The sequence below is a fragment of the Tachypleus tridentatus genome, chromosome 4 (genome assembly GCF_004210375.1).
Source record: "Tachypleus tridentatus isolate NWPU-2018 chromosome 4, ASM421037v1, whole genome shotgun sequence".
NCBI classification, from domain to species: Eukaryota; Metazoa; Arthropoda; class Merostomata; order Xiphosura; family Limulidae; genus Tachypleus; species Tachypleus tridentatus.
In genome coordinates this window covers 2,691,451-2,979,808 of record NC_134828.1, presented here as the reverse complement: position 1 = coordinate 2,979,808, position 288,358 = coordinate 2,691,451, and the positions used below count along the sequence as shown (strand labels likewise).

Below are 288,358 nucleotides of genomic sequence, written 5' to 3'. Positions count from 1 at the left end.
GTATAATAAGTTACATGATTTCAAGCTAACATTATCTCAGTACTAACATATTAGTACAGTATAATAAGTTACATGATTTCAAGCTAACATTATCTCAGTACTAACATATTAGTACAGTATAATAAGTTACATGATTTCAAGCTAACATTATCTCAGTACTAACATCTTAGTACAGTATAATAAGTTACATGATTTCAAGCTAACATTATCTCAGTACTAACATCTTAGTACAGTATAATAAGTTACATGATTTCAAGCTAACATTATCTCAGTACTAACATCTTAGTACAGTATAATAAGTTACATGATTTCAAGCTAACATTATCTCAGTACTAACATCTTAGTACAGTATAATAAGTTACATGATTTCAAGCTAACATTATCTCAGTACTAACATATTAGTACAGTATAAGTTACATGATTTCAAGCTAACATTATCTCAGTACTAACATCTTAGTACAGTATAATAAGTGACATGATTTCAAGCTAACATTATCTCAGTACTAACATCTTAGTACAGTATAATAAGTGACATGCTTTCAAGCTAACATTATCTCAGTACTAACATCTTAGTACAGTATAATAAGTTACATGATTTCAAGCTAACATTATCTCAGTACAAACATCTTAGTACAGTATAATAAGTTACATGATTTCAAGCTAACATTATCTCAGTACTAACATCTTAGTACAGTATAATAAGTGACATGATTTCAAGCTAACATTATCTCAGTACTAACATCTTAGTACAGTATAATAAGTGACATGATTTCAAGCTAACATTATCTCAGTAGTAACATATTAGTACAGTATAATAAGTTACATGATTTCAAGCTAACATTATCTCAGTACTAACATATTAGTACAGTATAATAAGTTACATGATTTCAAGCTAACATTATCTCAGTACTAACATCTTAGTACAGTATAATAAGTTACATGATTTCAAGCTAACATTATCTCAGTACTAACATCTTAGTACAGTATAATAAGTGACATGATTTCAAGCTAACATTATCTCAGTACTAACATCTTAGTACAGTATAATAAGTTACATGATTTCAAGCTAACATTATCTCAGTACTAACATCTTAGTACAGTATAATAAGTTACATGATTTCAAGCTAACATTATCTCAGTACTAACATATTAGTACAGTATAAGTTACATGATTTCAAGCTAACATTATCTCAGTACTAACATCTTAGTACAGTATAATAAGTGACATGATTTCAAGCTAACATTATCTCAGTACTAACATCTTAGTACAGTATAATAAGTTACATGATTTCAAGCTAACATTATCTCAGTACTAACATATTAGTACAGTATAATAAGTTACATGATTTCAAGCTAACATTATCTCAGTACTAACATCTTAGTACAGTATAATAAGTGACATGATTTCAAGCTAACATTATCTCAGTACTAACATCTTAGTACAGTATAATAAGTTACATGATTTCAAGCTAACATTATCTCAGTACTAACATCTTAGTACAGTATAATAAGTGACATGATTTCAAGCTAACATTATCTCAGTACTAACATCTTAGTACAGTATAATAAGTGACATGATTTCAAGCTAACATTATCTCAGTACTAACATCTTAGTACAGTATAAGTTACATGATTTCAAGCTAACATTATCTCAGTACTAACATATTAGTACAGTATAATAAGTTACATGATTTCAAGCTAACATTATCTCAGTACTAACATCTTAGTACAGTATAATAAGTGACATGATTTCAAGCTAACATTATCTCAGTACTAACATATTAGTACAGTATAATAAGTTACATGATTTCAAGCTAACATTATCTCAGTACTAACATATTAGTACAGTATAATAAGTTACATGATTTCAAGCTAACATTATCTCAGTACTAACATCTTAGTACAGTATAATAAGTTACATGATTTCAAGCTAACATTATCTCAGTACTAACATCTTAGTACAGTATAATAAGTGACATGATTTCAAGCTAACATTATCTCAGTACTAACATCTTAGTACAGTATAATAAGTTACATGATTTCAAGCTAACATTATCTCAGTACTAACATCTTAGTACAGTATAATAAGTTACATGATTTTAAGCTAACATTATCTCAGTACTAACATCTTAGTACAGTATAATAAGTTACATGATTTCAAGCTAACATTATCTCAGTACTAACATATTAGTACAGTATAAGTTACATGATTTCAAGCTAACATTATCTCAGTACTAACATCTTAGTACAGTATAATAAGTTACATGATTTCAAGCTAACATTATCTCAGTACTAACATCTTAGAACAGTATAATAAATTACATGATTTCAAGCTAACATTATCTCAGTACTAACATATTAGTACAGTATAATAAGTGACAGGATTTCAAGCTAACATTATCTCAGTACTAACATCTTAGTTCAGTATAATAAGTTACATGATTTCAAGCTAACATTATCTCAGTACTAACATCTTAGTACAGTATAATAAGTGACATGATTTCAAGCTAACATTATCTCAGTACTAACATATTAGTACAGTATAATAAGTTACATGATTTCAAGCTAACATTATCTCAGTACTAACATCTTAGTACAGTATAATAAGTTACATGATTTCAAGCTAACATTATCTCAGTACTAACATCTTAGTACAGTATAAGTAATACATGATTTCAAGCTAACATTATCTCAGTACTAACATCTTAGTACAGTATAATAAGTTACATGATTTCAAGCTAACATTATCTCAGTACTAACATCTTAGTACAGTATAATAAGTTACATGATTTCAAGCTAACATTATCTCAGTACTAACATCTTAGTACAGTATAATAAGTTACATGATTTCAAGCTAACATTATCTCAGTACTAACATCTTAGTACAGTATAATAAGTTACATGATTTCAAGCTAACATTATCTCAGTACTAACATATTAGTACAGTATAATAAGTTACATGATTTCAAGCTAACATTATCTCAGTACTAACATCTTAGTACAGTATAATAAGTGACATGATTTCAAGCTAACATTATCTTAGTACTAACATCTTAGTACAGTATAATAAGTTACATGATTTCAAGCTAACATTATCTCAGTACTAACATATTAGTACAGTATAATAAGTGACATGATTTCAAGCTAACATTATCTCAGTACTAACATCTTAGTACAGTATAATAAGTTACATGATTTCAAGCTAACATTATCTCAGTACTAACATCTTAGTACAGTATAATAAGTGACATGATTTCAAGCTAACATTATCTCAGTACTAACATCTTAGTACAGTATAATAAGTTACATGATTTCAAGCTAACATTATCTCAGTACTAACATCTTAGTACAGTATAATAAGTGACATGATTTCAAGCTAACATTATCTCAGTACTAACATCTTAGTACAGTATAAGTTACATGATTTCAAGCTAACATTATCTCAGTACTAACATCTTAGTACAGTATAATAAGTTACATGATTTCAAGCTAACATTATCTCAGTACTAACATATTAGTACAGTATAATAAGTTACATGATTTCAAGCTAACATTATCTCAGTACTAGCATCTTAGTACAGTATAATAAGTGACATGATTTCAAGCTAACATTATCTCAGTACTAACATCTTAGTACAGTATAATAAGTTACATGATTTCAAGCTAACATTATCTCAGTACTAACATCTTAGTACAGTATAATAAGTTACATGATTTCAAGCTAACATTATCTCAGTACTAACATCTTAGTACAGTATAATAAGTTACATGATTTCAAGCTAACATTATCTCAGTACTAACATCTTAGTACAGTATAAGTTACATGATTTCAAGCTAACATTATCTCAGTACTAACATCTTAGTACAGTATAATAAGTGACATGATTTCAAGCTAACATTATCTTAGTACTAACATCTTAGAACAGTATAATAAATTACATGATTTCAAGCTAACATTATCTCAGTACTAACATATTAGTACAGTATAATAAGTGACAGGATTTCAAGCTAACATTATCTCAGTACTAACATCTTAGTACAGTATAATAAGTTACATGATTTCAAGCTAACATTATCTCAGTACTAACATCTTAGTACAGTATAATAAGTGACATGATTTCAAGCTAACATTATCTCAGTACTAACATATTAGTACAGTATAATAAGTTACATGATTTCAAGCTAACATTATCTCAGTACTAACATCTTAGTACAGTATAATAAGTTACATGATTTCAAGCTAACATTATCTCAGTACTAACATCTTAGTACAGTATAATAAGTTACATGATTTCAAGCTAACATTATCTCAGTACTAACATCTTAGTACAGTATAATAAGTGACATGATTTCAAGCTAACATTATCTCAGTACTAACATCTTAGTCCAGTATAATAAGTTACATGATTTCAAGCTAACATTATCTCAGTACTAACATCTTAGTACAGTATAATAAGTTACATGATTTCAAGCTAACATTATCTCAGTACTAACATCTTAGTACAGTATAATAAGTTACATGATTTCAAGCTAACATTATCTCAGTACTAACATATTAGTACAGTATAATAAGTTACATGATTTCAAGCTAACATTATCTCAGTACTAACATCTTAGTACAGTATAATAAGTGACATGATTTCAAGCTAACATTATCTCAGTACTAACATCTTAGTACAGTATAATAAGTTACATGATTTCAAGCTAACATTATCTCAGTACTAACATATTAGTACAGTATAATAAGTGACATGATTTCAAGCTAACATTATCTCAGTACTAACATCTTAGTACAGTATAATAAGTTACATGATTTCAAGCTAACATTATCTCAGTACTAACATCTTAGTACAGTATAATAAGTGACATGATTTCAAGCTAACATTATCTCAGTACTAACATCTTAGTACAGTATAATAAGTTACATGATTTCAAGCTAACATTATCTCAGTACTAACATCTTAGTACAGTATAATAAGTGACATGATTTCAAGCTAACATTATCTCAGTACTAACATCTTAGTACAGTATAATAAGTTACATGATTTCAAGCTAACATTATCTCAGTACTAACATCTTAGTACAGTATAATAAGTTACATGATTTCAAGCTAACATTATCTCAGTACTAACATATTAGTACAGTATAATAAGTTACATGATTTCAAGCTAACATTATCTCAGTACTAACATCTTAGTACAGTATAATAAGTGACATGATTTCAAGCTAACATTATCTCAGTACTAACATCTTAGTACAGTATAATAAGTTACATGATTTCAAGCTAACATTATCTCAGTACTAACATCTTAGTACAGTATAATAAGTTACATGATTTCAAGCTAACATTATCTCAGTACTAACATCTTAGTACAGTATAATAAGTTACATGATTTCAAGCTAACATTATCTCAGTACTAACATCTTAGTACAGTATAATAAGTGACATGATTTCAAGCTAACATTATCTCAGTACTAACATCTTAGTACAGTATAATAAGTTACATGATTTCAAGCTAACATTATCTCAGTACTAACATGATTAGTACAGTATAAACATAAGTACAGTACATGATTTCAAGCTAACATTATCTCAGTACTAACATCTTAGTACAGTATAATAAGTTACATGATTTCAAGCTAACATTATCTCAGTACTAACATCTTAGTACAGTATAATAAGTGACATGATTTCAAGCTAACATTATCTCAGTACTAACATCTTAGTACAGTATAATAAGTTACATGATTTCAAGCTAACATTATCTCAGTACTAACATCTTAGTACAGTATAATAAGTTACATGATTTCAAGCTAACATTATCTCAGTACTAACATCTTAGTACAGTATAATAAGTTACATGATTTCAAGCTAACATTATCTCAGTACTAACATCTTAGTACAGTATAATAAGTGACATGATTTCAAGCTAACATTATCTCAGTACTAACATCTTAGTACAGTATAATAAGTTACATGATTTCAAGCTAACATTATCTCAGTACTAACATTATTAGTACAGTATAATAAGTTACATGATTTCAAGCTAACATTATCTCAGTACTAACATCTTAGTACAGTATAATAAGTTACATGATTTCAAGCTAACATTATCTCAGTACTAACATATTAGTACAGTATAATAAGTTACATGATTTCAAGCTAACATTATCTCAGTACTAACATCTTAGTACAGTATAATAAGTGACATGATTTCAAGCTAACATTATCTCAGTACTAACATCTTAGTACAGTATAATAAGTTACATGATTTCAAGCTAACATTATCTCAGTACTAACATCTTAGTACAGTATAATAAGTGACATGATTTCAAGCTAACATTATCTCAGTACTAACATCTTAGTACAGTATAATAAGTTACATGATTTCAAGCTAACATTATCTCAGTACTAACATCTTAGTACAGTATAATAAGTTACATGATTTCAAGCTAACATTATCTCAGTACTAACATCTTAGTACAGTATAATAAGTTACATGATTTCAAGCTAACATTATCTCAGTACTAACATCTTAGTACAGTATAATAAGTTACATGATTTCAAGCTAACATTATCTCAGTACTAACATCTTAGTACAGTATAATAAGTTACATGATTTCAAGCTAACATTATCTCAGTACTAACATCTTAGTACAGTATAATAAGTGACATGATTTCAAGCTAACATTATCTCAGTACTAACATCTTAGTACAGTATAATAAGTTACATGATTTCAAGCTAACATTATCTCAGTACTAACATCTTAGTACAGTATAATAAGTTACATGATTTCAAGCTAACATTATCTCAGTACTAACATCTTAGTACAGTATAATAAGTTACATGATTTCAAGCTAACATTATCTCAGTACTAACATCTTAGTACAGTATAATAAGTTACATGATTTCAAGCTAACATTATCTCAGTACTAACATCTTAGTACAGTATAATAAGTGACATGATTTCAAGCTAACATTATCTCAGTACTAACATCTTAGTACAGTATAATAAGTTACATGATTTCAAGCTAACATTATCTCAGTACTAACATCTTAGTACAGTATAATAAGTGACATGATTTCAAGCTAACATTATCTCAGTACTAACATCTTAGTACAGTATAATAAGTTACATGATTTCAAGCTAACATTATCTCAGTACTAACATCTTAGTACAGTATAATAAGTGACATGATTTCAAGCTAACATTATCTCAGTACTAACATCTTAGTACAGTATAATAAGTTACATGATTTCAAGCTAACATTATCTCAGTACTAACATCTTAGTACAGTATAATAAGTTACATGATTTCAAGCTAACATTATCTCAGTACTAACATCTTAGTACAGTATAATAAGTTACATGATTTCAAGCTAACATTATCTCAGTACTAACATCTTAGTACAGTATAATAAGTGACATGATTTCAAGCTAACATTATCTCAGTACTAACATCTTAGTACAGTATAATAAGTTACATGATTTCAAGCTAACATTATCTCAGTACTAACATCTTAGTACAGTATAATAAGTTACATGATTTCAAGCTAACATTATCTCAGTACTAACATCTTAGTACAGTATAATAAGTGACATGATTTCAAGCTAACATTATCTCAGTACTAACATCTTAGTACAGTATAATAAGTTACATGATTTCAAGCTAACATTATCTCAGTACTAACATCTTAGTACAGTATAATAAATGACATGATTTCAAGCTAACATTATCTCAGTACTAACATCTTAGTACAGTATAATAAATGACATGATTTCAAGCTAACATTATCTCAGTACTAACATCTTAGTACAGTATAATAAGTTACATGATTTCAAGCTAACATTATCTCAGTACTAACATCTTAGTACAGTATAATAAGTTACATGATTTCAAGCTAACATTATCTCAGTACTAACATCTTAGTACAGTATAATAAGTTACATGATTTCAAGCTAACATTATCTCAGTACTAACATCTTAGTACAGTATAATAAGTTACATGATTTCAAGCTAACATTATCTCAGTACTAACATCTTAGTACAGTATAATAAGTTACATGATTTCAAGCTAACATTATCTCAGTACTAACATCTTAGTACAGTATAATAAGTTACATGATTTCAAGCTAACATTATCTCAGTACTAACATCTTAGTACAGTATAATAAGTGACATGATTTCAAGCTAACATTATCTCAGTACTAACATCTTAGTACAGTATAATAAGTTACATGATTTCAAGCTAACATTATCTCAGTACTAACATCTTAGTACAGTATAATAAGTTACATGATTTCAAGCTAACATTATCTCAGTACTAACATCTTAGTACAGTATAATAAGTTACATGATTTCAAGCTAACATTATCTCAGTACTAACATATTAGTACAGTATAATAAGTTACATGATTTCAAGCTAACATTATCTCAGTACTAACATATTAGTACAGTATAATAAGTGACATGATTTCAAGCTAACATTATCTCAGTACTAACATCTTAGTACAGTATAATAAGTTACATGATTTCAAGCTAACATTATCTCAGTACTAACATCTTAGTACAGTATAATAAGTTACATGATTTCAAGCTAACATTATCTCAGTACTAACATATTAGTACAGTATAATAAGTTACATGATTTCAAGCTAACATTATCTCAGTACTAACATCTTAGTACAGTATAATAAGTTACATGATTTCAAGCTAACATTATCTCAGTACTAACATCTTAGTACAGTATAATAAGTGACATGATTTCAAGCTAACATTATCTCAGTACTAACATACTAGTACAGTATAATAAATGACATGATTTCAAGCTAACATTATCTCAGTACTAACATCTTAGTACAGTATAATAAGTGACATGATTTCAAGCTAACATTATCTCAGTACTAACATCTTAGTACAGTATAATAAGTTACATGATTTCAAGCTAACATTATCTCAGTACTAACATCTTAGTACAGTATAAGTTACATGATTTCAAGCTAACATTATCTCAGTACTAACATCTTAGTACAGTATAAGTTACATGATTTCAAGCTAACATTATCTCAGTACTAACATCTTAGTACAGTATAATAAGTGACATGATTTCAAGCTAACATTATCTCAGTACTAACATCTTAGTACAGTATAATAAGTTACATGATTTCAAGCTAACATTATCTCAGTACTAACATCTTAGTACAGTATAATAAGTTACATGATTTCAAGCTAACATTATCTCAGTACTAACATCTTAGTACAGTATAATAAGTGACATGATTTCAAGCTAACATTATCTCAGTACTAACATCTTAGTACAGTATAATAAGTTACATGATTTCAAGCTAACATTATCTCAGTACTAACATCTTAGTACAGTATAATAAGTTACATGATTTCAAGCTAACATTATCTCAGTACTAACATCTTAGTACAGTATAATAAATGACATGATTTCAAGCTAACATTATCTCAGTACTAACATCTTAGTACAGTATAATAAGTGACATGATTTCAAGCTAACATTATCTCAGTACTAACATATTAGTACAGTATAATAAGTGACATGATTTCAAGCTAACATTTTCTCAGTACTAACATATTAGTACAGTATAATAAGTTACATGATTTCAAGCTAACATTATCTCAGTACTAACATCTTAGTACAGTATAATAAGTTACATGATTTCAAGCTAACATTATCTCAGTACTAACATCTTAGTACAGTATAAGTTACATGATTTCAAGCTAACATTATCTCAGTACTAACATCTTAGTACAGTATAATAAGTTACATGATTTCAAGCTAACATTATCTCAGTACTAACATCTTAGTACAGTATAATAAATGACATGATTTCACGCTAGCATTATCTCAGTACTAACATATTAGTACAGTATAAGTTACATGATTTCAAGCTAACATTATCTCAGTACTAACATCTTAGTCCAGTATAATAAGTGACATGATTTCAAGCTAACATTATCTCAGTACTAACATCTTAGTACAGTATAAGTTACATGATTTCAAGCTAGCATTATCTCAGTACTAACATATTAATACAGTATAAGTTACATGATTTCAAGCTAGCATTATCTCAGTACTAACATATTAGTACAGTATAATAAATGACATGATTTCAAGCTAACGTTATCTCAGTACTAACATCTTAGTACAGTATAATAAGTTACATGATTTCAAGCTAACATTATTTCAGTACTAACATCTTAGTACAGTATAATAAGTGACATGATTTCAAGCTAACATTATCTCAGTACTAACATCTTAGTACAGTATAATAAATGACATGATTTCAAGCTAACATTATCTCAGTACTAACATCTTAGTACAGTATAATAAGTGACATGATTTCAAGCTAACATTATCTCAGTACTAACATATTAGTACAGTATAATAAATGACATGATTTCAAGCTAACATTATCTCAGTACTAACATCTTAGTACAGTATAATAAATGACATGATTTCAAGCTAACATTATCTCAGTACTAACATCTTAGTACAGTATAATAAATGACATGATTTCAAGCTAACATTATCTCAGTACTAACATCTTAGTACAGTATAATAAGTTACATGATTTCAAGCTAACATTATCTCAGTACTAACATCTTAGTACAGTATAATAAATGACATGATTTCAAGCTAACATTATCTCAGTACTAACATCTTAGTACAGTATAATAAATGACATGATTTCAAGCTAACATTATCTCAGTACTAACATCTTAGTACAGTATAATAAATGACATGATTTCAAGCTAACATTATCTCAGTACTAACATCTTAGTACAGTATAATAAATGACATGATTTCAAGCTAACATTATCTCAGTACTAACATCTTAGTACAGTATAATAAGTTACATGATTTCAAGCTAACATTATCTCAGTACTAACATATTAGTACAGTATAATAAGTTACATGATTTCAAGCTAACATTATCTCAGTACTAACATATTAGTACAGTATAATAAATGACATGATTTCAAGCTAACATTATCTCAGTACTAACATCTTAGTACAGTATAATAAGTGACATGATTTCAAGCTAACATTATCTCAGTACTAACATATTAGTACAGTATAATAAGTTACATGATTTCAAGCTAACATTATCTCAGTACTAACATCTTAGTACAGTATAATAAATGACATGATTTCAAGCTAACATTATCTCAGTACTAACATCTTAGTACAGTATAATAAATGACATGATTTCAAGCTAACATTATCTCAGTACTAACATATTAGTACAGTATAATAAATGACATGATTTCAAGCTAACATTATCTCAGTACTAACATCTTAGTACAGTATAATAAATGACATGATTTCAAGCTAACATTATCTCAGTACTAACATCTTAGTACAGTATAATAAGTTACATGATTTCAAGCTAACATTATCTCAGTACTAACATATTAGTACAGTATAATAAGTTACATGATTTCAAGCTAACATTATCTCAGTACTAACATATTAGTACAGTATAAGTTACATGATTTCAAGCTAACATTATCTCAGTACTAACATCTTAGTACAGTATAATAAATGACATGATTTCAAGCTAACATTATCTCAGTACTAACATACTAGTACAGTATAATAAATGACATGATTTCAAGCTAACATTATCTCAGTACTAACATCTTAGTACAGTATAATAAATGACATGATTTCAAGCTAACATTATCTCAGTACTAACATCTTAGTACAGTATAATAAGTTACATGATTTCAAGCTAACATTATCTCAGTACTAACATCTTAGTACAGTATAATAAGTTACATGATTTCAAGCTAACATTATCTCAGTACTAACATATTAGTACAGTATAAGTTACATGATTTCAAGCTAGCATTATCTCAGTACTAACATATTAGTACAGTATAAGTTACATGATTTCAAGCTAACATTATCTCAGTACTAACATATTAGTACAGTATAATAAATGACATGATTTCAAGCTAACATTATCTCAGTACTAACATCTTAGTACAGTATAATAAATGACATGATTTCAAGCTAACATTATCTCAGTACTAACATCTTAGTACAGTATAATAAGTTACATGATTTCAAGCTAACATTATCTCAGTACTAACATATTAGTACAGTATAATAAGTTACATGATTTCAAGCTAACATTATCTCAGTACTAACATATTAGTACAGTATAATAAATGACATGATTTCAAGCTAACATTATCTCAGTACTAACATCTTAGTACAGTATAATAAATGACATGATTTCAAGCTAACATTATCTCAGTACTAACATACTAGTACAGTATAATAAATGACATGATTTCAAGCTAACATTATCTCAGTACTAACATCTTAGTACAGTATAATAAATGACATGATTTCAAGCTAACATTATCTCAGTACTAACATCTTAGTACAGTATAATAAGTTACATGATTTCAAGCTAACATTATCTCAGTACTAACATATTAGTACAGTATAAGTTACATGATTTCAAGCTAGCATTATCTCAGTACTAACATATTAGTACAGTATAAGTTACATGATTTCAAGCTAACATTATCTCAGTACTAACATCTTAGTACAGTATAATAAATGACATGATTTCAAGCTAACATTATCTCAGTACTAACATCTTAGTACAGTATAATAAGTTACATGATTTCAAGCTAACATTATCTCAGTACTAACATATTAGTACAGTATAATAAGTTACATGATTTCAAGCTAACATTATCTCAGTACTAACATCTTAGTACAGTATAATAAATGACATGATTTCACGCTAGCATTATCTCAGTACTAACATATTAGTACAGTATAAGTTACATGATTTCAAGCTAACATTATCTCAGTACTAACATCTTAGTACAGTATAATAAGTGACATGATTTCAAGCTAACATTATCTCAGTACTAACATCTTAGTACAGTATAATAAATGACATGATTTCAAGCTAGCATTATCTCAGTACTAACATCTTAGTACAGTATAATAAATGACATGATTTCAAGCTAACATTATATCAGTACTAACATCTTAGTACAGTATAATAAATGACATGATTTCAAGCTAACATTATCTCAGTACTAACATATTAGTACAGTATAATAAGTTACATGATTTCAAGCTAACATTATCTCAGTACTAACATCTTAGTACAGTATAAGTTACATGATTTCATGCTAACATTATCTCAGTACTAACATCTTAGTACAGTATAAGTTACATGATTTCAAGCTAACATTATCTCAGTACTAACATCTTAGTACAGTATAATAAGTTACATGATTTCAAGCTAACATTATCTCAGTACTAACATCTTAGTACAGTATAATAAATTACATGATTTCAAGCTAGCATTATCTCAGTACTAACATATTAGTACAGTATAAGTTACATGATTTCAAGCTAACATTATCTCAGTACTAACATCTTAGTACAGTATAATAAGTGACATAATTTCAAGCTAACATTATCTCAGTACTAACATCTTAGTACAGTATAAGTTACATGATTTCAAGCTAGCATTATCTCAGTACTAACATATTAGTACAGTATAAGTTACATGATTTCAAGCTAACATTATCTCAGTACTAACATCTTAGTACAGTATAATAAATGACATGATTTCAAGCTAACATTATCTCAGTACTAACATCTTAGTACAGTATAATAAGTTACATGATTTCAAGCTAACATTATTTCAGTACTAACATCTTAGTACAGTATAATAAATGACATGATTTCAAGCTAACATTATCTCAGTACTAACATATTAGTACAAAATAATAAATGACATGATTTCAAGCTAACATTATCTCAGTACTAACATCTTAGTACAGAATAATAAATGACATGATTTCAAGCTAACATTATCTCAGTACTAACATATTAGTACAGTATAATAAATGACATGATTTCAAGCTAACATTATCTCAGTACTAACATCTTAGTACAGTATAATAAATGACATGATTTCAAGCTAACATTATCTCAGTACTAACATCTTAGTACAGTATAATAAATGACATGATTTCAAGCTAACATTATCTCAGTACTAACATCTTAGTACAGTATAATAAGTTACATGATTTCAAGCTAACATTATCTCAGTACTAACATCTTAGTACAGAATAATAAATGACATGATTTCAAGCTAACATTATCTCAGTACTAACATATTAGTACAGTATAATAAATGACATGATTTCAAGCTAACATTATCTCAGTACTAACATCTTAGTACAGTATAATAAATGACATGATTTCAAGCTAACATTATCTCAGTACTAACATCTTAGTACAGTATAATAAATGACATGATTTCAAGCTAACATTATCTCAGTACTAACATCTTAGTACAGTATAATAAGTTACATCATTTCAAGCTAACATTATCTCAGTACTAACATATTAGTACAATATAATAAGTTACATGATTTCAAGCTAACATTATCTCAGTACTAACATATTAGTACAGTATAATAAATGACATGATTTCAAGCTAACATTATCTCAGTACTAACATCTTAGTACAGAATAATAAATGACATGATTTCAAGCTAACATTATCTCAGTACTAACATATTAGTACAGTATAATAAGTTACATGATTTCAAGCTAACATTATCTCAGTACTAACATATTAGTACAGTATAATAAATGACATGATTTCAAGCTAACATTATCTCAGTACTAACATCTTAGTACAGAATAATAAATGACATGATTTCAAGCTAACATTATCTCAGTACTAACATATTAGTACAGTATAATAAATGACATGATTTCAAGCTAACATTATCTCAGTACTAACATCTTAGTACAGTATAATAAATGACATGATTTCAAGCTAACATTATCTCAGTACTAACATCTTAGTACAGTATAATAAGTTACATGATTTCAAGCTAACATTATCTCAGTACTAACATATTAGTACAGTATAATAAGTTACATGATTTCAAGCTAACATTATCTCAGTACTAACATATTAGTACAGTATAATAAATGACATGATTTCAAGCTAACATTATCTCAGTACTAACATCTTAGTACAGAATAATAAATGACATGATTTCAAGCTAACATTATCTCAGTACTAACATACTAGTACAGTATAATAAATGACATGATTTCAAGCTAACATTATCTCAGTACTAACATCTTAGTACAGTATAATAAATGACATGATTTCAAGCTAACATTATCTCAGTACTAACATCTTAGTACAGTATAATAAGTTACATGATTTCAAGCTAACATTATCTCAGTACTAACATCTTAGTACAGTATAATAAGTTACATGATTTCAAGCTAACATTATCTCAGTACTAACATATTAGTACAGTATAAGTTACATGATTTCAAGCTAACATTATCTCAGTACTAACATATTAGTACAGTATAAGTTACATGATTTCAAGCTAACATTATCTCAGTACTAACATCTTAGTACAGTATAATAAATGACATGATTTCAAGCTAACATTATCTCAGTACTAACATCTTAGTACAGTATAATAAGTTACATGATTTCAAGCTAACATTATCTCAGTACTAACATATTAGTACAGTATAATAAGTTACATGATTTCAAGCTAACATTATCTCAGTACTAACATCTTAGTACAGTATAATAAATGACATGATTTCACGCTAGCATTATCTCAGTACTAACATATTAGTACAGTATAAGTTACATGATTTCAAGCTAACATTATCTCAGTACTAACATCTTAGTACAGTATAATAAGTGACATGATTTCAAGCTAACATTATCTCAGTACTAACATCTTAGTACAGTATAATAAATGACATGATTTCAAGCTAGCATTATCTCAGTACTAACATCTTAGTACAGTATAATAAATGACATGATTTCAAGCTAACATTATCTCAGTACTAACATCTTAGTACAGTATAATAAATGACATGATTTCAAGCTAACATTATCTCAGTACTAACATATTAGTACAGTATAATAAGTTACATGATTTCAAGCTAACATTATCTCAGTACTAACATCTTAGTACAGTATAATAAATGACATGATTTCAAGCTAACATTATCTCAGTACTAACATCTTAGTACAGTATAATAAATGACATGATTTCAAGCTAACATTATCTCAGTACTAACATCTTAGTACAGTATAATAAATGACATGATTTCAAGCTAACATTATCTCAGTACTAACATATTAGTACAGTATAATAAGTTACATGATTTCAAGCTAACATTATCTCAGTACTAACATATTAGTACAGTATAATAAATGACATGATTTCAAGCTAACATTATCTCAGTACTAACATCTTAGTACAGTATAATAAATGACATGATTTCAAGCTAACATTATCTCAGTACTAACATATTAGTACAGTATAATAAGTTACATGATTTCAAGCTAACATTATCTCAGTACTAACATCTTAGTACAGTATAATAAGTTACATGATTTCAAGCTAACATTATCTCAGTACTAACATCTTAGTACAGTATAATAAATGACATGATTTCAAGCTAACATTATCTCAGTACTAACATATTAGTACAGTATAATAAGTTACATGATTTCAAGCTAACATTATCTCAGTACTAACATCTTAGTACAGTATAATAAGTTACATGATTTCAAGCTAACATTATCTCAGTACTAACATCTTAGTACAGTATAATAAGTTATATGATTTCAAGCTAACATTATCTCAGTACTAACATCTTAGTACAGTATAATAAATGACATGATTTCAAGCTAACATTATCTCAGTACTAACATATTAGTACAGTATAATAAGTTACATGATTTCAAGCTAACATTATCTCAGTACTAACATCTTAGTACAGTATAATAAATGACATGATTTCAAGCTAACATTATCTCAGTACTAACATCTTAGTACAGTATAAGTTACATGATTTCAAGCTAACATTATCTCAGTACTAACATCTTAGTACAGTATAATAAGTTATATGATTTCAAGCTAACATTATCTCAGTACTAACATCTTAGTACAGTATAAGTTACATGATTTCAAGCTAGCATTATCTCAGTACTAACATATTAGTACAGTATAAGTTACATGATTTCAAGCTAACATTATCTCAGTACTAACATCTTAGTACAGTATAATAAGTTACATGATTTCAAGCTAACATTATCTCAGTACTAACATATTAGTACAGTATAATAAATGACATGATTTCAAGCTAACATTATCTCAGTACTAACATCTTAGTACAGTATAATAAATGACATGATTTCAAGCTAACATTATCTCAGTACTAACATATTAGTACAGTATAATAAGTTACATGATTTCAAGCTAACATTATCTCAGTACTAACATCTTAGTACAAAATAATAAGTTACATGATTTCAAGCTAACATTATCTCAGTACTAACATCTTAGTACAGAATAATAAGTTACCTGATTTCAAGCTAGCATTATCTCAGTACTAACATCTTAGAACAGTATAATAAGTTACATGATTTCAAGCTAACATTATCTCAGTACTAACATCTTAGTACAGTATAATAAGTGACATGATTTCAAGCTAACATTATCTCAGTACTAACATCTTAGTACAGTATAAGTTACATGATTTCAAGCTAGCATTATCTCAGTACTAACATCTTAGTACAGTATAAGTTACATGATTTCAAGCTAGCATTATCTCAGTACTGACATCTTAGTACAGTATAAGTTACATGATTTCAAGCTAGCATTATCTCAGTACTAACATCTTAGTACAGTATAAGTTACATGATTTCATGCTAACATTATCTCAGTACTAACATCTTAGTACAGTATAAGTTACATGATTTCAAGCTAACATTATCTCAGTACTAACATCTTAGTACAGTATAAGTTACATGATTTCAAGCTAACATTATCTCAGTACTAACATCTTAGTACAGTATAATAAGTTACATGATTTCAAGCTAACATTATCTCAGTACTAACATCTTAGTACAGTATAAGTTACATGATTTTGAGCTAACATTATCTCAGTACAAACATCTTAGTACAGTATAAGTTACATGATTTCAAGCTAACATTATCTCAGTACAAACATATTAGTACAGTATAATAAGTTACATGATTTCAAGCTAACATTATCTCAGTACTAACATCTTAGTACAGTATAAGTTACATGATTTCAAGCTAACATTATCTCAGTACTAACATCTTAGTACAGTATAATAAGTTACATGATTTCAAGCTAACATTATCTCAGTACTAACATCTTAATCCAGTATAATAAGTTACATGATTTCAAGCTAACATTATCTCAGTACTAACATATTAGTACAGTATAATAAGTTACATGATTTCAAGCTAACATTATCTCAGTACTAACATCTTAGTACAGTATAATAAGTTACATGATTTCAAGCTAACATTATCTCAGTACTAACATCTTAGTACAGTATAAGTTACATGATTTCAAGCTAACATTATCTCAGTACTAACATATTAGTACAGTATAATAAGTTACATGATTTCAAGCTAACATTATCTCAGTACTAACATCTTAGTACAGTATAAGTTACATGATTTCAAGCTAACATTATCTCAGTACTAACATCTTAGTACAGTATAATAAGTTACATGATTTCAAGCTAACATTATCTCAGTACTAACATCTTAGTGCAGTATAATAAGTTACATGATTTCAAGCTAACATTATCTCAGTACTAACATCTTAGTCTGGCTCAAACATTGATCTATCTAAGAATTATAAGCTGATAAACAGTCACTTTATAAACGAATGTATGTTGAGGCCTAACATGAAATTCACGCTGCTACAAAATACAGACATAAATATATTTTTAATTTATCTCAATAAAACATCATATTCATTTCATATCCCTCTGTGTAAAAGAAATGGAAACCCAAAAAAACTAATATGGTTGACACCTTGATTTTTATTTATTGATAACAAACTATAGCAAATTAAAATTCCTTAAATGTATGGTAGCAAACTGCTATGGAGAATGATGAATGTGTGAAACTAGTCACACACATCTGATGGTGCCACTTCTTTCTACATAGTAGCTCTTAACATGGGTCTACGTGTACAGTATATGGAGACAGTCACATTTCACATAATAAAGCCAAAGAGTGATGTTACACACTTCACATACAAAGAATATTTAAGTTACTATAAAACTTAACCATAACATATTCATTTTGGAACTACTGAAATAAATATGTCTGACAGGACTTAGTCTGGTGAAAAATTATTTGTTCATATGACTATTCACAACATCTTAAACAGTTGTGGTAATTCAAAACCAATTTTATTTTTATATGTAAATAAAGATATTCTTGAGTTGTATACTTTATCCAATATTTCAGAAGCATTTTATCCCTACAGGCCCTTAAATTCTATGAACAAGAGTTACAATGAGGATTACACAAAAGAGAAAAAATGCAACAAACATCACTGAAGATTGACTTTTGATAAAACATTCTACATCTGTATCAAAATGATTCAAGTTATCACCACTAATGTTGCAATAATTGCTGATTTAGTGAAAATTATTCGAAATACATTTCACGCTGGGTTCACTGGTCAAGCCTGGTTTGCCTTACCAAATTCTCAATATTGTCATAAAATCAAGTGTTACACTCTACAATGTTTGAATTTGATTTTCTACCTGGATTATGAAGTTAAGAAAACAAATATATTATTTAACTACTTGTATCTTAACTATTATACATGACCATGTCTCACTGTCAGAGATGAAACATTGCACTGAAATAAATTAACCAATAAATAGGTGTTTTAAAGCTTAAAAAAATAAAGTGTATTTGTGTCTTTCTCGTATTTAACAGTAGATTGAATGTTATCATGTATTACCTTCTGATAAACAGGGATCACAGATAGATTCCCCTACTGAGGGTAGTACACCACAGGCATCACAGATAGATTTCCCTACTGAAGGTAGTACACCACAGGGATCACAGATAGATTCCCCTACTGAAGGTAGTATACCACAGGGATCACAGATAGATTCCCATACTGAAGGTAGTACACCACAGGGATCACAGATAGATTCCCCTACTGAAGGTAGTACACCACAGATGTCACAGTTCTATATAAATAAACAGAGAGATGTATATAAAAATAAGATTTAGTAACTTGGTAAAGAAAAATTAATTAATTAATTAATTATATCATACAAAAAAATGTTTGATATCTGTTTAGAATTTTCCTCTAAATTAATTGAGAACAAGCTTCTTGACAATATACCATGTCTAAATTAATTGAGAACAATCTTCTTGACATTATACCATGTCTAAATTAATTGAGAACAATCTTCTTGACAATATACCATGAGACCTTCACTCTTACACCAATTGCAGAAAAGGTATTGAACATATGAGTGTTATGTTGTAGTTAAAAATAAAACAAAAAGTTTGTAATAGGAAGAATAAAACAAAACAACATTCTAAGATGTACCCACCATGAGATGACATCTCTTTCAGTTATGAAAAAAAAAGAATTTAAAACTCCATATTTGTATACATTATATACAATGTGCATATTATTATTTGTAAGTTTTCTCGGTATATTTTCTGTATATATACACAAACAGACAAATGGAAAAATATCACGAAATTTAACATTTTAAAACACTGAATCAAGATGGCAACATAGGGTATTTACTTCAAGTGAGGTAGTTTTATCCCCCTAGTAGTAGCTCATTAGCTTAGTTGTTTCTGTTTGTTTTAAGCAGAGGCAAAATACTGAAGGAAATCTTAAAACTGACAAACAGTTTTAAGTTTCACCTATTTTACAAGCATGTTAGTCATATTAATATTTGAAACATTTACTTAGAATATTTTGTTATACAAATATTTTCATCCAACTTACCAATATATTGTAAAAACTTGTATCTTCTTTAAGATTGGTTGTTTGATCCAGGTACTTCACTTGTATCTTCTTCAAGATTGGTTGTTTGATCCAGGTACTTCACTTGTATCTTCTTCCAGATTGGTTGTTTGATCCAGGTACTTCACTTGTATCTTCTTCAAGATTGGTTGTTTGATCCAGGTACTTCACTTGTATCTTCTTCCAGATTGGTTGTTTGATCCAGGTACTTCACTTGTATCTTCTTCAAGATTGGTTGTTTGATCCAGGTACTTCACTTGTATCTTCTTCAAGATTGGTTGTTTGATCCAGGTACTTCACAAATGCTACTCTTGCTTTTGTTGTGGCTTTTATTTGACACAGACCACTTTTGTATTCTTAAATACTTTAGCCAGTTTCTCAATAACTGCTTCTTGGTGATTTTCATATTTCTAACACAAAAAGGACTTCTTTATACCAACAAACACAAAAACGACGAATCAGATACAGGATTTAAAAAATAATTAAAATCATTTACTTTGATATCATACACACATTCTACTGTGAAATCCCATCCACAGAAATCATTTTAAATCTAGAAAATATACAAAATTTATAAACAAAAACACATTCATATGCATGCTTATTCTATACTCTTAAAGATGTAAAGCTTGAGATGTCATATGCAATAAGTTATTCCATTAAACTTGGTCAAACAGCAACATATGAGGTGTTCAAACTAACCAGATTTATTTTGAAATCAATAAAGGAAACACATTTGTTATAGCCTTTCAGTTTTAGGCTAAACCAGCTAATATGATTATTAGACACTACAGCGAAACCCCTCTAAGCAGCCACCCCTCAGATTTGGTCACCCCTTGAAAGCAGTCATTCAATGAAGTCCCTTTTTTGGTTTGCATAATCCCTAATTATGTACAGTGAAACCCCTCTAAGCAGCCACCCCTCAGCTTTGGTCACCCCTTGAAAGCGGTCATTCAATGAAGTCCCTTTTTTGGTTTACATAATCACTAATTATGTACAGTGAAACCCCTCTAATCAGGCCAGTTTGTCTTAGTCCTGAAAGTGGCTGCTTTAGAGGGGTTCCACTGTATATTGTTGAGAGCTCAGCAGGAAGTTCAACACACTGTCAGTAAATTTACATAAGGGGTAAAAACAGTAAATATTTTGTTTAAATGTTGGAAATAATTCTGTTTGTAAATTAAACCTTATTCAACACAAACTGCAATAAAATTATTAATATGGCAAATGCACATCTGAAACAGAAAATTCCTCATCTCGTCCATGATTTATAAAATGTTCTTCATAAAGTTCACACCAAGAATTTGTTTGTAAAATCAAATAAATGTGCATAGTAATATTTTAACAAAGATGACCTAAGAAGGTCGAAATGTTGTTCTCTGCTTTAATAGTAAAAGTGTTAATACCCATACCAGCTGCCCTGAGATACATTTCTGAGTTGGTGTCCTTTGAATCTGGTATCTCTCTTTGTTCTTGATGGATATTGCAAAGATTTATACTAATTTCAGAATTTTAATTTTGGTCTTGGTAAACATGATTTAAAGTACAACCTTTTAATTTTGGTCTTGGTAAACATGATTTAAAGTACAACCTTTTAATTTTGGTCTTGGTAAACATGATTTAAAGTACAACCTTTTAATTTTGGTCTTGGTAAACATGATTTAAAGTACCTTTTAATTTTGGTCTTGGTAAACATGATTTAAAGTACAAACTTTTCCCACCAGTTCATTTTTCTGACTTGTACGAACAAATTTTTTCACAGTTGTTTGTGAGTCTTACTTTATCATTATAAACATATAGAGTGGTAATGTTGAAGGTGTTATCATTCTCCTCTGCTAGAGTGGTGATGTTGAAGGTGTTATCATTCTCCTCTGTTAGAGTGGTAATGTTGAAGGTGTTATCATTCTCCCCTGTTAGAGTGGTAATGTTGAAGGTGTTATCATTCTCCTCTGCTAGAGTGGTGATGTTGAAGGTGTTATCATTCTCCTCTGTTAGAGTGGTAATGTTGAAGGTGTTATCATTCTCCTCTGCTAGAGTGGTAATGTTGAAGGTGTTATCATTCTCCTCTGCTAGAGTGTTGATGTTGAAGGTGTTATCATTCTCCCCTGTTAGAGTGGTAATGTTGAAGGTGTTATCATTCTCCCCTGCTACAGTGGTAATGTTGAAGGTGTTATCATTCTCCCCTGCTAGAGTGGTAATGTTGAAGGTGTTATCATTCTCCTCTGCTAGAGTGGTAATGTTGAAGGTGTTATCATTCTCCTCTGCTAGAGTGGTGATGTTGAAGGTGTTATCATTCTCCCCTGTTAGAGTGGTAATGTTGAAGGTGTTATCATTCTCCCCTGCTACAGTGGTAATGTTGAAGGTGTTATCATTCTCCTCTGCTAGAGTGGTGATGTTGAAGGTGTTATCATTCTCCCCTGCTAGAGTGATAATGTTGAAGGTGTTATCATTCTCCCCTGCTAGAGTGGTAATGTTGAAGGTGTTATCATTCTCCTCTGCTAGAGTGGTAATGTTGAAGGTGTTATCATTCTCTCCTGTTAGAGTGGTAATGTTGAAGGTGTTATCATTCTCCCCTGTCAGAGTGGTAATGTTGAAGGTGTTATCATTCTCCTCTGCTAGAGTGGTAATGTTGAAGGTGTTATCATTCTCCCCTGTCAGAGTGGTAATGTTGAAGGTGTTATCATTCTCCTCTGCTAGAGTGGTGATGTTGAAGGTGTTATCATTCTCCCCTGTTAGAGTGGTAATGTTGAAGGTGTTATCATTCTCCTCTGCTAGAGTGGTAATGTTGAAGGTGTTATCATTCTCCCCTGCTACAGTGGTAATGTTGAAGGTGTTATCATTCTCCCCTGCTAGAGTGATAATGTTGAAGGTGTTATCATTCTCCTCTGCGAGAGTGGTAATGTTGAAGGTGTTATCATTCTCCCCTGCTAGAGTGGTAATGTTGAAGGTGTTATCATTCTCCCCTGTTAGAGTGGTAATGTTGAAGGTGTTATCATTCTCCCCTGCTAGAGTGGTAATGTTGAAGGTGTTATCATTCTCTCCTGTTAGAGTGGTAATGTTGAAGGTGTTATCATTCTCCCCTGCTAGAGTGGTAATGTTGAAGGTGTTATCATTCTCCCCTGCTAGAGTGATAATGTTGAAGGTGTTATCATTCTCCTCTGCTAGAGTGGTAATGTTGAAAGTGTTATCATTCTCCCCTGCTAGAGTGGTAATGTTGAAGGTGTTATCATTCTCCCCTGCTAGAGTGGTAATGTTGAAGGTGTTATCATTCTCCTCTGCTAGAGTGGTAATGTTGAAGGTGTTATCATTCTCCCCTGCTAGAGTGGTAATGTTGAAGGTGTTATCATTCTCCCCTGCTAGAGTGGTGACGTCGTGTCTGCCTTCTGATAATTAAAACAAATGATGCAAAATGATGACCCTTCAAGAACTAATAAAATTTAAAATGTGTGTAGGACACATGAGTGATAAATGAAGTCTAGCCACCTGATGATTATGTTTCTTCTTTGGTTTTTACTTATGAATATTTAAGCATTATTTCACATCTTGAACAGTTGATGAATGTAGATGAGATCAAACAAAATGGCCACATTAATTCTGAGATGGTTAAGAAAAAACTGTGAAGTTTAGAAAACAATAAGGCTCTTGGACAAGATAACATTTACACAATGGTTGTGAAAAATATTAAAGATTAGATATGTGAGCTACTTGTACTTTTTGTCAGTCCTTGAACAGTGAGAGGATACAAGAGGATTGGAAGTTATCTAACATAACTCTTCTCATCAAGGGAGGTGATGAAAATTGTCCCAGTAACTACAGACCCATTAGGCTTACCTAAGCTGTGAGAAACTATAGACCCATTAGGCTTACCTCAACTGTGAGAAACTATAGACCCATTAGGCTTACCTCAGCTGTGAGAAACTGTAGACCCATTAGGCTTACCTCAGCTGTGAGAAACTATAGACCCATTAGGCTTACTTCAGTTGTGAGAAACGTTTAGGAAAGTCTGTTAAAGGATGCTTTGTTAAGTCATTTAACAAAGTTTAGTAATTTATTGGATAGTCAACATGGTTTCACTAAGGAAACATCTTGCCTTACAAACCTTTTGACACTTTTTGAAAAGGTTACTGAATAAGTAGATAAGGCTTAGGGTGTAGATTTGTTATATCTGAATTTCCAGAAAGTATTTGACAATGTGCCACCTAAAAGGTTTATAAAAATGATTTTCTCTATGCATGTGGGAGATAAGTTAGCAAACTGAATCTAAGAGTAGATGGATGAAAGTAAGCAGAGGATTGTTATAAATAGAGTTCAGTCAAACTGGATTAATGTCACAAGTGGGGTACGTCAGTGTTCAGTGTTAGGACCTTTGATGTTTTAAATGTACTTCAGTGATAGATGAAATAAAAGTCAATAAATGACTTAAGTGATATTAAGAACTTGGATGTTGTTAGTTGTGAAGAGGATGTTGCTGATTTACAAACAGGTTTACATCATTTTGTGAATTGGGCGGATAAATGGTAGATGGGCTTTAATTATGGTAAATACAAGATAATACATGTGGGTTATCATAATTTTATGTATAATTTATATGGAATTGATAATGCTGATCCATCTTATCTTTTCATATTTAACAGTGAGAACAGTAGGACAAGGGAACACTAGTATAAATCTTGGTATGGTAGGAGTTATCTTCAGCCATGACAATTTCTTTTTTCTAACAGGGTGGTTGGTCTTTGGAATAGGTTGCCTTTAGATGTTGTAGAGGCAGTAAATTGAAGTGAATTTAAGAAAAAGCTTCATAAGTATATGAATAATTTATATTCAGAGACAAATCTTCAGTAAAGATAAATAATTAAACAAACTTCATTTTATGTGTACGAAAGACTTGTAACATTTATTAAACATTTTGTTAAGATACACAAAACATGTTTAAAGTTAGAGTAAGGAAACTATGATAGCTACTTTAAGGTCATGTCAACTGACCATATATGGAAAGAATTATTAAGTAGATACACAGTCAAAAGCACATAGATTTAGTATTTTCAAAATAAATAATATCAAACTGAAACTAATCAATATGGATGAGCTGAGATCAGCATCACTTTCTGATGCATTCCTTGGTGTTACCTAAATGAAGCACAAAAGTAAAATGTAAAATGACGAAATAACTGCATTTTTCATAGCGAAACCACTTTGGGCTATCTGCAATGTTCACCAAGAGGAACTGAAGTCCTGATACTAAAATCCTTATACTGTCCTACCTGGGGACGTCAAGTGAGTAAACAATGAAAATATTTATGGGTTATTAGTTGTCAAATATCTCAAGCTCAACTTTAAAAATATGTATCTTTATTAAATAAAACAGTGCAATAAGTCACAATCAAATGAAATTAGAAAACAATTTGATTCCATAATATATTTATTATAATAAACTGGATCAGAACTTAAGTGTTGAAAAGATCTAGCACATCCAACTAACAAAAAGAATTGCTTAATATCATAAATCAAAATAAATTCACAAGAAACTAAAATCTATCTATAACTCCTGTCAACTAAAATAGATAAACCCTTATTCAAGGTTTTCCCATGATGAGTACAAACTATTTAAATGATAATTTAGCCAAATACATTTTTATTTATTATAAAATTATGATTCCCAGGATAAACAATGAGATCTGTGAACAGTTTTACACGTCTCTGTGTGAAAGTTTATCAATGAGATCTGTGAACAGTTTAACATGTCTCTGTGTGAAAGTTTATCAATGAGATCTGTGAACAGTTTAACACGTCTCTATGTGAAAGTTTATCAATGAGATCTGTGAACAGTTTAACACGTCTCTGTGTGAAAGTTTATCAATGAGATCTGTGAACAGTTTAACACGTCTCTGTGTGAAAGTTTATCAATGAGATCTGTGAACAGTTTAACACGTCTCTGTGTGAAAGTTTATCAATGAGATCTGTGAACAGTTTAACATGTCTCTGTGTGAAAGTTTATCAATGAGATCTGTGAACAGTTTAACACGTCTCTGTGTGAAAGTTTATCAATGAGATCTGTGAACAGTTTAACACGTCTCTGTGTGAAAGTTTATCAATGAGATCTGTGAACAGTTTAACACGTCTCTGTGTGAAAGTTTATCAATGAGATCTGTGAACAGTTTAACACGTCTCTGTGTGAAAGTTTATCAATGAGATCTGTGAACAGTTTAACATGTCTCTGTGTGAAAGTTTATCAATGAGATCTGTGAACAGTTTAACACGTCTCTGTGTGAAAGTTTATCAATGAGATCTGTGAACAGTTTAACACGTCTCTGTGTGAAAGTTTATCAATGAGATCTGTGAACAGTTTAACACGTCTCTGTGTGAAAGTTTATCAATGAGATCTGTGAACAGTTTAACACGTCTCTGTGTGAAAGTTTATCAATGAGATCTGTGAACAGTTTAACACGTCTCTGTGTGAAAGTTTATCAATGAGATCTGTGAACAGTTTATTTATTCCAACTATAAAGTAATTAAAATTATTAATAAATTTATAATGCCACAAAATGAATCAAATACACAAAATCAGTATTTTCAATTATCAATACCATCTATTATTCCAGTAATAGAAGTATTGCCATAAGGATTTCTGATTATTATTTTCATTATTTCAAGTTAGTTAAGTTTATTTTATTAGTATCATGACTCACAAAAGTAATAGTAATCAAAATGTATTACCATTTTTAATTTTAACAATCCAAATAACTGAAATATTACGCATATTTGTTAAGCCTAAAGCTGCTGTCTGTGCTAAATTACTAAAAAAACTGAACAAGTACATTTACAAAATGTATTTAAACCAAAAGTCTTTTGAAGGAATTTTAATATAAAATTCTAAATTTTAAACTTATAATTCATTATCAAATAAAATCTTTCATAGGTCATTCCTGACTATCTTAAAACAAATCTTTTATTACTCAACTCATTATTTTTAATTTGAATGAGCATCAGTCTATTTCTATTCCTGTATGATAGCTACCTTCTGTAGTTCACACAAAACAGGAAACACTGGAGGTATCTTCAGTTATAAGTAGTAGACCAGTGAAAAGGAACCTTTTTCAGCATCATTTAGTTCAGAAACCTGAATAATGAGTAATAACAAAGGAATAATCGATATTTAACCCTTGTACCTATTAACAATAGAAATCACAAAACAGTCTGAAAGTAAGAAAGTAATGAAGAAACTTCAAGGAAAAGTGTTAAACAGGAAAAGTGTTAAACTTACTTTGACCATTATATTGAGAATGTAATGTTAAAAAGTACTGTTGAAAAGTGTTAAACTTACTTTGACCATTATATTGTCAATGTAATGTTAAAAAGTACTGTTGAATAACAGATGTATAATTATGGATATACAAAAATTAATACTGAGGCCAAAAAATGTGTAAGCCATATAGAATCACCATAAAATTGACTTCTTTTTTCACAATACACAAAAACAAATCAATGAAATGAAAGATATGTCATGTTCATTCAAGTATCTTTAGTTTTACTTACACACAAAAAACACAGCAAAACTTTAGCTTAAACATATTAATGACTTTTTAGTAGTCTAATATTATGATCTTGAAACTGTAATGTTTGTAGATGTTTTAGATAAAGCTTATAATTATGAAACATACAAAATCTTGAAGTCAAAGTAACATTACTTGTGGTATAAACAAAACATCAAAAACATAATGATAGTCATTGACATACTGGCCTGTAACATAGCTTCTAAATGGCCTGTAACATAGCTTATAATGGCCTGTAACATAGCTTTTAATGGCCTGTAGCATAGCTTTTAATGGCCTGTAGCATAGCTTCTAATGGTCTGTAGCATAGCTTCTAATGGCCTGTAACATAGCTTCTAATGTCCTGTAACATAGCTTCTAATGGTCTGTAGCATAGCTTCTAATGGTCTGTAGCATAGCTTCTAATGGCCTGTAACATAGCTTCTAATGTCCTGTAGCATAGCTTCTAATGGCCTGTAACATAGCTTCTAATGTCCTGTAACATAGCTTCTAATGGTCTGTAGCATAGCTTCTAATGGTCTGTAGCATAGCTTCTAATGGCCTGTAACATAGCTTCTAATGTCCTGTAACATAGCTTCTAATGGTCTGTAGCATAGCTTCTAATGGTCTGTAGCATAGCTTCTAATGGCCTGTAACATAGCTTCTAATGTCCTGTAACATAGCTTCTAATGGTCTGTAGCATAGCTTCTAATGGTCTGTAGCATAGCTTCTAATGGCCTGTAACATAGCTTCTAAATGGCACTAGAACTGAGATACCAAAGACAACATTAATTAGGGAAATAATCCAAAAGTCACTTTTAAGAATGTAACCAAACATCACCGTAAGTAAAATGGATCAACTGCATAAGTGAACAAATAGAAAGTTCTCTCAGAAAGAAAATATGAGACAGATAATGAAACAGATAAAAACAATGATTACCTTCTATTACATTCCAGGTTTAAGTAGAAAAGCATGAAACAGGTACAAATATTCCCATGAAACAAGGAATGTACAGTGTCAAAGAAATTGATATCAGAGCATTTAATGTCTACTGCAAGCAATAAAATAAATATATTTAAAGGTAAAAGTTAAGAAAAATAAAGTAATAATCTAATGAGAAAGTTACAGAAGTGTCTAAAAAATAAGAGTAATAATCTAATGAGAAAGTTACAGAAGTGTTTAAAATAAGAGTAATAATCTAATGAGAAAGTTACAGAAGTGTCTAAAAAATAAGAGTAATAATCTAATGAGAAAGTTACAGAAGTGTTTAAAATAAGAGTAATAATCTAATGAGAAAGTTACAGAAGTGTTTAAAATAAGAGTAATAATCTAATGAGAAAGTTACAGAAGTGTCTGAAAATAAGAGTAATAGTCTAATGAGAAAGTTACAGAAGTGTTTAAAAATAAGAGTAATAATCTAATGAGAAAGTTACAGAAGTGTCTAAAAAATAAGAGTAATAATCTAATGAGAAAGTTACAGAAGTGTTTAAAATAAGAGTAATAATCTAATGAGAAAGTTACAGAAGTGTCTAAAAAATAAGAGTAATAATCTAATGAGAAAGTTACAGAAGTGTTTAAAATAAGAGTAATAATCTAATGAGAAAGTTACAGAAGTGTTTAAAATAAGAGTAATAATCTAATGAGAAAGTTACAGAAGTGTCTGAAAATAAGAGTAATAGTCTAATGAGAAAGTTACAGAAGTGTTTAAAAATAAGAGTAATAGTCTAATGAGAAAGTTACAGAAGTGTTTAAAAATAAGAGTAATAATCTAATGAGAAAGTTATAGAAGTGTCTAAGAATTTGGATTCATCAAAGATAAAAAGTTCAAAATAGGCTTTTGGATAAAAGGGAATGTTGGTTTCTAAAGTATAAGATCTGGATAAAGGTGATAAGCCACAATCATGATATAAAAACATGAAGAAAGAAGCAACTTGTTGAGGAGTTGGACAAGAAAATACTGTGTCTAAAGAATAAACACCAAAATGTGCCCTGGTGGGTTTGATGACCCACCAAGAAAGAAAGAGTACTGTCAATAGTAAGCTATCTTTAAAGATATTTGATAAAAAAAATTTAGGCTTTTCAAACAAAGTTCCCAAGATGAAGTCAGTAATGGAATGGCTTCCCTACTAGAAAGTGGACATAATATGGCTGAGCTGGCCAAAGTAGAGTGTCAAGGAGAACTTGGCATTTGACATAACTAATCTTGACAAGGACCTGAAGAATAATTAAGGTGAGAGGTTAGTATAAATGAAAATGTTTTCACAAACTTACTTAGGGCATCCATGTCCAAAACATGTGCTTCTGGAACTGGAAGTGAATAAAATATAATAAGATGGAAGTTCCCTGATAAGAAAGCTTCAATTACTGAATGACCCACAATTTGCACAGCCACTGAAAAACTAAAGGTTAGAGTCTATTTTGTGAGGGATAAGTCAACAACTCCTGAGGATATGAGTATACCAAGATGATCGATCATCACACCAGAAATATATCTCAAAGAAGTAGATGTTGAGAATGATGCCCAAAAAGCTTCAGCAAAACAAAGGTTGTAGAAAATGAGTACTACATTTCTTGTAAATTACCATCACAGAATTATCTTGTTATTTGACATAAGATGGTGGGATAGAAAGAATTTGAGACAAGCAAACTAAATGGCCCAAAGTGAAAACACCAGGAGGAGTCCTAACCAAATGAATGTTGATTCCTTATCACAAACCTTAACCTAGATGGAAGGGTTTTAAAAGAGATGGCATGCTCTAAAGATAAGAAAGAAAAAGAGATGTTGTCAGAGTAAAGTCTCAGTTCTACTAAAACTGGATAAATACAATAGTGATGTCACCAACAGGTCTGAAGTAAGATACCACTAAAAATGAATATCTCGTTGGAGGTGTTGCCAATAAATATAAGTACAACCTCAGGAAATGTTTATATAAAATGAAGCCATCATCTTCAGTGCAGAAGGGGTGTTTCTGGCAGTAAATGCATGAGATTCTAAAGGTTCATCTCCACCACTGATAAACAAAAAAATATTACAAATGAATATGGTTATGAAAGAAAAAACATCCTGTATATCCATCATTTTTATCCAAAAATACCCTCAGCAACTCACTCCTATTTCAAAATAAGATGTCTCCAGGAAAAGATAAGTAAAGAAAAAGCTTTCATTAATCTATAATTTCCTGATTTCTTTGCAACCATAAAAGGTAGGAATAAAAACCAAAAGAAATGTCATGAACAATATTAACATTTTCTTTCTGGAAAAGATAGATTTGATGGTTACAACTAATCTTACTTATTTTATAATTTGTTTCAGATTCTCCCAGACAGGATTTTGTGATAGAGTCAACTAAAACTGATAAATAAAGTTTAAATGAAACTAAGTTAAAAGTTAATGTATGAAAGTGTATGGTTAAAATATAATAATGAATGACAAAACAAACAACATATTCCTGCAGGTCTTGTAATAATGAATGACAAAACAAACAGCATATTCCTGCAGATCGTGATCCTTTCATAACAGAATCTAATCCATTCAAATATGCATTCACTATTCACCTTCTCTCAGAAGTGAACAAATCTGGATCACAACTATCCAGAGGCCCCAGACCAACATTTAAAGTTTGATGTAGTGTAAGCATCCAGTGAAAACCTGACTGAAACCTGTAACAAGTAACACATAGAATTGATTTCTCACCAAAGTATTTGAAACCTGTAACAAGTAACACATAGGATTGAATTCTCACATAGTATTTCAAACCTGTAACAACAAGTAACACACAGGATTGAATTCTCACCATAGTATTTCAAACCTGTAACAACAAGTAACACATAAGATTGAATTCTCACCATAGTATTTCAAACCGGTAACAACAAGTAACACACAGGATTGAATTCCCACCATAGTATTTCAAACCTGTAACAACAAGTAACACATAGGATTGAATTCTCACCATAGTATTTCAAACCTGTAACAACAAGTAACACACAGGATTGAATTCTCACCATAGTATTTCAAACCTGTAACAACAAGTAACACATAGGATTGAATTCTCACCATAGTATTTCAAACCTGTAACAACAAGTAACACATAGGATTGAATTCTCACCATAGTATTTCAAACCTGTAACAACAAGTAACACACAGGATTGAATTCTCACCATAGTATTTCAAACCTGTAACAACAAGTAACATATAGGATTGATTTCTCACCATAGTATTTCAAACCTGTAACAAGTAACACATAGGATTGAATTCTCACCATAGTATTTCAAACCTGTAACAACAAGTAACACATAGGATTGATTTCTCACCATAGTATTTCAAACCTGTAACAACAAGTAACACATAGGATTGAATTCTCACCATAGTATTTCAAACCTGTAACAAGTAACATATAGGATTGATTTCTCACCATAGTATTTCAAACCTGTAAAAACAAGTAACACATAGGATTGATTTCTCACCATAGTATTTCAAACCTGTAACAACAAGTAACACATAGGATTGAATTCTCACCATAGTATTTCAAACCTGTAACAACAAGTAACACATAGGATTGAATTCTCACCATAGTATTTCAAACCTAAAACAACAAGTAACACATAGGATTGATTTCTCACCATAGTATTTCAAACCAGTAACAACAAGTAACACATAGGATTGAATTCTCACCATAGTATTTCAAACCTGTAACAACAAGTAACACATAGGATTGATTTCTCACCATAGTATTTCAAACCTGTAACAACAAGTAACACATAGGATTGATTTCTCACCATAGTATTTCAAACCTGCAACAACAAGTAACACATAGGATTGAATTCTCACCATAGTATTTCAAACCTGTAAGAACAAGTAACACATAGGATTGAATTCTCACCATAGTATTTCAAACCTGTAACAACAAGTAACACATAGGATTGATTTCTCACCATAGTATTTCAAACCTGTAACAACAAGTAACACATAGGATTGAATTCTCACCATAGTATTTCAAACCTGTAACAACAAGTAACACATAGGATTGAATTCTCACCATAGTACTTCAAACCAGTAACAACAAGTAACACACAGGATTGAATTCTCACCATAGTATTTCAAACCTGTAACAACAAGTAACACACAGGATTGAATTCTCACCATAGTATTTCAAACCTGTAACAACAAGTAACACATAGGATTGAATTCTCACCATAGTATTTCAAACCTGTAACAACAAGTAACACACAGGATTGAATTCTCACCATAGTATTTCAAACCTGTAACAACAAGTAATACATAGGATTGAATTCTCACCATAGTATTTCAAACCTGTAACAACAAGTAACACACAGGATTGATTTCTCACCATACTATTTCAAACCTGTAACAACAAGTAACACATAGGATTGAATTCTCACCATAGTATTTCAAACCTGTAACAACAAGTAACACACAGGATTGAATTCTCACCATAGTATTTCAAACCTGTAACAACAAGTAATACATAGGATTGAATTCTCACCATAGTATTTCAAACCTGTAACAACAAGTAACACACAGGATTGAATTCTCACCATAGTATTTCAAACCTGCAACAACAAGTAACACACAGGATTGAATTCTCACCATAGTATTTCAAACCTGTAACAACAAGTAACACATAGGATTGAATTCTCACCATAGTATTTCAAACCTGTAACAACAAGTAACACATAGGATTGATTTCTCACCATAGTATTCAAACCTGTAACAACAAGTAACACATAGGTTTGATTTCTCACCATACTATTTCAAACCTGTAACAACAAGTAACACACAGGATTGAATTCTCACCATAGTATTTCAAACCTGTAACAACAAGTAACACACAGGACTGAATTCTCACCATAGTATTTCAAACCTGTAACAACAAGTAATACATAGGATTGAATTCTCACGATAGTATTTCAAACCTGTAACAACAAGTAACACATAGGATTGATTTCTCACCATAGTATTTCAAACCTGTAACAACAAGTAACACATAGGATTGATTTCTCACCATAGTATTTCAAACCTGTAACAACAAGTAACACACAGGATTGAATTCTCACCATAATATTTCAAAACTGTAACAACAAGTAACACATAGGATTGAATTCTCACCATAGTATTTCAAACCTGTAACAACAAGTAACACACAGGATTGAATTCTCACCATAGTATTTCAAACCTGTAACAACAAGTAATACATAGGATTGAATTCTCACCATAGTATTTCAAACCTGTAACAACAAGTAACACACAGGATTGAATTCTCACCATAGTATTTCAAACCTGTAACAACAAGTAACACATGGGATTGAATTCTCACCATAGTATTTCAAACCTGTAACAACAAGTAACACATAGGATTGAATTCTCACCATAGTATTTCAAACCTGTAACAACAAGTAACACATAGGATTGATTTCTCACCATAGTATTCAAACCTGTAACAACAAGTAACACATAGGATTGATTTCTCACCATACTATTTCAAACCTGTAACAACAAGTAACACACAGGATTGAATTCTCACCATAGTATTTCAAACCTGTAACAACAAGTAGCACACAGGATTGAATTCTCACCATAGTATTTCAAACCTGTAACAACAAGTAATACATAGGATTGAATTCTCACGATAGTATTTAAAACCTGTAACAACAAGTAACACATAGGATTGATTTCTCACCATAGTATTTCAAACCTGTAACAACAAGTAACACATAGGATTGAATTCTCACCATAGTATTTCAAACCTGTAACAACAAGTAACACACAGGATTGAATTCTCACCATAGTATTTCAAACCTGTAACAACAAGTAATACATAGGATTGAATTCTCACGATAGTATTTCAAACCTGTAACAACAAGTAATACATAGGATTGAATTCTCACCATAGTATTTCAAACCTGTAACAACAAGTAACACATAGGATTGATTTCTCATAGTATTCAAACCTGTAACAACAAGTAACACATAGGATTGAATTCTCACCATAGTATTTCAAACCTGTAACAACAAGTAACACACAGGATTGAATTCTCACCATAGTATTTAAAACCTGTTACAACAAGTAACACATAGGATTGAATTCTCACCATAGTATTTCAAACCTGTAACAACAAGTAACACATAGAATTGAATTCTCACCATAGTATTTCAAACCTGTAACAACAAGTAACACATAGGATTGAATTCTCACCATAGTATTTCAAACCTGTAACAACAAGTAACACATAGGATTGATTTCTCACCATAGTATTTCAAACCTGTAACAACAAGTAACACATAGGATTGATTTCTCACCATAGTATTTCAAACCTGTAACAACAAGTAACACATAGGATTGAATTCTCACCATAGTATTTCAAACCTGTAACAACAAGTAACACATAGGATTGAATTCTCACCATAGTATTTCAAACCTGTAACAACAAGTAACACATAGGATTGAATTCTCACCATAGTATTTCAAACCTGTAACAACAAGTAACACACAGGATTGAATTCTCACCATAGTATTTCAAACCTGTAACAACAAGTTGAATTCTCACCATAGTATTTCAAACCTGTAACAACAAGTAACACATAGGATTGAATTTCACCATAGTATTTCAAACCTGTAACAACAAGTAACACATAGGATTGAATTCTCACCATAGTATTTCAAACCTGTAACAACAAGTAACACATAGGATTGAATTCTCACCATAGTATTTCAAACCTGTAACAACAAGTAACACATAGGATTGAATTCTCACCATAGTATTTCAAACCTGTAACAACAAGTAACACATAGGATTGAATTCTCACCATAGTATTTCAAACCTGTAACAACAAGTAACACATAGGATTGATTTCTCACCATAGTATTTCAAACCTGTAACAACAAGTAACACATAGGATTGAATTCTCACCATAGTATTTCAAACCTGTAACAACAAGTAACACATAGGATTGAATTCTCACCATAGTATTTCAAACCTGTAACAACAAGTAACACATAGGATTGAATTCTCACCATAGTATTTCAAACCTGTAACAACAAGTAACACATAGGATTGAATTCTCACCATAGTATTTCAAACCTGTAACAACAAGTAACACATAGGATTGAATTCTCACCATAGTATTTCAAACCTGTAACAACAAGTAACACATAGGATTGAATTCTCACCATAGTATTTCAAACCTGTAACAACAAGTAACACATAGGATTGAATTCTCACCATAGTATTTCAAACCTGTAACAACAAGTAACACATAGGATTGAATTCTCACCATAGTATTTCAAACCTGTAACAACAAGTAACACATAGGATTGAATTCTCACCATAGTATTTCAAACCTGTAACAACAAGTAACACATAGGATTGAATTCTCACCATAGTATTTCAAACCTGTAACAACAAGTAACACATAGGATTGAATTCTCACCATAGTATTTCAAACCTGTAACAACAAGTAACACACAGGATTGAATTCTCACCATAGTATTTCAAACCTGTAACAACAAGTAACACATAGGATTGATTTCTCACCATAGTATTTCAAACCTGTAACAACAAGTAACACATAGGATTGAATTCTCACCATAGTATTTCAAACCTGTAACAACAAGTAACACACAGGATTGAATTCTCACCATAGTATTTCAAACCTGTAACAACAAGTAACACATAGGATTGAATTCTCACCATAGTATTTCAAACCTGTAACAACAAGTAACACATAGGATTGAATTCTCACCATAGTATTTCAAACCTGTAACAACAAGTAACACATAGGATTGAATTCTCACCATAGTATTTCAAACCTGTAACAACAAGTAACACATAGGATTGAATTCTCACCATAGTATTTCAAACCTGTAACAACAAGTAACACATAGGATTGAATTCTCACCATAGTATTTCAAACCTGTAACAACAAGTAACACACAGGATTGAATTCTCACCATAGTATTTCAAACCTGTAACAACAAGTAACACATAGGATTGAATTCTCACCATAGTATTTCAAACCTGTAACAACAAGTAACACACAGGATTGAATTCTCACCATAGTATTTCAAACCTGTAACAACAAGTAACACACAGGATTGAATTCTCACCATAGTATTTCAAACCTGTAACAACAAGTAACACATAGGATTGAATTCTCACCATAGTATTTCAAACCTGTAACAACAAGTAACACACAGGATTGAATTCTCACCATAGTATTTCAAACCTGTAACAACAAGTAACACATAGGATTGAATTCTCACCATAGTATTTCAAACCTGTAACAACAAGTAACACACAGGATTGATTTCTCACCATACTATTTCAAACCTGTAACAACAAGTAACACATAGGATTGAATTCTCACCATAGTATTTCAAACCTGTAACAACAAGTAACACACAGGATTGAATTCTCACCATAGTATTTCAAACCTGTAACAACAAGTAATACATAGGATTGAATTCTCACCATAGTATTTCAAACCTGTAACAACAAGTAACACACAGGATTGAATTCTCACCATAGTATTTCAAACCTGTAACAACAAGTAACACATAGGATTGAATTCTCACCATAGTATTCCAAACCTGTAACAACAAGTAACACATAGGATTGAATTCTCACCATAGTATTTCAAACCTGTAACAACAAGTAACACATAGGATTGATTTCTCACCATAGTATTCAAACCTGTAACAACAAGTAACACATAGGATTGATTTCTCACCATACTATTTCAAACCTGTAACAACAAGTAACACACAGGATTGAATTCTCACCATAGTATTTCAAACCTGTAACAACAAGTAACACACAGGATTGAATTCTCACCATAGTATTTCAAACCTGTAACAACAAGTAATACATAGGATTGAATTCTCACGATAGTATTTAAAACCTGTAACAACAAGTAACACATAGGATTGATTTCTCACCATAGTATTTCAAACCTGTAACAACAAGTAACACATAGGATTGAATTCTCACCATAGTATTTCAAACCTGTAACAACAAGTAACACACAGGATTGAATTCTCACCATAGTATTTCAAACCTGTAACAACAAGTAACACACAGGATTGAATTCTCACCATAGTATTTCAAACCTGTAACAACAAGTAACACATAGGATTGATTTCTCACCATAGTATTCAAACCTGTAACAACAAGTAACACACAGGATTGATTTCTCAACATACTATTTCAAACCTGTAACAACAAGTAACACATAGGATTGAATTCTCACCATAGTATTTCAAACCTGTAACAACAAGTAACACACAGGATTGAATTCTCACCATAGTATTTCAAACCTGTAACAACAAGTAATACATAGGATTGAATTCTCACCATAGTATTTCAAACCTGTAACAACAAGTAACACATAGGATTGAATTCTCACCATAGTATTTCAAACCTGTAACAACAAGTAACACATGGGATTGAATTCTCACCATAGTATTTCAAACCTGTAACAACAAGTAACACATAGGATTGAATTCTCACCATAGTATTTCAAACCTGTAACAACAAGTAACACATAGGATTGATTTCTCACCATAGTATTTCAAACCTGTAACAACAAGTAACACATAGGATTGATTTCTCACCATACTATTTCAAACCTGTAACAACAAGTAACACATAGGATTGATTTCTCACCATACTATTTCAAACCTGTAACAACAAGTAATACATAGGATTGAATTCTCACGATAGTATTTAAAACCTGTAACAACAAGTAACACATAGGATTGATTTCTCACCATAGTATTTCAAACCTGTAACAACAAGTAACACATAGGATTGAATTCTCACCATAGTATTTCAAACCTGTAACAACAAGTAACACATAGGATTGAATTCTCACCATAGTATTTCAAACCTGTAACAACAAGTAACACACAGGATTGAATTCTCACCATAGTATTTCAAACCTGTAACAACAAGTAACACATAGGATTGATTTCTCACCATAGTATTCAAACCTGTAACAACAAGTAACACACAGGATTGATTTCTCAACATACTATTTCAAACCTGTAACAACAAGTAACACATAGGATTGAATTCTCACCATAGTATTTCAAACCTGTAACAACAAGTAACACACAGGATTGAATTCTCACCATAGTATTTCAAACCTGTAACAACAAGTAATACATAGGATTGAATTCTCACCATAGTATTTCAAACCTGTAACAACAAGTAACACACAGGATTGAATTCTCACCATAGTATTTCAAACCTGTAACAACAAGTAACACATGGGATTGAATTCTCACCATAGTATTTCAAACCTGTAACAACAAGTAACACATAGGATTGAATTCTCACCATAGTATTTCAAACCTGTAACAACAAGTAACACATAGGATTGATTTCTCACCATAGTATTTCAAACCTGTAACAACAAGTAACACATAGGATTGATTTCTCACCATACTATTTCAAACCTGTAACAACAAGTAACACATAGGATTGATTTCTCACCATACTATTTCAAACCTGTAACAACAAGTAACACACAGGATTGAATTCTCACCATAGTATTTCAAACCTGTAACAACAAGTAACACACAGGATTGAATTCTCACCATAGTATTTCAAACCTGTAACAACAAGTAACAGATAGGTTTGATTTCTCACCATAGTATTTCAAACCTGTAACAACAAGTAACACATAGGATTGAATTCTCACCATAGTATTTCAAACCTGTAACAACAAGTAACACACAGGATTGAATTCTCACTATAGTATTTCACAAACAAAAAAGAAAAATAAAGAGAACTGTTAATTAGATAACTCATGTTTATTTTGCAACATTAATAATATGTGTGTGTATATATATATATTTATTGTATAGCCAAATGTAGGTGCAAGATGTTTGGTGATTTTTATTTCATAATATTTGTTGTCAAAATATAGTTGAATGTTAAATGTACATATTTACAAGGTAAATAAAAGTTGACACAAAATAAACAATTATATACTGTATTAAATAAATTAATATTAAATAAATAAATACTGTATTGGACTGATAAATAACATGAAAATAAGATAATACAATTTCAAAATGCTATAATCAACAGATCCATAGAAATGTCTGAAGTAGCAGTGAACAATATCTAAACAAACAACTGACTAGACCAGTGAACTGCTTTTCTTTCAGTTACTAGAACAAAAGAAATTACAAGTGTCTACAAAAAGTTTACTGGTTTGTTAGCTAATTCCTTTATATATTACTAGTTCATAACCCAAACATTCTTAACTTCAGTGTCACATGTATTAAATAGTTATATTAAATCAGTTGGTGTAAACTAGCACATAATTTAGGTTTACGCTGACAACAACAGCAATAGTTAATATATCTACCAGTAACAAGAACAACTCTTATAAATGCTGCTCGTGAAATAAAAACGTCAACTACACGTAAGGATATCCATCTAATGTCACATGAAATACAGTTACTATTCCACAGAACAGTTAATTAATACCTCATGCTACTTTAAAAAAAATGTTCATACATGCACTAAGGGCTTAAATAAAAACTTTTATGTCTACACGTAATAATGTGTAGTGCACCAGTCCACAAGGTAATTAATAAGAAACTATAGCAGCTCTCCAAGAAAACAATACAATACTCCTTTAAGCAGTGTATACCAAAAACTAATTCTTGAAGAGGCAGAAAAAGACATCCCCAAACAAGGCCGGATTAAAACTTTTATTGACCCTAGGCTCATAGAAATCCTTTCGAGACAGAACTTCCACATGCAATACATTTATAGTCATAGATTGAGGCCTCTTAATTAGTGCAAGGCCCTGGGCTACAGCTTAGTAAGCCCATGCTTTAATCCAGGGTTGCCACCAAAGTGGGAATAGAAGGAAGGTGTTCCTATAAAAGGTTGAGTGTCTAAAATACATTTTCAAGTAATGAAATAAATAAATTAACCTTTTTTATGTCAGCCATTTTGTGGAAACTAAACTTGAAAATGTGAAGTTTTAATTTGCTTGTTCATAGTCTATTGTAATAAATGATAACATGTAAATAAATTCAGGCAAATAATTTAAAATATGGCAAGAAATGGTTAGCCTGAATTAACTTGGGTAACTCATGGAAAGGGTTATGGAGATGAACTCCTTCCTAATAATAAAGCAACAAAACACTCATGAAGAATGTCAGCCACAAGGGAAGTGTGGGCTGTGAAAAAACTGACTGACAAGAAACTACATTTGTATCAAGCATGAAATACATGTATGCAAAAATACAGTCTAAAGAACCTCTTTAATACAAGTGGCAGTGGAAAAACATACAGCCTAAAGAACATCTTTAATACAAGTGGCAGTGGAAAAACATACAGTCTAAAGAACCTCTTTAATACAAGTGGCAGTGGAAAAACATACAGCCTAAAGACATTCTTTAATACAAGTGGCAGTGGAAAAACATACAGTCTAAAGAACCTCTTTAATACAAGTGGCAGTGGAAAAACATACAGCCTAAAGAACCTCTTTAATACAAGTGGCAGTGCAAAAACATACAGCCTAAAGAACCTCTTTAATACAAGTGGCAGTGGAAAAACATACAGCCTAAAGAACCTCTTTAATACAAGTGACAGTGGAAAAACATACAGCCTAAAGAACCTCTTTAATACAAGTGACAGTGGAAAAACATGCAGCCTAAAGAACCTCTTTAATACTTGTAGCATGGCTAATGTAAAAAGTCAAACCATACAGCACATGAGAAATAGGAGGAATGAATCACCCCAGATGTGTTCCAAGGAGAATGCAAGGCCAATCCGGTTAGTTATTATAACCAGGAACAGTCTAGTTTACATCAAAGGGATAACCTGTACTAACCTTCCAGGTAGCCAACCACACCCTACTTCCAATAAAAGGGTATACCCACTATTTCTCATATCAGTGGGACAAAACTCAGGTAAAGGGAAACACTCCATATTGATCTCCCCTACTAGCTTAGCAAGGATTCTCTCACTTCCCTAGAAGAAGACAAGATGTAGTTATTTGTACAAAGCAGAACATCAGAGAAGTGAACATGATCCCATAATGAGAGACTGTGTAATGATTTATCATAAATAGGAAGTGCAGGGGCTGGCCAGATTCAACAGGAGGAAACTATATCTTATACTTTATGATTTGGAAGGAGCCATAAACCTGAAGTTAAAATATAGTAACAATTTTCACAAAAGAACCAATTTCAAAGTGAGAGAAATAAATGGATTTAACACATTTTTTTTCTACTCAATTTGAATTCTCTGAGAGAGAAGTAATCCATAAGAGACAACACCAAACATGCAGTGGGTTCCACTATCTCCATTGTACACATTTATTTTCTGTGTAAACTACAAGAAAATAGATGACCAATATGTTACAACTTTAAAGCCTCTAGAAAGACTGTAAACTGGTGATTGAAAGATGATGAAATCCACAGCCAGAAGAAAGTTGTAACAAATGTAACAGAAAGATGTCAGGGGTTGATCATATGTCCAATACCTCATTCAGAAGGCATAGATAGCCCAAGTTTGGGGAAAAAGGAGTGGTCTGGAAATAAAATCAACCTGTCCCTGTGGTAAAGACAAAGAAACCACATGAGACAAAAACATATGAGCAATGTTTCTTGTAAAAAGAAAAGGAAAAAAACACATTTTGAAGCAAAAGTGATTCAGAAAACAGAAGAATGAAAGACAAGCTAAAGCAATGAAAGCTAAAAAGAGGTTTCAGTTTGGACGAGGAACCAGGTGAGGAGAATGACTGAACAGTTTGGACGAGGAACCAGGTGAGGAGAATGACTGAACAGTTTGGACGAGGAACCAGGTGAGGAGAATGACTGAACAGTTTGGACGAGGAACCAGGTGAGGAGAATGACTGAACAGTTTGGACGAGGAACCAGGTGAGGAGAATGACTGAACAGTTTGGACGAGGAACCAGGTGAGGAGAATGACTGAACAGTTTGGACGAGGAACCAGGTGAGGAGAATGACTGAACAGTTTGGACGAGGAACCAGGTGAGGAGAATGACTGAACAGTTTGGACGAGGAACCAGGTGAGGAGAATGACTGAACAGTTTGGACGAGGAACCAGGTGAGGAGAATGACTGAACAGTTTGGACGAGGAACCAGGTGAGGAGAATGACTGAACAGTTTGGACGAGGAACCAGGTGAGGAGAATGACTGAACAGTTTGGACGAGGAACCAGGTGAGGAGAATGACTGAACAGAAAGGCTCAGAAGAGATTCATAAGAATCAGAGCAAGAAAAGAGAAATGCCAGGTAAAAAATGATAGTTGTTGACAAAGCCACTCTGTATACAGCAAACATGGTAAATAACCTTGAACACCAGATAATACAAAAGAATAAAAATAAGAAAGTCAAACAGTATAGAAAAAGAAAGTAGCAAATGAACCAGCAGAAACAAATTATCTACTTGAAATGATAAAACTGCAACTGTGAATGGCTGTCAAGAGTGAGCTAAAAAAATATGCTTGTCTTGTAATGTATCACACAAAAGCCAGACACAAATATAAAGAGACAGAATATTATTCTGAAAGATGTAAAAAGGAACCTTCAATACAAATGAGATAAAGGTCCCACAATCACCAAGAACCGAACGAATGTGAAGCATAATTGAGCTGGCCAAAGAGGGGCAATAAGAAGATGGCAAGAAATGCTGTGAATTAAAGACAACAACAGCATCCAGGAAATATCTAAAGATGAGGATAGGTACAGAGATAAGGGTGAAATACTGCCAGGACCATGGAGTCTGGGATGGAAGACCAAAAACATGGAAATGTGATGTAGAGGAGAGTCATAAATACGTTAGTAAGATTACTCTCAAAGTGGGAACATAAAAATATTAGGAAATCTAACAATCACTGTGTTAATAAGACTGAAACTTGAGAATAAAAAAGCAGAGGTTGCAAGAGTGAATTGGTAACTCCCAATCAACCGAGACAAGAAACAATAATGGAGTTATCAAAACAACTGTCTGGACAACTAAATGGTCATCTGTGAAAAGGTATAAATCCAGGCAGAGTGGACAACAGCTGATGCTCAGAATGATATGAAAATATTCAAGCTATCATGACAGTAAGAAGTAAAAAGTACACGGACAAAAATAAGACGCGTTCATATAAAGAAGTGGCACAAATGAGACAGAACTTCACAAGAAAAAAAAATGACAAAAAATCCTTGAAAACGAAAAGTTTCTTATCTTATGATCAGTACTGATTATAGTACTGAATATAGTACTGATTATAGTACAGAATGAGGGATAGTACTGATTATAGTACAGAATGGGAGATAGTACTGATTATAGTACAGAATGGGAAATAGTACTGATTAGAGTACAGATTATAGTACTGATTATAGTACAGAATGGGAGATAGTACTGATTATAATACTGATTCAGTACAGAATGGGAGATAGTACTGATTATAGTACTGATTCAGTACAGAATGAGAGATAGTACTGATTCAGCACAGAATGAGAGATAGTACTGATTCAGTACAGAATGGGAGATAGTACTGATTCAGCACAGAATGAGAGATAGTACTGATTCAGTACAGAATGAGAGATAGTACTGATTCAGCACAGAATGAGAGATAGTACTGATTCAGCACAGAATGAGAGATAGCACTGATTCAGCACAGAATGAGAGATAGTACTGATTCAGCACAGAATGAGAGATAGTACTGATTCAGCACAGAATGAGAGATAGTACTGATTCAGCACAGAATGAGAGATAGTACTGATTCAGTACAGAATGGGAGATAGTACTGATTCAGTACAGAATGAGAGATAGTACTGATTCAGCACAGAATGAGAGATAGTACTGATTCAGCACAGAATGAGAGATAGCACTGATTCAGCACAGAATGAGAGATAGCACTGATTCAGCACAGAATGAGAGATAGCATTGATTCATCAACCAATGCAGCAGAACTCTGATGGTGAAGGAATGTCTCAACAAATAACGTCTTCCAGAAAAATGTTAAGAAATGTCAAATGTACATATACTGGTAGATATGCAGACTTAATGAGTGTATTATCTGTGTGAGGACTAGAAGACAGAGAAAACTCTGCAAGAATCATGTATATGAGAAGTGAGATTCGAAAGGCACTCTAGTTTATAGTAGCTTTTCATAACAAAAATACAGCTTACAAGTAGTTAGTTTTAATAAATTTATCGTACTTACTAAAAAAAAATAAATGAGGAAACACCTATGACAGTAGTAATCTGGTTTAGAAAATTAATAATAATAATTAAGTGTTGTCACTTTTTCTTCTTCTGGTTTAAGTACGGATAAACAAGTAATAAAATATGTTTTCAGTAAAAATATACGACAAAGTTATAGAATGTTATGTACAGGGGTGTAGATTTTTTACACCCGATGGGGGGATGATTTTTGCAACCACTTATGTGGACTGTTCAATTTGCAAATTGGTAATCTCTGATTACGTGAACCTGAAAGCTGTAAACATGCAGTCACAGAGTAATCTTGTTGCCATGATACTTGCATGTAGACTTAGGTCTACTGACTGATACTTACGAACTATCGCTTAGATCGAAAAGACTAGAAGCACGCCTGTATTAAAGATGTACATTTCGGCTACTGAAAAGCCTACATCTAGGCCTAATTATGTAATTCGATTAGTAAGAACACGAGAATCACAAAAACAAATACACAATTTGTAGGCCTGTGATGCAATAAAACAATTTAACAGACCAAACTGTAGGGGGGTTGATTGTATGCACCATACCCCCCACCTAAAATGAAGGGAGGATGTATACCCCCATCCCCCCAGGATCTACCCCCTGGTCATGTATGTTTCTTATGGGAAAGATTTCTGTAAAATTTATTATATTGTAGAGCATCATATAGTGATCTTCCCTGTAGCAATGAAGTGATACTTTAACAAATACAACCTTTCTTACTTCTTGATGGTTATGACTAAAAGTGAGGTATGGGAACAACCATTATTATTGTTTCCTGTATGTAATGCTATGTTTTCTTAACTCATAAATTAATGTTCTCATTCTTCCTGGAATAAACAATGTTTCCATTTTATTTAAGGTTGTGGTCAATTTCTTTCATTTTTGCAACTCAGATAAATACCCCAGTAAATGTCACACCCAAAATAATATTTCACTACTTCTTATGCTATGAATATGAAAACGTTTTTCTCCCATACGGTATTTTCACCGTTAAATTGGTTGGTTAGCGTTTATTGGCACAAAGCAACTAGGTTATCTGCGCCATACAACTGATAACAAAATTATAAATAAAATTATTGAAATATGTAAAAAGGAATCACGTTAAAACAAAACAAATTCCAATTTTTGAATTAAAAACTTAAATAGAATTAAAAACACAAGTGAGGTGGACAGTATCACCATTACCAATGACATTGTCCAAAGTCAAGGATGAACCCACAGTAAAAATATGTCCAAAATGGTGTCATTGCTCACAGGTGTAATGAAAATATGACAGTAAAATGTGGGCTATTGTGACTTGAGTGTCACACATTGGTGCATCAGTCCCAGATGCAGATAGTCTGGTTGCTTTGCACCATAAAACACCAAACCCATACACCCACCCAGATAAAAGAAAACGATGTGTTAAAAACTGTGACCAATATGTAGCCTAGCTAAGACAACTTCTTCTTGTCAATCCTTCTGGGAGAAAACAAATCTTACCTGGAAAGGCTTGTTATCACATTGCTCACTCCAAGTTAACTGCCAACTGGTGCAGAGCTGAGCCTTGGAAACAGGACTGTAGCCCATGTATGTATGGGACAGGCATGGTCGTGATGGCATCAGAGTAGACAGACTCAGCTATGGTGACAGCAAGCACATTCCTGCAAATACCAATGTGGTCCAGTATCCAGAAGAACAGGATAGAAATGGATGATAAAGAGAAACAAGCCAGTTGGTTTCAAACATCAACTAAATCAGGGAGAGAACTAACATGAAGTGATTCCAGGGCTAGTGGAGAGCTAAGCAAATTGGTATAAATATTATAGTTTGTGTACTGCATTGCTTCTATGTGATCAAGAGAAATGGTGTAAAATTCAGCAGTGAAGACAGAAACTGTAGAGGGAATACTGTGTGCAACCATCAAACCACAACAAACCATGACAGAGCCCACAAAGTCACCTGATTTTGAACCATCTGTATAAATGGGAATGAAAGGATGGTTTGAAAAATGTTCAGCAAATAAAAGATAGCATTTCCAATCGGGAGTATCTACCTTCTTCAGATGACTCAAATAAAGGTCACATTTGGAGATGGTACTAAGCTATGGTGGGATGAACTGACCAGTAGAGACAGCAACAGCATCCAAAGTCAGACCCAATTTAGCCAACTGCACCTGGATATGAAGGCCAAAAAGAGCAATGGCAGATGATCTATTCTGAAAAAGCATGGTCCACTGAGGAAGGAAAACACAACTTCAGGTAGGATGCTGTGGTAAGAATTTAAGTTTTGCCACATTACAGTAAAGACAGTTGCAATTAGCAGAGATGTAAGGAGGTTCATGAAACTCTGTGTACAAATTCTAAACTGAAGAAGTTCAGAAAGCTCCCATGCAGAGCTGAAGCCCCTGATGGTAAAGAGGGTCCAACATCTTCAAGGCCAAAGTCCTGGTAGAGTTGCAGACCAGAGACCCATAGTCCAGTTCCAATCAAATGAAGACTTGATAGATTTTAGCATTGAACATCTACTTGCTCCCTAGAGATGGAAGAGAGGGCACGAAGGATGTTTAGTGCTCTTGTATATTTGACTCTTAGCTGCTTGATGTGTGAAATAAAGGTCAGCTTACAGTCAATAATAAGCCCCAAGAACTTTGTCTCAAGGACCACAGGAAGCATAACTTCTCCAAGATGGAGCTCAGGATCAGGGTGAATACCCTGTTGGCAGAAAAAGTGTATACAAATGGGTTTGGAGTGAGAAAAATGTAAAACTGTTTGATGTGGTCCATTTCAGAAAACAACCGAGGGCAGTCTGTAGCTGCCACTCAATGAACCTCATGTTTGATGACTGACACGAGATGTGGAAGTTATCAACATAGAGAGCACTGTAGGAGGGGAGTTGTCCATTTATGGCATTAACCTTTATAATGAAAAGTGTGACACACAAGACACAGCCTTGAGGGGATCCAAGTTTCTGCGGGAAAGAATGGAAAAGTTTCGAACCCACACAGACTTGAAATCACCAGTTCATTAAAAAATATTTACTAAAAATGGGCATATGGTCATGCAATCTTTATGAGTGGAGGTCTTGCAGGATGCTATACCTCCATGTAGTACCATAACCTTTCTCATGGTAAGAAAATATATAAACAAAATGTCGTCGCTTGAGAAAGGCTTCCCTGACTGACGTTTCAAGTCAAATTATGTAGTCCATGGTAAAGCGCTGTCATTGGAACCCACACTGGGTGGGCAAGAGGAGGTTGTTTAATTCAAAGAACCAAACAAGATGAGCATTAACCATTCTATATAAGATCTTAGAGAGACAGTTCATCAAAGCAATCAGATGGTAGTTTGAAGAAATCTTGGAATCCTTCCCAGGTTTAGAAAAATGGAGAGCAATAGCATGACACCAAGCATCAGGAAGACATTCTCCCACCAGGTTTAGTTAATAACAACCAGAAGAAAAGGAAGAGAGGCAAGAGAGAGATGGCACAGTATCTCGAAGTGAATATCATCAGGTCTGACTGATGTACTGCCAGACCAATGAAGAGCAAGCTTGAATTCCATAAGTATAAAGGGGCAATTATACTCATAGAGATGATCAGCCCAAAAGGAAAAAGGTGATCGCTCTGTCCGAGTTTTGATGGCTAAGAAGATGGGAGAAGAGGTAGAAGTAATAAATGCACGAAAAAAAGCTTTCACTGATGCTCTGGACATCAACAACTTCCTGGCCATCAGAAATGAAGTTTGAAATGGGGAAGAATTATATTGCCCACTGACCATCCCAATCTTGTCCCATATGACTTTGTAACTGGTGGTAGCAAAGATGCAAGTTGTGAACTTAATTCAAGACTCCTTCTGGCTTTGATGTCTTAACAGCCAATCATGTGCATGTGCCTACTGAAAAGCAATGTGATTTGAAAGTGTGGGATATCTACAATAGGTACCCCATGCCCATTTCTGAGCCTTCGTTTCATGTGGCAGGCGGGATTCCACCATGGATGAGGATACCATGGAAAACATGTTGAGGTTTTAGGAATAGATTGAGCAGCTGCTTGGACAATACAGTTAGTTTCTGCTGCCACACAGTCATCTATCATTGGTTTATAGAGAATGACAGGATCAAGTTCTGAGAGAGCAGTGAAAGAGAATCAGTTGGCATGGTCCAGTTTTCACCATGGCATGCAAATCGGGTGGCATTGACCACGGCCAGTCTTCCTGAATATGATAGGAAAATTATTACTGTCTCTTAAATCACTGTAAACCATTAAGAGAAATGAGAGAAAAGTGAAGGGGAGAACATAAAGAAATCAATAGCAGTAAAAGACTGACCAGGTACATGAAAATAGGTATAAGTACCAGTAATGAAGAGAAAAAGGTTATGATCCAAGAGTGTAGGTTCTCAAGAATGACTCCTCTCATCAACATCAGAACCACCTCAAAGGAGATTATGTCCATTAAAGTTCCCCAGGATTAAAAAGGGAGATAGCAACTGTTCAATGAGAGCATCAATGTCTCCTCAGGAGACAGATAGAGAGAACAAACAGTGATGGTATGACCCAAGGAAATACAGATGGCTACAGCTTCAAAGGATGTATCAAGTGGCAAAGATAGGGTTGGCACATGCTGATCAACCAGCACAGCAACACACCTCCTTGCACCCATCCATCACACACCCTGTCATTTCTATACAAAGAAAACTACTGAAAGGGTAATTGTACTGGCAGGTTTCAAAAATGTTTCCTGTAAGGAAAGACAGACAGGATGGTAAGAATCAATAAGCACTCTGATGTTATTCAAATTAGAATAGAAACCTCGACAATTCCACTGTATTAAAGTGGCCATTTTTATTTATATGAAGGAGAACTGGATGGACAGCACTTTTATTTTTGCCCACATCATTTCTCTTTATTAGAAGATCTATTGACCCCCATACATCCTACCCTGGCTTGAGTGGATAGGCCTCTGTCAATAGATATAGATTCCAGTGACTGAGGGCATGAATGAATAATAATTGTTCTGCATTTCAAGGCTGAAGAATTAGATGGACCTAAGGAAACACTAGAAGCTGGAACCAAAGGAAGTTGATTTGGGGAGCCACTAGAAGGAATAGTGGGAACAGAGATAGGTGTTAACATTGACTTGTCAACTCTCTTAACCAGGAAGGGAATAGCTTCTTCACATGGTTTAAAAACAACTCTGTTGGCACTCCCACTATAACAGTGGGATGGATTGCATCAGCATATGTACGACATAAGAAATGTTGTGAACCATTTACATATACTGTACCTCTTTTTCCTCCACTACAACTAGCACAATGAGAGTCCACTACAACTAGCACAACGAGAGTCCACTACAACTAGCACAACGAGAGTCCACTACAACTAGCACAATGAGTCCACTGCAACTAGCACAATGAGAGTCCACTACAACTAGCACAATGAGAGTCCACTACAACTAGCACAATGAAAGTCCACTACAACTAGCACAATGAGAGTCCACTACAACTAGCACAATGAGAGTCCACTACAACTAGCACAATGAAAGTCCACTACAACTAGCACAATGAGAGTCCACTACAACTAGCACAATGAGAGTCCACTACAACTAGCACAATGAGAGTCCACTACAACTAGCACAATGAGAGTCCACTAGAACTAGCACAATGAGAGTCCACTACAACTAGCACAATGAGAGTCCATTTCACACTCATAGACATCACTGATCCTTGCCACTGCAACAAACACACATCAAGGAACCATAATATGATGTTCTCAAGTGACCAAACCACTGACACTGGAAACATCTGAGAGGATTTGAAAAATATGGCCACACCTTCCAATTTAGCTAACCTACCTTGATGGTGGCAGATGGACATGGTGATGTAAATGTCAAAATTAAGAAAGTGGTTGGCATCATAATTCCATCTGTATAAGTGGAGATATGCTTCACTACAGAAACTCCTTGGATGGAGAAACTAGTGAGGATATCTGACTTGAAGATGTTCCTCAAATCCTTCTCAAAATTAATTCCTCATGATGAATTCAAAGTAGCATGGTGAGTACATTCAATGGCCTTTGAATGCAAGAGGGTTCACTCTGTTTAGAAGTTGATGTTTCCACCAAGACATCTCCAGAACATAGCTTTTTGACTAACTTAGAGAGCAAGCCCCTCTAGTCCCTTCTGAATAAAAAGTGATACATGTGCTCTAAAGATTTGTCTGACAAAGAATGTAATATCAGAAAATGAGGTACAGGTGATGAAGAATTTGAATATTGTTGTTTAGAATCTTCAAGATGTGGTTGTTTAATTATGGTCTGTTTATTAAAACATCTTGTTTTTATTTTGAGTTGGGAATCCATAATAAAAAAAAAGAATATTTGGTGTCCACTTACCCCACCCATCATGGAGCCCTAAGATGGGATGCATTACAATGCCAAACAAAGATATTGCAGCAACGCTGTAGTTTCGTGAGCACTATACCCAAACACCAGCATCAGATACAATGTCCACAACACCTATTTAGAACATCCAACACTGGTGCTCAGTCGACCCTAGCCCAAGTGGACCAGCCAACTGACCCTGGGAGGGTCATCGCAAGGTTGCCTGGCTACAGATATTCAAACCAGAGTGGTTTGTTGGGGATCCTCTCTTCCCCTTCATGGGTCACCACACACAGTAAGCATGTGTGTCGATGTTTAGATCCCAGAGGATATGAAAGTACAGAACCTTTTCTGAGAAGTCCCCTCACCATTTACAGGAATCCACATCGAGATGTTAAACTTGTCCCTAAACTCAAAACCTTTCACAATATAACTCTTTTGCTATGAATAAGTCAAAGTGCACATTACAATATTTCACAGTTACTTTTATATGCAAAAATGGCTCATTTGGGTTGAGAAAATGTAAAAACGAGCCGTTTTTGCATATAAATTTCTCAACAAGTGGGTTTCTCGACATCACTGATTATTTCACAGTTACACTCAAGTTTTAATTACATTATTTAATTATCAATGTATGTGAATAAACTTGATGCCAACATGTGTTTAATAAATCAAATTTCTATATACATATTTTTGTAGCTCTAACCTTTTTAAAGAAATATTTTAAAAAATCCTCAATCTCCTTTATTATAAGAAACATTTGTTTTTTATGTCTTCTCCTTTCTATAAGCTTATTTACTACCCCTCTCTGAAGTATGGAATTTAATGTAAATAACTCATCATAATATATTAATCAAGCAAAGTCTAAATTTTATAGTCTTCAATCTTATTTGCTTATGGAACCATAAACTAGTAAATTAAACCATGTGAAGATGAAAAGACAACTAATAAGGTAAAATAAAACATACAAAGGAAAATGGTACTGTTCATTATATTTAATTTTTACTAATTTTCATTTCACTGGATGTTGGTAATTTTACTACAGTTAGTGTTAAAGTAAAATAAGTTTTTAATTTAGAAAAGTTTAGAGGTTATGCAAATGAAACATTAAATTTTAAGATAAAAATATAGTTGTATTCTTAATATAAAAATCATATAGTATTCAGAGTAGTCAAAGCCAGAGTCAGACTTGGTAAAAGTTTCATAAATTCACAGACAAAAAAGATTTAGTAAATATACTTTATGAGCCTGGACTGATACTGACTAGTATTATACACTTATGAAATAATTCTCTATGAGCCTGGACTGATACTGACTAGTATTATACACTTATGAAATAATTCTCCTCTCTTGAAGGTTTCCTGGCAGTACTAATGAATTATTCAAAATTCTGGATTGACGAAACTGGAAAATAAGTCAAAATGAAGACGTTGATCTCAGGAGATATTTAAACAAATATCTTTCAAAGTACAAATATGAAACTTTGTTATGATCAGAATGTATACATATTGTGAATGCATACAAAATAGCATAACTGTACACACAAGAAACAGGTTCATCTTTTCAATCTAATATACTGAGCTGAAAATAACTCTCTCAACAGTAGGCCTCATGAAGAACACTGTTAAAGATTTCTAGTCTCTATACGTAAGAAAGGCTACAAACTTACTGGCACAGATTGAAAATACTCAGTTCCACTTACTGAGAGAATGGCATTCAGAACAAGGCCAATTGCACTCAAAATCTCTTTCCATAAAATAGGTAAAAAAAAATGCATTTCAAATGAAGTTACAAATATTGTATAGTACTTTACTTGGTAGGCCTGGCATGGCCAAGCATTTTAAGGCTTGCGACTCGTAATCTGAGGGTCGCGGGCTCGAATCCCTGTTGCGCCAAACATGCTCGCCCTTTCAGCCGTGGGGGCATTATAAAGTGACGATCAATCCCACTATTCGTTGGTAAAAGAGTAGCCCAAGAATTGGCGGTGGGTGGTGATGACTAGCTGCCTTCCCTCTAGTCTTACACTACTAAATTAGGAATGGCTAGCACAGATAGCCCTTAAGTAGCTTTGTGCAAAATTCAAAAACAAACAGACAAAACTTTACTTGGTTGAACTTCTTAGATGTAATAATTAATTCCTTATTATTTTAAAATATATTTTACTGTTTTAGACATTTATATGATACATCAATGACAGATTATTGTAAATTCTCAACAATGGATAAGATAAAATGCTGAACAATGACATCTGAAAAAGAAAAATATCGATATTTTCAAAAAAATGTTAAAACAATCCTTAAAAAATAACAACATTAAATAATTCAGAAACTTTAAACATCTTACTGATGAGGGATACAGTTTCTTTTATTACACTACAAGACATGAGGCCTTCCATAAGCTGTGCACAAAAACATTGGAAATTACTACTGATAAATTTAAATTATATTCATACCACAACATGCATCTTTACAGGGAATATTTGAATATTAATATTTCATTTTTGAAACTAATGAGGTGTGTTTAGTTTTCAGTATCAAACATCTGTATTACATATGGTTTGTGTCAAGAAGTGTCATGTCATGAAATACAGCATTCAATGACATTCACAAAGTGTTTTAATTTGTGACACAAAATGTCTGTGTATTTACTATTCAGCATGTAGTGTCAGTATTACAGACATTTTGTATACAGGTGTTTTAATTTGTGACACAAAAGGTCTGTGGTATTTACTATACAGCATATAGTGTCAGTATTTCAGACATTTTGTTTACATGTGTTTTGATTTGTGGTATTTATGTATGCACACCATAAACTTGAACTGAATTTATTATTTAAATTTACAAATACAGGTACTACAAACTTCAAATATATTTGTATATAGGTTATAATTATGGAAGGTGTCGTTAATTCTACATTTCACCTTACCCAATTTTGAGGATTTACAGTTACTTTGTTACTAATGTAGCAAAACAAGTTTTAAAACAGAAGAATACATTTTAATTGTAATAAAAGATTAATAACGACACCATAGGCTTTCAGACAAGTAAACTATTATATGTTACTTTGAAGCTTTATTCTAAATGCCACTTTTTAGGAATTTAATGTCCTGTTTTTTTACCTATTTAACTGAAAGCCTTTAAGTTCTGAATACTGTTCTGCCAGTCAGTAGAAATTAAGTTCCACTTTTACCTTGTGCCTGGTACTACTAAAATTGTTCCAAAGATGTTATGATGATCTTATTTGGACAGGTTAAATATCTTAAGAAAAAGAGAGGTTCTTATCAAATTTTCCAAGATTATTCTGGGAACTGATGGAACACGAGGCTTTCACTGTTTTTTTTCGCTTTTGCTAAATTATGAAGCCAACAAGATGAAAGAACACAAGTTCAAAATTTGATAAAGACGAATCTACTCTCCAATTGAGCAAGTTTAATTTTCCTAACATTAAACAATCACTCGTTCAAAATCCAGCATCTTACATCAGTTATGTGTAGAGTTGAAAGATTCTTTTAAAAATAAAGAAGGGATTTAAATTATTTCACTTCTCCCCAAGGTGGGTGCAGAAGTATACCCTCGTTCAAGTTGTTGTAAATATATATATATATAAAACCCTTGATGTTTGGATTGAAATTTCTTTTAATTAGTGCTGGTCGTTCTCAAAAGACCTCGACTACACATTTTAAATTTATTATTAGATAAAGTATAAGATGACTTTTATCACTAAAAAAAGAATGTTAACAGGCAATCTGTCACCTTTTTGTCTTATTAAATGTTTGATTTTCAACCTACGCTGGTTGATCACTAAATCATTTGAATTAACACTTTTCACTTATCCAATAAAGTAATACATTAAAGTCAACGTTGAAACTTGGCTACACAAAATTATTTTTCGATTTCCTCAATTTAATTTTGTAAATTTAATTAGTAATAAATATTATGTTTATTAAACCGAAGGTTCCTTACATCTCAGAAAAAGAATAAAAAACATCATTGTACCGTATTCAAAACGACTGTGTTCGTAATTATAAATATTTTTATTTTTTAAAATTCCTACGTACGCGCCCACTATAAACGGTTGTCCGGCAGCAGAGAAGTGTACGACAATAGCTTCAGTTTCGTTCGGTTTGAGGAATAAAATTACTGACTCCAGAATGAGAGATAGCACTGATTCAGCACAGCATGAGAGATAGCACTGATTCAGCACAGAATGAGAGATAGCATTGATTCATCAACCAATGCAGCAGAACTCTGATGGTGAAAGAATGTCTCAACAAATAACGTCTTCCAGAAAAATGTTAAGAAATGTCAAATGTACATATACTGGTAGATATGCAGACTTAATGAGTGTATTATCTGTGTGAGGACTAGAAGACAGAGAAAACTCTGCAAGAATCATGTATATGAGAAGTGAGATTCGAAAGGCACTCTAGTTTATAGTAGCTTTTCATAACAAAAATAAAGCTTACATGTAGTTAGTTTTAATAAATTTATCGTACTTACTAAAAAAAAATAAATGAGGAAACACCTATGACAGTAGTAATCTGGTTTAGAAAATTAATAATAATAATTAAGTGTTGTCACTTTTTCTTCTTCTGGTATAAGTACGGATAAACAAGTAATAAAATATGTTTTCAGTAAAAATATACGACAAAGTTATAGAATGTTATGTACAGGGGTGTAGATTTTTTACACCCGATGGGGGGATGATTTTTGCAACCACTTATGTGGACTGTTCAATTTGCAAATTGGTAATCTCTGATTACGTGAACCTGAAAGCTGTAAACATGCAGTCACAGAGTAATCTTGTTGCATTGATACTTGCATGTAGACTTAGGTCTACTGACTGATACTTACGAACTATCGCTTAGATCGAAAAGACTAGAAGCACGCCTGTATTAAAGATGTACATTTTGGCTACTGAAAAAGCCTACATCTAGGCCTAATTATGTAATTCGATTAGTAAGAACACGAGAATCACAAAAACAAATACACAATTTGTAGGCCTGTGATGCAATAAAACAATTTAACAGACCAAACTGTAGGGGGTTGATTGTATGCACCATACCCCCACCTAAAATGAAGGGAGGATGTATACCCCATCCCCAGGATCTACCCCCTGGTCATGTATGTTTCTTATGGGAAAGATTTCTGTAAAATTTATTATATTGTAGAGCGTCATATAGTGATCTTCCCTGTAGCAATGAAGTGATACTTTAACAAATACAACCTTTCTTACTTCTTGATGGTTATGACTAAAAGTGAGGTATGGGAACAACCATTATTATTGTTTCCTGTATGTAATGCTATGTTTTCTTAACTCATAAATTAATGTTCTCATTCTTCCTGGAATAAACAATGTTTCCATTTTATTTAAGGTTGTGGTCAATTTCTTTCATTTTTGCAACTCAGATAAATACCCCAGTAAATGTCACACCCAAAATAATATTTCACTACTTCTTATGCTATGAATATGAAAACGTTTTTCTCCCATACGGTATTTTCACCGTTAAATTGGTTGGTTAGCGTTTATTGGCACAAAGCAACTAGGTTATCTGCCATACAACTGATAACAAAATTATAAATAAAATTATTGAAATATGTAAAAAGGAATCATGTTAAAACAAAACAAATTCCAATTTTTGAATTAAAAACACAAGTGAGGTGGACAGTATCACCATTACCAATGACATTGTCCAAAGACAAGGATAAACCCACGGTAAAAATATGTCCAAAATGGTGTCATCGCTCACAGGTGTAATGAAAACATGACAGTAAAATGTGGGCTATTGTGACTTAAGTGTCACACATTGGTGCATCAGTCCCAGATGCAGATAGTCTGGTTGCTTTGCACCATAAAACACCAAACCCATACACCCACCCAGATAAAAGAAAACGATGTGTTAAAAACTGTGACCAATATGTAGCCTAGCTAAGACAACTTCTTCTTGTCAATCCTTCTGGGAGAAAAAGGTCTTACCTGGAAAAGCTTGTTATCACATTGCTCACTCCAAGTTAACTGCCAACTGGTGCAGAGCTGAGCCTTGGAAACAGGACTGTAGCCCATGTATGTATGGGACAGGCATGGTCGTGATGGCATCAGAGTAGACAGACTCAGCTATGGTGACAGCAAGCACATTCCTGCAAATACCAATGTGGTCCAGTATCCAGAAGAACTGGATAGAAATGGATGATAAAGAGAAACAAGCCAGTTGGTTTCAAACATCAACTAAATCAGGGAGAGAACTAACATGAAGTGATTCCAGGGCTAGTGGAGAGCTAAGCAAATTGTTATAAATATTATAGTTTGTGTACTGCATTGCTTCTATGTGATCAAGAGAAATGGTGTACAATTCAGCAGTGAAGACAGAAACTGTAGAGGGAATACTGTGTGCAACCATCAAACCACAACAAACCATGACAGAGCCCACAAAGTCACCTGATTTTGAACCATCTGTATAAATGGGAATGAAAGGATGGTTTGAAAAATGTTCAGCAAATAAAAGATAGCATTTCCAATCGGGAGTATCTACCTTCTTCAGATGACTCAAATAAAGGTCACATTTGGAGATGGTACTAAGCTATGGTGGGATGAACTGACCAGTAGAGACAGCAACAGCATCCAAAGTCAGACCCAATTTAGCCAACTGCACCTGGATATGAAGGCCAAAAAGAGCAATGGCAGATGATCTATTCTGAAAAAGCATGGTCCACTGAGGAAGGAAAACACAACTTCAGGTAGGATGCTGTGGTAAGAATTTAAGTTTTGCCACATTACAGTAAAGACAGTTGCAATTAGCAGAGATGTAAGGAGGTTCATGAAACTCTGTGTACAAATTCTAAACTGAAGAAGTTCAGAAAGCTCCCATGCAGAGCTGAAGCCCCTGATGGTAAAGAGGGTCCAACATCTTCAAGGCCAAAGTCCTGGCAGAGTTGCAGACCAGAGACCTATAGTCCAGTTCCAATCAAATGAAGACTTGATAGATTTTTAGCATTGAACATCTACTTGCTCCCCTAGAGATGGAAGAGAGGGCACGAAGGATGTTTAGTGCTCTTGTATATTTGACTCATAGCTGCTTGATGTGTGAAATAAAGGTCAGCTTACAGTCAATAATAAGCCCCAAGAACTTTGTCTCAAGGACCACAGGAAGCATAACTTCTCCAAGATGGAGCTCAGGATCAGGGTGAATACCCTGTTGGCAGAAAAAGTGTATACAAATGGGTTTGGAGTGAGAAAAATGTAAAACTGTTTGATGTGGTCCATTTCAGAAAACAACCGAGGGCAGTCTGTAGCTGCCACTCAATGAACCTCATGTTTGATGACTGACACGAGATGTGGAAGTTATCAACATAGAGAGCACTGTAGGAGGGGAGTTGTCCATTTATGGCATTAACCTTTATAATGAAAAGTGTGACACACAAGACACAGCCTTGAGGGGATCCAAGTTTCTGGAAAGAATGGAAAAGTTTCAACCCACACAGACTTGAAATCACCAGTTCATTAAAAATATTTACTAAAAATGGGCATATGGTCATGCAATCTTTATGAGTGGAGGTCTTGCAGGATGCTATACCTCCATGTAGTACCATAACCTTTCTCATGGTAAGAAAATATATAAACAAAATGTCGTCGCTTGAGAAAGGCTTCCCTGACTGACGTTTCAAGTCAAATTATGTAGTCCATGGTAAAGCGCTGTCATTGGAACCCACACTGGGTGGGCAAGAGGAGGTTGTTTAATTCAAAGAACCAAACAAGATGAGCATTAACCATTCTATATCAGATCTTAGAGAGACAGTTCATCAAAGCAATCAGATGGTAGTTTGAAGAAATCTTGGAATCCTTCCCAGGTTTAGAAAAATGGAGAGCAATAGCATGACACCAAGCATCAGGAAGACATTCTCCCACCAGGTTTAGTTAATAACAACCAGAAGAAAAGGAAGAGAGGCAAGAGAGAGATGGCACAGTATCTCGAAGTGAATATCATCAGGTCTGACTGATGTACTGCCAGACCAATGAAGAGCAAGCTTGAATTCCATAAGTATAAAGGGGCAATTATACTCATAGAGATGATCAGCCCAAAAGGAAAAAGGTGATCGCTCTGTCCGAGTTTTGATGGCTAAGAAGATGGGAGAAGAGGTAGAAGTAATAAATGCACGAAAAAAAGCTTTCACTGATGCTCTGGACATCAACAACTTCCTGGCCATCAGAAATGAAGTTTGAAATGGGGAAGAATTATATTGCCCACTGACCATCCCAATCTTGTCCCATATGACTTTGTAACTGGTGGTAGCAAAGATGCAAGTTGTGAACTTAATTCAAGACTCCTTCTGGCTTTGATGTCTTAACAGCCAATCATGTGCATGTGCCTACTGAAAAACAATGTGATTTGAAAGTGTGGGATATCTACAATAGGTACCCCATGCCCATTTCTGAGCCTTCGTTTCATGTGGCAGGCGGGATTCCACCATGAATGAGGATACCATGGAAAACATGTTGAGGTTTTAGGAATAGACTGAGCAGCTGCTTGGACAATACAGTTAGTTTCTGCTGCCCCACAGTCATCTATCATTGGTTTATAGAGAATGACAGGATCAAGTTCTGAGAGAGCAGTGAAAGAGAATCAGTTGGCATGGTCCAGTTTTCACCATGGCATGCAAATCGGGTGGCATTGACCACGGCCAGTCTTCCTGAATATGATAGGAAAATTATTACTGTCTCTTAAATCACTGTAAACCATTAAGAGAAATGAGAAAAAAGTGAAGGGGAGAACATAAAGAAATCAATAGCAGTAAAAGACTGACCAGGTACATGAAAATAGGTATAAGTACCAGTAATGAAGAGAAAAAAGGTTATGATCCAAGAGTGTAGGTTCTCAAGAATGACTCCTCTCATCAACATCAGAACCACCTCAAAGGAGATTATGTCCATTAAAGTTCCCCAGGATTAAAAAGGGAGATAGCAACTGTTCAATGAGAGCATCAATGTCTCCTCAGGAGACAGATAGAGAGAACAAACAGTGATGGTATGACCCAAGGAAATACAGATGGCTACAGCTTCAAAGGATGTATCAAGTGGCAAAGATAGGGTTGGCACATGCTGATCAACCAGCACAGCAACACACCTCCTTGCACCCATCCATCACACACCCTGTCATTTCTATACAAAGAAAACTACTGAAAGGGTAATTGTACTGGCAGGTTTCAAAAATGTTTCCTGTAAGGAAAGACAGACAGGATGGTAAGAATCAATAAGCACTCTGATGTTATTCAAATTAGAATAGAAACCTCGACAATTCCACTGTATTAAAGTGGCCATTTTTATTTATATGAAGGAGAACTGGATGGACAGCACTTTTATTTTTTGCCCACATCATTTCTCTTTATTAGAAGATCTATTGACCCCATACATCCTACCCTGGCTTGAGTGGATAGGCCTCTGTCAATAGATATAGATTCCAGTGACTGAGGGCATGAATGAATAATAATTGTTCTGCATTTCAAGGCTGAAGAATTAGATGGACCTAAGGAAACACTAGAAGCTGGAACCAAAGGAAGTTGATTTGGGGAGCCACTAGAAGGAATAGTGGGAACAGAGATAGGTGTTAACATTGACTTGTCAACTCTCTTAACCAGGAAGGGAATAGCTTCTTCACATGGTTTAAAAACAACTCTGTTGGCACTCCCACTATAACAGTGGGATGGATTGCATCAGCATATGTACGACATAAGAAATGTTGTGAACCATTTACATATACTGTACCTCTTTTTCCTCCACTACAACTAGCACAATGAGAGTCCACTACAACTAGCACAATGAGAGTCCACTACAACTAGCACAACGAGAGTCCACTACAACTAGCACAATGAGTCCACTGCAACTAGCACAATGAGAGTCCACTACAACTAGCACAATGAGAGTCCACTACAACTAGCACAATGAAAGTCCACTACAACTAGCACAATGAGAGTCCACTACAACTAGCACAATGAGAGTCCACTACAACTAGCACAATGAAAGTCCACTACAACTAGCACAATGAGAGTCCACTACAACTAGCACAATGAGAGTCCACTAGAACTAGCACAATGAGAGTCCACTACAACTAGCACAATGAGAGTCCACTAGAACTAGCACAATGAGAGTCCACTACAACTAGCACAATGAGAGTCCACTACAACTAGCACAATGAGAGTCCATTTCACACTCATAGACATCACTGATCCTTGCCACTGCAACAAACACACATCAAGGAACCATAATATGATGTTCTCAAGTGACCAAACCACTGACACTGGAAACATCTGAGAGGATTTGAAAAATATGGCCACACCTTCCAATTTAGCTAACCTACCTTGATGGTGGCAGATGGACATGGTGATGTAAATGTCAAAATTAAGAAAGTGGTTGGCATCATAATTCCATCTGTATAAGTGGAGATATGCTTCACTACAGAAACTCCTTGGATGGAGAAACTAGTGAGGATATCTGACTTGAAGATGTTCCTCAAATCCTTCTCAAAATTAATTCCTCATGATGAATTCAAAGTAGCATGGTGAGTACATTCAATGGCCTTTGAATGCAAGAGGGGTTCACTCTGTTTAGAAGTTGATGTTTCCACCAAGACATCTCCAGAACATAGCTTTTTGACTAACTTAGAGAGCAAGCCCCTCTAGTCCCTTCTGAATAAAAAGTGATACATGTGCTCTAAAGATTTGTCTGACAAAGAATGTAATATCAGAAAATGAGGTACAGGTGATGAAGAATTTGAATATTGTTGTTTAGAATCTTCAAGATGTGGTTGTTTAATTATGGTCTGTTTATTAAAACATCTTGTTTTATTTTGAGTTGGGAATCCATAATAAAAAAAAAAGAATATTTGGTGTCCACTTACCCCACCCATCATGGAGCCCTAAGATGGGATGCATTACAATGCCAAACAAAGATATTGCAGCAACGCTGTAGTTTCGTGAGCACTATACCCAAACACCAGCATCAGATACAATGTCCACAACACCTATTTAGAACATCCAACACTGGTACTCAGTCGACCCTAGCCCAAGTGGACCAGCCAACTGACCCTGGGAGGGTCATCGCAAGGTTGCCTGGCTACAGATATTCAAACCAGAGTGGTTTGTTGGGGATCCTCTCTTCCCCTTCATGGGTCACCACACACAGTAAGCATGTGTGTCGATGTTTAGATCCCAGAGGATATGAAAGTACAGAACCTTTTCTGAGAAGTCCCCTCACCATTTACAGGAATCCACATCGAGATGTTAAACTTGTCCCTAAACTCAAAACCTTTCACAATATAACTCTTTTGCTATGAATAAGTCAAAGTGCACATTACAACATTTCACAGTTACTTTTATATGCAAAATGGCTCATTTGGGTTGAGAAAATGTAAAACGAGCCGTTTTGCATATAAATTCTCAACAAGTGGGTTTCTCGACATCACTGATTATTTCACAGTTACACTCAAGTTTTAATTACATTATTTAATTATCAATGTATGTGAATAAACTTGATGCCAACATGTGTTTAATAAATCAAATTTCTATATACATATTTTTGTAGCTCTAACCTTTTTAAAGAAATATTTTAAAAATCCTCAATCTCCTTTATTATAAGAAACATTTGTTTTTTATGTCTTCTCCTTTCTATAAGCTTATTTACTACCCTCTCTGAAGTATGGAATTTAATGTAAATAACTCATCATAATATATTAATCAAGCAAAGTCTAAATTTTATAGTCTTCAATCTTATTTGCTTATGGAACCATAAACTAGTAAATTAAACCATGTGAAGATGAAAAGACAACTAATAAGGTAAAATAAAACATACAAAGGAAAATGGTACTGTTCATTATATTTAATTTTTACTAATTTTCATTTCACTGGATGTTGGTAATTTTACTACAGTTAGTGTTAAAGTAAAATAAGTTTTAATTTAGAAAAGTTTAGAGGTTATGCAAATGAAACATTAAATTTTAAGATAAAAATATAGTTGTATTCTTAATATAAAAATCATATAGTATTCAGAGTAGTCAAAGCCAGAGTCAGACTTGGTAAAAGTTTCATAAATTCACAGACAAAAAAGATTTAGTAAATATACTTTATGAGCCTGGACTGATACTGACTAGTATTATACACTTATGAAATAATTCTCTATGAGCCTGGACTGATACTGACTAGTATTATACACTTATGAAATAATTCTCCTCTCTTGAAGGTTTCCTGGCAGTACTAATGAATTATTCAAAATTCTGGATTGACGAAACTGGAAAATAAGTCAAAATGAAGACGTTGATCTCAGGAGATATTTAAACAAATATCTTTCAAAGTACAAATATGAAACTTTGTTATGATCAGAATGTATACATATTGTGAATGCATACAAAATAGCATAACTGTACACACAAGAAACAGGTTCATCTTTTCAATCTAATATACTGAGCTGAAAATAACTCTCTCAACAGTAGGCCTCATGAAGAACACTGTTAAAGATTTCTAGTCTCTATACGTAAGAAAGGCTACAAACTTACTGGCACAGATTGAAAATACTCAGTTCCACTTACTGAGAGAATGGCATTCAGAACAAGGCCAATTGCACTCAAAATCTCTTTCCATAAAATAGGTAAAAAAAAATGCATTTCAAATGAAGTTACAAATATTGTATAGTACTTTACTTGGTAGGCCTGGCATGGCCAAGCATTTTAAGGCTGCGACTTCGTAATCTGAGGGTCGCGGGCTCGAATCCCTGTTGCGCCAAACATGCTCGCCCTTTCAGCCGTGGGGGCATTATAAAGTGACGATCAATCCCACTATTCGTTGGTAAAAGAGTAGCCCAAGAATTGGCGGTGGGTGGTGATGACTAGCTGCCTTCCCTCTAGTCTTACACTACTAAATTAGGAATGGCTAGCACAGATAGCCCTTAAGTAGCTTTGTGCAAAATTCAAAAACAAACAGACAAAACTTTACTTGGTTGAACTTCTTAGATGTAATAATTAATTCCTTATTATTTTAAAATATATTTTACTGTTTTAGACATTTATATGATACATCAATGACAGATTATTGTAAATTCTCAACAATGGATAAGATAAAATGCTGAACAATGACATCTGAAAAGAAAAATATCGATATTTTCAAAAAAATGTTAAAACAATCCTTAAAAAATAACAACATTAAATAATTCAGAAACTTTAAACATCTTACTGATGAGGGATACAGTTTCTTTTATTACACTACAAGACATGAGGCCTTCCATAAGCTGTGCACAAAAAACATTGGAAATTACTACTGATAAATTTAAATTATATTCATACCACAACATACATCTTTACAGGGAATATTTGAATATTAATATTTCATTTTTGAAACTAATGAGGTGTGTTTAGTTTTCAGTATCAAACATCTGTATTACATATGGTTTGTGTCAAGAAGTGTCATGTCATGAAATACAGCATTCAATGACATTCACAAAGTGTTTTAATTTGTGACACAAAATGTCTGTGTATTTACTATTCAGCATGTAGTGTCAGTATTACAGACATTTTGTATACAGGTGTTTTAATTTGTGACACAAAAGGTCTGTGGTATTTACTATACAGCATATAGTGTCAGTATTTCAGACATTTTGTTTACATGTGTTTTGATTTGTGGTATTTATGTATGCACACCATAAACTTGAACTGAATTTATTATTTAAATTTACAAATACAGGTACTACAAACTTCAAATATATTTGTATATAGGTTATAATTATGGAAGGTGTCGTTAATTCTACATTTCACCTTACCCAATTTTGAGGATTTACAGTTACTTTGTTACTAATGTAGCAAAACAAGTTTTAAAACAGAAGAATACATTTTAATTGTAATAAAAGATTAATAACGACACCATAGGCTTTCAGACAAGTAAACTATTATATGTTACTTTGAAGCTTTATTCTAAATGCCACTTTTAGAATTTAATGTCCTGTTTTTTACCTATTTAACTGAAAGCCTTTAAGTTCTGAATACTGTTCTGCCAGTCAGTAGAAATTAAGTTCCACTTTTACCTTGTGCCTGGTACTACTAAAATTGTTCCAAAGATGTTATGATGATCTTATTTGGACAGGTTAAATATCTTAAGAAAAAGAGAGGTTCTTATCAAATTTTCCAAGATTATTCTGGGAACTGATGGAACACGAGGCTTTCACTGTTTTTTTTCGCTTTTGCTAAATTATGAAGCCAACAAGATGAAAGAACACAAGTTCAAAATTTGATAAAGACGAATCTACTCTCCAATTGAGCAAGTTTAATTTTCCTAACATTAAACAATCACTCGTTCAAAATCCAGCATCTTACATCAGTTATGTGTAGAGTTGAAAGATTCTTTTAAAAATAAAGAAGGGATTTAAATTATTTCACTTCTCCCCAAGGTGGGTGCAGAAGTATACCCTCGTTCAAGTTGTTGTAAATATATATATATATATAACCCTTGATGTTTGGATTGAAATTTCTTTTAATTAGTGCTGGTCGTTCTCAAAAGACCTCGACTACACATTTTAAATTTATTATTAGATAAAGTATAAGATGACTTTTATCACTAAAAAAGAATGTTAACAGGCAATCTGTCACCTTTTTTTGTCTTATTAAATGTTTGATTTTCAACCTACGCTGGTTGATCACTAAATCATTTGAATTAACACTTTTCACTTATCCAATAAAGTAATACATTAAAGTCAACGTTGAAACTTGGCTACACAAAATTATTTTTCGATTTCCTCAATTTAATTTTGTAAATTTAATTAGTAATAAATATTATGTTTATTAAACCGAAGGTTCCTTACATCTCAGAAAAAGAATAAAAAACATCATTGTACCGTATTCAAAACGACTGTGTTCGTAATTATAAATATTTTTATTTTTTAAAATTCCTACGTACGCGCCCACTATAAACGGTTGTCCGGCAGCAGAGAAGTGTACGACAATAGCTTCAGTTTCGTTCGGTTTGAGGAATAAAATTACTGACTCCTTGAACCATTCGACGTGAACATCTCTTGTGTAATGACATTTAAACAGTTTGATATTTATGCTGACTTTAATGTGTTATTCGTACTTCATCTATAATTATACTAAAATCGCTTAACAGTAAACTTCATAGTGATTGGTATTTAAATGATTTTCGTATGTCTGTATTAGATATTTTAATTTATATTTAATTGTAAGCCGATATATTCTTCTCTAATCTGACCTTTTGAGTTCTTAAAATGTATTTATGTCGTGTGTTAGCTGGTCCTATAATAAGGAACCATTTTGAATTTTGTAGTTTTGAATTTTCGCGCAAAGCTACACAATTGCTATCTGCGCTGGCCGTCCCTAATTTAACAGTGTAAGACTAGAGGGAAGGCAGCTAGTCATCACCACCCACCGCCAACTCTTGGGCTACTCTTTTACCAATAAATAGTGGGATTGACCGTAACATTATAACGCCCCCACGACTGAAAGGGTAAGCATGTTTAGTGCGACGGGGATTCGAACCCGCGACCCTCAGATTACGAGTCGAACGAGTTACGAGTGGGTTACACTTGGCCATGCCGGGCCAGATGAAAGGACTTGTTCATTATAGATATGGCAGCTGGGTTGTGATTCACAAACTGTTACATTCTTCATAATTTTCGCTCATACGTTCTTGCAACAACATCTTTGGGTACATCCAACACCAGAGTCCGTCTGTCCAAACATGGAGTTTTGGTTAGGAAATAAGGGATGATCATGCAAAGATCAATCGGTGTCTCTTCATCCCAGAAGTGGTTTGAAGGTTAATTTGACACGCAACTTGAAAACAGAAAAAGATAATCTATACCCATATGTGAATATACACGTACGCACACATTTAGTACATAAAGAAACATGTAAATGATTAAAGTGTTTGGTAGGTTTTTGTGTACTACCGATGTTATAGCTGCCGTCACCGAGGATCCAGAGAAACTGAGAAGGAAAGGAGTTGTGAGATTAGTTTAAAACTACCCCTGTGGAAAGTATGACCCTTCAGGGAGACAGGGATTTATAATTACTATGGCAGGGCTGTGATCACTTTCATAATGTCACATGTTTAATTAATTAGGTTTGAGGGCTTATAACTCTGTTAATATAAACTGACTTTCGATATCTGTGTAGTTTTGCGCTGAAGAGAAAATAAGAAAAATAAACAAAATATAATTAATTAATTAGAAAATATAATGTGACATGTTTCTTATTTTGTATGAAGACGACAGGCAGTGAAATAATTTAAAGTAACAAGTATGACAAACACTTGGTTTACTTTAATAATATGTTAATAGTTCAAGTAAGAAGGTTTACTTAAGATTTTGTACAGCAATGTTGTTGGGATTCCTAGCGATGCATCCACTGAGTGAGATCGAACCTCGAGTTTTGGCATTATAATATTTACAATTCCAGAAATTTACCGCTGACTTACCAGAAGACGTGCATAAAAAAGAATAAAAGGGGGTAAGTAAAACTGAACTCGAAATTTCTTACATTTTAAGTATATTTCAACAAAGTCAACGAAACAGTTATAAAAACAAAATGGTAGTAAAATACGTAATCCAATTGTTAAAAATTCTTAATATATATTATTTACTTAATTAAACGGCCAACTAACCGACATATTTTATGTAATGAAAGTAACACTTGGGTAAAATTACTGGAACAATAAACTTCACGTGAATGTTTAGTTGCCTACGAATTCAGTTAAGAAACATTGCATAAAATTATTGAATAAGTTATTACGTAAGCCTAAACTAACATTTTTACCTCAGTATTTTTTTCGCAGGAGTTAACTTCACACATCAGAGATTTTGGTAACTGCTTCCTCTTTTTTCTCTCTCTCTTTTTGTTAAACAAATATAATTTATTTATAATATTTTATACATTTCAATTCATATGTTTAATTGTAATATGTATATATATAACATTTTTTGGTTACTTAATTTTCGTGCTTATTTGTTAACTCCAATTTAATCTTGTAGTCATTCAAAAAATATATAAAAACATATTTTGATGAACATTTGTCATTATTATCTTAATCTAGTAATGTAATATTTTAAAAGCGATGGAAGAAATAAGAAAAATACTGTAGATAAATTTGGCAAACCGGTTAAATAAGAAAGAATAGAATAAACAATAATATTTAGTGTATTGAAATTAGTGTTGTGATACTTAGTACAAAAACGTTTTCTTTACAACAATATCACTCTGCTGCTTCCGGCATAAACCACATTTTACATTATTTAGAAATTAGAGGCAACAAATAAATAACGTTATGCAATTAACATTGAGCTACACAAAGGGTTATTGGTTCTATGCCCACTACAGTTATCGAGTACAAATTTTTAGTGTTATAAGTCTTCAGACTATTTGTGGAGCCACTAGGGAGATATATCTTTAACACAAAGGAAAAAACGCCAAGGATAAAAAGCACATAATAGGATAGCTAGTGTATCCTAGCATGAAGGATATTAGATAAATTCACATTGACGTAACAGTGGGGATGAAGGACGATACTGAGGTAGGACTAGGGGGAGGTTGTGCTTGATACCAAGTGTTTATTTTGGGAACAATATTTAAATATAACATTAGTAATGAGTGCTGTGTAGATGGTTAGTAAATGAGAGAAAGTGCTCTCAAAATATATATATATATATTTTAGATTTCAACCAACCAAAACCGTTCAGAGACTTAAGTTTCCTTGACTTCCAAAAGTTGACCCATCCATCAGTGAAACTCAAAATGGCGAAATGGCTAGTCAGATAAAACTTTCATTCGTAACTACTGTGATATCAATAGTAGAAATGTATAGATACGTGCAGGAGCTACAATTCGTACAACCAACCGTGTGGAGATATTTGGTCATAATATAACATAGAGACACACCGATTGATCATCTTATTGACTCAAAACTCTGTCACTGTAGTTAAACCCACACTTGCTTCACAATTTATCTCACTCGTTCTTCCTGTTTTAAGTGGATCTACTTTTGAAGAAATAAAATCAGTAGGACACTACAAAATGTTTCCTGCACTCTAATCCGGAAGTGTATTATAAGAGTGTCAGTCAATCCCTTAGTGTAAATGTTGCTGACTGTCTGTCATCTCTCTGGCCAGTAGTTCAAGATTAGAGAAGTCGGCAAATAGCTTAGACATAAATACAAATAAAAATCACAAAGATAGTAAACTGAGTCATTAAAATGTAATCGGACTAAGCTCTATATTCCAGGACTAAGCACTATATTCCAGGCGAGAAGTCTGATAGAAAGTAGCTGTTTTATTAATTTAACATCACTAATATTTTTTTATCGTGAGAAGTAAAACAGAAAAATATATCAAGTGTTCAGTTCCCCTTGACACACTTTATGTATCCCTTCCCTCCAGTGGTACAGAGGTATGTTTGCGGACTTACAAAGCTAGATTCCTGGTTTCGATACTCGTGGTGGGCAGATAACAGATATTCCATTGTGTTGCTTTGTGCGTAACTTCAAACAGACACTCGTTACGTAAGTGTAAAGTTACTTATGCATGAAAAGCATTTAACTTATCTACTTCTGAACGCTTTTCTGGCAAATAAAGGGAATTCTGAGATTTTAAAGTTAAAGAATGAGCAGCTAGCCAATTGTGTTCAATCATACATGTTATTATTGATCAATATTCTATTATGTAGAATATTATGTAGCCTATTTTATAAGCTTCCACTGAGGTTATAATATTGAGTAATACTCGATGCGTTTATTCGTGTTTACCGCAAACAATTTAATTTGGATATTTGGTGTTTTATGGCACAAAGCAGTTAGGCTAGGATATAAACCTTTTCCTATATTGCGTTAAATTACTTTATCATAGGCATTCGTATTACATTTCAAAAGCTTCTTGAAACATTTACTATTAAATGTGGCCACTTGTTCGAGCTAATACTCAGTAATCAGAATTTGTTTCATTATTACATAAATATGAGTTTATTTCACCCGCTGATAGAATTTTATATTTAAAAAGTCGAAGAAGAAAAAGATTATTTCTAAGTGTAAGTTATAAACTCCTGAAAATGTTATAAAATATGCAGTTTGGTAGTATCTAATAAGCCAGCAGATGGCGCAGTTAACATTTCTCTACACTTGTTGAAACAGGGAGGGGCCGTTTCACCTACGAATATAAAATGTAAGATTTGCAAGAAACACCAAAAACGTCATCAGAGATTTTAAAATGTAAACTCTTTATTGGTCAATATTAGAAGTAAAATACTATGCTAAAAACTTTCAATTATCTGATGAGGTAATTTTGTCAGTGGCGATTTTAAGATACACAAAATTTTCTTGAATAATGTTCTAAAACAATTTATCAATGCATAAAAAACTGGTAGATATAAATGTATTTAATAAGGTTGTTTTGTTAATTAATTTCAAAACATTTCATTTTGAGATGAAACAGATTGAGGTGTACGGCAATGTTTTTCAGTGTAATAGAAATAATTTAAATACTTTAAACCATAGAAAATGTAATTCATATTTAGACAAAGTACTAACTACATCTTGTTTTGTTAATTAATTTCAAAACATTTCATTTTGAGATGAAACAGATTGAGGTGTACGGCACTGTTTTTCAGTGTAATAGAAATAATTTAAATACTTTAAACCCTAGAAAATGTAATTCATATTTAGACAAAGTACTAACTACATCTTGTTTTGTTTTTATCATTATTCTTTCTTTATTGTCAGGTCATGTTAACTGACAGCATAGTTTGAAAATACAGTTTGGAATGAAATCTAATTTCCAAATTTGTTACAATGTGCTATGGAAATTTATATCAAGTTAAGTAATAAAACAGTATTAGAATGATCCATAATAATAACAAATAAATTAAACTGATTAAAACACAAATTATTTCTGCGAAGTCCTTTGGTGGCACAGCGGTATGTTTACGGACTTACATCGCTAGAAACCAGGTTCCGATATCAGTGGTGGGCAGAACACAGACAGCCCATTGCGTAGCTTTTATAATAACTAAATAATTAATTAATCTTCAATGAAACTATCGTCAAAAATAGAAAATGCATGGAATGCTCGCACAAAATAACGAAAGGGTAACATTTATTCTTTTTTTAATATATAAAATAGATTGTGATGAAATTATTAAGTTTTATTAAACACTGAAGACCGTAAATTCCATTCAAATATGTTACTTGAGAAATTAGGTTAACAGTTGAATATTAAAGATTTTATATGTGTCAAATAAAAATAAATCTGCTGCGTGAATAAATTTTACACAATTTTATATCTGTGCTAATAAGGCTTAAAGAATAATGTTTAAAGTCTTGTGTTAGGAAGAATTACGTTTTTACATTCTTGTTGGATATTTATACGACGAACATATTAAACGTGTAGCTGAAACTTGCATCCATTAAAGCTTTCAAAATCACTTACAAAGTAAAGCTACCAGATTTTATCGCTTCAACAGAATAACATATCCTCTTCGAATAGTACATTAACGTATATTATTTACAAACAAGAGTTTTTTGTTTTAAAATAAACTAAAAACTAGGTGTCCAATTGTTATAAAACTATAATTATTCAAATACTCCGCCACCAATTACGATATCTCGCAAACAACTTGTTTTCTATGTTTAAATAAACAAGAATCAGAACAGATAACGCATTTATTATCGTACTAATTAATTTATAAAACATCATGAAATTAATTAATAGAAATCTCCTTTGGCTTTAATGACATTTCCAAGATTGGAAATTGTCATACTTCGAAGGCTCCGAGACCTTTCGAACATGGATTGGTCAGTATAAATGGGTTCGCTGGGGTCTTCAAACTTGGGAGCTTGAAACTCGGATATATAAAACTCGGTTGTACTAGGTGATGTACTCTCGGCGTCAGATTCCTTCACCTTTGAGGACATACAAGGCGAGGTGAGTCAGTTGATATTAATATAGGTTTTATATCATTGATAGCAATAAATAATTAAATAAGTAACTGGAGAATTAAAAATAACCTCGAGTTATATTGAAACAAGACATTCAACAAGACAGTGCATTATATAAACTTATCAATCGTATTTTTTAAATAATTTAATTTCATATTATTTAACAAACCACACTTTCGTATCCATCTTTCTTTTTGTTCAATACGTCTTTAGGCAAACAAAAAATGGGCTACCAGTTCTGATTCCCCAACGGGTATCAAAACTAGGTTTCTGGCATATATAAAGTCCACAGAATGAGCCGCTGGAAGGCAATTTACCCACACAATACTTGTGCCCATGAAAATGAGCTATTTCATGTGCTATAAAGTAACTTTTATGTACATTAACGTTAACTCTTGGATACCATTGTTACAATTACTTAAAATTTTAAAAGCACGTTTGAAGATGACTTAATTAAAATAAATATGTTACTGATTTAATTTAGACCAACCTTCATAATCATACCAACAACAACAAATTAGTGAATTTAAATTGTCTTCATATTTCAGCACATTACTTTAACCCCAGTGACGAACCTTGATATTGGTGGATTACATACGGTTTTATTAATGTTGGAACGCGTCTCTTACCATTGTCTTGATTCTTCGGATGTAAGATACGGCTGCCACAGCTATAGCAATGGTGATAAACACTACGAAACCCATTACAAACATCAGAGTGTAGTAGCCATCTTTAGGGACACAGACCATCCATCTTTCAGGGGCTGTTGAGCAAATGGTTGATCTAATTCACATTTCTTTTACCAACATTGATGTTAAAATTCACTTATCAGCAAAGTCATGAACTAGTCAGATGTTAAAGTTCACCTATCAGCAAAGTCATGAACTAGTCACATGTTAAAGTTCACTTATCAGCAAAGTCATGAACTAGACGCATGTTAAAGTTCACTTATCAGCAAAGTCATCAACTAGTCAGATGTTAAAGTTCACTTATCAGCAAAGTCATGAACTAGTCAGATGTTAAAGTTCACTTATCAGCAAAGTCATGAACTAGTCAGATGTTAAAGTTCACTTATCAGCAAAGTCATCAACTAGTCACATGTTAAAGTTCACTTATCACCAAAGTCATCAACTAGTCACATGTTAAAAGTTCACTTATCAGCAAAGTCATGAACTAGTCACATGTTAAAGTTTACTTATCAGCAAAGTCATGAACTAGTCACATGTTAAAGTTCACTTATCACCAAAGTCATGAACTAGTCAGATGTTAAAAGTTCACTTATCAGCAAAGTCATGAACTAGTCACATGTTAAAGTTCACTTATCAGCAAAGTCATGAACTAGTCAGATGTTAAAGTTCACTTATCAGCAAAGTCATGAACTTGTCAGATGTTAAAGTTCACTTATCAGCAAAGTCATGAACTAGTCACATGTTATAGTTCACTTATCAGCAAAGTCATGAACTAGTCACATGTTAAAGTTCACTTATCAGCAAAGTCATCAACTAGTCACATGTTAAAGTTCACTTATCACCAAAGTCATCAACTAGTCACATGTTAAAGTTTACTTATCAGCAAAGTCATCAACTAGTCAGATGTTAAAGTTCACTTATCACCAAAGTCATGAACTTGTCAGATGTTAAAGTTCACTTATCACCAAAGTCATGAACTAGTCAGATGTTAAAAGTTCACTTATCAGCAAAGTCATGAACTAGTCACATGTTAAAGTTCACTTATCAGCAAAGTCATGAACTAGTCACATGTTAAAGTTCACTTATCAGCAAAGTCATGAACTAGTCACATGTTAAAGTTCACTTATCAGCAAAGTCATGAACTAGTCACATGTTAAAAGTTCATTACGTTATTTAATTAAATACTTTCTGATCATCATATTTTTCTACATAAAGAAGTGATGTATCTTATTAAAACACTGATATAAAGCTCTCGTTACAACTGCTTCAGAGTTTAATATACATTCCATGTATATTAGACGAAGAAGTACTTTAATAGCAAGGGTAAATTTTTGTTAATTTAAAACAAAACGATGGAGCAGCAAAAGTTTCAGATCTTACAGTGCTAAAATTCTGGATTCGATTCCTCGCAGTGATTTGTTTGTTTGTTTGTTTGTTTGTTTAAAGCTACAGAATGGGCTATCTGTGCTCTGTACACCACGAGTATCGAAACCCGGTATCTAGTGTTATACGTTCATGTGCATACTGCGTGATAGTGAGGAAGTGTATCCGCCAGGTGGACAGAGCATAGATAGCCCATCATGAAGTTTAATGCTAAACAAAAATGTACTTTTAACTTTATTGACTCTACAGCGCCCTCTACTTACCAAGCCCTTTAGACACCGCAGGTATATCTGATCGGGACAGATACACTTTCAACAGCTCGTGAACTTCCTCTTCGTGGTCAATACTGTCCGTCGAGTTAGGTGGCGCTACTGGCGTGACAAGTGAAACAGGAGACGAAACTGCCCTTTTTTTTCGTCCCCAGGAGGGAAACGACCCTGGACGACCCCTATCACTGCATATTACCTGTGTGGATTGTACACGTGACTTGACTAAGTTCGCTAAATTATATCACAGATAAATCACATTATATTTTCCTATCATTTTTCGTTTCATAAAATGCCTCTGTGATTAATGAGTTATATTTAATAATATGAACGAATCACTACAGTAGTTCCTGTGAATTATTGTATGACAGTTATTTTCACTTCATATTCGATGGTGTAATATTGTTTATTTGTTTACATTTTGTATTTTCTCATTGCTATTAAATGTATCACGTGTGTTTGTAAATAATTACCGACACATAATCTTTGTTTCAAACTATCCTTAGTCTAAAGCTCTTAATACCGAATCTAACTTAAGAAACGTTTGAAGTTATTACTGGTTCACAAGGTCCCCGGCAGGTGCGAACGGTAGCTTGGAAGACTAGTAAGTTAGAACCTGGTATTTTGAAAGCGTAGAAATCTGCTTCCAACGCCCCTTCAGGAGTTCGGTGAAGCTCTGGAAAAACGTAAAGGTCCACAGGGCATCTGGAGTGAATAATAAAAATAACAAGTTTGTTTTCTGAAGCAATTAGAACTCATTAAGTCCACTGGTAGTCATAAAACGTCATGTAATAGTGAGCATACAATGTCTTACAAAACAATTGTGTTAACAAATGTTTTATCGTGGTAGCTCAACGGGAAATCTGAGGACTTATAAAAAAAAACTTTGTGTTTAACACGAAACACAGAGAACATTAGAACTTCCACACTCCGAAACATTTCAGAAACACAAATCAAATGTGTTACCATAACTTCCAGACACCCAGTATTATAACAAGCCCGGCGGTTAAGGCACTTGACTCATAATCTGAGGGTCGCGGGTTCAAATCCCCGTCACACCAAACATGCTCATTCTTTCAGCCGTGGGAGCATTATAATTGACGGTCAATCCCACTATTCGTTGGTAAAAGATTGGCCCAAGAGTTGGAGGTGGATGGTGATGACCAGCTGCCTTCCCTTTAATCTTACATTGCTAACTTAGGGACGACTAGCGCAGAGAGCCCTCGTGTAGCTTTGCGAGAAATTCAAAACAAACGTTATTATAAAGTAACAGTTTTTATTTTAGGGGTAGGCATTATTAGCTCAGAAGCAATGTGAGATGTGGGGTAGGCATTATTAGCTCAGAAACAATGTGAGATGTTCAACACATCTGAGATGTTCAACAAGTGTTCATTCATTATATCTTAGCTGCAGCACGTTTCACCTATTACAACTTATGATTTAAAAATAACGAAACGATGTCAGCAATATTCATATAAAACCCTGAAGAGAAACTCTATATTTTACAATGACCTTCTAAGTTCGTTCTTCACAAGTATATTTTACAATGACCTTCTAAGTTCGTTCTTCACAAGTCATCCAAAAATATCTTGCACAGTAACTATTTATCCAAAACAACTATACGGTCACTACCACTTTGTTGTGAAGATTACTTAACGATATTACAATTACAGGTATTACAAAACTATTTTCAGAGCGCAATACGACAGTGCTGAGGACTAGGCTTAACTACACCAATCGATGACGACAGCTGTCGGTCAAAGCGAGAATTAATAATTACTAACAATAACCAACAATTATCTTCGCGACGTGGTTCTTCGTACAAACCTTGAAGATGGTGTAATTTGTTTCACTGTTAAGATATTTGCAGGTAAACAAAGAATTGTGTTTTGGTGAGCATCGCACTTGGAAAGTGGCGCTCGTTGTTGCTTTACGTCTTGATCTGTGTGACTGGATGTTATCTGTTCAGGTGTTTTATGAATTATATGATACTGTTGTTTGTATGGCCATATTGGAGAAGTGCCTCCCCCCCCCCCCGAAAACGTTCTTCATTTGTTATATATTTTATTAGATAACAGAAAAATGTGTAAAACCACATGTAAAAATGTGTAAAACTACATGTTTTTCTAAACGTACTCGATGATATATGTTCAAACATTATAATAAACTTTGATTTCAACACTGGCTTTGGTCTCATAACAAGTGTTGTGTACCTGCTATTGTGACGGGGATTCGAACCCGCGACCAGAGTACCTTAACCACCTGGCCATGCCGGGCCACAAAAGAAGGAAGGAAGAGATAGATAAAATTAAATTGTTGTTTTATACCCCCTGGAGTCAATAAGATGTACTTGTCTTCCAGAGTAGGGATCTTTAGCGATGACGTATGTTGCAAAGATGTCTCCAGTAAAGTAATCATATCGATCTAAAAATAAAATACTGTTGTTATGCTTAGTTTAATCAACATAACATAATATCAACGAACTTTGAACTTTTAACTCAAGTAGTTCTGAGATGTAACGAACGTAAAATGCTTTGTTTTACAACGAGCATTTGTCAATAATTATTTACGTAAGTTGGTGTCACTCGCTGGTTCAAGAATATTTACGACTTTATGTTCGCGTTCAAATGTTTACATCTTTATCTGATTAACGTTATTTACAAAAACGACGAAAACAAGAGGTTTTCTAATCTAAATATAAATAAACATTTTGAAGTAAAGTATTATATTTATCAGTATTATCGTTTTAATTATTATAGGCCCAAATATCATGGGACAGAAGTAACACTTACATTGACTTCGGGTCTCCAACCTGAAGGTCAAAAGGTCACCCACAGCTATAGTATTGGTTGGTGTTCCCCGATACAGAATTCTTAAGGTGACACTTGATGTTAGAATGTTCTGCGCTGGTAGATGTTCTATTTGGGTCGGATAACGGCTATAAAACAGAAATTCCCTTCTTAAGTAAGTTTTCCCAGAAAGGCAGACTGACCAAATGGACTTTGATTGACCTTCATTCTTTTGTCTTCACATCAACAAATTTTACTTTGGAAAAATACATAATATACGTCGTCTTATAACTTCAGACAAACCCATTGTAAGGGGTCATTGACAAAGTGTTTATCGTGTTTATTGCAGAACTTTCTATTTATTGTTTAATCTCTGTGTGTAAGTGTTCACCAAGAACCAAAATGTCAGTGTAAGAACAGACAGAGTGGTTCGTTAATTCTAAAGAACTGAGTGACAAACAAACTAACCCATCAGTTCTACTATCCATATAGTTGGAGGTCACCACGGTCTCGCCAGGTCCAGCTAAATAACACGTTAGGTTGTATACTTTATCGTGTGACGTTTGAACATAGTCGTTGAATTGTACCACCACGATATTGGTCATGACGTCACTATACTGTCAAAGAATAAATAAATAAAACATGTCATCTTAATAATAATAATGATATTTACCTCGTAACAAAATCAAAATAAAGCATCGTTGTATTATAGCAGTTGAAATATATTTTCTTACTATTTTCCCTTATGGATAAAACGTATATTTATGTAACAAGTTAAAATTCCGTTTCATATTTTATGTTGTACATAAATACATCTAAAAGAAAAGGGTATTTGCCTGTAAAACCTGCTTCTCTGTGCTACATGATCGGTTTACACGAATCTAAACTTACGAGGTCTGTTCAAAAAATACGCGGATTGTTTGAATTGCGCGGCTCCATTTGATTCCAGGGGAATCCGCTTGGTGTCGCTAGGTTCGCACAGATCAGCTGATTACGACGCCATTTCCCGATTGCAGATATCTTCATTTTTGTATTAGCTACGCGGTTTTAAGTGAAGTGCGATTTTTTCGTTTGGCGGATTTCAGAATGAATGACCAACGACTTGCTGTGAAATTTTGTGTTAAACTTGGAAAATCTGCGACTGAAACTTTTGCTATGCTTAACACGGCTTACGGTGATGTTGCTATGAAGCTTACGGCATGTTTCAAGTGGCATGAACGTTTTAAGGATGGTCGACAGTCCATTGAAGATGATGAGCGTCCTGGACGTCCTTCAACGTCAACTGACGACCCACACGTCGACAAAATCAACACTCTGGTGCGGGCAAATCGACGTCTGACTGTCAGAGAGCTTGCTGAAGAGTGTGGGATATCAGTTGAATCTTGTTACGAGATTTTGACCGAAAAATTGAAGATGCACCGCGTTGCTGCGAAATTTGTGCCTCAGATCTCGTGAGTTTTTGGCCAAACACTCGATCACTGTTCTTCCCCACCCCCCCTACTCACCTGACCTTGCTCCTTGCGATTTTTTCTTGTTCCCCAAACTCAAAAGACCCTTGAAAGGAAGAAGATTTGAGACGATTCCCGAGATTATGGCAAATGCGACGAAGGAGCTGGAGGACATTACAAAAGAAGCGTACCAGGACTGTTTCAACAAGTGGAAACACCGTTGGGATAAGTGTGTGCGTTGGGGAGGAGAGTACTTTGAAGGGGTCCCAGACCTGTAACTTCTAAATAAAGTACATTTTGTTTTATGACGTCAGTCCGCGTATTTTTTGAACAGACCTCGTAAACAACTTTATACAATATAATTCTTTTTACAAGACAGTCCATGATAATCACGTGGTTAAGGCGCTAGACTCGTACTCTGAGTGTTGCAGTTCGTATCCCGGTCGCACCAAACATGCTCGCCCTTTTATCCGTGGGAGCGTTGTAATGTTTCAGTCAATCCCACTATTCGTTGGTAAAAGAGTTACCCAAGAGTTGGCGGTGGGTGGTGATGACTAGCTGCCTTCCCTCTAGTCTTACACTGCTGAACTAGGGATGGCTAGCGCAGATAGCCGTCGTGTAACTTTGCGAGACATTAAAAACCGAATGTAATGAGTTATGTCTTTATCGCCCAGGATGTCCTTTACTGCGCATGACACAAGATTTTAGTTACTTACATTCAAAATTTTATCAAACTAATTTTTATTTGTTATATGAAATAGTATAGCATAAAATCTAAGCTAATAATCTATATTTTAATAGTATATTCGTTTTAAGTTCTTAATTATATAAGACAATATTTTTTTTTAATTTTAAATTTCCCCTAGTGTGATAAACGTAACACATTTTCTCTAGATATATTCTCCAATCTGTTTTATCCATCCTCCCTCGAAATTCAACATAAATAACTCACTATAAAGTGTCATTGTTAAGACTAACCATAACTTACTTTTTTTGTTGTTACAGACCTTTCTTGTCACACCCAATCCTTCAGGATTCTTTAATTGTTATTTCTCACGTTAACTATATATAGTCTACAACCAATAGAAAGTCAATATTTGTGTATACAAAATGTAATGATGTATTTCGCTGTATTCTGAACAGATACATCTAAATTTGTCTTGTTATAAACGAACTTTTCCCAAGAGAAAGTTAGTTATTTGCTTGGGAGAATTTGAGAGGATTCTTTTCACACTGTTAAAAAGCTTGAATATTTTATCAGGAAAATCGTGTTATATGAAATTCCAAGTTATCAAAGAATTACTGTACTTAATATTTGTTATCAGTTAACTTACTGGGACGTAGGACAACAGCATCATAATGAGACCAAAGTTAAGATGATTCCTTTGTTACCACTCCTCATTGTCATCATTAAATCCTAACAGATAATGTATGTGTGGTCGTACCAATCAGACGTGTTGGGCATCTATCAGACAAAACCCTGACATATCAGAAACTTCAACAACAACAAAAACTCATACTACCGGGCCTGGCATGGCCTAGCGCGTTAAGGCGTGCGCTTCGTAATCTGAGGGTCGCGGGTTCGCATCCCCGTCGCGCCAAACATGCTCGCCCCCTTTCAGTCGTGGGGGCGTTATAATGTGACGGTCAATCACACTATTAGTTGGTAAAAGAGTAGCCCAAGAGTTAGCGGTGAGTGGTGATGACTAGCTGCCTTCCCTCTAGTCTTACACTGCTAAATTAGGGACGGCTAGCACAGATAGCCCTCGTGTAGCTGTGTGTGAAATTAGAAAACAACAACAACAACAACAACTCATCGTACCTGTTGTGTACCACAACGCGGGAAACCGTTCGCCCGACTGATCTTCAGCACGTTCACATTACCGCCATTTCCATCATAGAAACACGTTTCGAAAAACCCATATGTGTAGATACGGCCAAAGAAGCCACCTGGTGTCCGTAGCGAAAATTCCATACCGTCCGGTGAGCACGACTGAGTTACTAACAAGAATATTCAAAATAAATATTTTTGGGAAAACAAATTACATTGAGAGTGATAATAAGGGAAAGGGGAGGTTATGCAAATTACAATATTTTATTATTGTTTAGTGAAAAACAAATTACATTGAGAGTGATAATAAGGGAAAGGGGAGGTAATGCAAATTACAATATTTTATTATTGTTTAGTGAAAACAAAATACATTGAGAGTGATAATAAGGAAAGGGAGGTTATGCAAATTACAACATTTTATTATTGTTTAGTGAAAAACAAAATACATTGAGAGTGATAATAAGGGAAAGAGGAGGTTATGCAAATTACAATATTTTATTATTGTTTAGTGAAAAACAAATTACATTATGAGTGATAATAAGGGAAGGGAGGTTATACAAATTACAATATTTTATTATTGTTTAGTGAAAAACAAAATACATTGAGAGTGATAATAAGGAAAGGAGGTTATGCAAATTACAATATTTTATTATTGTTTAGTGAAAAACAAATTACATTGAGAGTGATAATAAGAGAAAGGGGAGGTTATGCAAATTACAATATTTTATTATTGTTTAGTGAAAAACAAAATACATTGAGAGTGATAATAAGGGAAAGGGGAGGTTATGCAAATTACAATATTTTATTATTGTTTAGTGAAAACAAATTACATTGAGAGTGATAATAAGGAAAGAGGAGGTTATACAAATTACAATATTTTATTATTGTTTAGTGAAAAACAAATTACATTGAGAGTGATAATAAGGGAAAGAGGAGGTTATGCAAATTACAATATTTTATTATTGTTTAGTGAAAAACAAAATACATTGAGAGTGATAATAAGGGAAAGGGGAGGTTATGCAAATAACAATATTTTATTATTGTTTAGTGAAAAACAAATTACATTGAGAGTGATAATAAGGAAAGGGGAGGTTATACAAATTACAATATTTTATTATTGTTTAGTGAAAACAAATTACATTGAGAGTGATAATGAGGGAAAGGGGAGGTTATACAAATTACAATATTTTATTATTGTTTAGTGAAAACAAAATACATTGAGAGTGATAATAAGGGAAAGGGGAGGTTACATAAATTACAATATTTTATTATTGTTTAGTGAAAAACAAATACATTGAGAGTGATAATAAGGAAAGGGAGGTTATGCAAATTACAATATTTTATTATTGTTTAGTGAAAAACAAATTACATTGAGAGTGATAATAAGGGAAAGGGGAGGTTATGCAAATTACAATATTTTATTATTGTTTAGTGAAAAACAAAATACATTGAGAGTGATAATAAGGAAAGGGGAGGTTATGCAAATTACAATATTTTATTATTGTTTAGTGAAAAAACAAAATACATTGAGAGTGATAATAAGGAAAGGGAGGTTATACAAATTACAATATTTTATTATTGTTTAGTGAAAACAAATTACATTGAGAGTGATAATAAGGGAAAGGGGAAGTTATGCAAATTACAATATTTTATTATTGTTTAGTGAAAAACAAATTACATTGAGAGTCATAATGAGGGAAAGGGGAGGTTATGCAAATTACAATATTTTATTATTGTTTAGTGAAAAACAAAATACATTGAGAGTGATAATAAGGGAAAGGGGAGGTTACGCAAATTACAATATTTTATTATTGTTTAGTGAAAAACAAAATACATTGAGAGTGATAATAAGGAAAGGGAGGTTATGCAAATTACAATATTTTATTATTGTTTAGTGAAAAACAAAATACATTGAGAGTGATAATAAGGGAAAGGGGAGGTTATGCAAATTACAATATTTTATTATTGTTTAGTGAAAAACAAATTACATTGAGAGTGATAATAAGGGAAAGGGGAGGTTATGCAAATTACAATATTTTATTATTGTTTAGTGAAAAACAAATTACATTGAGAGTGATAATAAGGGAAAGGGGAAGTTATGCAAATTACAATATTTTATTATTGTTTAGTGAAAAACAAATTACATTGAGAGTCATAATGAGGGAAAGGAGAGGTTATGCAAATTACAATATTTTATTATTGTTTAGTGAAAAACAAAATACATTGAGAGTGATAATAAGGGAAAGGGGAGGTTACGCAAATTACAATATTTTATTATTGTTTAGTGAAAAACAAAATACATTGAGAGTGATAATAAGGGAAAGGGGAGGTTATGCAAATTACAATATTTTATTATTGTTTAGTGAAAAACAAAATACATTGAGAGTGATAATAAGGGAAAGGGGAGGTTATGCAAATTACAATATTTTACTATTGTTTAGTAAACTATTGTCCCCAGCTGGATGCTACTTACTGCTATCCCCAGCTAGATGTTACTTACTGCTGTCCCCAGCTGGATGTTACTTACTGTTGTCTCCAGCTGGATGTTACTTACTGCTGTCCCCAGCTGGATGTTACTTACTGCTGTCTCCAGCTGGATGATACTTACTGCTGTGCCCAGCTGGATGTTACTTACTGCTGTCCCCAGCTGGGACAGCGGTAAGTCTTCAGATTTACAGAGCTAGAACCAGGGGTTCGACTCCTTTCGGTGGACACAGCAGATAGCCCGATGTCGCTTTGCTATGATAAAACAAACACACACACTTACTGCTATTCGACAAAAACTCTATGTTGTCAAACCTGGAGAAAAAGAAATACATTAAAAAAATTCATAACTTTTAAAATGTTCGTTTCCAACTTTGTTGTTGTTTTGAATTAAGCACAAAGCTACTCAATGGGCTATCTGTGCTCTGCCCACCACGGGTATCGAAATCCGGTTTTCAGCGTTGTAAGTCCGCAGACATACCGCTGAGCCACTAGGGGGGCCTTCCAAACTTCACCAGTCATTTGAGAAATCTAGTAATCAGACGCATCCATAGGTTTAGGGGGGGGGGATTAGAAAGGGGCTGCACAATTTGTACTCGAATGAGGTTATGAGAAGTAAGGAAACTAAAGTCTGAGGAATAATTATTTCTGAGACTAATCTTTAAGAAACCATTTAATTTGAACATTATGAAGTGTATTTGGAACCTTAACATTGCTTTATGAATGTTGACTTACGTTGTGTTAGGAATTATTAAAAATTATTATTTGAATATAATTAGTACTTATAAGTTAAAATAACAAGTTTATCTACCATTCAACAATGATTAGTAACTACCCAATTTAATACAGAAAATGTGATTAGTAACTACCCAATTTAATACAGAAAATGTGATTAGTAACTACCCAATTTAATACAGAAAATGTGATTAGTAACTACCAAATTTAATACAGAAAATGTGATTAGTAACTACCCAATTTAATACAGAAAATGTGATTAGTAACTACCAAATTTAATACAGAAAATGTGATTAGTAACTACCCAATTTAATACAGAAAATGTGATTAGTAACTACCCAACTTAATACAGAAAATGTGATTAGTAACTACCCAACTTAATACAGAAAATGTGATTAGTAACTACCCAATTTAATACAGAAAATGTGATTAGTCACTACCCAATTTAATACAGAAAATGTGATTAGTAACTACCCAATTTAAAACAGAAAATGTGATTAGTAACTACCCAATTTAATACAGAAAATGTGATTAGTAACTACCCAACTTAATACAGAAAATGTGATTAGTAACTACCCAATTTAATACAGAAAATGTGATTAGTCACTACCCAATTTAATACAGAAAATGTGATTAGTAACTACCCAATTTAAAACAGAAAATGTGATTAGTAACTACCCAATTTAATACAGAAAATGTGATTAGTAACTACCCAATTTAATACAGAAAATGTGATTAGTAACTACCAAATTTAATACAGAAAATGTGATTAGTAACTACCCAATTTAATACAGAAAATGTGATTAGTAACTACCCAACTTAATACAGAAAATGTGATTAGTAACTACCCAACTTAATACAGAAAATGTGATTAGTAACTACCCAATTTAATACAGAAAATGTGATTAGTCACTACCCAATTTAATACAGAAAATGTGATTAGTAACTACCCAATTTAAAACAGAAAATGTGATTAGTAACTACCCAATTTAATACAGAAAATGTGATTAGTAACTACCCAATTTAATACAGAAAATGTGTGTGAACAGCCGTATCTGTTGCAACATAGGGGACAGCCCTCCAGCCGTATCTGTTGAAACATGGGGGACAGCCCTCCAGCCTTATCTGTTGAAACATAGGGGACAGCCCTCCAGCCGTATCTGTTGCAACATAGGGGACAGCCCTCCAGCCGTATCTGTTGAAACATAGTGGACTGCCCTCCAGCCGTATCTGTTGCTACATAGGGGACAGCCCTCCAGCCGTATCTGTTGAAACATAGTGGACTGCCCTCCAGCCGTATCTGTTGCAACATAGGGGACAGCCCTCCCGCATGAACCCAGAAGAATTAGGACAAGTACTGTAACTGAGAGAACGCCCTATAAATCCACTTCCAAACACGTATCTCAAACAAATAACTTTATTTGTGATACTGTAACAAGTAGTTTTAAAACTTACCATCCAAACAGTTACCTCCTCCCGGTCCGAAACCATCTCTTTCAAAATAATCAAACTGAGTGTTTTGATCGAAATGGGAAGGATTGTTGATCCTTAGTTGAGACAAATCTATGTCGCTTAGTTCACAGTTGTCTGGAGCGAACGGTCTGGAAATGTGAAACTTTCTCAATCTACAACCATACTGATTTAAATTACATTTAAAAAACAACCTAATTTGGTAAATTTAAAATATAATAATAAAGCAAAATTATAATTTATGTTATCTGGATAGCATCACGTAGAATATTCAGTTTTATCAGAAATTAAATGTATTTTCGTGTTAGTTGTGAAATGGTAAGTTTATAAAAGTTTATTTAAGTACTAATAATCGTAATTAGAATTTTTAACACGAACAACTCCTTTTGCGCATGTCAGACCAGAGACCTCTACGATTCAAGAACCATCGTCTTTAATCGAGAGATACTCCTGAGAAACACAATCAACAGTATATTTGTTCGGTTATTTGATTCAAATAACAGGGTATTTTAAGTATCTCTAGTTACTACCCTGTAATATCTAGCTCTTTATAAAGTCTGTCGTGTGTTGTGTCTTATATCTTAAGTATTTTTTAGTTTCTAACCTGTAATCTCTAGCTCTTTATAAAGTCTGTCGTGTGTTGTGTCTTATATTTTAAGTATCTCTAGTTATTAACCTGTAATATCTAGCTCTTTATAAAATCTGTCATGTGTTGCGTCTTATATCTTAAGTATCTCTAGTTACTAACATCTAATATCTAGCTCTTTATAAAGTCTGTCGTGTGTTATGTCTTATACTTTAAGTATCTCTAGTTACTAACCTGTAATTTCTAGCTCTTTATAAAGTCTGTCGTGTGTTGTGTCTTATATTTTAAGTATCTCTAGTTACTAACCTGTAATTTCTAGCTCTTTATAAAGTCTGTCGTGTGTTGTGTCTTATATCTTAAGTATCTCTAGTTTCTAACCTGTAATCTCTAGCTCTTTATAAAGTCTGTCGTGTGTTGTGTCTTATATCTTAAGTATCTCCAGTTTCTAACCTGTAATTTCTAGCTCTTTATAAAGTCTGTCGTGTGTTGTGTCTTATATCTTAAGTATCTCTAGTTTCTAACCTGTAATCTCTAGCTCTTTATAAAGTCTGTCGTGTGTTGTGTCTTATATTTTAAGTATCTCTAGTTACTAACCTGTAATTTCTAGCTCTTTATAAAGTCTGTCGTGTGTTGTGTCTTATATTTTAAGTATCTCTAGTTACTAACCTGTAATTTCTAGCTCTCTATAAAGTCTGTCGTGTGTTGTGTCTTATATTTTAAGTATCTCTAGTTACTAACCTGTTCTTTAAAGAACGACAGATAAAGTCTGTCATGTGTCGTGTCTTACTATCTCTAGTTACTAATCTGTAATATCTAGCTCTTTATAAAGTCTGTCGTGTGTTGCTTCTTATATTCTAAGTATCTCTAGTTACTAACCTGTAATATGTAGCTCTTTATAAAGTCTGTCGTGTGTTGCGTCTTATATTTTAAGTATCTCTAGTTACTAACCTGTAATTTCTAGCTCTTTATAAAGTCTGTCGTGTGTTGCGTCTTATATTCTAAGTATCTCTAGTTACTAACCTGTAATTTCTAGCTCTTTATAAAGTCTGTCGTGTGTTGTGTCTTATATTTTAAGTATCTCTAGTTACTAACCTGTAATTTCTAGCTCTTTATAAAGTCTGTCGTGTGTTGTGTCTTATATCTTAAGTATCTCTAGTTTCTAACCTGTAATCTCTAGCTCTTTATAAAGTCTGTCGTGTGTTGTGTCTTATATCTTAAGTATCTCTAGTTTCTAACCTGTAATTTCTAGCTCTTTATAAAGTCTGTCGTGTGTTGTGTCTTATATCTTAAGTATCTCTAGTTACTAACCTGTAATTTCTAGCTCTTTATAAAGTCTGTCGTGTGTTGTGTCTTATATTTTAAGTATCTCTAGTTACTAACCTGTAATTTCTAGCTCTCTATAAAGTCTGTCGTGTGTTGTGTCTTATATTTTAAGTATCTCTAGTTACTAACCTGTTCTTTAAAGAACGACAGATAAAGTCTGTCATGTGTCGTGTCTTACTATCTCTAGTTACTAATCTGTAATATCTAGCTCTTTATAAAGTCTGTCGTGTGTTGCTTCTTATATTCTAAGTATCTCTAGTTACTAACCTGTAATATGTAGCTCTTTATAAAGTCTGTCGTGTGTTGCGTCTTATATTTTAAGTATCTCTAGTTACTAACCTGTAATTTCTAGCTCTTTATAAAGTCTGTCGTGTGTTGCTTCTTATATTCTAAGTATTTCTAGTTACTAACCTGTAATTTCTAGCTCTTTATAAAGTCTGTCGTGTGTTGTGTCTTATATTTTAAGTATCTCTAGTTACTAACCTGTAATTTCTAGCTCTTTATAAAGTCTGTCGTGTGTTGTGTCTTATATCTTAAGTATCTCTAGTTTCTAACCTGTAATCTCTAGCTCTTTATAAAGTCTGTCGTGTGTTGTGTCTTATATCTTAAGTATCTCCAGTTTCTAACCTGTAATTTCTAGCTCTTTATAAAGTCTGTCGTGTGTTGTGTCTTATATCTTAAGTATCTCTAGTTTCTAACCTGTAATCTCTAGCTCTTTATAAAGTCTGTCGTGTGTTGTGTCTTATATTTTAAGTATCTCTAGTTACTAACCTGTAATTTCTAGCTCTTTATAAAGTCTGTCGTGTGTTGTGTCTTATATTTTAAGTATCTCTAGTTACTAACCTGTAATTTCTAGCTCTCTATAAAGTCTGTCGTGTGTTTGTGTCTTATATTTTAAGTATCTCTAGTTACTAACCTGTTCTTTAAAGAACGACAGATAAAGTCTGTCATGTGTCGTGTCTTACTATCTCTAGTTACTAATCTGTAATATCTAGCTCTTTATAAAGTCTGCGTGTGTTGCTTCTTATATTCTAAGTATCTCTAGTTACTAACCTGTAATATGTAGCTCTTTATAAAGTCTGTCGTGTGTTGCGTCTTATATTTTAAGTATCTCTAGTTACTAACCTGTAATTTCTAGCTCTTTATAAAGTCTGTCGTGTGTTGCGTCTTATATTCTAAGTATCTCTAGTTACTAACCTGTAATTTCTAGCTCTTTATAAAGTCTGTCGTGTGTTGTGTCTTATATTTTAAGTATCTCTAGTTACTAACCTGTAATTTCTAGCTCTTTATAAAGTCTGTCGTGTGTTGTGTCTTATATCTTAAGTATCTCTAGTTTCTAACCTGTAATCTCTAGCTCTTTATAAAGTCTGTCGTGTGTTGTGTCTTATATCTTAAGTATCTCTAGTTTCTAACCTGTAATTTCTAGCTCTTTATAAAGTCTGTCGTGTGTTGTGTCTTATATCTTAAGTATCTCTAGTTTCTAACCTGTAATCTCTAGCTCTTTATAAAGTCTGTCGTGTGTTGTGTCTTATATTTTAAGTATCTCTAGTTACTAACCTGTAATTTCTAGCTCTTTATAAAGTCTGTCGTGTGTTGTGTCTTATATTTTAAGTATCTCTAGTTACTAACCTGTAATTTCTAGCTCTCTATAAAGTCTGTCGTGTGTTGTGTGTTATATTTTAAGTATCTCTAGTTACTAACCTGTTCTTTAAAGAACGACAGATAAAGTCTGTCATGTGTCGTGTCTTACTATCTCTAGTTACTAATCTGTAATATCTAGCTCTTTATAAAGTCTGTCGTGTGTTGCTTCTTATATTCTAAGTATCTCTAGTTACTAACCTGTAATATGTAGCTCTTTATAAAGTCTGTCGTGTGTTGCGTCTTATATTTTAAGTATCTCTAGTTACTAATCTGTAATTTCTAGCTCTTTATAAAGTCTGTCGTGTGTTGCGTCTTATATTTTAAGTATCTCTAGTTACTAACCTGTAATTTCTAGCTCTTTATAAAGTCTGTCGTGTGTTGTGTCTTATATTTTCAGTATCTCTAGTTACTAACCTGTAATTTCTAGCTCTTTATAAAGTCTGTCGTGTGTTGTGTCTTATATTCTAAGTATCTCTAGTTACTAACCTGTAATTTCTAGCTCTTTATAAAGTCTGTCGTGTGTTATGTCTTATATTTTAAGTATCTCTAGTTACTAACCTGTAATTTCTAGCTCTTTATAAAGTCTGTCGTGTGTTGCGTCTTATATTTTAAGTATCTCTAGTTACTAACCTGTAATTTCTAGCTCTTTATAAAGTCTGTCGTGTGTTGCGTCTTATATTCTAAGTATCTCTAGTTACTAACCTGTAAGATGTAGCTCTTTATAAAGTCTGTCGTGTGTTGCGTCTTATATTTTAAGTATCTCCAGTTACTAACCTGTAATATCTAGCTCTTTATAAAGTCTGTCGTGTGTTGTGTCTTATACTTTAAGTATCTCTAGTTACTACCCTGTAATATCTAGCTCTTTATAAAGTCTGTCGTGTGTTGCGTCTTATATTTTAAGTATCTCTAGTTACTAACCTGTAATTTCTAGCTCTTTATAAAGTCTGTCGTGTGTTGCGTCTTATATTCTAAGTATCTCTAGTTACTAACCTGTAATATCTAGCTCTTTATAAAGTCTGTCGTGTGTTGTGTCTTATACTTTAAGTATCTCTAGTTACTACCCTGTAATATCTAGCTCTTTATAAAGTCTGTCGTGTGTTGCGTCTTATATTTTAAGTATCTCTAGTTACTAACCTGTAATTTCTAGCTCTTTATAAAGTCTGTCGTGTGTTGCGTCTTATATTCTAAGTATCTCTAGTTACTAACCTGTAAGATGTAGCTCTTTATAAAGTCTGTCGTGTGTTGCGTCTTATATTTTAAGTATCTCCAGTTACTAACCTGTAATTTCTAGCTCTTTATAAAGTCTGTCATGTGTTGCATCTTATATTTTAAGTATATCTAGTTACTAACCTGTAATATCTAGCTCTTTATAAAGTCTGTCGTGTGTTGCGTCTTATATTTTAAGTATCTCTAGTTACTAACCTGTAATATCTAGCTCTTTATAAAGTCTGTCGTGTGTTGTGTCTTATACTTTATGTATCTCTTGTTACTACCCTGTAATATCTAGCTCTTTATAAAGTCTGTCGTGTGTTGCGTCTTATATTTTAAGTATCTCTAGTTACTAACCTGTAATTTCTAGCTCTTTATAAAGTCTGTCGTGTGTTGCGTCTTATATTTTAAGTATCTCTAGTTACTAACTTGTAATATGTAGCTCTTTATAAAGTCTGTCGTGTATTGTGTCTTATATTTTCAGTATCTCTAGTTACTAACCTGTAATTTCTAGCTCTTTATAAAGTCTGTCGTGTGTTGCGTCTTATATTTTCAGTATCTCTAGTTACTAACCTGTAATTTCTAGCTCTTTATAAAGTCTGTCATGTGTTGTGTCTTATATTCTAAGTATCTCTAGTTACTAACCTGTAATTTCTAGCTCTTTATAAAGTCTGTCGTGTGTTATGTCTTATATTTTAAGTATCTCTAGTTACTAACCTGTAATATCTAGCTCTTTATAAAGTCTGTCGTGTGTTGCGTCTTATATTCTAAGTATCTCTAGTTACTAACCTGTAATATCTAGCTCTTTATAAAGTCTGTCGTGTGTTGCGTCTTATATTTTAAGTATCTCTAGTTACTAACCTGTAATATCTAGCTCTTTATAAAGTCTGTCGTGTGTTGCGTCTTATATTTTAAATATCTCCAGTTACTAACCTGTAATTTCTAGCTCTTTATAAAGTCTGTCATGTGTTGCATCTTATATTTTAAGTATCTCTAGTTACCAACCTGTAATATCTAGCTCTTTATAAAGTCTGTCGTGTGTTGCGTCTTATATTCTAAGTATCTCTAGTTACTAACCTGTAATATCTAGCTCTTTATAAAGTCTGTCGTGTGTTGTGTCTTATATTTTAAGTATCTCTAGTTACTACCCTGTAATATCTAGCTCTTTATAAAGTCTGTCGTGTGTTGCGTCTTATATTTTAAGTATCTCTAGTTACTAACCTGTAATTTCTAGCTCTTTATAAAGTCTGTCGTGTGTTGCGTCTTATATTTTAAGTATCTCTAGTTACTAACCTGTAATTTCTAGCTCTTTATAAAGTCTGTCGTGTGTTGCGTCTTATATTTTAAGTATCTCTAGTTACTAACCTGTAATTTCTAGCTCTTTATAAAGTCTGTCGTGTATTGCTTCTTATATTTTAAGTATCTCTAGTTACTAACCTGTAATATCTAGCTCTTTATAAAGTCTGTCGTGTGTTGTGTCTTATATTTTAAGTATCTCTAGTTACTAATCTGTAATTTCTCGCTCTTTATAAAGTCTGTCGTGTATTGTGTCTTATATTTTAAGTATCTCTAGTTACTAACCTGTAATATCTAGCTCTTTATAAAGTCTGTCATGTGTCGTGTCTTACTATCTCTAGTTACTAACCTGTAATTTCTAGCTCTTTATAAAGTCTGTCGTGTGTTGCGTCTTATATTCTAAGTATCTCTAGTTACTAACCTGTAATATCTAGCTCTTTATAAAGTCTGTCGTGTGTTGCGTCTTATATTTTAAGTATCTCTAGTTACTAACCTGTAATTTCTAGCTCTTTATAAAGTCTGTCGTGTGTTGCGTCTTATATTCTAAGTATCTCTAGTTACTAACCTGTAATATCTAGCTCTTTATAAAGTCTGTCGTGTGTTGCGTCTTATATTTTAAGTATCTCTAGTTACTAACCTGTAATATCTAGCTCTTTATAAAGTCTGTCATGTGTCGTGTCTTACTATCTCTAGTTACTAACCTGTAATTTCTAGCTCTTTATAAAGTCTGTCGTGTGTTGCGTCTTATATTCTAAGTATCTCTAGTTACTAACCTGTAATATCTAGCTCTTTATAAAGTCTGTCGTGTGTTGCGTCTTATATTTTAAGTATCTCTAGTTACTAACCTGTAATATCTAGCTCTTTATAAAGTCTGTCATGTGTCGTGTCTTACTATCTCTAGTTACTAACCTGTAATATCTAGATCTTTATAAAGTCTGTCGTGTGTTGCGTCTTATATTCTAAGTATCTCTAGTTACTAACCTGTAATATCTAGCTCTTTATAAAGTCTGTCGTGTTTTGCGTCTTATATTTTAAGTATCTCTAGTTACTAACCTGTAATATCTAGCTCTTTATAAAGTCTGTCGTGTATTGCGTCTTATATTTTAAGTATCTCTAGTTACTAACCTGTAATATCTAGCTCTTTATAAAGTCTGTCGTGTGTTGCGTCTTATATTTTAAGTATCTCTAGTTACTAACCTGTAATATCTAGCTCTTTATAAAGTCTGTCGTGTGTTGCGTCTTATATTTTCAGTATCTCTAGTTACTAACCTGTAATATCTAGCTCTTTATAAAGTCTGTCTTGTGTTGCGTCTTATATTTTAAGTATCTCTAGTTACTAACCTGTAATATCTAGCTCTTTATAAAGTCTGTCGTGTGTTGTGTCTTATACTTTAAGTATCTCTAGTTACTACCCTGTAATATCTAGCTCTTTATAAAGTCTGTCGTGTGTTGTGTCTTATATTCTAAGTATCTCTAGTTACTAACCTGTAATTTCTAGCTCTTTATAAAGTCTGTCGTGTGTTGCGTTTTATATTCTAAGTATCTCTAGTTACTAACCTGTAATATCTAGCTCTTTATCAAGTCTGTCGTGTGTTGCATCTTATATTTTAAGTATCTCTAGTTACTAACCTGTAATATCTAGCTCTTTATAAAGTCTGTCGTGTGTTGTGTCTTATATCTTAAGTATCTGTAGTTCCTAACCTGTAATTTCTAGCTCTTTATAAAGTCTGTCGTGTGTTATGTCTTATATTTTAAGTATCTCTAGTTACTAACCTGTAATTGAAAGAACAACAGATAAAGTCTGTCGTGTTGTTGTGTCTTATATTTTATGTATCTCTGGTTACTGACCTGTAATTTCTAGCTCTTTATAAAGTCTGTCGTGTGTTGCGTCTTATATTTTAAGTATCTCTAGTTACTAACCTGTAATATCTAGCTCTTTATAAAGCCTGTCTTGTGTTGCGTCTTATATTTTAAGTATCTCTAGTTACTAACCTGTAATATCTAGCTCTTTATAAAGCCTGTCTTGTGCTGCGTCTTATATTTTAAGTATCTCTAGTTACTAACCTGTAATATCTAGCTCTTTATAAAGTTTGTCGTGTGTTGCGTCTTATATTCTAAGTATCTCTAGTTACTAACCTGTAATATCTAGCTCTTTATAAAGTCTGTCGTGTGTTGCGTCTTATATTTTAAGTATCTCTAGTTACTAACCTGTAATATCTAGCTCTTTATAAAGTCTGTCGTGTGTTGCGTCTTATATTTTAAGTATCTCTAGTTACTAACCTGTAATATCTAGATCTTTATAAAGTCTGTCGTGTGTTGCGTCTTATATTCTAAGTATCTCTAGTTACTAACCTGTAATATCTAGCTCTTTATAAAGTCTGTCGTGTGTTGTGTCTTATATTTTAAGTATCTCTAGTTACTAATCTGTAATTTCTCGCTCTTTATAAAGTCTGTCGTGTATTGTGTCTTATATTTTAAGTATCTCTAGTTACTAACCTGTAATATCTAGCTCTTTATAAAGTCTGTCATGTGTCGTGTCTTACTATCTCTAGTTACTAACCTGTAATTTCTAGCTCTTTATAAAGTCTGTCGTGTGTTGCGTCTTATATTCTAAGTATCTCTAGTTACTAACCTGTAATATCTAGCTCTTTATAAAGTCTGTCGTGTGTTGCGTCTTATATTTTAAGTATCTCTAGTTACTAACCTGTAATATCTAGCTCTTTATAAAGTCTGTCATGTGTCGTGTCTTACTATCTCTAGTTACTAACCTGTAATTTCTAGCTCTTTATAAAGTCTGTCGTGTGTTGCGTCTTATATTCTAAGTATCTCTAGTTACTAACCTGTAATATCTAGCTCTTTATAAAGTCTGTCGTGTGTTGTGTCTTATATTTTAAGTATCTCTAGTTACTAACCTGTAATATCTAGCTCTTTATAAAGTCTGTCATGTGTCGTGTCTTACTATCTCTAGTTACTAACCTGTAATATCTAGATCTTTATAAAGTCTGTCGTGTGTTGCGTCTTATATTCTAAGTATCTCTAGTTACTAACCTGTAATATCTAGCTCTTTATAAAGTCTGTCGTGTGTTGCGTCTTATATTTTAAGTATCTCTAGTTACTAACCTGTAATATCTAGCTCTTTATAAAGTCTGTCGTGTTGCGTCTTATATTTTAAGTATCTCTAGTTACTAACCTGTAATATCTAGCTCTTTATAAAGTCTGTCGTGTGTTGCGTCTTATATTTTAAGTATCTCTAGTTACTAACCTGTAATATCTAGCTCTTTATAAAGTCTGTCGTGTGTTGCGTCTTATATTTTCAGTATCTCTAGTTACTAACCTGTAATATCTAGCTCTTTATAAAGTCTGTCTTGTGTTGCGTCTTATATTTTAAGTATCTCTAGTTACTAACCTGTAATATCTAGCTCTTTATAAAGTCTGTCGTGTGTTGTGTCTTATATTTTAAGTATCTCTAGTTACTACCCTGTAATATCTAGCTCTTTATAAAGTCTGTCGTGTGTTGTGTCTTATATTCTAAGTATCTCTAGTTACTAACCTGTAATTTCTAGCTCTTTATAAAGTCTGTCGTGTGTTGCGTTTTATATTCTAAGTATCTCTAGTTACTAACCTGTAATATCTAGCTCTTTATCAAGTCTGTCGTGTGTTGTATCTTATATTTTAAGTATCTCTAGTTACTAACCTGTAATATCTAGCTCTTTATAAAGTCTGTCGTGTGTTGTGTCTTATATCTTAAGTATCTGTAGTTCCTAACCTGTAATTTCTAGCTCTTTATAAAGTCTGTCGTGTGTTATGTCTTATATTTTAAGTATCTCTAGTTACTAACCTGTAATTGAAAGAACAACAGATAAAGTCTGTCGTGTGTTGTGTCTTATATTTTATGTATCTCTGGTTACTGACCTGTAATTTCTAGCTCTTTATAAAGTCTGTCGTGTGTTGCGTCTTATATTTTAAGTATCTCTAGTTACTAACCTGTAATATCTAGCTCTTTATAAAGCCTGTCTTGTGCTGCGTCTTATATTTTAAGTATCTCTAGTTACTAACCTGTAATATCTAGCTCTTTATAAAGCCTGTCTTGTGCTGCGTCTTATATTTTAAGTATCTCTAGTTACTAACCTGTAATATCTAGCTCTTTATAAAGTTTGTCGTGTGTTGCGTCTTATATTCTAAGTATCTCTAGTTACTAACCTGTAATATCTAGCTCTTTATAAAGTCTGTCGTGTGTTGCGTCTTATATTTTAAGTATCTCTAGTTACTAACCTGTAATATCTAGCTCTTTATAAAGTCTGTCGTGTGTTGCGTCTTATATTTTAAGTATCTCTAGTTACTAACCTGTAATATCTAGATCTTTATAAAGTCTGTCGTGTGTTGCGTCTTATATTCTAAGTATCTCTAGTTACTAACCTGTAATATCTAGCTCTTTATAAAGTCTGTCGTGTGTTGCGTCTTATATTTTAAGTATCTCTAGTTACTAACCTGTAATATCTATCTCTTTATAAAGTCTGTCGTGTATTGCGTCTTATATTTTAAGTATCTCTAGTTACTAACCTGTAATTTCTAGCTCTTTATAAAGTCTGTCGTGTGTTATGTCTTATATTTTAAGTATCTCTAGTTACTAACCTGTAATTTAAAGAACGACAGATAAAGTATAGTTACTAACCTGTAATTGAAAGAACGACAGATAAAGTCTCGAGCTTCTAAACAAGCACGTTCGCACTCTTCGATTCTATCAGTTTGAAGCACGCGCCGGATGTAAAATCTGGTGATTCTGAGGCCTTCCCTCAACCTATGAAAAGGTCGTCCTTCTCCAACCCCTCCTGGTGGACAAACTGGGTAGACTCCAGGATTGGGTGGACGTCGAGGACCAGGGGGATATGGTGCAGGATAACGACGATCTATTCCAAAACTCCCCCCGTAACGATCATCAGGAGGAGGTGGGTACTGAACAGGATAACTACTCCAGAAGTATGGCCTGGCATTCCACCTGTTCTCTCCCCAGCCGCCGCTTCCTCCCCCGTAGTCTGATCTATCATCCAAACGACCTCCGCCGCGATATCCTCCATAGCTTCCCCCGTATCCTCCTCTTCCAGGGTATCGAGATCCTCTAGGGGATTCAGTTCTTCCTGTAGAAATAAGAATAATAACACTACGGTAATACTTCGGACAGAAGTAATATTAAGTCATAATAACTAAAGCCTTAAAAACAAAGTTCGAGTTGGATTACCGTTTATACAGAGGTCATCAACCATCATAAACAAGTAATATTACTTATTAAAAACTAACAGTAGTAATGATACCTGGGTATGGCATCAATCAATCACTCAATTCGTTAAAATAACGGTTTGGTTTTGAATTTCGCGCAAAGCTACACGAGGGCTATCTGCGCTAGCCGTCCGTAGTTTAGCAGTGTAATACTAAAGGAAAGGCAGCTATTCATCACCACCCACCGCCAACTCTTGGGCTACTAACGAATAGTGGGATTGAAGGGGCGAGCATGTTTTGTGGGACGGGGAATCTAACCTGCGACCCTCGGATTACGAGTTTGGTGACTTGATCACCTGGCTATGCCAAACCTCATTAAAATAATAAGAATAAGCCAATCATGAATGGTAAAACCAATTATACTAGGGTGGCTCAGCCAGTTCGGCAACAATTCTCTTCTTTCAAATAGAACCAACGACAAAGTATGACGGCATCAAACTACGACTCAAAGTATGACAGTTTCAAAGTATGCACAGAATGTAATGATATAAAAGACTGTTTAGTGTAAATATTGTTAATTAATTTATTAAATATTGTTAATTAATTTAAATATTGTTAATTAATTTAAATATTGTTAACTGATTCCTTAAATATTATTAATCAATTTATTCTTTACGTCAATAGTTTATGATTGTATAGTTTTTATTCATAAAAAGAGAATTAAAAACAATTATTTTAAAGTAAATGTTGTGGCAAATTTAATGACGTAACTCGATAAGAGTTTGTAAGTCACTGATGTCGAGATTGCCGAACGTCGCGTGAAATTGGTTGATTTAGAGAATATAGTGAGCAGACGGTTAAGTAATAAACATATAAATAGTGTAAAATGAATGGGAAAGTAAGGCCCGGCATGGCCAGGTGGTTAGGGCGCTCGACTTGGAATATGAGGGTCGTAGGATTGAGTCACCGTCACACCAAACATTTCCGCTCTTTTAACCGTGGGGACGCCATAATATCACGGTCAATCCCACAATTCGTTGATAAAAGAGTAGTCCAAGAGTTGGCGGTGATGACTAGTTGCCTTTCCCTCGCATTACATTGTCAATTGAGGAACGGCTAGAGCAGATAGCCCTCGTGCAGCTTTGCGAGAAATTCAAAACAAACAAACAAACTGGAAAAGTAGACAAACAAAGACAAAGCAGACGAGAAGTAAAGCTACGATAAGGATTTCGTTGTAGGACAAAGAGCCTAACATCTGTTATGTTAGAATGAAACCAGCGGTGTTGAAACAAGAAATAATAATAATTTATTTCGTCAATGAAAAGTCCTCCGCTGGTACAGTGGTACGTCTTCGGATTTACAACGCTAAAATCAGGGGTTCGATTCCCCGCGGTGGGCTCAGCAGATAATCCAATGTGGCTTTGCTATAAGAAAACGCACACTCGTCAATGAAAGTTCTAAAATAACTTCTGTGAACTTTAACAAAAAGAGAAAAGTAGCAGACGATTTTAGAAGTATACAATACAACTGTGATAACTCGACCGTAAAGGAAGTGAATTATATTTGGATGGTTTAATGATAATGATAGAAGAAAATAGTTCGGCTCGTCAGTTGAAATTCTAAAAGAATTAAACTGGCCTAAGTGAACCTTTTATAAGAAGAACAGAACTATGATATATAGCGTTCATGATATGCTTATGAACTCTATATCGTAAATAAGTTGTAAATATGATTATATAGTTCCGAATATGTATATATAAGCGATAGCTGATCTTAGGATTTATGTATTGTTTGGTGATATTTGAATTTTGCCATAATTATAAATTAAAGTTATGAAAATTTAGTTCAAATATACGTTAACAGAAAAACAAAGCAAATAATTTCCTTTTATTTGTAAACGATCCATCAAAAAACTCATTTTCGCAGAGTTTCAAAGCTGAGTTCTTCATAAACATTTTTTCCAAAACTCAAATTTCCAAAAACAGTAAACACGATTTTTCGAAGAAAACTAACCAAAATGGGAAAACAAAAACAAACTCAATTGAGAAATATATTTGGCCTTGAAAGCTGAAAGATGCCCAAAAGAAAGATTTATATCATTACTGTAACCAAAAAAACTAATACCGATTATCGCATTTTCATTAAAAAATCTAGGAATATTCCATTTATTTCAGGACAACTATTGTTTTTATAATTAACCACATTTTAGCACCAAACATTCCTGCTTACAAAAAAAACAAAACAAATATTGTCATTTCCAAAATCAAGCATAGCTTTCTCTTTATAAAGTTAGATAACCACAGGTCCCGGCATGGCCAAGCGTGTTAAGGCGTGCGACTCGTAATCTGAGGGTCGCGGGTTCGCATCCTGGTTGCGCCAAACATGCTCGCCCTCCAAGCCGTGGGGGCGTTATAATGTGACGGTCAGTCCCACTATTCGTTGGTAAAAGAGTAGCCCAAGAGTTGGCGGTGGGCAGTGATGACTAACTGCCTTCCCTCTAGTCTTACACTGCTAAATTAGGGACGGCTAGCACAGATAGCCCTCGAGTAGCTTTGTGCGAAAATCAAAGAACAAAAAAAACAACAACAGATAACCACAGAATACGTTTTATTAATTCAGTTTTTAACAAAATTATTTTTACCTGTATCTCACAATTTCGAAAAATGATACTACAGAACACACATCTTGGATAAACTTTCATTGATTATTTTAAAAGCAAGTTATTTCTGGATCTTGAACATGAAAACAGGAAACCCTGTGAGAATCGTTACGTAAGACACACGAGATCAAGCACGTTATGCCTAACTGTCACAAGACCTTAGCTCACGACTACTTACTCCATTTAAACTCGTAAAAGTCGTAGTAATCATCGTCGACCAAGTTAGGCCTACCATTCCGATGACCTTCGTAGCTACTAAATCGGCAAGTTTGATAACGCGAGCTGAACTCAACTGACCAACAATCGCGGCCATAACGCCTCATGCACTCGTCCAGACATTCTCGGAAGGAGAAGGCTTTGATCTCTGCCTCGTGAGATCCAGCTAACCGTTTCCTTTGGTAGCACTCGTAGGAGGCGTTGTTCAAGAGGTTATCTAGGGGCGAGAGTATGGCACAAGTTTAAACAAAGTAGATTTTTAAAAGAATTTACTTAGTGTATTCTGTTTTCATCCCTACAAATAAAATTATTTGTTATTTCATGTATTGTAAATTACCCTAAAAATGTTTGACTGCTTAGTTTAAAACTGATATTAATTATTTGAGACTGTCAAGCTGTCTCATTCTCGTTTTCCTAGAGATAACCAGTACTGTGGAAACAACGTTTTCTCGCTATTTCCAACAAATCCGATCTGAACTTATAAACTTTTGACCACCCCTAGAAAAAAAAGAATTATTAACCGTTTCATCCAGACTGTAAGTTATCAAAGTATAATGAAAAAATATATTGCAAAACACAAAATAAAACATGTAGTTCTGTTGGTATTGATGACAAAGTTCCAAACAACTATGGTCAAAGTTTATATTTTCACCTTTTTACACATATTTTTGAGGTTATCATGTTGTTAGTAAATGACATAGCTACTCTATGAAACAAAGTACTGTTGGTACTTATCAGCACGGATCACAATGTTAGTAAATGACATAGCTACTCTATGAAACAAAGTACTGTTGGTACTTATCAGTACGGTATCATGTTGTTAGTAAATGACATAGCTACTCTATGAAACAAAGTACTGTTGGTACTTATCAGCACAGATCACAATGTTAGTAAATGACATAGCTACTCTATGAAACAAAGTACTGTTGGTACTTATCAGCACGGATCACAATGTTAGTAAATGACATAGCTACTCTATGTAACAAAGTACTGTTGGTACTTATCAGTACGGTATCATGTTGTTAGTAAATGACATAGCTACTCTATGAAACAAAGTACTGTTGGTACTTATCAGCACGGATCACAATGTTAGTAAATGACATAGCTACTCTATGAAACAAAGTACTGTTGGTACTTATCAGCACGGATCACAATGTTAGTAAATGACATAGCTACTCTATGAAACAAAGTACTGTTGGTACTTATCAGTACGGATCACAATGTTAGTAAATGACATAGCTACTCTATGAAACAAAGTACTGTTGGTACTTATCAGCACGGATCACAATGTTAGTAAATGACATAGCTACTCTATGAAACAAAGTACTGTTGGTACTTATCAGCACGGATCACAATGTTAGTAAGTGACATAGCTACTCTATGTAACAAAGTACTGTTGGTACTTATCAGCACGGATCACAATGTTAGTAAATGACATAGCTACTCTATGAAACAAAGTACTGTTGGTACTTATCAGCACGGATCACAATGTTAGTAAATGACATAGCTACTCTATGAAACAAAGTACTGTTGGTACTTATCAGCACGGATCACAATGTTAGTAAATGACATAGCTACTCTATGAAACAAAGTACTGTTGGTACTTATCAGTAGGGTATCATGTTGTTAGTAAATGACATAGCTACTCTATGAAACAAAGTACTGTTGGTACTTATCAGTAGGGTATCATGTTGTTAGTAAATGACATAGCTACTCTATGAAACAAAGTACTGTTGGTACTTATCAGCACGGATCACAATGTTAGTAAATGACATAGCTACTCTATGAAACAAAGTACTGTTGGTACTTATCAGTACGGATCACAATGTTAGTAAATGACATAGCTACTCTATGAAACAAAGTACTATTGGTACTTATCAGCACGGATCACAATGTTAGTAAATGACATAGCTACTCTATGAAACAAAGTACTGTTGGTACTTATCAGCACGGATCACAATGTTAGTAAATGACATAGCTACTCTATGAAACAAAGCACTGTTGGTACTTATCAGTACGGTATCATGTTGTTAGTAAATGACATAGCTACTCTATGAAACAAAGTACTGTTGGTACTTATCAGCACGGATCACAATGTTAGTAAATGACATAGCTACTCTATGAAACAAAGTACTGTTGGTACTTATCAGCACGGATCACAATGTTAGTAAATGACATAGCTACTCTATGAAACAAAGTACTGTTGGTACTTATCAGTACGGATCACAATGTTAGTAAATGACATAGCTACTCTATGAAACAAAGTACTGTTGGTACTTATCAGTACGGTATCATGTTGTTAGTAAATGACATAGCTACTCTATGAAACAAAGTACTGTTGGTACTTATCAGTACGGATCACAATGTTAGTAAATGACATAGCTACTCTATGAAACAAAGTACTGTTGGTACTTATCAGCACGGATCACAATGTTAGTAAATGACATAGCTACTCTATGAAACAAAGTACTGTTGGTACTTATCAGCACGGATCACAATGTTAGTAAATGACATAGCTACTCTATGAAACAAAGTACTGTTGGTACTTATCAGCACGGATCACAATGTTAGTAAATGACATAGCTACTCTATGAAACAAAGTACTGTTGGTACTTATCAGCACGGATCACAATGTTAGTAAATGACATAGCTACTCTATGAAACAAAGTACTGTTGGTACTTATCAGTACGGTATCATGTTGTTAGTAAATGACATAGCTATTCTATGAAACAAAGTACTGTTGGTACTTATCAGCACGGATCACAATGTTAGTAAATGACATAGCTACTCTATGAAACAAAGTACTGTTGGTACTTATCAGCACGGATCACAATGTTAGTAAATGACATAGCTACTCTATGAAACAAAGTACTGTTGGTACTTATCAGCACGGATCACAATGTTAGTAAATGACATAGCTACTCTATGAAACAAAGTACTGTTGGTACTTATCAGTACGGTATCATGTTGTTAGTAAATGACATAGCTACTATATGAAACAAAGTACTGTTGGTACTTATCAGTACGGATCACGATATTTCAACATAAATCTGCTCAGAATTTCTACTCCCAATATTTTCACACTTATTTCTTATGTTTATTTTACTGTCAGTGCTGATGTTCAAACCGTTCGAAAATAAAGCAATGAATCGCCACTCTAAATAATAAACTTCACGTGACTTCGAAAACATGTTGGGTAATGTTTATTGGCTTGTTTCTAGTACAATAATTACAACAATTATTGTGTTAAGTACTATATAAAAGGGAAAGAAAACATTCACAATATGACTGTGTATAAAACCTGATCCAGTAAACTTATGTATTTGAATGTTAGTTACAATTTAGGTGTAAAAGTGTAGAAGAACTTCCTGTTTAACCACACTTACACAGTAACAAATAAATACATAATTTCCAGTGATATAAATATGACCAATTTATCTAATATTTCTCACTTAGCGTTACAGTCTGAGTAGCCTTACAGAAAATGGGTGTTAGTACAGTTTATGAAGACAAGTTAATTCATCAAAGCATTCGGTTTTTAGAACCAATGAAGTAATATAAGTGTTACAAAGGTTTTAGAAGTATATAATGCCAGTAAAGAAATGAAGTTTTATTAATAACACTGACGGACACAAAATGATTATTTCAGTCAGCCATAGTCAATATTTAACTAGTATTATAAACAACATGAAACAATGGTTATCCACACCAACTTCTTTTCATGAACCAAATGGGTCATGGCTGGAACTTTTAATTCCATGTCAAACATAATTTCTAAGCTCCATACTTTAGAAATAAATGAATGGCTAACAAAGGTAAATCCAGGCTTTGGAGAAAGGAAATAGAGTTCCTTTGTAAACGTTTCATACTGCTACTTCCAAACACAATCACGACATACAAATACTTTCTAGAAAACTGTGAGCACCATATGCTATCAGATCTTAATATTCTAATCCGGTATTTAAAAGGCATCCCATACAATTCTTCTGATTCAAAACTGGAAACCAGATGACTATGTATCCAATGACTTAGATCTCAGTTGACACATAAACACGAGTATCCCAGTCCAAGAAACTCACTAGTGACCAAGCTTGGAAGTTTTGTTAATAAGTTGTCTAGGAATTCAAATGTTCAAGGTGAAAGAAAATTATTATTTTAATTACATTTTAAAATGTAGATTTTAATTTCAATTACAACTTACAGGCACTATTTCTGAAGTATGTGTTTTTTATGTCTTCGTGACGTAATAGTTGTTAATCATAAGAACACTTTCAAATCGCTTCACTCACTTCTTTAACTACCACTACGCCGCTGGAGATAACCTCCACAAAGTAATAATAAACTCCAATAATAAAAGAAAAAATAACTGCTGTAATATATTATAAGGAACAACATGGTCTGGCCACTGCTGTCTCCAGACTTTTTACTTCCTGAATACGTGTGGAACGAAACCAACATATATTTAAAATATATGACGTCATACAATGTAATAACACTGTGGCAGTGCATTTCTACAACATAATGTCTAAATATCTACCTGAATGACACAAACACTAGAAGTTGTTTATTTTGATCAGTCCAGTGTTTAACACAAAATAATATTAGATTATAATAGCATTTGTACCATATTTGTTATATAGTGTGAGACCGTGTCTTTCAAAACTTCACTCTTGAAACTCGTACTTGGATGGTTACAAGTTCAAGACCTGCTCGCAACATGTTGTTTTCTCTTTGAACAATACTTTTTACTCAAGTTGTTCTAGTTTATCCAGTAGTATGATGGGTACAAGCTGACAACTGGAACGTTAATTAGTTGTTTACAGCTGACACCTGGAACGTTAATTAGTTGTTTCTAGCTGACACCTGGAACGTTAATTAGTTGTTTCTAGCTGACAACTGGAACGTTAATTAGTTGTTTCTAGCTGACACCTGGAACGTTAATTAGTTGTTTCTAGCTGACAGCTGGAACGTTAATTAGTTGTTTACAGCTGACACCTGGAACGTTAATTAGTTGTTTACAGCTGACACCTGGAACGTTAATTAGTTGTTTCTAGCTGACACCTGGAACGTTAATTAGTTGTTTCTAGCTGACACCTGGAACGTTAATTAGTTGTTTCTAGCTGACACCTGGAACGTTAATTAGTTGTTTCTAGCTGACACCTGGAACGTTAATTAGTTGTTTCTAGCTGACACCTGGAACGTTAATTAGTTGTTTACAGCTGACACCTGGAACGTTAATTAGTTGTTTCTAGCTGACACCTGGAACGTTAATTAGTTGTTTCTAGCTGACACCTGGAACGTTAATTAGTTGTTTCTAGCTGACACCTGGAACGTTAATTAGTTGTTTCTAGCTGACACCTGGAACGTTAATTAGTTGTTTCTATCTGACTACTGGAACGTTAATTAGTTGTTTCTAGCTGACAACTGGAACGTTAATTATTTGTTTCCAGCTGACAACTGGAACGTTAATTAGTTGTTTACAGCTGACACCTGGAACGTTAATTAGTTGTTTACAGCTGACACCTGGAACGTTAATTAGTTGTTTCTAGCTGACAACTGGAACGTTAATTAGTTGTTTCTAGCTGACAACTGGAACGTTAATCAGTTGTTTCTAGCTGACAACTGGAACGTTAATCAGTTGTTTCTAGCTGACAACTGGAACGTTAATTAGTTGTTTCTAGCTGACAACTGAAACGTTAATCAGTTGTTTCCACCATCTTTATCAGTTTATGTTCACCTACAAGTTTTAAATCGCATCTCAGTATTGGAAGGGATCTAACCTTGAATTTGATGGTAACGCAATTGTCTTTGTACTGTTTTAACTAATAAGTTATTCAGTTGTGTTAGTACTGTTATAACCAATAAGTTGTCTAGTTGTTTTAGTACTGTTATAACTTATAAGTTGTTCAGTTGTTTTGGTACTGTTATAACTAATAAGTTGTTCAGTTGATTTAGTACTGTTATAACTAATAAGTTGTTCAGTTGATTTAGTACTGTTATAGCCAATAAGTTGTTCAGTTGTATTAGTAGTGTTATAACCAATAAGTTGTTTAGTTGTACTATTATTATCTTTATTTTCATTTTATCTTCAGCTGTGTGTCTCCTTCCAAATATCTGATTGATATTATTGTAAGATTCTTTCCAGTACACATGTTAGTGTATACAGCTCTACAATACGTCATCCTATCACGTGTTGCTTGTAAGTTACAACAAATGTATTTCAGTGTCGACACTTTACTTGTTAAAAAACGTTTTACTAGAAAACCTTTGTATGTTCAAACCTTCATTCTAGTTGGTTCAACACTCACATGGTTTCATGAACTATCAGATGCGATCCTAAAGTTCTTGGGCTAGGTAATATTTACTCAAGGGTTTTAGAGTAGGTTAAGGATTGGATATCTGAGTCACTAACTAATATCTTATGTAAGTTATTGAAGAAATACCAGAAGTCTGGAAGTTGTTTTCATGTTACTTATCCTTTCAAGGAAGATTATAACACTTGTCACAGTAACTACAGGTCTATTAATCTCATACCAATGGTGAGAAGTCTGCTTGATGGTGCTTTGAAAGGCCCTTTATTTAACAAAGTTTAAAATTTTATTGAATAGCCAGAATGGTTTCACTAGGGAATATCTTGTCCTACAGGTCTTCTGACGTTCTTTGAAGACGTCAGGCAAATGAGTGTACGGATATAGTTTGATATATCTATGTTATCAGAAAGTATTTGACAAGGTACAACATGAAAGGTTTATTAAAAAGTTTTCTCTTTAGTTGTGGGAGAGAGGTTGGTTCACTTAATAGAAAACTGGCTACCCGGAAGAAAGCAGAGGGTTGCTATAAATGGAGTTCAATCAAACTGGAACAAGTGGGATACATCAGTCAAACTGAAACTAAACTAAACTAAACTAACATGGCAGGGGTTCAGTTTAGAGAGAGAGAACTCTTCTGATTTCTCTCTCCAACTGGGGTGTTCAGGAACTTTGTAGTTCCTCTTCGTCCCCTTTCGTGGATTGTTATTAAGATTAAGTGGTGATTTTTTTTTATTATTATTTTAATAAATTAATTATCGTTATTATTCTTGACTTTTTGGGTGGAGAATGTCTCTCTAAATGTTGTTTTGGGTGGAGGCAAAGGCAGCAGTGGAAAGAAAGGCCGGGACCTGTCCCGAAAGGAAAAAGTTGGGCAGATGTGAACATGAATGTAATTCATTCAAATCCAGATCAAATCAAACGGCCCGATTCAGGGTCTGGCAAAAGTTGCCTGGGCTGGGATCTAGAAATCCAATGCCTGAAGATTTTGATGTGGGAAACAGGAGTGCTCCGAGAAAACCCACTTTCACACGACAGGCGCCGAAAGTTTGCCTGTCGTGTGCCCTGTACCTGAAAAAGGAATTCATGTTAATAACATGGATTTTATTTATTTAGATTCTTTGTTGAGTGGATTGTGATTCTTGAAATATGTTGTAAGGTGATATGTATTTTGTTGGTGCACTTAATAATTTGTGTAGTGATGCCGTTAGTTTGTTTCTATTTTCTGCTTTCAAACTGGATTCAGTGTTAGGACATTTGCTCTTTTTGATTTACATCAATGACGTAGACAAATGAATGGTCTACAGACTGTCTACATGCTGCTGAAGACATTAACGTTTAGGATGTCTGCTGGTTGTGAGATGGATAAAGAAATGGTATTTTATTATATATAAATAATTTTTTCAATCACATTAACTCTATACATCCCAAAATTAACTTCACATGTGAACAGGAAGAAAGCAATCAAATATCATTTTTTTAACCTCAAAACTACAAGAACCGATACACAACTCAAAACAGAAATCCACCGAAAACTCACCCATACTGGACTATACATTCCTTGGGACTCAGCACATGAAACAAAACAAAAACTCAACATACTAATAAACCAAATAAACACAGCCATAAAACTATGCTCACCAGATAAAATTAACGATGAATTAGACAAAATAAAACAATACTTTATCAACATCAATAAGTTTCCTCCACAAACCGTAGAAAACATTATACGCACACACCTAGACAGAAAGCAAAACGAACCAACTAATGTAAATATATCTCACGAATCAAAAAATCACGAAACCATATACTGCTGCATACCATATATTCCTGACATCAGCAAACAAATAACCAACATTTGGCAAAAACTAGTAACAAAATATGACATTCCAGTTAATACCAAATTTATTCAAAAACCAGGCACAAAACTGAGGTCTATACTATGTAAAAACTACACTGACAAACACCACACCAACATTATTTATAAAATACAATGTGATAACTGCCACGACTTCTATATTGGAGAAACAAGTAGAAAAATGGAAACCAGATTCAAAGAACATAAAAAAGTCACCTTCACACGTTTTCGAACACTGCAAGTCAAATAAACACAACATAACCATAGAAAACACTCAAATACTAAATAAATAAACAAACATAAACAAATGCAAAATTAAAGAAGCCTTACTTATACAACAACTTAAATCCAAAATAAACCAACACAAAGGAACACCTTTATACCTATATTAAAAAATAATATAATAAATAATAATAATAAAAATAAATAATATAAAATTATATATTCAAACATCTAAGCTTGCCCTCTACATTCCGACACTCAGTTACACAACCCCTTCAAACATGTGGTCAGCTACTGGTCAGTTACCTCTTTCTTTGTGAAACTGACAATTACCGAAGATGAGCGAACAACGTGTTTCAAGTAATCGCTGTTTAAATATTAAAATCTAATTAAGAAATTTTAAAATTCGTTTTATTTGATTATCTAGATTTTAATGTTTAAACATCGTTTACTTGTGTTTCAAACAATCCGTGATGACGAGAAAACCCACTTATAGAGAAAAATATATATGTAAAAAACGGCTGGTATGAATAGAGAAAATTCTATGTAGAGGAGCGAACAACGTTTCGAACTTCTTCGGTCATCGTCAGGTTCAGTGGATTATTGTAATGTTTTGAATTTCGCGCAAAGCTACACGATGGCTAACTGCACTAGCAGTCCCTAATTTAGCAGTGTAAGACTAGAGGGAAGGCAGCTAGTTTTCACCACCCACCGCCAACTCTTGGGCTACTCTTTTACCAACGAATAGTGGGATTGTCGTCACACTATATCTTCCCCACGGCTATTTTCTCCCACACGCTATCAGCATGTTTGGTGTGATGGAGATTCGAACCCGCGACTCTCAGATTGCGAGTCTAACTATACAGATAGTCATTACTGAACTCTCACTTAAAGTGCCAGTATAATAATTACTGATACGAAATTGTCGACGAAGTTTGTTTGTTTCGAGTATTAGCCGCAATAAAATGCTACATAAGGGTTGTGCTACATAAGGGTTGTGTATGTCATCAGTCCTTACAAACAGACCAGATAGAAAGCAGCTAGCCAACAGTATCTAACGCCAAATTTTGGGATACTCTAATTTAATAATGAATGCCTTGATGCTAGTGTAGGAAACACAATACTGCAGAAGCGGGGCCCGAACCATGGACCATCGGAAGAATTCACAATCCGATAAGTTAACCCTTTGCCTCTAGCCACCTATCGGCCATAAAAATAAACCTAAATACGATCTTTATAAATTATTAATCAGTTAAAAGTCAAACTGAAACCACACATACCTGATAAACACATGTTTTCCATGTAGTCACTGTTCGAATCTTGACGAAAGGAATCAGGTGCCGTGTACTTTGTCCCTCGGCTGATTCGACATTTCTGACCTGCGCGATCAAACGTTGCCGAGCGACAGACGAAATTATATTCGTTGAGACATTTGTCTTGGCATTCTGTCCTGTCGGAAGCAAACACTTCATTGTCGTCGTCTCGCTCAAATTTGTACCCTGGTGTTCTTTCGAAGACATACAACTGGTCAGCACATTCTGTGCTCACTTTCGCGGCTGGAGAAATAAACATTTTACTCTCACAACGTGTGTTATTTATGTGTTAAAGGAAGTGATGGCTGTGGAGGGCGAAGACTGTCATATGAGCGTATTTCTCTCATTGTATTTTCGTTATCAATCGTAGGTACATTTGACTTGAAAAGACTAATGAATTAGTATTACAGTGAAGTTTTTAGGAGCACATTTGTTCATTTGATAATGACAGTTGAATTCTCGTGTTCCGCCCACTTCCACCAACCCACCCATGAAAACTCAAGTTCAGTCAAATAAAAACAACATATACTAAAAACACGCTAACTGAAAGTAAAAACACAACAACTAATTTTCACTTTATAAATCTCACTTTATATACATGAGAGAGACCACTGACGTTAAATATTAGTTGGTTTACTGTTTATATACATGAGAGAGACCACTGACGTTAAATATTAGTTGGTTTACTGTTTATGTACATGAGAGAGACCACTGACGTTAAATATTAGTTGGTTTACTGTTTATATACATGAGAGACACCATTAACGTTAAATATTAGTTGGTTTACTGTTTATATACATGAGAGAGACTACTGACGTTAAATATTAGTTGGTTTACTGTTTATATACATGAGAGAGACCACTGACGTTAAATATTAGTTGGTTTACTGTTTATATACATGAGAGAGACCACTGACGTTAAATATTAGTTGGTTTACTGTTTATATACATGAGAGATACCACTGACGTTAAATATTAGTTGCTTTACTGTTTATATACATGAGAGAGACCACTGACGTTAAATATTAGTTGGTTTACTGTTTACATACATGAGAGATACCACTGACGTTAAATATTAGTTGCTTTACTGTTTATATACATGAGAGAGACCACTGACGTTAAATATTAGTTGGTTTACTGTTTACATACATGAGAGAGACCACTGACGTTAAATATTAGTTGGTTTACTGTTTATATACATGAGAGAGACCACTGACGTTAAATATTAGTTGGTTTACTGTTTACATACATGAGAGAGACCAACCACTGACGTTAAATATTAGTTGGTTTACTGTTTATATACATGAGAGAGACCACTGACGTTAAATATTAGTTGTTTTACTCTTTATATACATGAAAGAGACCACTGACGTTAAATATTAGTTGGTTTACTGTTTATATACATGAGAGAGACCACTGACGTTAAATATTAGTTAGTTTACTGTTTATATACATGAGAGACACCATTAACGTTAAATATTAGTTGGTTTACTGTTTATATACATGAGAGAGACCACTGACGTTAAATATTAGTTAGTTTACTGTTTATATACATGAGAGACACCATTAACGTTAAATATTAGTTGGTTTACTGTTTATATACATGAGAGAGACCAACCACTGACGTTAAATATTAGTTGGTTTACTGTTTATATACATGAGAGAGACCAACCACTGACGTTAAATATTAGTTGGTTTACTGGTGAACTTCGTTAGATTTCAAAACGAAAGTCGTTACTTCAGTGGCTTGTTTTACAATTTTGAAAAATTTAAATAACTAAATTGCTGTATTTTGGATTTTGGAAAATGAGGACTGTGTTACTGGTATATTTTGAAAAATGAGCACTGTGTTACTGGTATATTTTGAAAAATGAGCACTGTGTTACTGGTATATTTTGAAAAATGAGCACTGTGTTACCGGTATATTTTGAAAAATGAACACTGTGTTACTGGTATATTTTGAAAAATGAGCACTGTGTTACTGGTATATTTTGAAAAATGAACACTGTGTTACTGGTATATTTTGAAAAATGAACACTGTGTTACCGGTATATTTTGAAAAATGAGCACTGTGTTACCGGTATATTTTGAAAAATGAGCACTGTGTTACTGGTATATTTTGAAAAATGAGCTCTGTGTTACTGGTATATTTTGAAAAATGAGCTCTGTGTTACTGGTATATTTTGAAAAATGAGCACTGTGTTACTGGTATATTTTGAAAAATGAGCACTGTGTTACCGGTATATTTTGAAAAATGAGCACTGTGTTACCGGTATATTTTGAAAAATGAGCTCTGTGTTACTGGTATATTTTGAAAAATGAGCTCTGTGTTACCGGTATATTTTGAAAAATGAGCACTGTGTTACTGGTATATTTTGAAAAATGAGCACTGTGTTACCGGTATATTTTGAAAAATGAGCACTGTGTTACTGGTATATTTTGAAAAATGAGCACTGTGTTACTGGTATATTTTGAAAAATGAGCACTGTGTTACTGGTATATTTTGAAAAATGAGCACTGTGTTACTGGTATATTTTGAAAAATGAGCACTGTGTTACTGGTATATTTTGAAAAATGAGCACTGTGTTACCGGTATATTTTGAAAAATGAGCACTGTGTTACTGGTATATTTTGAAAAATGAGCAATGTGTTACTGGTATATTTTGAAAAATGAGCACTGTGTTACCGGTATATTTTGAAAAATGAGCACTGTGTTACTGGTATATTTTGAAAAATGAGCACTGTGTTACTGGTATATTTTGAAAAATGAGCACTGTGTTACCGGTATATTTTGAAAAATGAGCACTGTGTTACCGGTATATTTTGAAAAATGAGCACTGTGTTACTGGTATATTTTGAAAAATGAGCACTGTGTTACTGGTATATTTTGAAAAATGAGCACTGTGTTACCGGTATATTTTGAAAAATGAGCACTGTGTTACTGGTATATTTTGAAAAATGAGCACTGTGTTACTGGTATATTTTGAAAAATGAGCACTGTGTTACTGGTATATTTTGAAAAATGAGCACTGTGTTACCGGTATATTTTGAAAAATGAGCACTGTGTTACCGGTATATTTTGAAAAATGAGCACTGTGTTACTGGTATATTTTGAAAAATGAGCACTGTGTTACCGGTATATTTTGAAAAATGAGCACTGTGTTACTGGTATATTTTGAAAAATGAGCACTGTGTTACCGGTATATTTTGAAAAATGAGCACTGTGTTACTGGTATATTTTGAAAAATGAGCACTGTGTTACTGGTATATTTTGAAAAATGAGCTCTGTGTTACTGGTATATTTTGAAAAATGAGCACTGTGTTACTGGTATATTTTGAAAAATGAGCACTGTGTTACCGGTATATTTTGAAAAATGAGCACTGTGTTACCGGTATATTTTGAAAAATGAGCTCTGTGTTACTGGTATATTTTGAAAAATGAGCAATGTGTTACTGGTATATTTTGAAAAATGAACACTGTGTTACCAGTATATTTTGAAAAATGAGCACTGTGTTACCGGTATATTTTGAAAAATGAGCACTGTGTTACTGGTATATTTTGAAAAATGAGCAATGTGTTACTGGTATATTTTGAAAAATGAGCAATGTGTTACTGGTATATTTTGAAAAATGAGCAATGTGTTACTGGTATATTTTGAAAAATGAGCACTGTGTTACCGGTATATTTTGAAAAATGAGCACTGTGTTACTGGTATATTTTGAAAAATGAGCACTGTGTTACTGGTATATTTTGAAAAATGAGCACTGTGTTACTGGTATATTTTGAAAAATGAGCACTGTGTTACTGGTATATTTTGAAAAATGAGCACTGTGTTACTGGTATATTTTGAAAAATGAGCACTGTGTTACCGGTATATTTTGAAAAATGAGCACTGTGTTACTGGTATATTTTGAAAAATGAGCACTGTGTTACTGGTATATTTTGAAAAATGAGCACTGTGTTACTGGTATATTTTGAAAAATGAGCAATGTGTTACTGGTATATTTTGAAAAATGAGCACTGTGTTACCGGTATATTTTGAAAAATGAGCACTGTGTTACTGGTATATTTTGAAAAATGAGCTCTGTGTTACTGGTATATTTTGAAAAATGAGCACTGTGTTACCGGTATATTTTGAAAAATGAGCACTGTGTTACTGGTATATTTTGAAAAATGAGCACTGTGTTACTGGTATATTTTGAAAAAATGAGCACTGTGTTACTGGTATATTTTGAAAAATGAGCACTGTGTTACCGGTATATTTTGAAAAATGAGCACTGTGTTACCGGTATATTTTGAAAAATGAGCACTGTGTTACTGGTATATTTTGAAAAATGAGCACTGTGTTACTGGTATATTTTGAAAAATGAGCAATGTGTTACTGGTATATTTTGAAAAATGAGCACTGTGTTACCGGTATATTTTGAAAAATGAGCACTGTGTTACTGGTATATTTTGAAAAATGAGCAATGTGTTACTGGTATATTTTGAAAAATGAGCAATGTGTTACTGGTATATTTTGAAAAATGAGCAATGTGTTACTGGTATATTTTGAAAAATGAGCACTGTGTTACCGGTATATTTTGAAAAATGAGCACTGTGTTACTGGTATATTTTGAAAAATGAGCACTGTGTTACTGGTATATTTTGAAAAATGAGCACTGTGTTACTGGTATATTTTGAAAAATGAGCACTGTGTTACTGGTATATTTTGAAAAATGAGCACTGTGTTACTGGTATATTTTGAAAAATGAGCACTGTGTTACCGGTATATTTTGAAAAATGAGCACTGTGTTACTGGTATATTTTGAAAAATGAGCACTGTGTTACTGGTATATTTTGAAAAATGAGCACTGTGTTACTGGTATATTTTGAAAAATGAGCACTGTGTTACCGGTATATTTTGAAAAATGAGCACTGTGTTACTGGTATATTTTGAAAAATGAGCACTGTGTTACTGGTATATTTTGAAAAATGAGCACTGTGTTACCGGTATATTTTGAAAAATGAGCACTGTGTTACTGGTATATTTTGAAAAATGAGCACTGTGTTACTGGTATATTTTGAAAAATGAGCTCTGTGTTACTGGTATATTTTGAAAAATGAGCACTGTGCTACCGGTATATTTTGAAAAATGAGCCCTGTGTTACTGGTATATTTTGAAAAATGAACACTGTGTTACTGGTATATTTTGAAAAATGAGCACTGTGTTACCGGTATATTTTGAAAAATGAGCACTGTGTTACCGGTATATTTTGAAAAATGAGCACTGTGTTACTGGTATATTTTGAAAAATGAGCACTGTGTTACTGGTATATTTTGAAAAATGAGCACTGTGTTACTGGTATATTTTGAAAAATGAGCACTGTGTTACCGGTATATTTTGAAAAATGAGCACTGTGTTACCGGTATATTTTGAAAAATGAGCACTGTGTTACTGGTATATTTTGAAAAAATGAGCACTGTGTTACTGGTATATTTTGAAAAATGAGCACTGTGTTACTGGTATATTTTGAAAAATGAGCACTGTGTTACCGGTATATTTTGAAAAATGAGCACTGTGTTACCGGTATATTTTGAAAAATGAGCTCTGTGTTACTGGTATATTTTGAAAAATGAGCAATGTGTTACTGGTATATTTTGAAAAATGAGCAATGTGTTACTGGTATATTTTGAAAAATGAGCACTGTGTTACTGGTATATTTTGAAAAATGAGCACTGTGTTACTGGTATATTTTGAAAAATGAGCACTGTGTTACCGGTATATTTTGAAAAATGAGCACTGTGTTACTGGTATATTTTGAAAAATGAGCACTGTGTTACCGGTATATTTTGAAAAATGAGCACTGTGTTACTGGTATATTTTGAAAAATGAGCACTGTGTTACTGGTATATTTTGAAAAATGAGCACTGTGTTACTGGTATATTTTGAAAAATGAGCAATGTGTTACTGGTATATTTTGAAAAATGAGCACTGTGTTACCGGTATATTTTGAAAAATGAGCACTGTGTTACCGGTATATTTTGAAAAATGAGCACTGTGTTACTGGTATATTTTGAAAAATGAGCACTGTGTTACTGGTATATTTTGAAAAATGAGCACTGTGTTACTGGTATATTTTGAAAAATGAGCACTGTGTTACTGGTATATTTTGAAAAATGAGCACTGTGTTACTGGTATATTTTGAAAAATGAGCACTGTGTTACCGGTATATTTTGAAAAATGAGCACTGTGTTACTGGTATATTTTGAAAAATGAGCACTGTGTTACTGGTATATTTTGAAAAATGAGCACTGTGTTACTGGTATATTTTGAAAAATGAGCACTGTGTTACCGGTATATTTTGAAAAATGAGCACTGTGTTACTGGTATATTTTGAAAAATGAGCACTGTGTTACTGGTATATTTTGAAAAATGAGCACTGTGTTACTGGTATATTTTGAAAAATGAGCACTGTGTTACTGGTATATTTTGAAAAATGAGCACTGTGTTACCGGTATATTTTGAAAAATGAGCACTGTGTTACTGGTATATTTTGAAAAATGAGCACTGTGTTACTGGTATATTTTGAAAAATGAGCACTGTGTTACTGGTATATTTTGAAAAATGAGCACTGTGTTACCGGTATATTTTGAAAAATGAGCACTGTGTTACCGGTATATTTTGAAAAATGAGCTCTGTGTTACTGGTATATTTTGAAAAATGAGCAATGTGTTACTGGTATATTTTGAAAAATGAGCAATGTGTTACTGGTATATTTTGAAAAATGAGCACTGTGTTACTGGTATATTTTGAAAAATGAGCAATGTGTTACTGGTATATTTTGAAAAATGAGCAATGTGTTACTGGTATATTTTGAAAAATGAGCACTGTGTTACCGGTATATTTTGAAAAATGAGCACTGTGTTACTGGTATATTTTGAAAAATGAGCACTGTGTTACTGGTATATTTTGAAAAATGAGCACTGTGTTACTGGTATATTTTGAAAAATGAGCACTGTGTTACCGGTATATTTTGAAAAATGAGCACTGTGTTACTGGTATATTTTGAAAAATGAGCACTGTGTTACTGGTATATTTTGAAAAATGAGCACTGTGTTACTGGTATATTTTGAAAAATGAGCACTGTGTTACTGGTATATTTTGAAAAATGAGCACTGTGTTACCGGTATATTTTGAAAAATGAGCACTGTGTTACTGGTATATTTTGAAAAATGAGCACTGTGTTACTGGTATATTTTGAAAAATGAGCACTGTGTTACCGGTATATTTTGAAAAATGAGCACTGTGTTACCGGTATATTTTGAAAAATGAGCACTGTGTTACTGGTATATTTTGAAAAATGAGCAATGTGTTACTGGTATATTTTGAAAATGAGCAATGTGTTACTGGTATATTTTGAAAATGAGCACTGTGTTACCGGTATATTTTGAAAAATGAGCACTGTGTTACTGGTATATTTTTAAAAATGAGCAATGTGTTACTGGTATATTTTGAAAAATGAGCACTGTGTTACTGGTATATTTTGAAAAATGAGCAATGTGTTACTGGTATATTTTGAAAAATGAGCACTGTGTTACCGGTATATTTTGAAAAATGAGCACTGTGTTACTGGTATATTTTGAAAAATGAGCACTGTGTTACTGGTATATTTTGAAAAATGAGCACTGTGTTACTGGTATATTTTGAAAAATGAGCACTGTGCTACCGGTATATTTTGAAAAATGAACACTGTGTTACCGGTATATTTTGAAAAATGAGCTCTGTGTTACTGGTATATTTTGAAAAATGAGCAATGTGTTACTGGTATATTTTGAAAAATGAGCACTGTGTTACCGGTATATTTTGAAAAATGAGCACTGTGTTACTGGTATATTTTGAAAAATGAGCAATGTGTTACTGGTATATTTTGAAAAATGAGCACTGTGTTACTGGTATATTTTGAAAAATGAGCAATGTGTTACTGGTATATTTTGAAAAATGAGCACTGTGTTACCGGTATATTTTGAAAAATGAGCACTGTGTTACTGGTATATTTTGAAAAATGAGCACTGTGTTACTGGTATATTTTGAAAAATGAGCACTGTGTTACTGGTATATTTTGAAAAATGAACACTGTGTTACTGGTATATTTTGAAAAATGAACACTGTGCTACCGGTATATTTTGAAAAATGAACACTGTGTTACTGGTATATTTTGAAAAATGAGCTCTGTGTTACTGGTATATTTTGAAAAATGAGCACTGTGTTACTGGTATATTTTGAAAAATGAACACTGTGTTACTGGTATATTTTGAAAAATGAACACTGTGTTACCGGTATATTTTGAAAAATGAACACTGTGTTACCGGTATATTTTGAAAAATGAGCACTGTGTTACCGGTATATTTTGAAAAATGAGCACTGTGTTACCAGTATATTTTGAAAAATGAGCACTGTGTTACCGGTATATTTTGGAAAATGAGCACTGTGTTACTGGTATATTTTGAAAAATGAGCCCTGTGTTACTGGTATATTTTGAAAAATGAGCACTGTGTTACTGGTATATTTTGAAAAATGAGCAATGTGTTACTGGTATATTTTGAAAAATGAGCACTGTGTTACTGGTATATTTTGAAAAATGAACACTGTGCTACCGGTATATTTTGAAAAATGAACACTGTGTTACTGGTATATTTTGAAAAATGAACACTGTGCTACCGGTATATTTTGAAAAATGAGCACTGTGTTACTGGTATATTTTGAAAAATGAACACTGTGCTACCGGTATATTTTGAAAAATGAGCAATGTGTTACTGGTATATTTTGAAAAATGAACACTGTGCTACCGGTATATTTTGAAAAATGAACACTGTGCTACCGGTATATTTTGAAAAATGAACACTGTGTTACTGGTATATTTTGAAAAATGAGCACTGTGTTACTGGTATATTTTGAAAAATGAACACTGTGCTACCGGTATATTTTGAAAAATGAACACTGTGCTACCGGTATATTTTGAAAAATGAACACTGTGTTACTGGTATATTTTGAAAAATGAGCACTGTGTTACTGGTATATTTTGAAAAATGAACACTGTGCTACCGGTATATTTTGAAAAATGAACACTGTGTTACTGGTATATTTTGAAAAATGAACACTGTGCTACCGGTATATTTTGAAAAATGAGCACTGTGTTACTGGTATATTTTGAAAAATGAACACTGTGCTACCGGTATATTTTGAAAAATGAGCAATGTGTTACTGGTATATTTTGAAAAATGAACACTGTGCTACCGGTATATTTTGAAAAATGAGCACTGTGTTACTGGTATATTTTGAAAAATGAACACTGTGCTACCGGTATATTTTGAAAAATGAACACTGTGTTACTGGTATATTTTGAAAATGAGCACTGTGTTACTGGTATATTTTGAAAAATGAGCACTGTGTTACCGGTATATTTTGAAAAATGAACACTGTGTTACTGGTATATTTTGAAAAAATGAGCACTGTGTTACTGGTATATTTTGAAAAATGAGCACTGTGTTACTGGTATATTTTGAAAAATGAACACTGTGTTACTGGTATATTTTGAAAAATGAACACTGTGTTACCGGTATATTTTGAAAAATGAGCACTGTGTTACCGGTATATTTTGAAAAATGAGCTCTGTGTTACTGGTATATTTTGAAAAATGAGCACTGTGTTACTGGTATATTTTGAAAAATGAGCACTGTGTTACCGGTATATTTTGAAAAATGAGCACTGTGTTACTGGTATATTTTGAAAAATGAGCCCTGTGTTACTGGTATATTTTGAAAATGAGCACTGTGTTACCGGTATATTTTGAAAAATGAGCACTGTGTTACTGGTATATTTTGAAAAATGAGCACTGTGTTACTGGTATATTTTGAAAAATGAACACTGTGCTACCGGTATATTTTGAAAAATGAGCACTGTGTTACTGGTATATTTTGAAAAATGAACACTGTGTTACCGGTATATTTTGAAAAATGAGCACTGTGTTACTGGTATATTTTGAAAATGAACACTGTGCTACCGGTATATTTTGAAAAATGAGCAATGTGTTACTGGTATATTTTGAAAAATGAACACTGTGCTACCGGTATATTTTGAAAATGAACACTGTGTTACCGGTATATTTTGAAAATGAACACTGTGTTACTGGTATATTTTGAAAAATGAGCACTGTGTTACTGGTATATTTTGAAAAATGAACACTGTGTTACCGGTATATTTTGAAAAAATGAACACTGTGTTACCGGTATATTTTGAAAAATGAACACTGTGTTACTGGTATATTTTGAAAAATGAGCACTGTGTTACTGGTATATTTTGAAAAATGAACACTGTGCTTACCGGTATATTTTGAAAAATGAACACTGTGTTACTGGTATATTTTGAAAAATGAACACTGTGTTACCGGTATATTTTGAAAAATGAGCACTGTGTTACTGGTATATTTTGAAAAATGAACACTGTGTTACCGGTATATTTTGAAAAATGAGCAATGTGTTACTGGTATATTTTGAAAAATGAACACTGTGCTTACCGGTATATTTTGAAAAAATGAGCACTGTGTTACTGGTATATTTTGAAAAATGAACACTGTGTTACCGGTATATTTTGAAAAATGAGCACTGTGTTACTGGTATATTTTGAAAATGAACACTGTGTTACCGGTATATTTTGAAAATGAACACTGTGTTACCGGTATATTTTGAAAAATGAGCACTGTGTTACTGGTATATTTTGAAAAATGAACACTGTGCTACCGGTATATTTTGAAAAATGAACACTGTGTTACTGGTATATTTTGAAAAATGAACACTGTGCTACCGGTATATTTTGAAAAATGAGCACTGTGTTACTGGTATATTTTGAAAAATGAGCACTGTGTTACCGGTATATTTTGAAAAATGAACACTGTGCTACCGGTATATTTTGAAAATGAACACTGTGTTACCGGTATATTTTGAAAAATGAGCACTGTGTTACTGGTATATTTTGAAAAATGAACACTGTGCTTACCGGTATATTTTGAAAAATGAGCACTGTGTTACTGGTATATTTTGAAAAATGAACACTGTGTTACCGGTATATTTTGAAAAATGAGCAATGTGTTACTGGTATATTTTGAAAAATGAACACTGTGCTACCGGTATATTTTGAAAAATGAACACTGTGCTACCGGTATATTTTGAAAAATGAGCACTGTGTTACTGGTATATTTTGAAAAATGAACACTGTGCTACCGGTATATTTTGAAAAATGAGCACTGTGTTACTGGTATATTTTGAAAAATGAACACTGTGTTACTGGTATATTTTGAAAAATGAACACTGTGCTACCGGTATATTTTGAAAAATGAGCACTGTGTTACTGGTATATTTTGAAAAATGAGCACTGTGTTACTGGTATATTTTGAAAAATGAGCACTGTGTTACCGGTATATTTTGAAAAATGAGCAATGTGTTACTGGTATATTTTGAAAAATGAACACTGTGCTTACCGGTATATTTTGAAAATGAACACTGTGTTACCGGTATATTTTGAAAAATGAGCACTGTGTTACTGGTATATTTTGAAAAATGAACACTGTGCTACCGGTATATTTTGAAAAATGAGCACTGTGTTACTGGTATATTTTGAAAAATGAACACTGTGCTACCGGTATATTTTGAAAAATGAGCACTGTGTTACTGGTATATTTTGAAAATGAACACTGTGTTACCGGTATATTTTGAAAAATGAACACTGTGCTACCGGTATATTTTGAAAAATGAGCACTGTGTTACTGGTATATTTTGAAAAATGAACACTGTGTTACTGGTATATTTTGAAAAATGAACACTGTGCTACCGGTATATTTTGAAAAATGAGCACTGTGTTACTGGTATATTTTGAAAAATGAGCACTGTGTTACTGGTATATTTTGAAAAATGAGCACTGTGTTACCGGTATATTTTGAAAAATGAGCAATGTGTTACTGGTATATTTTGAAAAATGAACACTGTGTTACCGGTATATTTTGAAAAATGAACACTGTGTTACCGGTATATTTTGAAAAATGAGCACTGTGTTACTGGTATATTTTGAAAAATGAACACTGTGCTACCGGTATATTTTGAAAAATGAGCACTGTGTTACTGGTATATTTTGAAAAATGAACACTGTGCTACCGGTATATTTTGAAAAATGAGCAATGTGTTACTGGTATATTTTGAAAAATGAACACTGTGCTACCGGTATATTTTGAAAAATGAACACTGTGCTACCGGTATATTTTGAAAAATGAGCACTGTGTTACTGGTATATTTTGAAAAATGAACACTGTGCTACCGGTATATTTTGAAAAATGAACACTGTGTTACTGGTATATTTTGAAAAATGAGCAATGTGTTACCGGTATATTTTGAAAAATGAGCAATGTGTTACTGGTATATTTTGAAAAATGAACACTGTGCTACCGTTATATTTTGAAAAATGAACACTGTGTTACCGGTATATTTTGGAATTTAGAAAAGTCGTGGTTATGATATTGAATACTCATAGAATTTTAAGATAAATCGTTTAGATTTCCACTAAGTTTGATTTTATTAAACTTGTATTAATCTAAGATAGTAAGTCTAATACCATATTATGTGGAAGTGAGTATTAAAAGTAAGTAAACTTTAGACAAGGTTCAACGAGATATAAAACAAGTTAACACACCAACTGCGGTGTGAAAAGGGTAACATTCACATTATTAAAGCAGAAGACTTAAACGTTACAATTGCTTCATAATATTTCCAATTCTAAAGAATCATAATTCTATGTTTTAAAAAAACGGTGAAGCTTGCACGTAACAACAACAACAATAAACAAAATAACTTACATGACAAACATACTTCATTAAAGTGCCACGCATCTCTCTCTGCGATTAATGTATTAGTGCCATCTGGTGACGCACGATCGTGGTACAAATAACATTTAGATTCCTCGTAATTTTCACCGTTGTTAAAATCGACTCCCGCAGTTTTTCTATCGTTATTATAGCTACCGCCAGGTAACCTCTGGTTACTGCTCGACTCAGAGTCTCCGAACCTTCTAGAAGTCTCACTTAATGTCCTGTGTCCTGGGACGGAAAAGGACAGGGGTTTACCGGGAAAGAAGTCAAATGATAAACATTCCTGTATAGAGGTCGTCCGGTCCTCCTGACAACGACGTATACATTCTTCAAGTACTCTTGTCGGTAAGTCTTTGCGCGTTACCTAACGGTGAAATGTTGCACTATATAGAATCAAAATAACTCTATCAAATACGTACTTAGCACAAACACGTGCGTGTTCAGTGATATTACGTGATGTAACATCAGATAAAAATTTTATATATTCCTTGCTTGTAAAGTAGGATGTACTAATGATTCGATGTGTTTTTATTAATTAACTGATAAAAAGCAATATTATCATGTTGTAAGAATTATAATTTTCTCTCTTGAGTTAAATCCGTTATTACTTTATCGATTTTATTTATTATTAGGCAAAAAGCTACACAATAGGTTATTAGTAGTGCGCTCAATTCGGGTATCGAACCACGTTTTTAGCGTTATATCTCTTCACACTTACAGCAGTGCCGTTTGGAAGGGTACTTTTAACGTAAAGTTATGATTATAAACATAAATTTATGAATAAATGAAAAGCATATGGATTTTTAGAACATTTAACTTACTACAAAGATTATCCATCACGTGCGTATTATCTTCCACCAACCAGCGTTCGCTGGCGAGGTTATCGTAAATTTTACCGGAAATAAGAGATAAAATACACCCTGAAATAGGGCATATTTATGAGGTTAATAGGGATTTAATAGCAGCTGGTTTCATAAATTATATATTTTGTCATACAGAACTACTTTCATAAATTATATATTTTGTCATATAGAACTAGTTTCATAAATTATATACTTTGTCATATAGAACTAGTTTCATAAATTATATAGTTCGTCATATCGAACTATTTTCGTAAACTGTATAGTTTGTCATATAGAACTAGTTTCATAAATTATATATTTCGTTATATCGAACTTGTTGAATAAACTATGTAGTTTGTCATATCGAACTAGTGTCATAAATTATATATTTCGTTATATCGAACTTGTTGAATAAACTATGTAGTTTGTCATATCGAACTAGTGTCATAAATTATATATTTCGTCATATAGAACTAGTTTCATAAATTATATATTTCGTTATATCGAACTGAGATGGCTGTTGGCAGTTTATAATGTAGATTATTCTGAAAATTATGTAAGAAATTCTGTTAAACTACACGAAGCTATTCTTCATTGATATATAATTAAACATTTTAGTAATTAATATGTAATTAAACAACAGACCGACTGATATTTAATTAAACAACTTACCAACTGACATGTAACCAAACAACTTACCAACTGACATGTAACCAAACAACTTACCAGTTCACTCCTCGAACGTCCACCTCCAAATTCGTTTCCACCACCAACGAGTTTGTAACCTGAAACTTTTTCATACACCAGCTTTCCAATCCCGTTGTTACAACTCTGGGCTGTCATAAACACCAGAAGAAACGAAGGGAAAATGTTACTTATGGAGTAAGTTTCAAAACTTGACGTATAGAAACACGTCACTATTATTTGTACTTCAGGAAATTTATCTTCAAAACCGGTAAAGATACGTTAGCCTTTCGTTTATGGACGAGAAAAAAGCCATTCATCATGTCACGAATTTTTCTCTGTAATAGACCATCGCATCTCATTCTTACGTTTACAGAAAACAAATGAAATAATTTTTTCTGATGTGTTTTACAGTTTCATCCCTGTAAAACGTTGCGGGTCTATTTAAAGGTAAACTGTAATTATTTTAAATAAATATCCCTCAGTTTTGTGATTAGAGGTAAGAAAAAAATCACAAACGTTTCTAGATCTGATTAGCAGAAAGTGATTTTATAAAAAAAACACCCAACAGTCTCTCAGTTGTGTGATTAGAGATTACATACTCTTGTCCACAGGGAATATTGTTTAATTTGGTTGTTGTTAAGTGCAAAGCTACACAGTGGGCTATCTGTGTTTTGCCCACAAATTGTATCTAAACCTGAATTATAGTGTCGCAAGCCCGAAGACTTAGCGTTGAACCAGAGGGAAGCAGCAGGAACAATACTTAAACGTCAAAGTTGTCTTCGGTAAAAAACAACTTGTTAATTATGGACAAGTAGGTAGAATTGTTAACACTAAAAATAAAGTGGAGAAATATACGTGCGTTTATTAGGGTTGTCCTCCTGTATGAATTATGAGAAAGTTACGTGTTACCTCTAGACAAACGTGGTCTATTATGTTGAGACATACAATGTCCTGCAGATATCGAAGATAAAATATAACTAAAGAAAACGGAGTAACAGAAGAAACAGGAAACCTAAATGAACCCAGTGGACAAACTACAATTCAGTCAAATCGTCTGATTTCCATTCTGTAGTAATTCTCGGCATTTGAAGATAGCAACAAGCTTAGCTGTAAAAACACCAGGGCCTGTGGGTGGGTCGGGATTCTTGTGTAACACCAGGGCCTGTGGGTGGGTCGGGATAGTTGTGTAACACCAGGGCCTGTGGGTGGGTCGGGATAGTTGTGTAACTCCAGCGCCCGTGGGTGGGTCGGGTTAGTTGTGTAACTCCAGCGCCTGTGGGTGGGTCGGGATAGTTGTGTGACACCAGGGCCTGTGGGTGGGTCGGGATTGTTGTGTAACACCAGAGCCTGTGAGTGGGTCAGGATAGTTGTGTGACACCAGCGCCCGTGGATGGGTCGGAATAGTTGTGTGAGATATTCTTTCGTCGTTAAACAGTTTTCTTGGGTTATAAAAAATCGCCTCTCTTTCCACGAAATTATTTCCCGGATGACGCTTTGAAGAGTTATAATAAGTTTAAAGTACTAAAATGGACACAAATCTAGGTGTTTGATAGCCTATAACTTATATAATCTTGTTCAACTTCAGGTTTCTTTAAGATCTATAAGAAACACCTTACGACATAATCAAAAATCATTCCAATGTTGGGAATATATTCTGAAAAAATAAAAAATCTCTGCAGTTCTTAATCACTGGCATATGGAGTAGATGAATCGCTGTACTCGACCATTTACTGTGTTTGAATTTTAAAGAATGTCTTACCAGGAAACACCAACAAATTAACGTTTTATCTCGATTCGTACAGGACTCGCTGGACGTCCAAGAATTCTTTCGTTCGAAACCGAGCCGAAGAAATAATTGAAAGAAACAAAACAGTATAAAAGTTCTGCATGCCGTTGACAGTAAATTCGTTATCTAAACCCAGATTCTTTTATCGTATTTGTTTTGGTAAGTTTAGAAGAAAGACAATCATCTTGTCTAAAATTAGACATATATATGTGTATCCTTTTTTAATTTATAAGCAGTATAACAGAGCAAAGAATTTATGATTCGAACGTTGGTCTTTCACGTGAACCACAGAAAAACCATCATCCAGCACATAAACTTTTATAAAATTTTGTGAAAATCGTCTGAAACAGAAAAGTGGCGCTGATTGTTTCGAAAGTTAAATACACACATTATTATTATTATTATTATTATTATTATTATTATTATTATTATTATTATTATTATTATTATTATTATTATTAATGATTATTATTATTATTATTATTATTATTATTATTATTATTATTATTATTATTATTATTATTATTATTATTATTGATTATTATTATTATTATTATTATTATTATTATTATTATTATTATTATTATTATTATTATTATTATTATTATTAATGATTATTATTATTATTATTATTATTATTATTATTAATGATTATTATTATTATTATTATTATTATTATTATTATTATTATTATTATTATTATTATTATTATTATTATTATTATTATTATTAATGATTATGAACAAACCTATCATAGCTCACCATATGTTTGTAACAATTTCACAAAAACTGACGAGCCTGGCATGGCGTGCGACTCGTAATCTGATGGTCACGGGTTCGCATCCCCGTTGCACCAAACATGCTCGCCTTTAAAGTCGTGGGGGCGTTATAATTCAACGTTCAATCCCACTATTCGTTGGTAAAAGAGTAGCCCAAGAGTTGGTGGTGGGTGGTGATGACTAGCTGCCTTCCCTCTTGTCTTACACTACTACATTAGGGACGGCTAGTGCAGATAGCCCTCGTGTAGCTTTGCGCGAAATTCAAACACAAACAAAACAAACTGACTATCACAGTCGGCAGACTATATATAATGATGGCCAACATACGCAGTAGACATGCTACAAACAGGCCATAAGGGCGTTATAATGTAACAGTCAATCCCACTATTCAGTAGACATACTACAAACAGGCCATAAGGGTGTTATAATTTAACAGTCAATCCCACTATTCAGTAGACATGCTACAAACTGGCCATAAGGGCGTTATAATGTAACAGTCAATCCCACTATTCATTAGCGAGGGGTGTTTATGACTAGCTGCCTTCCCTCTAGTCTTACACTACTAAATTAGGTACTGTTAGCGCAGATAGCTCTCGTGTAGCTTTGCGCAAAAATTCAAAAGATACGAACAAACAAGGACGCACGCATGAAAATCAACAGAGAGTTTTACATTAACATATGGTTTGTTTGACATTAGCTATAATTTGTTTCTCTAACCAACAAACCCAACAGCAAGGCAAGAAACCATCACAAAGATACCAAGTCAGAAAGTTCCCAACACATCAAATTGTTCATCTTGTTGTTTCAGTCAAAACAGCTCTACATATACTGTATCACAAACATCAGTTTAATCCAGTGAGTGTGTGTGTTTCTACATCTTATCATCACTTATTTGTAATAACTAGTAGTAGTTTATCACAATTCTAGCTTGAACAATGTTGTCATTACCCCTTGAAGTTAGTTTTTAAAGAAATATAGTGTTATTTTAAAAAGCTTAAGTACAAGGTGAAACAGGAATTACCAGCCAGTAATTGACGAACGTTAGTGGACACTCAATGCTTTGTACACTGTACAATCCATGTCTTTATGGAGCCAATCCGTATAATTATGTATGAAGTGAAGGAGTAGAAAAAGATCAATAGGCATGATATTAAATTTTATAAAATACATTCATAGAATACATTAGCTTTCGGTCGTGAAAAAAACGTCACCAAACATTTATAAATGTAAAATGATGTAAAGATGGCAGAAGAATGTAAACAAAAATATCTGGATGATACAACTGTACATGGATCATCCATACATGATTTAAATTTGATGTTACACTCTGAAAGACATAGTTGACTTTAGTATCACTGCATTTAGAAGTTATATATTCCTTACTGTTGGTATGCAGTTTGTTTATCATAACGTCATAGTTATGTCAGGACAGACATCAGTACAGTGTAAGTAAGATCCTAGGACTTACTTATAACCAAAACCAAGTTGACTCAAAACATGTCTTGATTATTAAAGTCTATCACAGACTCTCGTTTTGAGGTCGGTCGAATTTATTGACCTCGTAACCATCTAGTACTCGTACATTTTACAATATAACAATAAATTTGAATACTGTAAACCATGTATGGATGATCTATATATAGTTGTATCATCCCTATATTATTGTTTACATTGTTGTCGACACTCATCCTCACATCATTTTTAGAGTTACAGACTGTTTTTATTATTGTTAGTCAATAACATTGTTTTGGTCAACGAGTAAGTAGACAAACCTTATTATGTGTTTCGATAGTTTTTTATTGAACTGTTTTACAGTTATGTTTTGTTTAAGTAGACAAACCTTATTATGTGTTTGAATAGTCTTTTATTGGACTGTTTTACAGTTATGTTTTGTTTAAGTAGACAAACCTTATTATGTGTTTCGATAGTTTTTTATTGGACTGTTTTACAGTTATGTTTTGTTTAAGTAGACAAACCTTATTATGTGTTTCGATAGTTTTTTATTTGACTGTTTTACAGTTATGTTTTTTTTAAGTAGACAAACCTTATTATGTGTTTCGATAGTTTTTTATTGGACTGTTTTACAGTTATGTTTTGTTTAAGTAGACAAACCTTATTATGTGTTTTGATAGTTTTTTATTGGACTGTTTTACAGTTACAAACCTTATTATGTTTTCGATAGTTTTGTTTAAGTAGACAAACCTTATTATGTGTTTCGATAGTTTTTTATTGGACTGTTTTACAGTTATGTTTTGTTTAAGTAGACAAATCTTATTATGTGTTTCGATAGTTTTTTATTGGACTGTTTTACAGTTATGTTTTGTTTAAGTAGACAAACCTTATTATGTGTTTCGATAGTTTTTTATTGGACTGTTTTACAGTTATGTTTTGTTTAAGTAGACAAACCTTATTATGTGTTTCGATAGTTTTTTATTGGACTGTTTTACAGTTATGTTTTGTTTAAGTAGACAAACCTTATTATGTGTTTCGATAGTTTTTTATTGGACTGTTTTACAGTTATGTTTTGTTTAAGTAGACAAATCTTATTATGTGTTTCGATAGTTTTTTATTGGACTGTTTTACAGTTATGTTTTGTTTAAGTAGACAAATCTTATTATGTGTTTCGATAGTTTTTTATTGGACTATTTTACAGTTATGTTTTGTTTAAGTAGACAAATCTTATTATGTGTTTCGATAGTTTTTTATTGGACTGTTTTACAGTTATGTTTTGTTTAAGTAGACAAACCTTATTGTGTTTCAGTAGTCTTTTATTGGACTGTTTTACAGTTATGTTTTGTTTAAGTAGACAAATCTTATTGTGTGTTTCGATAGTTTTTTATTGGACTGTTTTACAGTTATGTTTTGTTTAAGTAGACAAACCTTATTATGTGTTTCGATAGTTTTTTATTGGACTGTTTTACAGTTATGTTTTGTTTAAGTAGACAAATCTTATTGTGTGTTTTGATAGTTTTTTATTGGACTGTTTTACAGTTATGTTTTGTTTAAGTAGACAAATCTTATTATGTGTTTCGATAGTTTTTTATTGGACTGTTTTACAGTTATGTTTTGTTTAAGTAGACAAATCTTATTATGTGTTTCGATAGTTTTTTATTGGACTGTTTTACAGTTATGTTTTGTTTAAGTAGACAAACCTTATTGTGTGTTTCGATAGTTTTTTATTGGACTGTTTTACAGTTATGTTTTGTTTAAGTAGACAAATCTTATTGTGTGTTTTGATAGTTTTTTATTGGACTGTTTTACAGTTATGTTTTGTTTAAGTAGACAAACCTTATTGTGTGTTTCGATAGTTTTTTATTGGACTGTTTTACAGTTATGTTTTGTTTAAGTAGACAAATCTTATTGTGTGTTTTGATAGTTTTTTATTGGACTGTTTTACAGTTATGTTTTGTTTTTTGTTTACCAATACATCGTGTTGATTTAATTCAACATAAAATAAAATAAAAAGGTACAAAATATTTAAAACAAATTTTGTCTGTATCTGGAATAATTTGGTTGTCACAGCACTAAGCACTTCACAGGGCTGGAGTTAGACCTAAAAACCTAGTCAAAAAATAAACAAATGGGACCCAGCGGACTCTATTCGTACAGGTATTATACATCAAACAAAGGAAATACAAGCCCAGTCAGTCACTGTCACCGGCCGTTATACCTGCCACTGTTTATAAATTGTATAATACTTCACCATTAAACCGAATTTTTACTTAATACAAGATAAAAAATATAAGAAAAGCTTAGTTTTACTTAAGTTATTTAGTTTTTTACAGTATGTTTTGAAGCATTTTAAAATTTAACTTAAATTTTGGAAAACCTTTATAAAGTTCGTGTTTAACAAAAACAAACTGGACTGCATACATGTTATGTGTTTCATAATCAATAAATATTGATTTGGCATAAAAAGTATTTCAACTTATGTATATTATAAGTTTTCTAGTTACTTGTCGTATAGGTTTAAAATATATCAAATAAACTCTATCAACTCTGTAGTCTTAGGATCTCCCCATGACTCCTTAAATAGAGTTAATATGACACATATTTTTAAATTTTAAAATTCTGTGTGACGTCTTGACGGAAGGTTTTAATATAACACATATCTTTAACTCAAGTGCTGTTTATATACCATATATCATTATATTTTAAATTTCACCCCGTGACTTGTTTAAAGGAGGTTATATTTAGCACATTATATTTAAGTTTAATATGCGACTAAAATGTAGGTTTGACTTGTTTGTTACTTTCAGAGAAGATAAAATATTTTGTTTTCTTATGCAAATCTAACCGCTTTCATTTCGGAATGTGCACGCTCTCTGGTCACAAAGTTTTTTATCAAATTCGCTCATCTATACAGTCCTGCTTCCGTTTTTTTAATACTTGGCACGATCGAAACAGAAGTGTTGCGGGCTGATGGAACAGGAAGTTTAATAACGCTAGTGTATACAGGCAAAGCTTATAAACATGCTCCATATTTATATTTTCATCACATGTTTCTTTTGACGTGAAAATATACCGGAAATAAAATGGGATTTCATGGGTTCGTGGCCTCGAGCTCGGCAGTCACTTCTACATCTCACAATACATTAACCGGATGTTGCCTCTACCGGAAACATGAGGAATTTACGAAACAGGTAGATATTTTTCTTTACCCTCATTAAATATGGATGTCGAAATGAAGCCATGTCTCTCAACATTATAGATTAATACTACAAATTTATATATAGCAAGACGAAGTATTTAATTTATGAAACAAATACTGCCGAACCTTATCCAAACCTAAACTTGAAATAACTATGCATGAGAATCTCCCGCTGGTACAGCGGTAAGTCTACGGATTTACAACGCTAAGATGGGGGATTCGATTTTCCTCGGGGTGCTCAGCAGATAGATCGGCGTTGGTTTTGCTATACGAAAAACACACATTCATATAATTAATTTAATAATCATTAAACGCTTATTCCATATTTCCATGTTATAAAAACCACAGGTGAGATCCCAAGTGCTACATAATTACATGGTTAATGATCTGTATTTTAAAACTTTTCTTAGCTGTGTTATATTAAGGTATTTAGCTAAGCCTAACAAAGCTTACAAACTCTGAAACATATACAATCTCTATAACAACACGTCACAGGCGTAATTTACACAGGGAACATGTTCCCCACACACTTTTAAAAACAAAGTTTTATCATTCGTCGCTGTAATTCATATCCACTTGAATAAACAAATATGAGACACAGAATACAATACTTAACAAAGACAATATATAAATAACGTATATTAAATAGTTACCTTCTGTGAGAATGCGCAAGGCAGCAAGAAAAGACACCATTGGAATCATCTTTCTCAAAGTGATTGTCATGCCTACAAAAATAAAGACATTTTGTTCATTTCTTACATGAACTGTCACCAAACGCTTTGTTAAATCACTGATGTCACAACGCTTACAGAAATAAAGACATGGCCTTCACTTCTTATGTTAACTTTAGCCACGGACTTAACGAATTTTTCTCAATATGAACGTTAATAGCCTCTCTGTAGAAATATGCAATATATGTAACGTTTCGTGATATTAAATTGTAAAAATAAATATACGTATGCATCTCATCTTATGATGCTTACCCTATTGGCTGATTCGTCTTTGCGTCAGAGGTTTAACAGCCAATGAAAACCGTTACTATGAATGTCAAGTTGGAAATTAATACGGATGGTTTAGAAGATGTTATATTGATAGAAAGGTAAGTGACCAAGATAAATATGGAAAACGGTGCTCATGAACTTGGAGGAAATAATATCTTCCGGTGTTAAAAAAATATTTACGGAATTATGAACCAGTGCAAACAGACAAGAATGGAATTTGATACGGATGTCAGGATACATTGACAGTCATAAAAAAATATCTTGATTTCAAAGTATGACAGAGTGAACAAAATGTGAAGTGAAATGAAAGTTCAAACACATTCTAACAAACAGATCAGTATAATTATCAGTTCCTTCCTTTTTTATCATCCATAAAAATGATCAAAACACCAGCGATTAAAAGACAGTGAGAAACGGTTATTTACCCCTAGTTTTATGGTAAAAGTTTATAAAACTTTTAACATGCCATTCAAAGTGTACCAAGTTAAATTCGGATTAATTCTTTGTTATTATAACTTAAAGCTACTTAAAACCACCTATAGATGTCAGTGTTTATTTTAGCAGTACAACAGTTTAGAATTAATTTCACTCTTATTGTGTTGTTTTTCTTCGTTCATAATTTTATGTGACTTCTTTTCAGTATCAGGCTCTTATTAATCTAATTTATCAAACAAACCATTTCCTTCAAACTATGGGAAGTCCTGTTACTTACGATGTTTCATAATTCGTAAAATAAAATAATCACAATTTCACACGTTATTGTGATAAAGAACTGTAATATTTTATTTTAACATCAGAAATAGGCTGGAGCGCCTTCATTATAATTAAACATGAGACATTATATTGTGGATTCCTTCTGATTGGACAACTACAGTTTGTCGTCATGATCGCAATTCCGTAACAGAATAAAGTTTCATTGATGTTTCTTACAACTCCAATTGTCTGAAACATAAGAAATCTGGTTTCAAAACCCAACTTTGTGGAATAATAAAGTCATTAACGCCTTTTTTCGTCCGAAATTATTTACTCGGTTGTCCCTTCCCCCGGGTTCAGTGGCAAGTCTGAGGTCTTATAACCCTGAATATCATGTTTTTATTCTGCAAAAGAGAGAACAGAAATAACTCTGGGCTGACCAGTGCTCTGCAAACTGAGGTACACTGTTGAAACATTATGAATCGTTTGTAAAGCACTTTTCAACAGTTCAAACGACTGTATTATTCCCTTCTGGTAAACAAGGGCTTATCTGTCAGTCAAGAAGGGCTGACTACACGTTGCGCATCAGCTTTCTCTGGTAATTCGATTTTTACGTCATCCGTCGGCAGGAATGTACCCTTAAAGTGCTGTGCCAACTAGTTAACATTAGTAAACCACTTTCTAAAGCTCGTATTATCACAACACGATCAAATTTGTTTTTTTTTTAACCTAGACCTGGAAGAACATCTTTTACGCCCTGTGATTTTTTTGAAATATCAAAACCAGCATCAGTCTTGCATGGCCAGGTGGTTAAGGCACTCGACTCGTAATCTGAGGGTCGCTGGTTCGAATCCCGTCACGACAAACATGCTTCCCCTTTCAGTCGTAGGGGCGTCATCATGTGACGGTCAATCCCACTATTCGTTGGTATAAGAGTAGCCCAAGAGTTGGCGGTTGGTGGTGATGACTAGCTTCCTTCCTTCTAATCTTGCAATGTTAAATTAGGGACGGCTAGCGCAGATAGCCCTCGTGTAGCTTTGCGCGAAATTCAAAAAACAAACCCAAGATTCGAGTCGTGATGCCACTGAGCATATTACGTACTTTCGTCCGTAGGTGTGTTATGGAAGTGACAGTAAATTCCGTTATTCAGTTGTGGCGGCGAGTGCTGCAGCCTGATTAGTTACTGTGATCAGCAATAGTTCAAAATTATAGAACGTCCACATCCGTAACCTAGACTTGGCTTTTCACCCTATGTGTCCCCTTTTAGGTTGAAAGTTATAATTCTGTTATTGTGTGAGATTCGTAAGTAGTTTCCCTATTAGTTTTATTTCGGATTCTTACAGTTTTTACATGTAAAAAACATAATGATTTACAACTACGTGACATATTAAAGTTATTAAATATTCCAATGAGCAGATGTTTGTTTTTGTTGGGTTTTTTTTTTTAATTTCACGCAAAGCTAAGACAGACAGCTCATCACCACCACCCACCGCCAACTCTTGGGATACTCTTTTACTAATGAAGAGTGGGTTTTGTTTCTTTGTTTTGAATTTTGCATAAAGCTACATGAGGGCTATCTGCACTAGCCATCCTTAATTTAGCAGTGTAAGACTAGAGAGAAGGCAGCTAGTCATCACTATCTACCGCCAAAACTTGGGGTACTCTTTTACCAACAAATAGTGGGATTGACCATAACATTATAACGCCCCCACGGCTAAAAGGGGCGGGAATGTTTGGTGCAACGGGGATGCGAACCCGCGACCCTCAGATTACGAGTCGCACGCCTTAACACGCTTGACCATGCCGGGCCGTGAGCAGATGAAATTACATGTAAAGCCTACGTATTTGTATATTTGTTTTTAGCTGTTTTATATAAGTACCTTAAAATTGATTTTTCTCGGGGTTTTCACTTTTAGTACTGTAATGAGTACACTAATCGCGTATTCTCTGCACAATAATTTCCTGGTTTCATTTTAAGGGTGGGGAACAACTACATCTGGGACTGCCCACTTGGGTCCCCCAAAAACAAGAAGTTTTTAAATTTTTATACACTTGTAGTTATTGTTTCCGGCCTCACCTGACGTAAATCCACCTCTGGTAATTTCTATTATGGAATTAATAACAGATACAAGATATAGTTTTATTTATGTCAAAGGTTTGTAAGAGCAATTACATTTTAAATTAAATTATAAAATCAAACTTACCACTAACGAACGAAACTTTGGAAAGTAATATAAAGGCCCGTCTCTAGTACAGCGGTACGTCTTCCAACTTACAACGCTAAAATCAGGGGTTCGATTTCCCTCAGTAGGTTCAGCAGATAGCCCGATGTAGCTTTGCCTTAAGAAAACACACACACAGTAAAAGAAACTGAATGAACGTTCCTGTGTTTTTTGATAAAACATCAATTTCTTGTATTTATTTCTTGCATCGGGGTGTTTTGTCGATATTTATTGGTTAAAACCGAAAACTAGAAGCCTGTTTAGATGCCAACAGAATATAAACCTAACTCGAAAAGCGCACATGTTGATGCCACACGAAACGTAACGCCGCCATATCATACCGATTGAAGAAACGTACGAGCGAATTTGTGGCGGCCTACAACTAGCTTTATATAGTTCTGTCATATTTAACTAAATTTGAGTTTGTGGGCTCCCTCCTTGGTTAGTAGGGGATCTTTGGTAAAATTAGTATTTATAATAATTTCTTATGTGTTATTTGAAGTTCAGCAGAAAGCTGAACATTTAAACTTCAGTATTTTAAAGATCACGTGATAACAAAAAAGTTACCACCGGGTCTCAGCCGCCTTTCGTTGTTTTTGGTTCCCATGGTAATGTTATGTTTTTTGTTATTTTCAGAAACACGTTTTCTTGAAATGTATGGTGTTATCCCCTCCTCTCTTCCAGTAACTCAGCAAGCTTACACTGCTAAAAATCTGGTTTCGATGCCTGTTGTTGGTAAAGCACAGATAACCTATTACCCAGTTTTATACACTACAATAACCGAACTATGTGGTGATATTAAATAAATACACATTGGGCACAATTTACACATGCCACCTACATTATTATTACTATTTCTTTACTATTATGTTTTTTATGTTAATTTTAAATAAACTTCCAGAATTTATTGGTTTTAATATTTCTTAAGTAGAAAAGACCACATGTTTGCAGTGTTTTATCAAATGTAAATGTATCAAATTAATATATATTTTATAATCTCCAAAGTAAATTCTGATATTAGTTATAAAAATTAATATATTCATTATTTAAGGTATAAACTATACTTAATGGCTTATTGATCTTAATAAATATCTCATAATCGCGCTTGTCATATTAAATATGAGAGTAATAGCTACTAGTGATGACGAGAAACCCAAATATAAATACATTCTCAATACTGGTGTGGGTATTAAAGCTTTAATTAAATTAGAGTACAGGACAACGTTTTGACCTTCTTAGATCATCTTCAGGTTAACTACAAACACTCTTTGTCAACCTGAAGATGACCTAATAAGGTCAAAACGTTGTCCTGTACTTTATTTTAAAGTTTTAATAACCATACCTGCCATCTTGAGAGTACAGTAACAGTTCTGGTTTTTACTACATCTAATCTAATCCACTACATCAGAAGAGGAAGAGACCGTGCTGTATGGAGCTTAATCCTTTAACATCCCCCTATAATTAGTAGATTATGTTGGACAAGAAACCAGTGTAAAACTTAACAGTTTCTAGTTAAGCCTTTTCTAAAATTACCTGCCATTTTACAGCGCATTATGCACTTGGGCCTTATTAAAGTGTTGCCATTAGCTTGCTTGGGCTGTAATGATCTTTATCGAAATGAAGTTTAGTAACCATTAGTGAATATTCTTTGTTTTATTTATCATTATCATTATTTGTAGTACTAAACTACTCATAAATGCATATCCTGTGAGTTATGAACGATTTCGAATAAATATTAAATTCAAATTCGAATTTGTAAAATCATTTATTTCTTCATGTACAATTCCAGACATATAAAGAGTGATTTTTTTTTCATGTTTAAGTATTATCAAACAACAACACAGTTTTTAAAAATATCAAAAATATATCACTAACCATTCCATAGCGGGACTAATGTTTCCTTCTTGTTATCTTTTCTATCTGATAAAGAAAAAACGTTAAAACAATACATTAGTTACTTACTTACAGTCATGTGTTTGATAAAGAAGGAACGTTAAAACAATACATTAGTTACTTACTTACGGTCATGTGTCTGATAAAGAAGGAACGTTAAAACAATACATTAGTTACTTACTTACGGTCATGTGTCTGATAAAGAAGGAACGTTAAAACAATACATTAGTTACTTACTTACGGTCATGTGTCTGATAAAGAAGGAACGCTAAAACAATACATAAGTTACTTACTTACAGTCATGTGTCTGATAAAGAAGGAACGGTAAAACAATACATTAGTTACTTACTTACGGTTATGTGTCTCATAAAGAAGAAACGTTAAAACAATACATTAGTTACTTACTTACGGTCATGTGTCTGATAAAGAAGGAACGTTAAAACAATACATTAGTTACTTACTTACGGTCATGTGTCTGATAAAGAAGGAACGTTAAAACAATACATTAGTTACTTACTTACGGTCATGTGTCTGATAAAGAAGGAACGTTAAAACAATACATTAGTTACTTACTTACAGTCATGTGTCTGATAAAGAAGGAACGTTAAAACAATACATTACTTACTTACTTACGGTCATGTGTCTGATAAAGAAGGAACGTTAAAACAATACATTAGTTACTTATTTACAGTCATGTGTCTGATAAAAAAGAAACGTTAAAACAATACATTAGTTACTTACTTACAGTCATGTGTCTGATAAAGAAGGAACCCTAAAACAATACATTAGTTACTTATTTACAGTCATGTGTCTGATAAAGAAGGAACGTTAAAACAATACATTAGTTACTTATTTACAGTCATGTGTCTGATAAAGAAGAAACGTTAAAACAATAGATTAGGCACTTACTTACGGTCATGTGTCTGATAAAAAAGGAACGCTAAAACAACACATAAGTTACTTACTTACAGTCATGTGTCTGATAAAGAAGGAACGCTAAAACAATACATTACTTACTTACTTACAGTCATGTGTCTGATAAAGAAGGAACGCTAAAACAATACATAAGTTACTTACAGTCATGTGTCTGATAAAGAAGGAACGCTAAAACAATACATAAGTTACTTACAGTCATGTGTCTGATAAAGAAGGAATGCTAAAGCAATACATTATTTGTTTACTTACGATCATGTCTGATAAGTAAGGAATGCTAAAGCAGTATATTATTTGTTTACTTACGATCATATCTAATGAATAAGGAAGGCTAGGGCGAGATATTGGTTATTTATTTGTGGTCATGTGTCAGTAGTTATCCCATGAACAACACAACACCCTGTTTTAATGAATGTCATCTTCAGGTAACAGGGAAGAGATGATGAGGTCGCTGAAGATGGATACGTTGCTAGGGACGCGTTTCTAGGCTGCTATAACAGGTGTACATGACAACGGAACAACAGAAACATTTATGTAATAGTTCAATAAAGCGGAACCAGAGGGAGATGATGCTATGCACTGATGTCACCAGAGAGGGCGTTGCTGGGGGCGAGTTTTTAGACTGCCATGAAGGTGGACATGACGTCAGTGACAATGATGTTAATAAAGTGGATGAACGTGTCTCAACATGGCTAGATTTAATACTATTGGTTCAAACAACTATTTGATTGATTCTATGTTTGATTACATTTCGTAACCATTTATACGTAAATCTTGCTTTCACAACTTATATTTTTATTTTCATCTATATAATTATTCGTATTACAATGGTGAGCAATGTTACTATACAGATGTCGACATACATTTAATTGTATACATTTTGGGAAGATATTTCCATAATTCCAAAGAACAGCATGCAGCTTTCATCTTATTTTTAATTTACTTTTATTCCTATAGGATGATAATGTTGCTAACACAATGAGTTTACTGCTGAAATGTTTTTACCATGGTTATTCCTTTTGTAGTTGTTGATCGAGTCAGTCAACCATGATTTAGTGCACTATTAACATATATTGATTATATTTTCTACATTTAAACATACTTTCAAATTTATCATCCTCCAAAGAACACGAAAATTTTTATTCAAACGAGGCAACGATTGTAGCACACAGTTTATGTTAATGATGTTTTATAAATCACTTATTATTCTGAAAAAGAAACCTATTTGTATATCATACAATAATTTAAAATTTCGGTATCACGTATTTATATTTAATCATCTCTGATAATTCATTTTGCTGACATCAAGCTACCTGAACTTTGGGTGTTAGGAAACAGAAAAGTTGTCACTTTGTCACACCCATACCTTCTACTAAGAAAAGAAAGGCTTTTATTATTAAAAGCAATTGACTGTCTCTATAATCTTTGGTTTTAGAGAGGTGGAAACTTTTATTAAAATAAATGTAAATTATAATACATTTTTTCTATCTATGCATTTACATTATATGTAATATAGAAATATGTTCAGACATATCTGAGGAACTTTCCAAATATAAAGACCTCGTCTCTTTTAATAACACAGGCCTGCAAATTTAAACTACACAAAATGTATATGTAAAATCGGCTGGTTTGGGTTGAGAAAATATTTATGTAGATGAGCGAACAGCGTTTCAACCTTCTTTCAAAGAAAGAAAAAGGTAACTTTGTGAACCTGACGATGACCGAAGAAGTTCGAAACGTTGTTCGCTCCTTTACATAAAATTTTCTCAATCCAAACCAGCCGTTTTACATATATATTTTCTCTACAAGTGGGTTTTCTCGTCATCACTCAAACTACACAAAAGTTGTTTTGTTTTAATAACTGATTTTACATAAATCAGTTACACATATTTCGAATATGATATTCATTTTGTTTCTATCACTTCAGGATTTTTTTATAAACCAGGAAGAAAAACTCTTACTTAGATCAAATTATTATTTTGTCTACCATAATGAACAATGTTTGTTAATATATATACAAACACACTGAAGAAAATGGAAGAAAGTTGACGTCAAACGAATATGCATTTTCATTCATTCTGGTTTTGTTTGTGAAATCTACGTTTTTTAGTCAAAACTTGAAATCTACGTCTTTTTGTCAAAACTTGAAATCTAAGTTTTGTAGTCAAAACTTGAAATCTACGTCTTTTAGTCGAAACTACGTGTTTGTGGTCTTTTTATCAAGCAGTTTATCTGGAATATCTTGTTCCAATGACCAGCAGTAATTAGCCATCATGATGTCTTGATTTCAGAGAAATGTAAGAAATAAGCTTTCATATTACAATCAATCGCTTTGAATTCATCCATCATGTTACTGATGATTGGTTCTTAACAATTTGTGAATAACATCTTTAAAGACAATCCACACTTCTTTTACAACTTTCCTCATTGTCCTTTCCAACTGTTCATCCAAAATCAGTTTCTAATCTTAAGTCCAACAAAATCTCTTCTTTGAGTTTTCTTATGATAAATCTAACCATTGTGCACATAGATAGTTGGAATAGTAGCCATCGTTGTCTAAGGTCTTGACAAACTGCTTCATCAAACCCAGTTTTATGTGAAGTGGAGGTGATAGGACTTTCTTTGTGTCAACCAAACTTCACGTTCAATGTTTTTCGATCCTGGTATCAAGCTGACTTTGTGTGGTCATTGCCTCTTTACCAGAGCTGATTTTGTGCTCTACTGTCCCATTCACACAAAAAAAACGTAGAAACTTTGTATAATCAGATTGCTGACCGAACAACATACAAATGACTTTTATGTTTTCACAAAGCAGTCAATCATGTCCTTTATACTTGACCATATTGAGAAAAAGTTCGAGATTTTCGTACGTTTCTTTTAAATGAACCGAATGAGCAAGGAACAGATGCATATATCTTACCATTGTAAAGAAGAACACCTTTTAGACTTCTATTGGAGAAATCAGTGAACAATGGCCATTCATTTGGTTTATAAACAGCAGTTTCTAGAACTGATATTAATTCAGCAATATTGATGCAACAAATCAATTAACCTTCTTGTGAAAAGCAAAGTATAAACTCTTCTCATGACTTCTGTACCACTAAAATGATGTCCCTCGAGAAAGTTCTCATTCTGAAGTGTAGACCCCAAAATCTGTAGAATTCTTTGGAAGTCCCAAATCTCTCACCAAGCCATTATGTTAACCTTGTGCAAAAAACTGTTGTTTACCAGGCGTTTCAGGTTGAAAATAGCCCCTATTAAAATTATAGCAATTTGAAGGTTGGGATAAGAAATTATATTTTTATTTCGAGTGCTATAGCCTTGCATGTTACACTAGAAAAGTAGCAGTCATTTCCATGATTTTTAAGCTCACGCCAGACCACTGGAATTCTAAAACGCAAAGACTCCTTCGTACCTTTAGTACATTGTCTTAACTTTTTCATATAAATGGTAAAACTTTATGTGGTGACCGTGATTTCCCTGGATCTCCAAATTTTATTCCAAACTACACAAAATATGCTTTTTTGGCGAGTTCTGTAATGTTTTACCTTTGTTTCTTTACAAAAAAATTTACCACAAATCCACAAATATACCAGAATATGTATGAGTCATTTACACAGCCTCTTCTTACCTTAACAATTAATAAGTAATATGGAGAGGAAAAAATAATGTCAAAGTGCACACACAAACAAATACTATTGTTATGTATTATAATTAGCCCTAAACTGAGTTAAATGAAATAAATTTAGAAATTAAACAAATATCAAGACGTACCTAATTCATAATAGTTGCCAACAAAACTGACATACGCATTGTTTTCTTTTTTAACACAAATATATTTTAATATACAAACAATAACAAAATATACAATAATGGTTATCTCAAATAATGGTCTATATACAAAAGTTTTACCACGTACGAACAATATTGAGTTTTATACCTACTTTGGAACTTCCTTGATATGTTATCGAGGGTTCACGATAAGCGAATTAATTTCGAGTTTTTTTCAATTCAATTCACCAAACAGATAGCTAGGTGTCTCTGTATTCTTCTTTTTTCCCTAGTCACACGTCGAATTTTCCATAAATGAAGTTATATAATGTTTTCATGAAAATATTAATGTCCAATGTGAATTTGCCGAATTTAAATGATTTGTAATGTTTGAAATGTATAAGCGTTCCTGGTCAAATATCTGAAGATCCTGATTAATACACGTTAAACGCAGTTGTAGTTTCCGAGGTTTATAACACCCTAACTATAGCAAACCAATAATATATAATGTCTCTTTGCTCGTCGCGTTGGTTAAATTTATAGACGTAAGGAAAATTTCTAGAAATTTCAGCCTGCACAACAACAAAGACAATACACTAGTGTTTACGTACACACATACATTATTGATTCTCATAGACTAGAATAATCTACAACTTTAGTGAATAGGCGGGAGTTCCGCAATACAGATTTGACAGAATAAATTATGTGCATTTCTAAATATAAATTTAACTTAAACAAACATCGATATTAATATATCTATATATATAATAATAAAACTGTCACGCCGCAACTGATCTACAGAAATCTGTAGCCAATTATTCTTACGATTTTAATCATAATAAAATGAGACCCAATTTAAAAGAAAGTGTTTCACTTATTTAAAAGTACATATGACGTTTTGTGAAAACTCCGTATGTGATAAAGAAAAAAAAATGACATCATTTTCGAATTCAGGGTACAGGAATTACTGTAGAACATGTAAACATTTCAATAGAATAAAATCTTCACAGTGTTATTAATCAGACTTATGCAGTCATAGTATGTGGGAGATAGTCTGATGAACCAGCTTTTAAACGTATGTCATTACATATAATTTTGGTTATAAATCAAACTTCCATGTATCTTTGACATAGTAATGTCTGTTTTTAGTCGCATTCATTATATCTATAAATAGAGTAGCTTTGTTTTACTAAGTATATACTATATTATATTTTACTCTATTTGAGGGAAATAAATGTTGTTATTTTTGAACCATAAAATCCATCAGTGAAGATGAACCAGTAAAACAAACAAACGACAGTTAAGTTTTTGTACTATTAAACAACGTAAAAAAGACCTGATTCATCTCATGTTGGGAACAACTATTACATCACTCTATCAACTTAAGAGAATAACTGAAATATTCATGTTTTACAGCTTAAGGACTTTGGAAAAGGAAACTATATCCAACCAAGGAAGGTATCACTTCTGTGGAACAAACAGTTAAACAGTGGATTGATGGAGCTGTATAGAGCGAAACTGGACAAGATCTTCATCTGTTGGGATGGAATCATGTGATCCATGTTGTGTATGTTAATAATATACCCTCTATTTTGTGTAGAGCGAAACTGGACAAGATCTTCATCTGTTGGGATGAAATCATGTGATCCATGTTGTGTATGTTAATAATATACCCTCTATTTTGTATAGAGCGAAACTGGACAAGATCTTCATCTGTTGGGATGGAATCATGTGATCCATGTTGTGTATGTTAATAATATACCCTCTATTTTGTATAGAGCGAAACTGGACAAGATCTTCATCTGTTGGGATGGAATCATGTGATCCATGTTGTGTATGTTAATAATATACCCTCTATTTTGTATAGAGCGAAACTGGACAAGATCTTCATCTGTTGGGATGGAATCATGTGATCCATGTTGTGTATGTTAATAATATACCCTCTATTTTGTATAGAGCGAAACTGGACAAGATCTTCATCTGTTGGGATGAAATCATGTGATCCATGTTGTGTATGTTAATAATATACCCTCTATTTTGTATAGAGCGAAACTGGACAAGATCTTCATCTGTTGGGATGGAATCATGTGATCCATGTTGTGTATGTTAATAATATACCCTCTATTTTGTGTAGAGCGAAACTGGACAAGATCTTCATCTGTTGGGATGAAATCATGTGATCCATGTTGTGTATGTTAATAATATACCCTCTATTTTGTATAGAGCGAAACTGGACAAGATCTTCATCTGTTGGGATGGAATCATGTGATCCATGTTGTGTATGTTAATAATATACCCTCTATTTTGTATAGAGCGAAACTGGACAAGATCTTCATCTGTTGGGATGGAATCATGTGATCCATATTGTGTATGTTAATAATATACCCTCTATTTTGTATAGAGCGAAACTGGACAAGATCTTCATCTGTTGGGATGGAATCACGTGATCCATGTTGTGTATGTTAATAATATACCCTCTATTTTGTATAGAGCGAAACTGGACAAGATCTTCATCTGTTGGGATGGAATCATGTGATCCATGTTGTGTATGTTAATAATATACCCTCTATTTTGTATAGAGCGAAACTGGACAAGATCTTCATCTGTTGGGATGAAATCATGTGATCCATGTTGTGTATGTTAATAATATACCCTCTATTTTGTTTTCGTGTTGATTTCATTATCATGAAATTAATACGACATCTGATAAAATTTTCATTGTTTTATCAAATTCAGAATGACAGAATTTATGTGCACAAATCTCTCATTTTGATAGTTACCTAAATACTATAATTCATAATGAAAAGTAACTGAACAATCAGATTAATTATGTTGTTATTAATATATAAGTTAAACAAGTGTATCCTATTTTACAAGTATTGAAGAAAGAAATCAACGATTTTAGTCAAACTCACTATTCTTAAAACAATCAAAACGAATGTTTACTGAGTTATTTGGCATCAACATTAACACGAATGAATATTGTTCACTCTTTGATTAATCAAAGAGTTAAATTTATTAAGTTCTATTAATGAAACGTTCTGTGGTTCTGTAGAGACAAACGATTTTATCCAAGAGTTATCATCTGTACTGTACGTGTATTCTACCCCTGAAGATTTTAAGAACAAAGACGTTTGTAAAATAACTGTAATAAATACAAAAATGTCTTGATATAATATTCCAATTGTTGTTTTTCACAACAAATTACAAGAAAACTCGTATCTTTTCTTTCACATTTATATAAAACCATCATGTTTACTGTTTATCATTACAGAATAAACTTTGTGTGTCCACCATACATTAACTCTGAGAATGAAGAACATATTTTGTGTGTCACTGAACTTAAAAGTAAACATAACAAGTGTATATATTCTTACATTTTGTATGACAATAAAGAAAACAAAATGTACATTCAGGAAATTCTCAATATTTGGCGGTACAATAAGAAACTGTTTTGTGTTTCTAAACTACTGCTTTCTGTTTTTTATCTATAACTCACACATTTGTCATATAAATATAACTAAAAATATCTATACATAATCTAATTTTTGAAGACGTAATTGTTTAGACACATAAAAAATAAAAGTATCGTCCATCTTATAATTTGGACAGTGTTCTTCGATTTTATCTAAGAGTCGAATTCCTTTAAAAAGCTAGGAGCATAATAACCTTTGACATTTACAATAACACAAACTGAACTATGTATGTATTACCAATATTAAGTTATATTTTATAAACGCATGGTACATTTAACTTAGTGTAGAATTCTTGTTACAGTCCCTAATCAGTCACACTCTCTTACTGACCTTTGTCCGTGAATCACGTGTTGGTCAATGATTGTTTGAGGAACATTCAGTTCTATATCATGTAATGAAACCAAGAGCTATTAACGTCACCTGATATATAACTACACAGAACACTGACTGTAAATTTTGTAAAATGTAAGGGTTAAATACCTTGTTACATCACTCTATCTGTAAGTATCATGAATATTAAAGTGAAAGTCTTTTAATAATGTGATATCCCCACAATAAAAGTTAAGGTCTACTGGAAAAGACCTGCCTATTCTTTACATTAAATCAGTTTATTTAAAACGTATCTGTAAGATTAACGTGAAAAACATGTTCAACAATCACCAAATAAATAAACAAAAAAGTCAGCGTGGCTTAATGGATAAGGCGTCTGACTTCAGATCAGAAGATTATATGTTTGAATCCTGTCGCGGACGAGTAGAGGTAAATTTTGAAAACGATTGCCAATCTATTATGATTCAGACACAAATATGGTAATTCACCAACATGACTAGACGTATATCTAATGATTGTGGTTAATATAACAGTTACTGTATAACATAGTAATAGAGTTTTCACATCTTAAATATCAATGAAGTTGTTATAAGTTCACTGTAGTAACAGAAATAAGTTAAAGTCATAATATGTTATCACATGGTTCTCCTTAAGTTAAAAATCACCTAAGTTCAGGGTTGACAGAATGTTATACACTTTTAAAGTAATCTTACGATCACTAGAAATCATTCTTTGGACAGTAAACATGTGTACAACGTGGCACATATTTTTACCACAGTGTTATTTTTGTTGGTTAAAAGAAATAAATTAAAGGGTCCGATGTTTGATAGAATCTTGAGATATCATAGAGAGAACATCCAATAACAATGCGGATAAGCATTGAAATAATCAAGGTTTATCCTCGTTCAGAGCTAGAAAAACTTATGTTCAAATCTACACTAAATGTATGACAACTTTATTAAAGTAAAGAACGTTGGAATACACAATTCTGTCCCTACTGTTGGACGAAACACCAGTACCAGTACCAGTGGTTGTAGGGTCAGCTGGAAATATATCAAAGAACTGACCAAAACACTATATCAGTTATTAACTTTAACTAAAGTACGTAACTTTAGATGCGACATTTTCAGTTGATTCACAAGGAACTATTATATAATGGTATCTGATGTTTCATTGTCATGTCAGCCTAGCAACATGTTCACAGAACGTACCCCTCGTTTGTGTATTCAACGCCCCCCTCCGTATTGCCCGAAGTCGACATAACTGTAGTACCATGTGTTGCGTTATTCTCCAGGTGTGTCTGACAAAGAAGGAAAGCTGAAAATATGATACCAAGTGTTTATTTACAGTGATGTATTCAAAAATGAAAGAAATCTGAAAGAAAATATTAGTTGTTTATTTACGGTCATGAGTCCGACAAAGATGCTTACAACGATATATTAGTTGTTTATTTGCGATCATGTGTTTGATGGAGGAAGTTTAAAAGAAGAAATTAATTATTTACTTATGGTCGTGTACTAAAGATTAATTATATTGTCTGCAAATACTTTGCTTTCGGTTAGACTAGTTTAGGACAATTAATAACATGAAAATAAACATTACTTAATAAAAACTACACACATTTGCCAATTTTTTGTTGATATGAAAAGACCAATTTGTCGGAAGATGGACCAATTTATTTGAAGATAATCAAAATATTTCTTTTTTTTCGTTTTGTTTTGTGCTTAAGCAATAAGTAAAGACAATCTATTGACACTTGCTTTAAAGTTGTCGCATTTTTTTGTTTGTTAAAATCCGGAGTTCGATTTTCCGCAGTAAAAGTGTAGTTAGCCCATTCAATAACTTTGAGTTAAAGTCCAAAACAAACAGTGAAATATTGTCATATTAGAAGAACAAAATATTTAAATGTTGACTGTGAACAACAAGCTGTATTAATTTAGTCTTATAGGTTTTAATTTATATAAATTGCTGGTTACATTAACTTCTTTCTTAATTCGCTCGTCACATCGGAAGAGGTCACGTATCTACCGAAGCTCTTATTGAGTTTACGATAATGTATACAATATACATGTAAAGATGGAAATGGTCGAGATTTATAATGAACAAAAAATTAATCACGTATAAAGACCTTTGACACCAACAAAGAAATGTTATAGGAACACAACTATTAACCACTGAATGGGTTGTTGATGTTGTGTTTATTGTAGTGTTATGTCCACAACAGGAATTGTCTTCCAGAGTATGAACGTTATAATCCCTGTAGATTATTGTTTAGCTACCAAGGAACCTTTTGTATGGATTATTATAAACAAAGTGAACAACTGCCCTATTTATTTTATCTAACCATTGCGCAGTCCTACACGTTTTACCTGATAAGAGGCAAAATTATTTCCCAAAGCTCAGGAAAACAAATATTTATACTTTCAGTACAAAATAACGTTGTCTCTTATAACATATTCGCATATTTTCGTTTACATTATTATTGTTGTAATTATATTTGGTTACTTACGAGCATGTGCTAGTGCACCAAAGAAAATTAAAACAAAAAATGAATTAGTTATTTACTCCAAATGTATCGAATAAAAAAGGAAGATTAAAATATGTTGTTTATTTAGTGCCATATGTTCAGGATAAGTGATGTAAAATACAATACCATTCATATGATATGAGGCAAAAACATTTATTTTTATTGCACTGGATTTCCCTCTTGAAAGCTATCCCTAATAAGGACGGCAATGTAGAAATGTTTTACATTTAAATTTGGCAAATTTATTTTAGAATTTAACGTCAAAGCTAATATAAATCAGTAATACATCAAATTACCTAGTGACTCATGATAACTTGCTAAATTATACTATTTTAAACGGACATACAAAAAGTCCAGACTCTTCAAGGTTTTCAGTCCTAAACCTTGAAACTTACACCCGTAATATTTTTTTAAAAGTCAATTTATTTATACAACTAGATGCTGATTAATTCAATAGTAATTTGCTATTGAATAAAAATCGAAACTGACGGTCTGGGCCATTACAAGGTTGTCTATTCAATGTAACTACGTAAGCCTATTTTTTCTCGATATAATATTAAACAGAAACAGAATAATAACAACAACAACAACAAAAAAGGTTCAAACACGGATGAATCACCTGGTAGGAAACTCTTTTTGAAATGTATACCTAGTTCTGGTACATTTATATGAAGCATTGATGTTGACCTACAAAACAACTTCCCGTATTTTGAAGATACTTCCATCTGTTGCTTACGGCGGAAGCATAAAAGTGGTCACAGTTGGTTAAATTCTAAGAAAGGAAACAAGGTACGCCATCTGCTTTTTTTTTTTTGTGTAAAAAGTAAGAAAGAAAAGAGAAGTAGGATTCTAGAATATTTTATTACATACTTGAGATGCCAAAAAAAACTTGTTAAATAGAATAAACTTATAAAAATTGACTGCAATTTATCTTTACTCACCGTGTCAGTGGTTTGATTTGTTTTGAATTTCGCGTAGGGCTACACGAGGGTTATCTGTACTAGACGTCCCTAGCTTAGCAGAGTAAGACAAGAGAGAAAGCAGGTAGTCGTCACCACCTACCATCAACTCTTGGGCTACTGTTTCACCAACGAATAGTGGAATTGGCCGTAATATTATAACGCCGTCAACTCTTGGGCTACTCTTTCACCAACGAATAGTGGAATTGACTGTAATATTATAACGGTCTCACGGCTGAAAGGGCGAGCATGTTTGATGTGACGGGGATTCGAACCTGTGACCCTCCCATTACGCGTCGAGTTCCTTAACCACTTGGCCATGCTGGGCCTCGTTGGTTTGGAGTACGATGTTTAGTCTTGGGCTTTTTACCTTGGGTAGGACATTGAATTGTTGGAAAGGGTTCAGAAAATAGTTACTAGGATGAAATCTGGATTGAAAGGGTTGTTGTACAAGGAGAAATTAAAATCTCTGGAATTATTTATCTTGTAAAAAGAAAAGTTAAAGGAGGTCTGATTTAGGTGTTTAAGGTTGTTAAGGAAATTTATAGTGTTAATGCATCATTTCTGTCTTACATAATAGTGAGGATGGCAAAACACAGATATAACTTTTGGCAGAGTAGGAATCATCTTTAGCTAAGATAGTTTTATTTTTCTGATAGGACAGTTGATATTTGAAATAAGTTGCTTTCGGATGTGGTGAAGGCGGTAAACCGAAGTGGGCCCGACATAGCTAGATGTGTTAAGACGTTTGACTCGTAATCTGAGGGTCGCGGATTCGAATCTCCGTCGCACCAAACATGCTCGCCCTTTCAGCCGTGAGAGCGTTATAATGTTGTGGTCATTTCCACTATTCGTTAGTAAAGGAATAGCCCAAGAGTTAGCGGTGGGTGGTGATGACAAGCTATCTTCCTTCTAGTCTTACACTGCTAAATTAGGGACAGTTAGCACAGATAGCCCTCGAGTAGCTTTGTGCGAAATTCCAAAACAAACAAACAAACAAATACATTCCTAATAATTTAAATGTCCTAAAGTCTGATCTTTCTACCTAAAGTTATCTACCACAATTCAAGTAACGCTAAACAAGTACTGCAGTTATAACTGTCATAATAGTTTCCTAACTTTGTTACACTATTCAAGATCCAGAAGTAAGTGTAATATTATAAGTAGTTGGAGGTCCGAAAGACAAGCCTAATCAAACCATAGCAATAATAACCTGGTTATTTTACTCTTGAATTTGTACTTTTTAATGTTTAATAAAGAAAGAGGTTTACATTGAGTTAATATTAAATAATCTAAATTTAACAAGCGATGCAAATTATACGAGGGCTGTTCAAAAAATACGCGGACTGTTTGAATTGCGCGGCTCCAGTTGGTTCAAGGGAAATCCGCTTGGTGTCGCTAGGTTTGCACAGATCAGCTGATTACGACGCCATTTTCCGATTGCAGATATCTTCATTTGTGTATTAGCTACGCGGTTTTAAGTGAAGTGCGATTTTTCGTTTGGCGGATTTCAGAATGAATGACCAACGACTTGCTGTGAAATTTTGTGTTAAACTTGGAAAATCTGTGACTGAAACTTTTGCTATGCTTAACACGGCTTACGGTGATGTTGCTATGAATCGTACGGCATGTTTCAAGTGGCATGAACGTTTTAAGGATGGTCGACAGTCCATTGAAGATGATGAGCGTCCTGGACGTCCTTCCACGTCAACTGACGACCCACACGTCGACAAAATCAACACCCTGGTGCGGGCAAATCGACGTCTGACTGTCAGGGAGCTTGCTGAAGAGTGTGGGATATCAGTTAGATCTTGTTACGAGATTTTGACCGAAAAATTGAAGATGCACTGCGTTGCTGCGAAATTTGTGCCTCAGAACTCGTGAGTTTTTGACCAAACACTCGATCACTGTTCTTCCCCACCCCCCTACTCACCTGACCTTGCTCCTTGCGATTTTTTCTTGTTCCCCAAACTCAAAAGACCCTTGAAAGGAAGAAGATTTGAGACGATTCCCGAGATTAAGGCAAATGCGACGAAGGAGCTGGAGGACATTACAAAAGAAGCGTACCAGGACTGTTTCAACAAGTGGAAACACCGTTGGTATAAGTGTGTGCGTTGGGGAGGAGAGTACTTTGAAGGGGTCCTAGACCTGTAACTTCTAAATAAAGTACATTTTGTTTTATGACGTCAGTCCGCGTATTTTTTTAACAGCCCTCGTAGTATGGGCACGTTACAGAGACCGGTTTGTATTTAGTAAACTTGGCGAGAGAAGGTATGAGAAACTTTTATATACTTATTCACACTTACTGATTTTTTATTTATTGTCTGTAAAACTGCCAAGTGAAATAAACGGTTATAAGCACGTGATAAAATATTCTTTACAGTTGCTGGGTTATTATTTGATGCTTTAACCTTGATAAGTGGTGGTATTAGACTTGAAAGAGACAATATTTACCGAGTTAATATTTTATCTTTTTTTGTTTTGTTTCTGAATTTCGCGCAAAACCAGTCGAGGGCTATCAATGCTAGCCGTCCCTAATTTAGCAGTGTAAGGCTAGAAGGAAGGCAGCTAGTCATCACTACCCACCGCCAACTCTTGGGCTACTCTTTTACCGACGCATAGAGGGACTGACTGTCACATTATAACGCCCCAACTGCTTAAAGGGCGAGTATGTTTGGTGCGACGTGGAGTCGAACACCTTAACCCACCTGGCCATGTCGGGCCATATTTTATCTTGCAACCTGAAAAATAATGGTGTGACAATTTATTTTTACTGGAATAATAATTAACTCTGTAAACTTGACAAGTGAGATAAGCAGTTATAGGAACATGAAGGAGCCCTCTTTACAGTTGTTAGGCTAATTGATAGATGATTCTGTGAACTTAAGAAGTAACAGTATGAGCACGTGATGGAGAACATGAAGGAGCCCTCTTTACAGTTGTTAGGCTAATTGATAGATGATTCTGTGAACTTAAGAAGTAACAGTATGAGCACGTGATGGAGAACATGAAGGAGCCCTCTTTACAGTTGTTAGGCTAATTGATAGATGATTCTGTGAACTTAAGAAGTAACAGTAGGAGCACGTGATGGAGAACATGAAGGAGCCCTCTTTACAGTTGTTAGGCTAATTGATAGATGATTCTGTGAACTTAAGAAGTAACAGTATGAGCACGTGATGGAGAACATGAAGGAGCCCTCTTTACAGTTGTTAGGCTAATTGATAGATGATTCTGTGAACTTAAGAAGTAACAGTATGAGCACGTGATGGAGAACATGAAGGAGCCCTCTTTACAGTTGTTAGGCTAATTGATAGATGATTCTGTGAACTTAAGAAGTAACAGTATGAGCACGTGATGGAGAACATGAAGGAGCCCTCTTTACAGTTGTTAGGCTAATTGATAGATGATTCTGTGAACTTAAGAAGTAACAGTATGAGCACGTGATGGAGAACATGAAGGAGCCCTCTTTACAGTTGTTAGGCTAATTGATAGATGATTCTGTGAACTTAAGAAGTAACAGTAGGAGCACGTGATGGAGAACATGAAGGAGCCCTCTTTACAGTTGTTAGGCTAATTGATAGATGATTCTGTGAACTTAAGAAGTAACAGTATGAGCACGTGATGGAGAACATGAAGGAGCCCTCTTTACAGTTGTTAGGCTAATTGATAGATGATTCTGTGAACTTAAGAAGTAACAGTATGAGCACGTGATGGAGAACATGAAGGAGCCCTCTTTACAGTTGTTAGGCTAATTGATAGATGATTCTGTGAACTTAAGAAGTAACAGTAGGAGCACGTGATAGAGAACAACACACATTACATTAAGTTTTGACGCTGCAAACTTGACAAACGGGAGTACGAACCCTTGATAGACACTGATTTATTTATTGAACTAATATCTAACACTAAACTTTGCAAGTGATGAAATAACTACATGATGAAGTCCATATTATTTTTCCTGTTACATTTCGACAGTGTGAGCTGTGTTAATGATAACAAGTGATAAAGAGAATGATTATTTATTTATTAAATTAACATATGAAGGTATAAGAACGGAGAAATGATAAATTTATCATAATATATGTTTCATACACACAGTAGGACCACATTTTAGACATTCATTCCTATAGTAAAAAAAGTGTTCCGGAAAATCAAACAACACAAGTGTTGCAGTAAGCTGCCACAGTTTCTTTGGTTTATGAATTTACTGATTTTTATTTTACTAAAATGATTGTTTGGAATATAATTAAACATTTCTACGTTAGGGCTAACTAAAACACGTATTAATTTGAGATTAATTATATGCAAGTAATATTATATCAAGTATGTTTTCTTTAAATATTTTGACATCAATGTTTTTGATTATTCATTTGTTGAATGTCGCGCAAAGCTACTAGAAGGCCATTTGCTCTAGCTGTCCATAATTTTGAAGAGATAGACTGTCGATACCGCCTACTCGTGGGCTATTCTTTATTAGTTTGACTCATTAAGAGCTGAGGCCCGGCATGGCCAGGTGGGTTAAGGCGTTCGACTCGTATTCTGAGAGTCGCGGGTTCAAATCTCCGTCGCACCAAACATGCTCACCCTTTCAGTTGTGGGGGCGTTATAATGTGGCGATTAATCCCACTATTATTTGATAAAAGAGTAGCCCAAAAGTTGGCAATGAATGGTGATGACTAGCTGTCTTCCCTCTAGTCTTACACTGCTAAATTAGGGACGGTTAGAGCAGACTGTTTTCATTTGCTAAATGTACTTGCATGTTTCTTACTTTTTGATAAATCATTTAAGTTCCTTCGCCATTTGTAATTGCCCTGCACAGAACATGTAAAGAACAACCTTTGAAGCCACCATATCTTCAGGTAACCTTGATCAACCCTGCTTTTCATTAGGGCTTGACCTTCATACTTGTGACCAGTGAAAGTTCAGTATTTATCCATTAGGGTTAGGGACTTGTAACTCGAAGAGTATTTCAGTGTAAATAAGCGAATCAATTGCTATATACATGTTAAATAAGTCTTTATGTGCAAAGTTTGGTATGGCTTTGAAACAACATTAAAAATGATAGAAGTATGACTGTGTTAGTTCATCGGTATAAATTCATAAGATTAATTTGACATTTTAAAGTTTTATTATATATTCTAATAATGGTAGAAATTATACAGTTTTTAACGCTACTGGCCTAAGCCTACTGAACAGTTCAAATCGTGAAGTCGTTATTCAACGACCCAACAATAGATGTTTAACTATGTAACGAACGTTGACCTCTTGAAATGCTAATTATACCAATGAACAACACTTTTTTCAGTTTTGGTCTGTGGTTTCAATTTATAATTTGTTTTATGCAATAGTGTATTAAAGTTGCTAATGACAGGAAATAGTATTTCAAAACTATTTTATCATAGATGAGTCATTATTTGTATTTCGAACTGAACTATTCGTTTATTTCAGTATTTCACAAGTCACGTTAGTAGTGAACCGGTTTTTTTGTGAAAAGGTCAAGCTTGAAACATGATAAAAATTAAACCAATTAGTCTAATTAATAAATACGCGATTTAGTCGCTAGGGGATACACGGTTGATCAATATACATAACCGAGTTTATTAAATGCTATACGCGCCTTCTCTGTAGGGTGGTTCTGGGTGAGAAGCTTTGAAAGAAGATTGCGGTGCATGCTCATTACCTTTGGTATGTTCAGAAGATGACATTACATAAATAATAGAATCTGGCGGAAAAAATACTTAAATGATTTTTGCTTTAAGTGAAGCAGGGAAGTGACTATATAAAAACTTACTAAATATTTTCATACGAGCAATCGACATCAAATCTTTGACTGTTGATGCACGCGTGTCTTGAGGATTCTCACACTCTGACTTACATGAGTGAGACTCCTCCGAAATGTAACAGGATTTAAAGTGTCAGAGACATATGAAAGCGTAGTGTCTATACTAGTAAGATGGGATCTGGGAGATTGTTACAACCTGGAGATAGTATCTTGTCTCCTTTTTACGGAGATTGGGTAAATGTACGCAGATGTAACCTTTGGTAAAAACATTGCGGTAATTAGTTGTGACGTCACTAGTTTTTGGAACGTAATTTTGATATAACTCTTCAGCTATTTTAGAAAGGTCTTAAAATCCAGAGTTTGTTTATTGTTATATCACTAATATTTTGCCAACACTAGATTGAAAACTGAAAAATTGTAGCATTCAATAAGTTCCAGTAGTTTACTTGGCTAAAACACACATAGAACGAAAACCATCAAATTCCGTTTAGTTTCGGTTTTCATTCAGAAATATTTTAACATTATACGATGACGTTCCGTTCAAGAACCGTTTATACACTAATAAACAAAGTAAACTTCCAAACAAGACAAAATTCGATGTTTAATTAATTTCATTAAGTCAAAAATGCTGCTTCTTTACTTCATTACAAACCATTTCTTACCCCTAAATTACAACGTACCAGCACAAACGCCTAAGAATTGTTTTAGAGGTACACTCTCGCCATCTAATGATGTAAATTACTAACTTATTTACATAAAATTTTTAGTTTTAAAGTTTATAATGGAGAAAACAGTCTTTAATTTTCATTTTATTTCATTAAAATTAAAGTTAACTAAAATTTATATATATATGTATAAGTAACATGCACTATGTGTGTGTGTGTGTGTGTGGAATCAAATTTGTAAGTTTATATGCAAAAACGGCTCGTTTGGGTTGAGAAAATATTTTACATAGAAGAGCGAACAACGTTTCGACCTTCTTCGGTCATCGTCAGGTTCACAAAGAAAGAGGTAACTGACCGGAAGCTGACCACATGTTTGAAAGGGGTTGTGTAACTGTGTGTCGAAATGTAGAGGGCGGTATTAGATGTTTGAATATATAATTTTATTTATTTTATTATATTAATATAGGTATAAAGGCGTTCCTTTATATTGGTTTATTTTGGGTTTAAATTGTTGTATAAGTAAGGCTTCTTTAATTTTGCGTTTGTTTATGTTTGTTTCTTTATTTAGTATTTGAGTGTTTTCTATGGTTATGTTGTGTTTATTTGACTTGCAGTGTTCGAAAACGTGTGAAGGTGACTTTTTTATGTTCTTTGAATCTGGTTTCCATTTTTCTACTTGTTTCTCCAATATAGAAGTCGTGGCAGTTATCACATTGTATTTTATAAATAATGTTGGTGCGGTGTTTGTCAGTGTAGTTTTTACATAGTATAGACCTCAGTTTTGTGCCTGGTACAAAAGAAGGCAACTAAGGCAAGGCAGTCTCAACGAGTTTCTTGACCAAGTAATTACGCTAAAACTGTCTACAAACGATATAATGTTTAAAAATGTCATACAATAAGATCAGGTAGAAGACATGATATGCTTGCTTGTCTATCACATAACATAAAATCACGCTTGCGTGATTACTAGTTAACACGCACTGTACAGCACCTTTCAATTAGTTATGACCAATCCCTTTTGCTCATCGTCCTTATTTATAGTTTTTCCTATAAAGCTATTAAAATATTTATAATCAGGGGTTAAAATGGGACTGAAAGGTTCGGAACGATGTTCCGCATCTGAGGATTTAAGCCATTAATGTTTTCGTATTCTGTTTAGAAGAAAAACATATACCACATCTTTTAAAACCCAAAGTTAACAGCTGGTTGTATTAACTAATATACATATAACATAATATACATTTTGGCCCGGCATGGCGTTCGATTCGTAATCCGAGAGTCGCGGGTTCGAATCCCGGTCGCACCAAACATGCTCGCTCTTTCAACCGTGGGGACGTTATAATGTGACGGTCAGGCCCTCTAGTCTTACACTGCTAAATTAGGGACGGCTAGCGCAGATAGCCCTCGAGTAGCTTTGCGCGAAATTCAAAACAAACAAATATATGTTTTAAAGGCATAGCGTGGAATTGACATAAATAAATTAAAAGAAATTCAGACAGTTCTCATGTTAAAATATTTTCTTATGCTAACCAATAATAGATATTTGAACGTGAGAAATGTCTGAGCATCTTTTTAAACAATGTATATAATAGTTTTTATTAAAATTGAAAGACTTGTGCTAGTTGTTACAAGAGTATCAAATAGGCCAACTATCTTTTCAAAATTTCGAAATCTGTACGATATTTTTAAACTCTGAGTAATTTGATATTAACTGCATATTTAAGCATATTTTTGCTTATTCTTTTACCAATATCATTGATAAAATTGTGAAATGGTAAAGGATCAAGTCCAAAATTTTGAGGTACACAACTTGTAACATTAATTTGCTATAACATTTGTCTTCTACTATCAAGAGATCTCCTATTACATAATACGATATTAATTTCTAATCCATCAGAGGAAATAAAAAAGTATCTTATTATCTGCAATTTCTGGAGCGCTCAATAAAGTTTCATTTTATGAATATATATGTATATATATATACACTGCACAAAAGCTAGATGGCGTGTGGAGTGCATATGATAGTTCTTATCAAACTTAAAAGATAGGTTGAGTGTGTGTCATTTAAAATTTGATATAAATATATTTTTTTGTGAGCAAAATGACGGTGATGGAATTTTTTGGTTGTGCTTTTATAGCCTTCGGACCACCCCTGGCAATGTTTGCTTTAACTGTTGCAAATGACCCAATTCGAATCATTATTTTGATATCAGCGTAAGTGTAACAACTAAAGTAATTTTTAAAGTTATCCTTAATTAATTATTATTATACCATTTCTACGTAAGCTAACGTTATTAAATTATTCACCTCAAATAGGGCTTGAATTAAAATGTTTAGCTTAGCATACTAACAGTAATGGTGCTACAGTTGTTAGAAAATTAAATTTTATGTTTATATGGTATAGTATTAAATTTTGATAGTAATATAACTAGAACTAGTAGTAAAGTAAAATGGAGATGAAATGTTCAGTGTTCGCTTGCCACTCCACTTTTGAGTAGTTGTAATTGTATTTTAGGGTGAGGTTCATGATTCAGTTATTAGCTATGTTGTCACCACTTAATGTTTTATCATACTAATGACTTAATCCAGCACTTCCCCTAGACCTGGAGGAAGGTGGTGCAAATGATTTGGGTGGAGTCAGTAGTGCAATATTTCAAACTTTAACGTTTTAATATATTTTATGTTAATAAAAATAACAAGTAATTACTGTAGTAATATATAGAATTTTAATGTATCTGTGTTCTAAATTTCTTTACATAACTCTCTCTTTCTTGGCCTAAGGTGGCCAGGTGGTTAAGATGCTCAACTTGTAATCTGAGGGTTTCAGGTTTGAATCCCAGTCACATCAAATATGTTTGCCCTTTTAGCCATGTGGTGTTATAATGTTAACTGTCAATCCAACTATTCATTGCTGAAAGAGTAGTTTAAGAGTTGGGGATGGGTGATGATGACTAGCTGCCTTCTCTCTAGTCTTACACTACTAAATAAGGGATGGCTAGTGCAGGTGGCCCTCATGTAGCTTTTTGTGAAACTCAAAACAAACAAACACTTTTTTTTCATTTAAAAAATAAGGGTGTATACAACTACCTATGTTTGTGAAGGAGAGAGTGTTAATACAACAAGAGTTTGGGAAGTGCTGATGTAAGCCTTCCAAAGTGAGACTTCTGTTTCTACACCAGCCTTCATAAGTATTGTAGTTGTCACCATCACTTTAAAACAAAAGTAAAACTACTTTAGGTACAGTGTAAAGTATAAAAAAAAAACATGGTAATTTTTATGATATTGAAACATTATTAATAAGGCATAGTGTTTCTTTATCATCCTATGGCATCTTCTAAAGTAATGATTAAGTCTGAGATTAATCATTGTTTTATGAGTAATCAAAGTGGTTAAATACAAGGCTTATTATTTTATAGTAAAATAAACTTAACTTTTGTAAGTTGTACTGCAGTACCAGAAATTAGATCCGTTAGTTTAAGGGCTTTAATGAAGGGTAGCTTTTGACTTTTGAAATTAGGAACACTACACAAAAGTTCAAACTTGTATGTCACTAGTCTGAATAACTTGCTGATGATGCTACTGTAAGTGCTTTAAATATTTTCAATTATGTGATTGAAAATCAATTATTACAGGTAGTGTATGTGTATATAAATGGAATAAAATATTTATGTAGAGTTCAAAAATACATTATATAGAACATTAATCATATTTTTATCATGGGACAATTGATATGACCTCACTTGAAAAGAAGCACATTAATCAGCCTTCAGCAAGTTTAAGTGACTTTATTAAAATGGAAATTGGGAAAACAAAACTGTTTGAAAAAAGGTTGGCTGAAACTGTAAAATTATTAGTTAGGATTTTGTTAAATACATTAAGGGTAAACAAAATACTAGAACTTGTAGGTCCTTATAGGCATGGTATAGGAAGGTCAGTATTTGATGGTTATGGGATGTCTGGGTTATTATTTTTATATTTTTCAGTTTTTACTAATGAAGGGATATTTTCAACCTGAACAGTTGCTGAATGGAAAAAAGAGATGATCATGATAATTCTGAGATTATTAAGAAATATATTGCAAATTTTAAAGAATGGTAAATCTTCTGGTCAGATAATATAGGTTTTTTATAAGGGACAAGTTGCAGCCCAGTGAAAATTAGAACATCAAGAAGTTAAACCAATGTCAGTTTGCTCTAGTGGATAGAAGAGTAGAAAGTTCGTAATTAGTAATTTTTATAGATGAACAGATAGAAGAAATTTTTAACTGGCATATTAATTAAGAGTAGCTGAAGGCTTATGAGGAAGTTGTCTTCATGTAGTCGTAAGATTGTTTTCTACACCAACTAGGGTGGATAGAAGTCAGTGGTTACTTGGTAAGTATCTTGTCAAATAATAGAATTAATGTTAGGAAAATAACCAACTAATCAAAGTTACTTTGATTATTCCAACGATTCAAGTATCACCAGTAACTAAGCTTGCTCACCTGTCTTTGTTATTTTAAATCTGCTTGTGTTGTTTGTTGTCCTTACTAATTTTGAGCTGTTGACTAATGAAAAGGAAACTGGTTAGGAACATCCACCACCAACTCTTTGGCTTGGTGTAAAGTTAATGTTTGTTTTACATTATAATTCCTTAATTAGGACACATGAAGATCTTGTAGTACAGAATAAATTGTTTTTAGAAGTTAAAACTCATAAGAGATGATTTTTTGATGAACAATGAATATTTGACACGTGTGTGTGTACAGTAACAAAGATTCAAATCTTCAGCATTTCAGGATATACATATTCATCATGGTAAGTTATTAGGTACAAAATTTTATGAAGTTCAAACAGAATAAAAGGATAAAGTAAATTTAAATACAACAAGACAAAACAATATTATACTAGTATTCAGAACAGACTTAACTGAAGTTCTGCATTATGTAAAGTTCGATTTTCATTTATAACAGACAAATTTTTCTTTTAAGTAAAGTTCGATATTGGATGATCCAGATAAGATGACTGAAATTTGTAATCAGGACAGGGCGGTTAGTGTTTTCATTGTGTGTGTGAATTGAGGAGTCTGATCATTTTCACCAGTTCTGTGTGATATGTTTGCAGGCTTGCAGCTGTAATTAGTGTGTAGTTTTGCCAACGTAAGTGGCATTGCCATCACCATGTGTATTTATATACAATCCTGGAACACACACAGGTAGTAAGTCTTTAGATTTGAATAGGTTTTGTACTTTTAATGGTGATTTAATTATCATTTGTAGCTGAACTTATGAATAAAATGTTTTAATTATATATAAAATGTGTGATTTAAGTATGAAACTTTGTTTACCTAAGAAAGGAATAATTAGTCTTAATGGTTATTTGTAAATAGTGTATGGTTTCTTTGGGGACTCAAGTTTGTGAGAAAGGAACTTCTATGTTAGAGCTTGAATAAAATGCAAGCAATAGACATTGTTTATTAGAATGTTTTGTATGGCAGTAATTTTGGTATGAAGAGAGACAGTTATAAGATGTTTTATACTCTGTTTGGTAAGACTTGGTATAAGATTATATTTAAAGGAATTTTGAGTAAAGTTGTTGAATTCTGTATGTAAGACTGTATGTTTTGTTTTTTACAATAAACAATTATCTACTTTGCTGATTTAGATATTTGTTTCAGTTTCACAAGCAACATTAATGATAGGGTATTTGAAATTTAAATAATCCAAAAATTGTTTGATTTTACAAGTTTCACTTTTCTAAACATTAGAACCTCCTAAGTGCATATTTAAGTTTCTTTTATTTCTTTATATTGTATTTGGTATTTTCTCTCCTCTTAACATGAACTGTTGCAAAATCTGCATGGTAGGGTAACATGATGTTTAACTGATGTTAAATGCATAATACCATGTTGAATGGACTATGTACATTTTGGGGGAATGTAAACATGATTACTCTGATATAAAACCTGTTTTCATTATTTTAGTATCAGTTTGACTTGCAGAAAATCAGTGGGACAATAAATATACTATTTTTAAAAACAAACAGTAGAAGCTGAAGTTGTCATTAATGTTTCAAATGCCATGTAGGAAATGTCCAGATTATCTATTGAAAAAGAACTATTGTAAAAATATTCTTTTAGACAAAAATGTTGATTTAAGTGGCAACCTTTAGAAGAGGCCAATCATATTGAAGGAAGGGTAGTTCAAAAATTGTATAAAAGAAACAAAAGCTGGTGAATAAAAATAAGAAAACTATTACCCTTGTGAGGGTAAGGTATTGGTTGAAATAGTAGTGACAATGGTTAATGCACTGATTGGAACAGTAGTCACAATGATTAATGATAATTAAATATAATTGACTAATGAGCCCTTCAGTTGGTTAATTAGCAGATACCATTTATTGCCTAGGGTGGGTGCTATACTGGGTTTGTTGTTAACTACTGGTTATGAGTAACTACATTACAATTGCATTTAATTTTCTACGTGTCAATATGAAATGTAATGCAGTGTTAGTTGTATATGTTCAGGAAACATGTTTGAGGGCATTAGTTATCTTTGGTTGACTGATCAGTTGGGTGGATAAAAGTGGATAAAATGTTTTTATAGGAACAAATAGCTCTTAATTCAAGATAAGTTTACTTATCAAAGAAAAGAACCACCATTAGGAATGGACCAAGATGGTTTAATTAATAAAAATGTGATTGGATGAAATGTTTTGAAAGTGTGCATTATTTTTATGAATCCAGAACTTGTTAGATAAAACTTGAAATTCTGAATATAAGATTTTTGGGTGTCATATGTTTATCTGTGAAAGAGGTTAAAGACCAGATTTGTAAGCCACTTTCTTTCATTTCTGGTACATCTCTGATGAAGATGATGTAGTTACCTGAACATAGAAAGGTGGCTGGTATTTCTTTAATGGTGGCTTATTCAGGGAATATTGGGTTAGTTAATTCAGTATTGGTAAGAGCTGAAAATGTTGTGCACAATTACTTTAGAAGTTTGAAATTTTCTCAGGCAACAGTATTGGTGTATAAAACAAGGTCCCTCTTGCTTGGTTGAAAATTAAGAGTATTTGGATTTTCAGAAAGATTTTAATGAGATTCTGCTTAAAAGATTGTTAAAGTTATCTTTGTGTGAGTACAGAAGTTAATTGGATGAAACAAGATGTTATTTGCCAATGTAGTCAACTGTTGTTATTCATTTATGTAATGGTATTATCCCTTTTATGATGGATTATGGGTCAAAGGCCATGTTATCACATTTGTTGATTTGCATTTACTATTTCATTGAACTACTATTTTATGAATTTATGTCAAGTTTGGAATCAAATTGTAGATTATTTAACCTTTGATATTATATATGAGTTAATTTCTTAATTTAAAAATAAATATTAAAGTAATACATCCAAATATAAATTTTAGTGAGTCATGGTATGTTGAATGTAATACTGTTTAAAATTAGATGCTTGTGATGTTAAAATACTAAGTCTATAGTTTTGTATAATTATGAACTCAAATTAGTGATATTATCAAGCTAGAATATAAAAGAAGAATCTCATATCTTTTGATTTTACTGAGATATGACTTACATACTGAATCAAACATGGTGGCCCCATTCACCAATTTGTGTTTGGAAACAGTCTGCTTGAAGTTTCATATCTTTTAAAATCAAAATCCATCTTGGTGACTGAGCTTTATACATTGTAATGGAGTTCTATGGTATCAATGTAGTTATTTATGATTTTTTGGCTGTTCAACTGTTTATATAAAAACCTAAAAAAATATTTTTGACTTCCTCCATGTGTGAAATTCTAAAAGGCTTAGCAACCTTTGTCCAGCAACAACTGAGTTCAAAGGTCATAATGAGAAGAGATTGTTTACTTCTTCATTTATTGTTTTATATTTTAACATGAAATATCTTTACATTCATACTAGTAATGAAAGATGCTCTGTTTTCATAAACAAATCTTTGGTTAAAATTCTTTCATTAAAATATCTGATTTTTGGTATACAAAAACTTGTAACCTTTACCAAATTTTGTGAAGATACATATGCTGTATCAAAAGTTATAATGCAGATACTTAATGTGTGCAAATGTATAGACAAACTCGTGTAGTTCATAGTGAGCCAATAATGAAAGGGTTAGAGCAGACTAAAGTAGTGGTCTCACTTGACTCGAGTATCAAATTTTTCTCCTGTTAAAGTATACGTATAATGATTTAGCCTTTGCATTGGTTGTACGTAGTTCAGAAAATGTTACAATATAATGATAACTATGGTACACAGTATCAAATGTACTGCTCATGCATGACCATTTTAGTGTGTGGTTCTTTAATTTGTGATTCTTTCTGTGATTGCTCTGAATGTTGTGCAGTTTGACAGCTCATACTGTTAAACGTGGATTTAAAGGTTTCAAGTTTAATGGTTTTGATGGCATCAACACACCCTAGTGTGAATCTATTTACTATATAGAATGTCTGTGTGACAACTTTGGTTTGATCTAAGCTAGCTCTGTGGCCAACCATATTATCATCTTTATCTGTATACAAGTTTTTCAAGTTTTTTTCATGTGTACTAATTTATTGAAGTTGTTTAATGTTGTGTAATTGGACATTGCCATTATAAAGATTCACACTCTCTACATAGGATCTGTCTTCATGCACATGTCCTTAAGTTTTATCTTCAGATATGTCTCTCAGTATCATTATATAAAGTTTGATTCATTCCTTTCCATTTCACAAATTGAGGTTCAACTTGAATTTTTCATTTCAGTTTTTGAACCATTTAAAAAGTGAACATTTAGTACTTTATTGATAATTTTACATAGAAGTTTAACTTTACATGAAAATGAATTGTTTTAACACTCCTACGAAAAGTGGGGCCTAATAGGCCCCAGCTCAACTTGAAAGGTTATTAATATTAGGCTAATAATTTTGTATTTAAATGAAATTGCCATTTAAATCCATTAATGAATGAATTAACGAGATTCCCACTGTCCCTATCTACTATCTAGCGAAACCACAGCCAGGGGAACGGGCTTGGAGAAATCAGGACTAGAAACGTCTTTTCGTAGGAGTGTTAAATACTAATTTATCAGACTTTCTGTCTTTGTACTCAGATGTACAACACTCATCACTACTAGTGTTGTACTAGTATTTCTTTTTACATGCATTCCAAGTGTAACTAAGTTATCACTGCTGTCGTGTTAGATTGTAGAAATCTGTACCCATTCTTCTTAACAACAGCTTTACATTGATGGCAAAAAATGTATTTGAATCCATTTGCTTTTGTAACAGTCTTTAGCCTTGAGTATTGTTTTATTCCACATTTAGTTGTAATACTGTTGAGGTATGTACCACCATCTAACAAAATTACCAAGTGTCATGACAATTGTTTTATTTCTTGATTTTAAAACTTAATTTTAGGAAAAGATTTTTATAATACAGATTATTGCTGCTTCAAATTGTGATTGATTAGACCACTGATTACGGTTTATGTTATTACTATCTGGTGTTTCTGTACTCATTTCTAACAAAGGAAACTGTGCTTCTTTTGTTTTTCTTAAGATAATAAACATTAAAAGTGCAATAAAAATACATGAAGATACTAATACAGAAAAGAAATACATACACTTTTCAAGAATTCTATCAACAGGAAATTAGATGAAGGCCAAACCTTTGTCATGTCATCCTGTATCATTGTGTCAAATTTGGTGATGAAATGTGGCAATATATGGATATGTGCTGACATATTGATGTTTATCTATGTGGATATGATTAATATATTACAGACATAATTTTTCTTTTTCAAATGAATTGCAATGTTATTTTCAAGCTGCATTCACATACACCCAGTTGATTCATTCTCTGTCTCTCTCTGTATATACACACACACACACACACACACACACACCACATGTTTGTACATTATGTACTAGATTGGCTGATAGTTTTTCAACTTCACATTGTGTAATGGTATCAGGATTTACCAGTCTGTTTTAAATTTGATGTCAAGGGAGAAAAATGTGACATTTTTGGGAACCTGTTGTTCTACACTTACCTCTATGATTTTCATTGTGACATTTTCAGCTATTTTATACAGTATGGAATTAACAACTGAAGTAGGTTTAGGAGTTTTCACTGTGGATGTAAGTAAAACTTCTGACCAATATCTGGTTTGACATCTTGAATGTCAAAGTTAAGTCAACTTTGAGATATGACACTTTGTTGTAAAATCCTAACATGGATCTAGTGATGTGTTTTGTAGATTAAGCTATCAAAACACTTGTCTTTTAGAATGGCTAAGTATGGAAATAAATTGTTATTTTTACTGTGTTTTTCACTTTTTTTAATTTCAGTAATAAAAAAAATAATTGTTATTTTATGCAAAAATGATTCAGTAATGTGATAAAGAGAATAGGTGCACCTGCATTTAAAAGCCTACCCTTGATTGGCTGGCTGATAACCGGTCATTTGATGGTGATTGATATTTGTCCAAATGTTTGTTGTGTTTATGGGTGACTACTGAGACAGTGTTTACTGTTATAATTTTTTAATTGGTCCATTGAGTGAGCAACACTGTTAATTCCAGATGTGATACCAGCACTTTTAGTCCAACAGGTGAGTATATAACTGTAAAGCCAGTCTAAGATATTTAGAAATCACCAAGAAACAACTTAAATAAAGAGAATCAAAAAAATGTTTACAAACTAGTAAAAACTTATAGTTGAGGGTACTATCAAATGTTGTTATTGATTCTCAAATTTACCATCAATGTTTTATTGTCTGGATGTTCATAATGTCAATTTATTGATAGTTGAAGGTGTTGTTACATTTCTGGTTGTACTTTATCCTCATTTTAAACATAATGGAAGTGTACGTAGAAAATTAGCCATTTTCGCAGTATGTAACTAGTAGGCATGCCAGTTTCTTTGTTGTGTATCTATGATATTGCATTAGATCCATCAGTTTAAATTCATCTTGTACTGTTATATGATAAATTTATTATTAAATTTCTGTATATTCTAAGTTCTAATAAATTATTAAGTTCTAAGTTCTTTATAATTAAAAATAAACTTTTAGTCTGAAAACAAAGTAATCAAAAATATTTTTTTAAAATTAGGCTTAACAGTATCAGTGTTAACAATAAGCTACTGGCATTTGTTATTTATTTTAAGGGTATACATATAAATACATAGGTTGTGACTAGTGTAGAAGGTATATGTTCACTGTTTGTTAGATGTAATAGGTGATATGACTCAGTTTTATTTGAGAACTTTGGACTGGCATTGCTTTTAAAAAAGCTAATAAAAATTGTACAATTTGTAACTGTAGTTTGTAGATTTAAAATGGAAGCTGGAGGCTATTCTAATTAGAGACAATAAATATAGGTTTAGACTGTGGGAAATGGTAGCAGGATTTCAGGTGGAGTTGCATACAAGGAATACATCAGCTAAGAATGACTTTCAGGAAGTTAAGTATTATTAGTACTATTAGAGCTAAATGTGGTGGAGTGTTATAATGAGTCCAATCAGTTGAACAGCAAACTTCAACTCCTGGCTTCTGTAGAAAAGAAACTACTGGTGTGGATGATGGTTCTAGTTATTGGTGATTCTTTAACAGAATATGTGGGTAAATAGGGAGTACAAAGATCAAAGGGTGCTAGCAGAGATACAGTTTTAGTGTATGTAGGAGCTAATTAATAAATACAAGAGATTGATAAAGGCATTAAAGAAAAAGGTGATGTCTTAACTTTGCCCAGAATTACTGTAGGGATGAATAGGCTAAATACAAGGCTTAGGCTAGTACATAATGATGAATAGGTTGGCTGGATGGACCTGTGGGATCAGCTCTGTGGAAGAAAGATTTTTTTTTGTGGTTTATATTTATATAGGGCAATGGCTGGCCTGTTTGTTAAGACTATTAACTCAACTGTAAGGGAAGTTTTAAACTAGGACTAGACAGTGGTGAAGGCAAGGAAAAAATAAATGCAAACAGAATAAGAGATAGAGAAACACTTAGCATAGAAAATGAATATAGAAGTAGTTATAAGAATAGGCTTAATATTACTATTGTAATGCTAGAAGTGTGAGAAATAAAAGAGATGACCTTAGAGCATCAATAGGAATGGAAGATTTTGATATAATGGTGATAACTGAAACATGATTAAATATAGATGATTTTGATGACAGAAGTTTCTTTGTAATACAGAGTTACAAGGTGATTAATAAGGATAGGGTGTTAAAAAGGTCAGAGAAGTGACTTTATAAGTAAATATGAACTACATTCTATTGAAGTCGAGGATTTTTGAAATAATTGCCAGGAGATTAAATCTATTTAGGTTTCTATTATAAAGAGCAAAAGCTTTTAGTGGGAATTTGTTTCAGATCACCAGATAAAACTGATGAAATTAGCAAGAAACTTTACATTGAGATTAATATCTTGGCTGTTAATGAAGCCGTAACTGTGGGTGATTTTAATTTCAGGAATATTTATTGAGAAATCTTCGAATCAAACCATGAGGTTTTTGTTTGGGTGGTTTTCTTCACCAATTGGTCAAGGAACCTACTAGAAACAATGCTATTTTAGATTTATTGTTAACTTCAAATATAGAAATGATTGAGAGGGTAGAAGTTAAAAAACATCTGGGTTCAACTGATTGTTGTTCTAGTAGGTTTGTTTTGTTACATATGGAGAAAAGGAATAATGATATTTTAGTTATAGATTTCAAAACAGTAAATTTTGAAGGGATTGAAGAAAATTTACCTGTTGTGTATTGGGAAACTGAATTATTTGAAGGCACTGATCAGATGTGGAAAATCTTTAAAACATTCATAATAAATATTATTCCTTATAGAAAGAAAATGATAGCAGGAAGTACAAAACATGTTGATTAATAAAGAGTTTAAAAGATAAAATTAAAGAAATGTATCATAATTTTAAGAAATGTAAATTGATTGATGTGACAGGAGATTTAGAAGGAAGAGGATGTATGACACAAGGATTGGCTGAAAATGTAAATATTAACGTAAGGATTTCTTTAAATACGGTGAGGGTAAACAAAATGTTAGAATGGGGTTTGGAATAACAGAAGGCTGGGTTATTAAATTTTATTTTTTCTTTGGTTTTTACTAATGAAGATAAGCATTATTTCACATCTTGAACAGTTGATGAATGGAGATGAGATCAAACAAGATGACCACATTAATTCTGAGATGTTTAAGAAAAAACTGTGAAGTTTAGAAAACAATAAGACTCTTGGATAAGATAACATTTACACAATGGTTGTGAAAAATGTTAAAGATTAGATATGTGAGCTACTTGTACTTTTTTGTCAGTCCTTGAATAGTGAGAGGATACAAGAGGATTGGAAGTTACCTAATGTTATTCATCTTTTCAAGGGAGGTGATGAAAACTGTCCCAGTAACTATAGACCCATTAGGCTTACCTCAGCTGTTAGAAACTGTAGACCCATTAGGCTTACCTCAGCTGTGAGAAACGTTTAGGAAAGTCTGTTAAAGGATGCTTTTTTAAGTCATTTAACAAAGTTTAGTATTTTATTGGATAGTCAACATGGTTTTACCTCACAAATCTTTTGACACTTTTTGAAAAGGTTACTGCTTATGTAGATGAGGTTAAAGGTGTAGATTTCATGTATCTGGATTTTTCAGAAAGCATTTGAAAAGGTGCCATGTGAAAGGCTCATGAAAAACATTTGCTCTGTAGGTGTGGGAGATAAGGTAGCAAATTGGATAGAAGAGTGGATGGATGGAAGAAGGTAGAGGGTTGTTACAAATGGAGTTCACTCAAACTCAATGTCACATGTAGGATAACGTGACTCAATCTTGGAACCTTTGTTTTGATTTATGTTAGTGAGACATAGATAAAGAATTAGTTTATAAATTACTTAACTTTGCAGATGACATCATGAGAGATGCTGGCTGTGAAGAGGATGTTGCTGCTTTAAAAAAAAATTTAGATCATTTAGTGAGTTGGATAAAGGCAGAGGTATTTTAATTGCATATCTCAGAACAGCTGGTATGGGTATTAACACTTTTATTGATAAGCAGAGAACATCAACCTTTCTAGGTCATACTTGTCAATAAAAGTGTTAATAGCCACACCAGCCAGTCTGAGATACATTTTTATTTCAAGTGGGTTTCTAATCATCAAGGAATTTTAATTATAATAAATACAAAATAATGCAGATTATCATAATTTAAATTATAAGGATAATTTGGATAGAAATAACCTTAACAGTGTCATGAAAGAAAGATCTTTGTGTAATGGTTGATCAGTCTATAAATTCTTTCAAGCAGCATGCTGTTGCTAGTGATAGTGCAAATAGGATTTTAGGTTGTATCTACATAAATATTGAATACAAGTCTAAAGAAGTTATGATTTCATTGAACAAATCACTGGTTAGGCCACATATAGAATAGTGTTCCAGTCTTGGGGTCCTTACCTAAGGAAAAACATCAAATTGTTGGAAAGGGTTCAGAGAAGGGTAACTAGAATGGTGCCTGGAATGGAGGGATTGTCATTTGAGGTGAGGCTGAAATCTCTCATACTGTTTGTTCTTTCAAAGAAAGTTTGGGGGGGGGGGTTGATTGATGTGTTTAAAATTGTAAAGGGAATTTATAATATTGATGCAACATCTGTTTACATGTTTAACAGTGATAACAGTAGGACTAGGGGACACAAGTATAAATTTTGGCAGGGTATGAATCGTCTTCAGATAAAACAATTTTATTTTTCTCACGTATTAGTTGGCCTTTGGAATGAGTTGCCCTCAGATATTGTAGAGACAGTAAATTTATGAGTGTAAAAGAAAGCTTGATAAATATATGAATGATAAGGACTGGTTTTTAAGGTATTTTTATTTTCATTTTACTTTAAGTTAGTTTTGAGTGTGGTTCAGCTGAGATGAATAATTTGGTCCTATGTCGTCCCAAAATGTTATGTTATCTGTAACTGATAAATGTAAAATAAAAAAGGATATGCATCTCAGTTATGCATGTTTTACTCAGGAATGTATCATATTTAGTTTTATGTGGGTAATCTCATCAAATACATCTGGTTTTATATTTCAAGAGTGATGTTTGTTAAACTTTGTAGTGTTTGATTAATTTTTATGTTTATCTTCAGGTACTGCAACAAAATACAGAACGAGAAACATTTATTTATAAATAATTCAAACACTAAACTCAAAATAAAATAGCCATGCATATCTAACAAGTGAAATAGCCGTGTGTATCTAACAGCTAAGTGTCAAGGAAATAGAGCTGTAAAGAGATTGCAGGTTTAGGGTTTAAGTATTCTTGGAGGGAGGATATTTACATATGAGGAAAGAACTGAAAATTGATCTGGAAAAACCCACTTTCAAACTACAAGTTAGAGGCTGTATCGTGAGGCTGCACAGTATATGATACATAAGCCTGATCTTGTGAGACTGTACAGGAAACGATGCGTAAGCCTGACCGTGTGAGACTGTACAGTGAACGATGCGTAAGCCTGACCGTGTGAGACTACAGTGAACGATGCGTAAACTTGTCCTTGAACACTTTAATAAATAATTGAAGAATCTGTGTGAAACTAGTTACAATGATGTATATACTAGTTGCAGTGATATTTTCAGATGTTTTCTTGACCTGTGTGAAACTAGTTAGTGATGTATATACAGATGTTTTCTTGACAACTAAAGAAAATTACGTTTCTGCAGACCAAAGATTGGAAACTACTGACCTGCATTACTTAAGAAAGAAAAATACATATTTTTGATGTCACTGAAATTGTGTTATATATATACTTGCAACTGAAATTTTTTTTTGATACACAGTGGAGATATAAGGGAGATATTAAAATGAATAGTAAGTATTCAAATAATTTAAAATGTTCAGAGAAACTTAACATGTTGGCTCCCACACTCACCAATAAGTTATGCATAATTTTCATTTTAAAGGCTACTTATTGGCTGGGACATGATTGCTACATATATATTTTTCCTAATAAAAGTAATTGTGAAATGATTACTTGGGCCCTGGAAAGTATCAGCAAAATAGGTTTGGGAGTCAATGTGTTAAAGAACGTTTCAACAAATATTTTGCAATATTTTTAATTTTTGTTTGTTTGTGAGTACATCTCTGTGTAGTCATTTTGGTTTTTTTGTTTGAGTACACCTCTGTGTATTTTAATATTGTTGATTTGAATGAGGTGTTTCCTTTTTTTAACCGAATTGTGTTTGTGTAATGGTTGTTTATCTTTCCTTCAGTCCGGCATGGCCAGGCGGTTAAGGCACTTGACTCATAATCCGAGGATCTTGGGTTTGAATCCTAGTTCCATCAAACATGCTCGTTCTCTCAGCTGTGGGGGCATCATAATGTTACTGTCAATCCCACTATTTGTTGATTACAGAGTAGCCCAAGCATTGGGAGTGGGTGGTGATGATTAGTTTTTTTTCCTCTAGCCTTACACTGCTAAATTAGGAATGGCTAGTGCAGATAGGCCTTGCATAGCTTTGTGCAAAATTAAAAAACAAAACAAAAAACTATCCTTATTTACTGGATTTACTTGAACACCATCTTTCAGTCATTTTTTTATCTATGTCAATCTACTTCTCATTAACTGATTAATATTTGTGAGCACCTGACTGGTATATTCTGATGTAGTGATGTTATTTTTTATGATGAGGACAGCATATACAATAAAGTGTGTGTGTGTTTTAGTAACTAATGTGAAACATTTCAAACTGTCCTAATTAATAACTATTTTTACTTGCATGCATGTCAAGGTCTTAGTGTTTTGATAAATTTTCTCTCTTATATTCTTTTTTAGGGCATTTTTTTGGTTGTTGTCCTTACTACTGTCATCTATACTGTGGTATGTTGTTGTTCCTCTGAGAAAGACGCTTGCGTTTGGACTGGTGTTTTCTGTAATTTTTCAGGAGATGTTTCGTTTTTCATTTTATAAGCTGCTTAGGTAAGTATTTACTGATACTTAGGTTAAACTTCTAAATTTTTGTTTTCCAGTTTCTTAAGTTTGTTTCGTAGCAGATAAGTGAAACATTTTGTAAAAAATACAAAAATTAACTTTTGAAAAAATGTAGGTAGTCTTGAAGTCTTGTAACTTAACTCATAAAGAAAGACCGAGAAATGAATAAAACAAAATACGACACTGAGAAGTTTTGCTCGTTAATAAAACCTTCGGGACTTTGTTTATTAAGCTATAATATATTGGATATTTTGTGGTTTATAATGTAACGTGTGTGTGTTTACATATGTGTGTATGGTGCATGGTTGGCATTTGCATTTTTCTGGTGGTTTATGTAAATGTTAGTTTTGTTTTAGTGGTTAAAGCTCACAGGTTTTAACTAATATAAGTGAAATACATCTTTTTGCCTGTGTTATTATAAGATTTTTAATGTAAGTGAAAGTTTCTAACGTATTTTGAAAACACAATTTTCACACCTAACTTGTAACTTTGTTGTGTACGATAAAGCAGTTCTGCCAATAAAGCAGTTTTCTACGTGTTGTTTAAATGCTTAGTAAATACTAAAACAAGTTAATAATGAAGATAGTGTTTCTGGTTGTTGCATTTTTTTTTTTTTTCAGATGGTAGCAAAACCTGAATATCTTTGAAAGAAACAAATCATACAACATTTGCTGCTCCCAAGCAGTTCATACAACAATTTATTTGTAGTTAATGATTCTGGTAATCTGTTGCATGGATAAATTAATGCCAATTGGTTCTTGAAACCATCAGTATTTGGTGAAACTCCATAATTGGAGAAAATGAAGACAACAGTGTGTTTTGTGAAGTGAACAGTTATTATTTATTCCTCAGTTTTGTAATGACATATTTATTCAAATAATAAGGTATTATAAGTAAACGACGTTATATTTTGCAGGTGGCTGACTTTCACATGTCGGAGATATTGATGTTGAATGGAGCAGTAGAACAGTTTTATGTTTTGAGTCTACAGTAATACTCAAACTTAATTATATTGTTTAGTTAAAGGACGGGGGTACCAGCTGAAACACACCAACAGATATATTTAAACAAAGGATGGGGGTACCAGCTGAAACACACCAACAGATATATTTAAACAAAGGATGGGGGCACCAGCTGAAACACACCAACAGATATATTTAAACCAAGGACGGGGGCACCAGCTGAAACACACCAACAGATATATTTAAACAAAGGATGGGGGCACCAGCTGAAACACACCAACAGATATATTTAAACAAAGGATGGGGGCACCAGCTGAAACACACCAACAGATATATTTAAACAAAGGACGGGGGTACCAGCTGAAACACATTAACAGATATATTTAAACAGGGGCATTAACATTTTTATTTATTATCTCTCAGGAAAGCTGAAGTTGGGTTAAAAAAAGTGACAGAGGTTGGTGCCGATCGACATGCTGTCACAACAGGAAGGAATACACTAGCTTATGGTAAGTGATTTGCATGTCCATAGACGTGGTTACTGTATGATTAAGCCTATATATAATCCTGACTGTACATATTTCTATGTTTTATACAGTTGCTATGTGTTATTTGTATTTTGTTTTTGTTTCTAAGTATCGTAAGAAGACTCTACATCTTGAGGATCATGTTGTACAACAAAAACAGATTTATTATAAATTGCTTTTACAAAATAAAATGTTATCACTAATTGAAAAGTATATTTTGTTTCATTCTGAATGTGGATTAATAGTTTACTAAATATATTTTGTTAAAAATTCTAAATCTTACGACACAAATTAGATAACATTTGATTACACAACGTAACATTTTGTTCCTGAATAGTATGTGTTTATTTCTTAATTGCTTATGTGGTAAAAGTACAGAAAATGGCCATTATTCCCTTCAAACTTTGCTTTTGTGACCTGGATAATGAAATTTAGAAATTAATCTATTTTCTATGTAAAAACTGACAAATTTGCACATTTTCATTTACATAAGGTCTGAATAAAACAACATATGAATCAAGATTTACATATATTTATATTAAAGTTGTACCAAAATGTTTAGAAGTGAGTAGTTTTTCGAGATTTGTTACTGTAATGTAAATCACTTTCATGTATCAGCCCCCAAATATAGTCTCCCATCATGTTTTCATTATACACTCCTTGGTAGCAGCGTTCAAAGTCCAGTATATCTTGGTGGAAGTGCTCGCCTTGCTCCTCTGAGTGTGCTCCCATGTTCTCCTTGAATTTATGAAGATGAGCGTCAAGGATGTGGACTTTTAGTTTCATCCTGCAGCCCATTTTGCCATAGTTCTTCACCAGAGCCTTAACCAGCTCCGTATAATTTTCAGCCTTGTGATTGCCCAAGAAGCCCTGAATCACTGTAACAAAGCTGCCCCAAGTTTTTTTTTCCTTTCTACTGAGCTTCTTAGAGGATTCTGTGCATTCCAGGATCTTCTTTATTTGTGGTCCAATGAAGACACCAACTTTGACCTTTGCCCCAGACAGCTTAGGGAAGAAGTCTCAAAGGTACTTGAAGGCTGCAGACTCCTTATCAAGAGCTGTGACAAATTGTTTCATAAGACCCAGTTTTATGTGTAATGGTGGGAACAACACCTTCTGGAGGTCCACTAGTGGCTCACACTTGACATTGTACCTCCCCACAGAGAACTTCGTCCATTGTGGCCAGTGCTTCCTGTTGTAGTGCGCTGCAGTGTCCCTGCTGTCCCAATGGCAAAGATAACAGGGAAACTTGGTAAAGCCTTTTCGGAGACCCATCAGGAATGCCACCATTTTGAAGTTTCCGATAACCTCCCACCTATACTCATCATACTTCAAGGCTTCTAGCAAGGTCTTGATGCTGTTGTATTCCTCTTGGAGGTGCATCGAATGAGCCAGGGGAAGAGACTGATACTTATTCCTGCTATGGAATAGCACAGCTTTGAGGCTTCTGAATGAGCTATCAATGAAGAGGCACCACTCATTCAGGTTACAGGCAATTCCAGTTGCCTCACACAGACTGGATGCATTGTGGCAGAAGCAGATCCAATTTTGACGAGTCAAGTTCTATAACTTTCTAGAAAGTTCTTTAAAATTCTCTGTCAGCACTGAATTTACCTGGAATGTTCTGGAAAATGAGTAAATTTGAAAATTTCATTACCCAGGTCACAAAAGCAAAGTTTGAAGAGGAAAATAGGTCTTTTTCCATTTACTTTAGGGATAAGCAGTTGGGAAATAACACTTTCTGCCCAGGAACAAGAAAAAAGTAAAAATTTTGTTACATAGTGTTATCATTTGCTTATTTTTTATTGAATTTAAATTTAGTATTGTGTGGGGAGAAGATACAAAAACACAAACTTATTTAAAATAGAGTCAAAAGAATGTGAACAGGGTGTAAATATATTAAATTACTCATGAGAGTTGTTGACAATCTAGATGTGATGACACAAGGTGATACAAATGACAGAAAATTGTCTACATCTGCAGTACCAAGAAGACTCGATAATAATGGAATATTTGATTTTGTAACAGTTACAAAAAATACTTCAATATCTACATATTGTCAAGAAACTGAAATATGTTTAGAAATATATAAAAAAAAACTTGGACACTTCATGATTGGGAAAGGGCTTTAGGGACAGAAGAGTCCAAGTTTGGTTCAAAGCACAGGTTGTGTGGTGGAAGAAAGGTGAAAAATACTTACCTCAATGGAAAACACCTACAATGAAGGATGGGAAAGGCAGTGTATTGGTTTGAGGGTGTTTTTCTTCTGAGACAAATTTTCAAAATAGATAGAATAATCAACCAGCATGAAAACCATCAGATACTGGCCCATCATGGTGAATACCATCAGATACTGGCCCATCATGGGATACCCAATGGTTTGTGTATTAATAACAAGGAATTTTACTGTCAAGAAGAAAGAAGATAATGACATCAAAATAGATAGAATAATCAACCAGCATGAATACCATCAGATACTGGCCCATCATGGGATACCCAATGGTTTGTGTATTAATAACAAGGAATTTTACTGTCAAGAAGAAAGAAGATAATGACATCAAAATAGATAGAATAATCAACCAGCATGAATACCATCAGATACTGGCCCATCATGGGATACCCAATGGTTTGTGTATTAATAACAAGGAATTTTACTGTCAAGAGGAAAGAAGATAATGACATCAAAATAGATAGAATAATCAACCAGCATGAATACCATCAGATACTGGCCCATCATGGGATACCCAATGGTTTGTGTATTAATAACAAGGAATTTTACTGTCAAGAGGAAAGAAGATAATGACATCAAAATAGATAGAATAATCAACCAGCATGAATACCATCAGATACTGGCCCATCATGGTGAATACCATCAGATACTGGCCCATCATGGGATACCCAATGGTTTGTGTATTAATAACAAAGAATTTTACTGTCAAGAAGAAAGAAGATAATGACATCAAAATAGATAGAATAATCAACCAGCATGAATACCATCAGATACTGGCCCATCATGGGATACCCAATGGTTTGTGTATTAATAACAAAGAATTTTACTGTCAAGAGGAAAGAAGATAATGACATCAAAATAGATAGAATAATCAACCAGCATGAATACCATCAGATACTGGCCCATCATGGGATACCTAATGGTTTGTGTATTAATAACAAAGAATTTTACTGTCAAGAGGAAAGAAGATAATGATTTCAAAATAGATAGAATAATCAACCAGCATGAATACCATCAGATACTGGCCCATCATGGGATACCCAATGGTTTGTGTATTAATAACAAAGAATTTTACTGTCAAGAGGAAAGAAGATAATGACATCAAAATAGATAGAATAATCAACCAGCATGAATACCATCAGATACTGGCCCATCATGGGATACCTAATGGTTTGTGTATTAATAACAAAGAATTTTACTGTCAAGAGGAAAGAAGATAATGACATCAAAATAGATAGAATAATCAACCAGCATGAATACCATCAGATACTGGCCCATCATGGTGAATACCATTAGATACTGGCCCATCATGGGATACCCAATGGTTTGTGTATTAATAACAAGGAATTTTACTGTCAAGAAGAAAGAAGATAATGACATCAAAATAGATAGAATAATCAACCAGCATGAATACCATCAGATACTGGCCCATCATGGGATACCCAATGGTTTGTGTATTAATAACAAGGAATTTTACTGTCAAGAGGAAAGAAGATAATGACATCAAAATAGATAGAATAATCAACCAGCATGAATACCATCAGATACTGGCCCATCATGGGATACCCAATGGTTTGTGTATTAATAACAAGGAATTTTACTGTCAAGAGGAAAGATGATAATGACATCAAAATAGATAGAATAATCAACCAGCATGAATACCATCAGATACTGGCCCATCATGGTGAATACCATCAGATACTGGCCCATCATGGGATACCCAATGGTTTGTGTATTAATAACAAAGAATTTTACTGTCAAGAAGAAAGAAGATAATGACATCAAAATAGATAGAATAATCAACCAGCATGAATACCATCAGATACTGGCCCATCATGGGATACCCAATGGTTTGTGTATTAATAACAAAGAATTTTACTGTCAAGAGGAAAGAAGATAATGACATCAAAATAGATAGAATAATCAACCAGCATGAATACCATCAGATACTGGCCCATCATGGGATACCTAATGGTTTGTGTATTAATAACAAAGAATTTTACTGTCAAGAGGAAAGAAGATAATGATTTCAAAATAGATAGAATAATCAACCAGCATGAATACCATCAGATACTGGCCCATCATGGGATACCCAATGGTTTGTGTATTAATAACAAAGAATTTTACTGTCAAGAGGAAAGAAGATAATGACATCAAAATAGATAGAATAATCAACCAGCATGAATACCATCAGATACTGGCCCATCATGGGATACCTAATGGTTTGTGTATTAATAACAAAGAATTTTACTGTCAAGAGGAAAGAAGATAATGATTTCAAAATAGATAGAATAATCAACCAGCATGAATACCATCAGATACTGGCCCATCATGGGATACCCAATGGTTTGTGTATTAATAACAAAGAATTTTACTGTCAAGAGGAAAGAAGATAATGATTTCAAAATAGATAGAATAATCAACCAGCATGAATACCATCAGATACTGGCCCATCATGGGATACCCAATGGTTTGTGTATTAATAACAAGGAATTTTACTGTCAAGAGGAAAGAAGATAATGATTTCAAAATAGATAGAATAATCAACCAGCATGAATACCATCAGATACTGGCCCATCATGGTATACCCAATGGTTTGTGTATTAATAACAAAGAATTTTACTGTCAAGAGGAAAGAAGATAATGATTTCAAAATAGATAGAATAATCAACCAGCATGAAAACCATCAGATACTGGCCCATCATGGTATACCCAATGGTTTGTGTATTAATAACAAAGAATTTTACTGTCAAGAAGAAAGAAGATAATGATTTCAAAATAGATAGAATAATCAACCAGCATGAATACCATCAGATACTGGCCCATCATGGTATACCCAATGGTTTGTGTATTAATAACAAAGAATTTTACTGTCAAGAGGAAAGAAGATAATGACATCAAATATCATACAAATTTACTTAGGTAATAAGTTACTGTAGTAATATAAATAATGCAGTGGTTCCCACAGAGTCCATGTTTTATCCCATTTGAGTAGATTTGGGGTTTCTTAGATCAAAAACTTGACAAATTAAAAGTAACTTCCAACAAAACTTTATGGGAGTGTATTAGAGTTATTTGGAGTAAAATTAAATATGTTGCACCAATGCTTGAAAGACTGTTTACAGTTATTAAAACCAGAGGGAGGGACACACAAAACATTAACTGCTTGCTGAACTCAAGTACTTTTACTGAGTTTCTGTTGTACTAGATAATGAAGGTTAATAAACTTTTGATGTTTCACCTGTGATTTACCTTCCAGTGTTTTTTAAAAGTAGCCTGAAATCTAATTTTTAACTTTGTCCTAACACTTTTGCACAGTACTGGACATCACAGATTCAAATGCATATGGTGCATATGTTGGTTGTAGTTGTTTCAATCACATGTAGATGCTACTTAGTTCAGTTTGACTTTCATTTTGGAACAGTGGCTGGACTAGGATTTGGCATGATGAGTGGAGCATTTTCTTTGATAAATGTGTTGGCTGATTCTGTTGGTCCAGGAACTGTAGGACTTGAAGGAGATTCTCCCCATTTCTTCATAACTTCAGGTTAGAAAACGTTCACCATTATGATTGTAGTACAGTGGATCACACACATAAAAGTATTAAATAACATGTATATTACTGTTGAGGCTTTTGGGCTAGAGGTTACTTGTTTGTAATTTATAAAATTGTAGAACCCAATTATTGATTTCTTATATGGGTTGACTTGATGTGGTGTTTTAAAGTGAAAGTTAATTGTTTGTTACAAAAGTGTGATTTTACCAATTGTTTTACAAGTACATTGTGACACTACCAGATGTTTTAACAATTTAACCCGTTCACAATGGGCTCAGTATAAAACACACAAGTTTGTCTACACATTTGCACACATTTAGTACTTGCATAATAACTTTTTATATGGCATGTGTATATTCATAAACTTTTAATGAAATATTTTTACTAGATTTGGTTGTGAAAGTATTGAGTGTGTTTTTTTTAGTAGTCTGAGTGCAAAGTGATTTCATGTTATCATTAAAACAACCTATTCTTTGCCCTAAAAATCTTGACTATTATTTGTGTAATCTCCAAAACCTCTTAAATACATTTCAAATGTTTGTTTTCAGTAACACTTTATATTTTATTTTCTACACTTTTACTGTGTCGGTTCTGTCAGTTAACCAACCGTGTCATCTTTGAAAAAATGTGTGCTTTTTTCTTGTACTAGTATGATTACATATTATAACAAAAATGTTTAGTCTAAGTAGCTTAAGTCTGACAACACTATATATTTATTATTTTAACCTTCAAGTCATGCGTAGTTAACATTATGTAACTTGCATTGATGTGGTGCACATGCAGTCATGTTATGTATCCAGTAATATGAAACAGATCCTTAGTCTTCCCTGTCTTGGCTGTATTTTAGTGGACAAGTATTTTGTAATGTGCAGTCACAATTATAATTATTATACATTATGTATATAGATTATTACTATTTAGAAATAAATTATTAAACTTATTTTTCTTAAAATATAGAACAGTAAATCAAAAAGTAAACTGAACAATTATCTCTTTTCACTATGACCTTTGTACTTGGTTGTTACTAAGCCTTTTAAAGTTTTGCATGTGGAGGATATCAAACCAAAAATGTTTTTAGGTTTATATATAAATAAAATAGCTGAGAAAACCACTAGGAGGACATTCTAAGCTGTTGATTGATTATTCAAATGTCATATATTGAAGTAAGTGTATGTAAGGGACCATTTCCAAAAATGAAACAGGTACCACTGTGTTTGATTCAGTATATAAATTATATATCAGTAAAATAAATATAAGGTTCTTATTTTATATTCTGGCTTGTCGGTATTGGTAATTTGTACAAAACTATAGATTTAATATTTTGATATCACAAACATCTAATTTTGAACAATGTTACATCCAACATACCACGTGACTTACTAGAATCTAAATTTAAATGTGTTCTTTTAATATTTAATTTTAAGTTAAATTAACTCATAATATTAAAGTTTGAATTATAATCTACAATTTGATTTCAAACTTAGTGACATAAATTTGTAAAACAGTAAATCTACCAACATTTTGAATGCAAGTCAACAAATGTGATGAAGTAACCATTGTGGTATATTATTTTTGTTGAAGTATCATGAAATAACGTTATCATAAACAGTAGTAGATAATAGTTAGAAAAAAAGGTTGGAGTTGTGTAGTTATTTGAAAGTTCATCTTTTCATGACATCGGTAGTTATGTTGTCTTCTGAAGTAAATGAAAGGTTTTTCCTTGTCAATATTTTCTTTATTATTATTTATAGAGTGTTCCACTACTTTCTGTGATGATGTAGTTTGTTTTTTTTAATCTAAATTATTGACTACTACTACGCTGTCCTGGCAGCAACATGGTCAAAGACGTCCAACATTATTTTGTTCTAGTCACTTCAGCCCTTTATTCTTTTGTTAGATAATTACTTCTGCCAGCAAGGATATATCTCTGTATCCTAAGTTTAGGTAAAACTAGTTTAAACTGCAATATCCTTTGCTGGTCGAAGCTATGACATTAATACTGAATCTGATAGCTGTCCAATGCTGTCAGGCAACAGAGGTCGCAAGGTAATGGTGGCTACTGGTCAAAGAAAATGAGGTAATGTATGAATCCCAGATACACTTTCTTTCTCCAATCTTTTCATGATGTATGAAACCCAGACACAGTTTCTTTGTCCAATCGTGACCTTCCTCGTATCATCTTGTATCGCCATGTCAAGTTTGGTGCAGGTTAATCAATAAATGTGAAAATATATAAGGAATAGGTGACTAAAAGGTGCAAACAAACACACAAACATAATATAATCACAAACATAGGTTATAATCAACAAATATTAAAATCAGTGGGTAATTACTATTGTTAAAACAAGATTAGTTATGTAAATGGTGTTCCAAAATCTTTACTTAGTAATTTTTATTAACTCCTATTATAATATAAAGTTTTGTGTGTTTGTTTATACGACCAAACACTTCCTGTTTCGTATTTCCTGATGACTAAACAGTAGTTGTTTCGTATTTCGTACATCTAAAGAATATTGTTCATTAATTGAGGTTATGTTAAAATGTGTGTAAATCATTTGGTAGAAAACTGATTTAAAATATTACTGGTCGACTTTGTGGTTATTACTGTATAAATATAGTAAATAAAATAGGCTATGCAAGAGAGTGATTGACTGTGAAATGTAAACAGCTGAATATTAATAACAATTATAATTTGAAGTTTCTTTTGTTTTTAGCATTCACGACCTTGGCTTTCACCCTGTTGCATACCTTCTGGGGTGTTATTTTCTTCCATGCTTGGGACCATCAACACTATTTTTCTGTAATTTATGTCATCTGTTCTCACCTTGTAGTGTCTTGTTTGGTAAGTATTTTAACCTTAAAAGAATTATTTTTTGCAAGTGCAAGAATCATGTTTGATCATCATAAGCTAGGTAGTTGAAGTTTAATAGAAATGAATGTTATTTTACTATATATTAAACGTAAAAACAAAGGGTGTTGTTTCAAACAATTAACACCTTACTGACACTTCCACAACCTATTTGGATATTTTTCTAAGAAATCTATAATAGTATAATTCCACATGAAAATAATACTTACAATAATGAACTATATGTTGCTTTAAACATTTTTGTAGTTTTTATTTTAGCAGGATTCTGACTGCCTACTTTTGTAACTTACAGCATATCAAATAGTATGTTGTTCTGAAATATACTTGTTTTGTTAAAGGTTTTATTCATTAAAATTATGGTAAATTTTTATTTTTGATGAAATTATCTGTTTCATTGTTAACTCCTTCAACTAGTGGTAAAGTGGCTGAAAGTAACATTGCTGTGTGGGATGAACCCAAACAATGTCTTCCACTTATTATAGATATGTAAAACAATTTTCTGCCAGTAATTTCAGTCTTATTGTGTTTTATAATCTGTCATATAATAAACTCGCATATTTTGTACATTTTACCATGGGTATAGAAATCCTGTTGGGTATTCCTGAGGATTTTGGTTTGATTTTGTATGGGGTAACATTGATTTATAAACCTGTATAGAATAAGTGCTACTGTGTTTTTTCAAATATAATACACAGTAATCTTCACAAACAAAGCTCAAATTTGCCTTACCACCATTAATAATAGAAACCTAAACTTTTGCTGTACTGCAGTTAAAGGAACCCTTTGATGACTAGAATGTAAATAGTGTCCATATAATCTGTAATTTGTTGCTTCCTGTGTCTCCAACTGTGGCTGGTAAATAAATGTTTAGTAAAAACAAAAGTTCATTAGGAAAATTACAATATATTGCATTGATCAGCCAATCAACATTAAATATAATAATAATAATAATGAAATAAAAAATAGAATTAAACTATGGAATACTGAGTTAAACCACAATGTCATTATTTTGAAACATGTAATAAGAATAAACAAGAATCTTCACCAAAACAACTTAAGTTATTGAATTAGTAACCATTATATTGTGCAATAAGTATGAGACTAGGATAACAAAATGTTATCTTGTGGTACTAGCCAAGACCAAAAACTTGTAATAATATTTTAAATTATGTCACATGAATCACAAAAAAAAAATACCTTGAAAACTTTCTAAAGGTAGGGCTACCTTCTTCAAGAATAAGGTCGACTTTTAGAGAGCACTCAGTTTAATGGGTTTCTTGTTTTGTAGTAGGATAAATGTTTTATAATCAAGTATTTAAATAGTTTGGAAAATTAGAATTTTGAATGTGTAAATCACTTATTGTTATATTTTCTTTAGACATTAATCAACCAGCATGGTATGTATGCTGCATCTCTAGTTCCTGTTTATTGTATTACCATAGTAACAGGCATCCTAGCATTTAAAGCAGCAGGTGGTTCCTGGCATTCTTTTCGAGCCTTCATACGTATAACTCCCAAATGATCAAGTACTTGGTACCATCGTAAAACAGTAAGACTGAAGCAGGCTCTTCTTGTCAAGTCTTTAAAGTCAAAAACAGTTTGGATCAAATAGCTTAAAAATACTGAAATGTGATGATATTTTGAGCTGAAGCCAGAATATCTTTTTATTTCGATATCATTGAAGCACTTTGAAATGTTTTGTTTAGTGTAAATATTTCCAAATAAATGTTAAAAAGTACTGTAATAATCACCAAGTGATAAAGTTTAGGTGTACTAATACTTGTAATGAACCAGTGTGAATTACTTTCATTAAGAATACAAAAAAACATTTAATTTTCTTGTAACATGATTGAAGATATTGTCATAAGGTAAACCTGGTATTTGTGCTTCATAAATTTAGTTCGTTTCTGCAGCATGAAATAAAATCTTTTGTCTTAAACTTGGTTTAAGAGTACTGCCATTCAACCACAGTCGTCCTAATTCTCTGCTTCATTTGCATTTTTTATTTAGATGACTCCTCCTATCTTGTTCGTTTTTTATGAAAATAGGCCTAACAGTTTGACTTCTTATTGTTCCATCCAATAATATCACTTACACTGTTTTCCTTTTAAGATAGATTTGATGGTTAAATTTCACTGAGATATGGTCTAGACTTTAAACTTTCACTCAAATATATGTAAGCATTTTGTTATATGAAGAAATTAATAACTTGTTACTGGCATAAGTGACTGTGAAGAAATGTGACTTTTTAGATGTTAAAACTTTCTTGTCCTCTTCTGCCCTCCACTGTGATCCTCTATGGTGACTAATCAGTTTATTTAGTCTTTATTTTCATTGATAAAAGGATTTTTGACAAAAGTTACACAATAACAAGTCATAAAGCATTAGTATAATAACATTTCTTCCAACAAAGTATAGAAATTGAATGTAAAAATAAGTACAAACCAGTTCAAATTATGTTCTTGATAATAATATAAATGGGTAAAAGATAATGTATTTTATTTATTTGTGTAATTATTTATAAACCTCTGGAAATCTGTGTGTATAACTCTCACAATAATGTCTTGTGTATGTAATTTGTTTCTGGTAACTTTCTAATACCCGAGGCTTGAAGTGTCAAATATGAGAAATAAGGTTTTTCAACTTGCCTAAACAATGGTATTCCATCCTTTATTAAGAGATCCAAGCTTTATGTCACAATATTTGACCTAAAGAACATTATTAATGATCCAAAATATAGAAATATTTTGATAATCTGTTTGAATCGGGACTGCCTAATTTCAGTCTTTAATTTTGAGTTTATTATTTATAGGTTTGTTAAATTTTAACAAAGCTATCAGTAAAACTTTAACTCTTTCTTGGTTCGTTTTTTCTTCATTTATTAAACTACTTAACATTTAAAAAAATCTATTCCAAAAATGTATTCTGATTTATAAAGTTCAGGAAGTTAATACATAGATACACTGATGAACAACATGTAGCATCTCTTATGATTACAGTGAAATTGGGAACAAGCACAACAAAAGATGGATTAATTTTATCAGAACAACTGTTTGAATGTTTCTTTGGAAAACTTCAACGTTATAGAAAATATATATTTCATACTCACTATTTAATACATATTTCAACCAGCTTGAAAAAACAACTCGGAATGTGATCTTTTGTTGTTGTCTTTTGTTAATATTGATTATTTAGCAAATTACATTAAAATAAAATTGTAGATGTATTTCTTTCTTTTCCTAGTGTTTAGTGATCCTCAATTCTAATGCATGTAATTTTTGTTGATTTTATTTTGTTTGTTGAGTGATGTCGAGCATTCCATTGTTTTGAGATGCCTGCTCTTCTTTAACTTTTCTGGGTGATTATTTGTTGAAATACAAATGTTTGATAGAAAACTATTTTATTTAGTACTGTAGAAAGAATGTTCAGTAAGGCTTAATATAGTCTCGTGCCAGAACCAGTCATGTTTCTTGTGTTGTTTTCTTTTCTTCCCTAAGGTTGAAGCTATGTTTCTTTCGTTGTTCTCTGAAGTTATTATCAGTTTCTAGTTGGTTTTGTTCGCATTGCTAATTCTTTTATCCTGTAAGTTTTTTAAAAAATATATTTTTTTAAAGATTTTTAACTATCCAACAGGTTTATTGCCAAACCTTGAAACTTCAATCTTCATTTTTGATGTTGTTTTTAGTATTATATTTCTTTCCTTTTAAAGCACATTGCAATAAGTTAATTTTAAGTTTCAAGCACGGTAGGGGTAAAATTTATCTTCTGTTTTGTTTCCCTTCATTACATTTATGAAGTGTTGTTTGTTGGTTCCTCTTGTCACTAACATACTGTTGTAAATGGGATGGGTTGGATACTAATGTCTGGCATGTGAAGCATATTACAACTAAGTTCACTCTTCTGTTACTTGAAATGTTTGTGAACTTGGACATTTACTATCATAGTTAAAGTAACTGAGCCACATGTATTTGTGAGGTAGAAAGTCCCCTGATTTTTACTCTAAATGAATCAATAAATGATTTATATGCTTGATCAATTTGTTTACAGGATGTGACCAGTTTTTAATTTGGTAGATTACAGATTTTTACAGAGTGAATCACATAAAAAAAAATATTTTATTTCTGTTAATGAAGGTCACTGTAATCCATAAATATTTTTGTTTTTTAGTATGTGCATAAGGAATTATTTACCATTGGCTATTTTACCTCAAAGCTAAAACATAACACAAACCCAAATATCTTCTACATGCTTATGTGAAGTTCTCTCAGTGTACTTTAAGAGGTCAGTTTATTTGATATAGATTTTGATATATTTTTTTATAGTAAATCCTTAACTTTATGGTAACATTTGTTATCTTGGTTTCACGAAATGTAAGTAGTGAATATAAATATTTAACTTAGTTAATACTGCTTTTCATACTTATTTGGTTTCTTTTTGAAGGGGGGGCTGATACATACAGCCTTTGGTTGTATTTCTAAGTCATCTTCTATATTTCTGAACGCAATACATAAGCTCTGTTCATCTACTGTAATCTGGTGACATTTCATACTGTATGCAAGAGGTACACGTGTATCAAATACATTTTGAAAGTGTAAGAAAACACAAACTTCTGAAATACTATCAAAATCCTCCTTTCCGTATTCCCCGCACTTATTTCCTTCTTGTTTCCATAAGTACAACCCTTTTACAGATTTCTGTGTAGTGCTGGTGAAGGTGAGATACGGTGATGATCTGCAGTTAGTAAAAAACCATTGTATATGTGTGTGACACACAGTCGTTGGTCTATAATACGTCACAAAGATGTTACTCATCAAGAAAGTGCTTTCCTTTTGAGATTCAGTTTTAAATTTTTAAGAGATACTTTACAATTTTATGTTTAACAAACTGGAAATAATCTTTTGTTTCTGTGATTTAAAACTTTTGTTTTGGGGGTGGGGGGGTTTAGATGCCCAAGTAATATATTTTATCTGGTTAGTGAGATTATACAGGTTGTCCAAAAAGTCTGGAATGAAAGTCACTTCAACAAACTTTTTAGAGTGTGATTTGCATGTTGTCCTTATAATTCGAAATAGATTTTAATTAACAGCAGTATTAACTCAGCCTACTGATACACTGACAGCACTGTCCTGTATCTAAGAAATGCTATAGATCATGTATAGTTCCAGTCTTCAGATGTCCTTTAAGTGGGTTGATAAATATAAACATATGGCTTGACAACCAACCAGAATAATAAAATGTATGTTCTTCATCCAATTTTCAGAGTTGTAAGCTACAGAAGAGTTACAAACAGATGACAAAGTGTGATGTATTAGCTAGAGTTTTCTTCATAATGTTATTTTATCTTTGCTAATAGATCCTGATAACATAACAGACACAAGACATTAATTACTTTCACCACTATTCCATTGTTTTTTGAAATCTTCCAGGTAAACACAGAACTATGTAATAAAATATGTGATTGTTAGACATTGTCTGTGTTTGTCTATTTTTATAACAAGAATATGTATGTAGTGTATTAGACTTTCTCTTATTTTGTTTGTTCATTGGTAGAAAATTGTTTGTGAAATCTGTTTGTGTTTTTTAATCAAATGTCCTTAAGATTTATACAAGAAATCTTCAGGAAGTTTTTAATGGGTAAATATTTAATGAAACTTTGAGCCTTTCTTTGTTTGTATCACAAAAACTTAAGGTTGTTAGTTAGGGTTACTTTATAAAATGTGTGGTTTTAAAGTTTTTATGACATGATGAAATAACTTGGAAAGTAGCATTCTGTGTACAGGATCTGTCTTTGCATTAGTCACCTTTATAATTTAAGTTTACATGTACAAAATACAGTGAGAGGAGTGATGGTTCTAGACACCACCTAAATACTTACCCTGCCCCCCCCCTGGAAAAAAAACATTTCTCTAAAAATGACAGTTTGTGGATTAATATACCCTTGGGCACCATGCAGATATAGATGAAAAACCAACCTACAAATATCTGGTATGTCCTTTCACTTCACTAAATAATTCATGTAAGCCGCAGCAAAAATAACCCTTCTTTTAAAATTCTGTACTTCTACAACTGTTCCCTTGTCCTTTAGAAATTAAAATAAAATTTGCCTCAAACTCTACCTGTCTGCTCCCTCATTCCCTTCACATTTGAGAATCCTGGATTTGGTGCTGTATAAACACCAAAGACATGTTTTACAGTTGGTTTTTCTAACAGATAATGTAGCTCATTGTTCTCACTTGATCTGAATATTCAATATTCGTTAGTGTTTTGGTAAGAAGTATTAAAATGAACATTGTATCTTCATAAAACTGATTTACAATAAAATAGCAAGTGATGAAAAAAACCATTTGTATTTCATTCTTCTCAATCATAACTTTGAAAATAGTTTCAAAAAAGAATTGGAAATAAGTAAATTTGTATTAACTGTTTAATATGTTAGTATCTAAACCTTCATTAAATCAGGCCTTGTCCATAACAATAATTAAAATGTTAACACTGTCTAATAAAATTATATAGAAAATTTTTAAACATTTCAATAAGATTATTACTGGGAAACCTTTTAATATGATATCTACAAAACAGTGAATTACTGTCTTATATAAGACTAGTGGAATTTAAGGTCATATAACACAATGAAATTACAAAGAATCTTACTGTAGTTATAAAATCAGTTTGAATGTTTTGTACTTAGTGGGACTGAAATTATTTTGTGTAATGTGAGGTACAGTCTGTAATATGCATTTATTCTAGGTATGGGAAAATTTTTAATACATGGATCTTCTGTCATATATCAATGACTGTGTAGATATTAGTTTATACTAGACGCTTTTTACAGTGTCGTGATATAAAGGATGTTTTAGTGTACATATTAGTTTATACAAGACAATTATTACAGTGTCGTGATATAAAGGACAATTTAGTGTAGATGTTAATTAGTTTATACTAGACAATTTTTACAGTGTCTTGATATAAAGGACAATTTAGTGTAGATGTTAATTAGTTTATACTAGACAATTTTTACAGTGTCTTGATATAAAGGACAATTTAGTGTAGATGTTAATTAGTTTATACTAGACAATTTTTACAGTGTCGTGATATAAAGGACAATTTAGTGTAGATGTTAATTAGTTTATACTAGACAATTTTTACAGTGTCGTGATATGAAGGACGTTTTAGTGTAGATGTTAATTAGTTTATACTAGACAATTTTTACAGTGTCGTGATATAAAGGATGTTTTAGTGTAGATGTTAATTAGTTTATACTAGACAATTTTTACAGTATCTTGATATAAAGGATGTTTTAGTGCAGATGTTAATTAGTTTATACTAGACAATTTTTACAGTGTCATGATATAAAGGACAATTTAGTGTAGATGTCAATTAGTTTATACTAGACAATTTTTACAGTGTCTTGATATAAAGGACAATTTAGTGTAGATGTTAATTAGTTTATACTAGACAATTTTTACAGTGTCTTGATATAAAGGACAATTTAGTGTAGATGTTAATTAGTTTATACTAGACAATTTTTACAGTGTCTTGATATAAAGGACAATTTAGTGTAGATGTTAATTAGTTTATACTAGACAATTTTTTACAGTGTCTTGATATAAAGGACAATTTAGTGTAGATGTTAATTAGTTTATACTAGACAATTTTTACAGTGTCTTGATATAAAGGACAATTTAGTGTAGATGTTAATTAGTTTACACTAGACAATTTTTACAGTGTCGTGATATAAAGGATGTTTTAGTGTAGATGTTAATTAGTTTACACTAGACAATTTTTACAGTGTCGTGATATAAAGGAGGTTTTAGTGTAGATGTTAATTAGTTTATACTAGACAATTTTTAGTGTCTTAATATAAAGGAGGTTTTAGTGTAGATGTTAATTAGTTTATACTAGACAATTTTTACAGTGTCTTGATATAAAGGATGTTTTAGTGCAGATGTTAATTAGTTTATACTAGACAATTTTTACAATATCTTGATATAAAGGATGTTTTAGTGTAGATGTTAATTAGTTTATACTAGACAATTTTTACAGTGTCTTGATATAAAGGAGGTTTTAGTGTAGATGTTAATTAGTTTACACTAGACAATTTTTACAGTGTCTTGATATAAAGGAGGTTTTTGTGTAGATGTTAATTAGTTTACACTACACAATTTTTACAGTGTCTTGATATAAAGGAGGTTTTAGTGTAGATGTTAATTAGTTTATACTAGACAATTTTTACAGTGTCTTGATATAAAGGATGTTTTAGTGTAGATGTTAATTAGTTTATACTAGACAATTTTTACAGTGTCTTGATATAAAGGATGTTTTAGTGTAGATGTTAATTAGTTTATACTAGACAATTTTTAGTGTCTTGATATAAAGGATGTTTTAGTGTAGATGTTAATTAGTTTACACTAGACAATTTTTACAGTGTCTTGATATAAAGGATGTTTTAGTGTAGATGTGAATTAGTTTATACTAGACAATTTTTAGTGTCTTGATATAAAGGAGGTTTTAGTGTAGATGTGAATTAGTTTATACTAGACAATTTTTACAGTGTCTTGATATAAAGGATGTTTTAGTGCAGATGTTAATTAGTTTACACTAGACAATTTTTACAGTATCTTGATATAAAGGATGTTTTAGTGTAGATGTTAATTAGTTTACACTAGACAATTTTTACAGTGTCTTGATATAAAGGAGGTTTTAGTGTAGATGTTAATTAGTTTATACTAGACAATTTTTACAGTGTCGTGATATAAAGGATGTTTTAGTGTAGATGTTAATTAGTTTATACTAGACAATTTTTACAGTGTCTTGATATAAAGGATGTTTTAGTGTAGATGTTAATTAGTTTATACTAGACAATTTTTACAGTGTCTTGATATAAAGGATGTTTTAGTGTAGATGTTAATTAGTTTATACTAGACAATTTTTACAGTGTCTTGATATAAAGGACAATTTAGTGTAATGTTAATTAGTTTATACTAGACAATTTTTACAGTGTCTTGATATAAAGGAGGTTTTAGTGTAGATGTTAATTAGTTTATACTAGACAATTTTTACAGTGTCTTGATATAAAGGAGGTTTTAGTGTAGATGTTAATTAGTTTATACCAGACAATTTTTACAGTGTCTTGATATAAAGGACAATTTAGTGTAGATGTTAATTAGTTTATACTAGACAATTTTTACAGTGTCTTGATATAAAGGAGGTTTTAGTGTAGATGTTAATTAGTTTATACTAGACAATTTTTACAGGGTCTTGATATAAAGGATGTTTTAGTGCAGATGTTAATTAGTTTACACTACACAATTTTTAGTGTCTTGATATAAAGGATGTTTTAGTGCAGATGTTAATTAGTTTATACTAGACAATTTTTACAGTGTCTTGATATAAAGGAGGTTTTAGTGTAGATGTTAATTAGTTTATACTAGACAATTTTTACAGTGTCTTGATATAAAGGATGTTTTAGTGCAGATGTTAATTAGTTTATACTAGACAATTTTTACAGGGTCTTGATATAAAGGATGTTTTAGTGCAGATGTTAATTAGTTTACACTACACAATTTTTAGTGTCTTGATATAAAGGAGGTTTTAGTGTAGATGTTAATTAGTTTATACTAGACAATTTTACAGTGTCTTGATATAAAGGAGGTTTTAGTGTAGATGTTAATTAGTTTATACTAGACAATTTTACAGGGTCTTGATATAAAGGATGTTTTAGTGCAGATGTTAATTAGTTTACACTACACAATTTTTGGTGTCTTGATATAAAGGAGGTTTTAGTGTAGATGTTAATTAGTTTATACTAGACAATTTTACAGTGTCTTGATATAAAGGAGGTTTTAGTGTAGATGTTAATTAGTTTATACTAGACAATTTTTACAGTGTCTTGATATAAAGGATGTTTTAGTGCAGATGTTAATTAGTTTATACTAGACAATTTTTACAGGGTCTTGATATAAAGGATGTTTTAGTGCAGATGTTAATTAGTTTACACTACACAATTTTTAGTGTCTTGATATAAAGGAGGTTTTAGTGTAGATGTTAATTAGTTTATACTAGACAATTTTTACAGTGTCTTGATATAAAGGATGTTTTAGTGCAGATGTTAATTAGTTTACACTACACAATTTTTAGTGTCTTGATATAAAGGAGGTTTTAGTGTAGATGTTAATTAGTTTATACTAGACAATTTTACAGGGTCTTGATATAAAGGATGTTTTAGTGCAGATGTTAATTAGTTTACACTACACAATTTTTAGTGTCTTGATATAAAGGATGTTTTAGTGCAGATGTTAATTAGTTTACACTACACAATTTTTAGTGTCTTGATATAAAGGAGGTTTTAGTGTAGATGTTAATTAGTTTATACTAGACAATTTTTACAGTGTCTTGATATAAAGGAGGTTTTAGTGTAGATGTTAATTAGTTTATACTAGACAATTTTTACAGGGTCTTGATATAAAGGATGTTTTAGTGCAGATGTTAATTAGTTTACACTACACAATTTTTAGTGTCTTGATATAAAGGAGGTTTTAGTGTAGATGTTAATTAGTTTATACTAGACAATTTTTACAGTGTCTTGATATAAAGGATGTTTTAGTGCAGATGTTAATTAGTTTACACTACACAATTTTTAGTGTCTTGATATAAAGGAGGTTTTAGTGTAGATGTTAATTAGTTTATACTAGACAATTTTTACAGGGTCTTGATATAAGGATGTTTTAGTGCAGATGTTAATTAGTTTACACTACACAATTTTTTAGTGTCTTGATATAAAGGAGGTTTTAGTGTAGATGTTAATTAGTTTATACTAGACAATTTTTACAGTGTCTTGATATAAAGGAGGTTTTAGTGTAGATGTTAATTAGTTTATACTAGACAATTTTTACAGTGTCTTGATATAAAGGATGTTTTAGTGCAGATGTTAATTAGTTTACACTACACAATTTTTACAGGGTCTTGATATAAAGGATATTTTAGTGTAGATATTAGTTTACAGTAGATAATTTTTACAGTATCGTCATATCAAGAACATTTTAATGCAGATATCACTAATTAATTTATACTAGAGAATTTTTTAATACAATGTGATAAAAAGGACATTTTCGTGTAGATATTAATTAGTTTATACTGGATAGTTTTTTTACAGTGTTGTGATATAAAGGAGGTTTTAGTGCAAATATTGAGTTCATTTTGTAAATGAATATATTATGAGTTAGTTTTCTATTATAAGAATTAAAAGCAGACAGTTTTTAGAAGTTGTGTTTTTGTAACTCATTGATGTAGAATATATAGTAATGAAGATATAAATGTTTAATATGAGCAGGAAACAGCAGACATAAGACCATAGCATATGAGATTGAAGTCATAACCAAGGAAACGTTTGGTGTGAAGTTAACTGCCGTAGAAGTGATAGGTATAATGTTTAATATGCTATAGTGGGACTAACAGAAAAAAAATTATTCCATCAAAGTGTGGTTCTAAAATAATTGAATAAGCAGGTGTCCATTTTGACAAGAGTAGTATATGACTACAGTAACTCACAACAATTGTAATGATTATATACAGAATATTAGTGCAATAGAAATAGGGAAAGGTAGTTTGGCTTGTCAATTGAAATAAAGTAATTGAATAGACCTCAGGGATATCAAACACTATATGGTTTTTTTTTTTGTCAAAAGTCCACTATGTTCTGTGTAATGTAAATAATTTGTTGTTCATACATTCAACTAATTCCAAAATATACACTGTAGAGAGCATTCGATTCTTTTGCTTTTGAACTTAGTACTAACAAACTGCTATAGAAGAATCATAAGCCCAGCAACAACACTATTTATACTAAAAGTAGTACAAGTATAAACGTATAATTGATAACTGGTGAACACAACCTTTTTAACATCTGATACAGAGCATTCATCACCAGAGCTGTGAAGTTTGGGACTGGAAATAAAAAGTTGAAGCTTGTTGTCCAACTTAGGACTCTTGAAGTGAGAGTAAATACACCAGTGGATAGAAAAAAACATGTGGAAAGTATCTGATTTATGTGGGTTAGTCTTTTCACAACCAGGATGACAAGGCTCTAGTTTTCAATCAACAATCCAAATGTGATGATCATGGACCCAGCAGAGAAAGCATGGAACAAAGAAAATAGAGCTGTCTGAATGGATCATTACCATTTGTACAAACAGATGACAAAGAAACTGATGATGGCCAAGCCCAAGATGTTAGTGTTGGCTATAAACTTACTACGAATCCACTCAAGGATTAGGAATGCATCATCCATAGAATATTGGAACTGTAGGCCTAAAGAATTAATTATCTTTACAAAAGACATAAAAAGATACAGAACAGTAACCACTCAAAGAGAAGGTCATTGAAGTGAGATTCACACTGTAATGAAACCAAAAGAAGCATTGAACAGGCAGAGAGTTCAGAATGTGGAGATGTGTCTTTGAAAGATCAATCTTGGTCATTCCCATTTTAGAAGAGAGAAACCAACTCAAATGAAGAAAACTATCCATCTTGATGGGATGACCAAGGCTGGTTATGTATTATATATCTATTGCAGATTGCTAATCTCTCATCATGTGAATAAAACTAAAGAGTATTACTGACGACCCAATTAATGGTATTCATGATATGAAGAGAGGAGTGAAAAACAACAAAAAGCTTCAGAGAGAAAATCTTTCATGTTACTCAATGGTTTTTAATAAAGGGAGACAACATCCAACAGTTTTGAGTCAAGAGATGGTTCTAGAAATATTTTGCTTCAAAGTTTCCTAAATTTCAAAGGTTAAAGGTTGACTTACCTGATCCTAATGAGGAAGAGCCCAAACCAAAAATAGATGAAGGAAACATGTGGTTAAGCTTATCTATACAACAGTATATGTTCTCCAAGAGGTTGGGAATCCTAAATCGAAGATTAGAAAAGAACCAACAACTTGTGACAGTAATATCACTAGAGTTAGATAATCAGATGGTTTCCCAGTAACGTTTGATACTAAACATTTTTGATTTAGTGATACAAAGTCACAAATTTATACTACAGTATCAAATATGGAAAAAAACTGGCCTACACATCACTGTGACTAATGACAAATTTAATAAAAACATTTGGAATATGCATAATTTCTTTAAAAAATAAAAACTGGATTTTCCTGCAGTATGAAATTCCCTGTAACTGGAAACTGTGAACATAATGTACAGTGAGGTCCTAAACTGCATCATCTGAAGTATTAATTTACCAAAACTAGGTATTTTAGTACTTGATAAATCCTGTATTTTTAGGGTTAAGGTACAGAAGTGAATTAATGCACTTTTATGTATTTAAGATTCTGACCATTATAAAAACATAAGCATTGCACCAGGAAATGCAACTAACCCATCTTTAATGGACCTGGAGCAGTTCTTGTAAAAACATGTTACAGCATTAAAAAAGTTATTCTCCCAACAGTTTTACAGCTATGAACTTTCCACCTTCACCACCACCACACACACTATCTTGATCACAAACTTCTTTATGAAACACACTACGTTTTCATTCGCTGATTTCAATATACAAAAACTAATGAATTTTGAATAATGCACTGTAATAAAAATCTTTAATTTGCCTTTAATGCAAATTAATATTTGCTATCGACTATAATTCTATTAATTTTGTTATTCATGTCACTAACAATTTAAGTCATCAATGTAGTATAGAACAGTTCTTGTTGATGAGTGTTGGAAGATGTCAGAAATAAGATAGCTGAGGTTTGTTCTGGTTTGTCAATAGTATATGTAGGCCTTTGTTGACAAAACTGGATGGTTATTATTGAAACAAGTTTACTGGATTAATAATTATTTTCATATTTTTAAAGATACTGCAGACTGAAATATGTACCACAATTTCGCAATTTGAAAGAAGAAATCAACCATGGTGGGCAGAGCACAATAACTCATTATAAAATAGTGCAAAAGTAATTAATTCATAATGTAAAGACACATCTGAGAAAAAGAATGAGGTTGTGTTAAAATGCGAGTACTTATTGGGTTAGCTACACGTGAAACATGTTGTACTCATGTTGGCGAAAGGCTGTACTCTAATGATGATCAACTCCCAGAACAGCACATGTTAATTAACAGATGTAACTTTGAGAATTTCATTCAAGATTTAATGCACATCTAACATTCATTTTCACTAGTAGTGCAAGCTAATAGCTGTCAGTTCTGTGGATAGAGCAGCATTTCTGAACATCCTGTTAAGAGTGTGAACTGTGTATCTTCACCAATTTGTCTATAAATAATAAATTATTACAAAATGTTAACTCTTATTTACTTTTTAAGTTCCCTTCATATTACAATAAACACACCTGTATTTAAACCCTCAATATTTTCATACCTATTATATAAAGGACATTTATGTTCTCAAAATTGTCTCCATAATAATAAAAGGGTGTGTGTGTGACTGCCATAACTTCAAGAGGAAAGAACCTGAAATTTTGCTCCCATACAAAATAGACCTTGAGGGTGTGCACCTGGGTATTATTAACTCTCCACTTGTATGCATATCCTTTTAATGAGGCAAGTTAGCAAAAAAAACAAAAAATAAGTGGGTCCTTATATTATGAAAAGAAAAAATACTTATTATCATCAATGTATAGTAGATCAAAAATGACAAGGAAAATACTACCACCCAATAGTATACCCTGTACTATATCATTTAGATTAACAATTCCTAGCCCTCCAGTGGCAAAGCAGCATGTCTGTGGACTTGCAACACCAGAAATCTGATTTCAGTATCCATGGTGGGCAGAGCACAGATAGCTCTTCAATGTAGCTTGTGCTCAACTTTAAACAAACGATTTCTAATATATAAAAAAGCCAGTGCATTTTGGTAAGAATATGTTTCATGTCATGTTGCCTAGCAACAAAAGTATAACCGAATATTGTTATTAGTCTGTGTATTGAAAGGATAAAATGAACAAAACTGTTTTTTTGTTACCTTAGTTCATTGGAAGTTGAATATTTTATTAAAAATGTTTATGATCAGAAATGATTTAAGTTTAAATTGGATCGATATGTTTTACTTTTGGAAAAGTTTTATGCAGTTGGCTCTCGGCAAGGTCATGGCACTCAGCTTTTATTTAGGCTAATTTACTAATTTTGTTAAATCTTACAAACATTCATTACACTAACAAGGCTTTACAGCTCCCTTTAACATCTGTAATAAAATTAGAAAATAATCATGCAGGAGAGTGCTGGGAAAAATTGAAAATATATATTCTAGACTACTTTAAAAGAACACTGGAAGGTAAATTAAACATGAAACATCAAAAGTTTAGTAATCTTCATATCAGTACAACATAAACTCAGTAGAAGTACTTGAGTTCAGCAAATAGCTAATGTTTTGTGTGTCCCTCCCTCTGGTTTTAATAACTGTAAACAGTCTTTCAAGCATTGGTGCAACATATTTAATTTTACTCCAAATACCTCTAATACACTCCCATAAAGTTTTGTTGGAAGTAACTTTTAATTTGTCAAGTTTTTGATCTAAGAAATCCCAGATCTACTCAAATGGGATAAAACATGGGCTCTGTGGGAACCACTGCATTATTTAAATTACTACAGTAACTTATTACCTAAGTAAATTTGTATGAGATTTGATGTCATTACCTTCTTTCCTCTTGACAGTAAAATTCCTTGTTATTAATACACAAACCATTGGGTATACCATGATCAGTCAGTATCTGATGGTATTCTTGCTAGTTAGTTATTCTGTTATCTAAGTAGAAAAACACTCCCAAACCATTACACTGCCTACTCCATTCTTCATGGTAGGTGCTATGAGGTAAGTATTTTTCATCTTTCTTCCACCAGATGTACAACCTATGCTTCAAACCAAATATTTCAAACTTGGTCTCATCTGTTCATAACACCCTTTTCCAGTCATCAACAGTATTTGTACTTTTTAGGAAATTTTAGTCTCTTGACAATTTTTGAAGATGAAAGCGAATATTTTTTAACTGCTATGCAACCAAATATTTGGTTATTGTTAAGTCTTCTTGATACAATAGATTTGAATAATTTTCTGTTATTTGGTACATGGTTGTTTATTTCATACTTGAGATCAGTACCAGTCTTCCTTCTGTCCTAAAGGTTGCATAAACAAACATATTTAGCATCAGTATCATTGAGTTCATGTGTTCTAACTCCTCCTTTCCCATTTTCAAATTTACGTGTCATGGTCTCACAAACTAGGGTTCACTTGACAGGGTTTGGCAAGCATTTCAAGTATGCAGCAATTTTTCAGAAAGTCCAACCAGCATAATGAAAAGCTCTAAGTGAACATTATGCTTTACTGACAATTCCCTACCCTTTTCTTGACCATGACATGACAATGAAACTTAATACATAGTGTACAACACTGTTTTTATCAAGTGTTATTAAATTAATTTCTTATAGCATATATCAGTACCATATTCTAGCTTCTTTCTACATAGTTAAGACACTGCATGGGGTACCGTGGCATTTATTTCAGACCATATATTTGATCAGTATGTCCATTCAACTGCAACCCTTATCACATATTCTTGGTACAAGTGTATGGTAATTCTAAAGAATGATACGTATTCTCACCCTAACCCATTCAGTTGTCAACATAGACAGAGAAACATTACCATAATGTTGAAATTTACATTCTGTAATGGCATGGTATAATTAGCCCCATAAAATGGAAAGAATACCAAAATATTCTCTTGTATACAGTACTGTACATCCACTTACTAATTCTCTTGTATACAGTACTGTACATCCACTTACTAATTCTCTTGTATACAGCACTGTACATCCACTTACTAATTCTCTTGTATACAGCACTGTACATCCACTTACTAATTCTCTTGTATACAGCACTGTACATCCACTTACTAATTCTCTTGTATACAGCACTGTACATCCACTTACTAATTCTCTTGTATACAGCACTGTACATCCACTTACTAATTCTCTTGTATACAGCACTGTACATCCACTTACTAATTCTCTTGTATACAGCACTGTACGTCCACTTACTAATTCTCTTGTATACAGCACTGTACATCCACTTACTAATTCTCTTGTATACAGCACTGTACATCCATTTACTATTCTCTTGTGTGTACAGCACTGTACATCCACTTACTAATTCTCTTGTATACAGCACTGTACATCCACTTACTAATTCTCTTGTATACAGCACTGTACATCCACTTACTAATTCTCTTGTATACAGTACTGTACATCCACTTACTAATTCTCTTGTATACAGCACTGTACATCCACTTACTAATTCTCTTGTATACAGCACTGTACATCCACTTACTAATTCTCTTGTATACAGCACTGTACATCCACTTACTAATTCTCTTGTATACAGCACTGTACATCCACTTACTAATTCTCTTGTATACAGCACTGTACATCCACTTACTAATTCTCTTGTATACAGCACTGTACATCCACTTACTAATTCTCTTGTATACAGCACTGTACATCCACTTACTAATTCTCTTGTATACAGCACTGTACATCCATTTACTAATTCTCTTGTATACAGCACTGTACATCCACTTACTAATTCTCTTGTATACAGTACTGTACATCCACTTACTAACTCGATTGAAGCCGGATGCTTTGGCTAATTATTTATAAAACAAAATTTAATACAAGGTAATGACAATAGTTCTCAGACTACTTCAAATGTCATTAAAACAAAAACATGCCACACCAACATAAACAATGATATCTTTCTCACTCAAGAACCAAGTGAAATTCTTTTTAACAAAATGTCAGTAATAATTGTAACTTTAAATTAAGAGCTAAACAAGATATAGTATATTAAAAGTATAAAAACTGAAACTAAACTCCAGTAGCCATGAAGAAAATAAACTCTATCTAATTACATTATTACCTAGGCCCATCGTGGCCAGGAAGTTAAGGCCCTAGACTCATAATCTGAGGGTCGCAGGTTCAAATCCCCGTCACACCAAACAGCTCATCCTTTCAGCTGTGGGGGCATTATAAGTTATGGTCAATTCCATTATTTGTTGGTAAAAGAGTTGGCAATGGGTGATCATGTTTAGCTGCTTTCCCTCTAATCTAACACTGCTGAACTGGAGATGGCTAGCTTTGTGTGAAATTTAAAATAAACCAAGAATGGAGTCAACAGACAGGATGGGGGGTTTTAGTAAGGCACAAGACAAGCAAGTTACTTAAAAGCTCTGAATGGTACAGGAAACTTTTATGCAAGGCTCTATGGACCTCAACTTAGACTGAGATATCTTGGATTACCTAGGAGATACAGCACAAACTAATCTCCAACAAAAAAGGAACTAAACTACAAAAGACAAACTCAGACTTCACCTTGTCAGCAAAGGTCACTATATTTAACGCAATGTTGGCTACTACAAAAGATAGCAATGACATGACGTCTAAGGAACAAGCTCATATATACACGTGTTTAATATAGTATGAATTATTCAAACTTCAACAACTAGCCCTAATATACTTATATTTAATATAGTATGAATTATTCAAACTTCAACAACTAGCCCTAATATACTTATATTTAATATAGTATGAATTATTCAAACTTCAACAACTAGCCCTAATATACTTATATTTAATATAGTATGAATTGTTGAAACTTCAACAGTTAGCCCTAATATACATGTATTTAATATAGTATGAATTGTTCAAACTTCAACAGTTAGCCCTAATATACATGTATTTAATATAGTATGAATTGTTCAAACTTCAACAGTTAGCCCTAATATACATGTATTTAATATAGTATGAATTGTTCAAACTTCAACAGTTAGCCCTAATATACATGTATTTAATATAGTATGAATTGTTCAAACTTCAACAGTTAGCCCTAATATACATGTATTTAATATAGTATGAATTGTTCAAACTCCAACTAGTTAGATATTTCAGTTTCTACATTTATAAATAACACAGCAGAATCTACAGATCCTTTGAAACCCAGAAAACAAATAATTTATAGACCATAATTGCACAGAAAATCTTTATTTTAAAATATACTTGACTATAAAAACAAATTTACATGAATGAAGAAATAATATCTTCATAAAACACCAACATTCAAACAAATATTCAAATAGACAATTTCGTTTTTAACTTACAACTTAACTCACTCTCAAAATGGTTTTGCACTATTTTATTATGTAAATGAACTTTACAAATAAGTAGTAAGCACTACATTAAATATTTGGTGCACAGTAGCTACACTTCACCATACAATATATCATAGTGAATATTAGTGCAACAAGGTCTGAAAATAATGTCAAAGAATTTGATACATGGAATAAAACATCTGTAAAAGATAAGTACAGCTGGAGTATCACAATTAAGCAATGGAATGTAAAGAAGTGCAGCACATTATGACAGATATAAAGTTATTATATAATGTTTCCCTTGATCCTGAAACACTATCAGAATATAAGGTGAGCACTTTTGACACTAATTATTAAAATGAATGATGTTGTGTTTAAATAAAACTTAAAGATGTGTTTCTATTTGTGACCACTGTCTACTTGATAATGCTCTCAAGTTAGTATCTATTTGTGACCACTGTCTACTTGATAATGCTCTCAAGTTAGCAAGTTCAAAAATTTAGTTTCAGCAGTTGAAGTGTAAACAGGTTATTACACTTTAAAATAACCATTTATTAGCTGATTTAGTAGTGTTCTCGCATGTGAGATCTTGCAATTTTATATTTGGTTCAGAATGATGTCCTGACCATTCAACAGTGAATGGCACCCACTGTAGATTTATAGTTGGAGGAACATGTCACAGTTCTTTCCAAAGTAGGATATAGATAAAACACGTTAAATAAGTTATGGCAAGAGGAAATACCACTCAGAGAAGGAAGTGTTTAGTATTCCCTACAAAAGTTGGAAAAATTCCAGAGCAGTGCATTTAAAACAACATAAATATAAGTACTTACATCCTAGAGCAACACTCTCATCCATAAAATGAATGCCACTGTTACTAAACAGGATGATTCAACTCATAGAGCCATTAAAAGAAGCTAGATATATCTCTTGGCAATGCCAACAAGATACTAAACGTATGTTTGAAGTTTTTCCATCAGAATGTTGACCAAAAAACTGGTACCACAGACAGCCCATCTGACCAATTGTCTGTCAAGTCCAGCAGTACAGCTCCAATTAACTTTGATTTGCTTAAGCATATTATTTGTAAGAAAAAAAAAAGTGCAACTAATGTTGTTAGCCTGTGGAATGTTTTCAAACACATACAGTTTAAGACTGACCTCTCCTTCACAAAACTTTTGTAGGAACTGCAGGTAACACAATAAATAATAATGGAAAGTGTTGCAAAGGTTAAAATACACCTGAAAATAATTAACTCTGTAATACATCTTTTTATTAGCTTATACTTGTTAACTTTAACAAGTTTGTATTTGATTCACATAAATAATTTTTTATGAATAATCTTAACTTACTTCAACATCAATTTACACTTTCTAGTGATTATACCCTAGTTATTTTACAATAAATTATTTAGAATATACTTATGCAAACCTTCACTGATCACTTATAATCATTAAATGTTTTCTATTACAAAGTTTCATTCTTGTACTTAGGTATGGTGTACAAAGAAAAACATGGTTCTATCAAACCCATTTTAATAAAGATTCACACATTTTTTAACTTCTTCCATCTCTACTAAAATAGCAACAGTTACTTTGTACAGTGTCACATTTTGTCAAAAATGATCTTACTTCACTTCTATATTAACAAAAAATGTTTAAAAGTAATAAATATTAAATATGACAATTATTCACCAAAAATTCCAAATCTTCAAAACTCCTGTGTTACCACATTATTACTTTATGTACACAACATATGTAATGCCAATTCTGTATAGTTTATGTACACACCATGTCCAATACCAATCCTGTATGGATTATGTACACACCATGTCCAATACCAATCCTGTATAGTTTCTGTACACAACTGCCCACAATACGCCCAATACCAATCCTGTATAGTTTCTGTATACACAACGCCCAATACCAATCCTGTATAGTTTATGTATACACAATGCCCAATACCAATTCTGTATAGTTTATGTATACACAATGCCCAATACCAATCCTGTATAGTTTATGTATACACCACGTCCAATACCAATCCTGCATAGTTACTTCAATATAGTTTTTTACACACCATGTCTAATACTAATCCTGTACAGTTACTTCAGTATAGTTTATAAACACACCACGTCCAATACCAATCCTGTATAGTTACTTCAGTATAGTTTATAAACACACCATGTCTAATACTAATCCTGTATAGTTACTTCAGTATAGTTTATAAACACACCATGTCTAATACTAATCCTGTATAGTTACTTCAGTATAGTTTATAAACACACCATGTCTAATACTAATCCTGTATAGTTACTTCAGTATAGTTTATAAACACACCATGTCTAATACTAATCCTGTATAGTTACTTCAGGATAATTTATGTACACACCATGTCCAATGAAGAGAGGTGTATTATTATAGGTAAGACCATATTAAATCCTACATCTGTTCTGACACCTGTTTGAGCATGTTAAACAGCAGTATGTTTTTCACAAGAATCCCATGATGGCGTGCTTACTATCTGAGGACATTCTGGAGAATATAAACATCTCACACATAGTTTAACCACATTTATATCTGATGATTAAGAGAAAGTAGGCCAGTTCATTTTCTTTCAACCAAAGATAAACTAATAAATTATCAAAGTTATATCTGAATAAATGTTTTTCAACATTCTTTTATAAAGTTGCTGAAAATAAAACTAACAAAAACCAAACTATTAGATAAGGCACAGAGTTAGTTAAGAATTAATTTTAAGTTTGGAAAAAATTGAGTGAAAAAGAGTTAATATTAGTTTTGTCACCATCATGTTTAGTTTATAATAAGTAACCTGTTAATAAAAAAGCTTTATGTTATTATTAATAGTTCCCCTCTGTTTCTCTAGAATAATGACAAAAGGTAATAATTTTTCATACAGATAAATTTAATGCAAAATCTATTTTCTTTGCTGGATTATATTAAATATAGTAATTGTTATAAATCAGCTACTTAATTATGGTGATTATAAATCAACTACTTAATTATGGTGATTAGCACATTACTGACTTCTTCACACAATATTCTGAACATGCCCATAACAGTCTTCATATATAAAAGACATGCAAATTATAAATAGTACACATCCAATAAATATGTTATTAAACACTATAAAGAAAACCTTTCATCAAGTTATTTCTTGAGAAACAAAATACTTCTAGGTTTTCAAAAACAATGGATTTTGAAGTAGATTACATTACAGGATTTTTTACCACTCAAAATTACAGATGACCTATTTAAGTTATGTAACATCTATAGTATAACACTTAGAATGACATCAAAATGTGTCTGATACTTCCATGTGTACTTGATATTTTATACATAAATAAAGATTAATCATCCACATATAGCATTTGAATCTAAAACTTTGAAAATTATTCAAGTTTCAGTTGTTGTGAACGTTTTCCAGAATATCCATACAAAATCGTGGCCATGATGACAACAAAAGTACCGGAAAGGAAATGGCTATGGAAATGAGATCAAAGAATATTTGAAACTAAAAAGAGATCAGGAAAATTCCTTTAGTTTCCATACAATAATTGAGCAATAAAAGTATTACAATATTTAGTTTAACCTCACTAGCTTTATCCTTTTCGTAATGGGTCAGGGTTCAAAGGCCATGACCTTGTATTCAAAATTCTATTGAACTACTATTTTATGAATTTATGTCACCAAGTTTGAAATCAAATTGTAGATTATAATTCAAACTTTAATATTATATGTGAGTAAATTTCTTAAATTAAAAGTAAATATTGAAAGAACACATTTAAATATAGATTTTAGTGAGTCATGGGATGTTGAATACAGCACGGTTTAAAATTAGATGTCTGCGATGTTAAAATACTAAGTCTGTAGTTCTGTACAAATTAAGAACTCAAATTACTAATATTGCCAAGCTAGAATATAAAATAAAAACCTCGTATCTCTTTATTTCGTGAGATATGGCTTAGGTACTGAATCAAACATGGTGGTCCCATTCAACTCTTCTCAGTTCTTAAAACATGAATGAACAATCAATCAACAACTTAGAATGTCTCCAGAGTGGTTTCTTTCAGCCATTTTGATCAGTAAAAATACTACCACATTCTTTCAATCCAAGATTTCAAAGTGGTAGGTTGTGTCTTCAGTCTGCTCAAAGTTTCATATTTTTTAAAGTCTAAAAACATCTGAGTTACAAAACTTAATAAATTATACTGAAATTCTATGGTATCAGTGTAGTTATTTATGATGTTCTGGTTATTCAAATGTATACAAAAAACGTTTTTGATATCCTCCACATGCAAAATTTTAAAAGGCTTAGCAACCTATGTCCAGCAGCAACTGAGTTCAAAGGTTGTAGTAAAAAAACATAATTGTTTGCTTTACTTCTTGATTTATTTATTTCTAAATAGTAATAATCAATATATATATATGTGTAATAATTGAAATGTGACTGTTTATTACAAAATACTGGTCCACTAAAACACAGCCATGATGAGGAAGACTAAAGGTAATTTATATAATACTGAATAATGTAACATGACTGCATGTGCACCTCAACAATGCAAGCTATCATGAGGGCTGTTCAAAAAATAGGCGGACTGACGTCATAAAACAAAATGTACTTTATTTAGAAGTTACAGGTCTGGGACCCCTTCAAAGTACTCTCCTCCCCAACGCACACACTTATCCCAACGGTGTTTCCACTTGTTGAAACAGTCCTGGTATGCTTCTTTTGTAATGTCCTCCAGCTCCTTCGTCGCATTTGCCTTAATCTCGGGAATCGTCTCAAATCTTCTTCCTTTCAAGGGTCTTTTGAGTTTAGGGAACAAGAAAAAATTGCAAGGAGCAAGGTCAGGTGAGTAGGGGGAGGTGGGGAAGAACAGTGATCGAGTGTTTGGCCAAAAACTCACGAGTTCTGAGGCACAAATTTCGCAGCAACGCAGTGCATCTTCAATTTTTCGGTCAAAATCTCGTAACAAGATCCAACTGATATCCCACACTCTCCAGTAAGCTCCTGACAGTCAGGCGTCGATTTGCCCGCACCAGGGTATTGATTTTGTCGACGTATGGGTCGTCAGTTGATGTGGAAGGACGTCCAGGACGCTCATCATCTTCAATGGACTGTCGACCATCCTTAAAACATTCATGCCACTTGAAACATGCCGTACGCTTCATAGCAACATCCCCGTAAGCCGTGTTAAGCATAGCAAAAGTTTCAGTCACAGATTTTCCAAGTTTAACACAAAATTTCACAGCAAGTCGTTACTCCTTCAGGTCATTCATTCTCAAATCCGCCAAACGAAAAAATCGCACCTCACTTAAAACCGCGTAGCTAATACACAAATGAAGATATCTGCAATTGGAAAATGGCGTCGTAATCAGGTGATTTGTGCAAACCTAGCGACACCAAGCGGATTCCTCTGGAACCAACTGGAGCCGCGCAATTCAAACAGTCCGCGTATTTTTTGAACAGATCTCGTATAATGTTAGCTAGGCATAACTGGAAGGTTAAAATAATAATAAATGTATAACATTATAAGAATTAAGCTACTTAGACTAAACGTTTGTATTTTAATGTTATAATATGTAGTTATTCTAGCATGAGAAAAGCATAATTTATATTTATTTCTTGATTCTTTTATCACAGTTACAAGGTTGGTCAAATGACAGACCCCACAGAGTATAGAAAATAAAATATAGTCTTACTGAAAACTAACATTTGAAATGTATTTCGAAGGTTTCAGAGATTATTCAAATATTATTTGAGATTTTTGAGAGGGAGAATTTTTTTTAAATAACATCATTGTTCACTCGCACTAATAAATAAAACTCAATTTTCACAAACAAATCCTTAGTAAAAATACTTCATTAAAAAATCTGATTTTTTATAAACAAAGTAATTGTAATATTTATTAAAAGTCTAACAAACTTTATGAGTATGCACACGCTGTATCAAATATTATGGGATAAATACTTAACATGTGCAAATGTGTAGACAAACTCATGTATTGTATACCAAGCCTGTTGTGAAAGAATTAATTGAAATGTATTGTTGTTTGTTACTTGGTGAATCGAAACTGTTTCATACACTGTTTTAATAGCAAATAGAATTAAGCATAAAAATATTTTTATTAATTCTGTTAAAGAAGCTACACAAACTGTTTCAAGTTTTTTCTTTCATTGCAGCAGAAAATTAAAAAAACTAACTTTTGGTACAATTAATTACCATAAGAAAACACAAAGATAAATTGCAATGCTTTTATAATGCTTGATTTAATAACATAAAACACAAGTTTCTCTGTGGAACAGATAACATCATACTCAGTTTTAAGATGTCACTTGCTAAGTTATAAATTATTACATATAAGCATTCACGTTGCTAAGACCTGCAACAGAAATATCTAACTTGTTATCTAATGTAAAATAACATACAATTAGTTTATTTTGAGGCACATTGGGCTTATATATTCAGAGTAAAAAATATACGATCTGATGTTTTTGGCACAATGAAAGAGAATTTTTATTATTGGTTATATCCAATGAAACTAGTCAGTTACAACCAGTAATAAATATTATACCTTTTACTGGGAGAATAAACATCAGATTATTATTTGTAGGATTACTTAATCTTAACAGGATATACTTTTTTTTGTAGGATTACTTAACTTTGATAGGATATACTTTATTTGGAGGATTACTTAATCTTAATAGGATCTACTATTTTTGTAGGATTACTTAACTTTGATAGAATATACTTTTTTGTAGGATTACTTAATCTTAATAGGATCTATTTTTGTAGGATTACTTAACTTTGATAGGATAACTTTTTTGTAGGATTACTTAATCTTAATAGGATCTACTATTTTTGTAGGATTACTTAACTTTGATAGAATATACTTTTTTGTAGGATTACTTAATCTTAATAGGATCTACTATTTTTGTAGGATTACTTAACTTTGATAGAATATACTTTTTTGTAGGATTACTTAATCTTAATAGGATCTACTATTTTTGTAGGATTACTAAACTTTGATAAGATATACTTTTTTGTAGGATTACTTAATCTTAATAGGATCTACTATTTTTGTAGGATTACTTAACTTTGATAGAATATACTTGTTTTTGTAGGATTACTTAATCTTAATAGGATCTACTTTTTTGTAGGATTACTTAATCTTAATAGGATCTACTATTTTTGTAGGATTACTTAACTTTGATAGAATATACTTTTTTTGTAGGATTACTTAATATTAATAGGATCTACTTTTTTTTGTAGGCTTACTTAATCTTAATAGGAACTACTATTTTTGTAGGCTTACTTAATCTTAATAGGATCTACTTTTTTTGTAGGATTACTTAATCTTAATAGGATCTACTTTTTTTGTAGGATTACTTAATCTTAATAGGATCTACTTTTTTGTAGGATTACTTAATCTTAATAGGATCTAATATTTTTGTAGGATTACTTAACTTTGACAGGATATACTTTATTTTAGGATTACTTAATCTTAATAGGATCTACTTTTTTTGTAGGATTACTTAACTTTGACAGGATATACTTTTTTTTGTAGGATTATTTAATCTTAATAGGATCTACTTTTTTGTAGGATTACTTAACCTCAATGAAATCTTTTTGTAGGATTACTTTAACATGATCTACTTTTTTTGTAGGGTTATTTAATGTTAATAGGATCTGATTTTGATTTAGGATTACTAGGATTTACTTTTGCTGTTGGATTACTGAAAACTGTTAATCTACTTCAAGGGTAAAATCATTACACTTCTCAAACATAATTTTTCCTTTGTTTGCTGTGAAGCATAAAGCTACACAATGGGTTATCAGCTGTGCCCACTACAGGTATTTAACCCATAATTTCAGCATCATCAGACCTACAATTGATTAACTATGAGCAACAGTGTAATAAAATTACAGTGAAAAGTAATCCAGAGATCACTAGGTTTCATCCAATGTTAGTTTAGACAGTTGGTAGAATTGTATTTCATTTCACTGAGACATTTCTACTGGTGCAGAACCTCTTTCAATTTTCTTTTCACAAGGATTTATTTTCAACAAAGCTATCAAGATCTTATGATAAAAATATGAAGTATGCAACTTGAACTGCCCATACAAATGGTTTAGTTACAGATCTAATCTTGCAAATCAACAATTTCAGATGCATTGCTCCACAATTACATGTACTATTATTTTGGGATAAATTTATTATGTATTATTTCAATTCTATGTTAATTTAATAGTGGTAGCAATATGTAAAATCCAGGTTTCATATTAATGTGAGGTTTCCCACTCTAATCAGAATTACAGAAATGAAACCTAACCATTTTTCACCTTGACTAAACAACAGTAATACACTTCATTAACTTTAACGTGAATTTATTCACAACTCTGAACTGTGATCTTTTCATTTCAAAAAAAAGAAAGCAAGAAATAATTTAGAATCTGTGTGGTGGTATACAAACATTAACATGTATCTCATATTTTGTTGGTTTTTTATACATATTATTGTCTTGAAAATTTTCAGGTGTAGAATATTTTCACATGTGGCCAAACAAAAAACTCCAAAAGTTGCTTTTGTTATAGTTGTCACTGTTTTTTGTTATCCTCTTGGGGTAAAACCTGATCTACCCACACAAAGTATGGCTGTAATGATCTACATTGTACATGACTGCAGAGATCAATGCCCTCTGATGGTAGGTCACGTGATGCCTCAAGATTACAACCCTTTCCATGTTTGAAGAGAAATGACCAGTCACTTAAGTAGCACAAGTGATATTCAGTATTTCTGATGTTATCAAGATGTCTTGATAGTACAAGACCTGTACTAATTAAGATTAGTCAGTCTGGTGTGAGATATAAATTTAGAGAGAAAACAGCTCAAATATAGTAAAATGGAATGTCCATCATTCAAAACAATTACATACACTGTGTTTTAAATAAAGGCTGTTTATTGTGTTTCACAACTTGTCCAGTCACTATTTTCATTTCATGAAATTCAGAATTACTCTGCAATAAATATTCTCCAGTTATTCTGGAGAACAAGTTGTCTTGTTATGTAAGAAAAATTAGTTTCACCTTGAATACTGCAACTGTATACATTCAGTAGCTCAACATAACTTCAGTGAGATATTGTTCATACCAACACTTACATAATCATTTTAGAAGGAAACCAATTCTTACCTGTTTGGACTGAAATCTCCCAAAACAAAATATGAAAAAATGGTCGACAGTACAATTGATAACGATGTTGCAAATCCCTTTAAAATGTTGTCAGCATATTTGACGGCAGCAGATATCACTAAACCACCAAATGCCTAAAAGAAAACTAACAATGTGACCTCTCTTCCAGTTTTCAAAATACAGATATCTACAAGAGGTTTAACAGAAATATACATCTGTAATCTTTATCAACTGCTCCCAACATGATATGGTTTCATCTTAGAAATCAAATATAAGTAACATCAATTTCAGTAGTTTTACAGTAAATTAATACATACACTATGTATTATAATAATACATCTGTACTGAACATGTGCATACACTATGTATTATAATAATACATCTGTACTGAACATATACATACACTATGTATTATAATAATACAGTTTATCTGAACTGAACATGTACATACACTATCTATTATAATAATACAGTTTATCTGTACTGAACATGTACATACACTATCTATTATAATAATACATAGTTTATCTGTACTGAACATGTACATACACTATCTATTATAATAATACATAGTTTATCTGTACTGAACATGTGCATACACTATCTCAGTGATGTAGACAAATATATATGCAAAAACAACTCGTTTGGGTTGAGAAAATATTTTACGTAGAAGAGCGAACAACGTTTCCACCTTCTTCGGTCATCGTCAGGTTCACAAAGAAAGAAAGAGGTAACTGACCGGAAGCTGACCACATGTTTGAAAGGGGTTGTGTAACTGTGTGTCGAAATGTAGAGGGCAGTATTAGATGTTTGAATATATAATTTTATTTATTTTATTATATTAATATAGGCATAAAGGCGTTCCTTTATATTGGTTTATTTTGGGCTTAAGTTGTTGTATAAGTAAGGCTTCTTTAATTTTGCTTTTGTTTATGTTTGTTTCTTTATTTAGTATTTGGGTGTTTTCTAGAGTTATGTTGTGCTTATTTGATTTGCAGTGTTCAAAAACGTGTGAAGGTGACTTTTTGTGTTCTTTGAATCTGGTTTCCATTTTTCTACTTGTTTCTCCAATATAAAAGTCGTGGCAGTTATCACATTGTATTTTATAATAATGTTGGTGTGGTGTTTGTCAGTGTAGTTTTTACATAGTGTAGACCTCAGTTTTGTGCCTGGTTTTTGAATAAATTTGGTATTAACTGGAATGTCATATTTTGTTACTAGTTTTTGCCAAATGTTGGTTATTTGTCTGCTGATGTTGGGAATATATGGCATGCAGCAGTATATGGTTTCGTGATTTTATGATTCGTGAGATACATTTACTTTTGTTAGTTGATTCTGCTTTTTGTCTAGATGTGTGTGTATAATGTTTTCTACGGTTTGTGGAGAAAACGTATTGATGTTGATGAAGTATTGTTTTATTTTGTCTAATTCATTATTAATTTTATCTGGTGAGCATAGTTTTATGGCTGTGCTCATTTGGTTTCTTAATATGTTGAGTTTTTGTTTTGTTTCTTGTGCTGAGTCCCAAGGAATGTATAATACAGTATGGGTGATTTTTCAGTGGATTTCTGTTTTGAATTGTGTGTCAGTTCTTGTAATTTTGAGGTTCAGAAATGATATTTGATTGCTTTCTTCCTGTTCACATGTGAACAGGTGGAGGGACCAGTACGAGGGAGAAATTAGAAGCATCCTTCATAAGTGTCCAGAGGACATCCTCTAATTATATTTGGGATACTGCACCACATCTGTACCAGATATGGAAAAGGTATGACAGACCCAGGCAGAAAATTATGAGGAGCACAACACAACTGGAGAAAAAATGGTTGGACAGTGATCCTAACCACAATATATTATAATTTCAATCTCCCTGATTAAAGGAATTTCAGTAAAATAAGGGATGTGCTCCAGAATGTAGAGTGGTTAGAGCATGACAGACCGTGCACAGCAAGTCAACTGTGTAGAGAACTCAACTCACAGTACGACAAGCAGCACATCGTCAATAAGTCAACTACAATTCTGAGAACCAACACTGATGCAGAAACAGGAAAAATGATCATGTCTTCATCTCACCTCTCACCACAAAGTGAGATTCTAGTCAAAACATTGGACAGACCTCTGTAAAATAATGCATATTAACAAAAGAAAGAAAACTTAACCAGTCAGTTTCACAGAAGAGAGAAGGATGGCAACAGGTGGAAGACAGTATCTCATCAAAGAATAAATAGCTATCCAAAACAAATAACTGGAGATGGGCATACAAGGTGTAGTCATAGTGCTCCAAAGATGAAGTATCAACAATGGACAACAGGGTTGAAATTCAGAGTGAAGACACCAGAAATTGATTATGGAGAAAAGGAAGAAAAGGCCAATCAAACCACAAGTTGAATCCAATAGGTAAGAGAGAAAGTTAAATTCGTGAACAGAAATGTAGTGCAAGGGAACTAAAATATGGGAAATGGAGTCAATGGAAAAAAGCCATGAAAGCAATGAAGCAACATAAAGTACATATGGGAAAAAGAAAGTCATCTAGTTCCAGCCAAGAATGAAGTGAAAGATGGAAAGAAAAGAAAATGGTGGTAAGAATATTCTACACGAGTCTCAAAACTGTAGGTTAGTGAAATTAATCCAGAACTAAAAGAATGCTTTGAACTGAAACAGCTGAGAAAACCATGTCTGTACCAGTCAGGAAGGATAAATCAAAACTGTAGGTTAGTGAAATTAATCCAGAACTAAAAGAATGCTTTGAATTGAAACAGCTGAGAAAACCATGTTTGTACCAGTCAGGAAGGATAAATCAAAACTGTAGGTTAGTGAAATTAATCCAGAACTAAAAGAATGCTTTGAACTGAAACAGCTGAGAAAACCATGTTTGTACCAGTCAGGAAGGATAAATCAAAATGACCTGACACAAGATGGCATGGATTATCAAAATCACCAAGAGAAGAAAAAACAAAACCCAAGTTATAAACTGGATCTAATGTTGTATCAATGTATTGATAGCTGGACAGAATGGGTAGGAGTACCCCACAGGAAGTAGGGCCATTGAGAGTTTTTACGATTAAGAGGCCACTCCTTGTTGAGAAAGGTTATCTGTAACAAAGACAAAAGTACCTGGAAAACAATATGCCAGGAAATACGTTTTGTGTGAGGGTTCAAAAATGGAGACCCACTGTCTATCATAACAGGAACAACAAGTGCACCCACAGCAAGTGATACAAGTCACCACTGTTAAATAGTCAGAATGAAAGTGAGCTAAAGCACATTGGACTGCAGGAACTTCTAGGGTGTTAACATGGTAAGACTTTTTGTCCATAGACCATTGACCTATGTCCTCCTGATCAACTCACATGCCCCCAACTTTGGAGATAACCATTAGTGAAGAAAAGCAAATCTGGGAGAGGGAGAGGAAGAGGTAAACCTTATGACATGAGGAATACATTCAACTGTCAATACATATAGATATGAGGAGGAATATGTTCAACTGTCAATACATATAGATATGACATGAGGAATATGTTCAACTGTCAATACATATAGATATGACATGAGGAATACATTCAACTGTCAATACATATAGATACGACATGAGGGATACGTTCAACTGTCAATACATATAGATACGACACGAGAGATACGTTCAACTGTCAATACATATACATATGACATGAGGGATACGTTCAACTGTCAATACATATACATATGACATGAGGAATATGTTCAACTGTCAATACATATAGATATGACATGAGAGATACATTCAACTGTCAATACATATAGACACGACATGAGAGATACATTCAACTTTCAATACATATAGACACGACATGAGAGATACATTCAACTGTCAATACATATAGATGACATGAGAGATACATTCAACTGTCAATACATATAGATGACATGAGAGATACATTCAACTGTCAATACATATAGATATGACATGAGAGATACATTCAACTGTCAATACATATACATAGGACATGAAGGATACATTCAACTGTCAATACATAGATATGACATGAGGAATATGTTCAACTGTCAATACATATAGATATGACATGAGAGATGCATTCAACTGTCAATACATATACATATGACATGAGAGATACGTTCAACTGTCAATACATATAGATGACATGAGAGATACATTCAACTGTCAATACATATAGATGACATGAGAGATACATTCAACTGTCAATACATATAGATATGACATGAGAGATACGTTCAACTGTCAATACATATAGATGACATGAGAGATACATTCAACTGTCAATACATATAGATGACATGAGAGATACATTCAACTGTCAATACATATAGATATGACATGAGAGATACATTCAACTGTCAATACATATAGATATGACATGAAGGATACATTCAACTGTCAATACATATAGATATGACATGAGAGATACATTCAACTGTCAATACATATAGATATGACATGAGAGATACATTCAACTGTCAATACATATAGATATGACATGAGAAATATGTTCAACTGTCAATACATATAGATATGAGGAGGAATATGTTCAACTGTCAATACATATAGATATGACATGAGAGATACATTCAACTGTCAATACATATAGATATGACATGAGAGATACATTCAACTGTCAATACATATAGATATGACATGAGGAATATGTTCAACTGTCAATACATATAGATATGACATGAGGAATATGTTCAACTGTCAATACATATAGATATGACATGAGGAATATGTTCAACTGTCAATACATATAGATATGACATGAGGAATATGTTCAACTGTCAATACATATAGATATGACATGAGAGATACATTCAACTGTCAATACATATAGATGACATGAGAGATACATTCAACTGTCAATACATATAGATACGACATGAGAGATACATTCAACTGTCAATACATACAGATGACATGAGAGATACATTCAACTGTCAATACATATAGATACGACATGAGGGATACATTTAACTGTCAATACATATAGATATGACATGAGAGATACATTCAACTGTCAATACATATAGATATGACATGAGAGATACATTCAACTGTCAATACATATAGATATAACATGAGAGATACATTCAACTGTCAATACATATAGATATGAGGTGGAATATGTTCAACTGTCAATACATATAGATATGACATGAGAGATACATTCAACTGTCAATACATATAGATATGACATGAGAGATACATTCAACTGTCAATACATATAGATATGAGGAGGAATATGTTCAACTGTCAATACATATAGATACGACATGAGGGATACGTTCAACTGTCAATACATATAGATGACATGAGAGATACATTCAACTGTCAATACATATAGATACGACATGAGGGATACGTTCAACTGTCAATACATATAGATATGACATGAGAGATACATTCAACTGTCAATACATATAGATGACATGAGAGATACATTCAACTGTCAATACATATAGATATGACATGAGGAATACATTCAACTGTCAATACATATAGATACGACATGAGAGATACATTCAACTGTCAATACATATACATAGGACATGAAGGATACATTCAACTGTCAATACATATAGATATGACATGAGAGATACATTCAACTGTCAATACATATAGATATGACATGAGAGATACGTTCAACTGTCAATACATATAGATGACATGAGAGATACATTCAACTGTCAATACATATAGATACGACATGAGGGATACGTTCAACTGTCAATACATATAGATATGACATGAGAGATACATTCAACTGTCAATACATATAGATACGATATGAGGGATACGTTCAACTGTCAATACATATAGATACGACATGAGGGATACGTTCAACTGTCAATATATGTAGATACGACATGAGGGATACGTTCAACTGTCAATACATATAGATAGGACATGAGGGATACGTTCAACTGTCAACACATAGATACGACACGAGGGATATGTTCAACTGTCAATACATGTAGATACGACAGGAGGGATACGTTCAACTGTCAACACATATAGATACGACCGAGGGATACGTTCAACTGTCAATGCATGTAGATATGACATGAGGGATACATTCAACTGTCAATACATATAGATAAGATATGAAGGATACGTTCAACTGTCAATACATATAGATATGAATGAGGGATATGTTCAACTGCCAATACATGTAGATGAAAAGAGATGGAGGGAAAAGAAATGAAAATTCAAAGGAACCTTAGCAAGAGACCATGGGTCATGCAGCATCTACTGGAAAGATCACAAATATGCCAGACAAAGGAAGAAGTGCTTCCTTGGAAGCCATATACCCCCAATGCATTAGAACCTCACTAGCAGTAAAATAGTGAACTGTAGTGAAGTAAAAAGCTCTATGTAATGCATTTAAGGAAGAAAATGTATGGTCCTTACAGAGGTAGGTGAATAATAAAAAAAGACATTCCCAAATAGGTAGGATTGTTAGATATGTGACAGGAAAAACTGGAAAATCCAACCATCCAAGCAGATGTCATGACTAACCTCATTCCAAAGGATCTACCTGTGAAGCCAGACATTCGAGCAGTGGTGTGAGTACAATATAGACTATCTGACAAAATACATATGGATCCAAAACAAATCTGAAGGGCAAGACATGAATTGGTACTGAATCACATGTGAAAAACCAAGAATAGTATCCTGAAAAATAAAAACACAGAGTACGGACATTTTCAATCATACAGAAACTTCCCAGATGATTGTGATCAAAATGAGGAAGAACCAAGAACTGATTGATCCAGAACAACATCAAGTGATGAATGGAAAGAACTGCAGGTTTGGTTTTTGAATTTCACTCAAAGCTACATGAGGGCTATCTGTGCTAGCTGTCCCTAATCTAGCAGTGTAAGTCTAGAGGGAAGGCAGCTAGTCATTACCACCTACCGCCAACTCTTGAACTACTCTTTTACCAATGAATAGTGGGATTGACCGTCACATTATAGCACCCCACGACTGAAAGTGCAAGCATGTTTGGTGCGACAGGGATTCAAACCTGCGTCCCTCAGATTATGAGTCGAACGTCTTAACCCACCTGGCCATCCCGGGCCGTAAAGAATTGGACAATGCTGGACATTGAGTATCAATGTCTTGGCATGAAACAAAAAGCAAGAAAAAAGTATAATATAGAATAGCAGACACACCCACAAAAAGTGAACTGTCCAGTAGAGAAAACAATCCAACTGTAAGTCGCTATTTGAAGTGGATGGTGAGCAAATGGTACAGGACAGTGTCCCATACCAGAATATTCAAAAAACAAAGTTACATGTTGAGGGAAAAACTAAAGGATGTATTCCAGGAAAATCCACTAGATATAGGTGGAATGTCCAAGAAAGGAGGTGTAATGTAGATATTTCCTGTAGGAGATTTGATAGGGTAAGATGAAACTGGAAAATTAGACAACAGAGATTCTAAGTACAAACCTGTCTGATGGTAAGTCAAACCAAAATGAACCAAACGTTGTGTACGGTAAAGCATGGAAATACTCTCTCCTAAAATAGAGACAAAAACACTGAAACATGTCTGAAGAAAAAGGAGAAAATTATACCATGAAACACATCAAAAAATAAAAAAGGCTGATGCAGACCTTACAGATTAGCCAATAGAGGACTGGGAAGGCAAGCCATAATTAGTTGGAGAAAACTAACAAAAACTAGGTCATCCTAAACAGGTTCGATAAGAAGGCAAGCAACACTGGAGAATGAAGGGTGGACACCAGCTGCAGGAGTCCACACAAACAGTGCTAGTATAAAGAAGTATAACAAATAAATATTTACAAAAACGAAACAGACATTATATTGCAAAATTGTGTATTGACAACGTGTACAACATGTGATTTACACAGTACAGATTACATAATTTACAATATACCAGATAATCCTTAAATAACAAACATGTTAAGCCTAACCAAATATTATAGAATGAAGAATTGAACTCTGACCCTGAACTTGACTGAGTATTCAGCAATCTAACCAAACTTATGTTATTGAACCCAAATAACTACAGTTAATAATATTAACAGTAAAATATTCAAAAACCATACGAGTATAATGTCTTATATTTCCAAATTCAGCAGAAAATATTTCAAAATGTGTGATGACCCAAATTTGAGTCAAGGTCCAAAAAAAATAAGCTCATTGGAAAATCAAACTCCTGATGAACTGAAAATGATAATTCCCCAGTCAAGAACAGCCACCTGAATGAAGCTTGAGTAACAAGGACTGCCACGTGAATGAAGCTTGAGTAACAAGGACTGCCACGTGAATGAATCTTGAGTAACAAGGACTGCCACGTGAATGAAGCTTGAGTAACAAGGACTGCCACGTGAATGAAGCTTGAGTAACAAGGACTGCCACCTGAATGAAGCTTGAGTAACAAGGACTGCCACCTGAATGAAGCTTGAGTAACAAGGACTGCCACCTGAATGAAGCTTGAGTAACAAGGACTGCCACCTGAATGAAGCTTGAGTAACAAGGACTGCCACCTGAATGAAGATTGAGTAACAAGGACTGCCACCTGAATGAAACTTGAGGAAATGTGCTGGTAGAAGATATAACCTCAGAAGGTTAGAATTAGAATTCATAATGCAAAAGAAATAACCAAGCACAACTGTTTATTATCATTTGTTTGTTGTTGATCTAGGTGTGCATATATTTTTTCCACGGTTTTTGGAGGAAATTTGTTGATGTTGATCAAGTGTTGTTTTATTTTGTTAATTTTATCTGGTAAGCATGGTTTTGTTGCTGTGTTTATTACCTTTCTTAATATGTTGAGTTTTTCTTTTGTTTCATGTGCTGACTCCCAGGGAATGTATAGTTCAGTATGGGTGATTTTTATATGGATTTCTGTTTATCAGTTCTTGTGATCTTGAGGTTGAAAAATGCTATTAGGTTAGTTTTTGTCCTATTTACAAGTGAACTTAATATTGGGGTATATAGAGTTAACGTGGTTGAGAAAAATAACTGTGTTCTGTAATGGGTTTTTTGTCACCATGGAAAATAGTTAATTCAGTGTTAGTAGAATAGTCTTGTGCATCTCTGTAGGGAGAAACCCAGGAATAGTGTTAATTATTACAGGTTTTGTACTACATTGTGTACAATAGATTTTTATATACAACAGTTTAGGATTAATGAATACCTAACTGTTCAATCAGAAGATGTCAATCATGTAAAACAAAGAGTGATTTCTAAATTGTTTAGAAAAAATCCAAAACATGTGAAACTAGGAGAATTAGTCTCATGTGAGATTAATCAATTAGCAAGTCCACTAATCACCCAAATTACACTCAGCTCTGTTCTTTGGTCAAAATTAACTTTAATTATTACTTACTTTTAGCTTTGTTACAACACATTCTATCATAATATTTAAATTGAGAAGCTAATAATAAACTAATATAGAATCTATTTTTTCTCTCGTTTAACATAACTTCAATTTAACTAGCCTCACCTGAAGAAGTACGACCATCCAAGTGATATAATTGTAACCTTGGAAAAACCCTCCTTCAACAAGAGGTTTCAGATCACTTACAAATACTGCTGCTACTCCAAGAAGACAAGAGAAAATAGCTATAAAAAATACACTGAATCTTTGGATCAGATCTGACAAAAAAACCTCTCTTACATATAAACAACCACTAAAGCCTGGAAGACAAAATAAAAACATTGTATCTTCTAACCTGTCAATATGAGATATTTATAATAGTTCATTTTAACTACATTTAATATCTACACATTTATATATAACTTTAATGTTGAATGTTTTACATGTACAGTATGTAATTTAAGTAGCATAATGAAAATTGATCTGATGTTGGTTCTGACACACTAAATACATGTACCAATGTCACGGTAGGCAATCTGATGTATTTGCTCTTTCAATTAAGATGTAACACAAAAACCTTTTTGCAGTTTAACACCACAAAGTATTAAAATCAAACAAGTATCTCTCTGTATCTCCTCATAATTTCAAGAACACCTTTGATTTCTGGATTTCTGGTTAGAGTCTCAAGATTGAGATGTTAATGGATGTAACAGATCTGGAAACGTTTTGATCAGTAGATATAGAAGAATGATACAACTAATGTTATAAGAGTAACAGTGTATTTACTTACAAGTGTATTAATATGTTTTATACATTCTCATCAATATTGAACTTTAGTTCCAACAACAGATTTATTTTCATCAAACTTGAATTCAACACTTGTTAATTAACGAACTATTCACGTGTGTCCTGGATCAGTGGTTTACGAACATTTCACTAGGATTACATAAACATTCTGGAAGTATAAAAAAGAACCTTTGAAAAACATTTAAAAAGAAAATAAACCCTCTGCCTCTATACTGGAGCTCAGTCTCAGAGAGATACCAGTGTAGTCCACTAGCTGGCATTTAATGTTCGCTTGTGGTTTGCCTTTTTTTTTACTAATACATACCATTATTATTTTCATTAAACAAATGATATGCAAGAGGGAGATATATAGCATAAAACATTGTGAAATACTACTTAAGAAAACTGTTTTATTTTTATTTATACATATGTTTCACTTATGATCAGGGTTACTTATAAATGTGCTGTAATTAATTAGAGTAAATTAACGTACAGGGCATTGGATCCAGTCAAATAAATCAATTAAAAAGGCTTGCTTTCCTGAATCCAAAACTGTAATTAGATCTCAGATTGGTCAAGTGAAAACAGAGCTATGAGCTGAATGTTTCATCTTGAAAAAAACCTCAGAGACATTCTATGATCTGCTAACAACACTGTCCAATACATGACTGATGACAGAGAGGAACATGTAGAAGAAAATGTACTGAAAGTCAGGTATCAGTAATCAAAGATGCAGGTTCTCATATCTTTGGGTTTAAATTAAGATAAAAAAACATATAAAGTTTGGACTGATGAAAGTAAATTCCCCATAAATATCACTAACATCCAAATGTCATGCATTCCAAACAAGATACTATGATAACATTAAAACGATATTTTAGGGAAATGTCGATGAAGTAAAAGTTCTAGCCCTCTGAACCTTGTATAATGCTTCCTACTTATGTCATTATACTGTTGAATTGCATTACTTGTGAGCTACTCTGAGTTGTGTGTGTGCCTTGTGGATTTCTTTTTTATTATATTATTATTTATTTTACCTAATCTAACCTTAACTAACCTAAAATAAAGCACTTACCCTGGTCTTGTTTCTGTTATTCACCATCAATGACATTTAACCCTAATTATTATAATAATGGTAGTAATGCACTAATTAATTTTTATTTAATTAAATAATCCACCAAAGAACATGCAATAATAATATATAAAAAGCAAATAATGTCTTATAACTATTACAATTTTCATGGTATTTTAATTTGGAGACAAGAGCTGCCACAAATTCATCTAAACTGATGTGTTTCCTGTGGAAATGAAGTTCATACTGAAAGTGAAACTGACAATTCTTGGTACAGAAAACAACATAACATAGTACATTATTTAGCAGATAAATATCTTGGCTTTTTGTTGATTATAAATAATATAGTATTAAACAAATCCTGAAAAACAGAAAGTGAAAAGCAGGTGTGGCAAGAGGGGTCTGATATTCTATTTGATAACTCTGTAACTGAGTAAGATTAAGGGCTATGAAAATTATGCTTTGCCTGAGTGACAACATTATTATTATTATTATTATTATTATGAGTAACTTAAGTTTCACACTTATTGAAGGAGAGATGAATACATTAGATAAAAGGGTATGCCAAGACTTAGAGAAAAACATTTCACATTTCTAACACTAGGGAAAATTCAAGATTTTCTTAAACACTGCCTCATAAAGTTAATAATTTAATATTTATACACTATTAAAATATGGGTTTATAACTATTATTTTATGCTATACTAATTGGTATAAAATTAAATTTTGAATGAAAATCACTAAACCTTTGTGACATATGCCCAGTAAAGGAGGATACCCATGCAGAGAGGGTTAATTCTATAATATGCTGTGTTTTTCTACATAGTAAATAAACAATTCCTTCAAATTTATTTTGTTTCTTTTTACACTTAGTGATGTGCAATTTCAAAGAAAAACATAAAATCATACAATAAGATTCAATACATAAACCCTGCAATCAGTTTTACACTAAAAATCACTGGAACTTTAAATGTTATAAATAAAAATATGATTTAACTTTCCACTATACTGGTTTTTTTTTTAGAATTATAAAAAAATAAAAGTTCGAACCAAGTTATTTTGTTTTTGCTAATAAGGCCAGATGAAACCTGAAAACACTAAATATATATATGTACAGTTTTTCAAAGAACCACCTAATGATTAACAAATTCAAGCATTCCAAGATGGATGCAAGTAATATGTATAACAGACAAGCATTTCCAAGCATAAAGAAATAGTGACACTACAAAACTATGTATAAAAAACAGTATTAATTAACTGTAGTTTTTTTTTGGTTTTGCAGAATATTTCAGTTTAGCTAACAATTATACAGAAATCCAAATGTGGTAAAACAACTTAAGTTCTAATTATCAACTATAAATTAGTGCAGTTATATACTGAAATGTTGAGATTTACATCCAAGTTAGGCTTACCTAATTGAAAGTTTCTGATCCAGAGGGATTGAGGCGTTTCTTTAACAAGTTTTTCAAAATAAACTCCACTAAAACCACTGGAAAGACATGCAGCCAAAACTGCTAAAAGTCCAATAAATTGGGACGTCATGTCATGGTCTACGTTTGTTGAACTGCTGGCTTCTTCTGGCCACTAGACAAAAAATTGTCTTTGTAAAATGAGAGATTTAAACAGAAATGGATACTTCATGTAATCAATAAAACATAAATATGGACAAGTATGTCCACAAGTATAGATCATATTATACATAGCACTCTAATAACTCCACTGTAGGGGGTAAAGGAATCCTCATGCTCAACACTCCTCAATGTATATACCAAAAGAGACAGACACAATGGAAGCAGGGAGGTACGGTAGATGGTTGTCTGAGTATTTATACAAAATACATTTTTAGTTAAAGAAAACGTGAACTGCAGAACATGTTTCTCGGCTCTTCACAGAACTGCTGGAATCTCACATTAATTAGATAGTGGAAGGACCAGTATTGAGAAATTAATTAAAAACATAAGCTTGTTTCTGAACAAATAGTACAAAAAAAAACAAAAAAACTCTTGAAATGTGTCTCCACTGTGGGGAGGGAGAGACTAAGAACATTGCTCGGTGAGAGATGACACCCATCTCAAGGAAAATAATACTCTTAACTCAAGAGAAGTGGTAAAAGAGAATGCAGAAAGGTTCTGTTAACTCTCTTGCTACAATGTCAGTCATATAACACTTGTTCTGTAGTCCTTGTGGTTTTGATACTTTAGATTTTAATATATATAGGGTATTAAAAGGAGTAATCTAGATTTTGTTTTGGTGGTTACGAGATTGGTCAAATTTACCAACCTTTTACAAAGTTAGGGTACAGTAAAGAACAAAAACATAGTCTACTGAAAAAAACATTTGAAATTTATTTAGATCTTATAGATTATAAAAATAAATTTGAGAAATGTTTGAGACAAAGAATACTCTTTTAAATCTCAACTTGAAAATTGCTTTGCATTTAGAAATTTTTCAAATTTATTTGTCTAATCTATAAGATCTAAATAAATTTCAAATGTTTTTTCAACATACTTTGTTTTTTGTTATTTTCTCTATCCTAACTTTATGAAAGGTTGGTAAATTTGACCAATCTTGTAACTACCAAAAAATCTGAATTACTTTTTTTATAGAATGACTTAAATTGTAATACTCATATATACTGATATTACAATGACATTCATTTATAATTAAATGTTATTGTTTTATTGTTCTACTATTGTCTAATTACATTTTGCACCATTATAAGTTGTAAGTCACTTGGTAAAGATGTAATTTAAGTTATGCTATCAAACTACATTACATACAAGCTAGTTACAAGCATATCTTGTGAAAAACTTTTATATTATTATTATTATTTAAGTTAGCAGCATGAAATTTTCCTATTTTTACATTTTAGTTACTTTTATAATAATAAATAAATAATACACAAAAAAACAAAGTACTTACCTTTTTTGCTGTCTTTGACACTTAACCTTAATTTTTTTTATTGATGGTATTACTACAGTAAATAATGTTTTATTTGATTAAATAATGTACCACAAGATAAATAAAAATAATGAACAAAAAGCAAACAATATCCCATAACTATCACAATTTTTCTGGCTTCCTAACTGCATGACAAGAGCTGTTAAAACTTCATTTAAGCTTGCCAATATATTTTTCATGGGAATATAGCTTAAACTGATAGTGAAATTGACAATCCTCTCTACAGAAAACAATGTAATATAATAAGTCATTTGATTTATTAAAACCTTGTCTTTCTATTAGTTATGAATAATATAGTATTGAATGTCAGAGAGAACCATTAGTAATTTCCAAAAAACAAGATGTGACAGGTAGGTATGGTAAAAGGGGTCAGATTGTCTATTTCATGGCTCTATAACCAAGCAACATTAAAGGATATGAAAATTATGCTTTGTCTGAGTGATAACATTATAATGAGTTGTTTAAGTTTTGTATTTCTTAGAAAGATGGTATATAAAAGAGGAGGGGTGCCTACAGAGCAAATTTCACAATTCTCACACCAGGTGAAATTTTACATTTTTTTATATTATCTTATAAAAGAAAGAATTTAAAACTTAAAATATACTCTTAAAAATATGAAACATTAGCTGTGTTTTATGTTATATTCATTGGTATACCATGAAAAAGTAGTTAAATTAAATTTTGAACATAACCTTGTAACATGCACAGAAACAGGTGTTCATGGTGAGAGGATTAATTGAACCTCCTGAAGGATGTTAGTGTCACAAATATGGGAGGAATGTGAAGGCTGCTGAACCTACCTGCATATCTCAGGGGGTTGGCAGCACTTAAAAAATAGTTATATGGTACACTTACAAGAATATGATGGTATGAATCATCCAAGACCCGAGTTTCAGGATTGCCAACAGAAGTAGTAGTAGAAATGACAATTTAGTTAGTCCAAAAGGGAAAATAAGAACCCCTCAAAAGATAGGGTGGATTCAAGACAGCAACATGGGAGAAGTCATAGAAATGAATATGTATATGGACCAATCTGACCCAAAGGTACTATTCACAAAAGCCACAAGACCTGAGACTAGTCACCAAAAAAGGGTAAGTTTAGTGAGTCAACAAATGCATCAATAAGAGAACTGTCAAAGTGGGAGAAGTCCTGAGCTACCAGAAACCACTAAAGAGGATGCATATGGAGACGTCCAGAAGACGAAGTGACTGTAGAGGCTGGGATTCCCGAAAGAGACAGATCATCACATGGAGGAAGAAGTGATGTCATGAGAGCCTTGAAAACCAGAAGTTCCATATCTCAGAAATATTAAACCCAGGAAAATAAAATTATAAAGACTCTTCAATGAATAAAATACTGAGATTGCAATCAAGCTGAGAAGTACAACCAGCCAACCAACCAAGCAGAGTCTAGAAGGAGAAAAAAAGGCTATAGCACATGATGCCTCCAAAGATTGGGTTAGGAGATGTCATAACAAGGTTGAAATGCAAACATAATAAATGCACCCTTGGTGTGAAAGCATGCAGGGCATAGTCTAAAGGTGGGCGAAGTGAAAGAACCAAGAACCAAACTCCCACATGACCAAGCCAAGGATTAGTTAGAAAAACAACTGATTTCTGAGCCCTGTGATAGCTGGTCTGATGGAATATTGGACACATGGAAAGGGTCACAGGATTAGAACTCCCAAACACTTCTGTATCCGAGTGAAGGAAATCCTAGGAAAAAAAAAAATCAAGTAACTGGGCAACTGTTGCAGTATAAAGAAGCTGTTGTGGTTTTGATGCAGAGTCTCAGAAGTAAAGGGTAGAGAGAAGAAGAAAAGGATGAAAACAAGCAAGTTAAGGGTAAGAGATGGTCAAAATAGGAAAAGAACAGAATAATGGCATTGGAGCTGAAAAAAAGATGAAAAATTCCAACTACAGAGAAAGGATCTGAAGTCTAGAGTCATAATTCACAATAAAAACACACAATTGGGCACTACAATATTGAAGAAAAGAATACATTTTGGGTGTACACAAAATGCTTTATAAAAGTATAGTGCAAGAAGGATGTGTTGCCTTCCTATTGGTGGAAGGCTATAGTCTAATGTTGATTATGTCATTGACTCGTGCAGTGCGCATCATTACATGTATAGATGGAATTTTGTTCCAAGTCTTTGCATATGCACAAAAAATTTAAAGAGCAGTGCAAGGATTAGCTATCTGTTCTGTAGAGAGGTTAGTAATGGTCAGAGCAGTGCAAGGATTAGCTATCTGTTCTGTAGAGAGGTAAGTAATGGTCAGAGCAGTGCAAGGATTAGCTCTCTGTTCTGTAGAGAGGTAAGTTATGGTCAGAGCAGTGCAAGAATTAGCTATCTGTTCTGTAGAGAGGTAAGTAATGGTCAGAGCAGTGCAAGGATTAGCTATCTGTTCTGTAGAGAGGTTAGTAATGGTCAGAGCAGTGCAAGGATTAGCTATCAGTTCTGTAGAGAGGTAAGTTATGGTCAGAGCAGTTCAAGGATAAGCTATCTGTTCTGTAAAGAGGTTAGTAATGGTCAGAGCAGTGCAAGGATTAGCTACCTGTTCTATAGAGAGGTAAGTAATAGTCAGTATTTACAAATGTTGCTCTGAGATAAAGTTTAAAAAAGAAAGCATTAACTGTACTCCCATTTAAAAATTTAATTTTTTTTTTGTTAAACAGGAAGTTTCATTATGTATATAGATAGACACACACACAATTAGTTTAAACATTAACTATTCCTTTGACACTACTTTGTTGACTGCAGCAGCCACCACATCCAGTTATAAACTGACAAATATTTATCAGTGTCGTATCACTTGACCCATCAAGCCAGGTTACATAAACTTCATTTTTACAGACATTAATCTTTGTCTAGATCAATTTACATCAAACAATTTCTTTCAGCATATAATAAGTTCTTTTTTCTACGTTGTGTTATAACAATAAATTCATAATAAAGCAGCAGACATATCTGGTTCAGAGGGATGGGGGGGGGTCACAGCTGACCAACAGATCTTGAAAAAAGAAGTTTGACAGAATTCATAATATTAAATATCAGAAATCTTTCAGTTTCTAAAGTTAACATTTTCCTAATCCGAACATTTATTATTTCCAATACTCACAGAAAGGCTACTTAAAGAAAGTTGAAATGCCATTTTCACAGACAGTGGATTGACTGGAAGAATGACTAGAAGAAAGTCAAAATGCCATTGAAGACAAAACAGCTAGATGATGAAGAAAATACATGATGAACACATGGGGAGTTTTGGATCTTGACAAGACAAATCCAGAAGACAGGATCCCATGACATTTATTTTGAATATAAAAATGATGCATCACTTAAGTTTAAATTTTAAAGTCTTCATTTAACTTAATGAATCTTGTACAGGGTGTTCAGAAAGTCACTGTGCACTTGTATATTTATTAACAGACATGTTTAAATATAGAATACAGGAGATAAATATGAATGGCAATTATAAACAGTGTTAAAAGTGACCCCTGTTGGCATCAATACAGACTTGGATCCTTCTTATTTTCTTTCTAAACACAGCTATCAGTTGCTGGTTTGAAACAGACTGAATGCTGTTATCGCTGCTTTCAAAACTGCACAGTGACTTTCTGAACACCCTGTACTTAGTCAAGATATTGCCTTGATAATGTACCTTAAAAATATGTCACAAAAGAGAAAGTAAATATATTTAACAAGGGATACACAACAGATGTTAGATAAAAAACAAACAAACTGAACTTAACAGAGAAGCATATATTAAATTTTACCTGAACAAGTGTAACTCCAGCCATTAAAAGCACTAGAGAGAACCACTGTTGTACTTCCAAGTGTTTATGTAACATGGTTACAGAAAATAGGGCAGTTGTCAAAATCTTCAACTGATATGTCACCTGTAACACAAACATAAATGAAAAAAGTCTTCATGAAGTCTAGAACTGATATGTCACCTGTAACACAAACATAAATAAAAAAAAGTCTTCATGAAGTCTAGAACTGATATGTCACCTGTAACACAAACGTAAATGAAAAAAGTATTCATGAAGTCTAGAACTGATATGTCACCTGTAACACAAACATAAATGAAAAAAGTCTTCATGAAGTCTAGAACTGATATGTCACCTGTATCACAAACATAAATGAAAAAAGTCTTCATGAAGTCTAGAACTGATATGTCACCTGTATCACAAACATAAATAAAAAAAGTCTTCATGAAGTCTAGAACTGATATGTCACCTGTAACACAAACATAAATGAAAAAAGTCTTCATGAAGTCTAGAACTGATATGTCACCTGTAACACAAACATAAATAAAAAAAGTCTTCATGAAGTCTAGAACTGATATGACACCTGTAACACAAACATAAATAAAAAAGTCTTCATGAAGTCTAGAACTGATATGTCACCTGTAACACAAACATAAATGAAGTCTTCATGAAGTCTAGAACTGATATGTCACCTGTAACACAAACATAAATGAAGTCTTCATGAAGTCTAGAACTGATATGTCACCTGTAACACAAACATAAATAAAAAAGTCTTCATGAAGTCTAGAACTGATATGTCACCTGTAACACAAACATAAATAAAAAGTCTTCATGAAGTCTAGAACTGATATGTCACCTGTAACACAAAGATAAATGAAGTCTTCATAAAGTCTAGAACTGATATGTCACCTGTAACACAAACATATAACTCTCTTTATTCTCCATATAAATCACTCTTTTAGTAAATCCCTGTCATTTTCACTCTCATACACAAGGTTTTCAAAACAACTAATTTAAAAATTTTGTTTACTATTCTCATTTGGAATAATCTGACATTTATATCATTAACATCAAATATCGTTTGAATATTTTAAGTAAATGCCATTACTTCTTTAAAAAAAAATCTGGTTTGAATTTCGTGCAAAGCTATACAAGGGCTATCTCTGGTAGCCTACAAGGGCTATCTCTGGTAGCCATCCCTAATTTAGCAGTGAAAGATTAGAAGACAGACTGTTCATCATCACCACCCACCGCCAACTCTTGGGATACTTTTTTACTAATGAATAGTGGGTTTAGTTTGTTTGTTTTGAATTTTGCACAAAGCTACATGAGGGCTATCTGCACCAGCCATCTTTAATTTTGCAGTGTAAGACTAGAGGGAAAGCAGCTAGTCATCACTATCCACTGCCAACCTTTGGGCTACTCTTTTACCAACAAATAGTGGGATTGACCATCACTTTATAATGCCCCTACAACTGAAAGGGTGAGCATGTTTTGTGTTATGGGGATTCAAACCCTAGACCCTCAGATTACAAGTTGAGTGCCTTATCAACCTGGCCATGAATAGTGGGACTGACCATCACATTATAACATCCCACACCTGAAGTGCTGAGCATGTTTAGTGGGATGATAATTTGAAGTCATGGCCTTCAGTTTGCAAATCAAGTGCCCTAACCTCCTGACCACAGGATCCTTAAAAAAAAGAACAGTGTAGATGGTTTGTAAGTACACGACTGATAGGTTATCTTTATTTTGTGACAAGAAGTGAGTGAAACTGGAGTGAAAATGTACAATATTTGAAAATATTTTTAAAAAATCTGTCTTATACAAAACGTAACTTCTGTAATAAAATCTACTGCAGGATAACTGGTTTTGAACCAATATATATACACACAGTGTAGCTGTTACAAACCTGGTAAGTAGCAGCATCCAGTTTAGATAAAGCAAGAAATAAAAGATTATTCTGAACTGTGTATAATGCAGCCGGCACAAGTACTTTACAAGTGTCATAAGGTTTACTCCAGACTTCCAAGTGAAGCAGCTTTAGTAGCTGGTTTGCTGACCAGCCTGAATAGATGAAAATAAACACACATTCAGTACATTAGTACAAAAGCCAAATTGAAGAAAAAATAACATTAAAAAATAAAAAGAATTCAGTTTGATAACATCATTGAAACCTGTTTACATTGTACATACCTCATTCTTCAAACAAATGTGTGTCATTATAAACTATATTAAACAGTTTGGATTGTGGATAACATACCTCAATCTTCAAACAAATGTGTGTCATTATAAACTATATTAAACAGTTTGGATTGTGGATAACATACCTCAATCTTCAAACAAATGTGTGTCATTATAAACTATATTAAACAGTTTGGATTGTGGATAACATACCTCATTCTTCAAACAAATGTGTGTCATTATAAACTATATTAAACAGTTTGGATTGTGGATAACATAGCTCATTCTTCAAACAAATGTGTGTCATTATAAACTATATTAAACAGTTTGGATTGTGGATAACATACCTCAATCTTCAAACAAATGTGTGTCATTATAAACTATATTAAACAGTTTGGATTGTGGATAACATACCTCAATCTTCAAACAAATGTGTGTCATTATAAACTATATTAAACAGTTTGGATTGTGGATAACATACCTCAATCTTCAAACAAATGTGTGTCATTATAAACTATATTAAACAGTTTGGATTGTGGATAACATACCTCAATCTTCAAACAAATGTGTGTCATTATAAACTATATTAAACAGTTTGGATTGTGGATAACATACCTCATTCTTCAAACAAATGTGTGTCATTATAAACTATATTAAACAGTTTGGATTGTGGATAACATACCTCATTCTTCAAACAAATGTGTGTCATTATAAACTATATTAAACAGTTTGGATTGTGGATAACATACCTCATTCTTCAAACAAATGTGTGTCATTATAAACTATATTAAACAGTTTGGATTGTGGATAACATACCTCATTCTTCAAACAAATGTGTGTCATTATAAACTATATTAAACAGTTTGGATTGTGGATAACATACCTCAATCTTCAAACAAATGTGTGTCATTATAAACTATATTAAACAGTTTGGATTGTGGATAACATACCTCATTCTTCAAACAAATGTGTGTCATTATAAACTATATTAAACAGTTTGGATTGTGGATAACATACCTCAATCTTCAAACAAATGTGTGTCATTATAAACTATATTAAACAGTTTGGATTGTGGATAACATACCTCAGTCTTCAAACAAATGTGTGTCATTATAAACTATATTAAACAGTTTGGATTGTGGATAACATACCTCAATCTTCAAACAAATGTGTGTCATTATAAACTATATTAAACAGTTTGGATTGTGGATAACATACCTCATTCTTCAAACAAATGTGTGTCATTATAAACTATATTAAACAGTTTGGATTGTGGATAACATAGCTCATTCTTCAAACAAATGTGTGTCATTATAAACTATATTAAACAGTTTGGATTGTGGATAACATACCTCAATCTTCAAACAAATGTGTGTCATTATAAACTATATTAAACAGTTTGGATTGCGGATAACATACCTCATTCTTCAAACAAATGTGTGTCATTATAAACTATATTAAACAGTTTGGATTGTGGATAACATACCTCAATCTTCAAACAAATGTGTGTCATTATAAACTATATTAAACAGTTTGGATTGTGGATAACATACCTCAATCTTCAAACAAATGTGTGTCATTATAAACTATATTAAACAGTTTGGATTGTGGATAACATACCTCATTCTTCAAACAAATGTGTGTCATTATAAACTATATTAAACAGTTTGGATTGTGGATAACATAGCTCAGTCTTCAAACAAATGTGTGTCATTATAAACTATATTAAACAGTTTGGATTGTGGATAACATAGCTCAGTCTTCAAACAAATGTGTGTCATTATAAACTATATTAAACAGTTTGGATTGTGGATAACATACCTCAATCTTCAAACAAATGTGTGTCATTATAAACTATATTAAACAGTTTGGATTGTGGATAACATACCTCAATCTTCAAACAAATGTGTGTCATTATAAACTATATTAAACAGTTTGGATTGTGGATAACATACCTCAATCTTCAAACAAATGTGTGTCATTATAAACTATATTAAACAGTTTGGATTGTGGATAACATACCTCAATCTTCAAACAAATGTGTGTCATTATAAACTATATTAAACAGTTTGGATTGTGGATAACATACCTCAATCTTCAAACAAATGTGTGTCATTATAAACTATATTAAACAGTTTGGATTGTGGATAACATACCTCATTCTTCAAACAAATGTGTGTCATTATAAACTATATTAAACAGTTTGGATTGTGGATAACATACCTCATTCTTCAAACAAATGTGTGTCATTATAAACTATATTAAACAGTTTGGATTGTGGATAACATAGCTCATTCTTCAAACAAATGTGTGTCATTATAAACTATATTAAACAGTTTGGATTGTGGATAACATACCTCATTCTTCAAACAAATGTGTGTCATTATAAACTATATTAAACAGTTTGGATTGTGGATAACATACCTCATTCTTCAAACAAATGTGTGTCATTATAAACTATATTAAACAGTTTGGATTGTGGATAACATAGCTCAATCTTCAAACAAATGTGTGTCATTATAAACTATATTAAACAGTTTGGATTGTGGATAACATACCTCATTCTTCAAACAAATGTGTGTCATTATAAACTATATTAAACAGTTTGGATTGTGGATAACATACCTCAATCTTCAAACAAATGTGTGTCATTATAAACTATATTAAACAGTTTGGATTGTGGATAACATACCTCAATCTTCAAACAAATGTGTGTCATTATAAACTATATTAAACAGTTTGGATTGTGGATAACATACCTCAATCTTCAAACAAATGTGTGTCATTATAAACTATATTAAACAGTTTGGATTGTGGATAACATACCTCAATCTTCAAACAAATGTGTGTCATTATAAACTATATTAAACAGTTTGGATTGTGGATAACATACCTCAATCTTCAAACAAATGTGTGTCATTATAAACTATATTAAACAGTTTGGATTGTGGATAACATACCTCAATCTCAAACAAATGTGTGTCATTATAAACTATATTAAACAGTTTGGATTGTGGATAACATACCTCAATCTTCAAACAAATGTGTGTCATTATAAATTATATTAAACAGTTTGGATTGTGGATAACATACCTCATTCTTCAAACAAATGTGTGTCATTATAAACTATATTAAACAGTTTGGATTGTGGATAACATACCTCATTCTTCAAACAAATGTGTGTCATTATAAACTATATTAAACAGTTTGGATTGTGGATAACATACCTCATTCTTCAAACAAATGTGTGTCATTATAAACTATATTAAACAGTTTGGATTGTGGATAACATACCTCAATCTTCAAACAAATGTGTGTCATTATAAACTATATTAAACAGTTTGGATTGTGGATAACATACCTCAATCTTCAAACAAATGTGTGTCATTATAAATTATATTAAACAGTTTGGATTGTGGATAACATACCTCAATCTCAAACAAATGTGTGTCATTATAAACTATATTAAACAGTTTGGATTGTGGATAACATACCTCATTCTTCAAACAAATGTGTGTCATTATAAACTATATTAAACAGTTTGGATTGTGGATAACATACCTCATTCTTCAAACAAATGTGTGTCATTATAAACTATATTAAACAGTTTGGATTGTGGATAACATACCTCATTCTTCAAACAAATGTGTGTCATTATAAATTATATTAAACAGTTTGGATTGTGGATAACATACCTCATTCTTCAAACAAATGTGTGTCATTATAAACTATATTAAACAGTTTGGATTGTGGATAACATACCTCAATCTTCAAACAAATGTGTGTCATTATAAACTATATTAAACAGTTTGGATTGTGGATAACATACCTCATTCTTCAAACAAATGTGTGTCATTATAAACTATATTAAAAAGTTTGGATTGTGGATAACATAGCTCAATCTTCAAACAAAAGTGTGTCATTAGAAACTATATTAAACAGTTTGGATTGTGGATAACATACCTCATTCTTCAAACAAATGTGTGTCATTATAAACTATATTAAACAGTTTGGATTGTGGATAACACACCTCATTCTTCAAACAAATGTGTGTCATTATAAACTATATTAAACAGTTTGGATTGTGGATAACATAGCTCAATCTTCAAAGAAATGTGTGTCATTATAAACTATATTAAACAGTTTGGATTGTGGATAACATACCTCATTCTTCAAACAAATGTGTGTCATTATAAACTATATTAAACAGATTGGATTGTGGATAACATAGCTCATTCTTCAAACAAATGTGTGTCATTATAAACTATATTAAACAGTTTGGATTGTGGATAACATACCTCAATCTTCAAACAAATGTGTGTCATTATAAACTATATTAAACAGTTTAGATTGTGGATAACATAGCTCATTCTTCAAACAAATGTGTGTCATTATAAACTATATTAAACAGTTTGGATTGTGGATAACATACCTCAATCTTCAAACAAATGTGTGTCATTATAAACTATATTAAACAGTTTGATTGTGGATAACATACCTCAATCTCAAACAAATGTGTGTCATTATAAACTATATTAAACAGTTTGGATTGTGGATAACATAGCTCAATCTTCAAACAAATGTGTGTCATTATAAACTATATTAAACAGTTTGGATTGTGGATAACATACCTCAATCTTCAAACAAATGTGTGTCATTATAAACTATATTAAACAGTTTGGATTGTGGATAACATACCTCATTCTTCAAACAAATGTGTGTCATTAGAAACTATATTAAACAGTTTGATTGTGGATAACATAGCTCAATCTTCAAACAAATGTGTGTCATTATAAACTATATTAAACAGTTTGGATTGTGGATAACATACCTCATTCTTCAAACAAATGTGTGTCATTATAAACTATATTAAACAGTTTGGATTGTGGATAACATACCTCAGTCTTCAAACAAATGTGTGTCATTATAAACTATATTAAACACATTGGATTGTGGATAACATACCTCATTCTTCAAACAAATGTGTGTCATTATAAACTATATTAAACACATTGGATTGTGGATAACATACCTCATTCTTCAAACAAATGTGTGTCATTATAAACTATATTAAACAGTTTGGATTGTGGATAACATAGCTCAATCTTCAAACAAATGTGTGTCATTATAAACTATATTAAACAGTTTGGATTGTGGATAACATACCTCATTCTTCAAACAAATGTGTGTCATTATAAACTATATTAAACAGTTTGGATTGTGGATAACATACCTCAGTCTTCAAACAAATGTGTGTCATTATAAACTATATTAAACACATTGGATTGTGGATAACATACCTCATTCTTCAAACAAATGTGTGTCATTATAAACTATATTAAACAGTTTGGATTGTGGATAACATACCTCAATCTTCAAACAAATGTGTGTCATTATAAACTATATTAAACAGTTTGATTGTGGATAACATACCTCAATCTTCAAACAAATGTGTGTCATTATAAACTATATTAAACAGTTTGGATTGTGGATAACATACCTCATTCTTCAAACAAATGTGTGTCATTATAAACTATATTAAACACATTGGATTGTGGATAACATACCTCATTCTTCAAACAAATGTGTGTCATTAGAAACTATATTAAACAGTTTGGATTGTGGATAACATAGCTCAATCTTCAAACAAATGTGTGTCATTATAAACTATATTAAACAGTTTGATTGTGGATAACATACCTCATTCTTCAAACAAATGTGTGTCATTATAAACTATATTAAACAGTTTGGATTGTGGATAACATACCTCAGTCTTCAAACAAATGTGTGTCATTATAAACTATATTAAACACATTGGATTGTGGATAACATACCTCATTCTTCAAACAAATGTGTGTCATTATAAACTATATTAAACAGTTTGGATTGTGGATAACATACCTCAATCTTCAAACAAATGTGTGTCATTATAAACTATATTAAACAGTTTGGATTGTGGATAACATACCTCAATCTTCAAACAAATGTGTGTCATTATAAACTATATTAAACTGTTTGGATTGTGGATAACATACCTCATTCTTCAAACAAATGTGTGTCATTATAAACTATATTAAACAGTTTGGATTGTGGATAACATACCTCATTCTTCAAACAAATGTGTGTCATTATAAACTATATTAAACAGTTTGGATTGTGGATAACATAGCTCATTCTTCAAACAAATGTGTGTCATTATAAACTATATTAAACAGTTTGGATTGTGGATAACATACCTCAATCTTCAAACAAATGTGTGTCATTATAAACTATATTAAACAGTTTGGATTGTGGATAACATAGCTCATTCTTCAAACAAATGTGTGTCATTATAAACTATATTAAACAGTTTGGATTGTGGATAACATACCTCAATCTTCAAACAAATGTGTGTCATTATAAACTATATTAAACAGTTTGGATTGTGGATAACATACCTCAATCTTCAAACAAATGTGTGTCATTATAAACTATATTAAACAGTTTGGATTGTGGATAACATAGCTCAATCTTCAAACAAATGTGTGTCATTATAAACTATATTAAACAGTTTGGATTGTGGATAACATACCTCAATCTTCAAACAAATGTGTGTCATTATAAACTATATTAAACAGTTTGATTGTGGATAACATACCTCATTCTTCAAACAAATGTGTGTCATTAGAAACTATATTAAACAGTTTGGATTGTGGATAACATACCTCAATCTTCAAACAAATGTGTGTCATTATAAACTATATTAAACAGTTTGGATTGTGGATAACATACCTCATTCTTCAAACAAATGTGTGTCATTATAAACTATATTAAACAGTTTGGATTGTGGATAACATACCTCAGTCTTCAAACAAATGTGTGTCATTATAAACTATATTAAACACATTGGATTGTGGATAACATACCTCATTCTTCAAACAAATGTGTGTCATTATAAACTATATTAAACACATTGGATTGTGGATAACATACCTCATTCTTCAAACAAATGTGTGTCATTATAAACTATATTAAACAGTTTGGATTGTGGATAACATAGCTCAATCTTCAAACAAATGTGTGTCATTATAAACTATATTAAACAGTTTGGATTGTGGATAACATACCTCATTCTTCAAACAAATGTGTGTCATTATAAACTATATTAAACAGTTTGGATTGTGGATAACATACCTCAGTCTTCAAACAAATGTGTGTCATTATAAACTATATTAAACACATTGATTGTGGATAACATACCTCATTCTTCAAACAAATGTGTGTCATTATAAACTATATTAAACACATTGGATTGTGGATAACATACCTCATTCTTCAAACAAATGTGTCATTATAAACTATATTAAACAGTTTGATTGTGGATAACATACCTCAATCTTCAAACAAATGTGTGTCATTATAAACTATATTAAACAGTTTGGATTGTGGATAACATACCTCAATCTTCAAACAAATGTGTGTCATTATAAACTATATTAAACAGTTTGGATTGTGGATAACATACCTCATTCTTCAAACAAATGTGTGTCATTATAAACTATATTAAACAGTTTGATTGTGGATAACATACCTCATTCTTCAAACAAATGTGTGTCATTATAAACTATATTAAACAGTTTGGATTGTGGATAACATAGCTCAATCTTCAAACAAATGTGTGTCATTATAAACTATATTAAACAGTTTGATTGTGGATAACATAGCTCAATCTTCAAACAAATGTGTGTCATTATAAACTATATTAAACAGTTTGGATTGTGGATAACATAGCTCATTCTTCAAACAAATGTGTGTCATTATAAACTATATTAAACAGTTTGGATTGTGGATAACATAGCTCATTCTTCAAACAAATGTGTGTCATTATAAACTATATTAAACAGTTTGGATTGTGGATAACATACCTCAATCTTCAAACAAATGTGTGTCATTATAAACTATATTAAACAGTTTGATTGTGGATAACATACCTCAATCTCAAACAAATGTGTGTCATTATAAACTATATTAAACAGTTTGGATTGTGGATAACATACCTCATTCTTCAAACAAATGTGTGTCATTATAAACTATATTAAACAGTTTGGATTGTGGATAACATAGCTCATTCTTCAAACAAATGTGTGTCATTATAAACTATATTAAACAGTTTGATTGTGGATAACATACCTCAATCTTCAAACAAATGTGTGTCATTATAAACTATATTAAACAGTTTGGATTGTGGATAACATAGCTCATTCTTCAAACAAATGTGTGTCATTATAAACTATATTAAACAGTTTGGATTGTGGATAACATACCTCAATCTTCAAACAAATGTGTGTCATTATAAACTATATTAAACAGTTTGGATTGTGGATAACATACCTCAATCTTCAAACAAATGTGTGTCATTATAAACTATATTAAACAGTTTGGATTGTGGATAACATAGCTCAATCTTCAAACAAATGTGTGTCATTATAAACTATATTAAACAGTTTGGATTGTGGATAACATACCTCAATCTTCAAACAAATGTGTGTCATTATAAACTATATTAAACAGTTTGGATTGTGGATAACATACCTCATTCTTCAAACAAATGTGTGTCATTATAAACTATATTAAACAGTTTGGATTGTGGATAACATAGCTCAATCTTCAAACAAATGTGTGTCATTATAAACTATATTAAACAGTTTGGATTGTGGATAACATACCTCATTCTTCAAACAAATGTGTGTCATTATAAACTATATTAAACAGTTTGGATTGTGGATAACATACCTCAGTCTTCAAACAAATGTGTGTCATTATAAACTATATTAAACAGTTTGGATTGTGGATAACATACCTCATTCTTCAAACAAATGTGTGTCATTATAAACTATATTAAACAGTTTGGATTGTGGATAACATACCTCATTCTTCAAACAAATGTGTGTCATTATAAACTATATTAAACAGTTTGGATTGTGGATAACATACCTCATTCTTCAAACAAATGTGTGTCATTATAAACTATATTAAACACATTGGATTGTGGATAACATACCTCATTCTTCAAACAAATGTGTGTCATTATAAACTATATTAAACAGTTTGATTGTGGATAACATAGCTCAATCTTCAAACAAATGTGTGTCATTATAAACTATATTAAACAGTTTGGATTGTGGATAACATACCTCATTCTTCAAACAAATGTGTGTCATTATAAACTATATTAAACAGTTTGATTGTGGATAACATACCTCAGTCTTCAAACAAATGTGTGTCATTATAAACTATATTAAACACATTGGATTGTGGATAACATACCTCATTCTTCAAACAAATGTGTGTCATTATAAACTATATTAAACAGTTTGGATTGTGGATAACATACCTCATTCTTCAAACAAATGTGTGTCATTATAAACTATATTAAACACATTGGATTGTGGATAACATACCTCATTCTTCAAACAAATGTGTGTCATTATAAACTATATTAAACAGTTTGGATTGTGGATAACATAGCTCAATCTTCAAACAAATGTGTGTCATTATAAACTATATTAAACAGTTTGGATTGTGGATAACATACCTCATTCTTCAAACAAATGTGTGTCATTATAAACTATATTAAACAGTTTGATTGTGGATAACATACCTCAGTCTTCAAACAAATGTGTGTCATTATAAACTATATTAAACACATTGGATTGTGGATAACATACCTCATTCTTCAAACAAATGTGTGTCATTATAAACTATATTAAACACATTGGATTGTGGATAACATACCTCATTCTTCAAACAAATGTGTGTCATTATAAACTATATTAAACAGTTTGGATTGTGGATAACATACCTCATTCTTCAAACAAATGTGTGTCATTATAAACTATATTAAACAGTTTGATTGTGGATAACATACCTCAGTCTTCAAACAAATGTGTGTCATTATAAACTATATTAAACAGTTTGATTGTGGATAACATACCTCATTCTTCAAACAAATGTGTGTCATTATAAACTATATTAAACAGTTTGGATTGTGGATAACATACCTCAGTCTTCAAACAAATGTGTGTCATTATAAACTATATTAAACAGTTTGGATTGTGGATAACATAGCTCATTCTTCAAACAAATGTGTGTCATTATAAACTATATTAAACAGTTTGGATTGTGGATAACATACCTCAGTCTTCAAACAAATGTGTGTCATTATAAACTATATTAAACAGTTTGATTGTGGATAACATAGCTCAATCTTCAAACAAATGTGTGTCATTATAAACTATATTAAACAGTTTGGATTGTGGATAACATACCTCAATCTTCAAACAAATGTGTGTCATTATAAACTATATTAAACAGTTTGGATTGTGGATAACATACCTCATTCTTCAAACAAATGTGTGTCATTATAAACTATATTAAACAGTTTGGATTGTGGATAACATACCTCAGTCTTCAAACAAATGTGTGTCATTATAAACTATATTAAACAGTTTGGATTGTGGATAACATACCTCAATCTTCAAACAAATGTGTGTCATTATAAACTATATTAAACAGTTTGGATTGTGGATAACATACCTCAATCTTCAAACAAATGTGTGTCATTATAAACTATATTAAACAGTTTGGATTGTGGATAACATACCTCAATCTTCAAACAAATGTGTGTCATTATAAACTATATTAAACAGTTTGATTGTGGATAACATACCTCAATCTTCAAACAAATGTGTGTCATTATAAACTATATTAAACAGTTTGGATTGTGGATAACATACCTCAATCTTCAAACAAATGTGTGTCATTATAAACTATATTAAACAGTTTGGATTGTGGATAACATACCTCAATCTTCAAACAAATGTGTGTCATTATAAACTATATTAAACAGTTTGATTGTGGATAACATACCTCAATCTTCAAACAAATGTGTGTCATTATAAACTATATTAAACAGTTTGGATTGTGGATAACATAGCTCATTCTTCAAACAAATGTGTGTCATTATAAACTATATTAAACAGTTTGGATTGTGGATAACATACCTCATTCTTCAAACAAATGTGTGTCATTATAAACTATATTAAACAGTTTGGATTGTGGATAACATACCTCAATCTTCAAACAAATGTGTGTCATTATAAACTATATTAAACAGTTTGGATTGTGGATAACATAGCTCAATCTTCAAACAAATGTGTGTCATTATAAACTATATTAAACAGTTTGGATTGTGGATAACATACCTCATTCTTCAAACAAATGTGTGTCATTATAAACTATATTAAACAGTTTGATTGTGGATAACATACCTCAGTCTTCAAACAAATGTGTGTCATTATAAACTATATTAAACACATTGGATTGTGGATAACATACCTCATTCTTCAAACAAATGTGTGTCATTATAAACTATATTAAACACATTGGATTGTGGATAACATACCTCATTCTTCAAACAAATGTGTGTCATTAGAAACTATATTAAACAGTTTGGATTGTGGATAACATAGCTCAATCTTCAAACAAATGTGTGTCATTATAAACTATATTAAACAGTTTGATTGTGGATAACATACCTCATTCTTCAAACAAATGTGTGTCATTATAAACTATATTAAACAGTTTGGATTGTGGATAACATACCTCAGTCTTCAAACAAATGTGTGTCATTATAAACTATATTAAACACATTGATTGTGGATAACATACCTCATTCTTCAAACAAATGTGTGTCATTATAAACTATATTAAACACATTGATTGTGGATAACATACCTCATTCTTCAAACAAATGTGTGTCATTATAAACTATATTAAACAGTTTGGATTGTGGATAACATACCTCAATCTTCAAACAAATGTGTGTCATTATAAACTATATTAAACAGTTTGGATTGTGGATAACATAGCTCATTCTTCAAACAAATGTGTGTCATTATAAACTATATTAAACAGTTTGGATTGTGGATAACATACCTCAATCTTCAAACAAATGTGTGTCATTATAAACTATATTAAACAGTTTGGATTGTGGATAACATACCTCAATCTCAAACAAATGTGTGTCATTATAAACTATATTAAACAGTTTGGATTGTGGATAACATAGCTCAATCTTCAAACAAATGTGTGTCATTATAAACTATATTAAACAGTTTGGATTGTGGATAACATACCTCAATCTTCAAACAAATGTGTGTCATTATAAACTATATTAAACAGTTTGATTGTGGATAACATACCTCATTCTTCAAACAAATGTGTGTCATTATAAACTATATTAAACAGTTTGATTGTGGATAACATAGCTCAATCTTCAAACAAATGTGTGTCATTATAAACTATATTAAACAGTTTGGATTGTGGATAACATACCTCATTCTTCAAACAAATGTGTGTCATTATAAACTATATTAAACAGTTTGGATTGTGGATAACATACCTCAGTCTTCAAACAAATGTGTGTCATTATAAACTATATTAAACACATTTGGATTGTGGATAACATACCTCATTCTTCAAACAAATGTGTGTCATTATAAACTATATTAAACACATTGGATTGTGGATAACATACCTCATTCTTCAAACAAATGTGTGTCATTATAAACTATATTAAACAGTTTGGATTGTGGATAACATACCTCAATCTTCAAACAAATGTGTGTCATTATAAACTATATTAAACAGTTTGATTGTGGATAACATACCTCAATCTTCAAACAAATGTGTGTCATTATAAACTATATTAAACAGTTTGGATTGTGGATAACATACCTCATTCTTCAAACAAATGTGTGTCATTATAAACTATATTAAACAGTTTGGATTGTGGATAACATACCTCATTCTTCAAACAAATGTGTGTCATTATAAACTATATTAAACAGTTTGGATTGTGGATAACATAGCTCAATCTTCAAACAAATGTGTGTCATTATAAATGAAATTAAACAGTTTGGATTGTGGATAACATAGCTCATTCTTCAAACAAATGTGTGTCATTATAAACTATATTAAACAGTTTGGATTGTGGATAACATACCTCATTCTTCAAACAAATGTGTGTCATTATAAACTATATTAAACAGTTTGGATTGTGGATAACATACCTCAATCTCAAACAAATGTGTGTCATTATAAACTATATTAAACAGTTTGGATTGTGGATAACATAGCTCAATCTTCAAACAAATGTGTGTCATTATAAACTATATTAAACAGTTTGGATTGTGGATAACATACCTCATTCTTCAAACAAATGTGTGTCATTATAAACTATATTAAACAGTTTGGATTGTGGATAACATACCTCAGTCTTCAAACAAATGTGTGTCATTATAAACTATATTAAACACATTTGGATTGTGGATAACATACCTCATTCTTCAAACAAATGTGTGTCATTATAAACTATATTAAACACATTGGATTGTGGATAACATACCTCATTCTTCAAACAAATGTGTGTCATTAGAAACTATATTAAACAGTTTGGATTGTGGATAACATAGCTCAATCTTCAAACAAATGTGTGTCATTATAAACTATATTAAACAGTTTGGATTGTGGATAACATACCTCATTCTTCAAACAAATGTGTGTCATTATAAACTATATTAAACAGTTTGGATTGTGGATAACATACCTCAGTCTTCAAACAAATGTGTGTCATTATAAACTATATTAAACACATTGGATTGTGGATAACATACCTCATTCTTCAAACAAATGTGTGTCATTATAAACTATATTAAACACATTGGATTGTGGATAACATACCTCATTCTTCAAACAAATGTGTGTCATTATAAACTATATTAAACAGTTTGGATTGTGGATAACATACCTCAATCTTCAAACAAATGTGTGTCATTATAAACTATATTAAACAGTTTGGATTGTGGATAACATACCTCAATCTTCAAACAAATGTGTGTCATTATAAACTATATTAAACTGTTTGGATTGTGGATAACATACCTCATTCTTCAAACAAATGTGTGTCATTATAAACTATATTAAACAGTTTGGATTGTGGATAACATACCTCATTCTTCAAACAAATGTGTGTCATTATAAACTATATTAAACAGATTGGATTGTGGATAACATAGCTCATTCTTCAAACAAATGTGTGTCATTATAAACTATATTAAACAGTTTGGATTGTGGATAACATACCTCAATCTTCAAACAAATGTGTGTCATTATAAACTATATTAAACAGTTTAGATTGTGGATAACATAGCTCATTCTTCAAACAAATGTGTGTCATTATAAACTATATTAAACAGTTTGGATTGTGGATAACATACCTCAATCTTCAAACAAATGTGTGTCATTATAAACTATATTAAACAGTTTGGATTGTGGATAACATACCTCAATCTTCAAACAAATGTGTGTCATTATAAACTATATTAAACAGTTTGGATTGTGGATAACATAGCTCAATCTTCAAACAAATGTGTGTCATTATAAACTATATTAAACAGTTTGATTGTGGATAACATACCTCAATCTTCAAACAAATGTGTGTCATTATAAACTATATTAAACAGTTTGGATTGTGGATAACATACCTCATTCTTCAAACAAATGTGTGTCATTAGAAACTATATTAAACAGTTTGGATTGTGGATAACATAGCTCAATCTTCAAACAAATGTGTGTCATTATAAACTATATTAAACAGTTTGGATTGTGGATAACATACCTCATTCTTCAAACAAATGTGTGTCATTATAAACTATATTAAACAGTTTGGATTGTGGATAACATACCTCAGTCTTCAAACAAATGTGTGTCATTATAAACTATATTAAACACATTGGATTGTGGATAACATACCTCATTCTTCAAACAAATGTGTGTCATTATAAACTATATTAAACACATTGGATTGTGGATAACATACCTCATTCTTCAAACAAATGTGTGTCATTATAAACTATATTAAACAGTTTGGATTGTGGATAACATACCTCAATCTTCAAACAAATGTGTGTCATTATAAACTATATTAAACAGTTTGGATTGTGGATAACATACCTCAATCTTCAAACAAATGTGTGTCATTATAAACTATATTAAACTGTTTGGATTGTGGATAACATACCTCATTCTTCAAACAAATGTGTGTCATTATAAACTATATTAAACAGTTTGGATTGTGGATAACATACCTCATTCTTCAAACAAATGTGTGTCATTATAAACTATATTAAACAGTTTGGATTGTGGATAACATAGCTCAATCTTCAAAGAAATGTGTGTCATTATAAACTATATTAAACAGTTTGGATTGTGGATAACATACCTCATTCTTCAAACAAATGTGTGTCATTATAAACTTTATTAAACAGTTTAGATTGTGGATAACATAACTCATTCTTCAAACAAATGTGTGTCATTATAAACTATATTAAACAGTTTGGATTGTGGATAACATACCTCAATCTTCAAACAAATGTGTGTCATTATAAACTATATTAAACAGTTTGGATTGTGGATAACATACCTCAATCTCAAACAAATGTGTGTCATTATAAACTATATTAAACAGTTTGGATTGTGGATAACATAGCTCAATCTTCAAACAAATGTGTGTCATTATAAACTATATTAAACAGTTTGATTGTGGATAACATACCTCAATCTTCAAACAAATGTGTGTCATTATAAACTATATTAAACAGTTTGGATTGTGGATAACATACCTCATTCTTCAAACAAATGTGTGTCATTAGAAACTATATTAAACAGTTTGGATTGTGGATAACATAGCTCAATCTTCAAACAAATGTGTGTCATTATAAACTATATTAAACAGTTTGGATTGTGGATAACATACCTCATTCTTCAAACAAATGTGTGTCATTATAAACTATATTAAACAGTTTGGATTGTGGATAACATACCTCAGTCTTCAAACAAATGTGTGTCATTATAAACTATATTAAACACATTGGATTGTGGATAACATACCTCATTCTTCAAACAAATGTGTGTCATTATAAACTATATTAAACACATTGGATTGTGGATAACATACCTCATTCTTCAAACAAATGTGTGTCATTAGAAACTATATTAAACACATTGGATTGTGGATAACATACCTCATTCTTCAAACAAATGTGTGTCATTAGAAACTATATTAAACAGTTTGGATTGTGGATAACATACCTCATTCTTCAAACAAATGTGTGTCATTATAAACTATATTAAACACATTGGATTGTGGATAACATACCTCATTCTTCAAACAAATGTGTGTCATTAGAAACTATATTAAACAGTTTGGATTGTGGATAACATAGCTCAATCTTCAAACAAATGTGTGTCATTATAAACTATATTAAACAGTTTGGATTGTGGATAACATACCTCATTCTTCAAACAAATGTGTGTCATTATAAACTATATTAAACAGTTTGATTGTGGATAACATACCTCAGTCTTCAAACAAATGTGTGTCATTATAAACTATATTAAACACATTGGATTGTGGATAACATACCTCATTCTTCAAACAAATGTGTGTCATTATAAACTATATTAAACACATTGGATTGTGGATAACATACGTCATTCTTCAAACAAATGTGTGTCATTATAAACTATATTAAACAGTTTGGATTGTGGATAACATACCTCATTCTTCAAACAAATGTGTGTCATTATAAACTATATTAAACACATTGGATTGTGGATAACATACCTCATTCTTCAAACAAATGTGTGTCATTAGAAACTATATTAAACAGTTTGGATTGTGGATAACATAGCTCAATCTTCAAACAAATGTGTGTCATTATAAACTATATTAAACAGTTTGGATTGTGGATAACATACCTCATTCTTCAAACAAATGTGTGTCATTATAAACTATATTAAACAGTTTGGATTGTGGATAACATACCTCAGTCTTCAAACAAATGTGTGTCATAAAAACTATATTAAACACATTGGATTGTGGATAACATACCTCATTCTTCAAACAAATGTGTGTCATTATAAACTATATTAAACAGTTTGGATTGTGGATAACATACCTCATTCTTCAAACAAATGTGTGTCATTATAAACTATATTAAACAGTTTGGATTGTGGATAACATACCTCATACTTCAAACAAATGTGTGTCATTATAAACTATATTAAACACATTGGATTGTGGATAACATACCTCATTCTTCAAACAAATGTGTGTCATTATAAACTATATTAAACAGTTTGGATTGTGGATAACATACCTCATTCTTCCAACAAATGTGTGTCATTATAAACTATATTAAACAGTTTGGATTGTGGATAACATACCTCAGTCTTCAAACAAATGTGTGTCATTATAAACTATATTAAACAGTTTGGATTGTGGATAACATACCTCATTCTTCAAACAAATGTGTGTCATTATAAACTATATTAAACAGTTTAGATTGTGGATAACATAGCTCATTCTTCAAACAAATGTGTGTCATTATAAACTATATTAAACAGTTTGGATTGTGGATAACATACCTCAATCTTCAAACAAATGTGTGTCATTATAAACTATATTAAACAGTTTGGATTGTGGATAACATACCTCAATCTTCAAACAAATGTGTGTCATTATAAACTATATTAAACAGTTTGGATTGTGGATAACATACCTCAATCTTCAAACAAATGTGTGTCATTATAAACTATATTAAACAGTTTGGATTGTGGATAACATACCTCATTCTTCAAACAAATGTGTGTCATTATAAACTATATTAAACAGTTTGGATTGTGGATAACATACCTCAATCTTCAAACAAATGTGTGTCATTATAAACTATATTAAACAGTTTGGATTGTGGATAACATACCTCAATCTCAAACAAATGTGTGTCATTATAAACTATATTAAACAGTTTGGATTGTGGATAACATACCTCAATCTCAAACAAATGTGTGTCATTATAAACTATATTAAACAGTTTGGATTGTGGATAACATACCTCAATCTTCAAACAAATGTGTGTCATTATAAACTATATTAAACAGTTTGGATTGTGGATAACATACCTCAATCTTCAAAGAAATGTGTGTCATTATAAACTATATTAAACAGTTTGGATTGTGGATAACATACCTCAATCTTCAAACAAATGTGTGTCATTATAAACTATATTAAACAGTTTGGATTGTGGATAACATAGCTCATTCTTCAAACAAATGTGTGTCATTATAAACTATATTAAACAGTTTGGATTGTGGATAACATACCTCAATCTCAAACAAATGTGTGTCATTATAAACTATATTAAACAGTTTGGATTGTGGATAACATACCTCAATCTTCAAACAAATGTGTGTCATTATAAACTATATTAAACAGTTTGGATTGTGGATAACATACCTCAATCTTCAAACAAATGTGTGTCATTATAAACTATATTAAACAGTTTGGATTGTGGAAAACATACCTCAATCTTCAAAGAAATGTGTGTCATTATAAACTATATTAAACAGTTTGGATTGTGGATAACATACCTCAATCTTCAAACAAATGTGTGTCATTATAAACTATATTAAACAGTTTGGATTGTGGATAACATACCTCAATCTTCAAACAAATGTGTGTCATTATAAACTATATTAAACAGTTTGGATTGTGGATAACATACCTCAATCTTCAAACAAATGTGTGTCATTATAAACTATATTAAACAATTTGGATTGTGGATAACATACCTCAATCTTCAAACAAATGTGTGTCATTATAAACTATATTAAACAGTTTGGATTGTGGATAACATACCTCAATCTTCAAACAAATGTGTGTCATTATAAACTATATTAAACAGTTTGGATTGTGGATAACATACCTCAATCTTCAAACAAATGTGTCTCATTATAAACTATATCAAACAGTTTGGATTGTGGATAACATACCTCAATCTTCAAACAAATGTGTGTCATTATAAATGAAATTAAACAGTTTGGATTGTGGATAACATAGCTCATTCTTCAAACAAATGTGTGTCATTATAAACTATATTAAACAGTTTGGATTGTGGATAACATACCTCATTCTTCAAACAAATGTGTGTCATTATAAACTATATTAAACAGTTTGGATTGTGGATAACATACCTCAATCTCAAACAAATGTGTGTCATTATAAACTATATTAAACAGTTTGGATTGTGGATAACATACCTCAATCTTCAAACAAATGTGTGTCATTATAAACTATATTAAACAGTTTGGATTGTGGATAACATACCTCATTCTTCAAACAAATGTGTGTCATTATAAACTATATTAAACAGTTTGGATTGTGGATAACATACCTCATTCTTCAAACAAATGTGTGTCATTATAAACTATATTAAACAGTTTGGATTGTGGATAACATAGCTCATTCTTCAAACAAATGTGTGTCATTATAAACTATATTAAACAGTTTGGATTGTGGATAACATACCTCAATCTCAAACAAATGTGTGTCATTATAAACTATATTAAACAGTTTGGATTGTGGATAACATACCTCAATCTTCAAACAAATGTGTGTCATTATAAACTATATTGAACAGTTTGGATTGTGGATAACATACCTCAATCTTCAAACAAATGTGTGTCATTATAAACTATATTAAACAGTTTGGATTGTGGATAACATACCTCAATCTTCAAACAAATGTGTGTCATTATAAACTATATTAAACAGTTTGGATTGTGGATAACATAGCTCATTCTTCAAACAAATGTGTGTCATTATAAACTTTATTAAACAGTTTGGATTGTGGATAACATACCTCAATCTCAAACAAATGTGTGTCATTATAAACTATATTAAACAGTTTGGATTGTGGATAACATACCTCATTCTTCAAACAAATGTGTGTCATTATAAACTATATTAAACAGTTTGGATTGTGGATAACATACCTCATTCTTCAAACAAATGTATGTCATTATAAATTATATTAAACAGTTTGGATTGTGGATAACATAGCTCATTCTTCAAACAAATGTGTGTCATTATAAACTATATTAAACAGTTTGGATTGTGGATAACATACCTCAATCTTCAAACATATGTGTTTCATTATAAACTATATTAAACAGTTTGGATTGTGGATAACATACCTCAATCTTCAAACAAATGTGTGTCATTATAAACTATATTAAACAGTTTGGATTGTGGATAACATACCTCAATCTTCAAACAAATGTGTGTCATTATAAACTATATTAAACAGTTTGGATTGTGGATAACATACCTCAATCTTCAAACAAATGTGTGTCATTATAAACTATATTAAACAGTTTGGATTGTGGATAACATAGCTCATTCTTCAAACAAATGTGTGTCATTATAAACTATATTAAACAGTTTGGATTGTGGATAACATACCTCAATCTTCAAACAAATGTGTGTCATTATAAACTATATTAAACAGTTTGGATTGTGGATAACATACCTCAATCTTCAAACAAATGTGTGTCATTATAAACTATATTAAACAGTTTGGATTGTGGATAACATACCTCAATCTTCAAACAAATGTGTGTCATTATAAACTATATTAAACAGTTTGGATTGTGGATAACATACCTCAATCTTCAAACAAATGTGTGTCATTATAAACTATATTAAACAGTTTGGATTGTGGATAACATACCTCAATCTTCAAACAAATGTGTGTCATTATAAACTATATTAAACAGTTTGGATTGTGGATAACATACCTCAATCTTCAAACAAATGTGTGTCATTATAAACTATATTAAACAGTTTGGATTGTGGATAACATACCTCATTCTTCAAACAAATGTGTGTCATTATAAACTATATTAAACAGTTTGGATTGTGGATAACATACCTCAATCTTCAAACAAATGTGTGTCATTATAAACTATATTAAACAGTTTGGATTGTGGATAACATACCTCATTCTTCAAACAAATGTGTGTCATTAGAAACTATATTAAACAGTTTGGATTGTGGATAACATAGCTCAATCTTCAAACAAATGTGTGTCATTATAAACTATATTAAACAGTTTGGATTGTGGATAACATACCTCATTCTTCAAACAAATGTGTGTCATTATAAACTATATTAAACAGTTTGGATTGTGGATAACATACCTCAGTCTTCAAACAAATGTGTGTCATTATAAACTATATTAAACACATTGGATTGTGGATAACATACCTCATTCTTCAAACAAATGTGTGTCATTATAAACTATATTAAACACATTGGATTGTGGATAACATACTTCATTCTTCAAACAAATGTGTGTCATTAGAAACTATATTAAACACATTGGATTGTGGATAACATACCTCATTCTTCAAACAAATGTGTGTCATTATAAACTATATTAAACACATTGGATTGTGGATAACATACCTCATTCTTCAAACAAATGTGTGTCATTAGAAACTATATTAAACAGTTTGGATTGTGGATAACATACCTCAATCTTCAAACAAATGTGTGTCATTATAAACTATATTAAACAGTTTGGATTGTGGATAACATACCTCATTCTTCAAACAAATGTGTGTCATTATAAACTATATTAAACAGTTTAGATTGTGGATAACATAGCTCATTCTTCAAACAAATGTGTGTCATTATAAATTATATTAAACAGTTTGGATTGTGGATAACATACCTCAGTCTTCAAACAAATGTGTGTCATTATAAACTATATTAAACTGTTTGGATTGTGGATAACATAGCTCAATCTTCAAACAAATGTGTGTCATTATAAACTATATTAAACAGTTTGGATTGTGGATAACATACCTCAATCTTCAAACAAATGTGTGTCATTATAAACTATATTAAACTGTTTAGATTGTGGATAACATAGCTCATTCTTCAAACAAATGTGTGTCATTATAAACTATATTAAACAGTTTGGATTGTGGATAACATACCTCAATCTTCAAACAAATGTGTGTCATTATAAACTATATTAAACAGTTTGGATTGTGGATAACATACCTCAATCTTCAAACAAATGTGTGTCATTATAAACTATATTAAACAGTTTGGATTGTGGATAACATACCTCATTCTTCAAACAAATGTGTGTCATTATAAACTATATTAAACAGTTTGGATTGTGGATAACATACCTCAATCTTCAAACAAATGTGTGTCATTATAAACTATATTAAACAGTTTGGATTGTGGATAACATAGCTCATTCTTCAAACAAATGTGTGTCATTATAAACTATATTAAACAGTTTGGATTGTGGATAACATACCTCAATCTTCAAACAAATGTGTGTCATTATAAACTATATTAAACAGTTTGGATTGTGGATAACATACCTCAATCTTCAAACAAATGTGTGTCATTATAAACTATATTAAACAGTTTGGATTGTGGATAACATACCTCAATCTTCAAACAAATGTGTGTCATTATAAACTATATTAAACAGTTTGGATTGTGGATAACATACCTCAATCTTCAAACAAATGTGTCTCATTATAAACTATATCAAACAGTTTGGATTGTGGATAACATACCTCAATCTTCAAACAAATGTGTGTCATTATAAATGAAATTAAACAGTTTGGATTGTGGATAACATACCTCAGTCTTCAAACAAATGTGTGTCATTATAAACTATATTAAACAGTTTGGATTGTGGATAACATACCTCAATCTTCAAACAAATGTGTGTCATTATAAACTATATTAAACAGTTTGGATTGTGGATAACATACCTCAATCTTCAAACAAATGTGTGTCATTATAAACTATATTAAACAGTTTGGATTGTGGATAACATACCTCAATCTTCAAACAAATGTGTGTCATTATAAACTATATTAAACAGTTTGGATTGTGGATAACATACCTCAATCTTCAAACAAATGTGTGTCATTATAAACTATATTAAACAGTTTGGATTGTGGATAACATACCTCAATCTTCAAACATATGTGTTTCATTATAAATTATATTAAACAGTTTGGATTGTGGATAACATACCTCAATCTCAAACAAATGTGTGTCATTATAAACTATATTAAACAGTTTGGATTGTGGATAACATACCTCATTCTTCAAACAAATGTGTGTCATTATAAACTATATTAAACAGTTTGGATTGTGGATAACATACCTCAATCTTCAAACAAATGTGTGTCATTATAAACTATATTAAACAGTTTGGATTGTGGATAACATACCTCATTCTTCAAACAAATGTGTGTCATTATAAACTATATTAAACAGTTTGGATTGTGGATATTTATTTTGTTTATTTCTTTATTTTAGTGTAAAGTTACACACACACACGAGCTGTGTTATGCCCACCATAGAGAATCAAACCTTGGATTTTAGCACTACAAGATAAACTTATCACTAAACCACCAAGGGCAGCTTATTTTGTTAAATATATGTGATATACAATGTATGTAGGACAATATAATAAGTTGCGACATCATACTAATTGAATCAAATATTTCAAATTAATAATAATTGAGTTTTTAAAGCATGTAACAGCAAACTATGATGTTCATATATGTATGTTTTTCTATAATTATCCTTTCATATGGAATAATTTATACTAGTTTTTCATATTTTTATACTCAGTGATGACGAGAAACCCACTTGTTGAGAAATTTATATGCAAAAACGGCTCGTTTTGGGCTGAGAAAACACTTTACATAGAAGAGCGAACAACGTTTCGACCTTCTTCGGTCATCGTCAGGTTCACACATATAAATATTTTTATACTGTTTCTTTATAATGTTGTTAAATGATACTAAAGTGGTGCCATATCTGTACATATATTCCAAGAAACAAATCATAATAGAGAAAATGGTTTTACAAACTTGATTATAATCACATTAAAAAATATATTAAATTTGAAACATGATGAAAACCAACTAGTTTGTTTTTAAACCTAGGACAGTAGTGAAAAACAAGTGGAAATGTACAGTCAAACATCGATATAAGGCGCTAGTTGGGGTCCAAAAAATTCAACCGCGTTGTATCTGATTGCGCCTTATACCGATTTGATTATATATTTTTTTGACCCTCGGGTGAGCGATAATGCAAAATTTACGCGTTTTGTAGTGAAATAAAGAAAAACAAACAAAACTACTTACACCAATGATATAGCATTTTTTTTATTTATTTTTATTTATTAAACTCAATTTTAAGACTGAAATTAAATGTAAAAAGCAGAATTCTAAAGAAATTTATCGAATTCATTACTTTGATGGGGGCTGATATTCTAAAAGTAGTTCTGTCAGAGCAATCATGTGATCGTTTTTACGATTAGACGCTGATTAAAATTAGTTCAATTTTAAAAGTTAATACATATAGTAATTAATTTTGATAATTTATTTACTAATTATTAAAATCTAAGTACAAACTGAAGCCAAATAATTACCAGATAAAAAATGTCATGGCAAAGTTTAAAATACAATTCAGTACTGAAACAAAACGGATTTTCAAAAATTTAATAACAATAAAATATAGTAAGCACATAAAACAAGTTGAAATGCACAAATTTATAGTTACTCAGTAGTCTTCTTTCTTTCAAAAGCCTCCAAAAGTGTCTGTTGTCTTCCTCCTTGGTTCCGCATCCTCTTCTGCAGTTCTCATTAGGTCCTGGATCTGTAGTATCTTGCAAATTCCTAGATTGTGGTGTTCTGCCCAATATAGAAGTTGTTCTGTGTACTGTACTGCCTGAGTTGAGGTGATGCAATTCCTGAGTTCTTCTGGAATGGGGTCATCTTCTTCTTCTTCATCTGGAGTGGTAAAATCTGTGGGTGCTGCCGCTGGGTTCTCTATTGCTTTCTGGATCTCTTCATCTGTGAGGGGTGGCTGGGTAACTGGTGCTACTTCGTCAATCTCGGCCCACTGCTTGAGGGATGAATTCCACTGCTGCTGCTATATCTGCCGACTTTGCCTCTCCACAAATCTTGATCTGGTTGATGCCGTGCGCTCCTTGAATCTCTGTAGCCATCCATGGGTGGGCTGCCAATCTTCTTTCTGGTATAGTTGCTGGTAGGTCTTCTCTGCCTTTGCAAGGACCATGGGTCCTGAGATGGGAATGTTGTCTGCTCGAAGTCTCACAAACCAATCATAAACTTCCATGTCCACTGCTGGGTCTGCTGCTGTCTTGGCTTTCTTCCTCTGTAGTCCTGTCATTCTGTCTACCTGGTTGCAGAATTCTCTCAGTTGATCTTCATTCTTCAGCCAACCTCGAAGTGTAGACTCTGGAACTCCTATTTCTTTCATAATCTTGGTCCTTGCTTCCCGTTCGGATTCGCTGCACAATCTGTATCTTCTCTTGTACCGTGTGAGCATTCCTTTTGGTGCCTCTCTTCTCCATGGGTATAAATACGCTGTATGTTGAAAAAATATGAAAATCGCAGTCTGTCGCCACGGATGGTCACTATCCCATTCACTCACGACAAAATTGATTCGATCGACGAAATTCTGCCTATGAGCTGGTGTTACAAGACCTTTCAGTTATTCGGCGATATTAGAATAAAAGGGAATAGCTGGCGTCACAGATTTCCAAGAAACTATTTCGTCTGAAAGCTTCTGGGGAGCGAGCTGTTTCTTAGAAATTTATATGGTTTCAACATTGACGCTATCGCTTGCAGCACTTCATGCCACTGTCACTGGTGTATGAGTGTATATGACTCATCCTTCGTCATCCATCGGTCGATCAAGGATGACTTGTGGTTTTAATGAAAATAAAGTTTTGATACTTCTTGCCTACGCACTGAGAGCTATCCTATGACTGGCAGATTATGTACTTTACTGCAGTTGACAGAGCCAGGAATTATTACATGCAGGCCAGGGTTTGATCACAATATGCGGCGTGAAAACCATACAAAAAGATTGAAGTGGATTTGGTTTTTGATCACATTAACCGCTGATTACATTAAGCAGTGGTAATATTAAGTGGCGGCCTCTGTAGAAACCCAAAAAAATTTGGGGCCTAAGACCCCATCGCTCCCAACTGATTATCGCTCTTTATCGATGCGTTTTATATCGATGTTTACCTGTGGTTAATAAATATAACTAGTTTTTAATAAAAATGTTAACATTTTCCTGAAAAGACAATCTAATAAACTTCACAATGTAGAGTTGAGACATCTGACAGTAATACTGTTGCACTTTATACAGAGTCCAGAATTTACATCAACAAAATTACTAGTGTTAATAAACTTGTGTTTATTAAGCAGAAAGCTACACACTGGGTTGGATTGCTTTGCTCACAGGTGATGAAACCTGATATTTAGCACTAGAAGACAACACAGTTACTATTAAGCCACTAGGGGGCAATATACTATCCAAATAAGGGTGACATTGTGCAAATTGTTTAATGAAAAAATATCATTAATTTTGTAAGCACAAAACCAGCTACTCTCAAATGAAAAACTGTTTACTATACTATCTTTAAAATAAGATATTTTCTATTAAAAACTTGTTTATGGCTAAATATAAAGCAAGTTTTACTTTGATGCTCGTAAAGACTACAGTGAATCAAATTTTAGGCTATAACTTTCTTCTGAGTAGAAGGTCAAAGTAATCATGTTAAGCATTCGTATATTTTTTTAACTATACATCTACTGGAAGCTGAAAATCAATCTAAAGACATGATTCATTACACATGTGTTTATGAATCCCTGAAGAAGTCATCACATACATAGATATCTAAAACTGATTGATAGCATAAATAATAGTGTGAATGACCAACACGTGTGTATTGTCTGCAATTTAATAAATAATTAAAACCAACATTTCATATTTCAGTTAAGTTTTAATTTTATAAACATGAAATATTAACACTAATAATGTGTTAAATGTTAGCATAAATAACATTCTAGCATGTTCCTATAAATATTTTTCCAGAACTTAATTGTGGACAAAGATGATTTGTCCACATGATAAAATTTTCAGCAAAAATATATTTTTAATTTTTATATTTATATCAAATCTCAATCGTGAAAAAATAAAACATTTATGTGAAAATGACAAGTCAATTTGCAATATTAACTCTAATAAAATAACAAACAACAGTACTGTATGAACAAATTATAGTCAGTTTAAGTTTAAAAACATATTACCACTCTGGGAAAGAAGAAGACTCAAACAAGTGATCATCTTGAACACTTCAGAAAGAACGACAGCAGTGGAACTCAAGTACCGCCCACCAACTGAAGGTACAGTTCTGGAGTAGCGAAGTAATAAAACTAGACTAGAAGTTTGAAGCACAAGGGTTGAAAGGGAAATGTATTTTATCACAGAATTCATCTGAAATGTAATTAAAAAAACAAATACCATAAACAACCTTAGAATTTCCCACGAGTCGGAAAACAAAAGATTACTACCTAAACAATGTAAAGAACGAATAGCTTATGGGTTCATGATTTTATTGGCTACAGTTTCCCTGATGTCATATAGTGCTCTAAAAAAAATTAAACAAAGGTACTGTTGATAGTGCACTTAATTTTATAAACTACTGCTGGGAATTTCTGTATATTTGACATGAAAAATGAGTGAATACACCCAATAATTTTTTTTTGTCAGTTATTTATACCAAGTACTGGGAGAAACAAAAACAAAATTACTCAATACTGTAATTGTGCTGGTACTGAATTACACTCAAAGTTGGCAATTTGAGGATTAATATGGTCATAAGAACTACAATTACGATTTTAAAGAAAAATACCTACATGAAAGAAAACTGAAGAGCTTGAAAATCTTACTGCTTCCAAGGTATATTTCTATACAGCAGATAAACATATCACAAATTTTATTTACAGGTATATCAGTCAATGTGCTCCACTAAAGAGGCTGAAACACTATGAGGATGCCATTCAGAAAATTAATTAGTATAGAAAATCACACTGATGAAGTTTAAATAAAGAATAGTTAATTGGGTTGAAGGATAAGGAAAACAAAATGTTACTCAGAAACTCCAGTCAAACTGGATCTCTATTAAACCTTTTGTCATTGTATCTCAGCATGGTTGGTATCACTAGGTCATCTTCACTTTTTTTTTGTTAACCTGAAGATGAACTAGGAAGGTCAAAACACTGTTCTCTCCTTACCAGTAAGTGTTAATACCCATACCAGCCATTCTGAGATGTATTTTTATTTCATCTTCAAGAATTACTTTTGTGCCACTGTTTTTCCTTATTCATATTAATCACAGCAATAAGGACATAACTAGTAATTATTACATTAAACTTTAGGGTGTTTCTAGCTGTGTAGATGAGCTCTAATCAACAGATAAACTGGATTCAGAGAAGGACTACTACAATGACTGAAGATGAAAGAATGAGGACAGAAGATCTCTTAATGTACTTTCTCTTGAAAAACACGAGTAAAAGTGATGATAACTTGAACTTAAGATTATCTTTGGGATAAAAATGGATAAAGGTTCACTGTTTGTTTTTGTTTTTAATGAGAGGAACCAAATTTAAGTAGTGGAAAAAACAGAATGGGATTTCATATAAGACAGCTTCACTGCATTCTAACTTTCACCTCACTCTGTTCAGCTGTTTTTAGAAATTTAACTGACAAACACATGCACAGGGGTGAAAACACAACTTCATACATCTTTGGTGGCAGTGGTAATTAATGGCCTTCATCCTATCAATCCTCTGGATAATCTTGTAAGCTTCAATTGATTTTTCACAAACAAACAACGATGCAACTTTATTGGTTGGTTGTTTGATTTAGTGTTGTATGGCACAAAGCTAGCTAGGCCTATCTGTCTCAAACATCTGGTAAAAAATTAAAAGTAAATTTAGTAAAATTCATAAAAGAAAATTAAGGTAAAACAAAACAAACTTTCAACAATATATATAGATAGTATAAAACCAATATTTACATTTAGTCTACAGAAGTAAGAGAAAAACTACAGTTAATACAAGTTGTAAAGGACTTTCTGTAGTGTAACTGTAATTATCATAACTCACCGAAAGACTAACAGGTAAGTACAAAAACCACCGTCAGTCACCTGAAGTTGGCCTTTCTAGTCCTGGTTCCAAGTTATTTAATGTTACGGTCAGTTTCTAATTTCAAATTGAACTTAAACTGTGATTTTTTAAAAGGGAGCCACATTAAACAGGTGTAATGTACAAATTAAAAACTTAAATGACATTAAAAAGATTAATTAATGGCCTTTAAAAAACTAAAAACACTACCAAGGTGGACAGAGTCACCATCACCAATAACACTGTCTAACATTATGGACAAACCTTGGGATAGAACATCCTTAAAATGGTGCCGTTGTTGTGAATCATAACGATGACAAGAAAGCAAATTGTAACTTATTGTGATCTGAGTGTTACACAAACTACACACTGGTGCATCAGTCTCAGATAAAAGAAAACAATGAGTTAAAAACTTGACCAATACATAGTCTAGTTAGAACAACTTCCTCTTTCCGATCCTTACGGGAACAAGACGGCCAAAGTCCAATACAGGGTTTTATTTGGAAAAGCTTGTTTTTGCATTGCTCACTCCAAGTCAACTGCCAGCTGGTACAGAGCCAAGCCTTGAATATAGGACCATTGTCCATGTATGGAACAGGCACAGTGGTGATAGTGCCAGAGAAGAGAGACTTAGCTGCAGTGGTGGTGAGCTTGTTCCAGCGAATACCAACGTGGCCCAGTATCCAAAAAAAACTGGATAAAAGTAGATGTTAAAGAGAAATGGGTCAGTCAGTTTTGAATATCAGTGAGAACAGGTTATGAACCAACATGAAGCAATTCCAGGGCCAGTAGAGAACTAAGCGAGTCAGTATAAATAGTGCAGTTTCAGTACTGCTTAGCGTCTATGTGGTCCAGGACAAGAGAAATGGCATACAGTTCAGCAGTGAACACAGAAGCTGTAGAGGGATTCTGTGTGTAACCACTGAACCACAACAAACCATGACAGAGCCCACACAGTCAGCTGATTTTGAACCATCTGTATAAATAGGAATGGAAGGATGGTTCGAAAGATGTTCAGCAAATAGCAGACAGTATTTCCAATCAGGAGCAGATACTTCTCTGAGATGACTTAAAGATAGGTCAAATGGTTTTAGAGAAAGAGAAGTTAAAGCCATTTGCTGTGGTCCACTTCAGTAAATGATTGAGGGCAGTGCAGTCTGTAGCTACAACTCAACACACCTCATGTTCGACGACTGACATGAGATGTGAAAGTCGTTGACACAGAGCCCTTTTGCAACAGTATGAAGGAGTTGTTCAGAAATGGAATTAAGTTTCATACTGAAAACTGTGACACTCAGAACAGAGACCAGAGGGACTCCAAGTTCTTGTAGAAAAGAATGGGAAAGTGTCGAACCCACATGAACTTGGAATCTCTTGTCCATTAAAAACGTTTTAATAAAAATGGGCAAATGGCCATGTAACCCATATATATGGAGGTCTCGCAAAATTCCATACCTCCATGTTGTATCATAAGCCTTCTCAATGTCAAAGAATACTGATACAAGATGTTGTCATTTGAGTAAGGCTTCTCTGATTGATGTTTCAAGTCAAATCAGGTGTTCCATGGTGGAGCACTGTCGTCGGAACCCACACTGGGTGGGCAAGAGAAAGTTGTTTGATTCCTCAAATCAAACAAAATGAGCATTAACCATCCTCTCTTAGGTCTCACAGAGACAGTTTGTCAAAGCAACTGGATTGTAGTTGGAAGGACTCTTGGGATCCTTCCCAGGCTTAGAGAAAGGTAGGATAATAACCTGGCAACAGGCATCAGAAAAAACATACTCCTGCCAGATGTGATTAAAAACAGTCAAAAGAATAGCAAGAGAAGCAGGAGATAGATAGTACAGCATGTCGTAGTGTATATCATCAAGTCCAACCAATGTACTGCCAGACTGATAAAGGGCCAGTTTGAGTTTACACCAGTATTAAGGGACTATTATAGTCATAGAGACAATCAGCTCGAAAGGAAAGAGGTGATCACTCTGCTCGAGTCTTGATGGCGAAGAAGGTGGAAGAAGAAGCAGAAGTGCTAGATACCCGGCAAAACTTTCACCTAGAGTATTGGCAATGCTCTGGCTATCAGCTACTTCCTGGCTATCAGAGAGCAAGATCGAGAGGAGAACAGAATTATATTGCCCACTGACCTTTCGAATCTTGTCCCACATGACTTTGGAACTGGTGGTAGAAGATATGCTGGTTGTGAACTTAATACAAGATTCCTTCTGGCTTTGACATCTTACCCACCGAGCATGTGCACAGGCCTGCTGGAAAGCCATGCAGTCCAAGAGTGTGGGATAGCTACAGAAAGTATCCCAGGCCTGTTTTTGAGCTTTCCGTGTCATGTGGCAGGCAGGATTCCACCATGGACGAGGATACAGTGGAAAACGTGTCGAGGTTTTAAGAATACATTGAGTAGTTGCCTGTAAAATATAGTCAGTTACTGCTGCCACACAGTCGTCTATTGATGGCAGGATAAAGTTCTGCGAGAGCAGTGAAAGAGGGCCATTTTGCCTGATCCAGCTTCCACCGGGGCACGCAGATCGGGTGGCATTGACCATGGCCAGTTTCTCTCAAGATTATAGGAAAATGATCACTGCCTCGTGGATTACTGTCAACCCTCCATGAAAAATGGAAGAATAACGAAGAGGAGCAAATTGAGAGATCATTAGCAGTAAAGGACTGACTAGGTGCATGAAAGTAAGTAGAAGAACCAGTATTGAAAAGAGAAAGGTTGTGATCAGAGAGCATATGCTCTACAGAGTGACCCCTCCTATCAATAACAGCACTTTCTCAGAGGTGATGATGTCCATTTAAGTCCCACAGGATGAAAAAGGGAGATGGCAAATGTTCAATGACAGCATCAAGGTCTAATTGATCATATGTCTCTCCAGGCAACAGGGTGGGCACATACTGATCAACCAACAGTGCCACCCTTCCATGTACCCATCCGTCACACAGCATGTCATTTCTGTACAAAGAAAACTGCTGAAAGGTGACTGTATCAACAGGTTTCAGAAATGTTTCCTATAAGGAAAGATATACAGGATGGTAGGAAGCAATCAGTGTTTTGATGTCATCCAGATTAGAACGTAAACTTTGACAATTCCATTGTATCAGGGTAGCCATTTTTATTTACATGTAGGTGAAATGGGTGGAGACCCTTCTGTTTATGACATGGCCATTTGCCCTTACTGTCCTTATTCAAGGGAGGTCTATTGATCTCCATGGATCCTGCCCTGGGTCAATTGGACAGGTCTTTGCTGTTGGGATTCCAGTGACTGAGGACGTGAATGAATGATCGTTTTGCATCTTGGGGTGGGAGAAGAAGATGTAACCGAAAAAATGCCTGTACCCAGAACCAAAGGATGTGGATCTTGGTATTTGTTGGAATGTATGTAAGGAACGGAGATGGGTGTTGAAGTTAATTCATCAACATTTTAACCATGGAGGTCAAAAAACTTTTCAGTTTTTTTGAGAATGATTCTTTTGGATGCACAGAGAGATCTGTCTGCACTCCCACAGTAGTTGTGGAATGAAGTGTAGAAGCATACGTACGAGATGAAGTGGTTTACAGCAACTTTCAAACCTCAGGATAAGTACTGTAATGAATTGTTTTTAAATGCTGCACTTCTTTTACTTTCAATTACTTAGGGCAAGAACAAAAGTAAGATGGGTGAGAGCCATTGCAATTGACGCAATGAGGGGCCATTTCACACTCATAGGCATCATGGTCCTTGCCGCTGCAATGAGCACATGTCAAGGAACCAGGACACGATGTCTTTGAATGACAGAGCCACTGACACTGGAAACATCAGAGAGGGTTTGGAATGTATGGCCCTACCCTGCAATTAAGATAGCCTGCCTTGATGGTGGCAGGCAGACGTAGTGACATAAATGTATGAATGAGGACATTGATCGGCATCATAATTCCATCTTTGCGAGTGGAGATACGCCTCACTGCTGAAACATCTTGGGTGAAGAAACCAGCAAGAATCTTTGACTCTAGGATTTTCTTCAAATCCCACTCAACAATAACTCCTTGTGACGAATTCAAAATAGCATGAGGTGTAACCTCAATAGGTATATCCCCAATGGCCTTTGAATGCAAGAGGAGTTCACTGTGTTCAGATATGGATGATTCCACCAATATGTCATCAGATCGAAGCTTTTTTACTGACTTTGGAGAGCCAGCAAGTCCTTCTAGTCTCTTCTGAAAGAAAAAGGGAGACATCTGCCCTAAAGGTTTGTCTGAAAGTGAATGCAGTATAAAAAAATGAGGTACAACAGGTGGTACAGATGGTGAAGTTTGCTGCTCAGGCTTTTCAAGACGTCGTTGTTTACCAATAGACTGTTTTTTCACCATTTTATTAAGATTTTTAATTGGAGTATTCATAATAAAGAAAGGGAAATTTCGGTGCTCACTGACCCCACCCACCATGGAGCCCTACAAGGGGATGCACTACAATGCCAAACAAGGACTTTGCAGCAATGCCAGAGATTCATGAGCACTATACCCAAACACCAGCATCTGATACAATGTCCACACCTGTTGAGAACATCCAACACTAGTACTTGGTTGACCCTAGCCCGAGTGGACCAACCAACTGGCCCAAGGGGAGCCATCCCAAGGCTGTCCGTCTATAGGAATTCAAAGCCAAAGTGGTGTGTTAGGGTTGGACCCCTCAACCACCAGAATCCTCTCCTCCTATTCACGGGTTGCCACACACAGCAAACACATGGGTGGATGTTTAGATCCCAGAGGAGGTAAGCTGAAAGAACAGAACCTTCCCTGGGAGGTCCCCTCACCATGTACAAGAATCCACATCCAGGGGTGTGATTTTATCAGGTTTTCAAAAAAAAATTGTAAGGTGCCACAAAACAAAATAACTAAGCACACCATATCAACACTCTTTACTCAAACATTCAGTATCATTTAACTGGTCACAAATAATAAATATTCTTCAAGACAGTTACACAATTAGTAATGACGAACAGACTTCCCTTTAGTAATTCCATCTTAATTTTCTTTCATCAAATTCTTCACACATTTTTCCACTACTGAACTGATACTGAATAGTCTGTATTTTCCAAAACAACTCCTATCAGTCTCCTTAAAAATAGAAATAGCAAAAGCAATCTTTATTGACCAACCGTAAGATGAAAGACTCGCATATCTTATCTTTGACCTTCTTTAAAACCATGTGGAACACCCTGACTTGTCTTGGTACACTGTTTTCAATTTCGCCATCCTTCTTTTACCCCAAGTAAATAATATCTTCGTTACTCAGTAATTTCAGTAAAAAATATTGCTAAATCCTTTACAGTAATAACAGCAGAAAACTTTAAAAGCTCCATCTTCAAGATTAAACAATCTCAATAAATGTTTTGCACGGAAAAAATAAATATTGATTGTAATTATTGTTTACTGTCATTAGGTGCATGTTTGCTACAAATTGACAGAGATGATCCAGAAAATACTAGACATCTGGCAGTCCAGAATGCACAATCATAAATATCTTTCTTTTCTTTATAACATGGGCCACAAAAAGTAACTACAAGCAAATGGGATCTTTCAGCTGACCCACAGGCATTAGTCAAACATTCTCCACAAATTGTCGTAGATACCATTAGTCAAATATTCTCCACAAATTGTCGTAGATACCATTAGTCAAACATTCTCCACAAATTGTCGTAGATACCATTAGTCAAACATTCTCCACAAATTTTCGTAGATACCATTAGTCAAAGATCCTCCACAAGTTGTCATAGATATCATTAGTCAAACATATTCCACAAATTGTCGTAGATACCATTAGTCAAACATTCTCCACAAATTGTCGTAGATACCATTAGTCAAACATTCTCCACAAATTATCGTAGATACCATTAGTCAAACACTCTCTACAAATTATCGTAGATACCATTAGTCAAACATTCTCTACAAATTGTCGTAGATACCATTCTATTACTACTTCCTTCCAAACACAGGAGTATCATAACCAATCTAATTGTATAACTAGTAGGTATTTAAGTTTAGTAATCCACGGGCGTAAAGAAATTAAATTTATTTCTCTTCGTCAGTAACATAAGCAATTGTTCAATTTTATTTTTCAGGTACCTTTTTAACGCCTCTTGACGTACCAAAAATGAAAGGTAATGGCTTACATATCTAACCTACGACTTTCTGTTTGGCTCGGGTACTTCACTTATTTTCAATCACTTAAAACTTACGACTTACCGCCACTTGAATAATGTCGAATTAATCTCTATTTGTAATGTTGTAACTTAGACGTTGGATAGAGGGCGAGCCACGTTAATTCTACAATTTTCAGGAATATTAATAAACCACGGGTTTTTCCAAGCACATTTAGCAATGTTTAGATTATAAATACTGGTGAGGCATTTCATTATTAGTAAGCTTGCAGTGAAACAGTAGAGCCGGTATAATGAATCAATCAGCATGCTTACTTTGTTAGACATAAGTTTATTTTTACGTGAATGTGTGCGCAAATAGCGTGTCTGTAAACATATGCCACAAGTTACAAAACACAGAAGTCCGCAAAGGAGAAAGTAATTCTAATTTGTTATTGTTATATGAGCTGGACGTTGAATTATTTTCACAAGATGATTCACAATAACCCATAAACGAACAAACATTTGTCAAAAGTGCTGCTATTCTAATGGTTTGGTTTGGTTTGAATTTCGCTATTCGAGAGCTTACTGCGCAAGCCGTCCCTAATTTAGCAGTGTCAGTCTAGAGGGAAGACAGCTAGTCATCACCACCCATCGCCAACTCTTGGGCTACTTTTTTACCAACGAATAGTGGGATTGGCCGTCACGTTATAATGCCTCCACGGCTGAAAGGGCGAGCATGTTTGGTACGACGGGGATTCGAAATTGCGACCCTTAGATTACGAGTCGAACGCTTTAACCCACCTGGTCATGCCAGGCCTCTTTTGAGAAGGAAAGGAATTCGAACTTGTGACCATGAGATTGTGACTCATGCACCCTAACCACCTGATCAGACAAAGTAGTATATTGTATATATGCCTGCATATTACAGTGGCTCTTGAGGACCTGGATTTATACGAACAGAATCGTCCATTTTTACTTTTCAACGTACTGCTTGCTACTTTGAACTTAATTTAGTAAGATATTTCCAAATGTGAAGGAAGGGGCATGTGACATAGATTTATGAAAAACTGGCATGAAACGTTTGGCTAAAATTCTCATTTTTAATATCTAATTAAATTGGAGGCTATTAGCAGTGCATTCAGTGATGTCGAGAAAACCCACTTCTAGAAAAATATATGTGTAAAAACGGTTCCTGACGATGACCGAAGAAAGTCGAAACGTTGTTCACTCCTCTACGTAAAAAATTTTCTTAACCCAAATGAGCCGTTTTTACATATATTTTAGCAGTGCATTGTTATAGTTCACCACAAACAGATACTCTTAATGAGATATCTTAATCCAAATGGTATTTTAAAATAATGAAATATAATATAAATTTGGGATAGAAAAAAATATATTCAAATTTTGCCCTCCATATGTTCAATTAGAGGTGAGTAAGATTTTGTGAAAACTAAAAAAGTTAATATGTATTAGTTAAATCATGCATTGATATCCTCTAAGGTTTGAGATGTCGCCAACGTCGCCGATTCAAGAAAAAAGGCTTAAAGATAATGTTTGACTGTGGTTAACGTAAATTTGAAAAGTAATTTAAAGTTATAAAACACGAGAAACTAAGGTTTATTAAGCTATTCCAAATCATTTGACAATATCCGTGATCCTAATATTGCGTTAGTATTATTATAAGTTCAACTGACATTCATACTTAAATTAGGTTATAAATACATCTGATAATTGATATTAAGTAGTTATAGCGTTACTGTTAATAAATTGGTAATTAGTATTATTATAAATGTAATACTAATAGTGATTAGTATATTAATACTTATAATTCGGAATAAATAACACTAAGGTGTAATTTAATATAAACTAATTTCAGTTTAAGTGTACTTGTTTAGCGCTATTTAATTATTTCAGTAATAATGTGTTGAATAAAATCGATTGACAATGATTTTTTAATTCAAAAAAAGAAAAGACCAGGTGTTGGTATAATTGTAAGGAATGGACTCTAGTCTGTCACTTGGAGATATAACTTGGAATCAAGATCCGACATTAAATGCATATGGTGTACAGGGTTTCTGAAGCCTTACAGGTCACATGTTGAGAGTAATGGGAAGCTGAGATTTGTTGCTCGTAAGAATACTGATGTAATAAGTTTGTGTGACTGTGATATTATCGAGTCAACTAGTAAGTAAATAAGAGGTAAAGATTTCTTAATGTGATTTAACTTTAAGATAGTTTTATTTAATAAACAATTGGAAGCCTGTCACCAGGCCTAATAGGTGAGGTTGAAGCAAGACTGGTGTTTCACTTGGTTGTGAACATTAAATTTATATTTTTATGTTGGAATGAGTTGTGGTTTACAAGTTAAACCAACTCTTAGGAACATTTTCAGTGAGAGATTGCAATAGAGGGACTAGTGCTGACTCTACAGACTATAAAACATTCATAACAACTTAAAAGAATTACAAAATATCTAAGAATAGTATTCAGTCTTGGTCATTAATGTATGTGTAAAAAACGTCCAATAAACATTTCTCCATTATGTATAACTAGTTTTGTAAACAAATGCATTAAATGTTTATGTACAGGGTGGCCCGTAAGTCCCTACCCATCCGTGTGTTATCATGTTATATTCAATAATACTAATGATGAGTTGAAGGCAGCTGTTACCATGGCATTTGGAACAATAATTCCTGCTATGTTGAAGAAAATGTCTCGCAGAACATGGCATCACATATTATGCAGCGAGAATGAGGGACAGCACACAGATACATAAGATATATGGATGGGTAGGAACTTACGGGCCACCCTGTACATTGCCTATTATCATTTATGTAGAACTTAAGCCTGAAATCTGTACCCAGCAAGCCCTTGGCTAAGCAGTTGAATGTTATTCTCTTTTTTTTTACAGTGTAAAATGTTTGTAAACACTTGTACTTAGTGAAATTAATAATATACATTTAATTTTATACTCTCATGTCATAAATCCAGATGATGTTTTCATGGAAAACTGGATGTTGAATGAGTTGAGGATAGAAATATAAGGAGAACTTGATACAACTAGTTAAAACATTGTTTCTATTGTAATAGAGTGAATAATGTACACACTACTTCAAATGTAATATAACATGCAGTGTTGAAGGATTTTTGATGATTATTTATATATCAGAGTTGGATATAGAAAATGGAGTTTGTTTGTGTTGATAGTAAAGAATGGAGCAACTGAGATGGGCCAAATGGCATTGTATAAGAAACTAACATGTTAAGTCATTTAGCCCACTCACGTAAAAACTAGCAGCATAAACATCATGCTGATAGTCACACACTTTAGTAACTTATTTTATGAATTTAGTACTGTTAAAAACTAAATACAATTAGAAAAGCACTAATTTTATGTGTAGTTATTTAACCTCCAAGACCCCTGGTGAGTGATTGGATCAGCATTTTGTTTTTTACTTCTCATTTCTTGAAGACTCTTAGCTTTTCAATGATATACCATTTTTGTGCCTTACTTCAGTGATTTTCAAACTCGCCTGCTATCTCAAAAGCATACATGTATTTCCTTCACAATCTGTTCATAAGTAGAGTTCCATTTTATTTGTTTCAAGTTTTTTTGGTGGAAATGGTACATTTGTGATTTTAAAAACCACTGTTGGTTTCTCTGGCAATTTTGTTAGTGATGATCTGTCCCAGTAGACATGGGAGTTACTTCTGCACACTATTATGTGTTATTCTTTAAGCATACAGCAACATATTGTTTACATTTATAAAACCTAGTAGATCAATTCATTCAGCTTGACTGAACTGTACTTATATTCACACATAAGGTTCTTGAACTGTATTTGCTGTGCCACAAATTCTTGTTTCACAGGCATGAACTTTGTTAAATCTTTTAACTCTAGTTCATGGTTACTGATGAAAGAGAACAGAAACTTACCTATGTGGTCAGTATGTACTTTGTATTGTTTTTTTGTATTATGTAGCCCTTGATGTGAATTCCTGTAAATGGTGATATGACCTCTAAAGGTGTGTAAAGTATTCCTTTTATGAATCCAAATATCTGTTATCATGTTTAATGTCTACAGAAACATGTAGAAGGTTAGGAAAGGGTAATGGTTGAGTAGTACATTTGTTTCCTTTATGGGGTACTACAACACACCACTTTGGCCATCAGTTCTTTATGACAAAACATTCTGGGATGGCTCCCCTTAGCCAATTGTATATGGAGTCAACAAAGTGCCAGTACTAGACATTTACTGTGTGGTGGTAGTGCTCATATAACCTTGACATTGTTACACTATCCTCAACATAGAATTGTGATTTTTAACAGTCTAGGAAATCTTTAAAATGATTTATAGTGAATGGAGTGTGTAGACTCAAGTTTTTCATGAATGTTCAAGATCATAAGAACAAACTAATCATACAGAAGTCCTGAATTGATGACTTTTAAAATGTAGAATAACTTCCATCCTCATATCTCAGTTTCATTAGAAGTTTCCTTTTTTATACATAAAGAATTATTTGCTGAACATAAACTGTGATACTTAACCTACACATGTAGCAGTGCCAAAGGCTGTGAAGCATTGAATGTCGGAATGAGCCATGTTGTGTCAGCTGCCCTGGTTTCAACCCCTTTCATTCTAGATTGAATGTCAGAATGAGCCATGTTGTGTCAACTGCTCTGGTTTCAACCCCTTTCATTCTAGATTGAATGTCAAAGTGAGCATGTTGTGTATGTTGTGTCAAAGCCATGTTGTGTCAACTCTGGTTTCAACCCATTTCATTCTAGATTGAATGTCAAAGTGAGCCATGTTGTGTCAACTGCTCTGGTTTCAACCCCTTTCTGATTGAATTTCAACCCTGGTTTCAACCCCTTTCATTCTAGATTGAATGTCAAAGTGAGCCATGTTGTGTCAGCTGCTCTGGTTTCAACCCCTTTCATTCCAGATTGAATGTCAAAGTGAGGCATGTTGTGTCAGCTGCTCTGGTTTCAACCCCTTTCATTCTAGATTGAATGTCAAAGTGAGCCATGTTGTGTCAACTGCTCTGGTTTCAACCCATTTCATTCTAGATTGAATGTCAAAGTGAGCCATGTTGTGTCAACTGCTCTGGTTTCAACCCCTTTCATTCTAGATTGAATGTTAAAGTGAGCCATGTTGTGTCAGCTGCTCTGGTTTCAACCCATTTCATTCTAGATTGAATGTCAAAGTGAACCATGTTGTGTCAGCTGCTCTGGTTTCAACCCATTTCATTCTAGATTGAATGTCAAAGTGAACCATGTTGTGTCAGCTGCTCTGGTTTCAACCCCTTTCATTCTAGATTGAATGTCAAAGTGAGCCATGTTGTGTCAGCTGCTCTGGTTTCAACCCCTTTCATTCTAGATTGAATGTCAAAGTGAGCCATGTTGTGTCAGCTGCTCTGGTTTCAACCCATTTCATTCTAGATTGAATGTCAAAGTGAGTCATGTTGTGTCAGTTGCTCTGGTTTCAACCCCTTTCATTCTAGATTGAATGTCAAAGTGAGCCATGTTGTGTCAGCTGCTCTGGTTTCAACCCATTTCATTCTAGATTGAATGTCAAAGTGAACCATGTTGTGTCAGCTGCTCTGGTTTCAACCCATTTCATTCTAGATTGAATGTCAAAGTGAGTCATGTTGTGTCAGTTGCTCTGGTTTCAACCCCTTTCATTCTAGATTGAATGTCAAAGTGAACCATGTTGTGTCAGCTGCTCTGGTTTCAACCCCTTTCATTCTAGATTGAATGTCAAAGTGAAACATGTTGTGTCAGCTGCTCTGGTTTCAACCCCTTTCATTCTAGATTGAATGTCAAAGTGAGGCATGTTGTGTCAGCTGCTCTGGTTTCAACCCCTTTCATTCTAGATTGAATGTCAAAGTGAACCATGTTGTGTCAGCTGCTCTGGTTTCAACCCCTTTCATTCCAGATTGAATGTCAGAGTCCAAGTTCACATTACTGTGATGGTGGAACTGGCAAGGTTTACTTGATTCTTGTGTTCCTGTTATCTTTCTAAAGGAGTCTTTTTTCAAGACTCAATGTTGTAACCATTTGATGTTCACAAAAGATAATTTGTGATTGATTTATAGAAGTGATATTACTGCTTGGCCAATGTATCTTTTTTTTTTTCAGACTGTTACCATTAATATCTCCATGAGTTGTACCATCACACAATGTTCTCTTTATTTGTCATCAGGAGAGAAATTCAATCAAGCAGTCCTTGATGATCATATACAACCATTGTGTCTGTCGTTATTAAGCTGGGAGAGTTAAATGGATATAATCCACCCTGAGCTAATGGAAACACTGATGTGAGGGTTAATTTGTGGAGCATTTGTTTTCAGATCATAACCTGTGTCTGTTCATTATTGGAGAACATATCTGTTACCATGCTCTGAGTTGGACATTTACTGCTGTAGATCTGTCCATTTGTTCACCTTTTCTCTTCCTTCTTGGGATATCAACGCTAATTTATGAAACAATATTTTCCCATCATCTGCATAGATGATACCACCTCACCTTGTGTATCACAGTAGAAACCAGAGGCCTGCAGGCCTTCTTCCACCCTTTTATTGGAACTTTAACATGCTGTTAGTAACATAATAAATTAACAGCAGCATGGAAGTATTAACTGATTTTATCATTAGTGTAGAATTTTTCAATATATCTAGAACTTTAACACATTTTTATGGTATCTTCCTCCATGGAGGGCTCAGAAAGAAGCTTCTGATATCTTACACAGATATTCCACCTCTTGCACACTGCATAGTGTTTCACGAAGCCTGTGTCCAGCAGATCAAACTTTGAAACAAGAAGCAATTGTGGAATAAATTAACACTAGCATTTCTTTCTCAAGCAGTATCAGGTCATTTGGCACAAGGTGTTTTAAAGCATACTTCCCTTACATTATTTTTCTTACAACCAAATGGCCAAGGAATAGATGATTTACAGGGCACTGTAAACAGTTTTGTAGTGTGTTTGACTCACAGCTCAAACATTTCCACCTGTTTCTCTGCTTTCTTGGCCGTTAATGCAATACAGAGACAAAGAAATACCTACTTTCCTTTCAGTCCAATTATCTTTATGAACGTAATCAATCATTCATTTTGGTGGAACTTAAATTTGTTCTATGTTGATCTGGTTATACAACAATCTAGATAACATCCATTATGAGATGCTGCATTTTCTCTCTTACTTGTTGTCTTTGATCATCTTATGGTATTGTATTTGACAGAAGAAAGAGTTTCTACATCAGTGAGGGTTATTATTATCTCTTACTGTAAACCTGTGAAAGATCCTGGACTCCTTCAGATCACAGCCCTTTTTGTTTAATACTGTAAACCTGTGAAAGATCCCGGACTCCTTTAGATCACAGCCCATTTTGTTTAATACTGTAAACCTGTGAAAGATCCCGGACTCCTTCAGATCACAGCCCTTTTTGTTTAACAAACTGTCTGCGTGGAGTTTTAGAGAAAAAGTGTGATTATTGTGTTTAGTCTCTTCAATTAAACAACCTGTTTCTGACACTATTTTCTACAGACAGAAATCTGATTCATTTAGAAAGGTTGATCAGGGACATCTTCCTTCAGAGAGAGTATCTTGTTTATTTGTTTCTTAAAAAGACTTGTGAAATCACATAGATGTTAAGTATATTGCATTACATCCTTTCAGGTGGATTATATGACAAATTATTTTTCAGCAGAGAGGTCTTTCCGGGTCTCTGTAGGATGGAGCTCAGTAATTAGTGGGATTTGACCACTTGATCATTGATCTAAGTAATGGATTATATTCAACTTATAAATTATTCTCATGTCATACTTGGAGAGTTGGAATATATAAATGTCCTTATGTCCATTTTGTTCTTTTGGAAGAACAGTGAGGAATAATATTCTACATATGTCCACCAGGTTTCATCAAAATCCAATAATTTTGGCTGATTATAGATCACTAATAATGTGAAAAAGTGATAGTAACAGAACTCTTTATCTCAGCTGTGTTTTGAATGTCTTTTTAACATCAAAATCAATGTTGTCACTGAACAGCTTCATTCTGCCCTTGTTAACAGCCACTATATTGATGACTCTCAGGTATATCATTTTTTATTAAAAAATCATGAAAAAAAAACTATTATAACCACTGCAAACAGAAACTTTTATTACCTAAAACTATTTGCTTATGTTTTTGTTGGCAGCAGAGATTGCACCTTGATTTTGAATTCCATTTGAAAAGTACACATTTTACTGTGATGGCCAAGACAATGTTCTTAGGGCATGTCTTTGATTGCAAGCTCACTTCTCTTCCACACATAAAACAGCTTAATTTCAAGTGGACAAAAGAACAGAATCTTCCTTTTGAGAGTGAGTTTGTGATCTGTGATAAAGATGTATCTTGCTGTCATTATATCTAAACTGGACTATAGGATTATGATCTTGCTTCAGTCAAGGCCTGATCAACAAAGGTGTTGGACCCTGTACATCAAATGGGTTTCTACATTTCTTTGATCCATGGTTTACACACAGTTTCTTAACATTTCTAACTTGCCTCGTTCAGCTTTCAGAGAGAGCCCTTCTCACAGTGGCTTGTCATTCTCTAGTGTGATCTGTAAAATATTTATCTTTAGAAAACACTTTTAAAAAAAACATTCCAATTTTTTATAGGTGTCTTGAAATTTAGGTACCTCTTCAGGCTATGCTATAGTTTGTTGCATCTCCTCAGTTGTTCAGTGGTACCACTCTATGGATTTTGTGTTCATTGTTGAGTTGTGTGTAATTTCGCTCACTCTGTATTACATAGAAACTAAACATTGCACTAATTATGCTATATACAATGACTCATCTAGCTTTTTGAAAGGATCTAGAATTGCTAATGTCACCTTATTCATTTGGATATTCATAAAAGACTGGCTCATTTCTGATTGTCAGTCATCTAAGTACAGTTTTTTTTAATCTCTCACTATTTTGAAACATATTTAGCATCAGACTAACAAAATTGTTGCTGAGTCTATTCCATATTTGGATTTCAGTCCAGTCATTGAGGCAAGGTTTCACGCTGGTAAGCAGATGATTGACAACTTGGTTCGTGCAGGATGCTGACGAGGAAGTTGTTCTCACGAGGCTCTTCTTTGGTCATTGTTTTGTTGCTTATTGTCTTCTCTTGCAAGGAAATGCTAACCAATGTGTAAGAAGTGTAACACGTTGTTTTCCGTTATCATTATGGTACTGAGAATATATACCAATATAAACGTATTTTTACTCATGTTATCTGTTTGACATTGAACAGTTTTGTTGATAATGATGACATTATGTTTTTAGTTTTTCAGACCATAGGAATTTTTAATTCTATTTAATATTTATCATATTAAACATTTGTCACCTTTTACAAATCTTCTAAGTCTGTTTAAAATAAAAGATTAAACAGAGGATATATTAACTGATTGTATGGTATATATAGCCTGTGTTGTGACTTGTTTCTGTATAAGAAATTGGCTAATGCTTCTCTTCATGGGAGATAATATTCTTTTATCTGTTGTGGGAAACGTTTTGGAAACTCTGATACAAGATGCTTTTCAAAGTCATTTAACAAAGTTTAGAATTTTGAAGCATAGTCAATATGGTTTCACTTGACTAAAACCTTGCCTTGTTCATTTTTGGACATTCTTTGAAGGAATATGTGCTTCTGCAGATTATGGTAAGAGTATAGATTTGTTGTGTCTGAAGTTTCGGAAAATATTTTTCAAGGTGCTGTATAAAAGGGTGTTAAATATAATCTATTGGTGTGAGGGGAGGATTTGTTGGCTTAGTGTGTGTGAAAATGGCCAGATGAAAGAAAACAGTGTTGTTATAAATGGAGTTAAACTGATTACAAGGGGGAGGTTACCGAATATTTCAGTGTTGGTAATATTTTATTGATATCAGTAAGTTTGTTTGATAATTTTAAGGTTTTGCTGTTTATAAGGAAGATTGTTGTTATTTGGTGAATACATTTAATTACAATTTTAATGTTTTGGTTTACCTAAAATATCTCGCTAATTAGAAAGAAAAGTAAAACAGACTAAACACTTAACATTTATTATCAAAATGCCAGCTTTCACACCTGCTCTAATTTAGCTTGTTTCCAGTTCATGACTACACCTTGGCTTTCATAGGATTTGTAAGAATTTGTTTTAGTACATTATGTGAAAGTAGTATCAGTAATAAATAATCATGTAAAAATGTAGGCCTAAAGGGTGTAACTGTTGGGTCATTCCATGCAAACTCACCCAGAAAAACAAACCTAAAGGGTGTAACTGTTGGGTCATTCCATGCAAACTCACCCAGAAAAACAAACCTAAAGGGTGTAACTGTTGGGTCATTCCATGCAAACTCACCCAGAAAAACAAACCTAAAGGGTGTAACTGTTGGGTCATTCCATGCAAACTCACCCAGAAAAACAAACCTAAAGGGTGTAACTGTTGGGTCATTCCATGCAAACTCACCCAGAAAAACAAACCTAAAGGGTGTAACTGTTGGGTCATTCCATGCAAACTCACCCAGAAAAACAAACCTAAAGGGTGTAACTGTTGGGTCATTCCATGCAAACTCACCCAGAAAAACAAACCTAAAGGGTGTAACTGTTGGGTCATTCCATGCAAACTCACCCAGAAAAACAAACCTAAAGGGTGTAACTGTTGGGTCATTCCATGCAAACTCACCCAGAAAAACAAACCTAAAGGGTGTAACTGTTGGGTCATTCCATGCAAACTCACCCAGAAAACAAACCTAAAGGGTGTAACTGTTGGGTCATTCCATGCAAACTCACCCAGAAAAACAAACCTAAAGGGTGTAACTGTTGGTCATTCCATGCAAACTCACCCAGAAAAACAAACCTAAGGGTGTAACTGTTGGGTCATTCCATGCAAACTCACCCAGAAAAACAAACCTAAAGGTGTAACTGTTGGTCATTCCATGCAAACTCACCCAGAAAAACAAACCTAAGGGTGTAACTGTTGGGTCATTCCATGCAAACTCACCCAGAAAAACAAACCTAAAGGGTGTAACTGTTGGGTCATTCCATGCAAACTCACCCAGAAAACAAACCTAAAGGGTGTAACTGTTGGGTCATTCCATGCAAACTCACCCAGAAAAACAAACCTAAAGGGTGTAACTGTTGGGTCATTCCATGCAAACTCACCCAGAAAAACAAACCTAAAGGGTGTAACTGTTGGGTCATTCCATGCAAACTCACCCAGAAAAACAAACCTAAAGGGTGTAACTGTTGGGTCATTCCATGCAAACTCACCCAGAAAAAACAAACCTAAAGTGTAACTGTTGGGTCATTCCATGCAAACTCACCCAGAAAACAAACCTAAAGGGTGTAACTGTTGGTCATTCCATGCAAACTCACCCAGAAAAACAAACCTAAAGGGTGTAACTGTTGGGTCATTCCATGCAAACTCACCCAGAAAAACAAACCTAAAGGGTGTAACTGTTGGGTCATTCCATGCAAACTCACCCAGAAAAACAAACCTAAAGGGTGTAACTGTTGTGTCATTCCATGCAAACTCACCCAGAAAAACAAACCCAGTTCATGTCAGGTTTTCACAAAAAAAATTCAAGCAAAAACTTAATTTTTATTTATTCAGTCATACAAGATCCTCAAACTGTACTTCATAGATGAATAAATAAGTTTTTATTCAGTTGTACAAGATCCTCAAACTGTACTTCATAGATGAATAAATAACTAAGTTTTTATTCAGTCATACAAGATCCTCAAACTGTACTTCATAGATGAATAAATAACTAAGTTTTTATTCAGTTGTACAAGATCCTCAAACTGTACTTCATAGATGAATAAATAACTAAGTTTTTATTCAGTTGTACAAGATCCTCAAACTGTACTTCATTGATGAATAAATAACTAAGTTTTTGCTTCAATTTTTTTTAGAAAATCTATGATATGAACTGGGAAGGCCTGGGTGAGTTGGCATGCAAAACCATATTTTATCAACCATTTGCATTGTATTTTATAAGCTTATTATGGATATATATATATATTAAAGATGCGTGTATTTGCTTCACTGTACTTAATACTTAAAGCAATAGAAAGTGAAATAAACTGAGTGTTAAACATGTAAATCTTTTTTATTGACTCAGTTTTTTTTCATTGGCTTTTTAATATTATTTTAAAATTGTTCAATCTATTTATCATACATGGTGGTGAATTTCTCATGTAATTGTTTCATTTCATACATTTTCACAAATTATTATGGATATAAACTGACAATTTCAGATCTTGTAATTACTATACATTTGTATCAATTTCATATTTACTCTTAAACTAAAAGTTTATATTTGTTTGTCTAATGCTTTTTTAGACTTCAGTGTTAATTGTAGATAAAAAGAAGTGTGTTTATAATAGCAGCTTACTTTAGTAATTTGTGTCAATTAATATGATTAATCCATATGCACGTACGTGTCTTTAAGTAAGTTTCATTCTTTGTAGGCCGTAAACAATAATGGATGATAAAAAGACGGTAGAAGAGCACGGCTATGAAGCTACTGTTGGCAGTGAAGTTGGTTTAAATATAAACACAGAGAGTCAACGGGAAGCAAAAGAAGCAACACCAAATAACGACGTGCCTTCTGATGAAAGAGGTTCACCTGAACCAAGTTGTGTAATATGTTTGGGAAAACCAGAAAACAAATCTTTCACAGACAGTTGCTTTCATACGTTTTGCTTTGCTTGTTTGGTAGAGTGGTCTAAAGTGAAGGCGGAATGTCCACTTTGTAAACAGTCCTTTCATAGCATTATTCACAATGTCCGTTCTTTAGAGGACTATGACCAGTATCTTATTAGCGTTCATAATGTACCAACAGATATTTGTTCAGATAATTCGGGTAGACGGTTTCGTTATCCATCCACCCTTACGTCAGAAAGGAGACGGCAGATTCGGTTTGAAAGGAGTCTCGAATTTCACAACTACAGATCCACCTATGCTCCTCATGTAACATCTAGAACAACAAGGAGAGAAAGAAGACATCATATTTCCACAAGTAATTTCAGAAGACACATTTATGAAAGTGGACTGTGGGTGGAACCTCTTGGAGATGGACAAACAGGATGTTTTCACGACACCTCACCAGAATTCTATAGGCAGAATCCTGCTTGTACTCACAGACTTATTCCATGGCTGAATAGAGAATTAGTAGCTTTGCTGGGTGATGGTGGTGAAAGTCAACTGGCTTTCCTTCTTGATTTGGTCCTTGCATTAATTATGCGTTTTGACATAAGAAGTCCAGAGTTTTATGAACATGTACGCCCTTTTTTTAGAGATCACACAAGTCATTTTGTACATGAATTTTTTAACTTTGCTCGGTCTTCTTATGACCTCGTCAACTTTGACCGAAGGGCCATTTATGACATAATTGAACATAGACGGGAAAAAGATAATGAAAGTGATAATACTGATTCTGACAATGATGTTGTCAGCATAAATACACATGAAAACAAACCTTTCATTTCTATATCTGGCAGTTTTGAACCACGTTCAAATGAAACTGTTCACAGTGATCCTGCAGCGGTTCAAGGAGTGTCATCACATGGTGCAGTTTACTCCAGTTTAACCCCTGTGGAGGTAAATAAGGTCAAAGTTGTAGGAGACTCAGAAAGTGATTCTGACTGTGTTGTTGTTTCTTGTGTTAAACCGAAAGCAGAAAGGACTCCAGAGGTTATTGATCTGTGCTCAACATCAGACGAGGAACAGACTCATAAAAGAAAAGTTTTACAAGACTGTACACCAATAGGTAACAAAGACAGTGGACAAAATGTACCTAAAGAAAAACAGAAAAGTCACAGAAGTAGGAGGCCAAGATCATACAGAAAGTGTCACAGAAAAGATAGTGGACAATCATCATCTAAGGAAAGCTCTTATTATCAAAGCACTAGCTCTGAGAGTTCTTCCTATAGAGGCAACTTATCAAGGCGTAACACATGTGGTTTTTCAACTCAGTCTGCAAACCCTGGCTTGGAAAAAAATTGTAATGACAGATTTAAAAATAGACATTCTCTTTCTCAAAGAAAGGGGACTCCTAGTAACTCGGAACATCCCGGTACGTGTTCCACTTTGTTTTACAGAAGAGGAAGGCACAAGTTGAAGAGTCTTGTGGTTAGTGTAAGAAAGAGCACTTCTCAGTCATGTGAGGACAAAGAAAAACATTACAATTCTGAACATAAAAGGAAACATAAGAAATCAAAAAAGAAAAACACACATGACCATCATTATCACCACCATTATTCTAGTTCTAACAGCGATTAAAATTTTGACTTAAAACTCTGGTTCTTTTTCCATGATGATCCACACATGATTAATTCTTTGAATAGCATTATTAAAATTCTTGTGAAGGCAATGCTGAACATGTATTGGTACAGATGTGTGTGGTCTTAAACGTGCATTTCACTTGAACATTTCAGAGGTGGAGTTATTGTAAAACAGAATAATACTGCACTAACATCACAGTTGTCATCTTGACAGTTATCAAACCATATTCATTGTAATATCATACCATGTTTGTATAAAATATAAGTAATGTCAAGTATTTTGATTTACTTATGGAAAAAAATTTAAATAGTTATCCAAAATTAATTTACACTTGTTATAGTTTTCTTTTTGTGTATGTGTGTTTATTCAGTTAGAATGTATAATTTGTAAACTAAAGATACTGATTATATTGTATATACTTTAAGTTACATAGTATATTTCATTATTTTGTATAGATATGTAACTTCTATACACACAAGGAATTGGCTTTTTAGGAGAAACGACATGAAACTAAACATTATATATATACCTTCATTACATAACATTTAGTAAAACAGAGTGCTTTATTAAATAACAAAATAAAAATTAGTGTTTTATTAAATGGTGTTTAGATATTTTTATAAATTAAGAAAATTATTTTAAAGGTTTAAAGTATAAACTATTTTTTCTAATTGTGTGTTTTCTTAGTTAAATATTGTTCCTTCTACATGGAGACCCCCAATGGCACAGCAGTATGTCTGTAGACTTCCGACACTAGAATCTGGGTTTCGATACCCATGGTGGGCATAACACAGTTAGCCCATTGTGTAGCTCTGTGCTTAACTTCTTGACAACAGTTTTCATTAGCTGCAGGATACTAGTTGTTTTGTGATTTTTTGAAAAGAAGATTCAGTATTATAAAGTATTTTTGTGTATTTGTACACTTTATTTGCTGCTACTTGTTTGATAATGTGTCTTAAGTTCTGTGAGTTATGTTAGGGTGTTCAACAACCTTTGGTATTTAGAGTAAAAGTTGCTTATAGGTCAATCACAGAAGACTTGTGTAACAGAAGTGTATATGACAACCATGTCAGAATGAAAACAGGCATAAATTTATATTAAATAGCAGTTGTTTAAAAAGTAAAAACTTCTGAAAACTACGTGGTATTAAAATGCATTTAAGAATCTTTTAAATGACCAAACAGAAGGTCATTTTTATTTACTCAACAGTTTAGTATCAAGTGATACTGACATATTTACTTGAAAGCAACATGGATATTTTATACACCATGTGAATAATGATACATTATTCTTGTCATTTAAATTTTATAAATTTAACCTTCTACAAACATAATTAGAATATTCATTTGGAAACATAATGTTGAGAACAGGCTCGATGCTAATACACTTAACAGTTATGGGTACTGCTAATTATCAGAACTCAGACATACAAATATTACGGTATTTCAAAGTTTTTAAGAATTAGGTTTTTAAAACAGGTTGTTGAAGCACTTATAATATAGGGATATTTCACAACTAAAGAAAAACTGTGACAGTGTAACATTGAGATGGCAACTGTGGCATTGAGCTCTGATGGAGGTATTGTAGAATTTCGTTACCAAACCTGATTTATATTTTTTACTTGCTTCTCCAACGTACAATTTGTGGAACATTCCATATTGTGATGTATAACTAACATTGGTAGTGTGCTTGCCTGGCTAGTTTATATATATTTAATCTGGTACCTGGTTTATTGATTAAAGGGGTGAGGTATGCAGTTTTACTATTTCATTGGATGTGGGTTGTAGTTCAGTGTGAAATGTCTTTTGTTGAGATTTCTGTAAGTTTTTATAAAGTTGTAGGAGAAATTTGAATAAATTGGTGAAGTGTTTTTGTAGCTGGTAATCTTTCTCTTTGGGGTTGTGGAGTGAATGGAGTTTTGTAGCTGTATTAGTTATGCTTTACATCTTGTGCAGAATAACAATGGAGTGTAGTGCTCTGTATGGTTGTTTTGATCTTGAAATGTCTACCATTTCTTATGTATTAACATCAATCTTCTCATAGTGGATGATGAACCTGATGTTGGAGTGGTTGGAATTCAGTTTATAAGAATTGGTGAAATAAGGTTGGCCACACTTAAGTCATACTTTTAATTGTTGAATTGAGTTTAGTCTCAGGAGTACTGTAGTGATAAGTTCTAAGAAAATAGATAGTATCTTGGAGTGTGTATTTTTGTAGTTGGATGTAAAGTTAGGTCACAAGTTTTACTTATTGGAACTTCAGTGAAAAAAGAGATTGTGGTAGAACTGGCCATTAAGGCTTTATGGTTTAGTGTATTTTAAAAGTTATAAATGTGTGTGAAAAAGCAGTTGAAAGATGTTTCACGTGTGAAAAGTGCCAATTGTATATATTTGTTAAATAACTTGTATGTCATTAGTGTAGGACAGTCAATGGTTTAGGAGCTCCATACAGATATGATGTAGTAACAAATTTATCCCTCTGTGATGTTTCAAGGTGTTACAAATCCATTTGTTTGTGCTACATTTGTAACATCACACTGTGACAGCTAAAGATAAATCGGTTTTGGGGAGCACATTAATGCCACCTTCTAATATGTTAAAATGATGGATTTCTTTTTACATTATTTGTGGTACTATGGATTATGTATTACAGCCACTTCAAATTCAGTGGGGCCAAACCTCCCTATATAACATTATATTATAGATTGCAATCACTTGGACTGATTTTAATCCAGAAGATTCCTTTTCCCCCCCAGATTTTAGGTACTAAAGATAAGTGTAGGGAACACATTAATGTGCTGTTACTAAAGATAAGTGTTGGGAACACATTAATATGCTGTTACTAAAGATAAGTGAGGGAACACATTAATGTGTTGTTACTAAAGATAAGTGTAGGGAACACATTAATGTGCTGTTACTAAAGATAAGTGTAGGGAACACATTAATGTGCTGTTACTAAAGATAAGTGTAGGGAACACATTAATGTGCTGTTACTAAAGATAAGTGTAGGGAACACAATGTGCTGTTACTAAAGATAAGTGTAGGGAACACATTAATGTGCTGTTACTAAAGATAAGTGTAGGGAACACATTGATGTGTTGTTACTAAAGATAAGTGTAGGGAACACATTAATGTGCTGTTACTAAAGATAAGTGTAGGGAACACATTAATGTGCTGTTACTAAAGATAAGTGTAGGGAACACATTAATGTGCTGTTACTAAAGATAAGTGTAGGGAACACAATGTGCTGTTACTAAAGATAAGTGTAGGGAACACAATGTGCTGTTACTAAAGATAAGTGTAGGGAACACATTAATGTGCTGTTACTAAAGATAAGTGTAGGGAACACATTGATGTGTTGTTACTAAAGATAAGTGTAGGGAACACATTAATGTGCTGTTACTAAAGATAAGTGTAGGGAACACATTAATGTGCTGTTACTAAAGATAAGTGTTGGGAACTCATTAATGTGTTGTTACTAAAGATAAGTGTAGGGAACACATTAATGTGCTGTTACTAGAGATAAGTGTAGGGAACACATTATTGTGCTGTTACTAAAGATAAGTGTAGGGAACACATTGATGTGTTGTTACTAAAGATAAGTGTAGGGAACACATTGATGTGTTGTTACTAAAGATAAGTGTAGGGAACACATTAATGTGCTGTTACTAAAGATAAGTGTAGGGAACACATTAATGTGCTGCTACTAGAGATAAGTGTAGGGAACACATTATTGTGCTGTTACTAAAGATAAGTGCAGGGAACACATTGATGTGTTGTTACTAAAGATAAGTGTAGGGAACACATTAATGTGTTGTTACTAAAGATAAGTGTAGGGAACACATTAATGTGCTGTTACTAAAGATAAGTGTAGGGAACACATTAATGTGCTGCTACTAGAGATAAGTGTAGGGAACACATTATTGTGCTGTTACTAAAGATAAGTGTAGGGAACACATTAATGTGCTGCTACTAGAGATAAGTGTAGGGAACACATTATTGTGCTGTTACTAAAGATAAGTGTAGGGAACACATTAATGTGCTGTTACTAAAGATAAGTGTAGGGAACACATTATTGTGCTGTTACTAAAGATAAGTGTAGGAAACACATTAATGTGCTGTTACTAAAGATAAGTGTAGGGAACACATTAATGTGTTGTTACTAAAGATAAGTGTAGGGAACACATTAATGTGCTGTTACTAAAGATAAGTGTAGGGAACACATTAATGTGTTGTTACTAAAGATAAGTGTAGGGAACACATTGTGCTGTTACTAAAGATAAGTGTAGGGAACACATTAATGTGCTGTTACTAAAGATAAGTGTAGGGAACACATTAATGTGCTGTTACTAAAGATAAGTGTAGGGAACACATTAATGTGCTGTTACTAGAGATAAGTGTAGGGAACACGTTATTGTGCTGTTACTAAAGATAAGTGTAGGGAACACATTGATGTGTTGTTACTAAAGATAAGTGTAGGGAACACATTAATGTGCTGTTACTAAAGATAAGTGTAGGGAACACATTGATGTGTTGTTACTAAAGATAAGTGTAGGGAACACATTATTGTGCTGTTACTAGAGATAAGTGTAGGGAACACATTAATGTGCTGTTACTAAAGATAAGTGTAGGGAACACATTAATGTGCTGTTACTAAAGATAAGTGTAGGGAACACATTAATGTGCTGTTACTAAAGATAAGTGTAGGAAACACATTAATGTGCTGTTACTAAAGATAAGTGTAGGGAACACATTAATGTGTTGTTACTAAAGATAAGTGTAGGGAACACATTAATGTGCTGTTACTAAAGATAAGTGTAGGAAACACATTAATGTGCTGTTACTAAAGATAAGTGTAGGGAACACATTAATGTGTTGTTACTAAAGATAAGTGTAGGGAACACATTAATGTGCTGTTACTAAAGATAAGTGTAGGGAACACATTAATGTGCTGTTACTAAAGATAAGTGTAGGGAACACATTAATGTGCTGTTACTAAAGATAAGTGTAGGAAACACATTAATGTGCTGTTACTAAAGATAAGTGTAGGGAACACATTAATGTGCTGTTACTAGAGATAAGTGTAGGGAACACATTATTGTGCTGTTACTAAAGATAAGTGTAGGGAACACATTGATGTGTTGTTACTAAAGATAAGTGTAGGGAACACATTATTGTGCTGTTCCTAGAGATAAGTGTAGGGAACACATTGATGTGTTGTTACTAAAGATAAGTGTAGGGAACACATTCATGTGCTGTTACTAAAGATAAGTGTAGGGAACACATTAATGTGTTGTTACTAAAGATAAGTGTAGGGAACACATTAATGTGCTGTTACTAAAGATAAGTGTAGGAAACACATTAATGTGCTGTTAACGCCTATATCTCAAAAAGGGTAGTATATGTGCATGGAAAATTGTGAAAACTTTTATATAAAGTTGCTCTCTTTACTAGGTAAGAGTAAAAAACATCTAGTGCACCTTTATACGACATTAGTATAACACTGCTTGTATTTATAAAATTTAAAACAACGTGAAATATACATGCTGCTACGGTAGGAGGATAAATCCCAATATTTTACCTTTTTTATAGTAAATGTTTTAATTTATCTAGCCGTCCCTAATTTAGCAATATGAGACTAGAGGGAAGGCAGCTGGTCATTACCACCCAGCGTCATCTCTTGGGCTACTCTTTTACCAATGAATAGTGAGATTAACAGTCACTTCACAATGACCCCATGGCTGAAAGGGTGAGCATGTTTGGTGTGATGGAGATTCGAACTTGCGACCCTCGGATTACGAGTTGAGTGCCTTAACCACCTGGACATGCCTGGCCTATATTTAGTGTCTCAGGATAAAAAAAAGAGTTAGTGATCTAATAAGTAGGAATTTGGCTCAACCAAAGTTTAATATCATGCTCTTCAAAAGTTCTTTTCACTTTTCTTTGCATCAGTGCCAACAGAAGGTCCCTTGTGGTATTAAGTTTGATATTTTAATACACTTCATTCTGAACTAAGAAATGATGGAAGACAGTCTTAAATTCTAAAGGTCAGTGTTACAGCCTAATTCTTCAATCACAGAAAATCATTCGCATGGTCTTGATAGAATCTGTACACGAATAAGTAACTTAGTCTGCATGATTCAGGAAAGTCATTCGAAAAGTTCATGATAACAGTTGTTCGTTTAGATTTCTATTGAATTTTTGAATTCATTCAGATAATTTTTAAGAGATGAAGTGCTAACTGGAGCATTTGATTCTTAATAAAACAACGTAAAAATAGCCTTGAAATCCAGAATATTTCATTAAATGATTATTGGACTTTTCGCCTTCATTAGAACTTGTATTTTCTTAGCAATGCATTTAAATATTTTTCAGTTGGTGTTGCTTATGAGTATTATTTCACAAAAGGATTGGGGCAAATAAGACTGACCTCGTGTGGACCTCCCAGTTCACTTAGGGACCCTACGTTATAAAGTAATTTGCATATACGAATTAATTCAACTTGACTAGAAATGTTTCACAGAAATTGCCATTTGAAACACTTCTCCCAAAAGACGCCCATGATGCTGTAGGCCAGTTGGGGTCAAAGGATGAAAGCTAGAGACGCAACATATAGACCAAGTAACTGCCATAAACAAACAAACAGAAGTTCCTGCGTAATTACGTAAAATAAACCACAAAAAAACATACATTTTGATGCACGTTAATCAACTTTAAATTTTAAAAGGATGTATTTGTTTGTTTCTCATTAAGAACAAAGCTCCACTAAGGGAATTGAAATCCGGTTTGTGACGTTATAAGCCTTCAGGCATACAACTGAGTCAGTGGATGTCGTGTTTTAAAGAAAAGCAGAAATTTGGACGTATTCATGCCTCCACCTATTCAACCAGATTTACTGTATACTTCCATCAATTAATGACCAGTCTTAATGCTTGTTTCTTAGATAAATTTGACAAATACTATGTTGTTCGTTGGTTCTTCTGAAAAATTCAATAGCGAACAATCTAGTTGTAGTCTTTTTCATTTCGATCCAATGTAGGTGGAACATAATATCATTATTTATCATGAAATATAAAAAGTGTAATGGATGCAAAAATAATTGCGGTAACAGCACTACATAGTACAACACAACATAGTATAACACTGTGCAATTTAATTAAAATATCACACAGTGATGAAACTTCTCGTATCCTCTCTCTGGTGAGACCAGTAGGATTACAGACTTATAATACTTAAGATACGGTGTTTGACTCCAATGTAGCTTTGGTTTAAAACAAACAAATCTTTCTTAGACCAATAAGTGGAAAGTGCGGACGTTCCTTACCCACACCTCTCCTGGTTTTGAAATCCATGATGAGTACATTTGTTAGGACATTTCGCCGCCTAAAAAAAACTAAAAATATATATATTTTTGCTTTTTGGAGTATAAACAAA

General features: G+C 32.7%; 4 protein-coding genes and 1 long non-coding RNA gene across 17 annotated transcripts; 2 read left to right on the top strand and 3 right to left on the bottom strand.

Annotated features, from left to right (window-relative positions):
- Positions 1 to 25,801: 25,801 nt before the first annotated feature.
- On the bottom strand, positions 25,802 to 56,198 carry LOC143248451 (uncharacterized). The gene is made up of 3 exons (XR_013026989.1): positions 56,026 to 56,198; positions 27,939 to 28,040; positions 25,802 to 26,050 (listed from the first exon to the last, which is right to left on the bottom strand). It is a non-coding gene; the product is annotated as an uncharacterized LOC143248451 (long non-coding RNA).
- A 15,578-nt stretch (positions 56,199 to 71,776) lies between these two features.
- LOC143248450 (uncharacterized) lies at positions 71,777 to 132,526 on the bottom strand. 2 transcript variants are annotated; one of them, XM_076496823.1, is made up of 15 exons: positions 132,259 to 132,526; positions 124,429 to 124,538; positions 122,849 to 123,224; positions 109,935 to 110,210; positions 100,228 to 100,482; positions 96,849 to 97,311; positions 86,107 to 86,252; positions 81,424 to 81,602; positions 78,622 to 78,770; positions 78,157 to 78,302; positions 77,692 to 77,788; positions 75,922 to 76,069; positions 75,362 to 75,563; positions 73,656 to 73,789; positions 71,777 to 72,990 (listed from the first exon to the last, which is right to left on the bottom strand). In XM_076496823.1, the coding sequence occupies exons 1-15, from the start codon at positions 132,326 to 132,328 to the stop codon at positions 72,793 to 72,795; spliced, it is 2,949 nt and encodes a 982-aa protein (XP_076352938.1). In that variant the 5' UTR covers positions 132,329 to 132,526; the 3' UTR covers positions 71,777 to 72,792. The 2 variants fall into 2 exon arrangements, with proteins under 2 accessions (XP_076352938.1, XP_076352939.1); XM_076496824.1 differs by lacking the exon at positions 100,228 to 100,482.
- Positions 132,527 to 157,858: 25,332 nt separating this feature from the next.
- LOC143248449 (gamma-secretase subunit Aph-1-like) lies at positions 157,859 to 189,308 on the top strand. Of its 2 annotated transcripts, XM_076496820.1 has the most exons (6): positions 157,859 to 158,071; positions 172,669 to 172,812; positions 174,210 to 174,295; positions 179,968 to 180,090; positions 182,814 to 182,941; positions 184,347 to 189,308. In XM_076496820.1, exons 1-6 carry the CDS (start codon positions 157,959 to 157,961, stop codon positions 184,488 to 184,490), a joined length of 738 nt encoding a protein of 245 aa, XP_076352935.1. In that variant the 5' UTR covers positions 157,859 to 157,958; the 3' UTR covers positions 184,491 to 189,308. The 2 variants fall into 2 exon arrangements, with proteins under 2 accessions (XP_076352935.1, XP_076352936.1); XM_076496821.1 differs by lacking the exon at positions 179,968 to 180,090.
- Positions 189,309 to 204,005: 14,697 nt separating this feature from the next.
- Positions 204,006 to 266,861, bottom strand: LOC143248448 (UDP-N-acetylglucosamine transporter-like). Of its 8 annotated transcripts, none has more exons than XM_076496815.1 (8): positions 266,723 to 266,861; positions 258,607 to 258,793; positions 231,209 to 231,363; positions 229,300 to 229,422; positions 223,973 to 224,144; positions 220,829 to 220,947; positions 211,345 to 211,478; positions 204,006 to 205,631 (listed from the first exon to the last, which is right to left on the bottom strand). In XM_076496815.1, the coding sequence occupies exons 2-8, from the start codon at positions 258,791 to 258,793 to the stop codon at positions 205,541 to 205,543; spliced, it is 981 nt and encodes a 326-aa protein (XP_076352930.1). In that variant the 5' UTR covers positions 266,723 to 266,861; the 3' UTR covers positions 204,006 to 205,540. The 8 variants fall into 8 exon arrangements, with proteins under 8 accessions (XP_076352930.1, XP_076352931.1, XP_076352929.1 ...); XM_076496816.1 differs by having other exon boundaries at positions 266,650 to 266,760; XM_076496814.1 differs by having other exon boundaries at positions 266,603 to 266,759.
- Positions 266,862 to 267,915: 1,054 nt separating this feature from the next.
- Positions 267,916 to 282,796, top strand: LOC143248446 (E3 ubiquitin-protein ligase Topors-like). 4 transcript variants are annotated; one of them, XM_076496809.1, is made up of 3 exons: positions 268,109 to 268,286; positions 268,587 to 268,803; positions 279,110 to 282,796. In XM_076496809.1, exon 3 carries the CDS (start codon positions 279,123 to 279,125, stop codon positions 280,920 to 280,922), a length of 1,800 nt encoding a protein of 599 aa, XP_076352924.1. In that variant the 5' UTR covers positions 268,109 to 268,286; positions 268,587 to 268,803; positions 279,110 to 279,122; the 3' UTR covers positions 280,923 to 282,796. The 4 variants fall into 4 exon arrangements, with proteins under 4 accessions (XP_076352925.1, XP_076352924.1, XP_076352923.1 ...); XM_076496808.1 differs by having other exon boundaries at positions 268,587 to 268,818; XM_076496810.1 differs by lacking the exons at positions 268,109 to 268,286; positions 268,587 to 268,803 and adding an exon at positions 267,916 to 268,048.
- Positions 282,797 to 288,358: the final 5,562 nt, after the last annotated feature.

Bases quoted from the DNA above. Each gene is read 5' to 3' on its own strand.
- LOC143248446 (XM_076496810.1), top strand. From the start codon at position 279,123: ATGGATGATAAAAAGACGGTAGAAGAGCACGGCTATGAAGCTACTGTT.
- LOC143248450 (XM_076496823.1), bottom strand. From the start codon at position 132,328: ATGACAATCACTTTGAGAAAGATGATTCCAATGGTGTCTTTTCTTGCT. The intron at 97,312-100,227 runs GTAAGTAGTCGT...TTATTTCTACAG, and splicing joins CTTTTACGAGTTTAAATGGA to GAAGAACTGAATCCCCTAGA. The intron at 75,564-75,921 runs GTAATAACTTCA...CAATCCACACAG, and splicing joins GCCGGGGACCTTGTGAACCA to GTAATATGCAGTGATAGGGG.
- LOC143248448 (XM_076496811.1), bottom strand. From the start codon at position 265,656: ATGCGAGTCTTTCATCTTACG. The intron at 258,794-265,635 runs GTTGGTCAATAA...ATTACATTTCAG, and splicing joins TGCGAGTCTTTCATCTTACG to ATGAATTCTGTGATAAAATA. The intron at 205,632-211,344 runs GTAAGAATTGGT...TCATTTCCATAG, and splicing joins GGAGATTTCAGTCCAAACAG to CCATTTCCTTTCCGGTACTT.
- LOC143248449 (XM_076496820.1), top strand. From the start codon at position 157,959: ATGACGGTGATGGAATTTTTTGGTTGTGCTTTTATAGCCTTCGGACCA. The intron at 174,296-179,967 runs GTAAGTGATTTG...ATTTTGGAACAG, and splicing joins AAGGAATACACTAGCTTATG to TGGCTGGACTAGGATTTGGC. The intron at 180,091-182,813 runs GTTAGAAAACGT...TTTTGTTTTTAG, and splicing joins CCATTTCTTCATAACTTCAG to CATTCACGACCTTGGCTTTC.